The 288,358-nt window shown below is 51.1% G+C and overlaps 4 protein-coding genes across 9 annotated transcripts in view; 2 read left to right on the forward strand and 2 right to left on the reverse strand.

Annotated features, from left to right (window-relative positions):
* Nucleotides 1–39,552: 39,552 nt before the first annotated feature.
* On the reverse strand, nucleotides 39,553–44,792 carry ZNHIT1 (zinc finger HIT-type containing 1). Its single transcript, XM_073651059.1, has 5 exons — nucleotides 44,486–44,792; nucleotides 41,771–41,938; nucleotides 41,493–41,572; nucleotides 39,736–39,905; nucleotides 39,553–39,655 (listed from the first exon to the last, which is right to left on the reverse strand). Exons 1-5 carry the CDS (start codon nucleotides 44,505–44,507, stop codon nucleotides 39,634–39,636), a joined length of 462 nt encoding a protein of 153 aa, XP_073507160.1. The 5' UTR covers nucleotides 44,508–44,792; the 3' UTR covers nucleotides 39,553–39,633.
* A 33,333-nt stretch (nucleotides 44,793–78,125) lies between these two features.
* PLOD3 (procollagen-lysine,2-oxoglutarate 5-dioxygenase 3) lies at nucleotides 78,126–138,312 on the forward strand. Its single transcript, XM_073654547.1, has 19 exons — nucleotides 78,126–78,355; nucleotides 94,465–94,556; nucleotides 94,627–94,763; nucleotides 94,840–95,003; nucleotides 95,080–95,192; nucleotides 95,277–95,340; nucleotides 95,573–95,670; nucleotides 95,734–95,835; nucleotides 96,260–96,391; nucleotides 96,601–96,722; nucleotides 96,813–96,917; nucleotides 97,081–97,206; nucleotides 97,302–97,443; nucleotides 97,513–97,626; nucleotides 100,191–100,256; nucleotides 100,333–100,437; nucleotides 136,868–137,014; nucleotides 137,239–137,364; nucleotides 137,800–138,312. The coding sequence occupies exons 1-19, from the start codon at nucleotides 78,265–78,267 to the stop codon at nucleotides 137,953–137,955; spliced, it is 2,202 nt and encodes a 733-aa protein (XP_073510648.1). The 5' UTR covers nucleotides 78,126–78,264; the 3' UTR covers nucleotides 137,956–138,312.
* Nucleotides 138,313–140,553: 2,241 nt separating this feature from the next.
* On the reverse strand, nucleotides 140,554–177,777 carry LOC141167155 (ephexin-1-like). 6 transcript variants are annotated; one of them, XM_073654550.1, is made up of 16 exons: nucleotides 170,409–170,523; nucleotides 167,729–167,914; nucleotides 165,790–166,812; nucleotides 156,482–156,518; nucleotides 156,350–156,405; nucleotides 156,033–156,277; nucleotides 154,599–154,759; nucleotides 148,798–148,950; nucleotides 148,486–148,615; nucleotides 148,241–148,315; nucleotides 148,071–148,163; nucleotides 147,811–147,965; nucleotides 146,939–147,085; nucleotides 146,755–146,840; nucleotides 146,578–146,682; nucleotides 140,557–146,483 (listed from the first exon to the last, which is right to left on the reverse strand). In XM_073654550.1, exons 3-16 carry the CDS (start codon nucleotides 166,763–166,765, stop codon nucleotides 146,335–146,337), a joined length of 2,568 nt encoding a protein of 855 aa, XP_073510651.1. In that variant the 5' UTR covers nucleotides 166,766–166,812; nucleotides 167,729–167,914; nucleotides 170,409–170,523; the 3' UTR covers nucleotides 140,557–146,334. The 6 variants fall into 6 exon arrangements, with proteins under 6 accessions (XP_073510650.1, XP_073510654.1, XP_073510651.1 ...); XM_073654552.1 differs by lacking the exon at nucleotides 170,409–170,523 and adding an exon at nucleotides 169,268–169,446; XM_073654551.1 differs by lacking the exon at nucleotides 170,409–170,523 and adding an exon at nucleotides 168,040–168,418.
* A 64,786-nt stretch (nucleotides 177,778–242,563) lies between these two features.
* Nucleotides 242,564–288,358, forward strand: part of LOC141165464 (uncharacterized) — a 231,350-nt gene continuing 185,555 nt past the window's right edge. The window contains exon 1 of the mRNA XM_073651060.1: nucleotides 242,564–242,717. Coding sequence (XP_073507161.1) covers nucleotides 242,663–242,717 — 55 coding nt within the window. The 5' untranslated portion in view covers nucleotides 242,564–242,662. The remainder of the gene's footprint in view (nucleotides 242,718–288,358) is intronic.

The following is a 288,358-nucleotide window of genomic DNA, read 5'->3' on the forward strand; positions in this document are numbered from 1 at the left end:
CTCCTCTGTGATTATACTGCATACTGCAGCTGCATCCCCCTCCTCTGATTATACTGTATACTGCAGCTGCATCCCCCTCCTTTGATTATACTGTATACTGCAGCTGCATCCCCCTCCTGTGATTATACTGTATACTGCAGCTGCATCCCCCTCCTCTTTGATGATTATGCTGTATACTGCAGCTGCATCCCCCTCCTCTGTGATTATACTGTATACTGCAGCTGCATCCCCCTCCTCTGTGATTATACTGTATACTGCAGCTGCATCCCCCTCCTCTGTGATGATTATACTGTATACTGCAGCTGCATCCCCCTCCTCTGTGATTATACTGTATACTGCAGCTGCATCCCCCTCCTCTGTGATGATTATACTGTATACTGCAGCTGCATCCCCCTCCTCTGTGATTATACTGTATACTGCAGCTGCATCCCCCTCCTCTGTGATGATTATACTGCAGCCGCATCCCCCTCCTCTGTGATGATTATACAGTATACTGCAGCTGCATCCCCCTCCTCTGTGATGATTATACTGCAGCTGCATCCCCCTCCTGTGATTATACTGTATACTGCAGCTGCATCCCCCTCCTCTGTGATTATACTGTATACAGCAGCTGCATCCCCCTCCTCTGTGATGATTATACTGTATACTGCAGCTGCATCCCCCTCCTCTGTGATGATTATACTGTATAGTGCAGCTGCATCCCCCTCCTCTGTGATGATTATACTGTATACAGCAGCTGCATCCCCCTCCTCTGTGATTATACTGCATACTGCAGCTGCATCCCCCTCCTGTGATGATTATACTGTATACTGCAGCTGCATCCCCCTCCTCTGTGATTATACTGTATACTGCAGCTGCATCCCCCTCCTCTGTGATGATTATACTGTATACTGCAGCTGCATCCCCCTCCTCTGTGATTATACTGTATACTGCAGCGGCATCCCCCTCCTCTGTGATGATTATACTGTATACTGCAGCTGCATCCCCCTCCTCTGTGATGATTATACTGTATACTGCAGCTGCATCCCCCTCCTCTGATGATTATACTGTATACTGCAGCTGCATCCCCCTCCTCTGATGATTATACTGTATACTGCAGCTGCATCCCCCTCCGCTGATGATTATACTGTATACTGCAGCTGCATCCCCCTCCTCTGTGATTATACTGTATACTGCAGCTGCATCCCCCTCCTCTGTGATTATACTGAATACTGCAGCTGCATCCCCCTCCTCTGTGATGATTATACTGTATACTGCAGCTGCATCCCCCTCCTCTGTGATTATACTGTATACTGCAGCTGCATCCCCCTCCTCTGATGATTATACTGTATACTGCAGTTGCATCCCCCTCCTCTGTTATTATACTGTATACTGCAGCTGCATCCCCCTCCTCTGTGATGATTATACTGTATACTGCAGCTGCATCCCCCTCCTCTGTGATGATTATACTGTATACTGCAGCTGCATCCCCCTCCTCTGTGATTATACTGTATACTGCAGCTGCATCCCCCTCCTCTGTGATGATTATACTGTATACTGCAGCTGCATCCCCCTCCTCTGTGATGATTATACTGTATACTGCAGCTGCATCCCCCTCCTCTGTAATTATACTGTATACTGCAGCTGCATCCCCCTACTCTGATGATTATACTGTATACTGCAGCTGCATACCCCTCCTCTGATGATTATACTGTATACTGCAGCTGCATCCCCCTCCTCTGTGATTATACTGTATACTGCAGCTGCATCCCCCTCCTCTGTGATGATTATACTGTATACTGCAGCTGCATCCCCCTCCTCTGTGATTATACTGTATACTGCAGCTGCATCCCCCTACTCTGTGATGATTATTCTGTATACAGCAGCTGCATCCCCCTCCTCTGTGATGATTATACTGTATACTGCAGCTGAATCCCCCTCCTCTGTGATTATACTGTATACCGCAGCTGCACCCCCCTCCTCTGTGATGATTATACTGTATACTGCAGCTGCATCTCCCTCCTCTGATGATTATACTGTATAGTGCAGCTGCATCCCCCTCCTCTGTGATGATTATACAGTATACTGCAGCTGCATTCCCCTCCTCTGTGATTATACTGTATACTGCAGCTGCATCCCCCTCCTCTGTGATGATTATACTGTATACTGCAGCTGCATCCCCCTCCTCTGTGATTATACTGTATAGTGCAGCTGCATCCCCCTCCTCTGTGATGATTATACTGCAGCTGCATCCCCCTCCTCTGTGATTATACTGTATACTGCAGCTGCATCCCCCTCCTCTGTGATGATTATACTGTATACTGCAGCTGCATCCCCCTCCTCTGATTATACTGTATAGTGCAGCTGCATCCCCCTCCTCTGTGATGATTATACTGCATACTGCAGCTGCATCCCCCTCCTCTGTGATTATACTGTATACTGCAGCTGCATCCCCCTCCTGTGATGATTATACTGTATACTGCAGCTGCATCCCCCTCCTCTGTGATGATTATACAGTATAGTGCAGCTGCATCCCCCTCCTCTGTGATGATTATACTGTATACTGCAGCTGCATCCCACTCCTCTGTGATGATTATACTGTATACTGCAGCTGCATCCCCCTCCTCTGATGATTATACTGTATAGTGCAGCTGCATCCCCCTCCTCTGTGATGATTATACTGCATACTGCAGCTGCATCCCCCTCCTCTGTGATGATTATACTGCATACTGCAGCTGCATCCCCCTCCTCTGATGATTATACTGTATACTGCAGCTGCATCCCCCTCCTCTGTCATGATTATACTGCATACTGCAGCTGCATCCCCCTCCTCTGTGATGATTATACTGTATACAGCAGCTGCATCCCCCTCCTCTGATGATTATACTGTATACTGCAGCTGCATCCCCCTCCTCTGTGATTATACTGTATACTGCAGCTGCATCCCCCTCCTCTGTGATGATTATACTGTATACTGCAGCTGTATCCCCCTCCTCTGTGATGATTATACTGTATACTGCAGCTGTATCCCCTTCCTCTGTGATTATTATACTGTATACTGCAGCTGCATCCCCCTCCTCTGTGATTATACTGTATACTGCAGCTGCATCCCCCTCCTCTGATGATTATACTGTATACTGCAGCTGCATCCCCCTCCTCTGTGATTATACTGTATACTGCAGCTGCATCCCCCTCCTCTGTGATTATACTGTATACTGCAGCTGCATCCCCCTCCTCTGATGATTATAATGTATACTGCAGCTGCATCCCCCTCCTCTGTGATTATACTGTATACTGTAGCTGCATCCCCCTCCTCTGTGATGATTATACTGAAGCTGCATCCCCCTCCTCTGTGATGATTATACTGTATACTGCAGCTGCATCCCCCTCCTCTGTGATGATTATACTGCAGCTGCATCCCCCTCCTCTGTGATGATTATACTGCAGCTGCATCCCCCTCCTCTGTGATTATACTGTATACTGCAGCTGCATCCCCCTCCTGTGATTATATTGTATACTGCAGCTGCATCCCCCTCCTCTGATTATATTGTATACTGCAGCTGCATCCCCCTCCTGTGATGATTATACTGCAGCTGCATCCCCCTCCTCTAATATGATTATACTGTATACAGCAGCTGCATCCCCCTCCTCTGTGATTATACTGTATACTGCAGCTGCATCCCCCTCCTCTGTGATGATTATACTGTATACTGCAGCTGCATCCACCCCCTCTGTGATGATTATACTGCAGCTGCATCCCCCTCCTCTGTGATGATTATACTGTATACTGCAGCTGCATCCCCCTCCTCTGTGATGATTATACTGTATACTGCGGCTGCATCCCCCTCCTCTGTGATGATTATACTGTATACTGCAGCTGCATCCCTCTCCTCTGTGATTATTATACTGTATACTGCAGCTGCATCCCCCTCCTCTGTGATTATACTGTATACTGCAGCTGCATCCCCCTCCTCGGTGATTATACTGCAGCTGCATCCCCCTCCTCTGTGATTATACTGTATACTGCAGCTGCATCCCCCTCCTCTGTGATGATTATACTGCAGCTGCATCCCCCTCCTCTGTGATAATCATACTGCAGCTGCATCCCCCTCCTCTGTGATTATACTGTATACTGCAGCTGCATCCCCCTCCTCTGTGATGATTATACTGTATACTGCAGCTGCATCCCCCTCCTCTGTGATAATTATACTGCAGCCGCATCCCCCTCCTCTGTGATGATTATACAGTATACTGCAGCTGCATCCCCCTCCTCTGTGATGATTATACTGCAGCTGCATCCCCCTCCTGTGATTATACTGTATACTGCAGCTGCATCCCCCTCCTCTGTGATTATACTGTATACTGCAGCTGCATCCCCCTCCTCTGTGATGATTATACTGTATACTGCAGCTGCATCCCCCTCCTCTGTGATTATACTGCATACAGCAGCTGCATCCCCCTCCTCTGTGATGATTATACTGTATACTGCAGCTGCATCCCCCTCCTGTGATCATACTGTATAATGCAGCTGCATCCCCCTACTCTGATGATTATACTGTATACTGCAGCTGCATCCCCCTCCTCTGTGATTATACTGTATACTGCAGCTGCATCCCCCTCCTCTGTGATGATTATACTGTATACTGCAGCTGCATCCCCCTCCTCTGTGATTATACTGTATACTGCAGCGGCATCCCCCTCCTCTGTGATGATTATACTGTATAATGCAGCTGCATCCCCCTCCTCTGTGATGATTATACTGTATACAGCAGCTGCATCCCCTTCCTCTGTGATTATACTGCATACAGCAGCTGCATCCCCCTCCTCTGTGATGATTATACTGTATAGAGCAGCTGCATCCCCCTCCTCTGTGATGATTATACTGTATACTGCAGCTGCATCCCCCTCCTGTGATCATACTGTATAATGCAGCTGCATCCCCCTCCTCTGTGATGATTATACTGTATACTGCAGCTGCATCCCCCTCCTGTGATCATACTGTATACTGCAGCTGCATCCCACTCCTCTGTGATGATTATACTGTATACTGCGGCTGCATCCCCCTCCTCTGATGATTATACTGTATACTGCAGCTGCATCCCCCTCCTCTGATGATTATACTGTATACTGCAGCTGCATCCCCCTCCTCTGTGATTATACTGTATACTGCAGCTGCATCCCCCTCCTCTGATGATTATACTGTATACTGCAGCTGCATCCCCCTCCTCTGATGATTATACTGTATACTGCAGCTGCATCCCCCTCCTCTGTAATTATACTGTATACTGCAGCTGCATCCCCCTCCTCTGTGATTATACTGTATACTGCAGCTGCATCCCCCTCCTCTGTGATGATTACACTGTATACTGCAGCTGCATCCCCCTCCTCTGTGATTATACTGTATACTGCAGCTGCATCCCCCTCCTCTGTGATGATTATACTGTATACTGCAGCTGCATCCCCCTCCTCTGTGATTATACTGTATACTGCAGCTGCATCCCCCTCCTCTGTGATGATTATACTGTATACTGCAGCTGCATCCCCCTCCTCTGTGATGATTATACTGTATACTGCAGCTGCATCCCCCTCCTCTGTGATGATTATACTGTATACTGCAGCTGCATCCCCCTCCTCTGATGATTATACTGTATACTGCAGCTGCATCCCCCTCCTCTGTGATTATACTGTATACTGCAGCTGCATCCCCCTCCTCTGTGATGATTATACTGCATACTGCAGCTGCATCCCCCTCCTCTGTGATTATACTGTATACTGCAGCTGCATCCCCCTCCTCTGTGATGATTATACTGTATACTGCAGCTGCATCCCCCTCCTCTGATGATTATACTGTATACTGCAGCTGCATCCCCCTCCTCTGTGATTATACTGTATACTGCAGCTGCATCCCCCTCCTCTGTGATTATACTGTATACTGGAGCCGCATCCCCCTCCTCTGTGATTATACTGTATACTGCAGCTGCATCCCCCTCCTCTGATGATTATACTGTATACTGCAGTTGCATCCCCCTCCTCTGTGATTATACTGTATACTGCAGCTGCATCCCCCTCCTGTGATGATTATACTGTATACTGCAGCTGCATCCCCCTCCTCTGTGATTATACTGTATACTGCAGCTGCATCCCACTCCTCTGTGATGATTATACTGTATACTGCGGCTGCATCCCCCTCCTCTGATGATTATACTGTATACTGCAGCTGCATCCCCCTCCTCTGATGATTATACTGTATACTGCAGCTGCATCCCCCTCCTCTGTGATTATACTGTATACTGCAGCTGCATCCCCCTCCTCTGATGATTATACTGTATACTGCAGCTGCATCCCCCTCCTCTGATGATTATACTGTATACTGCAGCTGCATCCCCCTCCTCTGTAATTATACTGTATACTGCAGCTGCATCCCCCTCCTCTGTCATTATACTGTATACTGCAGCTGCATCCCCCTCCTCTGTGATGATTACACTGTATACTGCAGCTGCATCCCCCTCCTCTGTGATTATACTGTATACTGCAGCTGCATCCCCCTCCTCTGATGATTATACTGTATACTGCAGTTGCATCCCCCTCCTCTGTGATTATACTGTATACTGCAGCTGCATCCCCCTCCTCTGTGATGATTATACTGTATACTGCAGCTGCATCCCCCTCCTCTGTGATGATTATACTGTATACTGCAGCTGCATCCCCCTCCTCTGTGATTATACTGTATACTGCAGCTGCATCCCCCTCCTCTGTGATGATTATACTGTATACTGCAGCTGCATCCCCCTCCTCTGTGATTATACTGTATACTGCAGCTGCATCCCCCTCCTCTGTGATGATTATACTGTATACTGCAGCTGCATCCCCCTCCTCTGTGATGATTATACTGTATACTGCAGCTGCATCCCCCTCCTCTGTGATGATTATACTGTATACTGCAGCTGCATCCCCCTCCTCTGATGATTATACTGTATACTGCAGCTGCATCCCCCTCCTCTGTGATTATACTGTATACTGCAGCTGCATCCCCCTCCTCTGTGATGATTATACTGCATACTGCAGCTGCATCCCCCTCCTCTGTGATTATACTGTATACTGCAGCTGCATCCCCCTCCTCTGTGATGATTATACTGTATACTGCAGCTGCATCCCCCTCCTCTGATGATTATACTGTATACTGCAGCTGCATCCCCCTCCTCTGTGATTATACTGTATACTGCAGCTGCATCCCCCTCCTCTGTGATTATACTGTATACTGGAGCCGCATCCCCCTCCTCTGTGATTATACTGTATACTGCAGCTGCATCCCCCTCCTCTGATGATTATACTGTATACTGCAGTTGCATCCCCCTCCTCTGTGATTATACTGTATACTGCAGCTGCATCCCCCTCCTGTGATGATTATACTGTATACTGCAGCTGCATCCCCCTCCTCTGTGATTATACTGTATACTGCAGCTGCATCCCCCTCCTCTGTGATGATTATACTGTATACTGCAGCTGCATCCCCCTCCTCTGTGATGATTATACTGTATACTGCAGCTGCATCCCCCTCCTCTGTGATGATTATACTGTATACTGCAGCTGCATCCCCCTCCTCTGATGATTATACTGTATACTGCAGCTGCATCCCCCTCCTCTGATGATTATACTGTATACTGCAGCTGCATCCCCCTCCTCTGTGATGATTATACTGTATACTGCAGCTGCATCCCCCTCCTCTGTGATGATTATACTGTATACTGCAGCTGCATCCCCCTCCTCTGATGATTATACTGTATACTGCAGCTGCATCCCCCTCCTCTGTGATTATACTGTATACTGCAGCTGCATCCCCCTCCTCTGTGATTATACTGTATACTGCAGCGGCATCCCCCTCCTCTGATGATTATACTGTATACTGGAGCCGCATCCCCCTCCTCTGTGATTATACTGTATACTGCAGCTGCATCCCCCTCCTCTGATGATTATACTGTATACTGCAGCTCCATCCCCCTCCTCTGTGATTATACTGTATACTGCAGCTGCATCCCCCTACTCTGTGATGATTATACTGTATACTGCAACTGCATCCCCCTTCTCTGTGATGATTATACTGTATACTGCAGCTGCATCCCCCTCCTCTGATGATTATACTGTATACTGCAGCTGCATCCCCCTCCTCTGATTATAGTGTATACTGCAGCTGCATCCCCCTCCTCTGTGATGATTATACTGTATACTGCAGCTGCATCCCCCTCCTCTGATGATTATACTGTATACAGCAGCTGCATCCCCCTCCTCTGTGATTATACTGTATACTGCAGCTGCATCCCCCTCCTCTGTGATTATACTGTATACTGCAGCTGCATCCCCCTCCTCTGTGATTATACTGTATACTGCAGCTGCATTCCCCTCCTCTGTGATGATAATACTGTATACTGCAGCTGCATCCCCCTCCTCTGTGATGATTATTCTGTATACTGCAGCTGCATCCCCCTCCTCTGTGATTATACTGTATAGTGCAGCTGCATCCCCCTCCTCTGTGATTATACTGTATACTGCAGCTGCATTCCCCTCCTCTGTGATGATAATACTGTATACTGCAGCTGCATCCCCCTCCTCTGTGATGATTATACTGTATACTGCAGCTGCATCCCCCTCCTGTGATTATACTGTATACTGCAGCTGCATCCCCCTCCTCTGATGATTATACTGTATACAGCAGCTGCATCCCCCTCCTCTGTGATTATACTGTATACTGCAGCTGCATTCCCCTCCTCTGTGATGATAATACTGTATACTGCAGCTGCATCCCCCTCCTCTGTGATGATTATACTGTATAGTGCAGCTGCATCCCCCTCCTCTGTGATTATACTGTATAGTGCAGCTGCATCCCCCTCCTCTGTGATTATACTGTATACTGCAGCTGCATTCCCCTCCTCTGTGATGATAATACTGTATACTGCAGCTGCATCCCCCTCCTCTGTGATGATTATACTGTATACTGCAGCTGCATCCCCCTCCTGTGATTATACTGTATACTGCAGCTGCATCCCCCTCCTCTGTGATGATTATACTGTATATTGCAGCTGCATCCCCCTCCTCTGTGATGATTATACTGTATACAGCAGCTGCATCCCCCTCCTCTGTGATTATACTGTATACTGCAGCTGCATCCCCCTCCTGTGATTATACTGTATAATGCAGCTGCATCCCCCTACTCTGATGATTATACTGTATACTGCAGCTGCATCCCCCTCCTCTGTGATTATACTGTATACTGCAGCTGCATCCCCCTCCTCTGTGATTATACTGTATACTGCAGCTGCATCCCCCTTCTCTGTGATGATTATACTGTATACTGCAGCTGCATCCCCCTCCTCTGTGATTATACTGTATAGTGCAGCTGCATCCCCCTCCTCTGTGATGATTATACTGTATACTGCAGCTGCATCCCCCTCCTCTGTGATTATACTGTATACTGCAGCTGCATCCCCCTCCTCTGTGATTATACTGTATACTGCAGCTGCATCCCCCTCCTCTGATGATTATACTGTATACTGCAGCTGCATCCCCCTCCTCTGTGATTATACTGTATACTGCAGCTGCATCCCCCTCCTCTGTGATTATACTGTATACTGCAGCTGCATCCCCCTCCTCTGTGATGATTATACTGTATACTGCAGCTGCATCCCCCTCCTCTGTGATGATTATACTGTATACTGCAGCTGCATCCCCCTCCTCTGATGATTATACTGCATACTGCAGCTGCATCCCCCTCCTCTGATGATTATACTGTATACTGCAGCTGCATCCCCCTCCTCTGTGATGATTATACTGTATACTGCAGCTGCATCCCCCTCCCCTGTGATGATTATACTGTATACTGCAGCTGCATCCCCCTCCTCTGTGATGATTATACTGTATACTGCAGCTGTATCCCCCTCCTCTGTGATGATTATACTGTATACTGCAGCTGCATCCCCCTCCTCTGTGATTATACTGTATACTGCAGCTGCATCCCCTTCCTCTGTGATGATTATACTGTATACTGCAGCTGCATCCCCCTCCTCTGTGATTATACTGTATACTGCAGCTGCATCCCCCTCCTCTGTGATTATACTGTATACTGCAGCTGCATCCCCCTCCTCTGTGATGATTATACTGTATACTGCAGCTGCATCCCCCTCCTCTGTGATGATTATACTGTATACTGCAGCTGCATCCCCCTCCTCTGTGATGATTATACTGTATACTGCAGCTGCATCCCCCTCCTCTGTGATGATTATACTGTATACTGCAGCTGCATCCCCCTCCTCTGTGATTATACTGTATACTGCAGCTGCATCCCCCTCCTCTGTGATGATTATACTGTATACTGCAGCTGCATCCCCCTCCTCTGTGATTATACTGTATACTGCAGCTGCATCCCCCTCCTCTGTGATTATACTGTATACTGCAGCTGCATCCCCCTTCTCTGTGATTATACTGTATACTGCAGCTGCATCCCCCTCCTCTGTGATGATTATACTGTATACTGCAGCTGCATCCCCCTCCTCTGATGATTATACTGTATACTGCAGCTGCATCCCCCTCCTCTGTGATTATACTGTATACTGGAGCTGCATCCCCCTCCTCTGTGATTATACTGTATACTGCAGCTGCATCCCCCTCCTCTGTGATGATTATACTGTATACTGCAGCTGCATCCCCCTCCTCTGTGATTATACTGTATACTGCAGCTGCATCCCCCTCCTCTGTGATGATTATACTGTATACTGCAGCTGCATCCCCCTCCTCTGATGATTATACTGTATACTGCAGCTGCATCCCCCTCCTCTGTGATTATACTGTATACTGGAGCTGCATCCCCCTCCTCTGTGATTATACTGTATACTGCAGCTGCATCCCCCTCCTCTGTGATGATTATACTGTATAATGCAGCTGCATCCCCCTCCTCTGTGATTATATTGTATACTGCAGCTGCATCCCCCTCCTCTGATGATTATACTGTATACAGCAGCTGCATCCCCCTCCTCTGTGATTATACTGTATACTGCAGCTGCATCCCCCTCCTCTGTGATTATATTGTATACTGCAGCTGCATCCCCCTCCTCTGATGATAATACTGTATACTGCAGCTGCATGCCCCTCCTCTGTGATGATTATACTGTATACTGCAGCTGCATCCCCTCCTCTGTGATGATTATACTGTATACTGCAGCTGCATCCCCCTCCTGTGATGATTATACTGTATACTGCAGCTGCATCCCCCTCCTCTGTGATGATTATACTGTATAGTGCAGCTGCATCCCCCTCCTCTGTGATTATATTGTATACTGCAGCTGCATCCCCCTCCTCTGATGATAATACTGTATACTGCAGCTGCATCCCCCTCCTCTGTGATGATTATACTGTATACTGCAGCTGCATCCCCTCCTCTGTGATGATTATACTGTATACTGCAGCTGCATCCTCCTACTTTGATGATTATACTGTATAGTGCAGCTGCATCCCCCTCCTCTGTGATTATACTGTATACTGCAGCTGCATCCCCCTCTTCTGTGATGATTATACTGTATACTGCAGCTGCATCCCCCTACTCTGATTATACTGTATACTGCAGCTGCATCCCCCTCCTGTGATTATACTGTATAATGCAGCTGCATCCCCCTACTCTGATGATTATACTGTATAGTGCAGCTTCATCCCCCTCCTCTGTGATGATTATACTGTATACTGCAGCTTCATCCCCCTCCTCTGTGATGATTATACTGTATACTGGAGCTGCATCCTCCTACTCTGATGATTATACTGTATACTGCAGCTGCATCCTCCTCCTCTGATGATTATACTGTATACTGCAGCTGCATCCTCCTCCTCTGATGATTATACTGTATACTGCAGCTGCATCCCCCTCCTCTGTGATGATTATACTGTATACTGCAGCTGCATCCCCCTCCTCTGATGATTATACTGTATACTGCAGCTGCATCCCCCTCCTCTGATGATTATACTGTATAGTGCAGCTGCATCCCCCTCCTCTGTGATTATACTGTATAGTGCAGCTGCATCCCCCTCCTCTGTGATGATTATACTGTATACTGCAGCTGCATCCCCCTCCTCTGTGATTATACTGTATACTGCAGCTGCATCCCCCTCCTCTGTGATGATTATACTGTATACTGCAGCTGCATCCCCCTCCTCTGTGATGATTATACTGTATACTGCAGCTGCATCCCCCTCCTCTGTGATTATACTGTATACTGCAGCTGCATCCCCCTCCTGTGATGACTATACTGTATACTGCAGCTTCATCCCCCTCCTCTGTGATTATACTGTATACTGCAGCTGCATCCCCCTCCTCTGTGATTATTATACTGTATACTGCAGCTGCATCCCCCTCCTCTGTGATTATACTGTATACTGCAGCTGCATCCCCCTCCTCTGTGATTATACTGTATACTGCAGCTGCATCTCCCTCCTCTGTGATTATACTGTATACTGCAGCTGCATCCCCCTCCTCTGTGATTATACTGTATAATGCAGCTGCATCCCTCTCCTCTGTGATTATATTGTATACTGCAGCTGCATCCCCCTACTCTGATGATTATATTGTATACTGCAGCTGCATCCCCCTCCTCTGTGATTATACTGTATACTGCAGCTACATCCCCCTCCTCTGTGATTATACTGTATACTGCAGCTGCATCCCCCTCCTCTGTGATGATTATACTGTATACTGCAGTTGCATCCCCCTCCTCTGTGATTATACTGTATACTGCAGCTGCATCCCCCTCCTCTGTGATTATACTGTATACTGCAGCTGCATCCCCCTCCTCTGTGATGATTATACTGTATACTGCAGCTGCATCCCCCTCCTCTGATGATTATACTGTATACTGCAGCTGCATCCCCCTCCTCTGTGATGATTATACTGTATACTGCAGCTGCATCCCCCTCCTCTGTGATTATACTGTATACTGCAGCTGCATCCCCCTCCTCTGTGATTATACTGTATACTGCAGCTGCATCCCCCTCCTCTGTGATGATTATACTGTATACTGCAGCTGCATCCCCCTCCTCTGTGATGATTATACTGTATACTGCAGCTGCATCCCCCTCCTCTGTGATTATACTGTATACTGCAGCTGCATCCCCCTCCTCTGATGATTATACTGTATACTGCAGCTGCATCCCCCTCCTCTGTGATTATACTGTATACTGCAGCTGCATCTCCCTCCTCTGTGATGATTATACTGTATACTGCAGCTGCATCCCCCTCCTCTGTGATGATTATACTGTATACTGCAGCTGCATCCCCCTCCTCTGTGATTATACTGTATACTGCAGCTGCATCCCCCTCCTCTGTGATGATTATACTGTATACTGCAGCTGCATCCCCCTCCTCTGATGATTATACTGTATACTGCAGCTGCATCCCCCTCCTCTGTGATTATACTGTATACTGCAGCTGCATCCCCCTCCTCTGTGATTATACTGTATACTGGAGCTGCATCCCCCTCCTCTGTGATTATACTGTATACTGCAGCTGCATCCCCCTCCTCTGTGATGATTATACTGTATACTGGAGCGGCATCCCCCTCCTCTGTGATTACACTGTATACTGCAGCTGCATCCCCCTCCTCTGTGATGATTACATTGTATACTGCAGCTGCATCCCCCTCCTCTGTGATGATTATACTGTATACTGCAGCTGCATCCCCCTCCTCTGTGATGATAATACTGTATACTGCAGCTGCATCCCCCTCCTCTGTGATTATACTGTATAGTGCAGCTGCATCCCCCTACTCTGATTATACTGTATACTGCAGCTGCATCCCCCTCCTCTGTGATGATTATACTGTATACTGCAGCTGCATCCCCCTCCTGTGATCATACTGTATAATGCAGCTGCATCCCCCTCCTCTGTGATGATTATACTGCATACTGTAGCTGAATCCCCCTCCTCTGTGATGATTATACTGTATACTGCAGCTGCATCCCCCTCCTCTGTGATGATTATACTGTATACTGCAGCAGCATCCCCCTACTCTGATGATTATACTGTATACTGCAGCTGCATCCCCCTCCTCTGTGATTATACTGTATACTGCAGCTGCATCCCCCTCCTCTGTGATTATACTGTATACTGCAGCTGCATCCCCCTCCTCTGTGATGATTATACTGTATACTGCAGCTGCATCCCCCTCCTCTGATGATTATACTGTATACTGCAGCTGCATCCCCCTTCTCTGTGATGATTATACTGTATACTGCAGCTGCATCCCCCTCCTCTGTGATTATACTGTATAGTGCAGCTGCATCCCCCTCCTCTGTGATGATTATACTGTATACTGCAGCTGCATCCCCCTCCTCTGTGATGATTATACTGTATACTGCAGCTTCATCCCCCTCCTCTGTGATTATACTGTATACTGCAGCTGCATCCCCCTCCTCTGTGATGATTATACTGTATACTGCAGCTGCATCCCCCTCCTCTGTGATTATACTGTATACTGCAGCTGCATCCCCCTCCTCTGTGATGATTATACTGTATACTGCAGCTGCATCCCCCTCCTCTGTGATGATTATACTGTATACTGCAGCTGCATCCCCCTCCTCTGTGATGATTATACTGTATACTGCAGCTGCATCCCCCTCCTCTGATGATTATACTGTATACTGCAGCTGCATCCTCCTCCTCTGTGATTATACTGTATACTGCAGCTGCATCCCCCTCCTCTGTGATTATACTGTATACTGCAGCTGCATCCCCCTCCTCTGTGATGATTATACTGTATACTGCAGCTGCATCCCCCTCCTCTGTGCTGATTATACTGTATACTGCAGCTGCATCCCCCTCCTCTGTGATGATTATACTGTATACTGCAGCTGCATCCCCCTCCTCTGATGATTATACTGTATACTGCAGCTGCATCCCCCTCCTCTGTGATTATACTGTATACTGCAGGTGCATCCCCCTCCTCTGTGATTATACTGTATACTGCAGCTGCATCCCCCTCCTCTGTGATGATTATACTGTATACTGCAGCTGCATCCCCCTCCTCTGTGATTATACTGTATACTGCAGCTGCATCCCCCTCCTCTGTGATGATTATACTGTATACTGCAGCTGCATCCCCCTCCTCTGTGATGATTATACTGTATACTGCAGATGCATCCCCCTCCTCTGTGATTATACTGTATACAGCAGCTGCATCCCCCTCCTCTGTGATGATTATACTGTATACTGCAGCTGCATCCCCCTCCTCTGTGATGATTATACTGTATACTGCAGCTGCATCCCCCTCCTCTGTGATGATTAAACTGTATACTGCAGCTGCATCCCCCTCCTCTGATGATTATACTGTATACTGCAGCTGCATCCCCCACCTCTGTGATGATTATACTGTATACTGCAGCTGCATCCCCCTCCTCTGTGATTATACTGTATACTGCAGCTGCATCCCCGTCCTCTGTGATTATACTGTATACTGCAGCTGCATCCCCCTCCTCTGTGATGATTATACTGTATACTGCAGCTGCATCCCCCTCCTGTGATTATACTGTATACTGCAGCTGCATCCCCCTCCTCTGTGATGATTATACTGTATACTGCAGCTGCATCCCCCTCCTCTGTGATTATACTCTATACTGGAGCTGCATCCCCCTCCTCTGTGATTATACTGTATACTGCAGCTGCATCCCCCTCCTCTGTGATGATTATACTGTATACTGCAGCTGCATCCCCCTCCTCTGTGATTATACTGTATACTGGAGCGGCATCCCCCTCCTCTGTGATTATACTATATACTGCAGCTGCATCCCCCTCCTCTGTGATTATACTGTATACTGCAGCTGCATCCCCCTCCTCTGTGATTATACTATATACTGCAGCTGCATCCCCCTCCTCTGTGATTATACTGTATACTGCAGCTGCATCCCCCTCCTCTGTGATTATACTATATACTGCAGCTGCATCCCCCTCCTCTGTGATTATACTGCATACTGCAGCTGCATCCCCCTCCTCTGTGATTATACTGTATAGTGCAGCTGCATCCCCCTCCTCTGTGATTATACTGTATACTGCAGCTGCATCCCCCTCCTCTGTGATGATTACATTGTATACTGCAGCTGCATCCCCCTCCTCTGTGATGATTATACTGTATACTGCAGCTGCATCCCCCTCCTCTGTGATGATAATACTGTATACTGCAGCTGCATCCCCCTCCTCTGTGATTATACTGTATAGTGCAGCTGCATCCCCCTACTCTGATTATACTGTATACTGCAGCTGCATCCCCCTCCTCTGTGATGATTATACTGTATACTGCAGCTGCATCCCCCTCCTGTGATACTGTATAATGCAGCTGCATCCCCCTACTCTGATGATTATACTGTATACTGCAGCTGCATCCCCCTCCTCTGTGATTATACTGTATACTGCAGCTGCATCCCCCTCCTCTGTGATTATACTGTATACTGCAGCTGCATCCCCCTCCTCTGTGATGATTATACTGTATAGTGCAGCTGCATCCCCCTCCTCTGTGATGATTATACTGTATACTGCAGCTGCATCCCCCTCCTCTGTGATGATTATACTGTATAGTGCAGCTGCATCCCCCTCCTCTGTGATGATTATACTGTATACTGCAGCTGCATCCCCCTCCTCTGTGATGATTACATTGTATACTGCAGCTGCATCCCCCTCCTCTGTGATGATTATACTGTATACTGCAGCTGCATCCCCCTCCTCTGTGATGATAATACTGTATACTGCAGCTGCATCCCCCTCCTCTGTGATTATACTGTATAGTGCAGCTGCATCCCCCTACTCTGATTATACTGTATACTGCAGCTGCATCCCCCTCCTCTGTGATGATTATACTGTATACTGCAGCTGCATCCCCCTCCTGTGATCATACTGTATAATGCAGCTGCATCCCCCTCCTCTGTGATGATTATACTGTATACTGCAGCAGCATCCCCCTACTCTGATGATTATACTGTATACTGCAGCTGCATCCCCCTCCTCTGTGATGATTATACTGTATACTGCAGCTGCATCCCCCTCCTCTGTGATTATACTGTATAGTGCAGCTGCATCCCCCTCCTCTGTGATTATACTGTATACTGCAGCTGCATCCCCCTCCTCTGTGATGATTACATTGTATACTGCAGCTGCATCCCCCTCCTCTGTGATGATTATACTGTATACTGCAGCTGCATCCCCCTCCTCTGTGATGATAATACTGTATACTGCAGCTGCATCCCCCTCCTCTGTGATTATACTGTATAGTGCAGCTGCATCCCCCTACTCTGATTATACTGTATACTGCAGCTGCATCCCCCTCCTCTGTGATGATTATACTGTATACTGCAGCTGCATCCCCCTCCTGTGATACTGTATAATGCAGCTGCATCCCCCTACTCTGATGATTATACTGTATACTGCAGCTGCATCCCCCTCCTCTGTGATTATACTGTATACTGCAGCTGCATCCCCCTCCTCTGTGATTATACTGTATACTGCAGCTGCATCCCCCTCCTCTGTGATGATTATACTGTATAGTGCAGCTGCATCCCCCTCCTCTGTGATGATTATACTGTATACTGCAGCTGCATCCCCCTCCTCTGTGATGATTATACTGTATAGTGCAGCTGCATCCCCCTCCTCTGTGATGATTATACTGTATACTGCAGCTGCATCCCCCTCCTCTGTGATGATTACATTGTATACTGCAGCTGCATCCCCCTCCTCTGTGATGATTATACTGTATACTGCAGCTGCATCCCCCTCCTCTGTGATGATAATACTGTATACTGCAGCTGCATCCCCCTCCTCTGTGATTATACTGTATAGTGCAGCTGCATCCCCCTACTCTGATTATACTGTATACTGCAGCTGCATCCCCCTCCTCTGTGATGATTATACTGTATACTGCAGCTGCATCCCCCTCCTGTGATCATACTGTATAATGCAGCTGCATCCCCCTCCTCTGTGATGATTATACTGTATACTGCAGCAGCATCCCCCTACTCTGATGATTATACTGTATACTGCAGCTGCATCCCCCTCCTCTGTGATGATTATACTGTATACTGCAGCTGCATCCCCCTCCTCTGATGATTATACTGTATACTGCAGCTGCATCCCCCTTCTCTGTGATGATTATACTGTATACTGCAGCTGCATCCCCCTCCTCTGTGATTATACTGTATAGTGCAGCTGCATCCCCCTCCTCTGTGATGATTATACTGTATACTGCAGCTGCATCCCCCTCCTCTGTGATGATTATACTGTATACTGCAGCTTCATCCCCCTCCTCTGTGATTATACTGTATACTGCAGCTGCATCCCCCTCCTCTGTGATGATTATACTGTATACTGCAGCTGCATCCCCCTCCTCTGTGATTATACTGTATACTGCAGCTGCATCCCCCTCCTCTGTGATTATACTGTATACTGCAGCTGCATCCCCCTCCTCTGTGATGATTATACTGTATACTGCAGCTGCATCCCCCTCCTCTGTGATGATTATACTGTATACTGCAGCTGCATCCCCCTCCTCTGATGATTATACTGTATACTGCAGCTGCATCCCCCTCCTCTGTGATTATACTGTATACTGCAGCTGCATCCCCCTCCTCTGTGATTATACTGTATACTGCAGCTGCATCCCCCTCCTCTGTGATGATTATACTGTATACTGCAGCTGCATCCCCCTCCTCTGTGATGATTATACTGTATACTGCAGCTGCATCCCCCTCCTCTGTGATGATTATACTGCATACTGCAGCTGCATCCCCCTCCTGTGATGATTATACTGTATACTGCAGCTGCATCCCCCTCCTCTGATGATTATACTGTATACTGCAGCTGCATCCCCCTCCTCTGTGATGATTATACTGTATACTGCAGCTGCATCCCCCTCCTCTGTGATTATACTGTATACTGCAGCTGCATCCCCCTCCTCTGTGATGATTATACTGTATACTGCAGCTGCATCCCCCTCCTCTGTGATTATACTGTATACTGCAGCTGCATCCCCCTCCTCTGTGATGATTATACTGTATACTGCAGCTGCATCCCCCTCCTCTGTGATGATTATACTGTATACTGCAGCTGCATCCCCCTCCTCTGTGATTATACTGTATACTGCAGCTGCATCCCCCTCCTCTGTGATGATTATACTGTATACTGCAGCTGCATCCCCCTCCTCTGTGATGATTATACTGTATACTGCAGCTGCATCCCCCTCCTCTGTGATGATTATACTGTATACTGCAGCTGCATCCCCCTCCTCTGATGATTATACTGTATACTGCAGCTGCATCCCCCTCCTCTGTGATGATTATACTGTATACTGCAGCTGCATCCCCCTCCTCTGTGATTATACTGTATACTGCAGCTGCATCCCCGTCCTCTGTGATTATACTGTATACTGCAGCTGCATCCCCCTCCTCTGTGATTATACTGTATACTGCAGCTGCATCCCCGTCCTCTGTGATTATACTGTATACTGCAGCTGCATCCCCCTCCTCTGTGATGATTATACTGTATACTGCAGCTGCATCCCCCTCCTGTGATTATACTGTATACTGCAGCTGCATCCCCCTCCTCTGTGATGATTATACTGTATACTGCAGCTGCATCCCCCTCCTCTGTGATTATACTGTATACTGGAGCTGCATCCCCCTCCTCTGTGATTATACTGTATACTGCAGCTGCATCCCCCTCCTCTGTGATGATTATACTGTATACTGGAGCGGCATCCCCCTCCTCTGTGATTATACTATATACTGCAGCTGCATCCCCCTCCTCTGTGATTATACTGTATACTGCAGCTGCATCCCCCTCCTCTGTGATTATACTATATACTGCAGCTGCATCCCCCTCCTCTGTGATTATACTGTATACTGCAGCTGCATCCCCCTCCTCTGTGATTATACTATATACTGCAGCTGCATCCCCCTCCTCTGTGATTATACTGTATACTGCAGCTGCATCCCCCTCCTCTGTGATGATTATACTGTATAGTGCAGCTGCATCCCCCTCCTCTGTGATTATACTGTATACTGCAGCTGCATCCCCCTCCTCTGTGATGATTACATTGTATACTGCAGCTGCATCCCCCTCCTCTGTGATGATTATACTGTATACTGCAGCTGCATCCCCCTCCTCTGTGATTACATTGTATACTGCAACTGCATCCCCCTCCTCTGTGATGATAATACTGTATACTGCAGCTGCATCCCCCTCCTCTGTGATTATACTGTATACTGCAGCTGCATCCCCCTCCTCTGTGATAATACTGTATACTGCAGCTGCATCCCCCTCCTCTGTGATTATACTGTATACTGCAGCTGCATCCCCCTCCTCTGTGATGATTATACTGTATACTGCAGCTGCATCCCCCTCCTCTGTGATGATTATACTGTATACTGCAGCTGCATCCCCCTCCTGTGATACTGTATAATGCAGCTGCATCCCCCTACTCTGATGATTATACTGTATACTGCAGCTGCATCCCCCTCCTCTGTGATTATACTGTATACTGCAGCTGCATCCCCCTCCTCTGTGATTATACTGTATACTGCAGCTGCATCCCCCTCCTCTGTGATGATTATACTGTATAGTGCAGCTGCATCCCCCTCCTGTGATGATTATACTGTATACTGCAGCTGCATCCCCCTCCTCTGTGATGATTATACTGTATAGTGCAGCTGCATCCCCCTCCTCTGTGATGATTATACTGTATACTGCAGCTGCATCCCCCTCCTCTGTGATTATACTGTATACTGCAGCTGCATCCCCCTCCTCTGTGATGATTATACTGTATAGTGCAGCTGCATCCCCCTCCTCTGTGATGATTATACTGTATACTGCAGCTGCATCCCCCTCCTCTGTGATGATTATACTGTATACTGCAGCTGCATCCCCCTCCTCTGATTATACTGTATACTGCAGCTGCATCCCCCTTCTCTGTGATGATTATACTGTATACTGCAGCTGCATCCCCCTCCTCTGTGATTATACTGTATAGTGCAGCTGCATCCCCCTCCTCTGTGATGATTATACTGTATACAGCAGCTGCATCCCCCTCCTCTGTGATGATTATACTGTATACTGCAGCTGCATCCCCCTTCTCTGTGATGATTATACTGTATACTGCAGCTTCATCCCCCTCCTCTGTGATTATACTGTATACTGCAGCTGCATCCCCCTCCTCTGTGATGATTATACTGTATACTGCAGCTGCATCCCCCTCCTCTGTGATGATTATACTGTATACTGCAGCTGCATCCCCCTCCTCTGTGATTATACTGTATACTGCAGCTGCATCCCCCTCCTCTGTGATTATACTGTATACTGCAGCTGCATCCCCCTCCTCTGTGATGATTATACTGTATACTGCTGCTGCATCCCCCTCCTCTGTGATGATTATACTGTATACTGCAGCTGCATCCCCCTCCTCTGTGATTATACTGTATACTGCAGCTGCATCCCCCTCCTCTGTGATTATACTGTATACTGCAGCTGCATCCCCCTCCTCTGTGATGATTAAACTGTATACTGCAGCTGCATCCCCCTCCTCTGATGATTATACTGTATACTGCAGCTGCATCCCCCTCCTCTGTGATTATACTGTATACTGCAGCTGCATCCCCCTCCTCTGTGATTATACTGTATACTGCAACTGCATCCCCCTCCTCTGTGATGATTATACTGTATACTGCAGCTGCATCCCCCTCCTCTGTGATTATACTGTATACTGCAGCTGCATCCCCCTCCTCTGTGATGATTATACTGTATACTGCAGCTGCATCCCCCTCCTGTGATTATACTGTATACTGCAGCTGCATCCCCCTCCTCTGTGATGATTATACTGTATACTGCAGCTGCATCCCCCTCCTCTGTGATTATACTGTATACTGCAGCTGCATCCCCCTCCTCTGTGATTATACTGTATACTGCAGCTGCATCCCCCTCCTCTGTGATGATTATACTGTATACTGCAGCTGCATCCCCCTCCTCTGTGATGATTATACTGTATACTGCAGCTGCATCCCCCTCCTCTGTGATTATACTGTATACTGCAGCTGCATCCCCCTCCTCTGTGATGATTATACTGTATACTGCAGCTGCATCCCCCTCCTCTGTGATTATACTGTATACTGCAGCTGCATCCCCCTCCTCTGTGATTATACTGTATACTGCAGCTGCATCCCCCTCCTCTGTGATGATTATACTGTATACTGCAGCTGCATCCCCCTCCTCTGTGATGATTATACTATATACTGCAGCTGCATCCCCATCTTCTGTGATGATTATACTGTATACTGCAGCTGCATCCCCCTCCTCTGTGATTATACTGTATACTGCAGCTGCATCCCCCTCCTCTGTGATGATTAAACTGTATACTGCAGCTGCATCCCCCTCCTCTGATGATTATACTGTATACTGCAGCTGCATCCCCCTCCTCTGTGATTATACTGTATACTGCAGCTGCATCCCCCTCCTCTGTGATTATACTGTATACTGCAACTGCATCCCCCTCCTCTGTGATGATTATACTGTATACTGCAGCTGCATCCCCCTCCTCTGTGATTATACTGTATACTGCAGCTGCATCCCCCTCCTCTGTGATGATTATACTGTATTCTGCAGCTGCATCCCCCTCCTGTGATTATACTGTATACTGCAGCTGCATCCCCCTCCTCTGTGATGATTATACTGTATACTGCAGCTGCATCCCCCTCCTCTGTGATTATACTGTATACTGCAGCTGCATCCCCCTCCTCTGTGATTATACTGTATACTGCAGCTGCATCCCCCTCCTCTGTGATGATTATACTGTATACTGCAGCTGCATCCCCCTCCTCTGTGATGATTATACTGTATACTGCAGCTGCATCCCCCTCCTCTGTGATTATACTGTATACTGCAGCTGCATCCCCCTCCTCTGTGATGATTATACTGTATACTGCAGCTGCATCCCCCTCTTCTGTGATGATTATACTGTATACTGCAGCTGCATCCCCCTCCTCTGTGATGATTATACTGTATACTGCAGCTGCATCCCCCTCCTCTGAGATGATTATACTGCATACTGCAGCTGCATCCCCCTCCTCTGTGATGATTATACTGTATACTGCAGCTGCATCCCCCTCCTCTGTGATGATTATACTGTATACTGCAGCTGCATCCCCCTCCTCTGTGATGATTATACTGTATACTGCAGCTGCATCCCCCTCCTCTGATTATACTGTATACTGCAGCTGCATCCCCCTCCTCTGATTATACTGTATACTGTAGCTGCATCCCCCTCCTGTGATGATTATACTGTATACTGCAGCTGCATCCCCGTCCTCTGTGATGATTATACTGTATACTGCAGCTGCATCCCCCTCCTGTGATTATACTGTATACTGCAGCTGCATCCCCCTCCTCTGTGATGATTATACTGTATACTGCAGCTGCATCCCCCTCCTCTGTGATTATACTGTATAATGCAGCTGCATCCCCCTACTCTGATGATTATACTGTATACTGCAGCTGCATCCCCCTCCTCTGTGATGATTATACTGTATACTGCAGCTGTATCCCCCTCCTCTGTGATTATACTGTATAATGCAGCTGCATCCCCCTACTCTGATGATTATACTGTATACTGCAGCTGCATCCCCCTCCTCTGTGATTATACTGTATAATGCAGCTGCATCCCCCTACTCTGATGATTATACTGTATACTGCAGCTGCATCCCCCTCCTCTGTGATGATTATACTGTACAGTGCAGCTGCATCCCCATCCTCTGTGATTATACTGTATACTGCAGCTGCATCCCCCTCCTCTGTGATTATACTGTATACTGCAGCTGCATCCCCCTCCTCTGTGATTATACTGTATACTGCAGCTGCATCCCCCTCCTCTGTGATGATTATACTGTATACTGCAGCTGCATCCCCCTCCTCTGTGATGATTATACTGTATACTGCAGCTGCATCCCCGTCCTCTGTGATTATACTGTATACTGCAGCTGCATCCCCCTCCTCTGTGATGATTATACTGTATACTGCAGCTGTATCCCCCTCCTCTGTGATTATACTGTATAATGCAGCTTCATCCCCCTCCTCTGTGATTATACTGTATAATGCAGCTGCATCGCCCTCCTCTGTGATTATACTGTATACTGCAGCTGCATCCCCCTCCTCTGTGATGATTATACTGTATACTGCAGCTGCATCCCCCTCCTCTGTGATTATACTGTATACTGCAGCTGCATCCCCCTCCTCTGTGATGATTATACTGTATACTGCAGCTGCATCCCCCTCCTCTGTGATGATTATACTGTATACTGCAGCTGCATCCCCCTCCTCTGTGATGATTATACTGTATACTGCAGCTGCATCCCCCTCCTCTGTGATGATTATACTGTATACTGCAGCTGCATCCCCCTCCTCTGTGATGATTATACTGTATACTGCAGCTGCATCCCCCTCCTCTGATGATTATACTGTATACTGCAGCTGCATCCCCCTCCTCTGTGATTATACTGTATACTGCAGCTGCATCCCCCTCCTCTGATGATTATACTGTATACTGCAGCTGCATCCCCCTCCTCTGATTATACTGTATACTGCAGCTGCATCCCCCTCCTCTGTGATTATACTGTATACTGCAGCTGCATCCCCCTCCTCTGTGATGATTATACTGTATACTGCAGCTGCATCCCCCTCTTCTGTGATTATACTGTATACTGCAGCTACATCCCCCCCTCTGTGATGATTATACTGTATACTGCAGCTGCATCCCCCTCCTCTGTGATTATACTGTATACTGCAGCTGCATCCCCCTCCTCTGTGATGATTATACTGTATACTGCAGCTGCATCCCCCTCCTCTGTGATTATACTATATACTGCAGCTGCATCCCCCTCCTCTGTGATTATACTGTATACTGCAGCTGCATCCCCCTCCTCTGTGATTATACTGTATACTGCAGCTGCATCCCCCTCCTCTGTGATTATACTGTATACTGCAGCTGCATCCCCCTCCTCTGTGATTATACTGTATACTGCAGCTGCATCCCCCTCCTCTGTGATGATTATACTGTATAGTGCAGCTGCATCCCCCTCCTCTGTGATGATTATACTGTATACTGCAGCTGCATCCCCCTCCTCTGTGATTATACTGTATACTGCAGCTGCATCCCCCTCCTCTGTGATTATACTGTATACTGCAGCTGCATCCCCCTCCTCTGTGATGATTATACTGTATACTGCAGCTGCATCCCCCTCCTCTGTGATTATACTGTATACTGCAGCTGCATCCCCCTCCTCTGTGATTATACTGTATACTGCAGCTGCATCCCCCTCCTCTGTGACTATACTGTATACTGCAGCTGCATCCCCCTCCTCTGTGATTATACTGTATACTGCAGCTGCATCCCCCTCCTCTGTGATGATTATACTGTATACTGCAGCTGCATCCCCCTCCTCTGTGATGATTATACTGTATACTGCAGCTGCATCCCCCTCCTCTGTGATTATACTGTATACTGCAGCTGCATCCCCCTCCTCTGTGATTATACTGTATACTGCAGCTGCATCCCCCTCCTCTGTGATTATACTGTATAGTGCAGCTGCATCCCCCTCCTCTGTGATTATACTGTATACTGCAGCTGCATCCCCCTCCTCTGTGATTATACTGTATAGTGCAGCTGCATCCCCCTCCTCTGTGAGGATTATACTGTATACTGCAGCTGTATCCCCCTCCTCTGTGATTATACTGTATACTGCAGCTGCATCCCCCTCCTCTGTGATTATACTGTATACTGCAGCTGCATCCCCCTCCTCTGTGATTATACTGTATACTGCAGCTGCATCCCCCTCCTCTGTGATGATTATACTGTATAGTGCAGCTGCATCCCCCTCCTCTGTGATTATACTGTATACTGCAGCTGCATCCCTCTCCTCTGTGATGATTATACTGTATACTGCAGCTGCATCCCCCTCCTCTGTGATTATACTGTATACTGCAGCTGCATCCCCCTCCTCTGTGATGATTATACTGTATACTGCAGCTGCATCCCCCTCCTCTGTGATGATTATACTGTATACTGCAGCTGCATCCCCCTCCTCTGTGATGATAATACTGTATACTGCAGCGGCATCCCCCTCCTCTGATTATACTGTATACTGCAGCTGCATCCCCCTCCTCTGATTATACTGTATACTGCAGCTGCATCCCCCTCCTCTGTGATGATTATACTGTATACTGCAGCTGCATCCCCCTCCTCTGATTATACTGTATACTGCAGCTGCATCCCCCTCCTCTGTGATGATTATACTGTATACTGCAGCTGCATCCCCCTCCTCTGATTATACTGTATACTGCAGCTGCATCCCCCTCCTCTGTGATGATTATACTGTATACTGCAGCTGCATCCCCCTCCTCTTATACTGTATACTGAAGCTGCATCCCCCTCCTGTGATGATTATACTGTATAATGCAGCTGCATCCCCCTCCTCTGTGATGATTATACTGTATACTGCAGCTGCATTCCCCTCCTCTGTGATTATACTGTATACTGCAGCTGCATCCCCCTCCTCTGTGATAATTATACTGTATAGTGCAGCTGCATCCCCCTCCTCTGTGATGATTATACAGAAGCTGCATCCCCCTCCTCTGATGATTATACTGTATATTGCAGCTGCATCCCCCTCCTCTGATGATTATACTGTATATTGCAGCTGCATCCCCCTCCTCTGTGATGATTATACTGTATACTGCAGCTGCATCCCCCTCCTCTGTGATTATACTGTATACTGCAGCTGCATCCCCCTCCTCTGTGATGATTATACTGTATACTGCAGCTGCATCCCCCTCTTCTGTGATTATACTGTATACTGCAGCTACATCCCCCCCTCTGTGATGATTATACTGTATACTGCAGCTGCATCCCCCTCCTCTGTGATTATACTGTATACTGCAGCTGCATCCCCCTCCTCTGTGATGATTATACTGTATACTGCAGCTGCATCCCCCTCCTCTGTGATTATACTATATACTGCAGCTGCATCCCCCTCCTCTGTGATTATACTGTATACTGCAGCTGCATCCCCCTCCTCTGTGATTATACTGTATACTGCAGCTGCATCCCCCTCCTCTGTGATTATACTGTATACTGCAGCTGCATCCCCCTCCTCTGTGATTATACTGTATACTGCAGCTGCATCCCCCTCCTCTGTGATGATTATACTGTATAGTGCAGCTGCATCCCCCTCCTCTGTGATGATTATACTGTATACTGCAGCTGCATCCCCCTCCTCTGTGATTATACTGTATACTGCAGCTGCATCCCCCTCCTCTGTGATTATACTGTATACTGCAGCTGCATCCCCCTCCTCTGTGATGATTATACTGTATACTGCAGCTGCATCCCCCTCCTCTGTGATTATACTGTATACTGCAGCTGCATCCCCCTCCTCTGTGATTATACTGTATACTGCAGCTGCATCCCCCTCCTCTGTGACTATACTGTATACTGCAGCTGCATCCCCCTCCTCTGTGATTATACTGTATACTGCAGCTGCATCCCCCTCCTCTGTGATGATTATACTGTATACTGCAGCTGCATCCCCCTCCTCTGTGATGATTATACTGTATACTGCAGCTGCATCCCCCTCCTCTGTGATTATACTGTATACTGCAGCTGCATCCCCCTCCTCTGTGATTATACTGTATACTGCAGCTGCATCCCCGTCCTCTGTGATTATACTGTATAGTGCAGCTGCATCCCCCTCCTCTGTGATTATACTGTATACTGCAGCTGCATCCCCCTCCTCTGTGATTATACTGTATAGTGCAGCTGCATCCCCCTCCTCTGTGATGATTATACTGTATACTGCAGCTGTATCCCCCTCCTCTGTGATTATACTGTATACTGCAGCTGCATCCCCCTCCTCTGTGATGATTATACTGTATACTGCAGCTGCATCCCCCTCCTCTGTGATTATACTGTATACTGCAGCTGCATCCCCCTCCTCTGTGATGATTATACTGTATAGTGCAGCTGCATCCCCCTCCTCTGTGATTATACTGTATACTGCAGCTGCATCCCTCTCCTCTGTGATGATTATACTGTATACTGCAGCTGCATCCCCCTCCTCTGTGATTATACTGTATACTGCAGCTGCATCCCCCTCCTCTGTGATGATTATACTGTATACTGCAGCTGCATCCCCCTCCTCTGTGATGATTATACTGTATACTGCAGCTGCATCCCCCTCCTCTGTGATGATAATACTGTATACTGCAGCGGCATCCCCCTCCTCTGATTATACTGTATACTGCAGCTGCATCCCCCTCCTCTGATTATACTGTATACTGCAGCTGCATCCCCCTCCTCTGTGATGATTATACTGTATACTGCAGCTGCATCCCCCTCCTCTGATTATACTGTATACTGCAGCTGCATCCCCCTCCTCTGTGATGATTATACTGTATACTGCAGCTGCATCCCCCTCCTCTGATTATACTGTATACTGCAGCTGCATCCCCCTCCTCTGTGATGATTATACTGTATACTGCAGCTGCATACCCCTCCTCTGATGATTATACTGTATACTGAAGCTGCATCCCCCTCCTGTGATGATTATACTGTATAATGCAGCTGCATCCCCCTCCTCTGTGATGATTATACTGTATACTGCAGCTGCATTCCCCTCCTCTGTGATTATACTGTATACTGCAGCTGCATCCCCCTCCTCTGTGATAATTATACTGTATAGTGCAGCTGCATCCCCCTCCTCTGTGATGATTATACAGAAGCTGCATCCCCCTCCTCTGATGATTATACTGTATATTGCAGCTGCATCCCCCTCCTCTGATGATTATACTGTATATTGCAGCTGCATCCCCCTCCTCTGTGATGATTATACTGTATACTGCAGCTGCATCCCCCTCCTCTGTGATGATTATACTGTATACTGCAGCTGCACCCCCCTCCTCTGTGATGATTATACTGTATACTGCAGCTGCATACCCTTCCTCTGTGATGATTATACTGTATACTGCAGCTGCATCCCCCTCCTCTGTGATTATTATACTGTATACTGCAGCTGCATCCCCCTCCTCTGTGATTATACTGTATACTGCAGCTGCATCCCCCTCCTCTGTGATTATACTGTATACTGCAGCTGCATCCCCCTCCTCTGTGATGATTATACTGTATACTGCAGCTGCACCCCCCTCCTGTGATTATACTGTATACTGCAGCTGCATCCCCCTCCTCTGTGATGATTATACTGTATACTGCAGCTGCATCCCCCTCCTCTGTCATGATTATACTGTATAGTGCAGCTGCATCCCTCTCCTGTGATGATTATACTGTATACTGCAGCTGCATCCCCCTCCTCTGTGATGATTATACTGTATACTGCAGCTGCATCCCCCTCCTGTGATTATACTGTATACTGCAGCTGCATCCCCCTCCTCTGTGATGATTATACTGTATAGTGCAGCTGCATCACCCTCCTCTGTGATGATTATACTGCAGCTGCATCCCCCTCCTCTGTGATTATACTGTATATTGCAGCTGCATCCCCCTCCTCTGTGATGATTATACTGTATAGTGCAGCTGCATCCCCCTCCTCTGTGATGATTATACTGTATACTGCAGCTGCATCCCCCTCCTCTGTGATGATTATACTGTATACTGCAGCTGCATCCCCCTCCTGTGATTATACTGTATACTGCAGCTGCATCCCCCTCCTCTGATGATTATACTGTATACTGCAGCTGCATCCCCCTCCTCTGTGATGATTATACTGTATACTGCAGCTGCATCCCCCTCCTCTGTGATTATACTGTATACTGCAGCTGCATCCCCCTCCTCTGTGATGATTATACTGTATAGTGTAGCTGCATCACCCTCCTCTGTGATGATTATACTGCAGCTGCATCCCCCTCCTCTGTGATTATACTGTATATTGCAGCTGCATCCCCCTCCTCTGTGATGATTATACTGTATACTGCAGCTGCATCCCCCTCCTCTGTGATTATACTGTATACTGCAGCTGCATCCCCCTCCTCTGTGATTATACTGTATACTGCAGCTGCATCCCCCTCCTCTGTGATTATACTGTATACTGCAGCTGCATCCCCCTCCTCTGTGATGATTATACTGTATAGTGCAGCTGCATCCCCCTCCTCTGTAACGATTATACTGTATACTGCAGCTGCATCCCCCTCCTCTGTGATGATTATACTGCAGCGGCATCCCCCTCCTCTGATGATTATACTGTATAGTGCAGCTGCATCCCCCTCCTCTGATGATTATACTGTATAGTGCAGCTGCATCCCCCTCCTCTGTGATGATTATACTGTATAGTGCAGCTGCATCCCCCTCCTCTGATGATTATACTGCAGCGGCATCCCCCTCCTCTGTGATGATTATACTGCAGCTGCATCCCCCTCCTCTGTGATTATACTGTATAGTGCAGCTGCATCCCCCTCCTCTGTGATTATACTGCAGCTGCATCCCCCTCCTCTGATGATTATACTGTATAGTGCAGCGGCATCCCCCTCCTCTGATGATTATACTGTATAGTGCAGCTGCATCCCCCTCCTCTGTGATGATTATACTGTATAGTGCAGCTGCATCCCCCTCCTCTGTGATTATACTGTATACTGCAGCTGCATCCCCCTCCTCTGTGATGATTATACTGTATACTGCAGCTGCATCCCCCTCCTCTGTGATGATTATATTGCAGCTGCATCCCCCTCCTGTGATTATACTGTATACTGCAGCTGCATCCCCCTCCTCTGTGATGATTATACTGTATACTGCAGCTGCATCCCCCTCCTCTGTGATTATACTGTATACTGCAGCTGCATCCCCCTTCTCTGTGATGATTATACTGTATACTGCAGCTGCATCCCCCTTCTCTGTGATGATTATACTGTATACTGCAGCTGCATCCCCCTCCTGTGATTATACTGTATAGTGCAGCTGCATCCCCCTCCTCTGTGATGATTATACTGTATACTGCAGCTGCATCCCCCTCCTGTGATTATACTGTATAGTGCAGCTGCATCCCCCTCCTCTGTGATGATTATACTGTATAGTGCAGCGGCATCCCCCTCCTCTGATGATTATACTGTATAGTGCAGCTGCATCCCCCTCCTCTGTGATGATTATACTGTATAGTGCAGCGGCATCCCCCTCCTCTGTGATTATACTGTATACTGCAGCTGCATCCCCCTCCTCTGTGATTATACTGTATACTGCAGCTGCATCCCCCTCCTCTGTGATGATTATACTGTATAGTGCAGCTGCATCCCCCTCCTCTGTGACGATTATACTGTATACTGCAGCTGCATCCCCCTCCTCTGTGATGATTATACTGCAGCGGCATCCCCCTCCTCTGATGATTATACTGTATAGTGCAGCTGCATCCCCCTCCTCTGATGATTATACTGTATAGTGCAGCTGCATCCCCCTCCTCTGTGATGATTATACTGTATAGTGCAGCTGCATCCCCCTCCTCTGATGATTATACTGCAGCGGCATCCCCCTCCTCTGATGATTATACTGTATAGTGCAACGGCATCCCCCTCCTCTGTGATGATTATACTGCAGCTGCATCCCCCTCCTCTGTGATTATACTGTATAGTGCAGCTGCATCCCCCTCCTCTGTGATGATTATACTGCAGCTGCATCCCCCTCCTCTGATGATTATACTGTATAGTGCAGCGGCATCCCCCTCCTCTGATGATTATACTGTATAGTGCAGCTGCATCCCCCTCCTCTGTGATGATTATACTGTATAGTGCAGCTGCATCCCCCTCCTCTGTGATTATACTGTATACTGCAGCTGCATCCCCCTCCTCTGTGATGATTATACTGTATACTGCAGCTGCATCCCCCTCCTCTGTGATGATTATATTGCAGCTGCATCCCCCTCCTCTGATGATTATACTGTATACTGCAGCTGCATCCTCCTCCTGTGATTATACTGTATACTGCAGCTGCATCCCCCTCCTCTGATGATTATACTGTATACTGCAGCTGCATCCCCCTCCTGTGATTATACTGTATACTGCAGCTGCATCCCCCTCCTGTGATTATACTGTATAGTGCAGCTGCATCCCCCTCCTCTGTGATGATTATATTGCAGCTGCATCCCCCTCCTGTGATTATACTGTATACTGCAGCTGCATCCCCCTCCTCTGTGATGATTATACTGTATACTGCAGCTGCATCCCCCTCCTCTGTGATTATACTGTATACTGCAGCTGCATCCCCCTCCTCTGTGATGATTATACTGTATACTGCAGCTGCATCCCCCTTCTCTGTGATGATTATACTGTATACTGCAGCTGCATCCCCCTCCTGTGATTATACTGTATACTGCAGCTGCATCCCCCTCCTCTGTGATGATTATACTGTATACTGCAGCTGCATCCCCCTCCTGTGATTATACTGTATAGTGCAGCTGCATCCCCCTCCTCTGTGATGATTATACTGTATAGTGCAGCGGCATCCCCCTCCTCTGTGATTATACTGTATACTACAGCTGCATCCCCCTCCTCTGTGAATATACTGTATACTGCAGCTGCATCCCCCTCCTCTGTGATTATACTGTATACTGCAGCTGCATCCCCCTCCTCTGTGATGATTATACTGTATAGTGCAGCTGCATCCCCCTACTCTGTGATTATACTGTATACTGCAGCTGCATCCCCCTCCTCTGTGATTATACTGTATACTACAGCTGCATCCCCCTCCTCTGTGATTATACTGTATACTGCAGCTGCATCCCCCTCCTCTGTGATGATTATACTGTATAGTGCAGCTGCATCCCCCTACTCTGTGATTATACTGTATACTGCAGCTGCATCCCCCTCCTCTGTGATTATACTGTATACTGCAGCTGCATCCCCCTCCTCTGTGATGATTATACTGTATAGTGCAGCTGCATCCCCCTCCTCTGTGATGATTATACTGTATACTGCAGCTGCATCCCCCTCCTCTGTGATTATACTGTATACTGCAGCTGCATCCCCCTCCTCTGTGATGATTATACTGTATACTGCAGCTGCATCCCCCTCCTCTGTGATTATACTGTATAGTGCAGCTGCATCCCCCTCCTCTGTGATGATTATACTGTATAGTGCAGCGGCATCCCCCTCCTCTGTGATGATTATACTGTATACTGCAGCTGCATCCCCCTCCTCTGTGATTATACTGTATACTGAAGCTGCATCCCCCTCCTGTGATGATTATACTGTATAGTGCAGCTGCATCCCCCTCCTCTGTGATGATTATACTGTATACTGCAGCTGCATCCCCCTCCTCTGTGATTATACTGTATACTGCAGCTGCATCCCCCTCCTGTGATGATTATACTGTAAAGTGCAGCTGCATCCCCCTCCTCTGTGATTATACTGTATACTGCAGCTGCATCCCCCTCCTCTGATGATTATACTGTATAGTGCAGCTGCATCCCCCTCCTCTGTGATTATACTGTATACTGCAGCTGCATCCCCCTCCTCTGATGATTATACTGTATATTGCAGCTGCATCCCCCTCCTCTGATGATTATACTGTATATTGCAGCTGCATCCCCCTCCTCTGTGATGATTATACTGTATACTGCAGCTGCATCCCCCTCCTGTGATTATACTGTATACTGCAGCTGCATCCCCCTCCTCTGTGATGATTATACTGTATACTGCAGCTGCACCCCCCTCCTGTGATGATTATACTGTATACTGCAGCTGCATCCCCCTCCTCTGTGATGATTATACTGTATACTGCAGCTGCATCCCCCTCCTCTGTGATTATTATACTGTATACTGCATCCCCCTCCTCTGTGATTATACTGTATACTGCAGCTGCATCCCCCTCCTCTGTGATTATACTGTATAGTGCAGCTGCATCCCCCTCCTCTGTGATGATTATACTGTATACTGCAGCTGCATCCCCCTCCTCTGTGATTATACTGTATACTGCAGCTGCATCCCCCTCCTCTGTGATTATACTGTATACTGCAGCTGCATCCCCCTCCTCTGTGATGATTATACTGTATACTGCAGCTGCATCCCCCTCCTGTGATTATACTGTATACTGCAGCTGCATCCCCCTCCTCTGTGATGATTATACTGTATAGTGCAGCTGCATCCCCCTCCTCTGTGATGATTATACTGTATACTGCAGCTGCATCCCCCTCCTCTGTGATTATACTGTATACTGCAGCTGCATCCCCCTCCTCTGTGATGATTATACTGTATAGTGCAGCTGCATCCCCCTCCTCTGTGATGATTATACTGCAGCTGCATCCCCCTCCTCTGTGATGATTATACTGTATAGTGCAGCTGCATCCCCCTCGTCTGTGATGATTATACTGTATACTGCAGCTGCATTCCCCTCCTCTGTGATTATACTGTATATTGCAGCTGCATCCCCCTCCTCTGTGATGATTATACTGTATACTGCAGCTGCATCCCCCTCCTCTGTGATGATTATACTGTATAGTGCAGCTGCATCCCCCTCCTCTGTGATGATTATACTGTATACTGCAGCTGCATCCCCCTCCTCTGTGATGATTATACTGCAGCGGCATCCCCCTCCTCTGATGATTATACTGTATAGTGCAGCTGCATCCCCCTCCTCTGTGATGATTATACTGTATAGTGCAGCTGCATCCCCCTCCTCTGATGATTATACTGCAGCGGCATCCCCCTCCTCTGATGATTATACTGCAGCTGCATCCCCCTCCTCTGTGATTATACTGTATAGTGCAGCTGCATCCCCCTCCTCTGTGATGATTATACTGTATAGTGCAGCTGCATCCCCCTCCTCTGTGATGATTATACTGCAGCTGCATCCCCCTCCTCTGTGATTATACTGTATAGTGCAGCTGCATCCCCCTCCTCTGTGATGATTATACTGTATACTGCAGCGGCATCCCCCTCCTCTGTGATGATTATACTGTATACTGCAGCTGCATCCCCCTCCTCTGATGATTATACTGTATAGTGCAGCGGCATCCCCCTCCTCTGATGATTATACTGTATACTGCAGCTGCATCCCCCTCCTCTGTGATGATTATACTGTATACTGCAGCTGCATCCCCCTCCTGTGATGATTATACTGTATACTGCAGCTGCATCCCCCTCCTCTGTGATTATATTGCAGCTGCATCCCCCTCCTCTGATGATTATACTGTATACTGCAGCTGCATCCCCCTCCTGTGATTATACTGTATACTGCAGCTGCATCCCCCTCCTCTGATGATTATACTGTATACTGCAGCTGCATCCCCCTCCTGTGATTATACTGTATACTGCAGCTGCATCCCCCTCCTCTGTGATGATTATACTGTATACTGCAGCTGCATCCCCCTCCTGTGATTATACTGTATAGTGCAGCTGCATCCCCCTCCTCTGTGATGATTATACTGCAGCGGCATCCCCCTCCTCTGATGATTATACTGTATAGTGCAGCTGCATCCCCCTCCTCTGATGATTATACTGTATAGTGCAGCTGCATCCCCCTCCTCTGATGATTATACTGTATAGTGCAGCTGCATCCCCCTCCTGTGATTATACTGTATACTGCAGCTGCATCCCCCTCCTCTGATGATTATACTGTATAGTGCAGCTGCATCCCCCTCCTCTGTGATGATTATACTGTATACTGCAGCTGCATCCCCCTCCTCTGTGATTATACTGTATACTGCAGCTGCATCCCCCTCCTGTGATGATTATACTGTATAATGCAGCTGCATCCCCCTCCTCTGTGATTATACTGTATACTGCAGCTGCATCCCCCTCCTGTGATGATTATACTGTATACTGCAGCTGCATCCCCCTCCTCTGTGATGATTATATTGCAGCTGCATCCCCCTCCTCTGATGATTATACTGTATACTGCAGCTGCATCCCCCTCCTGTGATTATACTGTATACTGCAGCTGCATCCCCCTCCTGTGATTATACTGTATAGTGCAGCTGCATCCCCCTCCTCTGTGATGATTATATTGCAGCTGCATCCCCCTCCTGTGATTATACTGTATACTGCAGCTGCATCCCCCTCCTCTGTGATGATTATACTGTATACTGCAGCTGCATCCCCCTCCTCTGTGATTATACTGTATACTGCAGCTGCATCCCCCTCCTGTGATTATACTGTATACTGCAGCTGCATCCCCCTCCTCTGTGATGATTATACTGTATACTGCAGCTGCATCCCCCTCCTGTGATTATACTGTATAGTGCAGCTGCATCCCCCTCCTCTGTGATGATTATATTGCAGCTGCATCCCCCTCCTGTGATTATACTGTATACTGCAGCTGCATCCCCCTCCTCTGTGATGATTATACTGTATACTGCAGCTGCATCCCCCTCCTCTGTGATTATACTGTATACTGCAGCTGCATCCCCCTCCTGTGATTATACTGTATACTGCAGCTGCATCCCCCTCCTCTGTGATGATTATACTGTATACTGCAGCTGCATCCCCCTCCTGTGATTATACTGTATACTGCAGCGGCATCCCCCTCCTCTGATGATTATACTGTATAGTGCAGCTGCATCCCCCTCCTCTGATGATTATACTGTATAGTGCAGCGGCATCCCCCTCCTCTGTGATTATACTGTATACTGCAGCTGCATCCCCCTCCTCTGATGATTATACTGTATACTGCAGCTGCATCCCCCTCCTCTGTGATGATTATACTGTATACTGCAGCTGCATCCCCCTCCTCTGTGATGATTATACTGTATACTGCAGCTGCATCCCCCTCCTGTGATTATACTGTATACTGCAGCTGCATCCCCCTCCTCTGTGATTATACTGTGTGCAGCTGCATCCCCCTCCTCTGATGATTATACTGTATACTGCAGCTGCATCCCCCTACTCTGATGATTATACTGTATACTGCAGCTGCATCCCCCTACTCTGATGATTATACTGTATACTGCAGCTGCATCCCCCTCCTGTGATTATACTGTATACTGCAGCTGCATCCCCCTCCTCTGTGATGATTATACTGCAGCTGCATCCCCCTCCTCTGTGATGATTATACTGTATACTGCAGCTGCATCCCCCTCCTGTGATTATACTGTACAGTAGGTATGGAAAGTATTCAGACCCCTTTACATTTTTCACTCTTTGTTTCATTGCAGCCATTTGGTAAATTCTATAAAGTTCATTTTTTTTCTCCTTACAGTCCACTCTGCCCCATCTGGACTTTAGAAAACAAGAAATGTAGAAATTTTTGCAATTTTTTAAAAAAATAAAAACTGAAATCTCACATGGTCATAAGTATTCAGCCCCTTTGCTCAGACACTCATATTTAAGTCACATGCTGTCCATTTCCTTGTGATCCTCCTTGAGATGGTTCTACTCCTTCATTGGAGTCCAGCTGTGTTTAATTAAACTGATAGGACTTGATTTGGAAAGGCGCACACCTGTCTATATAAGACCCCACAGCTCACAGTGCATGTCAGACCAAATGAGAATCATCAGCTCAAAGGAACTGCCCAAGGAGCTCAGAGACAGAATTGTGGCAAGGCACAGATCTGGCCAAGGTTACAAAAGAATCTCTGCATTACTCAAGGTTCCTAAGAGCACAGTGGCTTTCATAATCCTTAAATGGAAGAAGTTTGGGACCACCAGAAGTCTTCCTAGACCTGGCCGTCCAGCCAAACTGAGCAATCGTGGGAGAAGAGCCTTGGTGAGAGAGGTAAAGAAGAACCCCAAGATCACTGTGGCTGAGCTCCAGAGATGCAGTAGGGAGATGGGAGAAAGTTCCACAAAGTCAACTATCACTGCAGCCCTCCACCAGTCGGGCCTTTATGGTGTATTGCTGCGCAGAGACCGGCCCTCTGCACAGCAGTACCAGTGTCAGCCGCCGGCCTATCAGATGCCAGCCGCATCATCTGCGCGTGTCAGTGACGCCATACGCCGCTGCGCTGGGACGCAGATGCTGGAATCTGATAGGCCGGCGGCTGGCATCGGTATTGCTGTGCAGAGGGCCGGTCTCTGCGCAGCAATACACTGCACTACAGAGCTGATGTCCGCGATCGTCAAGGGGGCTACGGTGCCTGCAGAAGTTGGAGATGAAATGATCGACAAGCCTGAAGTTACAGATGACACATCTCCTTTGTATTTTAGGCAAAAAAAAAATAAAAATACTGTCATCTTTCACATTACAAAAAGGAAAATGGGTCGATGCAAAAGTTTGTGCCCCCTTCCGAAAGCATCACGGCTTGTAAACTCTTTTTGTAGTCAGACATGAGTCTTTCAATCCGTATTTGAGGGATTTTCCTCCGTTCTTCCTTGGAGATTTCTTCCCGTTCTGTGAGATTCCTGGGGCGTCTTGCATCCTCTCTATTTTGAGATCTAGCTACAGATTTTCAATGATGTTCAGATGAGGGGACTGTGAGGGCCATTGTAAAACCTTCAGCTTGCGCCTTTTGAGGTAGTCTATTGTGGATGTTGACGCGTTTAGGATCATTATCCATTTGTAGAATCCTCTTTCCAGCTTCAGCTTTTTTACAGATGGTGTTATGTTTGTATCAAGAATTTGTTGATTTCATTGAAGCCATTCTTCCCTCTACTCGTGAAATGTTCCCCGTGCCATTGGCTGCAACACAACCCCAAAGCATGATTGATCCTCCCCCATGCTTAATGGTTGGTGAGATGTTCTTTCCCTGAAATTATATGCCCTTTTTTCTCCACAGACTTCTATTTTATCCTCATCGGTCCACAGGACTTGTTTCCAAAATGTATCAGGCTTGTTTAGATGTTCTTTTGCTGAATCTTATGGTGAGGACGCAGGAGGTTTTCTTCTGATGACTCTTCCATGAAGGCCATATTTGTGCAGATGTCTCTGAACAGTAGAACAATGGACCACAACTCCAGAGTCTGCTCAATCTTTCTGTAGGTCTTTTGCAGTCAAGCGGATGTTCTGATTTGCCTCTCTAGCAATCCTACGAGCAGCTCTCACTGACATTTTGCTTGTTCTTCCAGCCTTTATCTTGACCTCCACTGTAATTAAAAAATGGCAGTTACCAGGAACAAAGGAAAGGGGAACTTGATAACCCTTTGCTCTCTTCTTCTAGCTTCTCCTGCTTTGTGGCCTCCACCATTGTCAGAGCTCGGCGGCTGCTTAGAAGACCCCACGGCTGCTGGTTTTGGCACAAGGATAGAAGAGGTTTTTATAAAGCTGGGAATCCCCATCACCGGCCTTTCATAATGATGACAATGAACAAGCCATAACCCGAACAGGCTAATTAAGGTCTGAAACCTTGGTCAAAGTTATCTGAGCACACAAAACTCCAAGGGTGCCCAAACCTTTGCATCGACCCATTTTAGTTTTTGTAATTTTTAAAATGTAAAAGATGAAAATATATTTTTTCCTAATATATAAAAGGAGATGTGTCATCTGTAACTTTAGGCCTTTAACAGATTGTTTCATCTTCAAATCTTCATCTTTCTTCACTGGAGCGGATATTCCTGGCACAAAGATAATTCTGGGATCAGCGGCGCCGGAGAAGCGTCACAAGTAACAAACACCGAGGTTTATTCAGAAATAAAAGCTCCGGACACAAATCATCGCATTTACAGGGAAGGCGCCGCCGCCGCCGTCACACCGTCCACTTCAGGCACCTGCGACACAGACACAGAAGGGTTAATAGGGGCAAGTGTGACAAGGAGGAGGAGGGACAAGGAGGGTGGAGCTTCCTCACCTGGTCTCCTGGTGAGTCCCCAAACACTTCACACAGCAGTAGCGCGCCCCACAGGACACACAGCAGTAGTGCGAGGGGAAGCCGCACACCGAGCAGAAGTGACGCTGCGGGAAGCCGGAGGCCGGGGAGCAGGCGGTCAGGTAGTTAGGACCCTCCGAGACACTCAGGTTCTGGAAGAAAGGAAATGTCAGCAGCCCCACCCCCAGCGGGGCCAGAGAAGGCGAGCGTCGAGACCGCCCCCCCAACGGGGCCAGAGAAGGCGAGCGGCGAGACCGCCCCCCCCAGCGGGGCCAGAGAAGGCAAGCGGCGAGACCGCCCCCCTCAGCGGGGCCAGAGAAGGCGAGCGGCGAGACCGCCCCCCCAGCGGGGCCAGAGAAGGAGAGCGGCGAGACCGCCCCCCCCAGCGGGGCCAGAGAAGGCGAGCGGCGAGACCGCCCCCCCAACGGGGCCAGAGAAGGCGAGCGGCGAGACCACCCCCCCCCCCCCGAGCGGGGCCAGAGAAGGCGAGCCCGCCCCCCCAGCGGGGCCAGAGAAGGCGAGCGGCGAGACCGCCCCCCCAACGGGGCCAGAGAAGGCGAGCGGCGAGACCGCCCCCCCAACGGGGCCAGAGAAGGCGAGCGGCGAGACCGCACCCCCCAGCGGGGCCAGAGAAGGCGAGCGGCGAGACCGCACCCCCCAGCGGGGCCAGAGACGGCGGGACCGCCCCCCCCAGCGGGGCCAGAGAAGGCGAGCGGCGAGACCGCCCCCCCCAGCGGGGCCAGAGACGGCGAGACCGCCCCCCCAGCGGGGCCAGAGACGGCGAGACCGCCCCCCTCAGCGGGGCCAGAGAAGGCGAGCGGCGAGACCGCCCCCCCCAGCGGGGCCAGAGAAGGAGAGCGGCGAGACCGCCCCCCCCAGCGGGGCCAGAGAAGGCGAGCGGCGAGACCGCCCCCCCCAACGGGGCCAGAGAAGGCGAGCGGCGAGACCACCCCCCCCCCGAGCGGGGCCAGAGAAGGCGAGCCCGCCCCCCCAGCGGGGCCAGAGAAGGCGAGCGGCGAGACCGCCCCCCCCAACGGGGCCAGAGAAGGCGAGCAGCGAGACCGCCCCCCCAACGGGGCCAGAGAAGGCGAGCGGCGAGACCGCCCCCCCAACGGGGCCAGAGAAGGCGAGCGGCGAGACCGCACCCCCCAGCGGGGCCAGAGACGGCGGGACCGCCCCCCCCAGCGGGGCCAGAGAAGGCGAGCGGCGAGACCGCCCCCCCCAGCGGGGCCAGAGACGGCGAGACCGCCCCCCCAGCGGGGCCAGAGACGGCGAGACCGCCCCCCCAGCGGGGCCAGAGACGGCGAGACCGCCCCCCCAGCGGGGCCAGAGACGGCGAGACCGCCCCCCCAGCGGGGCCAGAGACGGCGAGACCGCCCCCCCAGCGGGGCCAGAGACGGCGAGACCGCCCCCCCAGCGGGGCCAGAGACGGCGAGACTGCCCCCCCAGCGGGGCCAGAGAAGGAAAGCGGCGAGATCGCCCCCCCAGCAGGGGCAGAGAAGGAGAGCCCGCCCCCCCAGTGGGGCCAGATAAGGCGAGCAGCGAGCCCGCCCCCCAGCGGGGCCAGAGAAGGGAGTGGCGAGCCCACTCCCCCAGCGGGGCCAGAGAAGGGAGTGGCGAGCCCACCCCCCCAGCGGGGCCAGAGAAGGAGAGCGGCGAGCCCGCCCCCCAGCAGGGTGACAGAGGGGGGCTGTGACTCCACCCTCAGCAGGGCGAGAGAAGGGCGCAGTGACACCCACCTGCTCCTCTAGAAGCGCCTGGAAGTTCTTGCGGAATCGCAGCTTGAAGTGATCGCCGCGCGTTTTCTTCTTCTTCTTCCCTGTGGATGTAATGAGGCCGTTATTTCGCTTTTTCCCCACCGGGTGTCAGCAGCGCTCTCGCTGCTCCTGAGATTACACTACAGCATCACTCATCATGTGCGGAGGATGGGAGTTCTCCTCTCGTCCAGCGCTGCACAGGAGGACGTCCCACCTGGCAACACGCGGCTGCAGCTATTGTCCTCTGGTATCAGCCTCACCCGTCTCGTGGTCGTCGTCGAACTGTGGCAGCCTCTTGAGCTGGGGGAGGTTGGCGTGAGGGTCGTCCTGGAAGTTGTCCTTCTCCAGCGCCTCCAGCTGGCGGGTCAGACGCCGCTGCCGCGTGGCCGAGTCCAGCACCCGCCGCTGCGAGGGGTCATTGGAGCGCACTGCGGGATGAGACACAGCGGGGATGAGACGCAGCGGGGATGAGACGCAGCAAAGAGCGCCGCACGGCCCGGGCTGAGATACAGCAGAGAGCGCCGCACGGCCCGGGCTGAGATACAGCAGAGAGCGCCGCACGGCCCGGGCTGAGATACAGCAGAGAGCGCCGCACGGCCCGGGCTGAGATACAGCAGAGAGCGCCGCACGGCCCGGGCTGAGATACAGCAGAGAGCGCCGCACGGCCCGGGCTGAGACACAGCAGAGAGCGCCGCACGGCCCGGGCTGAGACACAGCAGAGAGCGCCGCACGGCCCGGGCTGAGACACAGCAGAGAGCGCCGCACGGCCCGGGCTGAGACACAGCAGAGAGCGCCGCACGGCCCGGGCTGAGACACAGCAGAGAGCGCCGCACGGCCCGGGCTGAGACACAGCAGAGAGCGCCGCACGGCCCGGGCTGAGACACAGCAGAGAGCGCCGCACGGCCCGGGCCGAGATACAGCAGAGAGCGCCGCACGGCCCGGGCCGAGATACAGCAGAGAGCGCCGCACGGCCCGGGCCGAGATACAGCAGAGAGCGCCGCACGGCCCGGGCCGAGACACAGCAGAGAGCGCCGCACGGCCCGGGCTGAGACACAGCAGAGAGCGCCGCACGGCCCGGGCTGAGACACAGCAGAGAGCGCCGCACGGCCCGGGCCGAGATACAGCAGAGAGCGCCGCACGGCCCGGGCCGAGATACAGCAGAGAGCGCCGCACGGCCCGGGCCGAGATACAGCAGAGAGCGCCGCACGGCCCGGGCCGAGATACAGCAGAGAGCGCCGCACGGCCCGGGCCGAGATACAGCAGAGAGCGCCGCACGGCCCGGGCCGAGATACAGCAGAGAGCGCCGCACGGCCCGGGCCGAGATACAGCAGAGAGCGCCGCACGGCCCGGGCCGAGACACAGCAGAGAGCGCCGCACGGCCCGGGCCGAGACACAGCAGAGAGCGCCGCACGGCCCGGGCCGAGATACAGCAGAGAGCGCCGCACGGCCCGGGCCGAGATACAGCAGAGAGCGCCGCACGGCCGGGGCCGAGATACAGCAGAGAGCGCCGCACGGCCCGGGCCGAGATACAGCAGAGAGCGCCGCACGGCCCGGGCCGAGATACAGCAGAGAGCGCCGCACGGCCCGGGCTCAGATACAGCAGAGAGCGCCGCACGGCCGGGGCTGAGACACAGCAGAGAGCGCCGCACGGCCCGGGCTGAGATACAGCAGAGAGCGCCGCACGGCCCGGGCTGAGATACAGCAGAGAGCGCCGCACGGCCCGGGCTGAGATACAGCAGAGAGCGCCGCACGGCCCGGGCTGAGATACAGCAGAGAGCGCCGCACGGCCCGGGCTGAGATACAGCAGAGAGCGCCGCACGGCCCGGGCTGAGATACAGCAGAGAGCGCCGCACGGCCCGGGCCGAGATACAGCAGAGAGCGCCGCACGGCCGGGGCTGAGACACAGCAGAGAGCGCCGCACGGCCCGGGCTGAGACACAGCAGAGAGCGCCGCACGGCCCGGGCTGAGACACAGCAGAGAGCGCCGCACGGCCCGGGCTGAGATACAGCAGAGAGCGCCGCACAGCCCGGGCTGAGATACAGCAGAGAGCGCCGCACGGCCCGGGCCGAGATACAGCAGAGAGCGCCGCACGGCCCGGGCCGAGACACAGCAGAGAGCGCCGCACGGCCCGGGCCGAGATACAGCAGAGAGCGCCGCACGGCCCGGGCCGAGACACAGCAGAGAGCGCCGCACGGCCCGGGCTGAGATACAGCAGAGAGCGCCGCACGGCCCGGGCCGAGATACAGCAGAGAGCGCCGCACGGCCCGGGCTGAGATACAGCAGAGAGCGCCGCACGGCCCGGGCCGAGACACAGCAGAGAGCGCCGCACGGCCCGGGCTGAGATACAGCAGAGAGCGCCGCACGGCCCGGGCCGAGACACAGCAGAGAGCGCCGCACGGCCCGGGCCGAGACACAGCAGAGAGCGCCGCACGGCCCGGGCTGAGATACAGCAGAGAGCGCCGCACGGCCCGGGCTGAGACACAGCAGAGAGCGCCGCACGGCCCGGGCTGAGATACAGCAGAGAGCGCCGCACGGCCCGGGCCGAGACACAGCAGAGAGCGCCGCACGGCCCGGGCTGAGATACAGCAGAGAGCGCCGCACGGCCCGGGCTGAGATACAGCAGAGAGCGCCGCACGGCCCGGGCTGAGATACAGCAGAGAGCGCCGCACGGCCCGGGCTGAGATACAGCAGAGAGCGCCGCACGGCCCGGGCCGAGATACAGCAGAGAGCGCCGCACAGCCCGGGCTGAGATACGTGTCTCACATGATGGGATTAGATACACAGCTCAGCAGAACATGAGGCTGTACTGCGCTGTGCAGACGGTATCACACATCCCCTGCTTAGATACACCAGTCATCACGTGACTGGACTCTGACCTCTGACCCGGGCGCTTCCCGTAAGCTATAAGCCCTGTCTCCGGTGCTGTACACGGAGGGGCTCAGTGCTGCCCCCGCTGCCGGTACCGGCCGCCTCACCTGACAGTTTTTTCTCCAGCATGCCGTTTCTTCGCTCCCCAGATTCCCGGTCCAACCCGAACTGCGCCTGCGCGAAGCGTAGAGCTCAGCATTCGCAACTGCGCAAGCTCAGACTGTAATGGTAACTAAAGAGCATACTACGCATGCGTTACATAGAGACAAAATTCGGAAGCGCTCACTGTGCGCCGCTTCACCACTGGAGGGCAGCAGACAGCGCACAGAACCTGAGGGTTCTACCAGACCCCGAGAACCTGCGGAGACTGGAGGCTGCTCCCCCTCAGCCAGGAAGAAAGGGCCAATGACACATCTGAAAGCTGACCAATCACAACGCGGCTTTCAGCTCGCCAATCATATGTTGTCATCCATAGCAACCAATCTTTTTTTTCTGGAACTCTTTCCCCTGGAAACCAATCAGAGCTCAGATTTCATTTGTCCAGTAAAGGGGTGTGGCCTATAGCAACCAATTAGATTATAGGATTAACTTTTCCTATCATTTCCTGTATGAGAGCCGTGATGTGATTGGTTGTCCTTCCATATATAAGGAAGGTGGGGAATGAATATCTCCTGGGTGGTGCTGGGTAAACGCTTAGGGCCTGAGGTCACATGTGTGGGCGGCGCTCTGTCCTGGGTCCTCTCCTCTTACTGTCGGGGCTCCTCAGGGTTCAGTCCTGGGCCCTCACCTCTCACTGTCGGGGCTCCTCAGGGTTCAGCCCTGGGTCCTCTCCTCTTACTGTCGGGGCTCCTCAGGGTTCAGCCCTGGGTCCTCTCCTCTTACTGTCGGGGCTCCTCAGGGTTCTGTCCTGGGTCCTCTCCTCTTACTGTCGGGGCTCCTCAGGGTTCTGTCCTGGGTCCTCTCCTCTTACTGTCGGGGCTCCTCAGGGTTCTGTCCTGGGTCCTCTCCTCTTACTGTCGGGGTTCCTCAGGGTTCTGTCCTGGGTCCTCTCCTCTCACTGTCGGGGCTCCTCAGGGTTCTGTCCTGGGTCCTCTCCTCTCACTGTCGGGGCTCCTCAGGGTTCTGTCCTGGGTCCTCTCCTCTCACTGTCGGGGCTCCTCAGGGTTCTGTCCTGGGTCCTCTCCTCTTACTGTCGGGGCTCCTCAGGGTTCTGTCCTGGGTCCTCTCCTCTTACTGTCGGGGCTCCTCAGGGTTCTGTCCTGGGTCCTCTCCTCTTACTGTCGGGGCTCCTCAGGGTTCTGTCCTGGGTCCTCTCCTCTTACTGTCGGGGTTCCTCAGGGTTCTGTCCTGGGTCCTCTCCTCTCACTGTCGGGGCTCCTCAGGGTTCAGTCCTGGGTCCTCTCCTCTCGCTGTCGGGTTTCCTCAGGGTTCAGTCCTGGGTCCTCTCCTCTTACTGTTGGGGTTCCTCAGGGTTCAGTCCTGAGTCCTCTCCTCTCACTGTCGGGGCTCCTCAGGGTTCAGTCCTGGGTCCTCTCCTCTTACTGTCAGGTTCCTCAGGGTTCTGTCCTGGGTCCTCTCCTCTTACTGTCGGGGCTCCTCAGGGCTCAGCCCTGGGTCCTCTCCTCTTACTGTCGGGGCACCTCAGGGTTCAGTCCTGGGTCCTCTCCTCTTACTGTCGGGGCTCCTCAGGGTTCTGTCCTGGGTCCTCTCCTCTTACTGTCGGGGCTCCTCAGGGTTCTGTCCTGGGTCCTCTCCTCTTACTGTCAGGTTCCTCAGGGTTCTGTCCTGGGTCCTCTCCTCTTACTGTCGGGGCTCCTCAGGGTTCTGTCCTGGGTCCTCTCCTCTTACTGTCGGGGCTCCTCAGGGTTCAGTCCTGGGTCCTCTCCTCTTACTGTCGGGGCTCCTCAGGGTTCAGTCCTGGGTCCTCTCCTCTTACTGTCGGGGCTCCTCAGGGTTCTGTCCTGGGTCCTCTCCTCTTACTGTCGGGGCTCCTCAGGGCTCAGCCCTGGGTCCTCTCCTCTTACTGTCGGGGCTCCTCAGGGTTCAGTCCTGGGTCCTCTCCTCTTACTGTCGGGGCTCCTCAGGGTTCAGTCCTGGGTCCTCTCCTCTTACTGTCAGGTTCCTCAGGGTTCAGTCCTGGGTCCTCTCCTCTTACTGTCGGGGCTCCTCAGGGTTCAGTCCTGGGTCCTCTCCTCTTACTGTCGGGGTTCCTCAGGGTTCAGTCCTGGGTCCTCTCCTCTTACTGTCGGGGCTCCTCAGGGTTCAGTCCTGGGTCCTCTCCTCTTACTGTCGGGGCTCCTCAGGGTTCTGTCCCGGGTTCTCTACTCTTACTGTCGGGGCTTCTCAGGGTTCAGTCCTGGGTCCTCTCCTCTTACTGTCGGGGTTCCTCAGGGTTCAGTCCTGGGTCCTCTCCTCTTACTGTCGGGGTTCCTCAGGGTTCAGTCCTGGGTCCTCTCCTCTTACTGTCGGGGTTCCTCAGGGCTCAGTCCTGGGTCCTCTCCTCTTATTGTCAGATTCCTCAGGGTTCAGTCCTGGGCCCTCTCCTCTCACTGTCGGGGCTCCTCAGGGTTCTGTCCTGGGTCCTCTCCTATTACTGTTGGGGCTCCTCAGGGTTCAGTCCTGGGTCCGCTCCTCAGGGTTCTGTCCTGGGTCCTCTTCTCTTACTGTTGGGGCTCCTCAGGGTTCAGACCTGGGTCCTCTCCTCTTACTGTCGGGGCTCCTCAGGGTTCAGACCTGGGTCCTCTCCTCTTACTGTCGGGGCTCCTCAGGGTTCAGTCCTGGGTCCTCTCCTCTTACTGTCGGGGTTCAGTCCTGGGTCCTCTCCGCTTACTGTCGGGGCTCATCAGGGTTCTGTCCTGGGTCCTCTCCTCTTACTGTCGGGGCTCCTCGGGGTTCAGTCCTGGGTCCTCTCCTCTTACTGTCGGTGTTCCTCAGGGTTCAGTCCTGGGTCCTCTCTTACTGTCGGGGCTTCTCAGGGTTCAGTCCTGGGTCCTCTCCTCTTACTGTCGGGGCTCCTCAGGGTTCAGTCCTGGGTCCTCTCCTCTCACTGTCGGGGTTCCTCAGGGTTCAGTCCTGGGTCCTCTCCTCTCACTGTCGGGGTTCCTCAGGGTTCAGTCCTGGGTCCTCTCCTCTCACTGTCGGGGTTCCTCAGGGTTCAGTCCTGGGTCCTCTCCTCTCACTGTCGGGGTTCCTCAGGGTTCAGTCCTGGGTCCTCTCCTCTCACTGTCGGGGCTCTTCAGGGTTCAGTCCTGGGTCCTCTCCGCTTACTGTCAGGTTCCTCAGAGCTCTGTCCTGGGTCCTCTACTATCACTGTCGGGTTTCCTTCCTCAGGGCTCAGTCCTGAGTCCTCTCCTCTCACTGTCGGGCTCTTCAGGGTTCAGCCCTGGGTCCTCTTACTGTCGGGGTTCCTCAGGGTTCAGTCCTGGATCCTCTCCTCTCACTGTCAGGGTTCCTCAGGGTTCAGTCCTGGGTCCTCACTGTCAGGGCTCCTCAGGGTTCAGTCCTGGGTCCTCACTGTCGGGGCTCCTCAGGGTTCTGTCCCGGGTCATCTACTCTTACTGTCGGGGCTTCTCAGGGTTCAGTCCTGGGTCCTCTCCTCTTATTGTCAGGTTCCTCAGGGTTCAGTCCTGGGCCCTCTCCGCTCACTGTCGGGGTTCCTCAGGGTTCAGTCCTGGGTCCTCACTGTCGGGGTTCCTCAGGGTTCAGTCCTGGGTCCTCACTGTCGGGGCTCCTCAGGGTTCAGTCCTGGGTCCTCACTGTCGGGGCTCCTCAGGGTTCAGTCCTGGGTCCTCACTGTCGGGGCTCCTCAGGGTTCAGTCCTGGGTCCTCACTGTCGGGGCTCCTCAGGGTTCTGTCCTGGGTCCTCACTGTCGGGGCTCCTCAGGGTTCTGTCCTGGGTCCTCTCCTCTTACTGTTGGGGCTCCTCAGGGTTCAGTCCTGGGTCCTCTCCTCTTACTGTCGGGGCTCCTCAGGGTTCAGTCCTGGGTCCTCTCCTCCTATTGTCAGGTTCCTCAGGGTTCAGTCCTGGGTCCTCTCCTCTTACTGTCGGGGTTCCTCACGGTTCAGTCCTAGGTCCTCTCCGCTTACTGTCGGGGTTCCTCACGGTTCAGTCCTAGGTCCTCTCCTCTCACTGTCGGGGTTCCTCAGGGTTCAGTCCTGGGTCCTCTCCGCTCACTGTCGGGGTTCCTCAGGGTTCAGTCCTGGGTCCTCTCCTCTTACTGTCGGGGTTCCTCAGGGTTCAGTCCTGGGTCCTCTCCGCTTACTGTCGGGGTTCCTCAGGGTTCAGTCCTGGGTCCTCTCCTCTCACTGTCGGGGTTCCTCAGGGTTCAGTCCTGGGTCCTCTTCTCTCACTGTCGGGGCTCTTCAGGGTTCAGTCCTGGGTCCTCTCACTGTCGGGGTTCCTCAGGGTTCAGTCCTGGGTCCTCCTCTTACTGTCGGGGTTCCTCAGGGTTCAGTCCTGGGTCCTCTCCTTACTGTCGGGGTTCCTCAGGGTTCAGTCCTGGGTCCTCTCACTGTCGGGGCTCCTCAGGGTTCTGTCCCGGGTCCTCTCCTCTTACTGTTGGGGTTCCTCAGGGTTCAGTCCTAGGTCCTCTCCGCTTACTGTCAGGGCTCAGTCCTGGGTCCTCTCACTGTCGGGGCTCCTCAGGGTTCTGTCCCGGGTCCTCTCCTCTTACTGTTGGGGTTCCTCAGGGTTCAGTCCTAGGTCCTCTCCGCTTACTGTCAGGGCTCAGTCCTGGGTCCTCTCCTCTTACTGTCGGGACTCCTCAGGGTTCAGTCCTGGGTCCTCTCCGCTTACTGTCAGGTTCCTCAGGGCTCTGTCCTGGGTCCTCTCCTCTTACTGTCGGGTTTCCTCAGTGCTCTGTCCTGGGTCCTCTTCTCTTACTGTCGGGGCTCCTCAGGGCTCAGTCCTGTGTCCTATCCTCTTACTGTCGGGTTTCCTCAGGGCTCAGTCCTGGGTCCTCTCCTCTCACTGTCGGGGTTCCTCAGGGTTCAGTCCTGGGTCCTCTCCGCTTACTGTCAGGTTCCTCAGGGCTCTGTCCTGGGTCCTCTCCTCTTACTGTCTGGTTTCTTCAGGGTTCAGTCCTGGGTCCTCTCCTCTCACTGTCGGGGCTCCTCAGGGTTCAGTCCCGGGTCCTCTCCGCTTACTGTCGGGGTTCCTCAGGGTTCAGTCCTGGGTCCTCTCCTCTCCTCTGTCGGGGTTCCTCAGGGTTCAGTCCTGGGTCCTCTCCTCTGTCGGGGTTCCTCAGGGTTCAGTCCTGGGTCCTCTCCTCTTACTGTCAGGTTCCTGAGTTCAGTCCCGGGTCCTCTCACTGTCGGGGTTCCTCAGGGTTCAGTCCTGGGTCCTCTTCTCTTACTGTCGGGGTTCCTCAGGGTTCAGTCCTGGGTCCTCTCCTCTTACTGTCGGGGTTCCTCAGGGTTCAGTCCTGGGTCCTCTTCTCTTACTGTCGGGGTTCCTCAGGGTTCAGTCCCGGGTCCTCTCCTCTTATTGTTGGGTTCTTCAGGGTTCAGTTCTAGGTCCTCTCCGCTCACTGTCGGGGTTCCTCAGAGTTCAGTCCTGGGTCCTCTCCTCTCACTGTCGGGTTTCCTCAGGGTTCAGTCCTGGGTCCTCTCATCTCACTGTCGGGTTTCCTCAGGGTTCAGTCCCGGGTCCTCTCACTGTCGGGGTTCCTCAGGGTTCAGTCCTGGGTCCTCTCCTCTCACTGTCGGGGCTCCTCAGGGTTCAGTCCTGGGTCCTCTCTTACTGTCCGGGTTCCTCAGGGTTCAGTCCTGGGTCCTCTCCTCTTACTGTCCAGGTTCCTCAGGGTTCAGTCCTGGGTCCTCTCCTCTTACTGTCCAGGTTCCTCAGGGTTCAGTCCCGGGTCCTCTCCTCTTAGTGTCAGGGTTCCTCAGGGTTCAGTCCCGGGTCCTCTCCTCTTAATGTCAGGGCTCCTCGGGGTTCAGTCCAGGGTCCTCTCCTCTTACTGTCAGGGCTCCTCGGGGTTTAGTCCAGGGTCCTCTCCTCTTACTGTCAGGGCTCCTCAGGGTTCAGTCCCGGGTCCTCTCCTCTTACTGTCGGGGTTCCTCAGGGTTCAGTCCTGGGTCCTCTCCTCTTACTGTCGGGGTTCCTCAGGGTTCAGTCCTGGGTCCTCTCCTCTTACTGTCGGGGTTCCTCAGGGTTCAGTCCTGGGTCCTCTCCTCTTACTGTCGGGGTTCCTCAGAGTTCAGTCCCGGTTCCTCTCCTCTTATTGTCGGGTTCCTCAGGGTTCAGTCCCGGGTCCTCTCCGCTTACTGTCGGGGTTCCTCAGGGTTCAGTCCTGGGTCCTCTCCTCTCACTGTCGGGGTTCCTCAGGGTTCAGTCCTGGGTCCTCTCCTCTCACTGTCGGGGCTCCTCAGGGTTCAGTCCTGGGTCCTCTCACTGTCGGGGTTCCTCAGGGTTCAGTCCTAGGTCCTCTCCTCTTACTGTCGGGGTTCCTCAGGGTTCAGTCCTGGGTCCTCTCCTCTCGCTGTCGGGTTTCCTCAGGGTTCAGTCCTGGGTCCTCTCCTCTTACTGTTGGGGCTCCTCAGGGTTCAGTCCTGGGTCCTCTCCTCTTACTGTCGGGGTTCCTCAGGGTTCAGTCCTGGGTCCTCTCCTCTCCTCTGTCGGGGTTCCTCAGGGTTCAGTCCTGGGTCCTCTCCTCTGTCGGGGTTCCTCAGGGTTCAGTCCTGGGTCCTCTCCTCTGTCGGGGTTCCTCAGGGTTCAGTCCTGGGTCCTCTCCTCTGTTGGGGTTCCTCAGGGTTCAGTCCTAGGTCCTCTCCTCTTACTGTCGGGGTTCCTCAGGGTTCAGTCCTGGGTCCTCTCCTGTTTGTCGGGGCTCCTCAGGGTTCAGTCCTGGGTCCTCTCCTCTTACTGTCGAGGTTCCTCAGGGCTCTGTCCTGGGTCCTCTCCTCTTACTGTCGGGGCTCCTCAGGGTTCAGTCCTGGGTCCTCTCCTCTTACTGTCGGGGCTCCTCAGGGTTCAGTCCTGGGTCCTCTCCTCTTACTGTCGGGTTTCCTCAGGGTTCAGTCCTAGGTTCCCTCCTCTGATTGTCGGGTTCCTCAGGGTTCTGTCGTGGGTCCTCTCTTGTTACTGTCAGGTTTCCTCAGGGTTCAGTCCCAGGTTCCCTCCTCTTACTGTCAGGTTCCTGAGTTCAGTCCCGGGTCCTCTCACTGTCGGGGTTCCTCAGGGTTCAGTCCTGGGTCCTCTTCTCTTACTGTCGGGGTTCCTCAGGGTTCAGTCCTGGGTCCTCTCCTCTTACTGTCGGGGTTCCTCAGGGTTCAGTCCTGGGTCCTCTTCTCTTACTGTCGGGGTTCCTCAGGGTTCAGTCCCGGGTCCTCTCCTCTTATTGTTGGGTTCTTCAGGGTTCAGTTCTAGGTCCTCTCCGCTCACTGTCGGGGTTCCTCAGAGTTCAGTCCTGGGTCCTCTCCTCTCACTGTCGGGTTTCCTCAGGGTTCAGTCCTGGGTCCTCTCATCTCACTGTCGGGTTTCCTCAGGGTTCAGTCCCGGGTCCTCTCACTGTCGGGGTTCCTCAGGGTTCAGTCCTGGGTCCTCTCCTCTCACTGTCGGGGCTCCTCAGGGTTCAGTCCTGGGTCCTCTCTTACTGTCCGGGTTCCTCAGGGTTCAGTCCTGGGTCCTCTCCTCTTACTGTCCAGGTTCCTCAGGGTTCAGTCCTGGGTCCTCTCCTCTTACTGTCCAGGTTCCTCAGGGTTCAGTCCTGGGTCCTCTCCTCTTACTGTCCAGGTTCCTCAGGGTTCAGTCCCGGGTCCTCTCCTCTTAGTGTCAGGGTTCCTCAGGGTTCAGTCCCGGGTCCTCTCCTCTTAATGTCAGGGCTCCTCGGGGTTCAGTCCAGGGTCCTCTCCTCTTACTGTCAGGGCTCCTCGGGGTTTAGTCCAGGGTCCTCTCCTCTTACTGTCAGGGCTCCTCAGGGTTCAGTCCCGGGTCCTCTCCTCTTACTGTCAGAGTTCAGTCCTGGGTCCTCTCCTCTTACTGTCGGGGTTCCTCAGGGTTCAGTCCTGGGTCCTCTCCTCTTACTGTCGGGGCTCCTCAGGGTTCAGTCCTGGGTCCTCTCCTCTTACTGTCGGGTTTCCTCAGGGTTCAGTCCTAGGTTCCCTCCTCTGATTGTCGGGTTCCTCAGGGTTCTGTCGTGGGTCCTCTCTTGTTACTGTCAGGTTTCCTCAGGGTTCAGTCCCAGGTTCCCTCCTCTTACTGTCAGGTTCCTGAGTTCAGTCCCGGGTCCTCTCACTGTCGGGGTTCCTCAGGGTTCAGTCCTGGGTCCTCTTCTCTTACTGTCGGGGTTCCTCAGGGTTCAGTCCTGGGTCCTCTCCTCTTACTGTCGGGGTTCCTCAGGGTTCAGTCCTGGGTCCTCTTCTCTTACTGTCGGGGTTCCTCAGGGTTCAGTCCCGGGTCCTCTCCTCTTATTGTTGGGTTCTTCAGGGTTCAGTTCTAGGTCCTCTCCGCTCACTGTCGGGGTTCCTCAGAGTTCAGTCCTGGGTCCTCTCCTCTCACTGTCGGGTTTCCTCAGGGTTCAGTCCTGGGTCCTCTCATCTCACTGTCGGGTTTCCTCAGGGTTCAGTCCCGGGTCCTCTCACTGTCGGGGTTCCTCAGGGTTCAGTCCTGGGTCCTCTCCTCTCACTGTCGGGGCTCCTCAGGGTTCAGTCCTGGGTCCTCTCTTACTGTCCGGGTTCCTCAGGGTTCAGTCCTGGGTCCTCTCCTCTTACTGTCCAGGTTCCTCAGGGTTCAGTCCTGGGTCCTCTCCTCTTACTGTCCAGGTTCCTCAGGGTTCAGTCCTGGGTCCTCTCCTCTTACTGTCCAGGTTCCTCAGGGTTCAGTCCCGGGTCCTCTCCTCTTAGTGTCAGGGTTCCTCAGGGTTCAGTCCCGGGTCCTCTCCTCTTAATGTCAGGGCTCCTCGGGGTTCAGTCCAGGGTCCTCTCCTCTTACTGTCAGGGCTCCTCGGGGTTTAGTCCAGGGTCCTCTCCTCTTACTGTCAGGGCTCCTCAGGGTTCAGTCCCGGGTCCTCTCCTCTTACTGTCAGAGTTCAGTCCTGGGTCCTCTCCTCTTACTGTCGGGGTTCCTCAGGGTTCAGTCCTGGGTCCTCTCCTCTTACTGTCGGGGTTCCTCAGGGTTCAGTCCTGGGTCCTCTCCTCTTACTGTCGGGGTTCCTCAGGGTTCAGTCCTGGGTCCTCTCCTCTTACTGTCGGGGTTCCTCAGGGTTCAGTCCTGGGTCCTCTCCTCTTACTGTCGGGTTCCTCAGGGTTCAGTCCCGGGTCCTCTCCGCTTACTGTCGGGGTTCCTCAGGGTTCAGTCCTGGGTCCTCTCCTCTCACTGTCGGGGTTCCTCAGGGTTCAGTCCTGGGTCCTCTCCTCTCACTGTCGGGGTTCCTCAGGGTTCAGTCCTGGGTCCTCTCACTGTCGGGGTTCCTCAGGGTTCAGTCCTAGGTCCTCTCCTCTTACTGTCGGGGTTCCTCAGGGTTCAGTCCTGGGTCCTCTCCTCTCGCTGTCGGGTTTCCTCAGGGTTCAGTCCTGGGTCCTCTCCTCTTACTGTTGGGGCTCCTCAGGGTTCAGTCCTGGGTCCTCTCCTCTTACTGTCGGGGCTCCTCAGGGTTCAGTCCTGGGTCCTCTCCTCTTACTGTCGGGGCTCCTCAGGGTTCAGTCCTGGGTCCTCTCCTCTTACTGTTGGGGTTCCTCAGGGTTCAGTCCTGGGTCCTCTCCTGTTTGTCGGGGTTCCTCAAGGTTCACTCCTGGGTCCTCTCCGCTTACTGTCGGGGCTCCACAGGGTTCAGTCCTGGGTCCTCTCACTGTCGGGGCTCCTCAGGGTTCAGTCCTGGGTCCTCTCACTGTCGGGGCTCCTCAGGGTTCAGTCCTGGGTCCTCACTGTCGGGGTTCCTCAGGGTTCAGTCCTGGGTCCTCTCCTCTTACTGTCGGGGTTCCTCAGGGTTCAGTCCTGGGTCCTCTCCTCTTACTGTCGGGGTTCCTCAGGGCTCAGTCCTGGGTCCTCTCCTCTTACTGTCGGGGTTCCTCAGGGCTCAGTCCTGGGTCCTCTCCTCTTACTGTCGGGGCTCTTCAGCGTTCAGTCCTGGGTCCTCTCACTGTCGGGGTTCCTCAGGGTTCAGTCCTGGGTCCTCACTGTCGGGGTTCCTCAGGGTTCAGTCCTGGGTCCTCTTCTCTTACTGTCGGGGTTCCTCAGGGCTCAGTCCTGGGTTCTCTCCTCTTACTGTCAGGGTTCCTCAGGGTTCAGTCCTGGGTCCTCTCCTCTTACTGTCGGGGTTCCTCAGGGCTCTGTCCTGGGTCCTCTCACTGTCGGGGCTCTTCAGGGTTCAGTCCTAGGTCCTCTCACTGTCGGGGCTCTTCAGGGTTCAGTCCTGGGTCCTCTCACTGTCGGGGCTCTTCAGGGTTCAGTCCTGGGTCCTCTTACTGTCGGGGTTCCTCAAGGTTCAGTCCTGGGTCCTCTCCTCTTACTGTCGGGGTTCCTCAGGGATCAGTCCTGGGTCCTCTCCTCTTACAGTCGGGGTTCCTGGGACTTGCCGCTGTCTGCTGCTGTACTCGCAGGGGTTAGGTGAGTAGTTAATGATTATTTTTTAATATTAATATTGTGTGAAGGGGGCTACTAAGGGGGTCGTCATGCATAGTGGGGGGCATCATACTGTGTATGATTTGTAAGTCACTATAACTGTACTGTAATCTCTTATAAGCGCTGCTGCACTGGGGTCCAGGCCTGTAGAGTCGGTGCCCATTTTGGTGGAGTCAGAGTTGGTATAAAATGGAAAGACTCCGACTCCTAAAATATATAATAAATTGGGTGCAGTCGTTCAGTGCAGTTTGTGGGGAATATTTTTCCATAAGAGTTTGGGAAAGTTCTGAAATGTCCTATAAATGTCCGTCCTATTCCTGATCTCTGGGTCTGGACTTTACTGAGATGAATCTGTGCACATGAGCCGTGTATGAGGGGGTCGGAGGTTCGGGGTCCCGGCTCCACAGCCCTGCTGGTGTCTGTCACTGTATGGACACCATAGGGCAGTAGCATCGGTTTCTGTATTTTTGTAGAGATTTATTTTCTGTAATGGCGCGGTCATCGGCTGAGGATGACCACCATAGATGTAATCCGTTACCTGGTGGTAACCCCGATGTTTCAGCCCCTTCCCTGAGCTGAACCCCCTGCTGCGCCCATAATATATATATTTGTGTGTGTGTGTATATGAGGACTATGGAGTGAGCTGTGATACAGGTGCGTCTCACTAAATTAGAATATCATCAAAGTTCATTTATTTCAGTTCTTCCAGACAAAAAGTGAAACTCCTATTATAGTCGTTGCACGCAGAGGGATCTATTCTATAGAGTCGTTGCACGCAGAGGGATCTATTCTATAGAGTCGTTGCACGCAGAGGGATCTATTCTATAGAGTCGTTGCACGCAGAGGGATCTATTCTATAGAGTCGTTGCACGCAGAGGGATCTATTCTATAGAGTCGTTGCACGCAGAGGGATCTATTCTATAGAGTCGTTGCACGCAGAGGGATCTATTCTATAGAGTCGTTGCACGCAGAGGGATCTATTCTATAGAGTCGTTGCACGCAGAGGGATCTATTCTATAGAGTCGTTGCACGCAGAGGGATCTATTCTATAGAGTCGTTGCACGCAGAGGGATCTATTCTATAGAGTCGTTGCACGCAGAGGGATCTATTCTATAGAGTCGTTGCACGCAGAGGGATCTATTCTATAGAGTCGTTGCACGCAGAGGGATCTATTCTATAGAGTCGTTGCACGCAGAGGGATCTATTTCACGTGTTTATTTCTGTTAATGGTGATGATTATGGCTTACAGCCAATGAGAACACAACAGTCATTATCTCAGTAAATTAGAATACTTTATAACAGCTTGTCGTCCTCCTGAAATGTCTGTTCAGTAAATGCCTCAATACTTGGTCGGCTCCTTGTGCATCAATTACTGGATCAGCCTGTGGCATGGAGGCAATCAGCCTGTGGCATGGAGGCGATCAGCCTGTGGCTGCTGAGGGGTTATGGAAGCCCAGGTGGCTTTGATAGCCGCCTTCAGCTCGTCTGCATTGTTGGGTCTGGGGTCTCTCATCTTCCTCTTGACAATACCCCATAGATTCTCTATGGGGTTAAGGTCAGGCGAGTTTGCGGCCAATCAAGCACAGTGATACTGTTGTGTGTAAACCAGGTATTGGTACTTTTGGCAGTGTGGACAGGAGCCAAGTCCTGCTGGAGAAGGACATTTCCATCTCCATAAAGCTTGTTGGCAGAGGAAGCATGAAGTGCTGTAAAATGTCCTGGTAGACGGCTGCGCTGACTTTGGTCTTGATAAAACCCAGTGGACCTACACCAGCAGATGACATGGCCCCCAAACCATCACTGATTGTGGAGACTTCACACTAGACCTCCAGCAGCTTGGATTGTGGCCTCTCCAGACTCTGGGACCTTGTGGAGTGTGTCAATGACTGCCTTCTGGACATCTGTCAAGTCAGCGGTCTTCCCCATGATTGCGGAGCCTACTGAAACAGACTAAGGGACCTTTTTAAACACTTAGGAAGCCTTTGCAGGTGTTTTTTGTTAAATATTCTAATTTAGTGAGATAATGACTTTTGTGTTTTCATTGGCTGTAAGCCATAATTATCAACATTAACAGAAATAAACACTTGGAATAGATCCCTCTGCGTGTAACGACTCTATAGAATAGATCCCTCTGCGTGTAACGACTCTATATAATAGATCACTCTGTGTGTAATGACTCTATAGAATAGATCCCTCTGCGTGTAACGACTCTATAGAATATAGGAGTTTCACTTTTTGTATTAAAGAACTGAAATAAATTAACTTTTTGATATGATAATTTAGTGAGAAGCACCTGTATATAAGGCTGCAGTGAAGCCCTCTTACTCTGCACTTATTACCTGTATTAATTGCACCTGATTGAACTCGTTACCTGTATAAAAGACACCTGTCCATACACTCAGACACACTTCAACCTCTCCACCATGGTCAAGACCAAAGAGCTGTCTAAGGACACCAGGGATAAAACTGTAGACCTGCACAAGGCTGGGATGGGCTACAGGACAACAGGCAGCAGCTTGGTGAGAAGGCAACAATATGTTGGCACAATTATTAGAAAAAGGTAGAAACACAAGATGACTGTCAATCTTCCTTGATCTGGGGCTCCATGCAGGATCTCGCCTCATGGGTTAAGGATGATTCTGAGAAAGGACCGGAATCAGCCCAGAACTACACTGGAGGATCTGGTCAATGACCTAAAGAGAGCTGGGACCAACCACAGTCTCAAACATTACTGTTAATAACACACTACGCCGTCATGGATTAAAATCCTGCAAGGCACGCAAAGTCCCCCTGCTCTCGCCAGCACATGTCCAGGCCCATCTGAAGTTTCCCAATGACCATCTGGATGATCCAGATGAGGCATGGGAGAAGGTCATGTGGTGAAATGAAACCAAAATAGAAATTTCTGGTATCAACTCCACTCGCCGTGTTTGGAGGAAGAAGGATGGGTACAACCCCATGAACACCGTCCCAACCGTGAAGCATGGTGGGGAAGACCTGATACTTCAGGGGTGCTTTTCTGCAAAGGAGACAGGACGACTGCATCGTATTGAAGGGAGGATGGATGGGGTCATGTATTGTGAGATTTTGGGCAACAACCTCCTTCCCTTAGTAAGAGCATTGAAGATGGGTCGTAGCTGGGTCTTCCAGCATGACAATGACCCGAAACACACAGCCAGGGCACCTAAGGAGTGGCTCCGTAAGAAGCATCTCAAGGTCCTGGAGTGGTCTAGCCATTCTCCAGACCTGAACCTAATAGAAAATCTTTGGAGGGAGCTGAAACTCCATGTTCCCCAATGACAGGCCCGAAACCTGAAAGATCTGGAGAAGATCTGTATGGAGGAGGGGGCCAAAATCCCTGCTGCAGTGTGTGCAAACCTGGTCAAGAACTACAGGAAACGTCTGACCTCTGTAATTGTAACAAAGGATTATGCACCAAATATTAAGTTCTGTTTTTCTATTGTATCAAATACTTATTTCATGTAATAAAATACAAATAAATTATTTCAAAATCATTCAATGTGATTTTCTGGATCTAGATTCTGTCTCTCAGAGGTGAAGAGTATCTACGATAAAAATTACAGCTCTCTCCATTCTCTATAGGGGGAAAACGTGCAAAATCAGCAGAGTATCAAATACTTATTCCCCCCCGTATGTGGTGGACGCGCTGTATACTGTGCTGTGTCTGGTATACGCCGCGGTCTGTGGGGATAATATACATATATCTGTGATATAAGGAGTCGCTGACGGTCAGTACAATATACACCGTACAGGAGACGCTGGCTGTGGTGTGTGTGTGCATACAGCGTACAGGAGACGCTGGCTGTGGTGTGTGTGTGTGTGTATACAGCGTACAGGAGACGCTGGCTGTGGTGTGTGTGTGTGTATACACCGTACAGGAGACGCTGGCTGTGGTGTGTGTGTGTGTATACACCGTACAGGAGACGCTGGCTGTGGTGTGTGTGTGTGTATACACCGTACAGGAGACGCTGGCTGTGGTGTGTGTGTGTATACACCGTACAGGAGACGCTGGCTGTGGTGTGTGTGTGTATACACCGTACAGGAGACGCTGGCTGTGGTGTGTGTGTATACAGCGTACAGGAGACGCTGGCTGTGGTGTGTGTGTATACAGCGTACAGGAGACGCTGGCTGTGGTGTGTGTGTATACAGCGTACAGGAGACGCTGGCTGTGGTGTGTGTGTATACAGCGTACAAGAGACGCTGGCTGTGGTGTGTGTGTATACAGCGTACAGGAGACGCTGGCTGTGGTGTGTGTGTGTGTGTATACAGCGTACAGGAGACGCTGGCTGTGGTGTGTGTGTGTGTATACAGCGTACAGGAGACGCTGGCTGTGGTGTGTGTGTGTGTGTATACAGCGTACAGGAGACGCTGGCTGTGGTGTGTGTGTGTATACAGCGTACAGGAGACGCTGGCTGTGGTGTGTGTGTGTATACAGCGTACAGGAGACGCTGGCTGTGGTGTGTGTGTGTATACAGCGTACAGGAGACGCTGGCTGTGGTGTGTGTGTGTATACAGCGTACAGGAGACGCTGGCTGTGGTGTGTGTGTGTGTATACAGCGTACAGGAGACGCTGGCTGTGGTGTGTGTGTGTGTGTATACAGCGTACAGGAGACGCTGGCTGTGGTGTGTGTGTGTATACAGCGTACAGGAGACGCTGGCTGTGGTGTGTGTGTGTGTATACAGCGTACAGGAGACGCTGGCTGTGGTGTGTGTATACAGCGTACAGGAGACGCTGGCTGTGGTGTGTGTATACAGCGTACAGGAGACGCTGGCTGTGGTGTGTGTGTGTGTGTGTGTGTGTATACAGCGTACAGGAGACGCTGGCTGTGGTGTGTGTGTATACAGCGTACAGGAGACGCTGGCTGTGGTGTGTGTGTGTGTGTGTATACAGCGTACAGGAGACGCTGGCTGTGGTGTGTGTGTGTATACAGCGTACAGGAGACGCTGGCTGTGGTGTGTGTGTGTGTGTGTATACAGCGTACAGGAGACGCTGGCTGTGGTGTGTGTGTATACAGCGTACAGGAGACGCTGGCTGTGGTGTGTGTGTGTGTGTGTGTGTATACAGCGTACAGGAGATGCTGGCTGTGGTGTGTGTATATACAGCGTACAGGAGGCGCTGGCTGTGGTGTGTGTGTGTGTGTATACAGCGTACAGGAGGCGCTGGCTGTGGTGTGTGTGTATACAGCGTACAGGAGACGCTGGCTGTGGTGTGTGTGTGTATACAGCGTACAGGAGACGCTGGCTGTGGTGTGTGTGTGTGTATACAGCGTACAGGAGACGCTGGCTGTGGTGTGTGTGTGTATACAGCGTACAGGAGACGCTGGCTGTGGTGTGTGTGTGTGTGTGTGTATACAGCGTACAGGAGACGCTGGCTGTGGTGTGTGTGTGTGTGTATACAGCGTACAGGAGACGCTGGCTGTGGTGTGTGTGTGTGTGTATACAGCGTACAGGAGACGCTGGCTGTGGTGTGTGTGTGTGTATACAGCGTACAGGAGACGCTGGCTGTGGTGTGTGTGTGTGTATACAGCGTACAGGAGACGCTGGCTGTGGTGTGTGTGTGTGTATACAGCGTACAGGAGACGCTGGCTGTGGTGTGTGTGTGTGTATATACAGCGTACAGGAGACGCTGGCTGTGGTGTGTGTGTGTGTATACAGCGTACAGGAGACGCTGGCTGTGGTGTGTGTGTGTGTGTGTGTGTATACAGCGTACAGGAGACGCTGGCTGTGGTGTGTGTGTGTGTGTGTGTGTGTGTGTGTATACAGCGTACAGGAGACGCTGGCTGTGGTGTGTGTGTGTGTGTGTATATATATACAGCGTACAGGAGACGCTGGCTGTGGTGTGTGTGTGTATACAGCGTACAGGAGACGCTGGCTGTGGTGTGTGTGTGTGTGTGTATACAGCGTACAGGAGACGCTGGCTGTGGTGTGTGTGTATACAGCGTACAGGAGACGCTGGCTGTGGTGTGTGTGTGTGTGTGTGTATACAGCGTACAGGAGACGCTGGCTGTGGTGTGTGTGTGTGTGTATACAGCGTACAGGAGACGCTGGCTGTGGTGTGTGTGTGTGTATACAGCGTACAGGAGACGCTGGCTGTGGTGTGTGTGTGTGTATACAGCGTACAGGAGACGCTGGCTGTGGTGTGTGTGTGTGTGTATACAGCGTACAGGAGACGCTGGCTGTGGTGTGTGTATGTGTGTATACAGCGTACAGGAGACGCTGGCTGTGGTGTGTGTGTGTGTATACAGCGTACAGGAGACGCTGGCTGTGGTGTGTGTATACAGCGTACAGGAGACGCTGGCTGTGGTGTGTGTGTGTGTATACAGCGTACAGGAGACGCTGGCTGTGGTGTGTGTGTGTGTGTATACAGCGTACAGGAGACGCTGGCTGTGGTGTGTGTGTGTGTGTGTATACAGCGTACAGGAGACGCTGGCTGTGGTGTGTGTGTATACAGCGTACAGGAGACGCTGGCTGTGGTGTGTGTGTATACAGCGTACAGGAGACGCTGGCTGTGGTGTGTGTGTGTGTGTATACAGCGTACAGGAGACGCTGGCTGTGGTGTGTGTGTGTGTGTGTGTGTGTGTGTATACAGCGTACAGGAGACGCTGGCTGTGGTGTGTGTGTGTATACAGCGTACAGGAGACGCTGGCTGTGGTGTGTGTGTGTGTATACAGCGTGCAGGAGACGCTGGCTGTGGTGTGTGTGTGTGTATACAGCGTACAGGAGACGCTGGCTGTGGTGTGTGTGTGTATACTGCGTACAGGAGACGCTGGCTGTGGTGTGTGTGTGTCTGTATACTGCGTACAGGAGACGCTGGCTGTGGTGTGTGTGTGTGTGTGTGTGTATACAGCGTACAGGAGACGCTGGCTGTGGTGTGTGTGTGTGTATACAGCGTACAGGAGACGCTGGCTGTGGTGTGTGTGTGTGTGTATACAGCGTACAGGAGACGCTGGCTGTGGTGTGTGTGTGTGTGTGTGTGTATACAGCGTACAGGAGACGCTGGCTGTGGTGTGTGTGTGTATACAGCGTACAGGAGACGCTGGCTGTGGTGTGTGTGTGTGTGTATACAGCGTACAGGAGACGCTGGCTGTGGTGTGTGTGTGTATACAGCGTACAGGAGACGCTGGCTGTGGTGTGTGTGTGTATACAGCGTACAGGAGACGCTGGCTGTGGTGTGTGTGTGTGTATACAGCGTACAGGAGACGCTGGCTGTGGTGTGTGTGTGTGTATACAGCGTACAGGAGACGCTGGCTGTGGTGTGTGTGTGTGTGTGTGTGTGTATACAGCGTACAGGAGACGCTGGCTGTGGTGTGTGTGTGTGTATACAGCGTACAGGAGACGCTGGCTGTGGTGTGTGTGTGTATACAGCGTACAGGAGACGCTGGCTGTGGTGTGTGTGTGTGTATACAGCGTGCAGGAGACGCTGGCTGTGGTGTGTGTGTGTGTGTGTGTATACAGCGTACAGGAGACGCTGGCTGTGGTGTGTGTGTGTATACTGCGTACAGGAGACGCTGGCTGTGGTGTGTGTGTGTATACTGCGTACAGGAGACGCTGGCTGTGGTGTGTGTGTGTCTGTATACTGCGTACAGGAGACGCTGGCTGTGGTGTGTGTGTGTATACAGCGTACAGGAGACGCTGGCTGTGGTGTGTGTGTGTATACAGCGTACAGGAGACGCTGGCTGTGGTGTGTGTATACAGCGTACAGGAGACGCTGGCTGTGGTGTGTGTGTATACAGCGTACAGGAGACGCTGGCTGTGGTGTGTGTGTGTGTATACAGCGTACAGGAGACGCTGGCTGTGGTGTGTGTGTGTATACAGCGTACAGGAGACGCTGGCTGTGGTGTGTGTGTATACAGCGTACAGGAGACGCTGGCTGTGGTGTGTGTGTGTGTATACAGCGTACAGGAGACGCTGGCTGTGGTGTGTGTGTGTGTGTGTGTATACAGCGTACAGGAGACGCTGGCTGTGGTGTGTGTGTGTGTATACAGCGTACAGGAGACGCTGGCTGTGGTGTGTGTGTATACAGCGTACAGGAGACGCTGGCTGTGGTGTGTGTGTGTATACAGCGTACAGGAGACGCTGGCTGTGGTGTGTGTGTATACAGCGTACAGGAGACGCTGGCTGTGGTGTGTGTGTGTGTATACAGCGTACAGGAGACGCTGGCTGTGGTGTGTGTGTGTGTGTATACAGCGTACAGGAGACGCTGGCTGTGGTGTGTGTGTGTGTGTGTATACAGCGTACAGGAGACGCTGGCTGTGGTGTGTGTGTGTGTATACAGCGTACAGGAGACGCTGGCTGTGGTGTGTGTGTGTGTATACAGCGTACAGGAGACGCTGGCTGTGGTGTGTGTGTGTGTGTGTGTGTATACAGCGTACAGGAGACGCTGGCTGTGGTGTGTGTGTGTGTGTGTGTGTGTATACAGCGTACAGGAGACGCTGGCTGTGGTGTGTGTGTGTGTATACAGCGTACAGGAGACGCTGGCTGTGGTGTGTGTGTGTGTGTGTGTGTATACAGCGTGCAGGAGACGCTGGCTGTGGTGTGTGTGTGTGTGTATACAGCGTACAGGAGACGCTGGCTGTGGTGTGTGTGTGTATACTGCGTACAGGAGACGCTGGCTGTGGTGTGTGTGTGTCTGTATACTGCGTACAGGAGACGCTGGCTGTGGTGTGTGTGTGTGTATACAGCGTACAGGAGACGCTGGCTGTGGTGTGTGTGTGTATACAGCGTACAGGAGACGCTGGCTGTGGTGTGTGTGTGTATACAGCGTACAGGAGACGCTGGCTGTGGTGTGTGTGTGTGTATACAGCGTACAGGAGACGCTGGCTGTGGTGTGTGTATACAGCGTACAGGAGACGCTGGCTGTGGTGTGTGTGTGTGTATACAGCGTACAGGAGACGCTGGCTGTGGTGTGTGTGTGTGTGTATACAGCGTACAGGAGACGCTGGCTGTGGTGTGTGTGTATACAGCGTACAGGAGACGCTGGCTGTGGTGTGTGTGTATACAGCGTACAGGAGACGCTGGCTGTGGTGTGTGTGTGTGTGTGTATACAGCGTACAGGAGACGCTGGCTGTGGTGTGTGTATACAGCGTACAGGAGACGCTGGCTGTGGTGTGTGTGTGTGTATACAGCGTACAGGAGACGCTGGCTGTGGTGTGTGTGTGTGTATACAGCGTACAGGAGACGCTGGCTGTGGTGTGTGTGTGTATACAGCGTACAGGAGACGCTGGCTGTGGTGTGTGTGTATACAGCGTACAGGAGACGCTGGCTGTGGTGTGTGTGTGTGTGTATACAGCGTACAGGAGACGCTGGCTGTGGTGTGTGTGTGTATACAGCGTACAGGAGACGCTGGCTGTGGTGTGTGTGTGTATACAGCGTACAGGAGACGCTGGCTGTGGTGTGTGTGTGTATACAGCGTACAGGAGAGGCTGGCTGTGGTGTGTGTGTGTATACAGCGTACAGGAGACGCTGGCTGTGGTGTGTGTGTGTATACAGCGTACAGGAGACGCTGGCTGTGGTGTGTGTGTGTGTGTATACAGCGTACAGGAGACGCTGGCTGTGGTGTGTGTGTGTGTGTATACAGCGTACAGGAGACGCTGGCTGTGGTGTGTGTGTGTGTATACAGCGTACAGGAGACGCTGGCTGTGGTGTGTGTGTATACAGCGTACAGGAGACGCTGGCTGTGGTGTGTGTGTATACAGCGTACAGGAGACGCTGGCTGTGGTGTGTGTGTGTGTGTGTGTGTATACAGCGTACAGGAGACGCTGGCTGTGGTGTGTGTGTATACAGCGTACAGGAGACGCTGGCTGTGGTGTGTGTGTATACAGCGTACAGGAGACGCTGGCTGTGGTGTGTGTGTGTATACAGCGTACAGGAGACGCTGGCTGTGGTGTGTGTGTGTGTGTGTATACAGCGTACAGGAGACGCTGGCTGTGGTGTGTGTGTGTGTGTATACAGCGTACAGGAGACGCTGGCTGTGGTGTGTGTGTATACAGCGTACAGGAGACGCTGGCTGTGGTGTGTGTGTATACAGCGTACAGGAGACGCTGGCTGTGGTGTGTGTGTGTATACAGCGTACAGGAGACGCTGGCTGTGGTGTGTGTGTATACAGCGTACAGGAGACGCTGGCTGTGGTGTGTGTGTATACAGCGTACAGGAGACGCTGGCTGTGGTGTGTGTGTATACAGCGTACAGGAGACGCTGGCTGTGGTGTGTGTGTGTGTGTGTGTATACAGCGTACAGGAGACGCTGGCTGTGGTGTGTGTGTATACAGCGTACAGGAGACGCTGGCTGTGGTGTGTGTGTATACAGCGTACAGGAGACGCTGGCTGTGGTGTGTGTGTATACAGCGTACAGGAGACGCTGGCTGTGGTGTGTGTGTGTGTATACAGCGTACAGGAGACGCTGGCTGTGGTGTGTGTGTATACAGCGTACAGGAGACGCTGGCTGTGGTGTGTGTGTATACAGCGTACAGGAGACGCTGGCTGTGGTGTGTGTGTATACAGCGTACAGGAGACGCTGGCTGTGGTGTGTGTGTATACAGCGTACAGGAGACGCTGGCTGTGGTGTGTGTGTATACAGCGTACAGGAGACGCTGGCTGTGGTGTGTGTGTGTGTGTATACAGCGTACAGGAGACGCTGGCTGTGGTGTGTGTGTGTGTGTATACAGCGTACAGGAGACGCTGGCTGTGGTGTGTGTGTGTATACAGCGTACAGGAGACGCTGGCTGTGGTGTGTGTGTGTGTGTATACAGCGTACAGGAGACGCTGGCTGTGGTGTGTGTATACAGCGTACAGGAGACGCTGGCTGTGGTGTGTGTGTGTGTGTGTGTGTGTGTGTGTGTGTGTGTGTGTATACAGCGTACAGGAGACGCTGGCTGTGGTGTGTGTGTGTGTGTGTATACAGCGTACAGGAGACGCTGGCTGTGGTGTGTGTGTATACAGCGTACAGGAGACGCTGGCTGTGGTGTGTGTGTGTGTATACAGCGTACAGGAGACGCTGGCTGTGGTGTGTGTGTGTGTGTATACAGCGTACAGGAGACGCTGGCTGTGGTGTGTGTGTGTGTGTATACAGCGTACAGGAGACGCTGGCTGTGGTGTGTGTGTGTGTGTATACAGCGTACAGGAGACGCTGGCTGTGGTGTATGTGTGTATACAGCGTACAGGAGACGCTGGCTGTGGTGTGTGTGTGTGTGTGTGTATACAGCGTACAGGAGACGCTGGCTGTGGTGTGTGTGTGTGTGTATACAGCGTACAGGAGACGCTGGCTGTGGTGTGTGTGTGTGTGTATACAGCGTACAGGAGACGCTGGCTGTGGTGTGTGTGTGTGTGTATACAGCGTACAGGACACGCTGGCTGTGGTGTGTGTGTGTGTGTGTGTATACAGCGTACAGGAGACGCTGGCTGTGGTGTGTGTATACAGCGTACAGGAGACGCTGGCTGTGGTGTGTGTATACAGCGTACAGGAGACGCTGGCTGTGGTGTGTGTGTGTGTATACAGCGTACAGGAGACGCTGGCTGTGGTGTGTGTGTGTGTATACAGCGTACAGGAGACGCTGGCTGTGGTGTGTGTGTGTGTGTATACAGCGTACAGGAGACGCTGGCTGTGGTGTGTGTGTGTGTGTGTGTGTGTATACAGCGTACAGGAGACGCTGGCTGTGGTGTGTGTGTGTATACAGCGTACAGGAGACGCTGGCTGTGGTGTGTGTGTGTGTGTGTATACAGCGTGCAGGAGACGCTGGCTGTGGTGTGTGTGTGTATACAGCGTACAGGAGACGCTGGCTGTGGTGTGTGTGTGTATACTGCGTACAGGAGACGCTGGCTGTGGTGTGTGTGTGTCTGTATACTGCGTACAGGAGACGCTGGCTGTGGTGTGTGTGTGTCTGTATACTGCGTACAGGAGACGCTGGCTGTGGTGTGTGTGTGTGTATACAGCGTACAGGAGACGCTGGCTGTGGTGTGTGTGTGTATACAGCGTACAGGAGACGCTGGCTGTGGTGTGTGTGTGTATACAGCGTACAGGAGACGCTGGCTGTGGTGTGTGTGTGTGTATACAGCGTACAGGAGACGCTGGCTGTGGTGTGTGTATACAGCGTACAGGAGACGCTGGCTGTGGTGTGTGTGTGTGTATACAGCGTACAGGAGACGCTGGCTGTGGTGTGTGTGTGTGTATACAGCGTACAGGAGACGCTGGCTGTGGTGTGTGTGTATACAGCGTACAGGAGACGCTGGCTGTGGTGTGTGTGTATACAGCGTACAGGAGACGCTGGCTGTGGTGTGTGTGTGTGTGTATACAGCGTACAGGAGACGCTGGCTGTGGTGTGTGTATACAGCGTACAGGAGACGCTGGCTGTGGTGTGTGTGTGTGTATACAGCGTACAGGAGACGCTGGCTGTGGTGTGTGTGTGTGTATACAGCGTACAGGAGACGCTGGCTGTGGTGTGTGTGTGTATACAGCGTACAGGAGACGCTGGCTGTGGTGTGTGTGTGTATACAGCGTACAGGAGACGCTGGCTGTGGTGTGTGTGTGTGTGTATACAGCGTACAGGAGACGCTGGCTGTGGTGTGTGTGTGTATACAGCGTACAGGAGACGCTGGCTGTGGTGTGTGTGTGTATACAGCGTACAGGAGACGCTGGCTGTGGTGTGTGTGTGTATACAGCGTACAGGAGAGGCTGGCTGTGGTGTGTGTGTGTATACAGCGTACAGGAGACGCTGGCTGTGGTGTGTGTGTGTATACAGCGTACAGGAGACGCTGGCTGTGGTGTGTGTGTGTGTGTATACAGCGTACAGGAGACGCTGGCTGTGGTGTGTGTGTGTGTGTATACAGCGTACAGGAGACGCTGGCTGTGGTGTGTGTGTGTGTATACAGCGTACAGGAGACGCTGGCTGTGGTGTGTGTGTATACAGCGTACAGGAGACGCTGGCTGTGGTGTGTGTGTGTGTGTATACAGCGTACAGGAGACGCTGGCTGTGGTGTGTGTGTGTGTGTGTGTGTATACAGCGTACAGGAGACGCTGGCTGTGGTGTGTGTGTATACAGCGTACAGGAGACGCTGGCTGTGGTGTGTGTGTATACAGCGTACAGGAGACGCTGGCTGTGGTGTGTGTGTATACAGCGTACAGGAGACGCTGGCTGTGGTGTGTGTGTGTATACAGCGTACAGGAGACGCTGGCTGTGGTGTGTGTGTGTGTGTGTATACAGCGTACAGGAGACGCTGGCTGTGGTGTGTGTGTGTGTGTATACAGCGTACAGGAGACGCTGGCTGTGGTGTGTGTGTATACAGCGTACAGGAGACGCTGGCTGTGGTGTGTGTGTATACAGCGTACAGGAGACGCTGGCTGTGGTGTGTGTGTATACAGCGTACAGGAGACGCTGGCTGTGGTGTGTGTGTATACAGCGTACAGGAGACGCTGGCTGTGGTGTGTGTGTATACAGCGTACAGGAGACGCTGGCTGTGGTGTGTGTGTATACAGCGTACAGGAGACGCTGGCTGTGGTGTGTGTGTGTGTATACAGCGTACAGGAGACGCTGGCTGTGGTGTGTGTGTGTGTATACAGCGTACAGGAGACGCTGGCTGTGGTGTGTGTGTATACAGCGTACAGGAGACGCTGGCTGTGGTGTGTGTGTATACAGCGTACAGGAGACGCTGGCTGTGGTGTGTGTGTATACAGCGTACAGGAGACGCTGGCTGTGGTGTGTGTGTATACAGCGTACAGGAGACGCTGGCTGTGGTGTGTGTGTGTGTATACAGCGTACAGGAGACGCTGGCTGTGGTGTGTGTGTATACAGCGTACAGGAGACGCTGGCTGTGGTGTGTGTGTATACAGCGTACAGGAGACGCTGGCTGTGGTGTGTGTGTGTGTGTGTATACAGCGTACAGGAGACGCTGGCTGTGGTGTGTGTGTGTGTGTGTATACAGCGTACAGGAGACGCTGGCTGTGGTGTGTGTGTGTGTGTATACAGCGTACAGGAGACGCTGGCTGTGGTGTGTGTGTGTATACAGCGTACAGGAGACGCTGGCTGTGGTGTGTGTGTGTATACAGCGTACAGGAGACGCTGGCTGTGGTGTGTGTGTGTGTGTATACAGCGTACAGGAGACGCTGGCTGTGGTGTGTGTATACAGCGTACAGGAGACGCTGGCTGTGGTGTGTGTGTGTGTGTGTGTGTGTGTGTGTGTGTGTATACAGCGTACAGGAGACGCTGGCTGTGGTGTGTGTGTGTGTGTGTATACAGCGTACAGGAGACGCTGGCTGTGGTGTGTGTGTATACAGCGTACAGGAGACGCTGGCTGTGGTGTGTGTGTGTGTATACAGCGTACAGGAGACGCTGGCTGTGGTGTGTGTGTGTATACAGCGTACAGGAGACGCTGGCTGTGGTGTGTGTGTGTGTGTATACAGCGTACAGGAGACGCTGGCTGTGGTGTGTGTGTGTGTGTATACAGCGTACAGGAGACGCTGGCTGTGGTGTATGTGTGTATACAGCGTACAGGAGACGCTGGCTGTGGTGTGTGTGTGTGTGTGTGTATACAGCGTACAGGAGACGCTGGCTGTGGTGTGTGTGTGTGTGTATACAGCGTACAGGAGACGCTGGCTGTGGTGTGTGTGTGTGTATACAGCGTACAGGAGACGCTGGCTGTGGTGTGTGTGTGTGTGTATACAGCGTACAGGACACGCTGGCTGTGGTGTGTGTGTGTGTGTGTGTATACAGCGTACAGGAGACGCTGGCTGTGGTGTGTGTATACAGCGTACAGGAGACGCTGGCTGTGGTGTGTGTATACAGCGTACAGGAGACGCTGGCTGTGGTGTGTGTGTATACAGCGTACAGGAGACGCTGGCTGTGGTGTGTGTGTGTGTGTGTATACAGCGTACAGGAGACGCTGGCTGTGGTGTGTGTGTATACAGCGTACAGGAGACGCTGGCTGTGGTGTGTGTGTATACAGCGTACAGGAGACGCTGGCTGTGGTGTGTGTGTGTATACAGCGTACAGGAGACGCTGGCTGTGGTGTGTGTGTGTGTATACAGCGTACAGGAGACGCTGGCTGTGGTGTGTGTGTGTGTGTGTGTGTGTGTGTGTGTGTGTATACAGCGTACAGGAGACGCTGGCTGTGGTGTGTGTGTGTGTGTATACAGCGTACAGGAGACGCTGGCTGTGGTGTGTGTGTGTGTGTGTGTGTGTATACAGCGTACAGGAGACGCTGGCTGTGGTGTGTGTGTGTGTATACAGCGTACAGGAGACGCTGGCTGTGGTGTGTGTGTGTGTGTGTGTGTATACAGCATACAGGAGACGCTGGCTGTGGTGTGTGTATACAGCGTACAGGAGACGCTGGCTGTGGTGTGTGTATACAGCGTACAGGAGACGCTGGCTGTGGTGTGTGTGTGTATACAGCGTACAGGAGACGCTGGCTGTGGTGTGTGTGTGTGTATACAGCGTACAGGAGACGCTGGCTGTGGTGTGTGTGTGTGTGTGTGTGTATACAGCGTACAGGAGACGCTGGCTGTGGTGTGTGTGTGTATACAGCGTACAGGAGACGCTGGCTGTGGTGTGTGTGTATACAGCGTACAGGAGACGCTGGCTGTGGTGTGTGTGTGTGTATACAGCGTACAGGAGACGCTGGCTGTGGTGTGTGTGTGTGTATACAGCGTACAGGAGACGCTGGCTGTGGTGTGTGTGTGTGTATACAGCGTACAGGAGACGCTGGCTGTGGTGTGTGTGTGTATACAGCGTACAGGAGACGCTGGCTGTGGTGTGTGTGTGTGTGTGTGTGTGTATACAGCGTACAGGAGACGCTGGCTGTGGTGTGTGTGTGTGTGTGTGTATACAGCGTACAGGAGACGCTGGCTGTGGTGTGTGTGTGTATACAGCGTACAGGAGACGCTGGCTGTGGTGTGTGTGTGTGTATACAGCGTACAGGAGACGCTGGCTGTGGTGTGTTTGTGTGTATACAGCGTACAGGAGACGCTGGCTGTGGTGTGTGTGTGTGTGTGTGTGTATACAGCGTACAGGAGACGCTGGCTGTGGTGTGTGTGTGTGTATACTGCGTACAGGAGACGCTGGCTGTGGTGTGTGTGTGTCTGTATACTGCGTACAGGAGACGCTGGCTGTGGTGTGTGTGTGTGTGTGTGTATACAGCGTACAGGAGACGCTGGCTGTGGTGTGTGTGTGTATACAGCGTACAGGAGACGCTGGCTGTGGTGTGTGTGTGTATACAGCGTACAGGAGACGCTGGCTGTGGTGTGTGTATACAGCGTACAGGAGACGCTGGCTGTGGTGTGTGTATACAGCGTACAGGAGACGCTGGCTGTGGTGTGTGTATACAGCGTACAGGAGACGCTGGCTGTGGTGTGTGTGTGTGTATACAGCGTACAGGAGACGCTGGCTGTGGTGTGTGTGTGTGTATACAGCGTACAGGAGACGCTGGCTGTGGTGTGTGTGTATACAGCGTACAGGAGACGCTGGCTGTGGTGTGTGTGTGTATACAGCGTACAGGAGACGCTGGCTGTGGTGTGTGTGTGTATACAGCGTACAGGAGACGCTGGCTGTGGTGTGTGTGTGTATACAGCGTACAGGAGACGCTGGCTGTGGTGTGTGTGTGTGTGTATACAGCGTACAGGAGACGCTGGCTGTGGTGTGTGTGTGTGTGTATACAGCGTACAGGAGACGCTGGCTGTGGTGTGTGTGTGTGTATACAGCGTACAGGAGACGCTGGCTGTGTGTGTGTGTGTGTGTGTGTATACAGCGTACAGGAGACGCTGGCTGTGGTGTGTGTGTGTGTATACAGCGTACAGGAGACGCTGGCTGTGTGTGTGTGTGTGTGTGTGTGTGTGTGTGTATACAGCGTACAGGAGACGCTGGCTGTGTGTGTGTGTGTGTGTGTGTGTGTATACAGCGTACAGGAGACGCTGGCTGTGGTGTGTGTGTATACAGCGTACAGGAGACGCTGGCTGTGGTGTGTGTGTATACAGCGTACAGGAGACGCTGGCTGTGGTGTGTGTGTATACAGCGTACAGGAGACGCTGGCTGTGGTGTGTGTATACAGCGTACAGGAGACGCTGGCTGTGGTGTGTGTGTGTGTGTATACAGCGTACAGGAGACGCTGGCTGTGGTGTGTGTGTGTGTGTGTGTGTATACAGCGTACAGGAGACGCTGGCTGTGGTGTGTGTGTGTGTGTATACAGCGTACAGGAGACGCTGGCTGTGGTGTGTATACAGACGCTCAGCAGATGGTGGATCCGCTCCTGTGTTATTCTCCTATAGATGGAGATTCCCATCCTCCCTCACTTTCTGCCTCACAGTGTGCACAGGCCCCTGCGGCTCCTCATCATTGCTGTATTGCGGTGTAGGTGCAGCGCCCCCTCAGCACGGCTTGCTGTATTGCGGTGGAGGTGCAGCGCCCCCTCAGCACGGCTTGCTGTATTGCAGTGTAGGTGCAGCGCCCCCCTCAGCACGGCTTGCTGTATTGCGGTGGAGGTGCAGCGCCCCCTCAGCACGGCTTGCTGTATTGCGGTGTAGGTGCAGCGCCCCCTCAGCACGGCTTGCTGTATTGCGGTGGAGGTGCAGCGCCCCCCTCAGCACGGCTTGCTGTATGGCAGTGTAGGTGCAGCGCCCCCTCAGCACGGCTTGCTGTATTGCGGTGTAGGTGCAGCGCCCCCTCAGCACGGCTTGCTGTATTGCGGTGGAGGTGCAGCGCCCCCTCAGCACGGCTTGCTGTATGGCAGTGTAGGTGCAGCGCCCCCTCAGCACGGCTTGCTGTATTGCGGTGGAGGTGCAGCGCCCCCTCAGCACGGCTTGCTGTATTGCAGTGTAGGTGCAGCGCCCCCTCAGCACGGCTTGCTGTATTGCGGTGTAGGTGCAGCGCCCCCTCAGCACGGCTTGCTGTATTGCGGTGGAGGTGCAGCGCCCCCCTCAGCACGGCTTGCTGTATGGCAGTGTAGGTGCAGCGCCCCCTCAGCACGGCTTGCTGTATTGCGGTGGAGGTGCAGCGCCCCCTCAGCACGGCTTGCTGTATTGCGGTGTAGGTGCAGCGCCCCCTCAGCACGGCTTGATGTATTGCGGTGGAGGTGCAGCGCCCCCTCAGCACGGCTTGCTGTATTGCGGTGTAGGTGCAGCGCCCCCTCAGCACGGCTTGCTGTATGGCAGTGTAGGTGCAGCGCCCCCTCAGCACGGCTTGCTGTATTGCGGTGTAGGTGCAGCGCCCCCTCAGCGCGGCTTGCTGTATTGCGGTGTAGGTGCAGCGCCCCCTCAGCACGGCTTGCTGTATTGCAGTGTAGGTGCAGCGCCCCCTCAGCACGGCTTGCTGTATTGCGGTGTAGGTGCAGCGCCCCCTCAGCACGGCTTGCTGTATTGCGGTGTAGGTGCAGCACCCCCTCAGCGCGGCTTGCTGTATTGCGGTGTAGGTGCAGCGCCCCCCTCAGCACGGCTTGCTGTATTGCGGTGTAGGTGCAGCGCCCCCTCAGCACGGCTTGCTGTATTGCGGTGGAGGTGCAGCGCCCCCTCAGCACGGCTTGCTGTATTGCGGTGTAGGTGCAGCGCCCCCTCAGCACGGCTTGCTGTATTGCGGTGTAGGTGCAGCGCCCCCTCAGCACGGCTTGCTGTATTGCGGTGTAGGTGCAGCGCCCCCTCAGCACGGCTTGCTGTATTGCGGTGTAGGTGCAGCGCCCCCTCAGCACGGCTTGCTGTATTGCGGTGTAGGTGCAGCGCCCCCTCAGCACGGCTTGCTGTATTGCGGTGTAGGTGCAGCGCCCCCCTCAGCACGGCTTGCTGTATTGCGGTGGAGGTGCAGCGCCCCCTCAGCACGGCTTGCTGTATTGCGGTGTAGGTGCAGCGCCCCCTCAGCACGGCTTGCTGTATTGCGGTGTAGGTGCAGCGCCCCCCTCAGCGCGGCTTGCTGTATTGCGGTGTAGGTGCAGCGCCCCCTCAGCGCGGCTTGCTGTATTGCGGTGTAGGTGCAGCGCCCCCTCAGCACGGCTTGCTGTATTGCGGTGTAGGTGCAGCGCCCCCTCAGCACGGCTTGCTGTATTGCGGTGTAGGTGCAGCGCCCCCTCAGCACGGCTTGCTGTATTGCGGTGTAGGTGCAGCGCCCCCTCAGCGCGGCTTGCTGTATTGCGGTGTAGGTGCAGCGCCCCCCTCAGCACGGCTTGCTGTATTGCGGTGTAGGTGCAGCGCCCCCTCAGCACGGCTTGCTGTATTGCGGTGGAGGTGCAGCGCCCCCTCAGCACGGCTTGCTGTATTGCGGTGTAGGTGCAGCGCCCCCTCAGCACGGCTTGCTGTATTGCGGTGTAGGTGCAGCGCCCCCTCAGCACGGCTTGCTGTATTGCGGTGTAGGTGCAGCGCCCCCTCAGCACGGCTTGCTGTATTGCGGTGTAGGTGCAGCGCCCCCTCAGCACGGCTTGCTGTATTGCGGTGTAGGTGCAGCGCCCCCTCAGCACGGCTTGCTGTATTGCGGTGTAGGTGCAGCGCCCCCTCAGCACGGCTTGCTGTATTGCGGTGTAGGTGCAGCGCCCCCTCAGCACGGCTTGCTGTATTGCGGTGTAGGTGCAGCGCCCCCCTCAGCACGGCTTGCTGTATTGCGGTGGAGGTGCAGCGCCCCCTCAGCACGGCTTGCTGTATTGCGGTGGAGGTGCAGCGCCCCCTCAGCACGGCTTGCTGTATTGCGGTGGAGGTGCAGCGCCCCCCTCAGCACGGCTTGCTGTATTGCGGTGTAGGTGCAGCGCCCCCTCAGCACGGCTTGCTGTATTGCGGTGTAGGTGCAGCGCCCCCTCAGCACGGCTTGCTGTATTGCGGTGTAGGTGCAGCGCCCCCCTCAGCACGGCTTGCTGTATTGCAGTGTAGGTGCAGCGCCCCCTCAGCACGGCTTGCTGTATTGCGGTGGAGGTGCAGCGCCCCCTCAGCACGGCTTGCTGTATGGCAGTGTAGGTGCAGCGCCCCCTCAGCACGGCTTGCTGTATTGCGGTGTAGGTGCAGCGCCCCCTCAGCACGGCTTGCTGTATTGCGGTGGAGGTGCAGCGCCCCCTCAGCACGGCTTGCTGTATGGCAGTGTAGGTGCAGCGCCCCCTCAGCACGGCTTGCTGTATTGCGGTGGAGGTGCAGCGCCCCCTCAGCACGGCTTGCTGTATTGCAGTGTAGGTGCAGCGCCCCCTCAGCACGGCTTGCTGTATTGCGGTGTAGGTGCAGCGCCCCCTCAGCACGGCTTGCTGTATTGCGGTGGAGGTGCAGCGCCCCCTCAGCACGGCTTGCTGTATTGCGGTGGAGGTGCAGCGCCCCCTCAGCACGGCTTGCTGTATTGCGGTGGAGGTGCAGCGCCCCCTCAGCACGGCTTGCTGTATTGCGGTGGAGGTGCAGCGCCCCCTCAGCACGGCTTGCTGTATTGCGGTGTAGGTGCAGCGCCCCCCTCAGCGCGGCTTGCTGTATTGCGGTGTAGGTGCAGCGCCCCCTCAGCACGGCTTGCTGTATTGCGGTGGAGGTGCAGCGCCCCCTCAGCACGGCTTGCTGTATTGCGGTGTAGGTGCAGCGCCCCCTCAGCACGGCTTGCTGTATTGCGGTGTAGGTGCAGCGCCCCCCTCAGCACGGCTTGCTGTATTGCGGTGGAGGTGCAGCGCCCCCTCAGCACGGCTTGCTGTATTGCAGTGTAGGTGCAGCGCCCCCTCAGCACGGCTTGCTGTATTGCGGTGGAGGTGCAGCGCCCCCTCAGCACGGCTTGCTGTATTGCGGTGGAGGTGCAGCGCCCCCTCAGCACGGCTTGCTGTATTGCGGTGGAGGTGCAGCGCCCCCTCAGCACGGCTTGCTGTATTGCGGTGGAGGTGCAGCGCCCCCTCAGCACGGCTTGCTGTATTGCGGTGTAGGTGCAGCGCCCCCTCAGCACGGCTTGCTGTATTGCGGTGTAGGTGCAGCGCCCCCTCAGCACGGCTTGCTGTATTGCGGTGGAGGTGCAGCGCCCCCCTCAGCACGGCTTGCTGTATTGCGGTGGAGGTGCAGCGCCCCCTCAGCACGGCTTGCTGTATTGCGGTGGAGGTGCAGCGCCCCCTCAGCACGGCTTGCTGTATTGCGGTGGAGGTGCAGCGCCCCCTCAGCACGGCTTGCTGTATTGCGGTGGAGGTGCAGCGCCCCCTCAGCACGGCTTGCTGTATTGCGGTGGAGGTGCAGCGCCCCCCTCAGCACGGCTTGCTGTATTGCGGTGTAGGTGCAGCGCCCCCCTCAGCACGGCTTGCTGTATTGCGGTGTAGGTGCAGCGCCCCCTCAGCACGGCTTGCTGTATTGCGGTGTAGGTGCAGCGCCCCCTCAGCACGGCTTGCTGTATTGCAGTGTAGGTGCAGCGCCCCCTCAGCACGGCTTGTTGTATTGCGGTGTAGGTGCAGCGCCCCCTCAGCACGGCTTGCTGTATTGCGGTGTAGGTGCAGCGCCTCCTCAGCACGGCTTGCTGTATTGCGGTGGAGGTGCAGCGCCCCCCTCAGCACGGCTTGCTGTATTGCGGTGTAGGTGCAGCGCCCCCTCAGCACGGCTTGCTGTATTGCGGTGTAGGTGCAGCGCCCCCTCAGCACGGCTTGCTGTATTGCAGTGTAGGTGCAGCGCCCCCCTCAGCACGGCTTGTTGTATTGCGGTGGAGGTGCAGCGCCCCCTCAGCACGGCTTGCTGTATTGCGGTGTAGGTGCAGCGCCCCCCTCAGCACGGCTTGCTGTATTGCGGTGTAGGTGCAGCGCCCCCCTCAGCACGGCTTGCTGTATTGCGGTGTAGGTGCAGCGCCCCCTCAGCACGGCTTGCTGTATTGCGGTGTAGGTGCAGCGCCCCCCTCAGCACGGCTTGCTGTATTGCGGTGTAGGTGCAGCGCCCCCTCAGCACGGCTTGCTGTATTGCGGTGTAGGTGCAGCGCCCCCCTCAGCACGGCTTGCTGTATTGCGGTGTAGGTGCAGCGCCCCCCTCAGCACGGCTTGCTGTATTGCGGTGGAGGTGCAGCGCCCCCTCAGCACGGCTTGCTGTATTGCGGTGTAGGTGCAGCGCCCCCTCAGCACGGCTTGCTGTATTGCGGTGGAGGTGCAGCGCCCCCTCAGCACGGCTTGCTGTATTGCAGTGTAGGTGCAGCGCCCCCCTCAGCACGGCTTGCTGTATTGCGGTGGAGGTGCAGCGCCCCCTCAGCACGGCTTGCTGTATTGCGGTGTAGGTGCAGCGCCCCCCTCAGCACGGCTTGCTGTATTGCGGTGTAGGTGCAGCGCCCCCTCAGCGCGGCTTGCTGTATTGCAGTGTAGGTGCAGCGCCCCCCTCAGCACGGCTTGTTGTATTGCGGTGTAGGTGCAGCGCCCCCTCAGCACGGCTTGCTGTATTGCGGTGTAGGTGCAGCGCCCCCTCAGCACGGCTTGCTGTATTGCGGTGTAGGTGCAGCGCCCCCTCAGCACGGCTTGCTGTATTGCGGTGGAGGTGCAGCGCCCCCTCAGCACGGCTTGCTGTATTTGCGGTGTAGGTGCAGCGCCCCCTCAGCACAGCTTGCTGTATTGCGGTGGAGGTGCAGCGCCCCCTCAGCACGGCTTGCTGTATTGCGGTGTAGGTGCAGCGCCCCCCTCAGCACGGCTTGCTGTATTGCAGTGTAGGTGCAGCGCCCCCTCAGCACGGCTTGCTGTATTGCGGTGTAGGTGCAGCGCCCCCTCAGCACGGCTTGCTGTATTGCAGTGTAGGTGCAGCGCCCCCTCAGCACGGCTTGCTGTATTGCGGTGTAGGTGCAGCGCCCCCCTCAGCACGGCTTGCTGTATTGCGGTGGAGGTGCAGCGCCCCCCTCAGCACAGCAGCCGCACTGCCCGGCGCTCCGGGTCCTCTGCTGCCAGTGACTATGAGACGTTCTGCGCATGTCTGTTATTCTCTGCTGCTCATTCATACAGCGCGGACTACAAAGCCCAGGATTCCCCGGGGAATATGACGTCTGGGCACAGTATCCCCCCCCCCCCCCCCCATCCCTCCGGTCAGCCGGTGTACGGGGGCCGCACAGGGTCACACAGGCGGCGGTAGTGACGTGGCACAGACCCCACAGTGGACCGTCTGCTCTGACCCTCCGAACACTGAGCAGTCGCAGCTCCTCCCGCTGATTGGACGCCTGCCAGACCGGCTCTTCAGGGATTGGCTGAATGTGCCAAGCGCCGCGTCCTGGTTGGCTACACCAGGTTTCCTTCGCTGGTTATAAAACTTAAGGAATTCGCTCAGCGCTGTGATTGGAAGCCAAAAACCTGGGCGCGACTTGTCATTGGACAGACGGACCTTCTGTGGGCGGAGCTGGAGCGCCGGTCTGTCCTGCACCTGGAGGCCGTGCAATAGGAAGAGTCCGGCCCGAGAGCGATGGATCCGGGGCTGCGAGCTCTGCTGCTGCTGCTCCTCTGCGGAGCGGCCGGGGCCGCCGAGAGCCGGAGCAAGGAGTCCGTGAGACCCGGTGAGCAGTCAGGGGAGAGCGGAAACTACCGGGGATTAACGGGCGCCCGCTGCAGAGGCCGGGAGGAGAGAGGCCGGGGAGAGGAGAGAGGCCGGGGAGAGAAGAGGGAGGAGAGGCCGGGGAGAGGAGAGGCCGGGGAGAGGAGAGAGGCCGGGGAGAGAAGAGAGGCCGGGGAGAGAGGAGCGAAGAGAGGCCGGGGAGAGAAGAGAGGCCGGGGAGAGAGGAGCGAAGAGAGGCCGGGGAGCGAGGAGAGGCCGGGGAGAGAAGAGAGGCCAGGGAGAGAAGAGAGGCCGGGGAGAGAAGAGAGGCCGGGGAGAGGAGCGAGGAGAGGCCGGGGAGCGAGGAGAGGCCGGGGAGAGAAGAGAGGCCGGGGAGAGAGGAGCGAGGAGAGGCCGGGAGAGAGAGAGGCCGGGGAGAGAAGAGAGGCCGGGGAGAGAAGAGAGGCCGGGGAGAGGAGCGAGGAGAGGCCGGGGAGAGAAGAGAGAGGAGAGGCCGGGGAGCGAAGAGAGGCCAGGGAGAGAGGAGAGAGGAGAGGCCGGGGAGAGAAGAGAGGCCAGGGAGAGGAGCGAGGAGAGGCCGGGGAGAGAAGAGAGGCCGAGGAGAGGCCGGGGAGAGAAGAGAGAAGAGAGGCCGGGGAGAGAAGAGAGGCCAGGGAGAGAGGAGAGAGGAGAGGCCGGGGAGAGAAGAGAGGCCAGGGAGAGAAGAGAGAGGAGAGGCCGGGGAGAGAAGAGAGGCCAGGGAGAGAAGAGAGGCCGGGGAGAGGAGCGAGGAGAGGCCCGGGAGAGAAGAGAGGCCGGGGAGAGGAGCGAGGAGAGGCCGGGGAGCGAAGAGAGGCCAGGGAGAGAGGAGAGGCCGGGGAGAGGAGAGAGGAGAGGCCGGGGAGAGGAGAGAGGAGAGGCCGGGGAGAGGAGAGAGGAGAGGCCGGGGAGAGAAGAGAGGCCAGGGAGAGAAGAGAGGCCGGGGAGAGGAGCGAGGAGAGGCCAGGGAGAGAAGAGAGGCCGGGGAGAGGAGCGAGGAGAGGCCGGGGAGAGGAGCGAGGCCGGGGAGAGTAGCGAGGAGAGGCCGGGGAGAGAAGAGAGAAGAGAGGCCGGGGAGAGAAGAGAGGCCGGGGAGAGGAGCGAGGAGAGGCCGGGGAGCGAGGAGAGGCCGGGGAGAGAAGAGAGGCCGGGGAGAGAAGAGAGGCCGGGGAGAGAGGAGCGAGGAGAGGCCGGGGAGAGAAGAGAGGCCAGGGAGAGAAGAGAGGCCAGGGAGAGAAGAGAGGCCGGGGAGAGGAGCGAGGAGAGGCCCGGGAGAGAAGAGAGGCCGGGGAGAGGAGCGAGGAGAGGCCGGGGAGCGAAGAGAGGCCAGGGAGAGAGGAGAGGCCGGGGAGAGGAGAGAGGAGAGGCCGGGGAGAGGAGAGAGGAGAGGCCGGGGAGAGGAGAGAGGAGAGGCCGGGGAGAGAAGAGAGGCCGGGGAGAGGAGAGAGGAGAGGCCGGGGAGAGGAGAGAGGAGAGGCCGGGGAGAGAAGAGAGGCCGGGGAGAGGAGCGAGGAGAGGCCAGGGAGAGAAGAGAGGCCGGGGAGAGGAGCGAGGAGAGGCCGGGGAGAGGAGCGAGGCCGGGGAGAGTAGCGAGGAGAGGCCGGGGAGAGAAGAGAGAAGAGAGGCCGGGGAGAGAAGAGAGGCCGGGGAGAGAAGAGAGGCCGGGGAGAGAAGAGAGGCCGGGGAGAGGAGCGAGGAGAGGCCGGGGAGAGAGGAGAGGCCGGGGAGAGAAGAGAGGCCGGGGAGAGAAGAGAGGCCGGGGAGAGAGGAGCGAGGAGAGGCCGGGGAGAGAAGAGAGGCCAGGGAGAGAAGAGAGGCCGGGGAGAGAAGAGAGGCCGGGGAGAGGAGCGAGGAGAGGCCGGGGAGAGAAGAGAGAGGAGAGGCCGGGGAGCGAAGAGAGGCCAGGGAGAGAGGAGAGAGGAGAGGCCGGGGAGAGAAGAGAGGCCGGGGAGAGGAGCGAGGAGAGGCCGGGGAGCGAGGAGAGGCCGGGGAGAGAAGAGAGGCCGGGGAGAGAGGAGCGAGGAGAGGCCGGGGAGAGAAGAGAGGCCGGGGAGAGGAGCGAGGAGAGGCCGGGGAGAGAAGAGAGAGGAGAGGCCGGGGAGCGAAGAGAGGCCAGGGAGAGAGGAGAGGCCGGGGAGAGAAGAGAGGCCAGGGAGAGAAGAGAGGCCGGGGAGAGGAGCGAGGAGAGGCCGGGGAGAGAAGAGAGGCCGGGGAGAGGAGCGAGGAGAGGCCGGGGAGAGAAGAGAGGCCGGGGAGAGGAGCGAGGAGAGGCCGGGGAGAGAAGAGAGGCCGGGGAGAGGAGCGAGGAGAGGCCGGGGAGAGAAGAGAGAAGAGAGGCCGGGGAGAGAAGAGAGGCCAGGGAGAGAGGAGAGAGGAGAGGCCGGGGAGAGAAGAGAGGCCAGGGAGAGAAGAGAGAGGAGAGGCCGGGGAGAGAAGAGAGGCCAGGGAGAGAAGAGAGGCCGGGGAGAGGAGCGAGGAGAGGCCCGGGAGAGAAGAGAGGCCGGGGAGAGGAGCGAGGAGAGGCCGGGGAGCGAAGAGAGGCCAGGGAGAGAGGAGAGAGGAGAGGCCGGGGAGAGGAGAGAGGAGAGGCCGGGGAGAGGAGAGAGGAGAGGCCGGGGAGAGAAGAGAGGCCAGGGAGAGAAGAGAGGCCGGGGAGAGGAGCGAGGAGAGGCCAGGGAGAGAAGAGAGGCCGGGGAGAGGAGCGAGGAGAGGCCGGGGAGAGGAGCGAGGCCGGGGAGAGTAGCGAGGAGAGGCCGGGGAGAGAAGAGAGAAGAGAGGCCGGGGAGAGAAGAGAGGCCGGGGAGAGAAGAGAGGCCGGGGAGAGGAGCGAGGAGAGGCCGGGGAGCGAGGAGAGGCCGGGGAGAGAAGAGAGGCCGGGGAGAGAAGAGAGGCCGGGGAGAGAGGAGCGAGGAGAGGCCGGGGAGAGAAGAGAGGCCAGGGAGAGAAGAGAGGCCGGGGAGAGAAGAGAGGCCGGGGAGAGGAGCGAGGAGAGGCCGGGGAGAGAAGAGAGAGGAGAGGCCAGGGAGCGAAGAGAGGCCAGGGAGAGAGGAGAGAGGAGAGGCCGGGGAGAGAAGAGAGGCCAGGGAGAGAAGAGAGGCCGGGGAGAGGAGCGAGGAGAGGCCGGGGAGAGAAGAGAGGCCGGGGAGAGGAGCGAGGAGAGGCCGGGGAGAGAAGAGAGGCCGGGGAGAGAAGAGAGAAGAGAGGCCGGGGAGAGAAGAGAGGCCAGGGAGAGAGGAGAGAGGAGAGGCCGGGGAGAGAAGAGAGGCCAGGGAGAGAAGAGAGAGGAGAGGCCGGGGAGAGAAGAGAGGCCAGGGAGAGAAGAGAGGCCGGGGAGAGGAGCGAGGAGAGGCCCGGGAGAGAAGAGAGGCCGGGGAGAGGAGCGAGGAGAGGCCGGGGAGCGAAGAGAGGCCAGGGAGAGAGGAGAGGCCGGGGAGAGGAGAGAGGAGAGGCCGGGGAGAGGAGAGAGGAGAGGCCGGGGAGAGGAGAGAGGAGAGGCCGGAGAGAGGAGAGGCCGGGGAGAGAAGAGAGGCCAGGGAGAGAAGAGAGGCCGGGGAGAGGAGCGAGGAGAGGCCAGGGAGAGAAGAGAGGCCGGGGAGAGGAGCGAGGAGAGGCCGGGGAGAGGAGCGAGGCCGGGGAGAGGAGCGAGGAGAGGCCGGGGAGAGAAGAGAGAAGAGAGGCCGGGGAGAGAAGAGAGGCCAGGGAGAGAGGAGCGAAGAGAGGCCGGGGAGAGGAGAGAGGAGAGGCCGGGGAGAGAAGAGAGGCCAGGGAGAGAAGAGAGAAGAGAGGCCGGGGAGAGAAGAGAGGCCAGGGAGAGAAGAGAGGCCAGGGAGAGAAGAGAGAGGAGAGGCCGGGGAGAGAAGAGAGGCCAGGGAGAGAAGAGAGGCCAGGGAGAGAAGAGAGGCCAGGGAGAGAAGAGAGAAGAGAGGCCGGGGAGAGAAGAGAGGCCAGGGAGAGAAGAGAGGCCGGGGAGAGGAGCGAGGAGAGGCCGGGGAGAGAAGAGAGGCCGGGGAGAGGAGCGAGGAGAGGCCGGGGAGAGGAGCGAGGAGAGGCCGGGGAAAGAAGAGAGAAGAGAGGCCGGGGAGAGAAGAGAGGCCGGGGAGAGAAGAGAGAGGAGAGGCCGGGGAGAGAGGAGAGGCCGGGGAGAGAAGAGAGGCCGGGGAGAGGAGCGAAGAGAGGCCGGGGAGAGGAGCGAGGAGAGGCCGGGGAGAGAAGAGAGGCCGGGGAGAGAAGAGAGAGGAGAGGCCGGGGAGAGAAGAGAGGCCAGGGAGAGAGGAGAGGCCGGGGAGAGGAGAGAGGAGAGGCCGGGGAGAGGAGAGGCCGGGGAGAGAAGAGAGGCCAGGGAGAGAAGAGAGAGGAGAGGCCGGGGAGAGAAGAGAGGCCAGGGAGAGAAGAGAGAGGAGAGGCCGGGGAGAGAGGAGAGGCCGGGGAGAGAGGAGAGGCCGGAGAGAGGAGAGGCCGGGGAAAGAAGAGAGAAGAGAGGCCGGGCAGAGAAGAGAGGCCGGGGAGAGAAGAGAGAGGAGAGGCCGGGGAGAGAAGAGAGAAGAGAGGCCGGGGAGAGAAGAGAGAAGAGAGGCCGGGGAGAGAAGAGAGGCCGGGGAGAGAAGAGAGAGGAGAGGCCGGGGAGAGAGGAGAGGCCGGGGAGAGAGGAGAGGCCGGGGAGAGAGGAGAGGCCGGGGAGAGAAGAGAGAAGAGAGGCCGGGGAGAGAAGAGAGGCCGGGGAGAGAAGAGAGGCCGGGGAGAGAGGAGAGGCCGGGGAGAGGAGAGAGGAGAGGAGAGAGGAGAGGCCGGGGAGAGGAGAGAGGAGAGGCCGGGGAGAGAAGAGAGGCCGGGGAGAGAAGAGAGGCCGGGGAGAGAAGAGAGGCCGGGGAGAGAAGAGAGGCCGGGGAGAGAGGAGAGGCCGGGGAGAGAAGAGAGAAGAGAGGCCGGGGAGAGAAGAGAGAAGAGAGGCCGGGGAGAGAAGAGAGAGGAGAGGCCGGGGAGAGAGGAGAGGCCGGGGAGAGAGGAGAGGCCGGGGAGAGAGGAGAGGCCGGGGAGAGAAGAGAGGCCGGGGAGAGGAGCGAGGAGAGGCCGGGGAGAGAGGAGAGGCCGGGGAGAGGAGAGAGGAGAGGCCGGGGAGAGGAGAGAGGAGAGGCCGGGGAGAGGAGAGAGGAGAGGAGAGAGGAGAGGCCGGAGAGAGGAGAGGCCGGGGAGAGGAGAGAGGCCGGGGAGAGAAGAGAGGCCGGGGAGAGAAGAGAGGCCGGGGAGAGAGGAGAGGCCGGGGAGAGAAGAGAGAGGAGAGGCCGGGGAAAGAAGAGAGGCCGGGGAGAGAAGAGAGGCCGGGGAAAGAAGAGAGAAGAGAGGCCGGGGAGAGAAGAGAGAAGAGAGGCCGGGGAGAGAAGAGAGGCCGGGGAGAGAAGAGAGGCCGGGGAGAGAAGAGAGGCCGGGGAGAGAAGAGAGGCCGGGGAGAGAAGAGAGGCCGAAGAGAGAAGAGAGGCCGGGGAGAGAGGAGAGGCCGGGGAGAGAAGAGAGAGGAGAGGCCGGGGAGAGAAGAGAGGCCGGGGAGAGAGGAGCGAAGAGAGGCCGGGAGGAGAGAAGAGAGGCCGGGGAGAGAGGAGAGAAGAGAGGCCGGGGAGAGAAGAGAGGCCGGGGAGAGAAGAGAGGCCGGGGAGAGAAGAGAGAAGAGAGGCCGGGGAGAGAGGAGAGGCCGGGGAGAGAAGAGAGAGGAGAGGCCGGGGAGAGAAGAGAGAGGAGAGGCCGGGGAGAGAAGAGAGGCCGGGGAGAGAGGAGCGAAGAGAGGCCGGGAGGAGAGGAGGGAGGAGAGAAGAGAGGCCGGGGAGAGAGGAGAGAAGAGAGGCCGGGGAGAGAAGAGAGGCCGGGGAGAGAAGTGATGCCGGGAGGAGAGGAGCGAAGAGAGGCCGGGGAGAGAAGAGAGGCCGGGGAGAGAAGAGAGGCCGGGGAGAGAGGAGAGGCCGGGAGGAGTGGAGAGAGGAGCGAAGAGAGGCCGGGAGGAGTGGAGAGAGGAGAGAAGAGAGGCCGGGGAGAGAAGAGAGGCCGGGGAGAGAGGAGAGGCCGGGAGGAGTGGAGAGAGGAGAGAAGAGAGGCCGGGGAGAGAAGAGAGGCCGGGGAGAGAGGAGAGAAGAGAGGCCGGGGAGAGAGGAGAGAAGAGAGGCCGGGGAGAGAAGAGAGGCCGGGGAGAGAGGAGCGAAGAGAGGCCGGGGAGCGAAGAGAGGCCGGGGAGAGAAGAGAGGCAGAGGAGAGGCCGGGGAGAGAAGAGAGGCCAGGGAGAGAAGAGAGGCCGGGGAGAGGAGCGAGGAGAGGCCGGGGAGAGAAGAGAGGCCGGGGAGAGGAGCGAGGAGAGGCCGGGGAGAGAAGAGAGGCCGGGGAGAGAAGAGAGGCCGAGGAGAGGCCGGGGAGAGAAGAGAGAGGAGAGGCCGGGGAGAGAAGAGAGGCCAGGGAGAGAGGAGCGAAGAGAGGCCGGGGAGAGGAGAGAGGAGAGGCCGGGGAGAGAAGAGAGGCCAGGGAGAGAAGAGAGAGGAGAGGCCGGGGAGAGAAGAGAGGCCAGGGAGAGAAGAGAGAGGAGAGGCCGGGGAGAGGAGAGAGGAGAGGCCGGGGAGAGGAGAGAGGCCGGGGAGAGAAGAGAGAGGAGAGGCCGGGGAAAGAAGAGAGGCCGGGGAGAGAAGAGAGGCCGGGGAGAGAAGAGAGAAGAGAGGCCGGGGAGAGAAGAGAGAAGAGAGGCCGGGGAGAGAAGAGAGAGGATAGGCCGGGGAGAGAAGAGAGGCCGGGGAGAGAAGAGAGGCCGGGGAGAGAAGAGAGGCCGGGGAGAGAAGAGAGGCCGGGGAGAGAAGAGAGGCCGGGGAGAGAAGAGAGAGGAGAGGCCGGGGAGAGAAGAGAGAGGAGAGTCCGGGGAAAGAAGAGAGAAGAGAGGCCGGGGAGACAAGAGAGGCCGGGGAGAGAAGAGAGAGGAGAGGCCGGGGAGAGAGGAGAGGCCGGGGAGAGAAGAGAGGCCGGGGAGAGAAGAGAGAAGAGAGGCCGGGGAGAGAAGAGAGGCCGGGGAGAGAAGAGAGGCCGGGGAGAGAAAAGAGAGGAGAGGCCGGGGAGAGAGGAGAGGCCGGGGAGAGAAGAGAGGCCGGGGAGAGAAGAGAGAAGAGAGGCCGGGGAGAGAAGAGAGGCCGGGGAGAGAAGAGAGGCCGGGGAGAGAAAAGAGAGGAGAGGCCGGGGAGAGAGGAGAGGCCGGGGAGAGAAGAGAGAGGAGAGGCCGGGAGGAGAGGAGAGAGGAGCGAAGAGAGGCCGGGGAGAGAAGAGAGGCCGGGAGGAGAGGAGAGAGGAGCGAAGAGAGGCCGGGGAGAGGGGAGAGAAGAGAGGCCGGGAGGAGAGGAGAGAGGCCGGGGAGAGAGGAGAGGCCGGGGAGAGAAGAGAGAGGAGAGGCCGGGGAGAGAAGAGAGGCCGGGGAGAGAAGAGAGAGAAGAGAGGCCGGGGAGAGAGGAAAGAGGCCGGGGAGAGAGGAGAGAAGAGAGGCCGGGGAGAGAGGAGAGAAGAGAGGCCAGGGAGAGAGGAGAGAAGAGAGGCCAGGGAGAGAGGAGAGAGGCCGGGAGAAGGAAAGAGGCCAGGGAGAAAGGAGAGAAGAGAGGCCGGGGAGAGAGGAGAGAAGAGAGGCCGGGGAGAGAGGAGAGGAGAGAGGCCGAGGAGAGAGAGGCCTGGGAGAAAGGAGAGAAGAGAGGCCGGGGAATAGGAGAGAAGAGAGGCCGGGGAGAGAGAAGAGAGGCCGGGGAGAGGAGAGAGGTCAGGGAGGGAGGAGAGGAGGGAGGCCGGGGAGGGAGGAGAGGAGGGAGGCCGGGGAGAGAAGAGACAGGCCTGGAGGAGAGGAGAGAGGCCGGGGAGAGACAGAGGAGAGAGGCCGGGGAGAGAAGAGAGAGGCCTGGAGGAGAGGAGAGAGGCCGGGGAGAGAGGAGAGAGGCCGAGGAGAGGAGAGAGACCGGGGAGAAAGAGGAGAGAGGCCGGGGAATAGGAGAGGAGAGAGGCCGGGGAGAGAGGAAAGAGGCCAGGGAGAGAGGAAAGAGGCCAGGGAGGAGAGGAGAGAGGCCAGGGAGGAGAGGAGAGAGGCCGGGGAGAGAGGAGAGAAGAGAGGCCGGGGAGAGAGGAGAGAAGAGAGGCCGGGGAGAGAGGAGAGAAGAGAGGCCGGGGAGAGAGGAGAGAAGAGAGGCCGGGGAGAGAGGAGAGGCCGGGGAGAGAGGTGAGAAGAGAGACAGAGAAGAGGAGAGGAGAGAGGCCGAGAAGAGGAGAGGAGAGAGGCCGGGGAGAAAGGAGCGAAGAAAAGGCTGGGAAGAGGAGAGAAGAAAAGGCTGGGGAGAGGAGTAGAGAGGCCGGGGAGAGGAGAGAGGTCAGGGAGAGAGGAGCGAAGAGAGGCCGGGGAGAGAGGAGAGAAAAGAGGCCGGGGAGGAGAGAGGCCGGAGAGGAGAGAAGAAAAGGCCGGGGAGAGAGGAGAGAAGAAAAGGCCGGGGAGAGAGGAGAGGAGGAGAGGCCGGGGGGAGAGAAGAGGAGGCCGGGAAAAGACTGGGGAGAGGAGAAGGGACCGCAGTGAGGGGTGATGTAGGCCGGGGACAGGAGCAGCGCCGGCGGGTGGATTGGGGAGTGACGGCGCCGTCAGCACACACTGGGCAAATTTGGGCAGCGCCGACTCTGGGCCCCAGTGACCGGTTCGGGCCCGGTCATATGCGCTCTCCCGGCCGCTCTCTTCACTCTCCCTCGTGCTGCGCTCTGGCTCCGGTGCTGCGCTCCACGTGTGAGCTGCGTTCCAGCATTTTCCGCGCCTCGAGGGCTGGAATACCTTAGAAATACCAGAGCTGCGCTCGCCCTGCCTCTCTGCTCGCTCTGCCTCTCTGCTCTCCCCGGGCCAGTCGTGCTGTGACTCGTAGCATCACCGGCCGGCAGATCTGCAGAGCGTCGCTCCCTGCACAGGGTCACATTTTCCATCTGGGCCGGTGGGATTCCTGCAGTCTGGGAGGGGGGGATCTGTGGGTGTCGTGGTGACACATCCTCCACTTTCCATAAGACACAGATGGTTTTCATAGCAACCAATCACAATGCAGCTGGAATCTGACTGGTTGCCACAAGTCAGGGCTGGAGAGATGTGTCATGTGACTCCAGGAGCTCTTTTGATTGGCCATGATCCATCTGGTTTCTGAGGAAGCAGAGAGACTTGTCATGTGACTTCTTTTAGTTCTGATTGGCTATTTGAATGTCTCAGAGTGGCAGCTTTTGCTCCTGGCGCTCAGTTCTGTCTGCGGGGAGGCGGCGTCCAGCCGTGTCCCGGGGATGGGGCCGTGTCTGCCTGACTGTGTCCCGGGGATGGGGCCGTGTCTGCCTGACTGTGTCCCGGGGGATGGGGCCGTGTCTGCCTGACTGTGTCCCGGGGGATGGGGCCGTGTCTGCCCGACTGTGTCCCGGGGGATGGGGCCGTGTCTGCCCGACTGTGTCCCGGGGGATGGGGCCGTGTCTGCCCGACTGTGTCCCGGGGGATGGGGCCGTGTCTGCCCGACTGTGTCCCGGGGGATGGGGCCGTGTCTGCCCGACTGTGTCCCGGGGGATGGGGCCGTGTCTGCCCGACTGTGTCCCGGGGGATGGTGCCGTGTCTGCCGACTGTGTCCCGGGGGATGGGGCCGTGTCTGCCTGACTGTGTCCCGGGGGATGGGGCCGTGTCTGCCCGACTGTGTCCCTGGCGGGTGGGGCAGTGTTCGCCTTGCCGTGTCCCTGGGGGGTGGGGCAGTGTTCGCCTTGCCGTGTCCCTGGGGGGTGGGGCAGTGTTCGCCTTGCCGTGTCCCGGGGATGGGGCCGCGTCTGCCTGACTGTGTCCCGGGGATGGGGCCGCGTCTGCCTGACTGTGTCCCGGGGATGGGGCCGCGTCTGCCTGACTGTGTCCCGGGGGAGGGGGCCGCGTCTGCCTGACTGTGTCCCGGGGACGGGGCGTTGATTACGGAGGGTGATCTAGGAACATACACAGGGATCGGGTCTGGAGGTGTTCGGAGGGTCTCTGCCCCTCCCCCGTTCTGCGTCATCGTCTCCATTTCTCATGGAATGTTTTTATTTCCCTGGAAAGTTCTGTAGAGATTCCAGAGGTTTCTTGTTTCCGGCAGCTGCTCCCCTCCCCCGTCATTACTGACACCCCGGCCCCCGACTCCTGACATCCACAGCGAGGGATGAAACGGCGTCTTTGTGCGCCATGTGCATTAGTATTAATACCCGGGAGAGCAGAGGATTGTGGGATGGCAGATGATGAGAATTCCTGCACAGCAGCGGCTTGTGTGTGTGATACATCAGCACCAAATAGTCTAAGTTGGTGAAGTGAGAAAAATAGCGGCATAAATTACGTTTATGGGATCAAATAACTAAAAATAGGCATGTGCATGTGTATTCCCTTTTGGGATGAAACCCCTAAAAATTTCTGGTGCAAGCAATTATCTCCATAAGTCCCATCCTTAATGATAGATTGCATACAGGTGGACGTCCTAAATGTCACACGTTTGTCAGTATATAGACTTTACCTTTTCTGAAAGGCCACAGAGGCTGCAACACCATTAACAAGAGGCACCACTGACCAAACACCATGAAGACCAAGGAGATCTCCAAACAGCACCATGAAGACCAAGGAGATCTCCAAACAGCACCATGAAGACCAAGGAGATCTGCAAACAATACCATGAAGACCAAGGAGATCTGCAAACAACGGCACGAAGACCAAGGAGATCTGCAAACAACACCACGAAGACCAAGGAGATCTGCAAACAACACCACGAAGACCAAGGAGATCTGCAAACAACACCACGAAGACCAAGGAGATCTGCAAACAACACCACGAAGACCAAGGAGATCTGCAAACAACGGCACGAAGACCAAGGAGATCTGCAAACAACGGCACGAAGACCAAGGAGATCTGCAAACAACGGCACGAAGACCAAGGAGATCTGCAAACAACGGCACGAAGACCAAGGAGATCTGCAAACAACGGCACGAAGACCAAGGAGATCTGCAAACAACGGCACGAAGACCAAGGAGATCTGCAAACAACGGCACGAAGACCAAGGAACCATCAAATCCATTATCATCATATGATAAGAACATGGTACCACAACAAACCTGCCAAGAGAGGGCGCCCAACAAAACTCTCAGCCTGGGCAAGGAGAGCATTAACCCCTTCGCAACCCTGGGATTTTCCGTTTTTGCATTTTCGTTTTCTTTTTCTTTTTTTTTTTTTTTTACCACATTCACAGAATGCTAAAACTGACCCTCAATTCTTATTCTCCAGGTCATTCCGAGTTCGTAGACACCTAATTCTGGCGTTTTAGAATTTTTTTCTCTTTACGCCGTTTACCGATTGGATTAATTTTTTTTTTATATTGATAGATCGGGCGATTCTGAACGCGGCGATACCAAGTATGTGTATGTGGGGTTTTTTTTATTATTTTATTTTGAATGGGGCGAAAAGGGGGTGATTTCAACTTTTTATATTTTTTTAATATTTTTAAAAAGATTTTTTTTTTTTTACACTTTTTGCATGCTTCTATAGTCATAGGAGGCTAGAAGCAGCAACTGTCTGATCTCCTCTGCTACATACAGATGATCAGCAGATCACCTCTATGCAGCAGAAATGGTCCTGTGCTATGAGTGCCGACCACTAGGTGGCGCTCATAGCGACCAGCTCATGACAACCACTGAAGTCTGCTGCAGACCCAGGGTTGTCATGCCCACACATCTGTGACCCGCGATCACGTGACGGGGTCACCGATGGGCGGGGTAAGTGACGCGCTTCCGGCGCGGCGCTGTTAAATGCCGCTGTCAGAGATTGACAGCGGCATTTAACATGTTAACAGCCGCGGGTGGATTGCGATTCCATCCGCGGCTGTAAGAATCAGCTGACATGTGCCCAGTTCAGTGCAGGCTCAGCGTCGGAGCCTGCGCTGAACAGGGGGTTACTGCCTGGTGTGTACTAATACGTCCCAGGCTGTAAAGGGGTTAATCAGAGAGGCTGCTCACAGACCAAAGGTAACCCTGAAGGAGCTGCAGAGACTGGAGTATCTCTCCATACGACCACAATAAGCCGTACACTCCATAGAGGTGGCCTTTATGGAAGAGTGGGCAGAAAAAAGCCTTTACTTACACAAAAATTTTACGGCTCGTTTTGAGCTTTCCAAAAGACAAGTGGGAGACTCCCCAAATGAATGGAGGAAGGTGCTGTGGTCAGAGGAGACCAAAATTTAACTTTTTGCCTACCAAGGTAAACACTGTCTGGCGCCAAACCAACACAGCTCATCACCCCAAGAACACCATACCCACAGTGAAACACGGTGGTTGCAGTATCATGATGTAGGGATGTTTTTTGGCAGCAGGGACAGGGAAAATGGTCTGAGTCGAGGGGAAGATGGATGGTGCGAAATACAGGAATATTCTGGAGCAAAACCCGTTTCAGTCTGTCAGTGATTTGAGACTGGGACAGAGATTCACCTTCCAACAAGACCAAGACCCAAAGCAAACTGCTAAAGCAACACTCGAGTGGTTTAAGGGGGAAATGTGTAAATGTTCTGGAGTGGCCGAGTCACAGCCCAGAGCTTAATCCACTGGAGAATCTGTGGTCAGACATGGAGATCGCTGTTCACCAGAGGAAACATCTGACTTGAAGGAGCTGGAGCAGTTTTGTCTGGAGGAATGGGCAAAAATCCCAGTGGCAAGATGTGGAAAGCTCATAGAGACTTATCCAAAGCGACTACAGCTGTAATTGCCGCAAAAGGAGGCTCCACAAAGTCCTGACTTTAGGGGGGGGTGAATAGTTATGCACACTAAAGTTTTCAGTTTTCTTTTGTCCTATGTGTTATTTGCTTCACAATAAAAGAAACCAAATGTTCACAGTTGTCGGCATCTTCTTTACATGAAGCAATGCAAACCCTAAAAAAAAAACAGTGAAATTCCAGGTTGTGAGGCAGCAAAACACGAAAAATGCCAAGGAGGGTTGGGGTTCCTTTGGTGTGAGGCTGTGTGCCCACGATGCGTTTTTGGTGCAGATTTGCAGCGCGGAAACACTCCAGAAACGCATTGCATACCTTATCCCATGACTTCCTATGACATTCTGCAAGTTCTGTGCACAGTCAGGATTTATTTTGCACAGATTTTAGGTACGGAAAAAAACGCAGCGTGACCATTTATTGTGTGTTCCAGCATGCGGATTTGCCCATACAATGCATTGGAAAAACGCATGGCAAATCCGCAAGTAAAAACGCGTGTAAAATCCGCATGTGTTTTTTCTGCCAAGGACATGCAGAAATGCTCCGGAAAATTTCTGCTTCATTTCTGCATCGTGGGCACTAAGCCTGAAGCTAAGTATGGCGGTTGGGGCTCCTGTCTGTTGGGGCTCCTCCGGTGTGAGGATCTACTGGGTGGGTGGTCAGTGCAGCTGGGGCTCCTGTCATCAGTCGGAGTTCCTCCAGTATGAAGATCTGCATGGCGGTCATTCGGGGCTCCTCCTGACGGTCAGATTTCTTAGAGTATCGGGGCTCCTCCGTGTGAGGGTCTATATGGCAATCGGTCAGGGCTCCTCCGGTTTGAGGCTCTGTATGGTGGTCAGGGCTCCTTCCCTCTGTATGGCAGGCAGTCAGTGCTCCTCCTGTCGGTCAGGGCTCCTTCCCTCTGTATGGCAGGCAGTCAGGGCTCCTCCCATCGGTCAGGGCTCCTTCCCTCTGTATGGCAATCAGTCAGGGCTCCTCCCATCGGTTGGGGCTCCTCCTGTCGGTCAGGGCTCCTTCCCTCTGTATGGCAGGCAGTCGGGGCTCCTCCTGTCAGTCAGGGCTCCTTCCCTCTGTATGGCAGGCTTTCAGGATTTCTCCCATCGGTTCAGGCTCCTCCTGTCGGTCAGGGCTCCTTCCCTCTGTATGGCAGGCAGTCGGGGCTCCTCCTGTCGGTCAGGGCTCCTTCTCTCTGTATGGCAGGCAGTCAGGGCTCCTCCCATCGGTCAGGGCTCCTTCCCTCTGTATGGCAGGCAGTCAGGGCTCCTCCCATCGGTCGGGGCTCCTCCCATCGGTCGGGGCTCCTCCCATCGGTCGGGGCTCCTCTCATCGGTCAAGGCTCCTCCCATCGGTCAGGGCTCCTTCCCTCTGTATGGCAGGCAGTCGTGGCTCCTCCTGTCGGTCAGGGCTCCTCCCCTCTGTATGGCAGGCAGTCGGGGCTCCTCCCATGGGTTGGGGCTCCTCCTGTCGGTCAGGGCTCCTTCCCTCTGTATGGCAGGCAGTCAGGATTTCTCCCATCGGTTGGGGCTCCTCCCCTCTGTATGGCAGGCAGTCGGGGCTCCTCCTGTCAGTCAGGGCTCCTTCCCTCTGTATGGCAGGCAATCAGGATTTCTCCCATCGGTTGGGGCTCCTCCCCTCTGTATGGCAGGCAGTCGGGGCTCCTCCTGTCGGTCAGGGCTCCTCCCCTCTGTATGGCAGGCAGTCGGGGCTCCTCCTGTCAGTCAGGGCTCCTTCCCTCTGTATGGCAGGCAGTCAGGATTTCTCCCATCGGTTGGGGCTCCTCCCCTCTGTATGGCAGGCAGTCGGGGCTCCTCCTGTCGGTCAGGGCTCCTCCCCTCTGTATGGCAGGCAGTCGGGGCTCCTCCCATTGGTTGGGGCTCCTCCTGTCGGTCAGGGCTCCTTCCCTCTGTATGGCAGGCAGTCAGTGCTCCTCCTGTCAGTCAGGGCTCCTTCCCTCTGTATGGCAGGCAGTCGGGGCTCCTCCCATTGGTTGGGGCTCCTTCCCTCTGTATGGCACACAGTCAGTGCTCCTCCTGTCGGTCAGGGCTCCTTCCCTCTGTATGGCACACAGTCAGTGCTCCTCCCGTCGGTCTGGGCTCCTTCCCTCTGTATGGCAGGCAGTCGGGGCTCCTCCTGTCGGTCAGGGCTCCTTCCCTCTGTATGGCAGGCTGTCAGGATTTCTCCCATCGGTTGGGGCTCCTCCTGTCGGTCAGGGCTCCTTCCCTCTGTATGGCAGGCAGTCAGTGCTCCTCCCGTCGGTCTGGGCTCCTTCCCTCTGTATGGCAGGCAGTCGGGGCTCCTCCTGTCGGTCAGGGCTCCTTCTCTCTGTATGGCAGGCAGTCAGTGCTCCTCCCGTCGGTCAGGGCTCCTTCCCTCTGTATGGCAGGCAGTCAGTGCTCCTCCTGTCGGTCAGGGCTCCTTCCCTCTGTATGGCACACAGTCAGTGCTCCTCCCGTCGGTCTGGGCTTCTTCCCTCTGTATGGCAGGCAGTCGGGGCTCCTCCTGTCGGTCAGGGCTCCTTCCCTCTGTATGGCAGGCTGTCAGGATTTCTCCCATCGGTTGGGGCTCCTCCTGTCGGTCAGGGCTCCTTCTCTCTGTATGGCAGGCAGTCAGTGCTCCTCCCGTCGGTCTGGGCTCCTTCCCTCTGTATGGCAGGCAGTCGGGGCTCCTCCTGTCGGTCAGGGCTCCTTCTCTCTGTATGGCAGGCAGTCAGTGCTCCTCCCGTCGGTCTGGGCTCCTTCCCTCTGTATGGCAGGCAGTCGGGGCTCCTCCTGTCGGTCAGGGCTCCTTCTCTCTGTATGGCAGGCAGTCAGTGCTCCTCCCGTCGGTCAGGGCTCCTTCCCTCTGTATGGCAGGCAGTCAGGATTTCTCCCATCGGTTCAGGCTCCTCCTGTCGGTCAGGGCTCCTCCCCTCTGTATGGCAGGCAGTCGGGGCTCCTCCTGTCGGTCAGGGCTCCTTCCCTCTGTATGGCAGGCAGTCAGTGCTCCTCCTGTCAGTCAGGGCTCCTTCCCTCTGTATGGCAGGCAGTCAGGATTTCTCCCATCGGTTGGGGCTCCTTCCCTCTGTATGGCAGGCAGTCAGTGCTCCTCCCGTCGGTCTGGGCTCCTTCCCTCTGTATGGCAGGCAGTCGGGGCTCCTCCTGTCGGTCAGGGCTCCTTCCCTCTGTATGGCAGGCAGTCAGTGCTCCTCCCGTCGGTCTGGGCTCCTTCCCTCTGTATGGCAGGCAGTCGGGGCTCCTCCTGTCGGTCAGGGCTCCTTCCCTCTGTATGGCAGGCAGTCAGTGCTCCTCCTGTCGGTCGGGGCTCCTCCAATTTCCCTTCCTTCATTACTCTTCTTGTCCTGCAGAGAAGCTTCTTGTCATCACTGTGGCCACGGACACCACAGAGGGCTACCAGCGCTTCCTCCGGACCGCCCGCCATTTTAACTACACAGTAAAGGTAAGACGCCCCTCCTGGACATGCCACATATTGGGGTCTCGCTCTCTAACCTCACCCCCCGTTCTCACAGACCCTTGGCCTGGGGCAGGAGTGGAAGGGCGGTGATGTGGCTCGCACGGTCGGCGGCGGTCAGAAGGTGCGCTGGTTGAAGGAGGCACTGGAGGATTACCGGGAGGAGGAGGACAGCATCATCCTGTTTGTGGACAGGTGAGTGCCCCCTGACAGCTTGGTTGAGGGGACGTATGTGACCACCTGACCCACCGTCTGCCATCTTTCCTCGCAGTTATGACGTCATCCTGGCCGGGAGCCCCATCGAGCTGCTCTGGAAGTTCCAGCAGTTTGAGCAGAAGGTGGTCTTCTCTGCGGAGGGCTTCTGTTGGCCGGACTGGTCCCTGGCGGAGAAGTACCCGCCGCTGAGCAATGGCAAACGCTTCCTGAACTCCGGAGGTGAGGGCGCGATGGCGGCCATGTTTACGCGTGGTGTGGTGTGACCCTCGCTGCCCTCACACCCGTCTCTCCGCAGGTTTCATCGGTTACGCCCCGCAGCTCTACCGCATCGCCCAACTGTGGAAGTTCAAGGACGACGACGACGACCAATTATTCTACACCAAAGTCTACCTGGATGAGGAGTTCAGGGTGAGGGGGCACAAACTTTTCAGCTGCGCCCCACAATGCACCTGTGCCCGGGGAGTCCGCAACTGACCTGTCCTCTCTCTACAGGAGAAGTTTAACATCGGCCTCGACCACAAGTCTAAGATCTTCCAGAATCTGAACGGAGCCATCGGTAGGTGCTGCCGGGTAACGGGGCATCGGGGGGGGGCACCTCTAGGGTAACGGGGCATCGGGGGGGGGGGGCACCTCTAGGGTAACGGGGCGTCGGGGGGGCCATCTCTAGGGTAACAGGGTGTGGGGGGGCCATCTCTAGGGTAACGGGGCGTCGGGGGGGGCCATCTCTAGGGTAACGGGGTGTTGGGCGGCCATCTCTAGGGTAACGGGGCGTCCATCTCTTCTCACAGATGAGGTTGTCATGAAATTCGACAAGAACAAGGTGCGAGCGCGGAACGTGGCTTACGACACCATCCCGGTCATAATCCACGGGAACGGACCCACAAAGGTACTGCCTGCCCTGTGCCCTGTTGGTGGCCCCCGCACCCGCTGATCCCCGGTTTCTCTCCAGCTGCAGCTGAACTATCTGGGGAATTATGTGCCGAACGCCTGGACCCACGAGGGCGGCTGCGAGGTGTGCGACCTCGACCTGCTGGACCTCTCCGAGGTGGAGGTGAGTGCAGCGCCCCCAGTGGTCCTGCCCGGAACATCATAGATCCGTATGATGGGTGTTACATGGTCTTCTCCAGTCACCTCCAGAGCTGCACTCACTATTCTGCTGTTACATCAGGTCTTATCCTTCAGTCACCTCCAGAGCTGCACTCACTATTCTGCTGTTACATCAGGTCTTATCCTTCAGTCACCTCCAGAGCTGCACTCACTATTCTGCTGTTACATCAGGTCTTATCCTTCAGTCACCTCCAGAGCTGCACTCACTATTCTGCTGTTACATACTGTCTTCCAGAGCTGCGCTCTCATGTTCTGCTCTGTAGAGCAGTGCATTGTGGGATGTAACCCTACCCCTGGAGTAACCCACGATGCACTGCGGCAGAGCATGCCCACTCCGGGCTGAGGAGTGACCTGTGATGTCTCCGCAGGACGAGGATCTGCCCCGGGTTCTCCTGGCCGTGTTCATCGAGCAGCCGACGCCGTTCTTGACGCAGTTCCTGGAGCGACTGATGACGATCAACTACCCGCGAGACCGGCTGTCCCTGTACATCCACAACAGCGTGAGTGACTGCGGGACAGCACCCCCTACAGGTCCACCAACGAATACCCGCAGACACCCACCCGCTGCCTCCTCCCCCCATCATTACTCATTGCCCCCTAGTCGGGTATTGCCCGGGTGTCCTCCCCCTTTAGCGGGGCATTGCCCGGTGCGCCCCCTGTTGGTGACATGGCGGTACACTGACCCCGGCGCGCTGTTTCCCGCCCGCAGGAAGTTTACCACGAGCAGCACATCCAGAACTTCTTTGAGAACCACAAGGAGGAGTTCCCGGCTGTGAAGGTGGTGGGTCCTGAGGAGGCGCTTAGCCAGGGCGAGGCCCGGGACATGGGCATGTAAGTACGAGGGCAGGGCCTGGTCTGGGGGGTGGATCCTGGTCTGGGGGCACAGTGCGCTGCAGCGCTCTCACTCGCTGTGTGTGGCAGGGACCTGTGCCGGCAGGACGAGGCCTGCGACTACTACTTCAGTGTGGACGCCGACGTGGTGCTGACCAACCCCGACACCCTGTACATCCTGATCCAGGAGAAGCGGTCAGTGCGGGCCGAGGGTGGGACGGGCCGCCCGACACTATGGGGGGAGGGGGGCCGGCCGACACTATGGAGGGGGAGGGGGACCGCCGGGGGGCGCTCTACAGTCGGGAGGGTAGGTGGGCTTTGCAGACATGTGACCTGACACCTAATCCTCTCTCTGCAGGAAAGTCATCGCCCCCATGGTGTCTCGCAGCGGCAAACTGTGGTCCAACTTCTGGGGGGCGCTCAGCCCGGAGGGGTTCTATGCCCGGTCCGAGGACTACGTGGATATCGTGCAGGGAAAGCGGATGTGAGTGACTGGCGCCCTGCAGTGGGCGAGGACAATGAATGATTAACCCATCACCTTCAGGATGTCGGGGCTGCTCACACCTGTCTGTCTTGCAGTGGGGTGTGGAACGTCCCGTACATCGCCCACTCTTACCTCATTACGGGGGAGACGATTCGGAGGGAACTGTCGCGCCGGAACGTCTTCACATTGTCAGGGGTCGACTCCGACATGTCGTTCTGTAAGAGCGTGAGGGATAAGGTAGGTGACGGCATGCGGGGAATGATGAGGGTGATGGTTCCCAGGTGACTCCTTTTCTGTCCTCTACAGAGCGTCTTCCTGCACATCAGTAATCGCGATGACTTTGGTCGTCTGATCTCCACGTCCAAGTACAACACCTCCCGACTGCACAGCGACTTGTGGCAAATCTTTGAAAACCCTGTGGTAAGAAGCCCCTCCCCATTCTCACTGCTCTGCCCCCAGATGCCGCTCCTCTTCTCACTCTGTGCACGTCCCCCAGATGCAGCTCCTCTTCTCACTCTGCACCTCCCCCAGATGCAGCTCCTCTTCTCACTCTGTGCTCCTCCCCCAGATGCCGCTCCTCTTCTCACTCTGCACCTCCCCCAGATGCAGCTCCTCTTCTCAATCTGTGCTCATCCCCCAGATGCAGCTTCTCTTCTCACTCTGTGCTCCTCCCCCAGATGCAGCTCCTCTTCTCACTCTGCACCTCCCCCAGATGCAGCTCCTCTTCTCACTCTGCACCTCCCCCAGATGCAGCTCCTCTTCTCACTCTGTGCTCCTCCCCCAGATGCCGCTCCTCTTCTCATTCTGCACCTCCCCCAGATGCAGCTCCTCTTCTCACTCTGTGCTCCTCCCCCAGATGCAGCTCCTCTTCTCACTCTGTGCTCCTCCCCCAGATGCAGCTCCTCTTCTCACTCTGCACCTCCCCCAGATGCAGCTCCTCTTCTCCATCTGTGCTCCTCCCCCAGATGCAGCTTCTCTTCTCACTCTGTGCTCCTCCCCCAGATGCAGCTCCTCTTCTCCATCTGTGCTCCTCCCCCAGATGCCGCTCCTCTTCTCACTCTGCACCTCCCCCAGATGCAGCTCCTCTTCTCCATCTGTGCTCCTCCCCCAGATGCAGCTCCTCTTCTCACTCTGTGCTCCTCCCCCAGATGCAGCTCCTCTTCTCACTCTGCACCTCCCCCAGATGCAGCTCCTCTTCTCACTCTGTGCTCCTCTCCCCAGATGCCGCTCGTCTTCTCACTCTGTGCTCCTCTCCCCAGATGCCGCTCGTCTTCTCACTCTGTGCTCCTCTCCCCAGATGCCGCTCGTCTTCTCACTCTGTGCTCCTCTCCCCAGATGCCGCTCGTCTTCTCACTCTGTGCTCCTCCCCCAGATGCAGCTCCTCTTCTCACTCTGTGCTCCTCTCCCCAGATGCCGCTCGTCTTCTCACTCTGTGCTCCTCTCCCCAGATGCCGCTCGTCTTCTCACTCTGTGCTCCTCTCCCCAGATGCCGCTCGTCTTCTCACTCTGTGCTCCTCTCCCCAGATGCCGCTCCTCTTCTCACTCTGTGCTCCTCTCCCCAGATGCCGCTCCTCTTCTCACTCTGTGCTCCTCTCCCCAGATGCCGCTCGTCTTCTCACTCTGTGCTCCTCTCCCCAGATGCCGCTCGTCTTCTCACTCTGTGCTCCTCTCCCCAGATGCCGCTCGTCTTCTCACTCTGTGCTCCTCTCCCCAGATGCCGCTCGTCTTCTCACTCTGTGCTCCTCTCCCCAGATGCCGCTCGTCTTCTCACTCTGTGCTCCTCTCCCCAGATGCCGCTCGTCTTCTCACTCTGTGCTCCTCTCCCCAGATGCCGCTCGTCTTCTCACTCTGTGCTCCTCTCCCCAGATGCCGCTCGTCTTCTCACTCTGTGCTCCTCTCCCCAGATGCCGCTCGTCTTCTCACTCTGTGCTCCTCTCCCCAGATGCCGCTCGTCTTCTCCATCTGTGCTCCTCTCCCCAGATGCCGCTCGTCTTCTCACTCTGTGCTCCTCTCCCCAGATGCAGCTCGTCTTCTCACTCTGTGCTCCTCCCCCAGATGCCGCTCGTCTTCTCACTCTGTGCTCCTCCCCCAGATGCCGCTCGTCTTCTCACTCTGTGCTCCTCTCCCCAGATGCCGCTCGTCTTCTCACTCTGTGCTCCTCTCCCCAGATGCCGCTCGTCTTCTCACTCTGTGCTCCTCTCCCCAGATGCCGCTCGTCTTCTCACTCTGTGCTCCTCTCCCCAGATGCCGCTCGTCTTCTCACTCTGTGCTCCTCTCCCCAGATGCCGCTCGTCTTCTCACTCTGTGCTCCTCTCCCCAGATGCCGCTCGTCTTCTCACTCTGTGCTCCTCTCCCCAGATGCCGCTCCTCTTCTCACTCTGTGCTCCTCTCCCCAGATGCCGCTCCTCTTCTCACTCTGTGCTCCTCTCCCCAGATGCCGCTCCTCTTCTCACTCTGTGCTCCTCTCCCCAGATGCCGCTCCTCTTCTCACTCTGTGCTCCTCCCCCCAGATGCAGCTCCTCTTCTCACTCTGTGCTCCTCCCCCAGATGCAGCTCCTCTTCTCACTCTGTGCTCCTCCCCCAGATGCAGCTCCTCTTCTCACTCTGTGCTCCTCTCCCCAGATGCCGCTCCTCTTCTCACTCTGTGCTCCTCTCCCCAGATGCAGCTCCTCTTCTCACTCTGTGCTCCTCTCCCAGATGCCGCTCGTCTTCTCACTCTGTGCTCCTCCCCCAGATGCAGCTCCTCTTCTCACTCTGTGCTCCTCCCCCAGATGCAGCTCCTCTTCTCACTCTGTGCTCCTCACCCAGATGCAGCTCCTCTTCTCACTCTGTGCTCCTCCCCCAGATGCAGCTCCTCTTCTCACTCTGTGCTCCTCCCCCAGATGCAGCTCCTCTTCTCACTCTATGCTGCTCCTCCTTTATAACTAGCTCCTCCCCTCCTTCGTTGCCCCTCCCCCAGCTTTCACATTCTCTTTTCTCGCCAGGACTGGAAGGAGAAATACATCCATGAGAATTACTCTCTGATCTTTGAGGAGGATTATTATGAGCAGGTAACGTGGTGGCGGCCGGGGGTGGGATGGCGCCATGTGCGGGGGATGAGGACTGACGAGGTGTCACTCTCCGCAGCCCTGTCCGGACGTCTACTGGTTCCCCATCTTCAAGGACGTCATGTGCGATGAGTTTGTGGAGCAAATGGAAAACTTCGGCCGATGGTCCGGGGGCAAAAACGAGGTAACGGGACGCGGGAATAATAATAATGAGCCTGTAATATACCGCGGGGTTAATAATAATAATAATGAGCCTGTAATATACCGCGGGGATAATAATAATAATAATGAGCCTGTAATATACCGCGGGGTTAATAATAATAATAATGAGCCTGTAATATACCGCGGGGATAATAATAATAATAATGAGCCTGTAATATACCGCGGGGATAATAATAATAATAATGAGCCTGTAATATACCGCGGGGATAATAATAATAATAATGAGCCTGTAATATACCGCGGGGATAATAATAATAATAATGAGCCTGTAATATACCGCGGGGATAATAATAATGAGCCTGTAATATACCGTGGGGTTAATAATAATAATAATGAGCCTGTAATATACCGCGGGGATAATAATAATAATAATGAGCCTGTAATATACCGCGGGGATAATAATAATAATAATGAGCCTGTAATATACCGCAGGGATAATAATAATAATAATGAGCCTGTAATATACCGCGGGGATAATAATAATAATAATGAGCCTGTAATATACCGCGGGGATAATAATAATAATAATAATGAGCCTGTAATATACCGCGGGGATAATAATAATAATAATGAGCCTGTAATATACCGCGGGGTTAATAATAATAATAATAATGAGCCTGTAATATACCGCGGGGATAATAATAATAATGATGAGCCTGTAATATACCGCGGGGATAATAATAATAATGAGCCTGTAATATACCGCGGGGATAATAATAATAATGAGCCTGTAATATACCGCGGGGATAATAATAATAATAATGATCCTGTAATATACCGCGGGGATAATAATAATAATGAGCCTGTAATATACCGCGGGGATAATAATAATAATAATAATAATGAGCCTGTAATATACCGCGGGGATAATAATAATAATAATAATAATAATGAGCCTGTAATATACCGCGGGGATAATAATAATAATGAGCCTGTAATATACCGCGGGGATAATAATAATAGTAATAATGAGCCTGTAATATACCGCGGGGATAATAATAATAATAATAATGAGCCTGTAATATACCGCGGGGATAATAATAATAATAATGAGCCTGTAATATACCGCGGGGATAATAATAATAATAATGAGCCTGTAATATACCGCGAAGATAATAATAATGAGCCTGTAATATACCGCGGGGATAATAATAATAATAATGAGCCTGTAATATACCGCGAAGATAATAATAATGAGCCTGTAATATACCGCGGGGATAATAATAATAATAATGAGCCTGTAATATACCGCGAAGATAATAATAATGAGCCTGTAATATACCGCGGGGATAATAATAATAATAATGAGCCTGTAATATACCGCGAAGATAATAATAATGAGCCTGTAATATACCGCGGAGATAATAATAATAATAATAATGAGCCTGTAATATACCGCGGGGATAATAATAATAATAATGAGCCTGTAATATACCGCGGGGATAATAATAATGAGCCTGTAATATACCGCGGGGATAATAATAATAATAATGAGCCTGTAATATACCGCGGAGGATAATAATAATAATGAGCCTGTAATATACCGCGGAGGATAATAATAATAATGAGCCTGTAATATACCGCGGGGATAATATTAATAATAATAATAATGAGCCTGTAATATACCGCGGGGATAATAATAATAATAATGAGCCTGTAATATACCGCGGGGATAATATTAATAATAATAATAATGAGCCTGTAATATACCGCGGGGATAATAATAATAATGAGCCTGTAATATACCGCGGGGATAATAATAATAATGAGCCTGTAATATACCGCGGGGATAATAATAATAGTAATAATGAGCCTGTAATATACCGCGGGGATAATAATAATAATAATAATGAGCCTGTAATATGCCGCGGGGATAATAATAATAATGAGCCTGTAATATACCGCGGGGATAATAATAATAGTAATAATGAGCCTGTAATATACCGCGGGGATAATAATAATAATAATGAGCCTGTAATATACCGCGGGGATAATAATAATAATAATAATGAGCCTGTAATATACCGCGGGGATAATAATAATAATAATAATGAGCCTGTAATATACCGCGGGGATAATAATAATAATAATGAGCCTGTAATATACCGCGAAGATAATAATAATGAGCCTGTAATATACCGCGGGGATAATAATAATAATAATGAGCCTGTAATATACCGCGAAGATAATAATAATGAGCCTGTAATATACCGCGGAGATAATAATAATAATAATAATGAGCCTGTAATATACCGCAAAGATAATAATAATGAGCCTGTAATATACCGCGGGGATAATAATAATAATAATGAGCCTGTAATATACCGCGGGGATAATAATAATGAGCCTGTAATATACCGCGGGGATAATATTAATAATAATAATAATGAGCCTGTAATATACCGCGGGGATAATAATAATGAGCCTGTAATATACCGCGGGGATAATAATAATAATAATAATGAGCCTGTAATATACCGCGGGGATAATAATAATAATGAGCCTGTAATATACCGCGGGGATAATAATAATAATGAGCCTGTAATATACCGCGGGGATAATAATAATAATAATAATAATAATGAGCCTGTAATATACCGCGGGGATAATAATAATAATGAGCCTGTAATATACCGCGGGGATAATAATAATAATAATAATAATAATGAGCCTGTAATATACCGCGGGGATAATAATAATAATGAGCCTGTAATATACTGCGGGGATAATAATAATAATGAGCCTGTAATATACCGCGGGGATAATAATAATAATAATGAGCCTGTAATATACCGCGGGGATAATAATAATAATAATAATAATGAGCCTGTAATATACCGCGGGGATAATAATAATAATGAGCCTGTAATATACCGCGGAGATAATAATAATAATAATAATAATAATGAGCCTGTAATATACCGCGGGGATAATAATAATAATAATGAGCCTGTAATATACCGCGGGGATAATAATAATAATAATAATAATAATGAGCCTGTAATATACCGCGGGGATAATAATAATAATAATGAGCCTGTAATATACCGCGGGGATAATAATAATAATAATAATAATGAGCCTGTAATATACCGCGGAGATAATAATAATAATGAGCCTGTAATATACCGCAGGGATAATAATAATAATAATGAGCCTGTAATATACCGCGGAGGATAATAATAATAATAATGAGCCTGTAATATACCGCGGGGATAATAATAATAATAATGAGCCTGTAATATACCGCGGGGATAATAATAATAATGAGCCTGTAATATACCGCGGGGATAATAATAATAATAATGAGCCTGTAATATACTGCGGGGATAATAATAATGAGTCTGTAATATACCGCGGGGATAATAATAATAATAATGAGCCTGTAATATACTGCGGGGATAATAATAATGAGTCTGTAATATACCGCGGGGATAATAATAATAATGAGCCTGTAATATACCGCGGAGATAATAATAATAATAATGAGCCTGTAATATACCGCGGGGATAATAATAATAATAATGAGCCTGTAATATACCGCGGGGATAATAATAATAATAATGAGCCTGTAATATACCGCGGGGATAATAATAATAATAATAATAATGAGCCTGTAATATACCGCGGGGATAATAATAATAATAATGAGCCTGTAATATACCGCGGGGATAATAATAATAATAATAATGAGCCTGTAATATACCGCGGGGATAATAATAATGAGCCTGTAATATACCGCGGAGATAATAATAATAATGAGCCTGTAATATACCGCAGGGATAATAATAATAATAATAATGAGCCTGTAATATACTGCGCGGATAATAATAATAATAATGAGCCTGTAATATACCGCGGGGATAATAATAATAATAATGAGCCTGTAATATACCGCGGGGATAATAATAATAATGAGCCTGTAATATACCGCGGGGATAATAATAATAATAATGAGCCTGTAATATACTGCGGGGATAATAATAATGAGTCTGTAATATACCGCGGGGATAATAATAATAATAATGAGCCTGTAATATACTGCGGGGATAATAATAATGAGTCTGTAATATACCGCGGGGATAATAATAATAATAATAATGAGCCTGTAATATACCGCGGGGATAATAATAATGAGCCTGTAATATACCGCGGGGATAATAATAATAATAATAATGAGCCTGTAATATACCGCGGGGATAATAATAATAATAATAATGAGCCTGTAATATACCGCAGGGATAATAATAATGAGCCTGTAATATACCGCGGGGATAATAATAATGAGCCTGTAATATACCGCAGGGATAATAATAATGAGCCTGTAATATACCGCGGGGATAATAATAATGAGCCTGTAATATACCGCGGGGATAATAATAATAATAATGAGCCTGTAATATACCGCGAAGATAATAATAATAATAATGAGCCTGTAATATACTGCGGGGATAATAATAATAATAATGAGCCTGTAATATACTGCGGGGATAATAATAATGAGCCTGTAATATACCGCGGAGATAATAATATTAATAATGAGCCTGTAATATACCGCAGGGATAATAATAATAATAATGAGCCTGTAATATACCGCGGAGATAATAATAATAATGAGCCTGTAATATACCGCGGGGATAATAATAATAATGAGCCTGTAATATACCGCGGAGATAATAATAATAATAATGAGCCTGTAATATACCGCGGAGATAATAATAATAATGAGCCTGTAATATACCGCGGAGATAATAATAATAATGAGCCTGTAATATACCGCGGGGATAATAATAATAATAATGAGCCTGTAATATACCGCGGGGATAATAATAATAATGAGCCTGTAATATACCGCGGGGATAATAATAATAATAATGAGCCTGTAATATACCGCGGGGATAATAATAATAATAATGAGCCTGTAATATACCGCGGGGATAATAATAATAATAATGAGCCTGTAATATACCGCGGGGATAATAATAATAATAATGAGCCTGTAATATACCGCGGAGGATAATAATAATAATAATAATAATGAGCCTGTAATATACCGCGGGGATAATAATAATAATAATGAGCCTGTAATATACCGCGGGGATAATAATAATAATAATGAGCCTGTAATATACCGCGGGGATAATAATAATAATAATGAGCCTGTAATATACTGCGGGGATAATAATAATAATAATGAGCCTGTAATATACCGCGGAGGATAATAATAATAATAATGAGCCTGTAATATACCGCAGGGATAATAATAATAATAATGAGCCTGTAATATACCGCAGGGATAATAATAATAATAATGAGCCTGTAATATACCGCGGGGATAATAATAATAATAATAATGAGCCTGTAATATACCGCGGGGATAATAATAATAATAATAATGAGCCTATAATATACCGCGGGGATAATAATAATAATAATAATGAGCCTGTAATATACCGCGGGGATAATAATAATAATAATAATGAGCCTGTAATATACCGCGGGGATAATAATAATAATAATAATGAGCCTCTAATATACCGCGGGGATAATAATAATAATAATAATGAGCCTATAATATACCGCGGGGATAATAATAATAATAATGAGCCTGTAATATACCGCGGGGATAATAATAATAATAATAATGAGCCTGTAATATACCGCGGGGATAATAATAATAATAATGAGCCTGTAATATACTGCGGGGATAATAATGAGCCTGTAATATACCGCGGGGATAATAATAATAATAATGAGCCTGTAATATACCGCGGAGGATAATAATAATAATAATGAGCCTGTAATATACCGCAGGGATAATAATAATAATAATGAGCCTGTAATATACTGCGGGGATAATAATAATAATGAGCCTATAATATACCGCGGGGATAATAATAATAATAATGAGCCTATAATATACCGCGGGGATAATAATAATAATAATGAGCCTGTAATATACCGCGGGGATAATAATAATAATAATAATGAGCCTGTAATATACCGCGGGGATAATAATAATAATAATGAGCCTGTAATATACCGCGGGGATAATAATAATAATAATGAGCCTGTAATATACCGCGGGGATAATAATAATGAGCCTGTAATATACCGCGGGGATAATATTAATAATAATAATAATGAGCCTGTAATATACCGCGGGGATAATAATAATGAGCCTGTAATATACCGCGGGGATAATAATAATAATAATAATGAGCCTGTAATATACCGCGGGGATAATAATAATAATGAGCCTGTAATATACCGCGGGGATAATAATAATAATGAGCCTGTAATATACCGCGGGGATAATAATAATAATAATAATAATAATAATGAGCCTGTAATATACCGCGGGGATAATAATAATAATGAGCCTGTAATATACCGCGGGGATAATAATAATAATAATAATAATAATGAGCCTGTAATATACCGCGGGGATAATAATAATAATGAGCCTGTAATATACTGCGGGGATAATAATAATAATGAGCCTGTAATATACCGCGGGGATAATAATAATAATAATGAGCCTGTAATATACCGCGGGGATAATAATAATAATAATAATAATAATGAGCCTGTAATATACCGCGGGGATAATAATAATAATGAGCCTGTAATATACCGCGGAGATAATAATAATAATAATAATAATGAGCCTGTAATATACCGCGGGGATAATAATAATAATAATAATAATAATGAGCCTGTAATATACCGCGGGGATAATAATAATAATAATGAGCCTGTAATATACCGCGGGGATAATAATAATAATAATAATAATGAGCCTGTAATATACCGCGGGGATAATAATAATGAGCCTGTAATATACCGCGGAGATAATAATAATAATGAGCCTGTAATATACCGCAGGGATAATAATAATAATAATGAGCCTGTAATATACCGCGGAGGATAATAATAATAATAATGAGCCTGTAATATACCGCGGGGATAATAATAATAATAATGAGCCTGTAATATACCGCGGGGATAATAATAATAATGAGCCTGTAATATACCGCGGGGATAATAATAATAATAATGAGCCTGTAATATACTGCGGGGATAATAATAATGAGTCTGTAATATACCGCGGGGATAATAATAATAATGAGCCTGTAATATACCGCGGAGATAATAATAATAATAATAATAATAATGAGCCTGTAATATACCGCGGGGATAATAATAATAATAATGAGCCTGTAATATACCGCGGGGATAATAATAATAATAATGAGCCTGTAATATACCGCGGGGATAATAATAATAATAATGAGCCTGTAATATACCGCGGGGATAATAATAATAATAATAATGAGCCTGTAATATACCGCGGGGATAATAATAATGAGCCTGTAATATACCGCGGAGATAATAATAATAATGAGCCTGTAATATACCGCAGGGATAATAATAATAATAATGAGCCTGTAATATACTGCGCGGATAATAATAATAATAATGAGCCTGTAATATACCGCGGGGATAATAATAATAATAATGAGCCTGTAATATACCGCGGGGATAATAATAATAATGAGCCTGTAATATACCGCGGGGATAATAATAATAATAATGAGCCTGTAATATACTGCGGGGATAATAATAATGAGTCTGTAATATACCGCGGGGATAATAATAATAATAATGAGCCTGTAATATACTGCGGGGATAATAATAATGAGTCTGTAATATACCGCGGGGATAATAATAATAATAATAATGAGCCTGTAATATACCGCGGGGATAATAATAATGAGCCTGTAATATACCGCGGGGATAATAATAATAATGAGCCTGTAATATACCGCGGGGATAATAATAATAATAATAATGAGCCTGTAATATACCGCAGGGATAATAATAATGAGCCTGTAATATACCGCGGGGATAATAATAATGAGCCTGTAATATACCGCAGGGATAATAATAATGAGCCTGTAATATACCGCGGGGATAATAATAATGAGCCTGTAATATACCGCGGGGATAATAATAATAATAATGAGCCTGTAATATACCGCGAAGATAATAATAATAATAATGAGCCTGTAATATACTGCGGGGATAATAATAATAATAATGAGCCTGTAATATACTGCGGGGATAATAATAATGAGCCTGTAATATACCGCGGAGATAATAATATTAATAATGAGCCTGTAATATACCGCGGGGATAATAATAATAATAATGAGCCTGTAATATACCGCGGGGATAATAATAATAATAATGAGCCTGTAATATACTGCGGGGATAATAATAATAATAATGAGCCTGTAATATACCGCGGGGATAATAATAATAATAATGAGCCTGTAATATACCGCGGAGATAATAATAATAATGAGCCTGTAATATACCGCGGAGATAATAATATTAATAATGAGCCTGTAATATACCGCGGGGATAATAATAATAATAATGAGCCTGTAATATTCCGCGGGGATAATAATAATAATAATGAGCCTGTAATATACCGCGGAGATAATAATAATAATGAGCCTGTAATATACCGCGGGGATAATAATAATAATGAGCCTGTAATATACCGCGGAGATAATAATAATAATAATAATGAGCCTGTAATATACCGCGGAGATAATAATAATAATGAGCCTGTAATATACCGCGGAGATAATAATAATAATGAGCCTGTAATATACCGCGGGGATAATAATAATAATAATGAGCCTGTAATATACCGCGGGGATAATAATAATAATGAGCCTGTAATATACCGCGGGGATAATAATAATAATAATGAGCCTGTAATATACCGCGGGGATAATAATAATAATAATGAGCCTGTAATATACCGCGGGGATAATAATAATAATAATGAGCCTGTAATATACCGCGGGGATAATAATAATAATAATGAGCCTGTAATATACCGCGGAGGATAATAATAATAATAATAATAATGAGCCTGTAATATACCGCGGGGATAATAATAATAATAATGAGCCTGTAATATACCGCGGGGATAATAATAATAATAATGAGCCTGTAATATACCGCGGGGATAATAATAATAATAATGAGCCTGTAATATACCGCGGGGATAATAATAATAATAATGAGCCTGTAATATACCGCGGGGATAATAATAATAATAATGAGCCTGTAATATACTGCGGGGATAATAATAATAATAATGAGCCTGTAATATACCGCGGAGGATAATAATAATAATAATGAGCCTGTAATATACCGCAGGGATAATAATAATAATAATGAGCCTGTAATATACTGCGGGGATAATAATAATAATGAACCTCTAATATACCGCGGGGATAATAATAATAATAATAATGAGCCTGTAATATACCGCGGGGATAATAATAATAATAATAATGAGCCTGTAATATACCGCGGGGATAATAATAATAATAATGAGCCTGTAATATACTGCGGGGATAATAATGAGCCTGTAATATACCGCGGGGATAATAATAATAATAATGAGCCTGTAATATACCGCGGAGGATAATAATAATAATGAGCCTGTAATATACCGCAGGGATAATAATAATAATAATGAGCCTGTAATATACTGCGGGGATAATAATAATAATGAGCCTATAATATACCGCGGGGATAATAATAATAATAATAATGAGCCTATAATATACCGCGGGGATAATAATAATAATAATGAGCCTGTAATATACCGCGGGGATAATAATAATAATAATAATGAGCCTGTAATATACCGCGGGGATAATAATAATAATAATGAGCCTGTAATATACCGCGGGGATAATAATAATAATAATAATGAGCCTGTAATATACCGCGGGGATAATAATAATAATAATGAGCCTGTAATATACTGCGGGGATAATAATGAGCCTGTAATATACCGCGGGGATAATAATAATAATAATAATGAGCCTGTAATATACCGCGGGGATAATAATAATAATAATGAGCCTGTAATATACTGCGGGGATAATAATAATAATAATGAGCCTGTAATATACCGCGGGGATAATAATAATAATAATAATGAGCCTGTAATATACCGCAGGGATAATAATAATAATAATGAGCCTGTAATATACTGCGGGGATAATAATAATAATAATAATGAGCCTGTAATATACCGCGGGGATAATAATAATAATAATAATGAGCCTGTAATATACCGCGGGGATAATAATAATAATAATGAGCCTGTAATATACTGCGGGGATAATAATAATAATAATAATGAGTCTGTAATATACCGCGGGGATAATAATAATAATAATAATGAGCCTGTAATATACCGCGGGGATGATAATAATAATAATAATGAGCCTGTAATATACCGCGGAGGATAGTAATAATAATAATGAGCCTGTAATATACCGCGGGGATAATAATAATAATGAGCCTGTAATATACTGCGGGGATAATAATAATAATAATAATGAGCCTGTAATATACCGCGGAGGATAATAATAATAATAATGAGCCTGTAATATACCGCGGGGATAATAATAATAATAATGAGCCTGTAATATACTGCGGGGATAATAATAATAATAATAATGAGCCTGTAATATACCGCGGAGGATAATAATAATAATAATGAGCCTGTAATATACCGCGGGGATAATAATAATAATGAGCCTGTAATATACCGCGGGGATAATAATAATAATGAGCCTGTAATATACTGCGGGGATAATAATAATAATAATAATGAGCCTGTAATATACCGCGGAGGATAATAATAATAATAATGAGCCTGTAATATACCGCGGGGATAATAATAATAATAATGAGCCTGTAATATACTGCGGGGATAATAATAATAATAATAATGAGCCTGTAATATACCGCGGAGGATAATAATAATAATAATGAGCCTGTAATATACCGCGGGGATAATAATAATAATAATGAGCCTGTAATATACCGCGGGGATAATAATAATAATAATGAGCCTGTAATATACCGCGGGGATAATAATAATAATAATGAGCCTGTAATATACCGCGGAGGATAATAATAATAATAATGAGCCTGTAATATACTGCGGGGATAATAATAATAATAATAATAATGAGCCTGTAATATACCGCAGGGATAATAATAATAATAATGAGCCTGTAATATACCGCGGAGGATAATAATAATAATAATGAGCCTGTAATATACCGCGGGGATAATAATAATAATGAGCCTGTAATATACCGCGGGGATAATAATAATAATAATAATGAGCCTGTAATATACCGCGGGGATAATAATAATAATAATGAGCCTGTAATATACTGCGGGGATAATAATAATAATAATGAGCCTGTAATATACCGCGGAGATAATAATAATAATAATGAGCCTGTAATATACCGCGGGAATAATAATAATAATAATAATGAGCCTGTAATATACCGCGGGGATAATAATAATAATAATAATGAGCCTGTAATATACCGCGGGGATAATAATAATAATAATGAGCCTGTAATATACCGCGGGGATAATAATAATAATAATGAGCCTGTAATATACCGCGGGGATGATAATAATAATAATGAGCCTGTAATATACCGCGGAGGATAGTAATAATAATAATGAGCCTGTAATATACCGCGGGGATAATAATAATAATAATGAGCCTGTAATATACCGCAGGGATAATAATAATAATAATGAGCCTGTAATATACCGCGGAGGATAATAATAATAATAATGAGCCTGTAATATACCGCGGGGATAATAATAATAATAATGAGCCTGTAATATACCGCAGGGATAATAATAATAATAATGAGCCTGTAATATACCGCGGAGGATAATAATAATAATGAGCCTGTAATATACCGCGGAGGATAGTAATAATAATAATGAGCCTGTAATATACCGCGGGGATAATAATAATAATAATGAGCCTGTAATATACCGCAGGGATAATAATAATAATAATGAGCCTGTAATATACCGCGGAGGATAATAATAATAATAATGAGCCTGTAATATACCGCGGAGATAATAATAATAATGAGCCTGTAATATACCGCGGGGATAATAATAATAATAATAATGAGCCTGTAATATACCGCGGGGATAATAATAATAATAATGAGCCTGTAATATACCGCAGGGATAATAATAATGAGCCTGTAATATACCGCGGGGATAATAATAATAATGAGCCTAAAATATACCGCGGGGATAATAATAATAATAATGAGCCTGTAATATACCGCGGAGGATAATAATAATAATAATGAGCCTGTAATATACCGCGGGGATAATAATAATAATAATGAGCCTGTAATATACCGCAGGGATAATAATAATAATAATGAGCCTGTAATATACCGCGGAGGATAATAATAATAATGAGCCTGTAATATACCGCAGGGATAATAATAATAATAATGAGCCTGTAATATACCGCGGGGATGATAATAATAATAATGAGCCTGTAATATACCGCGGAGGATAGTAATAATAATAATGAGCCTGTAATATACCGCGGGGATAATAATAATAATAATGAGCCTGTAATATACCGCAGGGATAATAATAATAATAATGAGCCTGTAATATACCGCGGAGGATAATAATAATAATAATGAGCCTGTAATATACCGCGGAGATAATAATAATAATGAGCCTGTAATATACCGCGGGGATAATAATAATAATAATAATGAGCCTGTAATATACTGCGGGGATAATAATAATAATAATGAGCCTGTAATATACCGCAGGGATAATAATAATGAGCCTGTAATATACCGCGGGGATAATAATAATAATGAGCCTAAAATATACCGCGGGGATAATAATAATAATAATGAGCCTGTAATATACCGCGGAGGATAATAATAATGAGCCTGTAATATACCGCAGGGATAATAATAATAATAATGAGCCTGTAATATACCGCGGGGATAATAATAATAATAATGAGCCTGTAATATACCGCGGGGATAATAATAATAATAATGAGCCTGTAATATACCGCGGGGATAATAATAATAATAATAATGAGCCTGTAATATACCGCGGGGATAATAATAATAATAATGAGCCTGTAATATACCGCGGGGATAATAATAATAATAATAATGAGCCTGTAATATACCGCGGGGATAATAATAATGAGCCTGTAATATACCGCGGGGATAATAATAATGAGCCTGTAATATACCGCGGGGATAATAATAATGAGTCTGTAATATACCGCGGGGATAATAATAATAATAATAATGAGCCTGTAATATACCGCGGGGATGATAATAATAATAATAATGAGCCTGTAATATACCGCGGAGGATAGTAATAATAATAATGAGCCTGTAATATACCGCGGGGATAATAATAATAATGAGCCTGTAATATACTGCGGGGATAATAATAATAATAATAATGAGCCTGTAATATACTGCGGGGATAATAATAATAATAATGAGCCTGTAATATACCGCGGAGGATAATAATAATAATAATGAGCCTGTAATATACCGCGGGGATAATAATAATAATAATGAGCCTGTAATATACCGCGGGGATAATAATAATAATAATGAGCCTGTAATATACCGCGGAGGATAATAATAATAATAATGAGCCTGTAATATACCGCGGAGGATAATAATAATAATAATGAGCCTGTAATATACTGCGGGGATAATAATAATAATAATAATGAGCCTGTAATATACCGCAGGGATAATAATAATAATAATGAGCCTGTAATATACCGCAGGGATAATAATAATAATAATGAGCCTGTAATATACCGCGGAGGATAATAATAATAATAATGAGCCTGTAATATACCGCGGGGATAATAATAATAATGAGCCTGTAATATACCGCGGGGATAATAATAATAATAATAATGAGCCTGTAATATACCGCGGGGATAATAATAATAATAATAATGAGCCTGTAATATACTGCGGGGATAATAATAATAATAATGAGCCTGTAATATACCGCGGAGATAATAATAATAATAATGAGCCTGTAATATACCGCGGGAATAATAATAATAATAATAATGAGCCTGTAATATACCGCGGGGATAATAATAATAATAATAATGAGCCTGTAATATACCGCGGGGATAATAATAATAATAATAATGAGCCTGTAATATACCGCGGAGGATAATAATAATAATAATAATGAGCCTGTAATATACCGCGGGGATAATAATAATAATAATAATGAGCCTGTAATATACCGCGGGGATAATAATAATAATAATAATGAGCCTGTAATATACCGCAGGGATAATAATAATAATAATGAGCCTGTAATATACCGCGGGGATGATAATAATAATAATGAGCCTGTAATATACCGCGGAGGATAGTAATAATAATAATGAGCCTGTAATATACCGCGGGGATAATAATAATAATAATGAGCCTGTAATATACCGCGGGGATAATAATAATAATAATGAGCCTGTAATATACCGCGGAGGATAGTAATAATAATAATGAGCCTGTAATATACCGCGGGGATAATAATAATAATAATGAGCCTGTAATATACCGCAGGGATAATAATAATAATAATGAGCCTGTAATATACCGCGGAGGATAATAATAATAATAATGAGCCTGTAATATACCGCGGAGATAATAATAATAATGAGCCTGTAATATACCGCGGGGATAATAATAATAATAATAATGAGCCTGTAATATACTGCGGGGATAATAATAATAATAATGAGCCTGTAATATACCGCAGGGATAATAATAATGAGCCTGTAATATACCGCGGGGATAATAATAATAATGAGCCTGTAATATACCGCGGGGATAATAATAATAATAATGAGCCTGTAATATACCGCGGGGATAATAATAATAATAATGAGCCTGTAATATACCGCGGAGGATAATAATAATGAGCCTGTAATATACCGCAGGGATAATAATAATAATTATGAGCCTGTAATATACCGCGGGGATAATAATAATAATAATAATGAGCCTGTAATATACCGCGGGGATAATAATAATAATAATGAGCCTGTAATATACCGCGGGGATAATAATAATAATAATGAGCCTGTAATATACCGCGGGGATAATAATAATGAGCCTGTAATATACCGCGGGGATAATAATAATGAGCCTGTAATATACCGCGGGGATAATAATAATGAGTCTGTAATATACCGCGGGGATAATAATAATAATAATGAGCCTGTAATATACCGCGGGGATAATAATAATAATAATAATAATGAGCCTGTAATATACCGCGGGGATAATAATAATAATAATGAGCCTGTAATATACCGCGGGGATAATAATAATAATAATGAGCCTGTAATATACCGCGGGGATAATAATAATAATAATAATAATAATAATAATAATAATGAGCCTGTAATATACCGCGGGGATAATAATAATAATAATGAGCCTGTAATATACCGCGGGGATAATAATAATAATAATGAGCCTGTAATATACCGCGGGGATAATAATAATAATAATGAGCCTGTAATATACCGCGGAGATAATAATAATGAGCCTGTAATATACCGCGGAGGATAATAATAATAATAATGAGCCTGTAATATACCGCGGGGATAATAATAATAATAATGAGCCTGTAATATACCGCGGGGATAATAATAATGAGCCTGTAATATACCGCGGGGATAATAATAATAATAATGAGCCTGTAATATACCGCGGGGATAATAATAATAATAATGAGCCTGTAATATACTGCGGGGATAATAATAATAATAATGAGCCTGTAATATACCGCGGGGATAATAATAATAATAATGAGCCTGTAATATACCGCGGGGATAATAATAATAATAATGAGCCTGTAATATACTGCGGGGATAATAATAATAATAATGAGCCTGTAATATACCGCGGGGATAATAATAATAATAATGAGCCTGTAATATACCACAGGGATAATAATAATAATAATGAGCCTGTAATATACCGCGGGGATAATAATAATGAGTCTGTAATATACCGCAGAGATAATAATAATAATAATGAGCCTGTAATATACCGCGGGGATAATAATAATAATAATGAGCCTGTAATATACCGCGGAGGATTATAATAATAATAATAATGAGCCTGTAATATACCGCGGGGATAATAATAATGAGCCTGTAATATACCGCGGGGATAATAATAATAATAATAATAATGAGCCTGTAATATACCGCGGGGATAATAATAATAATAATGAGCCTGTAATATACCGCGGAGGATTATAATAATAATAATAATGAGCCTGTAATATACCGCGGGGATAATAATAATAATAATAATGAGCCTGTAATATACCGCGGGGATAATAATAATAATAATAATAATAATGAGCCTGTAATATACCGCGGAGATAATAATAATAATAATAATGAGCCTGTAATATACCGCGGGGATAATAATAATAATAATGAGCCTGTAATATACCGCGGGGATAATAATAATAATAATAATAATGAGCCTGTAATATACCGCGGGGATAATAATAATAATGAGCCTGTAATATACCGCGGAGGATAATAATAATAATGAGCCTGTAATATACCGCGGGGATAATAATAATAATAATGAGCCTGTAATATACTGCGGGGATAATAATAATAATAATAATAATAATGAGCCTGTAATATACTGCGGGGATAATAATAATAATGAGCCTGTAATATACCGCGGGGATAATAATAATAATAATAATAATAATGAGCCTGTAATATACTGCGGGGATAATAATAATGAGCCTGTAATATACCGCGGGGATAATAATAATGAGCCTGTAATATACCGCGGAGATAATAATAATAATAATAATGAGCCTGTAATATACCGCGGGGATAATAATAATAATAATGAGCCTGTAATATACCGCGGGGATAATAATAATAATAATAATAATGAGCCTGTAATATACTGCGGGGATAATAATAATAATGAGCCTGTAATATACCGCGGAGATAATAATAATAATAATAATGAGCCTGTAATATACCGCGGGGATAATAATAATAATAATAATAATGAGCCTGTAATATACCGCGGGGATAATAATAATAATAATAATAATGAGCCTGTAATATACCGCGGGGATAATAATAATAATAATGAGCCTGTAATATACCGCGGGGATAATAATAATAATGAGCCTGTAATATACCACGGGGATAATAATAATAATAATGAGCCTGTAATATACCGCAGGGATAATAATAATAATAATAATAATGAGCCTGTAATATACCGCGGAGGATTATAATAATAATAATAATGAGCCTGTAATATACCGCGGGGATAATAATAATAATAATGAGCCTGTAATATACCGCGGGGATAATAATAATAATAATGAGCCTGTAATATACCGCAGGGATAATAATAATAATAATAATAATGAGCCTGTAATATACCGCGGGGATAATAATAATAATGAGCCTGTAATATACCGCGGGGATAATAATAATAATAATGAGCCTGTAATATACCACGGGGATAATAATAATAATAATGAGCCTGTAATATACCGCGGAGGATTATAATAATAATAATAATGAGCCTGTAATATACCGCGGGGATAATAATAATAATAATGAGTCTGTAATATACCGCGGGGATAATAATAATATTAATGAGCCTGTAATATACCGCGGGGATAATAATAATAATAATAATGAGCCTGTAATATACCGCTGGGATAATAATAATGAGCCTGTAATATACCGCAGGGATAATAATAATAATAATGAGCCTGTAATATACCGCGGGGAGAATAATAATAATAATAATGAGCCTGTAATATACCGCAGGGATAATAATAATAATGATGAGCCTGTAATATACCGCGGGGATAATAATAATAATAATGAGCCTGTAATATACTGCGGGGATAATAATAATAATAATAATGAGCCTGTAATATACCGCGGGGATAATAATAATAATAATGAGCCTGTAATATACTGCGGGGATAATAATAATAATAATAATGAGCCTGTAATATACCGCGGGGAGAATAATAATAATAATAATGAGCCTGTAATATACCGCGGGGATAATAATAATAATAATGAGCCTGTAATATACCGCGGGGATAATAATAATAATAATGAGCCTGTAATATACTGCGGGGATAATAATAATAATGAGCCTGTAATATACCGCGGGGATAATAATAATAATAATGAGCCTGTAATATACTGCGGGGATAATAATAATAATGAGCCTGTAATATACCGCGGGGATAATAATAATAATAATAATAATAATGAGCCTGTAATATACTGCGGGGATAATAATAATAATAATGAGCCTGTAATATACCGCGGGGATAATAATAATGAGCCTGTAATATACCGCGGAGATAATAATAATAATAATAATGAGCCTGTAATATACCGCGGGGATAATAATAATAATAATGAGCCTGTAATATACCGCGGGGATAATAATAATAATAATAATAATGAGCCTGTAATATACTGCGGGGATAATAATAATAATGAGCCTGTAATATACCGCGGAGATAATAATAATAATAATAATGAGCCTGTAATATACCGCGGGGATAATAATAATAATAATAATAATGAGCCTGTAATATACCGCGGGGATAATAATAATAATAATAATAATGAGCCTGTAATATACCGCGGGGATAATAATAATAATAATGAGCCTGTAATATACCGCGGGGATAATAATAATAATGAGCCTGTAATATACCACGGGGATAATAATAATAATAATGAGCCTGTAATATACCGCAGGGATAATAATAATAATAATAATAATGAGCCTGTAATATACCGCGGAGGATTATAATAATAATAATAATGAGCCTGTAATATACCGCGGGGATAATAATAATAATAATGAGCCTGTAATATACCGCGGGGATAATAATAATAATAATGAGCCTGTAATATACCGCAGGGATAATAATAATAATAATAATAATGAGCCTGTAATATACCGCGGGGATAATAATAATAATAATAATAATGAGCCTGTAATATACCGCGGGGATAATAATAATAATAATGAGCCTGTAATATACCACGGGGATAATAATAATAATAATGAGCCTGTAATATACCGCGGAGGATTATAATAATAATAATAATGAGCCTGTAATATACCGCGGGGATAATAATAATAATAATGAGTCTGTAATATACCGCGGGGATAATAATAATATTAATGAGCCTGTAATATACCGCTGGGATAATAATAATGAGCCTGTAATATACCGCAGGGATAATAATAATAATAATGAGCCTGTAATATACCGCGGGGAGAATAATAATAATAATAATGAGCCTGTAATATACCGCAGGGATAATAATAATAATGATGAGCCTGTAATATACCGCGGGGATAATAATAATAATGAGCCTGTAATATACCGCGGGGATAATAATAATGAGCATGAGCCTGTAATATACCGCGGAGGATAATAATAATAATAATGAGCCTGTAATATACCGCGGGAATAATAATAATAATGAGCCTGTAATATACCGCGGGGATAATAATAATGAGCCTGTAATATACCGCGGGGATAATAATAATAATGAGCCTGTAATATACCGCAGGGATAATAATAATAATAATAATGATGAGCCTGTAATATACCGCAGGGATAATAATAATAATGAGCCTGTAATATACCGCGGGAATAATAATAATAATGAGCCTGTAATATACCGCGGGGATAATAATAATGAGCCTGTAATATACCGCGGGGATAATTAATAATAATGAGCCTGTAATATACCGCGGGGATAATAATAATAATAATAATGAGCCTGTAATATACCGCGGGGATAATAATAATAATGAGCCTGTAATATACCGCGGGGATAATAATATAATAATAATGAGCCTGTAATATACCGCGGGGATAATAATAATAATAATAATAATAATAATGAGCCTGTAATATACCGCGGGGATAATAATAATAATAATGAGCCTGTAATATACCGCGGGGATAATAATAATAATAATGAGCCTGTAATATACCGCGGGGATAATAATAATAATAATAATAATAATAATAATGATGAGCCTGTAATATACCGCGGGGATAATAATAATAATAATAATGAGCCTGTAATATACCGCGGAGATAATAATAATAATAATAATAATGAGCCTGTAATATACCGCGGAGATAATAATAATAATAATAATGAGCCTGTAATATACCGCGGGGATAATAATAATAATAATGAGCCTGTAATATACCGCGGGGATAATAATAATAATAATGAGCCTGTAATATACCGTGGGGATAATAATAATAATAATAATAATGAGCCTGTAATATACCGCGGGGATAATAATAATAATAATAATGAGCCTGTAATATACCTCGGGGATAATAATAATAATAATGAGCCTGTAATATACCGCGGGGATAATAATAATAATAATGAGCCTGTAATATACCGCGGGGATAATAATAATAACAATAATGAGCCTGTAATATACCGCGGGGATAATAATAATAATAATAAGCCTGTAATATACCGCGGGGATAATAACAATAATAATGAGCCTGTAATATACCGCGGGGATAATAATAATAATGAGCCTGTAATATACCGCGGGGATAATAATAATAATAATGAGCCTGTAATATACCGCGGGGATAATAATAATAATAATGAGCCTGTAATATACCGCGGGGATAATAATAATGAGCCTGTAATATACCGCGGGGATAATAATAATAATGAGCCTGTAATATACCGCGGGGATAATAATAATAATGAGCCTGTAATATACCGCGGGGATAATAATAATGAGCCTGTAATATACCGCGGGGATAATAATAATAATAATAATGAGCCTGTAATATACCGCGGGGATAATAATAATGAGCCTGTAATATACCGCGGGGATAATGATAATAATAATGAGCCTGTAATATACCGCGGGGATAATAATAATAATAATGAGCCTGTAATATACTGCGGGGATAATAATAATGAGCCTGTAATATACCGCGGGGATAATAATAATAATAATAATAATGAGCCTGTAATATACCGCGGGGATAATAATAATAATAATGAGCCTGTAATATACCGCGGGGATAATAATAATAATAATGAGCCTCTAATATACCGCGGGGAGAATAATAATGAGCCTGTAATATACCGCGGGGATAATAATAATAATAATAATGAGCCTGTAATATACCGCGGGGATAATAATAATAATAATAATGAGCCTGTAATATACCGCGGGGATAATAATAATAATAATAAGTCTGTAATTTACCGCGGGGATAATAATAATAATGAGCCTGTAATATACCGCGGGGATAATAATAATAATAATGAGCCTGTAATATACCGCGGGGATAATAATAATAATGAGCCTGTAATATACCGCGGGGATAATAATAATAATAATAATGAGCCTGTAATATACCGCGGGGATAATCATAATAATGAGCCTGTAATATACCGCGGGGATAATAATAATGAGCCTGTAATATACCGCGGGGATAATAATAATAATAATGAGCCTGTAATATACCGCGGGGATAATAATAATAATAATAATGAGCCTGTAATATACCGCGGGGATAATAATAATAATAATAATGAGCCTGTAATATACCGCGGGGATAATAATAATAATAATGAGCCTGTAATATACCGTGGGGATAATAATAATAATAATAATAATGAGCCTGTAATATACCGCGGGGATAATAATAATAATAATGAGCCTGTAATATACCGCGGGGATAATAATAATAATAATAATGAGCCTGTAATATACCGCGGGGATAATAATAATAATAATGAGCCTGTAATATACTGCGGGGATAATAATAATGAGCCTGTAATATACCGCGGAGGATAATAATAATAATAATGAGCCTGTAATATACCGCGGGAATAATAATAATAATAATGAGCCTGTAATATACCGCGGGGATAATAATAATGAGCCTGTAATATACCGCGGGGATAATAATAATAATAATAATGAGCCTGTAATATACCGCGGGGATAATAATAATAATAATAATGAGCCTGTAATATACCGCGGGGATAATAATAATAATAATAATAATGAGCCTGTAATATACCGTGGGGATAATAATAATAATGAGCCTGTAATATACCGCGGGGATAATAATAATAATAATAATGAGCCTGTAATATACCGCGGGGATAATAATAATAATGATGAGCCTGTAATATACCGCGGGGATAATAATAATAATAATAATGAGCCTGTAATATACCGCGGGGATAATAATAATAATAATAATGAGCCTGTAATATACCGCGGGGATAATAATAATAATGAGCCTGTAATATACCGCGGAGGATAATAATAATAATAATAATGAGCCTGTAATATACCGCGGGGATAATAATAATAATAATAATGAGCCTGTAATATACCGCGGGGATAATAATAATAATAATAATGAGCCTGTAATATACCGCGGGGATAATAATAATAATAATAATGAGCCTGTAATATACCGCGGGGATAATAATAATAATAATGAGCCTGTAATATACCGCGGGGATAATAATAATAATAATGAGCCTGTAATATACCGCGGGGATAATAATAATGAGTCTGTAATATACCGCGGGGATAATAAATAATAATGAGCCTGTAATATACCGCGGAGGATAATAATAATAATAATAATGAGCCTGTAATATACCGCGGGGATAATAATAATAATAATAATGAGCCTGTAATATACCGCGGGGATAATAATAATAATAATAATGAGCCTGTAATATACCGCGGGGATAATAATAATGAGCCTGTAATATACCGCGGGGATGATAATAATAATAATAATAATGAGCCTGTAATATACCGCGGGGATAATAATAATAATAATAATGAGCCTGTAATATACCGCGGGGATAATAATAATGAGCCTGTAATATACCGCGGGGATAATAATAATAATAATAATGAGCCTGTAATATACCGCGGGGATAATAATAATAATAATAATGAGCCTGTAATATACCGCGGGGATAATAATAATGAGCCTGTAATATACCGCGGGGATAATAATAATAATAATAATGAGCCTGTAATATACCGCGGGGATAATAATAATAATAATAATAATAATGAGCCTGTAATATACCGTGGGGATAATAATAATAATGAGCCTGTAATATACCGCGGGGATAATAATAATAATAATAATGAGCCTGTAATATACCGCGGGGATAATAATGATGAGCCTGTAATATACCGCGGGGATAATAATAATAATAATAATGAGCCTGTAATATACCGCGGGGATAATAATGATGAGCCTGTAATATACCGCGGGGATAATAATAATAATAATAATGAGCCTGTAATATTCCGCGGGGATAATAATAATAATAATAATGAGCCTGTAATATACCGCGGGGATAATAAATAATAATGAGCCTGTAATATACCGCGGAGGATAATAATAACAATAATAATGAGCCTGTAATATACCGCGGGGATAATAATAATAATAATGAGCCTGTAATATACCGCGGGGATAATAATAATAATGATGAGCCTGTAATATACCGCGGGGATAATAATAATAATGATGAGCCTGTAATATACCGCGGGGATAATAATAATAATAATGAGCCTGTAATATACCGCGGAGGATAATAATAATAATAATGAGCCTGTAATATACCGCGGGGATAATAATAATAATAATAATAATAATAATGAGCCTGTAATATACCGCGGGGATAATAATAATGAGTCTGTAATATACCGCGGGGATAATAATAATAATGAGCCTGTAATATACCGCGGGGATAATAATAATAATAATAATAATGAGCCTGTAATATACCGCGGGGATAATAATAATAATAATAATGAGCCTGTAATATACCGCAGGGATAATAATAATAATAATAATGAGCCTGTAATATACCGCGGGGATAATAATAATAATAATAATGAGTCTGTAATATACCGCGGGGATAATAATAATAATAATGAGCCTGTAATATACCGCGGAGGATAATAATAATAATGAGCCTGTAATATACCGCAGGGATAATAATAATAATGAGCCTGTAATATACCGCGGGGATAATAATAATAATAATAATGAGTCTGTAATATACCGCGGGGATAATAATAATAATGAGCCTGTAATATACCGCGGGAATAATAATAATAATAATAATGAGCCTGTAATATACCGCGGGGATAATAATAATAATAATGAGCCTGTAATATACCGCGGGGATAATAATAATGAGCCTGTAATATACCGCGGGGATAATAATAATAATGAGCCTGTAATATACCGCGGGTATAATAATAATAATAATAATGAGCCTGTAATATACCGCGGGGATAATAATAATAATAATAATGAGCCTGTAATATACCGCGGGGATAATAATAATAATAATAATGAGCCTGTAATATACCGCGGGGATAATAATAATAATAATAATAATAATGAGTCTGTAATATACCGCAGGGATAATAATAATAATAATGAGCCTGTAATATACCGCGGGGATAATAATAATAATAATGAGCCTGTAATATACCGCGGGGATAATAATAATAATAATGAGCCTGTAATATACCGCGGGAATAATAATAATAATAATGAGCCTGTAATATACCGCGGGGATAATAATAATAATGAGCCTGTAATATACCGCGGGAATAATAATAATAATAATGAGCCTGTAATATACCGCGGGGATAATAATAATAATAATGAGCCTGTAATATACCGCGGGAATAATAATAATAATAATGAGCCTGTAATATACCGCGGGGATATTTATTAATAATAATGAGCCTGTAATATACCGCGGGGATAATAATAATAATGAGCCTGTAATATACCGCGGGGATAATAATAATAATGAGCCTGTAATATACCGCGGGAATAATAATAATAATAATGAGCCTGTAATATACCGCGGGAATAATAATAATAATAATGAGCCTGTAATATACCGCGGGGATATTTATTAATAATAATGAGCCTGTAATATACCTCGGGGATAATAATAATAATAATGAGCCTGTAATATACCGCGGGGATAATAATAATAATAATAATGAGCCTGTAATATACCGCGGGGATAATAATAATAATGAGCCTGTAATATACCGCGGGGATAATAATAATAATAATGAGCCTGTAATATACCGCGGGGATAATAATAATAATGAGCCTGTAATATACCGCGGAGGATAATAATAATAATGAGCCTGTAATATACCGCGGAGATAATAATAATAATAATGAGTCTGTAATATACCGCGGAGGATAATAATAATAATGAGCCTGTAATATACCGCGGAGGATAATAATAATAATAATAATGAGCCTGTAATATACCGCGGGAATAATAATAATAATAATGAGCCTGTAATATACCGCGGGAATAATAATAATAATAATGAGCCTGTAATATACCGCGGGGATAATAATAATAATGAGCCTGTAATATACCGCGGAGGATAATAATAATAATAATGAGCCTGTAATATACTGCGGGGATAATAATAATAATAATAATGAGCCTGTAATATACCGCGGGGATAATAATAATAATAATGAGCCTGTAATATACCACGGGGATAATAATAATAATAATGAGCCTGTAATATACCGCGGGAATAATAATAATAATAATGAGCCTGTAATATACCGCGGGGATATTTATTAATAATAATGAGCCTGTAATATACCTCGGGGATAATAATAATAATGAGCCTGTAATATACCGCGGGGATAATAATAATAATAATAATGAGCCTGTAATATACCGCGGGGATAATAATAATAATGAGCCTGTAATATACCGCGGGGATAATAATAATAATGAGCCTGTAATATACCGCGGAGATAATAATAATAATAATAATGAGTCTGTAATATACCGCGGAGGATAATAATAATAATAATGAGCCTGTAATATACCGCGGGGATAATAATAATGAGCCTGTAATATACCGCGGGGATAATAATAATAATAATAATGAGCCTGTAATATACCGCGGGGATAATAATAATAATGAGCCTGTAATATACCGCGGGGATAATAATAATAATAATGAGCCTGTAATATACCGCGGGAATAATAATAATAATAATGAGCCTGTAATATACTGCGGGAATAATAATAATAATAATGAGCCTGTAATATACCGCGGGAATAATAATAATAATAATAATGAGCCTGTAATATACCGCGGGGATAATAATAATAATGAGCCTGTAATATACTGCGGAGGATAATAATAATAATAATGAGCCTGTAATATACTGCGGGGATAATAATAATAATAATAATGAGCCTGTAATATACCGCGGGAATAATAATAATAATAATGAGCCTGTAATATACCGCGGAGATAATAATAATGAGTCTGTAATATACCGCGGGGATAATAATAATAATGAGCCTGTAATATACCGCGGGGATAATAATAATAATGAGCCTGTAATATACCGCGGGGATAATAATAATAATGAGCCTGTAATATACCACGGGGATAATAATAATAATGAGCCTGTAATATACCGCGGGGATAATAATAATAATGAGCCTGTAATATACTGCGGGGATAATAATAATAATGAGCCTGTAATATACCACGGGGATAATAATAATAATGAGCCTGTAATATACCACGGGGATAATAATAATAATGAGCCTGTAATATACCGCGGGGATAATAATAATAATGAGCCTGTAATATACCACGGGGATAATAATAATAATGAGCCTGTAATATACTGCGGGGATAATAATAATAATAATAATGAGCCTGTAATATACCGCGGGGATAATAATAATAATGAGCCTGTAATATACCGCGGGGATAATAATAATAATGAGCCTGTAATATACCGCGGGGATAATAATAATAATAATGAGCCTGTAATATACCACGGGGATAATAATAATAATGAATTCATACAAGGACTGTGGCACCGATAATCCCCGGCGTTGTGTGTTTCCCGCTATCGGCCTCTTTCGGCGATCACGACGGTAGTTGTTGTTGTTGGACATGAAACCAAGGTACAAAACGGGAAAAAACCAGCTCCCCTCCATGAAGCAGCTGGGGGTCTCCGGGATCGGGGGTCTCCGGGATCGGCGCTGCTGCTTGCGCTCAGTAGACAGGTAATAGGAATGACGATGATCCGGTCTTCGCTGGAAACGCGTCTGGTAGCCCCCCGCCCCGCGCACCCCTGCTTGGCGCCCCTGTGTTTCCCTTCTCGTATTCTTCCTCCACCCGCTGCAGTTACATTATCGCCATCTGGATAGTTTTAAAAAAATTCTAATTAAAAGACATTTGTTTTTATTATTGGAGTCTGTGGAGCCGGATCATCGTCTTTCCTATCACCCACAAAAAAGAAAGCGCCTCCCTCGCCATTCCATATATATAAATATAAAATAAAATAAATATATATATACTGCTCCAAACAGAATGAAACTGCAAGTAAATGAAACTTCTGTGAAATCAAACTGTCCACTTAGGAAGCAACACTGATTGACGATCAATCTCACCTGCTGCTGTGCAAATGGAATAGACAATAGATGGAAATTATTGGCAATTATCAAGACACCCTCAATAAAGGAGTGGTTCTACAGATGGGGACCACAGACCACATCTCAGTACCAATGCTTTCTGGCTGATGTTTTGGTCACTTGAATGCTGATTGTGCTTTCACACTCATGGTAGCATGAGACGGACTCTACAACCCACAGAAGTTGCTCAGGTAGTGCAGCTCATCCAGGATGGCACATCACTGCGAGCTGTGGCAAGAAGGTTTTCTGTGTCTGTCAGTGTAGTGTCCAGAGGCTGGAGGCGCTACCAGGAGACAGGCCAGTACACCAGGAGACGTAGGAGGGCAACAACCCAGCAGCAGGACCGCTACCTCCGCCTTTGTGCAAGGAGGAACAGGAGGAGCACTGCCAGAGCCCTGCAAAATGACCTCCAGCAGGCCACAAATGTGCATGTGTCAGCACAAACGGTTAGAAACCGACTCCATGAGGGCGGTATGAGGGCCCGATGTCCACAGATGGGGGTTGTGCTCACAGCCCAACACCGTGCAGAACGCTTGGCATTTGCCACACAACACCAGGATTGGCAAAGTGGCCACTGGCGCCCTGTGCTCTTCACAGATGAAAGCAGGTTCACACTGAGCACATGTGACAGATGTGATAGAGTCTGGAGACGCCGTGGAGAGCGATCTGCTGCCTGCAACATCCTTCACCATGACCGGTTTGGCAGTGGGTCAGTAATGGTGTGGGGTGGCATTTCTTTAGAGGGCCACACAGCCCTCCATGTGCTCGCCAGAGATAACCTGACTGCCATTAGGCACCGAGATGAGATCCTCAGACCCCGTGTGAGACCATATGCTGGTGCGGTTGGCCCTGGGTTCCTCCTAATGCAGGACAATGCCAGACCTGATGTGGCTGGAGTGTGTCAGCAGTTCCTGCAAGATGAAGGCATTGAAGCTATGGACTGGCCGCCCGTTCCCCAGACCTGAATCCGATTGAGCACATCTGGGACATCATGTCTCGCTCCATCCACCAACGTTGCACCACAGACTGTCCAGGAGTTGGCGGATGCTTTAGTCCAGGTCTGGGAGGAGATCCCACAGGAGACCATCCGCAACCTCATCAGGAGCATGCCCAGGCGTTGTAGGGAGGTCATACAGGCACGTGGAGGCCACACACAATACTCAGCCTCATCAGGAGCATGCCCAGGCGTTGTAGGGAGGTCATACAGGCACGTGGAGGCCACACACAATACTCAGCCTCATCAGGAGCATGCCCAGGCGTTGTAGGGAGGTCATACAGGCCACACACAATACTCAGCCTCATCAGGAGCATACCCAGGCGTTGTAGGGAGGTCATACAGGCACGTGGAGGCCACACACAATACTCCGCCTCATCAGGAGCATGCCCAGGCGTTGTAGGGAGGTCATACAGGCACGTGGAGGCCACACACAATACTCAGCCTCATCAGGAGCATGCCCAGGCGTTGTAGGGAGGTCATACAGGCACGTGGAGGCCGCACACAATACTCAGCCTCATCAGGAGCATGCCCGGGCATTGTAGGGAGGTCATACAGGCACGTGGAGGCCACACACAATACTCAGCCTCATCAGGAGCATGCCCAGGTGTTGTAGGGAGGTCATACAGGCACGTGGAGGCCACACACAATACTCAGCCTCATCAGGAGCATGCCCAGGTGTTGTAGGGAGGTCATACAGGCACGTGGAGGCCACACACAATACTCAGCCTCATCAGGAGCATGCCCAGGCGTTGTAGGGAGGTCATATTGACACGTGGAGGCCACACACAATACTCAGCCTCATCAGGAGCATGCCCAGGCGTTGTAGGGAGGTCATACAGGCACGTGGAGGCCACACACAATACTCAGCCTCATCAGGAGCATGCCCAGGCGTTGTAGGGAGGTCATATTGACACGTGGAGGCCACACACAATACTCAGCCTCATCAGGAGCATGCCCAGGCGTTGTAGGGACGTCATACAGGCACGTGGAGGCCACACACAATACTCAGCCTCATCATGAGCATACCCAGGCGTTGTAGGGAGGTCATACAGGCACGTGGAGGCCACACACAATACTCAGCCTCATCAGGAGCATACCCAGGCGTTGTAGGGAGGCCATACAGGCACGTGGAGGCCACACACAATACTCAGCCTCATCAGGAGCATGCCCAGGCATTGTAGGGAGGCCATATAGGCACGTGGAGGCCACACACAATACTCAGCCTCATCAGGAGCATGCCCAGGCGTTGTAGGGAGGTAATACAGGCACGTGGAGGCCACACACAATACTCAGCCTCATCAGGAGCATGCCCAGGTGTTGTAGGGAGGTCATATAGGCACCTGGAGGCCACACACAATACTCAGCCTCATCAGGAGCATGCCCAGGCGTTGTAGGGAGGTCATACAGGCACGTGGAGGCCACACACAATACTCAGCCTCATCAGGAGCATGCCCAGGCGTTCTAGGGAGGTCATACAGGCACGTGGAGGCCACACACAATACTCAGCCTCATCAGGAGCACGCCCAGGCGTTGTAGGGAGGTCATACAGGCACGTGGAGGCCACACACAGTGCTCAGCCTCATCAGGAGCATGCCCAGGCGTTGTAGGGAGGTCATACAGGCACGTGGAGGCCACACACAATACTCAGCCTCATCAGGAGCACGCCCAGGCGTTGTAGGGAGGTCATACAGGCACGTGGAGGCCACACACAATACTCAGCCTCATCAGGAGCATGCCCAGGCGTTGTAGGGAGGTCATACAGGCACGTGGAGACCACACACAATACTCGGCCTCATCAGGAGCATGCCCAGGCGTTGTAGGGAGGTCATACAGGCACGTGGAGACCACACACAATACTCGGCCTCATCAGGAGCATGCCCAGGCGTTGTAGGGAGGTCATACAGGCACGTGGAGGCCACACACAATACTCGGCCTCATCAGGAGCATGCCCAGGCGTTGTAGGGAGGTCATACAGGCACGTGGAGGCCACACACAATACTCGGCCTCATCAGCATGCCCAGGCGTTGTAGGGAGGTCATACTGGCACGTGGAGGCCACACACAATACTCGGCCTCATCAGGAGCATGCCCAGGCGTTGTAGGGAGGTCATACAGGCACATGGAGGTCACACACAATACTCAGCCTCATCAGGAGCATGCCCAGGCGTTGTAGGGAGGTCATACAGGCACGTGGAGGCCACACACAATACTCAGCCTCATCAGGAGCATGCCCAGGCGTTGTAGGGAGGTCATACAGGCACGTTGAGGCCACACACAATACTCCGCCTCAGGAGCATGCCCAGGCGTTGTAGGGAGGTCATACAGGCACGTGGAGGCCACACACAATACTGAGCCTCATCAGGAGCATGCCCAGGCGTTGTAGGGAGGTCATACAGGCACGTGGAGGCCACACACAATACTGAGCCTCATCAGGAGCATGCTCAGGCGTTGTAGGGAGGTCATACAGGCACGTGGAGGCCACACACAATACTCAGCCTCATCAGGAGCATGCCCAGGCGTTGTAGGGAGGTCATACAGGCACGTGGAGGATACACACAATACTCAGCCTCATCAGGATCATGCCCAGGCGTTGTAGGGAGGTCATACAGGCACGTGGAGGCCACACACAATACTCAGCCTCATCAGGAGCATGCCCAGGCGTTGTAGGGAGGTCATACAGGCACGTGGAGGCCACACACAATACTAAGCCTCATTGTGACTTGTTTTAAGGACATTACATCACAGTTGGATCGGCCTGTAGTGTGTTTTTCCACTTTAATTTTGGGGGTGACTCCACATCCAGGCCTCCATTGGTTAATAAATGTGATTTCCATTGATGATTTTTGTGTGATTTTGTTGTCAGCACATTCAGCTTTGTACAGAACAAAGTATTCAATGAGGAGATTTCATTCATTCAGATGTAGGAGGGGGTATTCACTGTTCCCTTTATTTTTTTGAGCAATGTACAAAAATGAAGACTTCTTTTGGACATTTATGCGGCAGGCAGAGGGGTGAGAGGAGCGCTCATGGACTGGCAGGCAGAGGGATGAGAGGAGCGCTCATGGACTGTGGCAGGCAGAGGGGTGAGAGGAGCGCTCATGGACTGGGGCAGGCAGAGGGGTGAGAGGAGCGCTCATGGACTGGGGCAGGCAGAGGGGTGAGAGGAGCGCTCATGGACTGGGGCAGGCAGAGGGGTGAGAGCAGCGCTCATGGACTGGGGCAGGCAGAGGGGTGAGAGGAGCGCTCATGGACTGTGGCAGGCAGAGGGGTGGGAGGAGCGCTCATGGACTGTGGCAGGCAGAGGGGTGAGAGGAGCGCTCATGGACTGGGGCAGGCAGAGGGGTGAGAGGAGCGCTCATGGACTGGGGCAGGCAGAGGGGTGAGAGCAGCGCTCATGGACTGGGGCAGGCAGAGGGGTGAGAGGAGCGCTCATGGACTGGGGCAGGCAGAGGGGTGAGAGGAGCGCTCATGGACTGGGGCAGGCAGAGGGGTGAGAGGAGCGCTCATGGACTGGGGCAGGCAGAGGGGTGAGAGGAGCGCTCATGGACTGTGGCAGGCAGAGGGGTGAGAGGAGCGCTCATGGACTGTGGCAGGCAGAGGGGTGAGGAGCGCTCATGGACTGTGGCAGGCAGAGGGGTGAGAGGAGCGCTCATGGACTGTGGCAGGCAGAGGGGTGAGAGGAGCGCTCATGGACTGTGGCAGGCAGAGGGGTGAGAGGAGCGCTCATGGACTGTGGCAGGCAGAGGGGTGAGAGGAGCGCTCATGGACTGTGGCAGGCAGAGGGGTGAGAGGAGCGCTCATGGACTGTGGCAGGCAGAGGGGTGAGAGGAGCGCTCATGGACTGTGGCAGGCAGAGGGGTGAGAGGAGCGCTCATGGACTGTGGCAGGCAGAGGGGTGAGAGGAGCGCTCATGGACTGTGGCAGGCAGAGGGGTGAGAGGAGCGCTCAGGGACTGTGGCCGTTTCATGGGGTCCAGGTGTGCGATGATCCAGCAGTGCCTTCCTTTATAGGCCGTCAAGCACTTTTACATTTCATCAAAACAGGTGAGATAAAATTTCACATTAAGACCAAACAGATAAGTGCGTCTTTACAAGAAGATGTGAGAAATAACCTGCATTCATTATAGGAACGCTGATACGTCAGAGCTGCCACTGAAGCCTGTAGGGCTGCGCTGCAGACATCATCCATTCAGCTTCTGATCCTAATAAAATGTTATTACAGTCGCCCCCTTGTGGTGGTATTTTACTCTTTCCAGACCTGCAAATCACAATGTTTTTGGGGTCTGATCCATGAGGTTCCTGGATGTGTTGGATCCGTTTTGGGGAGCCCTTCCCTGTGATAATGGATTTATAACGCTCGCGGGATCTAATACGGAGGCGTCTCACCGTTTTACCAATATAAAAAAACTGACACCGACAAAAAATAACAATCGACGTGAAGAAATGGCGCCACGTTCCTGGTGCTGGGGTATTCTCAGTTACTAGTCAGATGCCGGGGACAGATGGAGCCGCGTCCACATTTCTGCTTCCCCCGGATTATTATTATCCAGTTATTCACCTTGGTCCCATCCTTTATCGGCTGATTGATCTCCGGCATCGCGTCCTTCTCTATGACAGAACCGGTTCAGGGATCGCTGCATCGTGCAATCAGTCACTTTCTGCCAGTCCCGTGTAATTGCCGCATATAATATATTATCTATAGGACGATGGAGATTAAGGATGAACTTGCGCTCACATTTATTCCCCTGTTTTTTTCTATAGGTAATGTGGCTATTTTTTGAATTCATTTCTACTTTTTCCAGGACTTCCCTTTAGCAGATTTGGGGGATTTCCCTTCCCATGAATCTGTCCTTTAATTCTCCCGCCAGTGATGTAAATGTTACTGATTATTATAGATTGGCAGTATGGTGACGGCGTCACTGTAATCTAATAATGAATCTGATGTTTTCTTTCTACAATCTTCAGTGATGATTTTTCCTTCTATTACTCTCATTTTTACGTCCAATAATTCCTCTTCGTCCCCCTTGTTCCTGATCACCGGCCGCACTGTGAATACGTCGTCTACATATCTTCAGTCTGTCTGTATTATATGGATCGGTCGCTGTTTGTTTCCACATATTTATGTAAAAAAAAAAAAGCTAAAAATAAATGAGCAAAAACGGGGGTCACCGGAGCACCCATAGCGGTACCAGGGTGCCCATAGCTTTACCAGGATCTGCTTATGCCAGGTATCCCCACACGTGACTGCATTGTGAGTCAGCACAAAGTCTACAACCTCACACAGTAAATACGTATATTCCTGACTCTTGTCAGTATTCTGCTGACTATATCTGATGCCCTGATCTTGTGGATCCTGGTGTACAGGTTTCCACATTCATCGATGGGAGGACAAACTCCTGGCGCCGATCAGGGCATCAGCGCCATCAGATATAGTCTGCAGAATACTGACAGGAGTCAGCAATATATCCATTTACTGTGTGAGGCTGTAGACTTTGTGTAGACTCACAATGCAGTCACGTGTGGGGATATCTGGCATCCGCAGACCCTGGTACCGCTATGGGCACCCTGGTACTGCTATGGGCGCTCCGGTGACCCCCGGTTTTGTGAATTTTTTTACCTTTTTTATTTTTTTAAATAAATATGTGGAAACAAACACCGACCGATCCATATAATACAGACAGACTGAAGATATGTAGACGACGTATTCACAGTGCGGCCGGTGATCAGGAACAAGGAGTCGTTGGTAAAATATCGGAACGACATTAATAGTGAAAATATGAGATTTACATCAGGATATGGGGGGACTAAGAGGAATTATTGGATGTAAAAAATGAGCGTAATAGACGGAAAAATCATCACTGAAGATTGTAGAAAGAAAACATGAGATTCATTATTAGATTACAGTGGGCGTCCGCCCCGTACACAGACGCCGTCACCATACAGCCAACTCTTAAGCCCATGTTCACACATGTTGGGGGTTTTTTATGTCACAAATCTGCAGCAAAACTGATCTCTGGCAGGAAATCAGCTGCATATAAATGCTGGTTTTGCTGCATTTTTTTGTGCATTTTTTCAGTGTTTTTTTTTTTTTTTTTTTTACTGTCCTTCTGTCACAATTGATGCATGTACATAAAGTTCTGTGGGGGAAAAAAAAAACCTTCTGTTTTGCCATCAAAAATGCTGATGAAAATTTTGCTGCTTTTTTTTTTTCACCTCCCATTACTTCCTATGGGTGAAAAAACGCTGAAAGAAGCGACATGATCTATTTTCCAAAAACCATGCAAAGCACAACATACGCAGCAAAAAAAAACAAGATGTGTGAACAAAGAATTCCGGTCTTTCTCATAGACTTTGCTGGTACTGCAAAACGCAGCTGAAGATTTGCATAAAAATCTGCAGCAAAAAAATGCTGAAAAACCCAATGTGTGAACATAGCCTAAGATTATGAAAAATCAATAATAATCAGTAACATTTACATCACTGGCGGGAGAATTAAAGGACAGATTCATGGGAAGGGAAATCCCCCAAATCTGCTAAAGGAAGTCCTGGTAAAAGTAGAAATAAACTCAAAAAATAGCCACATTACCTATAGAAAAAATAGGGGAATAAATGTGAGCGCAAGTTCATCCTTAATCTCCATCGTCCTATAGATAATATATTATATGCGGCAATTACACGGGACTGGCAGAAAGTGACGGCTTACACGATGCAGCGATCCCTGAACCTGTTCTGTCATAGAGAAGGACGCGATGCCGGAGATCAATCAGCAGATAAAGGATGGGACCAATGTGAATAACTGGATAATAATAATCCGGGGGAAGCAGAAATGTGGACGCGACTGTAATAACATTTTATTAGGATCAGAAGCTGAATGGATGATGTCTGCAGCGCAGCCCTATAGGCTTTAGTGGCAGCTCTGACGTATCCGTGTTCCTGAAGGGCACGAAACCGCAGCAATCCATGAGTGCTCCTGTCATCCCTCTGCCTGCCACAGTCCATGAGCGCTCCTCTCACCCCTCTGCCTGCCACAGTCCATGAGCGCTCCTCTCACCCCTCTGCCTGCCACAGTCCATGAGCGCTCCTCTCACCCCTCTGCCTGCCACAGTCCTTGAGCGCTCCTCTCACCCCTCTGCCTGCCACAGTCCATGAGCACTCCTCTCACCCCTCTGCCTGCCACAGTCCATGAGCGCTCCTCTCATCCTTCTGCCTGCCACAGTCCATGAGCGCTCCTCTCATCCCTCTGCCTGCCAGTCCATGAGCGCTCCTCTCATCCCTCTGCCTGCCACAGTCCATGAGCGCTCCTCTCATCCCTCTGCCTGCCACAGTCCATGAGCGCTCCTCTCATCCCTCTGCCTCCCACAGTCCATGAGCGCTCCTCTCACCCCTCTGCCTGCCACAGTCCATGAGCGCTCCTCTCACCCCTCTGCCTGCCACAGTCCATGAGCGCTCCTTTCATCCCTCTGCCTGCCACAGTCCATGAGCGCTCCTCTCATCCCTCTGCCTCCCACAGTCCATGAGCGCTCCTCTCACCCCTCTGCCTGCCACAGTCCATGAGCGCTCCTCTCACCCCTCTGCCTGCCACAGTCCATGAGCGCTCCTTTCATCCCTCTGCCTGTCGCATAGATGTCCAAAAGACTAATGGAATAAAGGACGTTTTCATTTTTGTATATAAGGACTGGTGAGTGCGGCTCTTTCTTTTTTGTACCTTGTTTTCATAATAATAATAATGAGTCTGTAATACTCCGCACATTATAACCCGTCCTCTCGGTTCCCGCCGCTCTCAGGACAAGCGTCTCGCTGGTGGTTATGAGAGCGTTCCCACCGTGGACATCCACATGACGCAGGTCGGGTACCAGGACGAATGGTTGAAGTTCCTGAAGGATTACATCGCGCCCGTCACCGAGAAGCTGTTCCCCGGATACTACACCAAGGTAACACCCTCCTCGCCCTGTTCATCGCCCGTTTCTCCGCCCGTCGTTACTCCACCCTCCTCGCCCCGTCCATCGCCCGTCGTTACTCCGCTCTCCTCGCCCCGTCCATCGCCCGTCGTTACTCCGCTCTCCTCGCCCCGTCCATCGCCCGTCGTTACTCCGCCCTCCTCACCCCTACTATCGCCCGTCGTTATGTCTGCGCTGACCCTCCATCTTCTTCTTAGGCCAAGGCGTTCCTGAACTTCATAGTGCGGTACCGGCCCGACGAGCAGCCATCCCTGCGCCCGCACCACGACTCCTCCACCTTCACCATCAACGTCGCCCTCAACAATAAAAACATCGACTATGAGGTGGGTGGCATCATGTGACCAGTCTTGTGCCTGGTGGGTAATGGGGGCATCACGTGGTCAGTTGTGAGTAATGGGGGGCATCATGTGACCAGTCTTGTGCCTGGTGGGTAATGGGGGCATCATGTGGTCAGTTGTGGGTAATGGGGGGCATCATGTGGACAGTCTTCTGCCTGGTGGGTAATGGGGGCATCATGTGGTCAGTTGTGGGTAATGGGGCCCATCTTGTGGACAGTCTTGTGCCTGTCTGGTGGGTAATGGGGGGCATCATGTGGACAGTCTTGTGCCTGGTGGATAACTGAGGGGCATCATGTGGTCAGTCATGTGCCTGGTGGGGGTCTCTTGTCCGCTGGTATTTCCAGGCTCGGGGGTGATCTCTGCTCAGCAGGTCTCCATAGTGGGGGCTGTGGCACTAACATGGCGCCTCTTCCTCCGCAGGGCGGTGGCTGCAGGTTCATCCGCTACAACTGCCATGTGGAGTCTCCTCGGAAGGGCTGGTCCTTCATCCACCCGGGGCGGCTGACGCATTACCACGAGGGGCTGCCCACCACCCGGGGGACACGCTACATCATGGTGTCATTCGTGGATCCTTGACCCCCAGGACTCCTCCCGTGTAGGACACTAAGCAGAGGGGGCTGTCAGACACCAGACATGGCGGCTGCACCGTCTCTGCCCCTAGAGGGCAGTCATCAGCAGATTCTCGTCTTCCCCCAGTGCTCTCCGCCATCACTGTGGTGTCGCTGCCGATCTTCATCCCACGCTGCCTTCATGTTACCAAACCCTCAGGAGCCCGAGAAGCCGCCGCGCCCAGACGCTTTATAAAGAGCATTCGCTGCTTTTGTACAAAACGCTTTAAATTATTCGCTGCCAAAAGTGTATTTTTTTTACTTTTTTTTTTTAATGGAAATATTTTTAATGAAAACTGAAATTGTGCAATAAATAATTCTGGTATCTGGTGTAATATCTACTGTGACCACCGGAGGGCGCCCTTGAGCCCGTGTGTGCGATACATAGAGTAGGGTTCAAAATAATAGCAGCGAGTTCAGAAACCTGAGGTCTCACAAAATCTACAGCATTACGACCATCGCCCGAACATGAGGCATCACAAAATCTACAGCATTGGGACCATCGCCCGAACAGGAGGTCTTACAAAATCTACAGCATTGCGACCATCGCCCGAACATGAGGCATCACAAAATCTACAGCATTGGGACCATCGCCCGAACCTGAGGCATCACAAAATCTACAGCATTGGGACCATCGCCCGAACCTGAGGCATCACAAAATCTACAGCATTGGGACCATCGCCCGAACGTGAGGCATCACAAAATCTACAGCATTGGGACCATCGCCCGAACCTGAGGCATCACAAAATCTACAGCATTGGGACCATCGCCCGAACGTGAGGCATCACAAAATCTACAGCATTGGGACCATCGCCCGAACGTGAGGCATCACAAAATCTACAGCATTGGGACCATCGCCCGAACGTGAGGCATCACAAAATCTACAGCATTGGGACCATCGCCCGAACGTGAGGTCTCACAAAATCTACAGCATTGGGACCATCGCCCGAACCTGAGGCATCACAAAATCTACAGCATTGGGACCATCGCCCGAACGTGAGGCATCACAAAATCTACAGCATTGGGACCATCGCCCGAACGTGAGGCATCACAAAATCTACAGCATTGGGACCATCGCCCGAACGTGAGGCATCACAAAATCTACAGCATTGGGACCATCGCCCGAACCTGAGGCATCACAAAATCTACAGCATTGGGACCATCGCCCGAACGTGAGGCATCACAAAATCTACAGCATTGGGACCATCGCCCGAACGTGAGGTCTCACAAAATCTACAGCATTGGGACCATCGCCCGAACCTGAGGTCTCACAAAATCTACAGCATTGGGACCATCGCCCGAACGTGAGGTCTCACAAAATCTACAGCATTGGGACCATCGCCCGAACGTGAGGTCTCACAAAATCTACAGCATTGGGACCATCGCCCGAACGTGAGGTCTCACAAAATCTACAGCATTGGGACCATCGCCCGAACCTGAGGCATCACAAAATCTACAGCATTGGGACCATCGCCCGAACATGAGGCATCACAAAATCTACAGCATTGGGACCATCGCCCGAACATGAGGTCTCACAAAATCTACAGCATTGGGACCATCGCCCGAACCTGAGGCATCACAAAATCTACAGCATTGGGACCATCGCCCGAACATGAGGTCTCACAAAATCTACAGCATTGGGACCATCGCCCGAACGTGAGGCATCACAAAATCTACAGCATTGGGACCATCGCCCGAACATGAGGTCTCACAAAATCTACAGCATTGGGACCATCGCCCGAACCTGAGGCATCACAAAATCTACAGCATTGGGACCATCGCCCGAACCTGAGGCATCACAAAATCTACAGCATTGGGACCATCGCCCGAACCTGAGGCATCACAAAATCTACAGCATTGGGACCATCGCCCGAACGTGAGGTCTCACAAAATCTACAGCATTGGGACCATCGCCCGAACGTGAGGTCTCACAAAATCTACAGCATTGGGACCATCGCCCGAATTGAGGAATCATAAAATCTACAGCATTGGGACCATCGCCCGAACAGGAGGAATCATAAAATCTACAGCATTGGGACCATCGCCCGAACAGGAGGAATCATAAAATCTACAGCATTGGGACCATCGCCCGAACAGGAGGTCTCACAAAATCTACAGCATTGGGACCATCGCCCGAACCTGAGGCATCACAAAATCTACAGCATTGGGACCATCGCCCGAACCTGAGGCATCACAAAATCTACAGCATTGGGACCATCGCCCGAACCTGAGGCATCACAAAATCTACAGCATTGGGACCATCGCCCGAACGTGAGGTCTCACAAAATCTACAGCATTGGGACCATCGCCCGAACGTGAGGTCTCACAAAATCTACAGCATTGGGACCATCGCCCGAACATGAGGTCTCACAAAATCTACAGCATTGGGACCATCGCCCGAACAGGAGGAATCACAAAATCTACAGCATTGGGACCATCGCCCGAACAGGAGGAATCATAAAATCTACAGCATTGGGACCATCGCCCGAACAGGAGGAATCATAAAATCTACAGCATTGGGACCATCGCCCGAACATGAGGCATCACAAAATCTACAGCATTGGGACCATCGCCCGAACATGAGGTCTCACAAAATCTACAGCATTGGGACCATCGCCCGCTGTTCTCTAATTCACAACGTGAAGAGAAATGTAGATAATTTGTAACTACTTTTACAGAAAATAACAGAAAACGAACATTGTTCTGTTCTAAAAAATAGCAGGGTCTGAATTTGTCTTTACAATCTCACAATATGTCTCTTTTTCTGAGGATTTATCATTCCTGAGAATCACTAACCTGATATTTAGTTGTTACCCGCAGTTTTTTAGAACTGCGTCACATCTATGTTGCATAGAGTCAACCAACTTCTGGCCCCTGTTCTTCCAGCCCAGGAGGTTTTCACTACATCCCACAGTTATTTGGCATTTGTTGGCTTTGCTTCAGAAACGGCATTTTTGATGTCCCCCCCAACAAGTGTTCTATCAGATTAAGGTCCGGGGATTGGGCTGGCCACTTCATAACCTCAATTTTGTTGGACTGGAACCAAGATTTTGCTCGTTTACTGGTGTGTTTAGGGTCGTTGTCTTGGTGAAACACTCAATTCAAGGGCATATCCTCTTCAGCGTAAGACAACATGACCTCTTCAAGTATTTTAATATCTGCAAACTGGTCCATGATCCCTGGTATGTGGTAAATAGGTCCGGACCAAAAGTAAGAGAAACATGCAAATATCATGATGCTTCCACCATGCTTCACTGTCTTCTGCAGGGCTGTGGAGTTGGTAAGCCAAACCTCCGACTCCTCAATTTCCACAACCGGCTCATGTGCATAGATTCATCTCCGCTAAAAGTCCAGACCCCGAGATCAGGAATAGGACGGACATTTATAGGACATTTCAGAACTTTCCCAAACTCTTATGGAAAAATATTCCCCACAAACTGCATTGAACGACTGCACCCAATTTATTATATATTTTAGTTGGACTCAGACTCCACAGGTCTTCAGGGTGTACTGTGGCTGAATGCAGAGTTTGGGGGGGGGGGTCGTCTGATGAACGGTCTGCTGCCCTTGGACCAAAAAAGACTTTCTTTCATCAGTCCACAAAATGTTTCTCCATCTCTCTTTAGGTTCTTTAGCAAATTGTATTGGCTTCAGTACGTGTATTTTTTTTTTTTTTTTTTTTTTTTTAACAGTGGGACTTTGCGGGAGATTAGTGTCACACAGGAGTCTTCTAACTGTCCCAGTCCTCATAGATAACCTGAGACTGTGATCCTCCTGGAGCTGATCACTGGCTGAGCCTTTGCCATTCTTCGATCCATTTGAATGGTGGTCTTCTGTTTTCTTCCGCGTCTCTCTGGTTTTTCTTTCCATTATAAAGCATTGGAGATCGTTTCAGCTGAACAGCCGATCATTGTCTGCACTTCTTTATAAGTTTTACCCTCTCCAGTCAACTTTTTAATCAAAGTCCGCTGTTCTTCTGAACAATGTCTGGAACGCCCTATATTTCTCAGGCTTTCAAGGAGAAATGCATTTACAACATGTGCTGGCTTCATCCTTACATAAGGGCCCCCTGATTCACAGATGTTTCTTCACAGAATGATTGACCCCTACACTGCTATTATATTGAACTCACCCCAGTACAATTAATTATTCACATACACAGAGTCAGAATCCTGCAGATCATGAATGCGGAGTCTGGGGGTTTTCTTACAATCTACTGCACCGACTGGTAAATTGTTTGATATTATCTTGAACACTACTGTAGAGAATACAGGTGTATAATGGAGGTGAGGGAGAAACGCTGCCGTGGGAGAGGCTCCATCTACTGTGCGGAGCCGGGTGCCGCTGTCCCTCCGCTCGCTGCCCGTCTGCTGTGACATCTTTGCCCCGGAGTCGCCTCGCTGATGCAGTAGAACGGCCTGGTGTCTTGGTGATGCGCCCAGTCTCACTCTGGTGTATGACCTACGACATGGACACTGTCTTCCACAACCTTACCGTTTAGCAGAGTACATTTGTTCCTCGCCCAGTTGTCAGCCTCTTACACCGCTGTTTCTGTTTCAGTTAATGACTAGGAATGTACGAGCATAGAGGATGAAACAAAGTCCCTGACTGTACAAGTGACCTAGCTGAAGGCGACGGACGGCCACAGACTGTGCATTTTGTGAAATAAGACATTAATCCTTCCATGGCTGGAGCTTCTTTGTGGGTCTTCAGCTCTCCTCTCAGCTCTCCTGAGCGGAGCGTCACAGCCTCAGATAGATCGGGAGCCTTGCAGGAGGTCCGTACACCGCTCCGTGCTCGCAGCGATTCTGCATTTATTCCACACCTGCCTATAACTTTTGCACAGCCCTCAGCTATGGTGTCTTTTAGCGTTTGCTGCCTCCGTGTATAATAGCGCACTATTGTCTCTGTTATCAGCTGCACAGTTCCACTATCACCGTCCAGGGTCGCCACCTTGTGCACACTTTTCTAACTGCACCTGAAGTGTGTCACTGGTGACCTGTACTATTCCTGCGCCGGATGGTGGAGTCTGTACTACAGGAGGATTCGCTGCTCGGACCACAGCCATGACAGACGGGGAGGGGAACGTACCGTGTGTGCCCCCCGACAGAAGCATGGAAGGTGATCAGCGCCGGAAAACCGCTCCGGATCATTTAGGCAGGCAGAGTCAAAACCCTCTGTAGGGGCCATGGTCCGGTCAGGAGACCCCCGTAGTTATACACCACCTCTCTATGGGGTCAAGGTCCGGTCAGAAGACCCCCGTGACCTAAGACATTGTGAGCTGCAATCGCGACCATGAAGTCACACTGGATCCGGTGGGTCCTGACCACCTTCTTCGCGCGGCTTGTCGCAGGTACAGACCCTGGTGGGCTGCAGTGCAACCCCTTGCATTATTAGACATCGGTGCCACGTCCACTCACTATGTAGCCCCAGCCTGAAGGGTCTCTCCCAATCCACAAGACGCCACTGATCCCAAAAACAAGCAATAAAGCCTCATCTTCACGGCGTCAAGAAAATCCACATCAATAAACTAGCGGTGGGACTGTCGTAGCGGTGCAGGACACCGTGCACACACTGACCACAACGACAGCCGCACAGGTCAGTAAGAATGGTCCCCAGCGACCACGTCCAATGTAGCCTAATCCTGAGGGCCATGTTCAGCTTCTCATGTAGGACGGTTATAGAAGACTCCCGCTGTATTTCTAGAGGAGATGGCGCCCTGGCTGCAGGTACACAGTACGCTGCCCACCAGCCACGGCCGACCTGCACTGAGGGGGTCACACGCCGGCTGATGTATGGCCCCGGGCCGTGTAGAAAATCAGCACTGTGGACTGTTTGGAACCACATCTGGCAGAGGGTTACAGCGTTCCTGGTTCACCGTCTCTGCCCTGGACCATTCATGGCGGGGTTCTTTATAGACAAGGAACCACATTTACATAGTCCTCCATTCCTTCTGAAGGTCGTGGTAGTGATTACTATATACGGTGCTCTCCATCTGCATCTTGTACCATCCCTTCTCGGTGGGGTTCTCCAGACGCTGCACACCACCTCTGCGCCTTCCTCCATCGCTCCTGAAGGCCGTTCTCAGTGGGGTTCTCCAGACACTGCGCCCCACCTCTGCTCTTTTCTCCGTTTCTTCTGAGGGCCATTCCTGGTGGGGTTATCCAGCCACTGCACACCTCTCCTCTGCACCTGCCTCCATCCCTTCTGAGGGCCGTTCTCAGTGGTGTTCTCCAGATGCTGCACACCACCTCTGCACCTTCCTCCCTCCCTTTGGAGAACCGTTCGAGGTGGGGTTCTTCAGATGCTGCATCCCACCTCTCTGCCTCCCTCCGGAGGACCGTTCGTGGTGGGGTTCTCGAGACGCTATGCATCCCCTCTGCACCTTCCTTAGCCCCTCCTGAGAGCCGTTCTCTGTGGGATTCTCCAGGAGTGATGCACCACCTTTGCGTGTTCCTCAGTCCCTTCTGAGACCCATCGGTGGGTTCCTCCACACGCGTTTCACCACCTGTGCTGTCCTTCATTCCTTCGGAGGACCATTCTCGGTGGGGTTCTCGAGACGCTGCACAGCACCTGTGCCTTCCTCGGGCCGTTCTTGGTGGGGTTCTCTAAACACGATGCACCACCTCTGCACCTTCCTCCATCCCTTCTGAGGGTCACGTGCGGTGGGGTTCTCCAGACACGATGTACCACCTTTGCGCTTTCCGCTGTTCTCGGTGGGGTTCGCCAGATGCGATGCATGACCTCTCCGCCTTCCTCTGTCCATTCTGAGGGCCGAGCTCAGTGGGGTTCTCCAGACGCTGCTCACCACCTCTGCACCTTCCTCCATCCCTTTGGAGGGTCGTTCTAGAGTTCTCCAGATGCTGTGCACCACCTCTGTGCCTTCCTGAGAACCATTCTCAGTGGGGGTCTCCAGCAACTATGCGTCACTTCTGCTCCTTTTTCAGCCCTTCTCAGGGCCGATCTCCAAACGCTGGGCACCACCTCTACGCCTTCTTCTTTCCCTTCTGAGGGCTGTTCTCGGTAGGGCAGACAATGGCAGCAGCATGGCCAAAGCTCCGTCCATCCATTGTAAACAATGGCATCACAATAGTATAATTACACCATGTGGCCGCCGCGGAGGGCAGTCGCTCAGCCCATAAATATATAGAATACAACTCGGAGCTCCTTCCATCACATCCAGCCGCCGGCTCCGGGGCAGAACACCCCCATCACCCATGGACGGATCATGTGACGGCGGCTCCCACCAGGTTACGTCTCGGCGTAACAAAGTAAATTCAGAATTAATCAAAAATTCACATAAAAACCCCCGAAGTACAGATGCAAATGTGGGCGATTACATCCTACTATGCAGAGGACGTGTCCACCCTGCTTTACCCTACATCTAGCCACCATGTGGAAGGTACCGGCACCTGCTGTCAGAGAAACCCTGCATCCTACATAAGGTGACTCTACAGTGTGAGGCTCCCGATGTGGCTCTAGAGGGCAACTCGCCTGGAGTTGCCAGAAGATGATGAAACCTCACGTTACGTCTGCGCCGAGCAGGAAACTGCACTGCACCATCACAACAGAAATGTTTTACTCCACATTACAGGCACGTGGCGGACAGTACGACACAAATACTTCCCTGCGCCCATAAAAAGTCAGCAGAGCGCAGCCCGACCACCCTAGAATCCTTCATGTGCTCGGAGGTTGGCCCTCAGTGATAAAATGTGACAAATCCAGGTGGCAGTCAACGCAAAGTCTGTGCAACGTGCGACCATACACAAGAGCCGGGTCCTCAGACATGGATGGTCTCCCACACAGTCATATTCCGCAGCCCCCGGGGTAGACGGGGTCTGGGCAGTAGATCACGCGGACATCCAGGCGGAGGAACCACCAATCATTCTGAGCCAGACATGTCGGCCATGACGCCTGATACCCAGGAACCCACACTCCATACGAGGACTGACAGCGGCGAACACTAGGGGGCGCCTTAGTTCAGGTCCTGGCGGCAGACAGCAGAGGGCTCCTTAGTCCTGGCAGCAGGGGACATTTTGGCTCGGACTTGCTGGATGATGGGGACCACAACTCTCATCATACATAAGGAGGCAGAATCGCAGACCCCTGAGCTCCAGGCTCGGACACCCGGATTTGGCAGTAGAAGGCGCCCTCTAGTCGTTGTGTCCACGCCCGGCTGGATCCAGGTAGTGCTGGGACATGTGGTGCACGCCCCATTATACCACTCAGTCCTGGTACCACGCCCAACACATATAAAATCTCAGAGGAACAGAGAACCCGCCGCCATCGCTGCCCCCCGAGCGCCTCCTCCATCCACACCTAATCCGCTCCTCAGCGGCTGGCGGGGTCAGGTGACCAGCTGGCGGGCGGCCTGCAGGACGCGGTAACGCTCGCGCAGATTCCTCCTCCGCACATGCTCATTGGTGATCTCCTGGACGTAGCGGGAGGGGAACCAGCCCTTCTTCCCATCGCCGAGGCGGATTCCCTCGTACCAACCTGAGAAGAGAGGAGGAGAAGGTATCAGATACTGGACACGCTGCACTGTAGAGTGTCAGCTCCGCAGGCGAGACCCCAGGCACAGCCCCCGCACCTTCACACGTCTTGCGCAGGACGTTGATGATGTCGGCAGGCTCCAGCGTCAGCTCGTCGGCCTGAGTGGCGGTGTACTGCTCCACACAATGCACCTGGGGGCAATCTGAGGGCGGAGAGGAACGGGGTCACCACCGGGGCGTAATCACCATATAATCACCGAGCAGAGGACACTCACCCCAGTCCTCGTATATCGTGTCACTGCCCGCGGAGCTGTCACTGCTCTTACTGGGGAAGACGGCCGCCCACCGGTGCAAGTCAGACCTAGGGGGAGACGGCAGGTGAGACCAACAACCCCACAGTAGCACCCTGCAGGGGCCGGGGCTAGTAAGAAGCGCTCCGGAGGGGGAGAAGTCACTCACTGGCTGGGCGCCTTGAAGAGCCGGTCACACGTCTTCCTCTGATGATTCTCCAGTAAGGTGAGGAAAAAGCTGTTCTCCATGGTGGGGCAGGACTGGAGCTGGACCAGGGAGCGATGAGCATAATCCAGGACCATGTGTCTGTCCGAGCTGGAGGGAAAGACGGGAACAGCATCAAGTACACGCGGACGAGAGAGAGGAAGAACGAGGGCGACAAAGCGGAGGAGGAGCGGCGGCGACGACGCCGCCAACAACGCGAGGGCCACAAAGCGGAGGAGCGGCGACGCCGCCAACAACGTGAGGGCCACAAAGCGGAGGAGCGGCGACGCCGCCAACAACGTCAGGGCGACAAAGCGGAGGAGGAGAAGCAGCGACGCCAACAACGTGAGGGCGACAAAGCGGAGGAGGAGCGGCGGCGACGCCAACAACGTGAGGGCCACAAAGCGGAGGAGGAGAGGCGGCGACGCCAACAACGTGAGGGCCACAAAGCGGAGGAGGAGCGGCAGCGACGCCAACAACATGAGAGCAACAAAGCGGAGGAGGAGAGGCGGCGACGCCAACAACGTGAGGGCCACAAAGCGGAGGAGGAGAGGCGGCGACGCCAACAACGTGAGGGCAACAAAGCGGAGGAGGAGCGGCGGCGACGCCAACAACGTGAGGGCAACAAAGCGGAGGAGGAGAGGCGGCGACGCCAACAACGTGAGGGCCACAAAGCGGAGGAGGAGCGGCGGCGACGCCAACAACGTCAGGGCGACAAAGCGGAGGAGCGGCAACGCCGCCAACAACGTGAGGGCGACAAAGCGGAGGAGGAGGAGCGGCGGCGACGCCAACAACGTGAGGGCCACAAAGCGGAGGAGGAGTGGCGGCAACATCACCTTTTCTTCTGGGTAATTAGCAGGAAGTCATTGAACAGGAAGAAGTAGACGGGGACGAGTTTGGGTTTGATACCAAAGAGGCTTCCTTTCTGCTGAACCTCGCAGAGCTCGCCCTGCTTCTCCAGGAAGCGGTTGTGAGAGATGATGGGAACGGCCTAAAACAAGACGCACCCAAAAGATGACATCACTGCCGTGTGAGGCCACACCCACAAAATGACATCATCACACTGCAAGGCCAAAGGCCACTCCACTCCCCTCACTTTTATCTTATCAAACTCGATCTTGGAGGAGATGTAGATGAGCTCCTCCGTCTGCTTCATGCGGCCAACCTCACGGTTACACTCCTGGATGATCTGTGGGATTAGGACACACGTGAGACGCGCCTGTGAGTAATGGCGTCATGCACCGTACACCCAGCTGTGGTGCTTACCTGCGACACGGCCTCCAGGGCTTTGCTGGCAGTGCGCTCGCCCTCGGACCCCTCCTCCGTCCTCTTCAGGATATTCTGGAGAAGATGAAGCCAGGTCAGGTGACAGGTGTGGAGAGCGCCAGTACGCAGGGGGCGTGGAGAGCGCCAGTACGCAGGGGGCGTGGAGAGCGCTAGTACGCAGGGGGCGTGGAGAGCGCCAGTACGCAGGGGGCGTGGAGAGCGCCGGTACGCAGGGGGCATCGTACCTCTATCAGCATCTTGATGCGAGTGATCCTCTGGAACGGCAGCAGCAGAAACGACATGAAGGGTAAGCGCTGGCACTGGGGCAGCTCCTGCAGGCGGCACAGCACGGCGTGGAACTGCGGGTTCTTCTCCCTGAGGAGGAGGAGTCATTCAGGAGAAAGCGGAGAACACCCACCGCAGTGCAAACTGTACGCCCCCAAATGTGGTCGTGCAGGAAGTGTGTGCGCCCCCAAATACACATATGCATAAACTCTACATGTGTCCCCTCCCCCCGTGTACATGCGCAGGCGGTGTGACGTGCGTCAGGGCCTCACATGAGCTCGCTGTACGTCTTCTCCTGGTACACCTGGTTCCGGACATAATCTATGTACACGGAGAAGTGATGCACGGCGTGCTGATGGATCAGGTCACAGATATCCGAGATAATGACGTCTTCATCCACCCGAGACTCCAGATCCACGAGGAAACTGCAGAGACGAGGAGAGTAACCCAGCGAGGCTACAGCAGCCAGCAACAGCAGTGCGCGCCACACACGGCCGTGACCGGCCCTCCTCAGCGCGCGTCACACACACACACACACACACACACACACACACACACACACACACACACACACACACAGGGCCCTCAGCGCGCGTCACACACACACACACACGGCCCTCAGCGCGCGTCACACACACACAGGGCCCTCAGCGCGCGTCACACACACACAGGGCCCTCAGCGCGCGTCACACACACACACGGGGCCCTCAGCGCGCGTCACACACACACACACACACGGGGCCCTCAGCGCGCGTCACACACACACACACGGGGCCCTCAGCGCGCGTCACACACACACAGGGCCCTCAGCGCGCGTCACACACACACACACACACACGGGGCCCTCAGCGCGCGTCACACACACACACACACGGGGCCCTCAGCGCGCGTCACACACACACGGGGCCCTCAGCGCGCGTCACACACACACACACACACACGGGGCCCTCAGCGCGCGTCACACACACACACACACGGCGCTCAGCGCGCGTCACACACACACACACACGGGGCCCTCAGCGCGCGTCACACACACACGGGGCCCTCAGCGCGCGACACACACGGGGCCCTCAGCGCGCGTCACACACACACAGGGCCCTCAGCGCGCGTCACACACACACACACACACACAGGGCCCTCAGCGCACGTCACACACACACACAGGGCCCTCAGCGCGCGTCACACACACACACACACAGGGCCCTCAGCGCGCGTCACACACACACACACAGGGCCCTCAGCGCGCGTCACACACACACACACACACACAGGGCCCTCAGCGCGCGTCACACACACACACACAGGGCCCTCAGCGCGCGTCACACACACACACACACGGGGCCCTCAGCGCGCGTCACACACACACGGCCCTCAGCGCGCGACACACACACACACACACACACACACACACACGGGGCCCTCAGCGCGCGACACACACACACACACACACACACACACACACGGGGCCCTCAGCGCGCGACACACACACACACACAAACACACACACACGGGGCCCTCAGCGCGCGTCACACACACACACGGGGCCCTCAGCGAGCGTCACACACACACACACGGGGCCCTCAGCGCGCGTCACACACACACACACGGGGCCCTCAGCGCGCGTCACACACACACACACGGGGCCCTCAGCGCGCGTCACACACACACACACGGGGCCCTCAGCGCGCGTCACACACACACACACACGGGGCCCTCAGCGCGTGCGACACACACACACACACACACACACGAGGGCCCTCAGCGCGCGTCACACACACGGGGCCCTGAGTGCGCGTCACACACACACACACACACACACACACACACACGGGGCCCTCAGCGCGCGTCACACACACACACACACACACACACATACGGGGCCCTCAGCGCGCGTCACACACACACACACACACGGGGCCCTCAGCACGCGTCACACACACACACGGGGCCCTCAGCGCGCGTCACACACACACACACACACGGGGCCCTCAGCGCGCGTCACACACACACGGGGCCCTCAGCGCGCGTCACACACACACACACGAGGCCCTCAGCGCGCGTCACACACACACACACACGAGGCCCTCAGCGCGCGTCACACACACACACGGGGCCCTCAGCGCGCGTCACACACACGGCCGTGACCGGCCCTCCTCAGCGCGCGTCACACACACACGGGGCCCTCAGCGCGCGTCACACACACACGGCCGTGACCGGCCCTCCTCAGTGCGCGTCACACACACACACACACGGCCGTGACCGGCCCTCCTCAGCGCGCGTCACACACACACACGGGGCCCTCAGCGTGCGTCACACACACGGGGCCCTCAGCGCGCGTCACACACACACACACACACACACGGCCCTCAGCGCGCGTCACACACACACAGGGCCCTCAGCGCGCGTCACACACACACACACACACACACGGGGCCCTCAGCGCGCGTCACACACACACACACACGGGGCCCTCAGCGCGCGTCACACACACACACACGGGGCCCTCAGCGCGCGTCACACACACACGGGGCCCTCAGCGCGCGTCACACACACACACACACGGGGCCCTCAGCGCGCGTCACACACACACACACGGCGCTCAGCGCGCGTCACACACACACACACACGGGGCCCTCAGCGCGCGTCACACACACACACACGGGGCCCTCAGCGCGCGACACACACGGGGCCCTCAGCGCGCGTCACACACACACAGGGCCCTCAGCGCGCGTCACACACAGGGCCCTCAGCGCGCGTCACACACACACACACACACACACACACACAGGGCCCTCAGCGCGCGTCACACACACACACACACACACAGGGCCCTCAGCGCACGTCACACACACACACAGGGCCCTCAGCGCGCGTCACACACACACACAGGGCCCTCAGCGCGCGTCACACACACACACACACACACAGGGCCCTCAGCGCGCGTCACACACACACACACAGGGCCCTCAGCGCGCGTCACACACACACACACACACACACACACACACACACGGGGCCCTCAGCGCGCGTCACACACACACGGCCCTCAGCGCGCGACACACACACACACACGGGGCCCTCAGCGCGCGACACACACACAAACACACACACACGGGGCCCTCAGCGCGCGTCACACACACACACGGGGCCCTCAGCGAGCGTCACACACACACACACGGGGCCCTCAGCGCGCGTCACATACACACACACGGGGCCCTCAGCGCGTGCGACACACGGGGCCCTCAGCGCGCGTCACACACACACACACGGGGCCCTCAGCGCGCGTCACACACACACACACACACGGGGCCCTCAGCGCGCGTCACACACACACACGGGGCCCTCAGCGCGTGCGACACACACACACACACGAGGGCCCTCAGCGCGCGTCACACACACGGGGCCCTGAGTGCGCGTCACACACACACACGGGGCCCTCAGCGCGCGTCACACACACACACACACATACGGGGCCCTCAGCGCGCGTCACACACACACGGGGCCCTCAGCGCGCGTCACACACACACACACGGGGCCCTCAGCGCGCGTCACACACACACACACACACACACACACACACGGGGCCCTCAGCGCGCGTCACACACACACACACGGGGCCCTCAGCGCGCGTCACACACGGGGCCCTCAGCGCGCGTCACACACACACACGGGGCCCTCAGCGCGCGTCACACACACACACGGGGCCCTCAGCGCGCGTCACACACACACACGGGGCCCTCAGCGCGCGTCACACACACACACGGGGCCCTCAGCGCGCGTCACACACACACACGGGGCCCTCAGCGCGCGTCACACACACACACGGGGCCCTCAGCGCGCGTCACACACACACACGGGGCCCTCAGCGCGCGTCACACACACACACACACACACACGGGGCCCTCAGCGCGCGTCACACACACACACACGGGGCCCTCAGCGCGCGTCACACACACACACACATGGGGCCCTCAGCGCGCGTCACACACACACGGGGCCCTCAGCGCGCGTCACACACACACTCGGGGCCCTCAGCGCGCGTCACACACACACACGGGGCCCTCAGCGCGCGTCACACACACACACGGGGCCCTCAGCGCGCGTCACACACACACACGGGGCCCTCAGCGCGCGTCACACACACACACGGGGCCCTCAGCGCGCGTCACACACACACACACGGGGCCCTCAGCGCGCGTCACACACACACACACACACACACACACACACACACGGGGCCCTCAGCGCGCGTCACACACACACACGGGGCCCTCAGCGCGCGTCACACACACACACACGGGGCCCTCAGCGCGCGTCACACACACACACACACACACGGGGCCCTCAGCGCGCATCACACACACACACACACGGGGCCCTCAGCGCGCGTCACACACACACACACGGGGCCCTCAGCGCGCGTCACACACACACACACGGGGCCCTCAGCGCGCGTCACACACACACACACACACACACACGGGGCCCTCAGCGCGCGTCACACACACACACACACATGGGGCCCTCAGCGCGCGTCACACACACACACACACACACACGGGGCCCTCAGCGTGCGTCACACACACGCACGGGGCCCTCAGCGCGCGTCACACACACACACAGGGGGCCCTCAGCGCGCGTCACACACACACACACGGGGCCCTCAGCGCGCGTCACACACACACACACACACACACACACACACACACACACGGGCCCTCAGCGCGCGTCACACACACGGGGCCCTCAGCGCGCGTCACACACACGGGGCCCTCAGCACACACACGGGGCCCTCAGCGCGCGTCACACACACGGGGCCCTCAGCACACACACGGGGCCTCACACACACACGGAGCCCTCAGCGCGCGTCACACACACACACGGAGCCCTCAGCGAGCGTCACTCACACACACACACACACACACACACACACACACACACACACACACACACACACGGGGCCGTCAGCGCGCGTCACACACACACACGGGGCCGTCAGCGCGCGTCACACACACACACACACACGGGGCCGTCAGCGCGCGTCACACACACACACACGGGGCCGTCAGCGCGCGTCACACACACACACACACACACACGGGGCCGTCAGCGCGCGTCACACACACACACACACACACACGGGGCCCTCAGCGCGCGTCACACACACACACACACACACACGGGGCCCTCAGCGCGCGTCACACACACACACACGGGGCCCTCAGCGCACGTCACACACACACACGGGGCCCTCAGCGCGCCTCACACACACACACGGGGCCCTCAGCGCGCCTCACACACACACACGGGGCCCTCAGCGCGCCTCACACACACGGGGCCCTCAGCGCGCCTCACACACACACACGGGGCCCTCAGCGCGCCTCACACACACACACGGGGCCCTCAGCGCGCCTCACACACACACACACGGGGCCCTCAGCGCGCCTCACACACACACACGGGGCCCTCAGCGCGCCTCACACACACACACGGGGCCCTCAGCGCGCGTCACACACACACACGGGGCCCTCAGCGCGCGTCACACACACACGGGGCCCTCAGCGCGCGTCACACACACACACGGGGCCCTCAGCGCGCATCACACACACACGGGGCCCTCAGCGCGCGTCACACACACACGGGGCCCTCAGCGTGCGTCACACACACGGGGCCCTCAGCGCGCGTCACACACACGGGGCCCTCAGCGCGCGTCACACACACACACACGGGGCCCTCAGCGCGCGTCACACACACGGGGCCCTCAGCGCGCGTCACACACACACACACGGGGCCCTCAGCGCGCGTCACACACACGGGGCCCTCAGCGCGCGTCACACACACACGGGGCCCTCAGCGCGCGTCACACACACACACACACACACACACACACACACACACACACACACACACACACGGGGCCCTCAGCGTGCGTCACACACACGGGGCCCTCAGCGCGCGTCACACACACACACACACACGGGGCCCTCAGCGCGCGTCACACACACACGGGGCCCTCAGCGCGCGTCACACACACACGGGGCCCTCAGCGCGCGTCACACACACCATTACTCACCTCTCGCTGACTTCTTTCACCTTCAGGATATTAGAGAACAGGATTTTCTTTTCCCTGATCACCAGCGTTTCCTGCAGATCCCGGGAGCCCAGAAAGTGTTCTGTCAGCACATTCATGGAGCGGAGGTACGAGGCCTCAGAGGTCAGCACCTCGAACATGCTCTGCGGACAGACAACACGTGATATGGGAGCTCCTCCCCTCAGTGCACTAGCCCCACCCCCTCTGCAGCTCCCCCCCCTGTGCACTAGCCCCACCCCCTCTGCAGCTCCCCCCCCTGTGCACTAGTCCCACCCCCTCTGCAGCTCCCCCCCTGCGCACTAGTCCCACCCCTTCTGCAGCTCCCCCCCTGCGCACTAGTCCCACCCCTTCTGCAGCCCCCCCCTGCGCACTAGTCCCACCCCTTCTGCAGCTCCCCCCCCTGCGCACTAGTCCCACCCCTTCTGCAGCTTCCCCCCCCTGCGCACTAGTCCCACCCCTTCTGCAGCTCCCCCCCCGCGCACTAGTCCCACCCCTTCTGCAGCTCCCCCCCCGCGCATTAGTCCCACCCCTTCTGCAGCTCCCCCCCGGCGCACTAGTCCCACCCCTTCTGCAGCTCCCCCCCCTGCGCACTAGTCCCACCCCCTCTGCAGCCCCCCCCTGCGCACTAGTCCCACCCCCTCTGCAGCTCCCCCCCTGTGCACTAGCCCCACCCCCTCTGCAGCTCCCCCCCTGTGCACTAGCCCCACCCCCTCTGCAGCTCCCCCCCCTGTGCACTAGTCCCACCCCTTCTGCAGCTCCCCCCCTGCGCACTAGTCCCACCCCTTCTGCAGCTTCCCCCCCTGCACACTAGTCCCACCCCTTCTGCAGCTTCCCCCCCTGCGCACTAGTCCCACCCCTTCTGCAGCTTCCCCCCCTGCGCACTAGTCCCACCCCTTCTGCAGCTCCCCCCCTGCGCACTAGTCCCACCCCTTCTGCAGCTCCCCCTGCGCACTAGTCCCACCCCTTCTGCAGCTCCCCCCCTGCGCACTAGTCCCACCCCCTCTGCAGCCCCCCCTGCGCACTAGTCCCACCCCTTCTGCAGCTTCCCCCCCCCTGCGCACTAGTCCCACCCCTTCTGCAGCTCCCCCCCTGCGCACTAGTCCCACCCCTTCTGCAGCCCCCCCCTGCGCACTAGTCCCACCCCTTCTGCAGCTCCCCCCCCTGCGCTTTAGTCCCACCCCTTGTGCAGCTCCCCCCCTGCGCACTAGTCCCACCCCTTCTGCAGCCCCCCCCTGCGCACTAGTCCCACCCCTTCTGCAGCTCCCCCCCCTGCGCACTAGTCCCACCCCCCTCTGCACAGCTTCCCCCCAACGCACTATTCTGAAGCCACTCCCCCACGCACAACTTCCACCCCCTCAGCCTCCTCTTCCGGATGCATCGCCCGCTCCCGGGAGCTCACACTTTCTCGCCTCTCACCTCCTGCATTTTCTTCTCGTCGTTGCTCATACTGTCCAGGACGCCGCTCTCTATCACAGATGGTAATTCCTGCCACAGGGTGTTGTGAGGGGCCGCTGACCTGCGCCCTTGTTTCGGGGAACCCCCGCCAGAGAGGGGGCTTTCCTGCGAGGAGTCGTAGCTGGTGAAGCTACTGTTCCGGGCGACTGTCTGTCTCCGGATCTCCTTGTTGATCACGCTCTGGCGGTAGGTCTGGTACAGCGGCTCTGCACACGAGACACAAGTCAGGAGACCACACGGCAAAGTAGGCTCCACTCACCGCACCCACCTATACGTACCGTCCCGCAGGTGCGATTCCCAGTCTATGGACTTCGGACTCTTCACAGTTGGAGTCCTAAAAGCAACGAACAAGAATATGACAGAAAGACCCCAAATACCGAGGAAACTTATAATATACACCATGTACTGACCTCGTCATGAAACGGTCCGGAGACACGTCCACCAAGTCTGCAGAACATAAAATATGGTCACATCAGTCGTAGTATAATACTGCCCCCTATGTACAAGAATATAACTACTATAATACTGCTCCTATGTACAAGAATATAACTACTATAATACTGCCCCCTATGCACAAGAATATAACTACTATAATACTGCCCCCTATGTACAAGAATATAACTACTATAATACTGCTCCTATGTATAAGAATATAACTACTATAATACTGCCCCCTATGTACAAGAATATAACTACTATAATACTGCTCCTATATACAAGAATATAGCTACTATAATACTGCCCCCTATGCACAAGAATATAACTACTATAATACTGCCCCCTATGCACAAGAATATAACTACTATAATACTGCCCCCTATGTACAAGAATATAACTACTATAATACTGCCCCCTATGTACAAGAATATAACTACTATAATACTGCTCCTATATACAAGAATATAACTACTATAATACTGATCCTATGCACAAGAATATAACTACTATAATACTGCTCCTATGTACAAGAATATAACTACTATAATACTGATCCTATGCACAAGAATATAACTACTATAATACTGCCCCTATGTACAAGAATATAACTACTATAATACTGCCCCTATGTACAAGAATATAACTACTATAATACTGCCCCTATGTACAAGAATATAACTACTATAATACTGCCCCGTATGCACAAGGATATAACTGCTATAATACAGCCCCGTATGCACAAGGATATAACTGCTATAATACAGCCCCCTATGCACAAGAATATAACTGCTATAATACAGCCCCCTATGCACAAGAATATAACTACTATAATACTGCTCCTATGTACAAGAATATAACTACTATAATACTGCTCCTATGTACAAGAATATAACTACTATAATACTGCTCCTATGTACAAGAATATAACTACTATAATACTGCCCCTATGTACAGGAATATAACTACTATAATACTGCTCCTATGTACAAGAATATAACTACTATAATACTGCCCCTATGTACAGGAATATAACTACTATAATACTGCCCCTATGTACAGGAATATAACTACTATAATACTGCCCCCTATGTACAAGAATATAACTACTATAATACTGATCCTATGTACAAGAATATAACTACTATAATACTGCCCCTATGTACAGGAATATAACTACTATAATACTTCCCCTGTGTACAGGAATATAACTACTATAATACTGATCCTATGTACAAGAATATAACTACTATAATACTTCCCCCTATGTACAAGAATATAACTACTATAATACTGCCCCCTATGTACAAGAATATAACTACTATAATACTGCTCCTATGTACAAGAATATAACTACTATAATACTGCCCCCTATGTACAAGAATATAACTACTATAATAGTGCCCCTATGTACAAGAATATAACTACTATAATAGTGCCCCCTATGTACAAGAATATAACTACTATAATACTGCTCCTATGTACAAGAATATAACTACTATAATACTGCCCCTATGTACAAGAATATAACTACTATAATACTGTTCCTATATACAAGAATATAACTACTATAATACTGCTCCTATGTACAAGAATATAACTACTATAATACTGCCCCCTATGTACAAGAATATAACTACTATAATACTGCCCCCTATGTACAGGAATATAACTACTATAATACTGCTCCTATGTACAAGAATATAACTACTGTAGTGCCGGCGTCCCTGCCCTCTGCTAGGCAGGGACGCTGCTCCCCTCACCGCTCTGCTCCGTGCCCGGCTTCCTCCCCCCGCTCTGCTGTCAGCGCGCGCTCCGTCCCGGCGTCCTCCTCCTGCTCTGCTCTCAGCGCGCGCTCCTTCCCGGCCCCTGTGCTTAGGGCGCGCGCGCGCTCCCCTCCTCTTAAAGGGGCCGCGCGCGCCGCCCTAAAGAGTCCCCGGCCAATGGCCGGAGGACTTCATCATATTTAAGGCACCTCCTCCAAAATGGAGGTGCCCGAGCAATGTTGTTTGCACCTGTGTCTCACCTGTGCTTCAGCCCTCAGGTCCCGTTGCCAGTTACCTGCCAGTTTCCTGCCAGTTACCTGCCAGTTACCTGCCTGATTCCTGCCTGAATACTTGTTACCTGTCTGCCAGTCTGAGGTCCGACGGTCTGCCTTACTACTCCTGTCAGTCTGTCTAAAGGACCAGCTTGCCCGCTCACCTGGGAGCGCATATCAGCTACCTGCCTGCTTGCCTGAGGTCCGACGGTCTGCCTTACTACTCCGGTCAGTCTGTCTATGGACCAGCTTGCCCGCTCACCTGGGAGCGCATCTCCGTTACCTGCCTGCTTGCCAGCCCGGAGGCTCCGTTGTCACATGCTGTGACCACCAGCTATCTCAGAGACTCTTGCCCGCTCACCTGGGAGCGCATCTCCGTTACCTGCCTGCTTGCCAGCCCGGAGGTCCCGTTGTCACGTGCGGTGACCACCAGCTAGTCCAGAGACTCTTGCCCGCTCACCTGGGAGCGCTTCTCCGTTACCTACCTGCCTGCCAGCCCGGAGGTTCCGCCGTCACGTGCCGTGACCACCTGCTATTCCAGAGACTCTCGCTTGCTCACCTGGGAGCACACATCTACCATCTGCCTGCTAGCCTACCCGGAGGCTCTGCCATCACAGGTCGTACCTACCCCTTACCCAGAGACTGCCCTGATCACTTGCCGTAACTCCCTGTCCGTTCACCCAGAGACTGCCACCCGCTCCCTTACAAGGGCCGCCCCCTTGTATAGTAGCTCAGAGGTTCCGCCTCCCGGACCCGTTACAGTTTGCTCGGGCCATGGAACCCGGTGGCACCCAAGCTCCCTCGCTCTCGGACCTCTGTCTTGAACTGTCCCGTCAGAGGTCCCAACAGGAGGCCATCCTGGGTCACCTGCGGAATGTTAATACTCGCCTGAACACTCTGTCTGATCCACCAACAACCTCCGCCAGTGCCATATCTTGCAATCCGGCAGCTCCGCTGCCCACTAATACTATGGTATCCTACCCCGGACCCCGGCTTTCTGCACCTCCTCGCTTCGGAGGCGACCCCGTCCAGGCTCGGGGCTTCTTAAATCAGTGCACCCTGCATTTTGAACTTTTGTCCTACCAGTTTAACTCCGACCGGGCCAAAATTGCCTTCATCATGTCCCATCTCACCGGGGAGGCCCTGGCCTGGCTGAATCCTCTATGGGAGAGAGGAGACCCGCTGGTGTCCAACTTGCCTGCTTTTCTCACGGCTTTCCGGAAAGTCTTCGACGAACCCGGACGGAAGACCTCATCTGCATCATCGTTGCTACGCCTCCGTCAGGGGAGTCTCACCGTGGGCCAATATGCCATACGGTTCCGTACCCTTGCCTCGGAGCTGGCCTGGGATAACGACGCTCTGGTTTCCGTCTTCTGGGAGGGTCTGTCCGGCCGTATTAAAGATGAACTTGCCGGTCGGGACATTCCTACCACTCTCGATGACTTAATAACTCTTGCCACCCGGATTGACCTACGGTTCCAGGAGCGTGCCAAAGAGGTCACCCGTGAGAGAAGGATTCCACGTTTAGCTCCTACTTTCCAGAAACCCGTCATTCCCTCCATCTCTCCCCAGGTACACTCTCCTGAGCCTATGCAGGTCGACCAGACCAAGATGGTCAAAACCCGTCAGGACTCACGCCGTGCCGAGGGGAGCTGCTTCTACTGTGGCAGTAAGGAGCACCGGATCCGTGCCTGCCCGGAGAGGTCGGGAAACGCCTGTGTCTAGGTTCGCTCAGAGAGGTCCACCTAGACAAGAATAAATCCTCTCCATCCCTGCTGTTGTCAGTTTCGATCATCTACGGGGAGAACCGTTATTTCGAACTAGCCCAACTTGACTCTGGAGCAGCCGGGAACCTTATTTCACAGTCCCTGGTTGAGAAATACCGCATCCCCACCAAACCTCTGGCTGTACCCTTGTCTGTCGCTGCCGTGGATGGGGGCCTCTTACCTCGCCCCATTCAACTCATCACCGAATCCATTACCCTGCAGGTGGGAATGCTGCATTCTGAAAGTATCTCCTTTCATGTTCTGCCTGGACTCTCTCACGCCCTCTTGCTAGGTTTGCCCTGGCTCCAGAGACATGCACCCGTGCTAGACTGGCAAACCGGAGAGGTCCTTCGCTGGGGACAAGACTGTCATAAAACCTGCCTGGTTCCCGTCCATCCCGTCCGTCCCTCTCCTACCCCAGCTAATCTACCTGGACTTCCGATTCCTTATTGGTCTTATGCAGATGTCTTTAATAAAAAGGAGGCAGAGACATTACCACCACATAGACCATACGACTGTCCCATCGATCTGCTACCCGGTACTACTCCTCCCCGTGGGCGTATCTATCCTTTATCCGCTGCTGAGACCCGGTCAATGTCCGAATATATTGAGGAGAATCTGGCCAGAGGATTCATCCGGAAATCTACCTCCCCGGCGGGAGCAGGCTTCTTTTTCGTCAAAAAGAAGGACGGCTCTCTCCGTCCCTGTATAGACTATAGAGGCCTAAACTTGATCACGGTGAAGAATAAGTACCCCCTTCCGCTCATTCCAGAATTATTTGATCGTCTGAGGGGGGCTAGGATCTTCACCAAACTGGACCTTCGTGGGGCGTACAACCTGGTTCGTATTCGTCAGGGGGATGAATGGAAGACGGCATTCAACACCCGGGACGGCCACTATGAATACCTGGTAATGCCCTTTGGTCTCTGTAACGCTCCTGCCGTCTTTCAAGAGTTGGTCAATGACATCTTCCGGGACCTTCTCTACTCCTGCGTAGTGGTGTACCTGGACGACATCTTGGTCTTCTCTCCGGATCTCCAGACTCACCGGAGGGACGTTCGTCAGGTCCTGCTCAGGCTAAGGCAGAACCATCTCTACGCTAAATTTGAGAAGTGCCTCTTTGAGCAGACCTCGCTTCCGTTTCTGGGCTACATTATCTCTCAGACCGGCCTACAAATGGATCCTGAGAAACTGTCTGCCATCGAGAAATGGCCCCGACCGGAGGGGTTGAAGGCCATTCAGCGATTCCTGGGCTTCGCCAACTACTACCGCCTCTTCATACCACACTTCTCTTCCCGGACGGCCCCAATTTCTGCGCTCACTCGTAAAGGTACTAATCCCAAAGAGTGGCCATCCGAAGCAGAGGAGGCCTTTCTTTCCCTTAAACAGGCCTTCTCTTCCGCCCCGGTGCTGCATCGCCCAGATGGCAACAAGCAGTTCTTCCTGGAAGTTGACGCCTCCTCCTCTGGAGCCGGAGCGGTACTTACTCAAAAATCATCTTCCGGGAGGATGGTAACTTGTGGCTTCTTCTCTAAACTCTTCTCCTCCTCTGAGCGCAACTATTCCATAGGAGACCGAGAGTTATTGGCCATCAAACTGGCATTGGAGGAGTGGCGTTACCTGCTCGAGGGGGCTCTTCACCCGGTAATAATTTACACTGACCACAAGAACTTGGCTTACCTCCAGCATGCCCAGAGACTTAACCCGCGCCAAGCCCGGTGGTCCTTGTTTTTTGCTCGTTTTGATTTTGTCCTTCATTTTCGCCCGGCTGACAAAAACGTCAAGGCGGACGCCTTGTCTCGATCCTTTCTGGTGTCTGATCTCGAGGAGGATCCGAAACACATCATCGATCCCGCCAGAGTAATGCAGGTGGCTCCCGTGAGTCTAAATCGTCTTCCTCCTGGTAAGACGTTCGTACCAGTACCTGATCGGGAGAAGATCCTACACTGGGGTCATTCGTCTAAACTAGCTGGCCACGCCGGTCAGAAAAAGACCCTCCAGCTTATTACCCGGCACTACTGGTGGCCTAACCTGCACAAGGATGTAATAGACTTTGTTTCTGCCTGTGTGTCCTGCGCCCGCAACAAAGTTCCGAGACACCTGCCGGCCGGCCGCCTCCTACCTCTGCCAGTACCTGCTGCCCCCTGGCAGCATATAGCGATGGACTTCATTACTGATCTGCCCGTCTCTGCCGGTTGTACGGTCATTTGGGTGGTCGCTGACCGCTTCTCCAAGATGGCTCACTTCACTCCACTGCCAGGTCTTCCGTCTGCACCCGAGCTGGCTAAAGACTTTATCCGCCACATCTTCCGTCTTCATGGCCTGCCCCGTCACATCGTGTCGGATCGTGGGGTACAGTTCACTTCCCGTTTCTGGAGAGCCACTTGTAAATTGCTGGACGTCACCCTGGACTTCTCCTCCGCTTACCACCCACAGTCTAATGGTCAAGTGGAGCGGATCAATCAGAACCTGACCAGTTACCTTCGGCACTTCGTTAATGCCCACCATTCTGACTGGGTGGATCTCCTGCCATGGGCCGAATTCTCGTACAACAATCACGAGAGCGAGTCTTCCTCCAAATCCCCGTTTTTTGTAGTCTACGGTCAGCATCCTCGGATCCCGTTTCCCGTCTCCACCTCGGCGGACAATCCGGCTGCGGAATCTCTTGTTAACAAATTTTCCTCCATATGGGAGAGTACCCGGTCCGCACTCCTTCTGTCATCCGAGCGTATGAAAAGACACGCTGACAAAAAACGTCTGGACCCTCCTCAATTCCGCCCTGGGGATAAAGTCTGGCTCTCGTCCAAATATGTCCGGCTCAAGATCCCTTCCTATAAGTTAGGGCCTCGGTTCATCGGCCCACTGGAGGTCATCAGTCAGATCAACCCGGTGGCCTATAAATTGAAACTCCCGGCCAACTTACGGATCCCTAACTCCTTCCATGTGTCTCTCCTCAAACCTGTGGTGCTTAACTCTTTTTCCAAGTCTACAGGTACGCCTCCTGCTCCGGTTTCTGCTGAGGACGAGTTTGAGGTAGAGAACATTCTTGCCACCAAAAGGGTAAGAGGAAAGACCTTTTTTCTGGTAGATTGGAAGGGGTTTGGTCCTGAGGAGAGAACGTGGGAGCCCCGGGAGAACATCCATGCCCCTCTCATCCTAGCTAAATTTCTGTCTGGCCTAAAAAAGGGGGGGCCTAAAGGGGGGGGTACTGTAGTGCCGGCGTCCCTGCCCTCTGCTAGGCAGGGACGCTGCTCCCCTCACCGCTCTGCTCCGTGCCCGGCTTCCTCCCCCCGCTCTGCTGTCAGCGCGCGCTCCGTCCCGGCGTCCTCCTCCTGCTCTGCTCTCAGCGCGCGCTCCTTCCCGGCCCCTGTGCTTAGGGCACGCGCGCGCGCGCTCCCCTCCTCTTAAAGGGGCCGCGCGCGCCGCCCTAAAGAGTCCCCGGCCAATGGCCGGAGGACTTCATCATATTTAAGGCACCTCCTCCAAAATGGAGGTGCCCGAGCAATGTTGTTTGCACCTGTGTCTCACCTGTGCTTCAGCCCTCAGGTCCCGTTGCCAGTTACCTGCCAGTTACCTGCCTGAATACTTGTTACCTGTCTGCCAGTCTGAGGTCCGACGGTCTGCCTTACTACTCCTGTCAGTCTGTCTAAAGGACCAGCTTGCCCGCTCACCTGGGAGCGCATATCAGCTACCTGCCTGCTTGCCTGAGGTCCGACGGTCTGCCTTACTACTCCGGTCAGTCTGTCTATGGACCAGCTTGCCCGCTCACCTGGGAGCGCTTCTCCGTTACCTACCTGCCTGCCAGCCCGGAGGTTCCGCCGTCACGTGCCGTGACCACCTGCTATTCCAGAGACTCTCGCTTGCTCACCTGGGAGCACACATCTACCATCTGCCTGCTAGCCTACCCGGAGGCTCTGCCATCACAGGTCGTACCTACCCCTTACCCAGAGACTGCCCTGATCACTTGCCGTAACTCCCTGTCCGTTCACCCAGAGACTGCCACCCGCTCCCTTACAAGGGCCGCCCCCTTGTATAGTAGCTCAGAGGTTCCGCCTCCCGGACCCGTTACAACTACTATAATAGTGCCCCCTATGTACAAGAATATAACTACTATAATACTGCCCCTATGTACAAGAATGTAACTACTATAATACTGCTTCTATGTACAAGAATATAACTACTATAATACTGCTCCTATATACAAGAATATAACTACTATAATACTGCCCCTATATACAAGAATATAACTACTATAATAGTGCCCCCTATGTACAAGAATATAACTACTATAATAGTGCCCCTATGTACAAGAATATAACTACTATAATAGTGCCCCCTATGTACAAGAATATAACTACTATAATACTGCTTCTATGTACAAGAATATAACTACTATAATACTGCCCCTATATACAAGAATATAACTACTATAATACTGCCCCTATGTACAAGAATGTAACTACTATAATACTGCTCCTATATACAAGAATATAACTACTATAATACTGCTTCTATGTACAAGAATATAACTACTATAATGCTGCTCCTATATACAAGAATATAACTACTATAATGCTGCCCCTATATACAAGAATATAACTACTATAATACTGCCCCTATGTACAAGAATATAACTACTATAATACTGCTCCTATATACAAGAATATAACTACTATAATACTGCCCCTATGTACAAGAATATAACTACTATAATAGTGCCCCCTATGTACAAGAATATAACTACTATAATAGTGCCCCCTATGTACAAGAATATAACTACTATAATACTGCCCCCATGTACAAGAATGTAACTACTATAATACTGCTCCTATATACAAGAATATAACTACTATAATACTGCTTCTATGTACAAGAATATAACTACTATAATACTGCCCCTATGTACAAGAATATAACTACTATAATACTGCCCCTATGTACAGGAATTTAACTACTATAATACTGCTCCTATGTACAAGAATATAACTACTATAATACTGCCCCTATGTACAGGAATATAACTACTATAATACTGCTCCTATGTACAAGAATATAACTACTATAATACTGCCCCTATGTACAAGAATATAACTACTATAATACTGCTCCTATGTACAAGAATATAACTACTATAATACTGCCCCCTATGTACAAGAATATAACTACTATAATACTGCCCCTCTGTACAAGAATATAACTACTATAATACTGCCCCTATGTACAGGAATATAACTACTATAATACTGCTCCCTATGTACAAGAATATAACTACTATAATACTGCCCCTCTGTACAAGAATATAACTACTATAATACTGCCCCTATGTACAGGAATATAACTACTATAATACTGCTCCTATGTACAAGAATATAACTACTATAATACTGCCCCTATGTACAGGAATATAACTACTATAATACCGCCCCTATATACAATAATATAACTGCTATAATACTGCCGGATATACTACCACTCTCACCATTCGCATCCTCCAGTGATGTTGGGGGGTCTTTTCCTCTACATCCGGCCTCTGCAGGGAGACTATTTGAGGCCGCTCTCTTGTCTCTGTCCGCCATCTCCTCGGGGTTACCCGCTGAATACCTTTTTAATGACCCCTTTCTCAGAAATGGAGGTGGCGCAGGAGGTGGCGGGGGCGCTGCTCCTCTCGGGGGCTTGCTTGGCACTTTCGGAGGTAGAGTCGGTGGCTCTGGGTCCTCCATCATGGATAGAGGAGGCACCTTGCTCCTGCGGGCCGGCTTCCTGATCTTGGAGCAGGTCTCAGCCTCACCCCTCAGCGTCACAGCATCAGGGTTTGGGCCCTCGTTGTTCTGCGTGGAGTCGGAGTGATCGGTCGCCATGGTGGAGACCTCGTCGGAGAAGGAGATGCTCTTGGATTTGGCGTTTTTTGGCAGAGGGACCTCAGGACCATTGGTCATACTGGACCCTGCGGGCTCCACATCTACATTCCCAGCAGCCTTGGTCCTTCTGTGGGACGGTGGTCCATGCTTGGGAACTTCTGGGGCCTTTTGAGCGTTTCCTTCCTCGCAGGTCGCGCTCGGCAAGTCGCCATTAAAGCTGTCCTCAGCCGTGGATTTGTACGACGTGAGAACCACGCTGTCCCGCGCTTTATCGCCACCGTCGGCCGCGTGCTGCCGGGTTCGCTCCGCGTGCCTCAGCGACCGGCGTTTCACCGGGTAGCAGGTCCCAACGTTCATCTTATCTTTCAGGTGCCAGGAGCTCCACTTCCCGCCATCATCATCCTCGTCCTCATTCACAGACAACACCCTCTGAAAGACACCGCTGTCGTCCGAGGAGTCCGATGCCTCGTTCACGAGAAGGCCCGGAGACACCACCGAGGCCTCTGGCAGCCACACCAGCACCATGCCTGGCCTCTGCTGGTGGCAGGCGCAGCAGCACCGGGACGGGCAGGCCGGCCGGGGCGGACACAACGCCATCTTGGACGATCGCTCATCCGGATCTTGGAAGAGTTTTGGAGGCAGCGCTGGAAGAAGCGAGAAAACGACACATTAGGGATAGAAAACACGGAGTGCTGCCATACAGAGTCACCACATCACGTGGGGACTACAACTCCCAGGAGCTCCCACAGGGGATGAACACTCACCAGCCATGGAAGAGAAATGGTGGAAGCCACAAATACATCATAGATTAGAGAACCCCGGAGCTGGAGGCGTCCGACCCTCAGAGGTGACCGGGGAACGCACAATGTGGCAAAGGTGACGGCAAGTAGACCAAGTGCGGGGGGCATTATAGCGTCACATGACCGGAAATTATACGGCACGATGAAGAGTCAGGAGACCGTTCACAGCACGTATAAGTCCGACTGCGGAGGAGGCGCCGCAGCAGAAGTGGCCAGCACGCGGCAAAGCAGAAGAGGTGACAGAAAGGTGATGACGGCATCAGGGGCAACGAGACCCGGAGCAGTACGGCAGGAGCCCGCGCTGGTGTGCCCGCGCTGTGCAGCGGTTATTACATCATTACTCTAAGCACCACGGCTCAGCGGAGCGGCAATATACGGTGCCGCACTGCACTGGCTGCACTATACGGCACCACACGGCGCCGCGCTGCACTGGTCGCACTATACGGCGCCGCGCTGCCCTGGTCGCACTATACGGCGCCGCACTGGTCGCACTATACGGCGCCGCACTGGTCGCACTATACTGCGCCGCACTGGTCGCACTATACGGCGCCGCGCTGCCCTGGTCGCACTATACGGCGCTGCCCTGGTCGCACTATACGGCGCTGCGCTGCCCTGGTCGCACTATACGGCGCTGCGCTGGTCGCACTATACGGCGCTGCACTATACGGCGCCGCGCTGCCCTGGTCGCACTATACGGCGCTGCCCTGGTCGCACTATACGGCGCCGCGCTGCCGCACACTCCCATGTGTCGCAGACGTACCAGTTCGCGCTCGTGACCTCGGGTCTGGCAGCAATGTCCGGTAATCTCCTTATTCCTAATCTCCGGGTGACGGGACTTTCTGGCTCAGCCCACGCTCCGTTTTCATGCTCCGTCTTACGCAGCGCTGCTGCCCCCTATACTCATTACTTCCCCCCAGAACAAGGGAGGATCAGTTTTCAATTATCTCTAAAAAAATAAAAGGAATAACTGACATCACTGGTAACGGAGCTATTAGAGGGGGCTGCTCACATGTCTATGGCCCCCACCCAGTAACACAACCCCGCGTCTCCGCCTCGGCCCCCCGGCTGTACCTCTCCCCAGGCTGGGCCGGCGACTCACGGTCACTGGGCGTAGTGGCCCGATAGCAGAGGGGGCGACGCAGCCGAGCCTGGGTGGGGTGGAGGGGATAAGGTTTCAACTCCCCAAATACAACAGAGGGGGTTAACTCCTCGCTGCCTGGCCCTGCGGACAATACACGGAAAATTCTATAGATAGAAGAGAGAACAGCTGCGGAGGCTCCAGAGAGAAGCGGAGGGTCCGAATATTCACCACCACAGATACAATAGGGAGACACAGCACCCTGGGCCCAAGAGCTGGCGATCAACAGGAATATCATGCCAAGAACCACACCAAAACCGGGGTCTCCAAAACCTCCACCTCCCCGCCTCGGCCAGACCCCAGATGCCTCAGCTCCCTCCCCGGCCCGCACCCCTCCTCCCCCCGACCCCTAGGCTCCCCGGCCCCCAGACACCTCGGCCCCCTCCCCCAGACGCCTCGGCCCGACCCCCCCCTCCTCCTCCTCCCGGCCCCCAGACGCCTCGGCCCGACCTCCTCCTCCTCCCGGCCCCCAGACGCCTCGGCCCCCTCCTCCTCCTCCCGGCCCCCAGACGCCTCGGCCCGGCCCCCAGAAGCCTCGGCCCCCTCCTCCTCCCGGCCCCCAGACGCTTCGGCCCTGCCCCCAGACGCCTCGGCCCCCTCCTCTTCCCGACCCCCAGACGCCTCGGCCCTGCCCCCAGACGCCTCGGCCCCCTCCTCTTCCCGACCCCCAGACGCCTCGGCCCCCTCCTCTTCCAGACCCCCAGACGCCTCGGCCCCCTCCTCTTCCCGACCCCCAGACGCCTGGGCCCCCTCCTCTTCCCGACCCCCAGACGCCTGGGCCCCCTCCTCTTCCCGACCCCCAGACGCCTGGGCCCCCTCCTCTTCCCGACCCCCAGACGCCTGGGCCCCCTCCACTTCCCAACCCCCAGACGCCTGGGCCCCCTCCTCTTCCCAACCCCCAGACGCCTGGGCCCCCTCCTCTTCCCGACCCCCAGACGCCTGGGCCCCCTCCTCTTCCCGACCCCCAGACGCCTGGGCCCCCTCCTCTTCCCGACCCCCAGACGCCTGGACCCCCTCCTCTTCCCGTACCCCAGAAGCCTCGGCCCCCTCCTCTTCCCGACCCCCAGACGCCTCGGCCCCCTCCTCCCCGCCTTTATTAATCAGATTTTTCTTAGTGGGTAACCCCCCACCACCGTATTACTCAGATTTTCTGCTTCTTACTTCCTGCTCCTCTTCCTCAGCTCTCGCCCCATTCCTGAAGTTTATACATCGCTGTCACACGCCCGCCGCGCGCCCGCAAAACCGGTTCTGCCACCTGAACAATCAGACGTTCCCGTCACCTTCACTCGACCTGTCAGAGGCAACATGTTTACTAACAAGTATGGCGGCTGATAACAGAGGACACTAGCACTCGGCAGGCCGCACATGTCAGTAAAGGATAATGGCTGATCTCAGAGAACAATAACCCACATCAGACGGACTGAGGACTGCACAGCGTGGCTGCTGATAACAGAGGACAACAGCTTGTGTGTCACCACATGATGGCTGATAACAGAGAACTCTAGCTCTTAGTGAGGGGTTAAACTCCATCCTGGCACAGCGACAGCTGGATGATATTCCCGCCCTGCGAGGGGCGCTTTCATCACTGACTGCCAGGCGCGTGGTCGGGCGGCGCTCGCCTCAACAGCTGCGGCCTCGGCTGAGCCGCGAGATAGGACAACTCCCATCATCCCCGCCTGGAGGATTACTTCTCCTCACAGTCTGTGTATTACAGGGAGTGTAACATGGAGCGGGGGAGGCCGGGGCGTCAGGGCCTAGGGCCGGCGGAGCGGGGGAGGCCGGGGCGTCAGGGCCTAGGGCCGGCGGAGCCCGTGTGGGCAGGGTCTAGGGCTGGCGGGGCGGACAGGGCCTAGAGCCGGCGGAGCCCGGCTCCAGCATGGCGCCATATGGGTGCGGGGCACGGGAGCGGTGACGACAGTGCTGATGTGCATTGTGCTCTCCATGGAGACCCCAGTGTGGGGGTCGCTCGGCGTTCACGCTGTGTGCCCCACTTGTGCACGGCGCTCTGTGCCCATATGATGCACCCAGCAGCGGATGATGAGTGCTCGTGTGAGTCCGGAAACCCTCAGGTAACAATTCTGGTCAGACCAGAGATGATGACACGATGAATCGGGGCCCCCTGCTGGATTGAGGAAAGGAATGCCGGGCATGTGACGGGCGGCACCTCGTTTCCTGTGCAGAGAGTCCCAGAAGCTGGCGCTTCTGACTATGACGACTGAGCATGTGCTGTAACCACCTGAGCGAGCGGTGGGGGCGCCACGTTCTCACCTGCCCCCTCAGACTCCTCACAGGAGATACTCACGGGGGGGACCGCTCTGCTCCTCCTCAGTTTCTGCTTCTGGCGTTAAATTGACACCCGCTGGATCCTCCTTGCCCCCTGGCACCACCTTTTCCTCCCTCGGCAGCAGAGCTGACGGTTTTGGTGGTAACCACGGCTGTGGGTCGTCGCTGGCACCTCCGCCTGGATCCTTCTGGAAGAAGCCAGCGATCTTCTTCACACACACCCCAGAAGTGGTCGGCTCGGCAGAGGGGTCTGGCTGACCGGCGGGCAGCACAGGGGTGTGATGGGGGCATGGTGGCGGCTTCTGAGGAGGCTTAGGGGGCAGATGAGGTGGAGGCCGATTTGGAGGTCGGGCTTTTATAATACGCACAGGCTTCTGGGAAAGGGGTATGAGGGGCGGCAGAGCGTCGGTGGCAGACATGGCGGCAGTGAGGTCAGAGGATGGACGAGGGCATCACGGAGCAACCTGGAAGAAAAGAAAAGGCCATTGTAAAAGTACAGAAGACAAATAAGAGCCCCCCGGTGACGACCAGTGGGGAGGGGGGGCGCGACACGCCGGGACCAGGACGTTGTTATTTCCTGACTTGTGGGAAGTGAGGAGTTTCCTCCAGATAAGGAGGAGATCGACAGGACAGTATACAGAGAGGCGGGCGCGGAGGACCTGGGTTATACAAGGTGTCTGCAGTGGAGGCAGGAAGGACAGGGGTAACAGTCCGGGTGTAACCTCCAGAGATGAGAGAAGGGGGGGGGGTAACAGTCCAGGTGTAATCTCCAGTGACGAGAGGAGGGGGGGGGGTAACAGTCCGGGTGTAACCTCCAGAGATGAGAGAAGGGGGGGGGGGGGGGTAACAGTCCGGGTGTAATCTCCAGAGACGAGAGAAGGGGGGGGGGGGGGGGGTAACAGTCCAGGTGTAATCTCCAGTGACGAGAGGAGGGGGGGGGGGTAACAGTCCGGGTGTAACCTCCAGAGACGAGAGAAGGGGGGGGGGGGTAACAGTCCAGGTGTAACCTCCAGAGACGAGAGGAGGGGGGGGGGTGTAACAGTCCAGGTGTAACCTCCAGAGACGAGAGGAGGGGGGGGGTAACAGTCCAGGTGTAATCTCCAGTGACGAGAGGAGGGGGGGGGGGTAACAGTCCAGGTGTAACCTCCAGAGATGAGAGAAGGGGGGGGGGGTAACAGTCCAGGTGTAATCTCCAGAGACGAGAGGAGGGGGGGGGTAACAGTCCGGGTGTAACCTCCAGAGATGAGAGAAGGGGGGGGGGGGGAGGTAACAGTCCAGGTGTAATCTCCAGTGACGAGAGGAGGGGGGGGGGGTAACAGTCCAGGTGTAATCTCCAGAGACGAGAGGAGGGGGGGGGGGGTAACAGTCCAGGTGTAATCTCCAGTGACGAGAGGAGGGGGGGGGGTAACAGTCCGGGTGTAACCTCCAGAGACGAGAGAAGGGGGGGGGTGTAACAGTCCGGGTGTAATCTCCAGAGACGAGAGGAGGGGGGGGGGTAACAGTCCGGGTGTAATCTCCAGAGACGAGAGGAGGGGGGGGGGTAACAGTCCGGGTGTAATCTCCAGAGACGAGAGGAGGGGGGGGGTAACAGTCCGGGTGTAATCTCCAGAGACGAGAGGAGGGGGGGGGGGTAACAGTCCAGGTGTAATCTCCAGTGACGAGAGAAGGGGGGGGGGGGGTAACAGTCCGGGTGTAATCTCCAGTGACGAGAGGGGAGGGGGGGGACAGTCCGGGTGTAATCTCCAGAGACGAGAGGAGGGGGGGGGTAACAGTCCGGGTGTAATCTCCAGAGACGAGAGGAGGGGGGGGGGTAACAGTCCGGGTGTAATCTCCAGTGACGAGAGGAGGGGGGGGTAACAGTCCGGGTGTAATCTCCAGTGACGAGAGAAGGGGGGGGGGGTAACAGTTCGGGTGTAATCTCCAGTGTTGAGGCTATCACAGTCCTTAGAGGGTGAATAGATCAGGTGTCTGGTGGTGTGGCGGAGGAGCAGTCCGGGTGTATATAGGAGATACACATCTGTATGATGCCGTATATTTGTATATATATATATATATATATATATATATATATATATATATATATATATATATATCTGTACATTATACACATTGCCCCGACACTAATAACACACAAGACACTATACAGATGTATCATCCATCACAGACCTGTACACACATAGATAATACACTATATATAATACACACAGATCACACACACATACACTATATATAATACACACAGATCACACACACATACACTATATATAATACACACAGATCACACACACACACACTATATATAATACATACAGATCACACACATACACTATATATAATACACACAGATCACACAGATCACACACACATACACTATATATAATACACACAGATCACACACACATACACTATATATAATACACACAGATCACACACACACACACTATATATAATACACACAGATCACACACACACACACTATATATAATACACACAGATCACACACACACACACTATATATAATACACACAGATCACACACACACACACTATATATAATACACACAGATCACACACACACACACACACTATATAATACACACAGATCACACACACACACACACACTATATAATACACACAGATCACACACACACTATATATAATACACACAGATCACACACACACTATATATAATACACACAGATCACACACACACACACACACTATATATAATACACACAGATCACACACACACACACACACTATATATAATACACACAGATCACACACACACACACACACTATATATAATACACACAGATCACACACACACACACACACTATATATAATACACACAGATCACACACACACACACTATATATAATACACACAGATCACACACACACACACTATATATAATACACACAGATCACACACACACACACTATATATAATACACACAGATCACACACACACACACTATATATAATACACACAGATCACACACACACACACTATATATAATACACACAGATCACACACACACACACTATATATAATACATACAGATCACACACACACACACACTATATATAATACACACAGATCACACACACACACACTATATATAATACACACAGATCACACACACACACACTATATATAATACACACAGATCACACACACACACACTATATATAATACACACAGATCACACACACATACACTATATATAATACACACAGATCACACACACATACACTATATATAATACACACAGATCACACACACTATATATAATACACACAGATCACACACACACACACACACACTATATATAATACACACAGATCACACACACACACACACTATATATAATACATACAGATCACACACACACTATATATAATACACACAGATCACACACACACACACACACTATATATAATACACACAGATCACACACACATACACTATATATAATACACACAGATCACACACACATACACTATATATAATACACACAGATGACACACACACACACACACTATATATAATACATACAGATCACACACATACACTATATATAATACACACAGATCACACACACACACACACACACACTATATATAATACACACAGATCACACACACATACACTATATATAATACACACAGATCACACACACATACACTATATATAATACACACAGATCACACACACATACACTATATATAATACACACAGATCACACACACATACACTATATATATAATACACACAGATCACACACACACACTATATATATAATACACACAGATCACACACACACACTATATATATAATACACACAGATCACACACACACACTATATATATAATACACACAGATCACACACACACACACACACACTATATATAATACACACAGATCACACACACACACACACTATATATAATACACACACACTATATATAATACACACAGATCACACACACACACACACTATATATAATACACACAGATCACACACACTATATATAATACACACAGATCACACACACTATATATAATACACACAGATCACACACACTATATATAATACACACACTATATATAATACACACAGATCACACACACTATATATAATACACACAGATCACACACACACACTATATATAATACACACAGATCACACACACACACACTATATATATATAATACACACAGATCACACACACACACACACACACTATATATAATACACACAGATCACACACACACACACACTATATATAATACACACAGATCACACACACACACACTATATATAATACACACAGATCACACACACACACACACACACACACTATATATAATACACACAGATCACACACACACACTATATATAATACACACAGATCACACACACACACTATATATAATACACACAGATCACACACACACACACTATATATAATACACACAGATCACACACTATATATAATACACACAGATCACACACACACACACACACACTATATATAATACACACAGATCACACACACACACACACACTATATATAATACACACAGATCACACACACACACACACTATATATAATACACACAGATCACACACACACACACACACTATATATAATACACACAGATCACACACACACACACACTATATATAATACACACAGATCACACACACACTATATATAATACACACAGATCACACACACACACACTATATATAATACACACAGATCACACACACACACACTATATATAATACACACAGATCACACACACACACACACACTATATATAATACACACAGATCACACACACACACACACACTATATATAATACACACAGATCACACACACACACACACTATATATAATACACACAGATCACACACACACACACACACTATATATAATACACACAGATCACACACACACACACACACTATATATAATACACACAGATCACACACACACACACACACTATATATAATACACACAGATCACACACACACACACACACTATATATAATACACACAGATCACACACACACACTATATATAATACACACAGATCACACACACACACACACACACACTATATATAATACACACAGATCACACACACACACACACACACACACACACACTATATATAATACACACAGATCACACACACACACACTATATATAATACACACAGATCACACACACACACACTATATATAATACACACAGATCACACACACACACACTATATATAATACACACAGATCACACACACACACTATATATAATACACACAGATCACACACACACACTATATATAATACACACAGATCACACACACACACTATATATAATACACACAGATCACACACACACACACAGATCACACACACACACACTATATATAATACACACAGATCACACACACACACTATATATAATACACACACACACACTATATATAATACACACAGATCACACACACACACACACTATATATAATACACACAGATCACACACACACACACTATATATAATACACACAGATCACACACACACACACTATATATAATACACACAGATCACACACACACACACTATATATAATACACACAGATCACACACACACACACTATATATAATACACACAGATCACACACACTATATATAATACACACAGATCACACACACACACACACACTATATATAATACACACAGATCACACACACACACACACACACACACACACACACACACACACTATATATAATACACACAGATCACTCACACACACACACTATATATAATACACACAGATCACACACACATACACTATATATAATACACACAGATCACACACACACACACTATATATAATACACACAGATCACACACACACACTATATATAATACACACAGATCACACACACACACACACACTATATATAATACACACAGATCACACACACAGATCACACACACACACACACACACACTATATATAATACACACAGATCACACACACACACACTATATATAATACACACAGATCACACACACACACACACTATATATAATACATACAGATCACACACATACACTATATATAATACACACAGATCACACACACACACACACTATATATAATACACACAGATCACACACACATACACTATATATAATACACACAGATCACACACACATACACACTATATAATACACACAGATCACACACACACACACACTATATAATACACACAGATCACACACACACTATATATAATACACACAGATCACACACACACACACACACTATATATAATACACACAGATCACACACACACACACACACTATATATAATACACACAGATCACACACACACACACACACACTATATATAATACACACAGATCACACACACACACACACACACACTATATATAATACACACAGATCACACACACACACACACTATATATAATACACACAGATCACACACACACACACTATATATAATACACACAGATCACACACACACACACACACACTATATATAATACACACAGATCACACACACACACACTATATATAATACACACAGATCACACACATACACACTATATATAATACACACAGATCACACACACATACACTATATATAATACACACAGATGACACACACTATATATAATACATATATACAGATCACACACACTATATATAATACACACAGATCACACACATACACACTATATATAATACACACAGATCACACACACACACACACACACTATATATAATACACACAGATCACACACACTATATATAATACATACAGATCACACACACACACACTATATATAATACACACAGATCACACACATACACACTATATATAATACACACAGATCACACACACATACACTATATATAATACACACAGATCACACACACACACTATATATAATACATACAGATCACACACACACACACTATATATAATACACACAGATCACACACATACACACTATATATAATACACACAGATCACACACACATACACTATATATAATACACACAGATGACACACACTATATATAATACATATATACAGATCACACACAGACTATTCGCCACTTACAGCTGAGCAGGACGTCTGTGCCGGCCATGGCCGCTCCAGCTCCCCCGGTCCCTCCCGCTCCCCCGGTCCCTCCTCACTCCATCCCTCCAGTGCCGCCGCCGTCTTCTCCCGGACACAGGAAGCCGCACACCCGGGAGCTGAGCGCAGCGGCGTCTGTGAGCGGCGGGGGCGGGGCCTGGCGGGGAGGAGGGGGCGGGGCTGCGCTATTGTTCTCCCATCTCCGCTTCTCGTTATCTCTGAGCTGATAATCCGGCACTGAGGGGGGCGGGGAGGGCGCGGTCCATCAGGCGCCGTAACTTGTGCGTGTACGACCAGTCACTGGGGCTGGATGTCTTACCAATAGCAACCAATCACATTCCGTCTTTCATCCCTCCAGCACAGGTGTGCCGCAGAATAACCAATCAGATGGCGGCTTTCATTTTTGTAACGAAGGTTAGGAAACGAATGAAGAGCTCTGATTGGTCGCGATGAGGCTCACCTGCTCTTAGGAAAATGAGAGCATGACCTGATTGGTTGCTAGGGGGCCATTGATCCCCCTAGTTACCCTATGAGTTGTGGTCCCAATGGTGACATATCTGCTGTGTTGGAACTACAGTTCCCAGCAGCCCTCGCTGTCAGCCTGTTGGGGTTGTTGCTCCGCAGTAAACGAGGATGTGAGAAATCACTAATGACGTCACGGACTAGACGTCACCAGACGTGAAGGGGAGCGGCGGCTCCGCCCGCACTGACGTCACACTGTCCGCGAGTTACTGTTATTTCCAGGCGGATGGCTCTAAGGCTCCATTCACACGATCAGTAATCGTTGCAGGTTGGACACTGCGCACTGGCGGCCGGATGTTCCAGCAGTGGATGCGTTTGTTCCTGCAGATCCCCCGCGGGCACAGACCAGCAGCCTCTGCCAGCACCACACCACGTCCATTACTTCGGTGTCAGGAAAATATTAATGTCAGTAAAATGTTCTTCCATATTTGCCTGACATAGATGTTCACCCCCCTCCCTTACTCTCCTCACCACTTGTCAGCACCGAGCTGTCCCATTTACCTCAGCACAAAAGCCCCAATTAGCACACGCTTGAGAAATAGCTTATGCAAACAATGCCAGCCAAGGAGTGTTATAACTTCGTTAGGAAGCAAGCATCTTGTCTCTGAAAGACGCAGCAGGTAATTAAAACGCAGGCTTGCACTAATTTGCGTGTAACCGTGAGGCTGCTTCCCGAGCCTCAAAGGGAAATTTGCAGACGCGCTGACTCAGATATTAACTATGAAATATTATGAGTTCCATATGTCTGACAGTAACGGGACCCATATATGTAGTGACCAAATCAGCCCAGGAATGTATAGGTAGTTTTCCAGGGCTGTAAGCAAAATCAGGGAGCTGTAGCGGAAAAACACCAGAATAGCAGACTGCAGCTATGCGATGTGTGGTCTCTAAATAAAGATAAAATCACAAGGGAAAAAATGTCGTCGTTTGCACGCTTCTGCGATCAACGAGCGATGAGTTATTGCAGAAGTTAACATTTTTAATAAAAATGTACAGGCTGGAGACCACCCCACATGATGTCACCACCAGGGGCGTGTGGCCAGATCTCCCCTTAGGTATAAGAGAACTCATGGACAGTACAGAAGCACTCATTGCCAGGGGGGAATAAGAATTATAAGTAACGGGCCCTGTTCAATAAGAGCATAATCCAGCTGGGGAGCCCCTCCTCCACCTATACTGAATCATCTCCACGATCGTATAGTGTAAGTTGTCTTCTTTTATCCTGTTTATTTTATGTAACTGCCTATGTATTTTAATGTCTCCTTTGTAACATCCTTGTATATATTTTTCCTAAACACTGCCTCCCTTTTGGATTAAACATAAAATTTAATAGTTCTGTTTCTTTTGTTCTGTAATCGTTCCCTTCCCCGAAGCCATATACGCTACCAAAACGCAGGCGTCCGGTCAGGCCTGTATTATATTTCAAACTCGGCCGGTGGTGGCAGAGAATATTAATAATTTGGCTATTGTGAAGCTGACAGTGACCTTATGGAGGGCGTTAAACACGGATTCCAGGCTTTGGAATCCCCGAGGTGTGGCGCCATACGCTCACTGGTCACTTGCCGATATCCACGTAGCGAGTAGTCTGGATCACGTGCTTGCGATTCCGGACGAAAGACGGATGGCAACGGCGAGATATTGCGTGATCTCCTCGGTGTCGTCCTTCAGTGTGGGTTGGAATTTCTTAACATCCGGCATCGCTCGTCTCCACAAGAGGAACCTGATCCGTACGATGTGCTAAATGCGGAGAGCGGCTCAGTGATCAGACGCCGATTCACCAGCGCTCATATAACGCAGCACAAAGCGCGGCTGGATCGTGAGCACAGACCCTCATACACAGCCGTCACCGGCAGATCAATGGCGGCGAACCACACGAGGCCTGAATAATGCAACCCCGGCCATTAGTCACTCCTGAGCCTGCGCTCCCCCAACAGCAGGGGGCACAACTCACCCCCAGCAGCAGGGGGCACAACCCACCCCCAGCAGCAGGGGGCACAACCCACCCCCAACAGCAGGGGGCACAACCCCCTCCAACAGCAGAGGGCACAATCTCCCCCAACAGCAGGGGGCCCAATACCCCCCCAAAAGCAGGGGGCACAATCCCCCTCAACAGCAGGGGGCACAATCACCCCAACAGCAGGGGGCACAATCCTCCCCAACAGAAGGGGGCCCAATCCACCCCAACAGCAGGGGGGCACGAACTCCCCCAACAGCAGGGGGCACAATCCCCCCCCCAACAGCAGAGGGCACAATCCCACCCCAACAGCACAGGGCACAACCCCCCCCAACAGCAGGGGGCACAATCCTCCCCAACAGCAGGGGGCACAATCCCCCCCAACAGCAGGGGGCACAATTCCACCCCAACAGCAGGGGGCACAATTCCACCCCAACAGCAGGGGGCACAATCCCCCCATCATCATCACTACAGTAATAAGAGACTCCCAATAAGTAAGAGACCCTATGTGGATGATGGGAGTTGTCTTCTACAGGACTTTTCAGCTCAATCACTACATCTGATCCCCGTGGAAACCGCTGCACACATTAATAAATCATTTTCATTCTATATGTGACCATCTGTCTATGACATCAATATATTCACCAGCACAGGACCGGAAGTACGACCACAGGCGATATTATACTCCAGAGCTGCACTCACTATGCTGCTGGTGCAGTCACTGTGTATATACATTACATTACTGATCCAGAGTTACATCCTGTATTATACTCCAGAGCAGAACTCACTATGCTGCTGGTGCAGTCACTGTGTACATACATTACATTACTGATCCTGAGTTACCTCCTGTATTATACCCCAGAGCGGCACTCACTATTCTGCTGGTGCAGTCACTGTGTACATACATTACATTACTGATCCTGAGTTACATCCTGTATTATACTCCAGAGCTGCACTCACTATTCTGGTGGTGCAGTCACTGTGTACATACATTACATTACTGATCCTGAGTTACATCCTGTATTATACTCCAGAGCTGCACTCACTATTCTGCTGGTGCAGTCACTGTGTACATACATTACATTACTGATCCTGAGTTACATCCTGTATTATACTCCAGAGCTGCACTCACTATTCTGCTGGTGCAGTCACTGTGTACATACATTACATTACTGATCCTGTGCTGATCCTGAGTTACATCCTGTATTATACTCCAGAGCTGCACTCACTATTCTGCTGGTGCAGTCACTGTGTACATACATTACATTACTGATCCTGAGTTACATCCTGTATTATACTCCAGAGCTGCACTCACTATTCTGCTGGTGCAGTCACTGTGTACATACATTACATTACTGATCCTGAGTTACATCCTGTATTATACTCCAGAGCTGCACTCACTATTCTGCTGGTGCAGTCACTGTGTACATACATTACATTACTGATCCTGTGCTGATCCTGAGTTACCTCCTGTATTATACTCCAGAGCTGCACTCACTATTCTGCTGGTGCAGTCACTGTGTACATACATTACATTACTGATCCTGAGTTACCTCCTGTATTATACTCCAGAGCTGCACTCACTATTCTGCTGGTGCAGTCACTGTGTACATACATTACATTACTGATCCTGAGTTACCTCCTGTATTATACTCCAGAGCTGCACTCACTATTCTGCTGGTGCAGTCACTGTGTACATACATTACATTACTGATCCTGAGTTACCTCCTGTATTATACTCCAGAGCTGCACTCACTATTCTGCTGGTGCAGTCACTGTGTACATACATTACATTACTGATCCTGAGTTACCTCCTGTATTATACTCCAGAGCCGCACTCACAATTCTGCTGGTGCAGTCACTGTGTACATACATTACATTACTGATCCTGAGTTACATCCTGTATTATACCCCAGAGCTTCACTCACTATTCTGCTGGTGCAGTCACTGTGTACATACATTGCATTACTGATCCTGAGTTACATCCTGTATTATACTCCAGAGCTGCACTCACTATTCTGCTGGTGCAGTCACTGTGTACATACATTACATTACTGATCCTGAGTTACCTCCTGTATTATACTCCAGAGCTGCACTCACTATTCTGCTGGTGCAGTCACTGTGTACATACATTACATTACTATCCTGAGTTACCTCCTGTATTATACTCCAGAGCTGCACTCACTATTCTACTGGTGCAGTCACTGTGTACATACATTACATTACTGATCCTGAGTTACATCCTGTATTATACTCCAGAGCTGCACTCACTATTCTGCTGGTGCAGTCACTGTGTACATACATTACATTACTGATCCTGAGTTACATCCTGTATTATACTCCAGAGCTGCACTCACTATTCTGCTGGTGCAGTCACTGTGTACATACATTACATTACTGATCCTGAGTTACCTCCTGTATTATACTCCAGAGCCGCACTCACTATTCTGCTGGTGCAGTCACTGTGTACATACATTACATTACTGATCCTGAGTTACATCCTGTATTATACTCCAGAGCTGCACTCACTATTCTGCTGGTGCAGTCACTGTGTACATACATTACATTACTGATCCTGAGTTACATCCTGTATTATACTCCAGAGCTGCGCTCACTATTCTGCTGGTGCAGTCACTATGTACATACATTACATTACTGATCCTGAGTTACATCCTGTATTATACTCCAGAGCTGCACTCACTATTCTGCTGGTGCAGTCACTGTGTATACATACATTACATTACTGATCCTGAGTTACCTCCTGTATTATACTCCAGAGCTGCACTCACTATTCTGCTGGTGCAGTCACTGTGTACATACATTACTTATTCTGAGTTACATCCTCTATTATACTCCAGAGCTGCGCTCACTATTCTGCTGGCGCAGTCACTGTGTACATACATTACATTACTGATCCTGAGTTACCTCCTGTATTATACTCCAGAGCTGCACTCACTATTCTGCTGGTGCAGTCACTGTGTACATACATTACTTATTCTGAGTTACATCCTCTATTATACTCCAGAGCTGCGCTCACTATTCTGCTGGCGCAGTCACTGTGTACATACATTACATTACTGATACTGAGTTACATCCTGTATTATACTCCAGAGCTGCACTCACTATTCTGCTGGTGCAGTCACTGTGTACATACATTACATTACTGATCCGGAGTTACATCCTGTATTATACTCCAGAGCTGCACTCACTATTCTGCTGGTGCAGTCACTGTGTACATACATTACATTACTGATCCTGAGTTACATCCTGTATTATACTCCAGAGCTGCACTCACTATTCTGCTGGTGCAGTCACTGTGTACATACATTACATTACTGATCCTGAGTTACATCCTGTATTATACCCCAGAGCCGCACTCACTATTCTGCTGGTGCAGTCACTGTGTACATACATTACATTGCTGATCCTGAGTTACCTCCTGTATTATACCCCAGAGCTGCACTCACTATTCTGCTGGTGCAGTCACTGTGTACATACATTACATTACTGATCCTGAGTTACATCCTGTATTATACTCCAGAGCTGCACTCACTATTCTGCTGGTGCAGTCACTGTATATACATTACATTACTGATCCTGAGTTACATTCTGTATTATACTCCAGAGCTGCACTCACTATTCTGCTGGTGCAGTCACTGTGTACATACATTACATTACTGATCCTGAGTTACCTCCTGTATTATACTCCAGAGCTGCACTCACTATTCTGCTGGTGCAGTCACTGTGTACATACATTACATTACTGATCCTGAGTTACATCCTGTATTATACTCCAGAGCTGCACTCACTATTCTGCTGGTGCAGTCACTGTGTACATACATTACATTACTGATCCTGAGTTACCTCCTGTATTATACTCCAGAGCTGCACTCACTATTCTGCTGGTGCAGTCACTGTGTACATACATTACATTACTGATCCTGAGTTACCTCCTGTATTATACTCCAGAGCTGCACTCACTATTCTGCTGGTGCAGTCACTGTGTACATACATTACATTACTGATCCTGAGTTACCTCCTGTATTATACTCCAGAGCTGCACTCACTATTCTGCTGGTGCAGTCACTGTGTACATACATTACATTACTGATCCTGAGTTACATCCTGTATTATACCCCAGAGCTGCACTCAATATTCTGCTGCTGCAGTCACTGTGTACATACATTGCATTACTGATCCTGAGTTACATCCTGTATTATACTCCAGTGCTGCACTCACTATTCTGCTGGTGCAGTCACTGTGTACATACATTACATTACTATCCTGAGTTACCTCCTGTATTATACTCCAGAGCTGCACTCACTATTCTGCTGGTGCAGTCACTGTGTACATACATTACATTACTGATTCTGAGTTACCTCCTGTATTATACTCCAGAGCTGCACTCACTATTCTGCTGGTGCAGTCACTGTGTACATACATTACATTACTGATCCTGAGTTACCTCCTGTATTATACTCCAGAGCTGCACTCACTATTCTGCTGGTGCAGTCACTGTGTACATACATTACATTACTGATCCTGAGTTACATTCTGTATTATACTCCAGAGCTGCACTCACTATTCTGCTGGTGCAGTCACTGTGTACATACATTACATTACTGATCCTGAGTTACATCCTGTATTATACTCCAGAGCTGCACTCACTATTTTGCTGGTGCAGTCACTGTGTACATACATTACATTACTGATCCTGAGTTACCTCCTGTATTATACTCCAGAGCCGCACTCACTATTCTGCTGGTGCAGTCACTGTGTACATACATTACATTACTGATCCTGAATTACATCCTGTATTATACTCCAGAGCTGCGCTCACTATTCTGCTGGTGCAGTCACTATGTACATACATTACATTACTGATCCCGAGTTACATCCTGTATTATACTCCAGAGCTGCACTCACTATTCTGCTGGTGCAGTCACTGTGCACATACATTACTTATCCTGAGATACATCCTGTATTATGCTCCAGAGCTGCACTCACTATTCTGCTGGTGCAGTCACTGTGTACATACATTACATTACTGATCCGGAGTTACATCCTGTATTATACCCCAGAGCTGCACTCACTATTCTGCTGGTGCAGTCACTGTGTACATACATTACATTACTGATCCGGAGTTACATCCTGTATTATACTCCAGAGCTGCACTCACTATTCTGCTAGTGCAGTCACTGTGTACATACATTACATTACTGATCCTGAGTTACATCCTGTATTATACTCCAGAGCTGCACTCACTATTCTGCTGGTGCAGTCACTGTGTACATACATTACATTACTGATCCTGAGTTACATCCTGTATTATACCCCAGAGCCGCACTCACTATTCTGCTGGTGCAGTCACTGTGTACATACATTACATTACTGATCCTGAGTTACATCCTGTATTATACTCCAGAGCTGCACTCACTATTCTGCTGGTGCAGTCACTGTATATACATTACATTACTGATCCTGAGTTACATTCTGTATTATACTCCAGAGCTGCACTCACTATTCTGCTGGTGGAGTCACTGTGTACATACATTACATTACTGATCCTGAGTTACCTCCTGTATTATACTCCAGAGCTGCACTCACTATTCTGCTGGTGCAGTCACTGTGTACATACATTACATTACTGATCCTGAGTTACCTCCTGTATTATACTCCAGAGCTGCACTCACTATTCTGCTGGTGCAGTCACTGTGTACATACATTACATTACTGATCCTGAGTTACCTCCTGTATTATACTCCAGAGCTGAACTCACTATTCTGCTGGTGCAGTCACTGTGTACATACATTACATTACTGATCCTGAGTTACCTCCTGTATTATACTCCAGAGCTGCACTCACTATTCTGCTGGTGCAGTCACTGTGTACATACATTACATTACTGATCCTGAGTTACATCCTGTATTATACCCCAGAGCTGCACTCACTATTCTGCTGGTGCAGTCACTGTGTACATACATTACATTACTGATCCTGAGTTACATCCTGTATTATACTCCAGAGCTGCACTCGCTATTCTGCTGGCGCAGTCACTGTATACATACATTACATTACTGATCCTGAGTTACATCCTGTATTATACCCCAGAGCTGCACTCACTATTCTGCTGGTGCAGTCACTGTGTACATACATTACATTACTGATCCGGAGTTACATCCTGTATTATACTCCAGAGCTGCACTCACTATTCTGCTGGTGCAGTCACTGTGTACATACATTACATTACTGATCCTGAGTTACATCCTGTATTATACTCCAGAGCTGCACTCACTATTCTGCTGGTGCAGTCACTGTGTACATACATTACATTACTGATCCTGAGTTACATCCTGTATTATACCCCAGAGCCGCACTCACTATTCTGCTGGTGCAGTCACTGTGTACATACATTACATTACTGATCCTGAGTTACATCCTGTATTATACTCCAGAGCTGCACTCACTATTCTGCTGGTGCAGTCACTGTATATACATTACATTACTGATCCTGAGTTACATTCTGTATTATACTCCAGAGCTGCACTCACTATTCTGCTGGTGGAGTCACTGTGTACATACATTACATTACTGATCCTGAGTTACCTCCTGTATTATACTCCAGAGCTGCACTCACTATTCTGCTGGTGCAGTCACTGTGTGCATACATTACATTACTGATCCTGAGTTACCTCCTGTATTATACTCCAGAGCTGCACTCACTATTCTGCTGGTGCAGTCACTGTGTACATACATTACATTACTGATCCTGAGTTACCTCCTGTATTATACTCCAGAGCTGCACTCACTATTCTGCTGGTGCAGTCACTGTGTACATACATTACATTACTGATCCTGAGTTACCTCCTGTATTATACTCCAGAGCCGCACTCACTATTCTGCTGGTGCAGTCACTGTGTACATACATTACATTACTGATCCTGAGTTACCTCCTGTATTATACCCCAGAGCCGCACTCACTATTCTGCTGGTGCAGTCACTGTATATACATTACATTACTGATCCTGAGTTACATCCTGTATTATACCCCAGAGCTTCACTCACTATTCTGCTGGTGCAGTCACTGTGTACATACATTACATTACTGATCCAGAGTTACATCCTGTATTATACTCCAGAGCTGCACTCACTATTCTGCTGGTGCAGTCACTGTGCACATACATTACTTATCCTGAGATACATCCTGTATTATGCTCCAGAGCTGCGCTCACTATTCTGCTGGCGCAGTCACTGTGTACATACATTACATTACTGATACTGAGTTACATCCTGTATTATACTCCAGAGCTGCACTCACTATTCTGCTGGCGCAGTCACTGTGTACATACATTACATTACTGATCCTGAGTTACCTCCTGTATTATACTCCAGAGCTGCACTCACTATTCTGCTGGTGCAGTCACTGTGTACATACATTACATTACTGATCCGGAGTTACATCCTGTATTATACTCCAGAGCTGCACTCACTATTCTGCTGGTGCAGTCACTGTGTACATACATTACATTACTGATCCGGAGTTACATCCTGTATTATACCCCAGAGCTGCGCTCACTATTCTGCTGGTGCAGTCACTGTGTACATACATTACATTACTGATCCTGAGTTACATCCTGTATTATGCTCCAGAGCTGCACTCACTATTCTGCTGGTGCAGTCACTGTGTACATACATTACATTACTGATCCTGAGTTACATCCTGTATTATACTCCAGAGCTGCACTCGCTATTCTGCTGGTGCAGTCACTGTGTACATACATTACATTACTGATCCTGAGTTACATCCTGTATTATACCCCAGAGCTGCTCTCACTATCCTGCTGGTGCAGTCACTGTGTACATACATTACATTACTGATCCTGAGTTACCTCCTGTATTATACTCCAGAGCTGCACTCACTATTCTGCTGTTGCAGTCACTGTGTACATATATTACATTACTGATCCTGAGTTACATCCTGTATTATACTCCAGAGCTGCACTCACTATTCTGCTGTTGCAGTCACTGTGTACATACATTACATTACTGATCCTGAGTTACATCCTGTATTATACTCCAGAGCTGCACTCACTATTCTGCTGGTGCAGTCACTGTGTACATACATTACATTACTGATCCTGAGTTACATCCTGTATTATACCCCAGAGCTGCACTCACTATTCTGCTGGTGCAGTCACTGTGTACATACATTACATTACTGATCCTGAGTTACATCCTGTATTATACTCCAGAGCTGCACTCGCTATTCTGCTGGCGCAGTCACTGTGTACATACATTACATTACTGATCCTGAGTTACATCCTGTATTATACCCCAGAGCTGCACTCACTATTCTGCTGGTGCAGTCACTGTGTACATACATTACATTACTGATCCGGAGTTACATCCTGTATTATACTCCAGAGCTGCACTCACTATTCTGCTGGTGCAGTCACTGTGTACATACATTACATTACTGATCCGGAGTTACATCCTATATTATACTCCAGAGCTGCACTCACTATTCTGCTGGTGCAGTCACTGTGTACATACATTACATTACTGATCCTGAGTTACATCCTGTATTATACTCCAGAGCTGCACTCACTATTCTGCTGGTGCAGTCACTGTGTACATACATTACATTACTGATCCTGAGTTACATCCTGTATTATACCCCAGAGCCGCACTCACTATTCTGCTGGTGCAGTCACTGTGTACATACATTACATTACTGATCCTGAGTTACATCCTGTATTATACTCCAGAGCTGCACTCACTATTCTGCTGGTGCAGTCACTGTATATACATTACATTACTGATCCTGAGTTACATTCTGTATTATACTCCAGAGCTGCACTCACTATTCTGCTGGTGGAGTCACTGTGTACATACATTACATTACTGATCCTGAGTTACCTCCTGTATTATACTCCAGAGCTGCACTCACTATTCTGCTGGTGCAGTCACTGTGTACATACATTACATTACTGATCCTGAGTTACCTCCTGTATTATACTCCAGAGCTGCACTCACTATTCTGCTGGTGCAGTCACTGTGTACATACATTACATTACTGATCCTGAGTTACCTCCTGTATTATACTCCAGAGCTGCACTCACTATTCTGCTGGTGCAGTCACTGTGTACATACATTACATTACTGATCCTGAGTTACCTCCTGCATTATACTCCAGAGCTGCACTCACTATTCTGCTGGTGCAGTCACTGTGTACATACATTACATTACTGATCCTGAGTTACCTCCTGTATTATACTCCAGAGCTGCACTCACTATTCTGCTGGTGCAGTCACTGTGTACATACATTACATTACTGATCCTGAGTTACATCCTGTATTATACCCCAGAGCCGCACTCACTATTCTGCTGGTGCAGTCACTGTATATACATTACATTACTGATCCTGAGTTACCTCCTGTATTATACTCTAGAGCTGCACTCACTATTCTGCTGGTGCAGTCACTGTGTACATACATTACATTACTGATCCTGAGTTACATCCTGTATTATACCCCAGAGCCGCACTCACTATTCTGCTGGTGCAGTCACTGTATATACATTACATTACTGATCCTGAGTTACATTCTGTATTATACCCCAGAGCTGCACTCACTATTCTGCTGGTGCAGTCACTGTGTACATACATTACATTACTGATCCTGAGTTACATCCTGTATTATACCCCAGAGCTTCACTCACTATTCTGCTGGTGCAGTCACTGTGTACATACATTGCATTACTGATCCTGAGTTACATCCTGTATTATACTCCAGAGCTGCACTCACTATTCTGCTGGTGCAGTCACTGTTTACATACATTACATTACTGATCCTGAGTTACATCCTGTATTATACTCCAGAGCTGCACTCACTATTCTGCTGGTGCAGTCACTGTGTACATACATTACATTACTGATCCTGAGTTACATCCTGTATTATACTCCAGAGCTGCACTCACTATTCTGCTGGTGCAGTCACTGTATATACATTACATTACTGATCCTGAGTTACATTCTGTATTATACTCCAGAGCTGCACTCACTATTCTGCTGGTGGAGTCACTGTGTACATACATTACATTACTGATCCTGAGTTACCTCCTGTATTATACTCCAGAGCTGCACTCACTATTCTGCTGGTGCTGTCACTGTGTACATACATTACATTACTGATCCTGAGTTACCTTCTGTATTATACTCCAGAGCTGCACTCACTATTCTGCTGGTGCAGTCACTGTGTACATACATTACATTACTGATCCTGAGTTACATCCTGTATTATACTCCAGAGCTGCACTCACTATTCTGCTGGTGCAGTCACTGTGTATATACATTACATTACTGATCCTGAGTTACATCCTGTATTATACTCCAGAGCTGCACTCACTATTCTGCTGGTGCAGTCACTGTGTACATACATTACATTACTGATCCTGAGTTACATCCTGTATTATACCCCAGAGCTGCACTCACTATTCTGCTGGTGCAGTCACTGTGTACATACATTACATTACTGATCCTGAGTTACATCCTGTATTATACTCCAGAGCTGCACTCGCTATTCTGCTGGCGCAGTCACTGTATACATACATTACATTACTGATCCTGAGTTACATCCTGTATTATACTCCAGAGCCGCACTCACTATTCTGCTGGTGCAGTCACTGTGTACATACATTACATTACTGATCCTGAGTTACATCCTGTATTATACCCCAGAGCTGCGCTCACTATTCTGCTGGTGCAGTCACTGTGTACATACATTACATTACTGATCCTGAGTTGCATCCTGTATTATACCCCAGAGCTGCGCTCACTATTCTGCTGGTGCAGTCACTGTGTACATACATTACATTACTGATCCTGAGTTGCATCCTGTATTATACCCCAGAGCTGCACTCACTATTCTGCTGGAGCAGTCACTGTGTACATACATTACATTACTGATCCTGAGTTACCTCCTGTATTATACTCCAGAGCTGCACTCACTATTCTGCTGGTGCAGTCACTGTGTGCATACATTACATTACTGATCCTGAGTTACATCCTGTATTATACTCCAGAGCTGCACTCACTATTCTGCTGGTGCAGTCACTGTACATACATTACTGATCCTGAGTTACATCCTGTATTATACTCCAGAGCTGCGCTCACTATTCTGCTGGTGCAGTCACTGTGTACATACATTAAATTACTGATCCTGAGTTACATCCTGTATTATACTCCAGAGCTGCACTCACTATTCTGCTGGTGCAGTCACTGTGTACATACATTACATTACTGATCCTGAGTTACATCCTGTATTATCCTCCAGAGCTGCACTCACTATTCTGCTGGTGCAGTCACTGTATATACATTACATTACTGATCCTGAGTTACATTCTGTATTATACCCCAGAGCTGCACTCACTATTCTGCTGGCGCAGTCACTGTGTACATACATTGCATTACTGATCCTGAGTTACATCCTGTATTATACTCCAGAGCTGCACTCACTATTCTCCTGGTGCAGTCACTGTGTACATACATTACATTACTGATCCTGAGTTACATCCTGTATTATACTCCAGAGCTGCACTCACTATTCTGCTGGTGCTGTCACTGTGTACATACATTACATTACTGATCCTGAGTTACCTTCTGTATTATACTCCAGAGCTGCACTCACTATTCTGCTGGTGCAGTCACTGTGTACATACATTACATTACTGATCCTGAGTTACATCCTGTATTATACTCCAGAGCTGCACTCACTATTCTGCTGGTGCAGTCACTGTGTATATACATTACATTACTGATCCTGAGTTACATCCTGTATTATACTCCAGAGCTGCACTCACTATTCTGCTGGTGCAGTCACTGTGTACATACATTACATTACTGATCCTGAGTTACATCCTGTATTATACCCCAGAGCTGCACTCACTATTCTGCTGGTGCAGTCACTGTGTACATACATTACATTACTGATCCTGAGTTACATCCTGTATTATACTCCAGAGCTGCACTCGCTATTCTGCTGGCGCAGTCACTGTATACATACATTACATTACTGATCCTGAGTTACATCCTGTATTATACTCCAGAGCTGCACTCACTATTCTGCTGGTGCAGTCACTGTGTACATACATTACATTACTGATCCTGAGTTACATCCTGTATTATACCCCAGAGCTGCGCTCACTATTCTGCTGGTGCAGTCACTGTGTACATACATTACATTACTGATCCTGAGTTGCATCCTGTATTATACCCCAGAGCTGCGCTCACTATTCTGCTGGTGCAGTCACTGTGTACATACATTACATTACTGATCCTGAGTTGCATCCTGTATTATACCCCAGAGCTGCACTCACTATTCTGCTGGTGCAGTCACTGTGTACATACATTACATTACTAATCCTGAGTTACATCCTGTATTATACCCCAGAGCTGCACTCACTATTCTGCTGGTGCAGTCACTGTGTACATACATTACATTACTGATCCTGAGTTGCATCCTGTATTATACCCCAGAGCTGCGCTCACTATTCTGCTGGTGCAGTCACTGTGTACATACATTACATTACTGATCCTGAGTTGCATCCTGTATTATACCCCAGAGCTGCACTCACTATTCTGCTGGTGCAGTCACTGTGTACATACATTACATTACTAATCCTGAGTTACATCCTGTATTATACCCCAGAGCTGCACTCACTATTCTGCTGGTGCAGTCACTGTGTACATACATTACATTACTGATCCTGAGTTACATCCTGTATTATACCCCAGAGCTGCGCTCACTATTCTGCTGGTGCAGTCACTGTGTACATACATTACATTACTGATCCTGAGTTACCTCCTGTATAATACCCCAGAGCTGCGCTCGCTATTCTGCTGGTGCAGTCACTGTGTACATACATTACATTACTGATCCTGAGTTACCTCCTGTATTATACTCCAGAGCTGCACTCACTATTCTGCTGGTGCAGTCACTGTGTACATACATTACATTACTGATCCTGAGTTACATCCTGTATTATACTCCAGAGCTGCACTCACTATTCTGCTGGTGCAGTCACTGTGTACATACATTACATTACTGATCCGGAGTTACATCCTGTATTATACTCCAGAGCTGCACTCACTATTCTGCTGGTGCAGTCACTGTGTACATACATTACATTACTGATCCTGAGTTACATCCTGTATTATACCCCAGAGCTGCACTCACTATTCTGCTGGTGCAGTCACTGTGTACATACATTACATTACTGATCCTGAGTTACATCCTGTATTATACCCCAGAGCTGTACTCACTATTCTGCTGGTGCAGTCACTGTGTACATACATTACATTACTGATCCTGAGTTACCTCCTGTATTATACCCCAGAGCTGCGCTCGCTATTCTGCTGGTGCAGTCACTGTGTACATACATTACATTACTGATCCTGAGTTACATCCTGTATTATACTCCAGAGCTGCACTCACTATTCTGCTGGTGCAGTCACTGTGTACATACATTACATTACTGATCCTGAGTTACATCCTGTATTATACTCCAGAGCTGCACTCACTATTCTGCTGGTGCAGTCACTGTGTACATACATTACATTACTGATCCGGAGTTACATCCTGTATTATACTCCAGAGCTGCACTCACTATTCTGCTGGTGCAGTCACTGTGTACATACATTACATTACTGATCCTGAGTTACCTCCTGTATTATACCCCAGAGCTGCACTCACTATTCTGCTGGTGCAGTCACTGTGTACATACATTACATTACTGATCCTGAGTTACATCCTGTATTATACTCCAGAGCTGCACTCACTATTCTGCTGGTGCAGTCACTGTGTACATACATTACATTACTGATCCTGAGTTACATCCTGTATTATACTCCAGAGCTGCACTCACTATTCTGCTGGTGCAGTCACTGTGTACATACATTACATTACTGATCCTGAGTTACATCCTGTATTATACTCCAGAGCTGCACTCACTATTCTGCTGGTGCAGTCACTGTGTACATATATTACATTACTGATCCTGAGTTACATCCTGTATTATACCCCAGAGCTGCACTCACTATTCTGCTGGTGCAGTCACTGTGTACATACATTACATTACTGATCCTGAGTTACCTCCTGTATTATACCCCAGAGCTGCACTCACTATTCTGCTGGTGCAGTCACTGTGTACATACATTACATTACTGATCCTGAGTTACATCCTGTATTATACTCCAGAGCTGCACTCACTATTCTGCTGGTGCAGTCACTGTGTACATACATTACATTACTGATCCTGAGTTACATCCTGTATTATACTCCAGAGCTGCACTCACTATTCTGCTGGTGCAGTCACTGTGTACATACATTACATTACAGATCCTGAGTTACCTCCTGTATTATACTCCAGAGCTGCACTCACTATTCTGCTGGTGCAGTCACTGTGTACATACATTACATTACTGATCCTGAGTTACATCCTGTAGATCTTTTATTATAAAAATGAAAAACATAACAATAATAATAACAGAAACATAACAAAATTAATAACCAGAAAATAAACAATGTAATGAACTGGTCCAGCCGCTCCCTCTCTCCTCACACACATATTATACATATATACACAATAATAATTACCTACACCATGACATCTGGTCCGGTTACCAAAAAAAAAAAAAAAATAACAATATAATAAACAATAACCGACAAATTATATACAAACTAATATATACATTTTTTTTTTTTTTTTTTAAATAAATAAAATAAATACTAACTATACAAATATATACAAGACAAAACAAAACCCCCCACACTCGAGCCCACCAGTCCCTCCCCGGCACTGACCTGAGAGCTGGTCCTGCGCCTCATGCCTCAGTCCAACGTCCATAGGACAGATCAGGCAGTGCCAGTTTTTCACCCAAATAACCAGTGTCCCACAAGATGAACCCACCTCCCCCCTTTTCCCTCCACCCAACCTAACACCTCCACCCAAACCCATATATACAATATATACAGAAACAAACAATACAATAACCACAACTGACAAAGCCCAAGTTCGGCGCCTGCAGCCCTACATCACTGTCTACTGATCAATAACAAAAATCTATGGTGTCAGCAGCAGCCCACCACCAGGAGAGGAGATGACCAGACTAGGGCACACTAAAAGAAAAGCCCCTCCAGAGGAGAGCGGCCCTCCGTGTACCCAGTCTCTCATACTCCAGAGAACGCACCTTCACCAGGTCACCGAGTATGGTCCTAAACACATCGTCCACTGGGAGGATTTTCCGCTGCGTCGATACTAAGCACCGTGCGTTCCATGTGTGATACCTAACCACTGCGCTAACTAGAAATAAGGTGCAGCGGTCCCGACCACCCAGGTCCCCGAATGCTCCATAGGCCCATTCCGCATAAGAGAGACCGGCCAGCCGGGGCCAGCCAATGGAGGCGCCCACCCTGTTATACACCTCTGTGTTAAAGGGACAACGAAGCAGGAAGTGGTCCATGCTTTCAAGCATGGTACCACAATGCTCCCGAGGACAGTTCCTGTCCTCAGAGCTCCTACACTTCAGATTGTCCCTCACACACAGTTTCCCATGGAAGCAGCACCAAGCCAAGTCCCAAATCTTCGAGGGGATCCTGATAGAATTCAAAAGATGCAGACCCACCCCAAGATCCCGACTTGGGCAATCTCTGAGCGCCAGAGGCCTCTGAAAATGGGTCAACGGAACCCTTTTGTCAAGGAGCTTCCTTGGCAGAGTCCTGACCTCCCACATTCCCAGACCCCACCGGCGAATTACCTGCAGAACCAAGGTAGCGTAAGCCGGGAGATGTCCATGCGGTGTGCGGAGATCCTTCACTTGCCCTCCTGTCTCCCATTCCTGGAAGAAAGGCTGAAACCATCCCTTACAGGAGAATACCCACGGAGGAGCCCTCTCTTTCCAGAGGTTTGCAATATTGATCTTAATGAAGGTATTCACAAGGAATACCACAGGGTTGACCATACCCAACCCTCCTAGTCTCCTCGTACGGTAAGTAACCTCCCTCTTGACCAGGTTCAGTCTATTCCCCCATAACAGTTGGAAGAACAAACTGTAGACCCGAGTCCAGAGAGGCTCCGGCAAGATGCACACACTGCCCAGATAGATCAGCAAAGGGAGCAGGTAAGTTTTGATCAGGTTTACCCTTTCCCTTAGGGTCAAAGACCAACCCTTCCATTGGTTCACCTTCTGAGTGGCGATCTCTAGCCTGCTGTCCCAATTTTGTTTGGGGTAATCCCCCTGGCCAAATTCGATGCCAAGAACTTTTGCAGAGACTTTGGGTTCTGGAAGGGTGTCCGGGAGATCAAAACCAGGATCTCCTCCTCCCAGCCAGAGACTCTCACACTTATCCCGGTTGGTCTTAGACCCGGATGCCTCCGAGTAGCGATTTACCTCTGACATCAGCCATTCTGCCTCCCCATCAGAGGAAACAAAAACGGTGACGTCATCGGCATACGCCACCACTCTCAGAGTGGCTTCCGGTGCTGCCCGGTCCATCCCGATCCCAGCCAACGGTCCACGCTCCACCCTCCTAAGAAGTGGGTCAATCGCAAACACGTACAGTAGCGGGCTCAAGGGACAACCCTGGCGAACACCACACCCAACCTCAAAAGAGCTGCCAATCCAATCGTTCACAAGCGGGAAACTCTCTGCCCCAGCGTACAAGGTCTTAAGCCAATCAACGAACCCCCCCGGCAGGCCATACCTCAGAAGGACAGACCAGAGGTACTCATGATTAACTCGATCAAACGCTTTTGCCTGGTCCAATGACAGCATGTACCCCTTCCAGTGACCAGCCCTACCCTGCTCCACCGCCTCTCGGACACAGAGTACAGCACTAATTGTACTGCGGCCCGGAACACAGCAATGCTGGGCCCCCGAAAGGAGCAGGGGTGCAAATTTCACCAGCCGATTAAACAGCACCTTTGCCAAAACCTTCCTGTCTGCATTGAGAAGCGCTATGGGACGCCAATTCTCAATGCAAGATGGGTCCTTACCCTTTGACAAGATGATCAGGGCAGACCTCCTCATTGACTTTGGCAGAGTGCCCGAGGAAAGACACTCATTGAATACCTCAGTCAAGAGGGGAACCAAGTCGTCCTTAAAGGTCTTATAGAATTCAGTTGTTAAGCCATCTGGACCGGGAGATTTCTTTAGGGCAAGCCCTTCAATCGCCAACTTAACTTCCTCTTCCCTGATCATCTCTCTCAAAATGCCAAGAGAGGGATCTACCCCTGTTTCGGGGACGGCTTCAGCCAGAAAAGCCGACATCTCATCCCAATCCAGATCCCTCTTCCCCAAGAGGTGCGAGTAGAAGGATCTGACGACCTCCAGGATCCCTGATCTGGATCTCTTCAGGGACCCCGCAGTGTCAACCAGTCCTGTAACAACTTTACTATTCACTGACATCTTGCAGTTTCTGTAAGGGTCGGGCGAGCGGTACTTCCCGTAATCCCTCTCAAAAACCAAAGATGCGTGTCTATCATACTGACACCTCATTAGCAAAGATTTCACTCTGGAGATCTCCTCGCGGCTACCTCCAGTTGAGACAAGATGCTCGAGTTTCCTCCTCAGGCCCTGATACAGGCGGTACCTGTCCAGGCTCCTGAGGCTCGAGAGCTGGCGGAAGAATCTCGCCACCCTTTTCTTAAACATCTCCCACCACTCTGACTTACTACTACAAAGATCCAGTAAGGGTACCTGGCTCTGAAGAAAATCCTCAAAGGACTGTCTTATCTCCGCTTCTTCCAAGAGAGACGAATTGAGCCTCCAAAAGCCTCTTCCCATCCGGGGGCTCTCTGTAACATTCAGAGAAAACAAAATCAAACAGTGATCGGAGAACTCCACCTCAACAACAGATACTGCTGAAGAGTCGGCTTCCTCCTTTAAATAAAACCTGTCTATCCTGGACCTACAGTTACCTCTATGATAGGTGAACCCCTCGTGGCCTGCGGTGTGCCGGATGTGGACATCCACCAGGCGAGCCTCACTAGCTATACTATTAAGGGCGACGCTATCATAAGTCAGCTTGTCTCTGGAACCTCCTCTATCCCGGGGCCTCGTGACAGTGTTGAAGTCCCCTCCAAAGACGACCTGCCGACTCGTAAAAAGGTAGGGCTTGATCCTCGTAAAGAGACACTTCCGGTCCCACTTAGATTGGGGACCATAGATGTTAATGAGCCGGAGCTCTTGTCCCTTCATGAGGACATCTAATATCAGGCACCTCCCCATTTCTAACTCAATAACCCGTCGGCATTCTACCGGTGCGGTAAAAAGGACCGCCACTCCGCTATACGGCTCGGCCGCAAGAGACCAATAGGAGGGCCCGAGTCTCCACTCCCTCTTAGCTATAAACACCTCTGCCATATTTGGCAGCCTGGTCTCTTGCAAAAAGAAAATGTCAGCTTCAACCCGGCTGAGAAAATCAAAGGCCGCAAATCTAGCCATATTTGATTTAATGCTGGCGACATTAATGGACGCCAGCGTCAACGGAGTGGGTACCGCCATCATTGGTGATTAAGTTAGACGGCTTTCCTCTTCCCACTCCCCTTATCCTCTGCCTCAGACGAGGAATCCTTCCCCCTCTTTAATGACACAGAGGTGTCCATTCCCACATTTTTCCTTCTTTTCTCGTCCTCGTCTCCGGAATCTGGGCCAGTCCCTCCCCCCAAGGACCCTGCATCCCCAGGAGAAGGAGACTCGGCGCCCCCTGTAAGCTCCGCTGAAGCCGGAACCTCACCCTCAGCCTCCTCCTCAGAGGAAGAGATGTTATCAAGGGCTTGGAACCGGTTAGAAAGACCAACTAGAGGGGAATCGGTTTTACCTTCCTTAGGTACCTTGGTCAGAGTGGGAGAAGATGTTTTATCTCCCTTCTTTCTCTTCTTTTTGGTGCCGAGCTTACGCTTGTGCTCTAGCCACCGCTTATTATCCTCATCCATACTTTCATAATGGGAGGATTCTGAGGCAGAGGCAGTTTCCTCCCTGTGGATCCTCCTGACCTCCTCATCCAACTCATCATCCCTCGGGGCCTCAGCAGCAAGACTGGCATCCAGGACAGGGGCTGCCCCGGTAGTCTGGGGCTCGCCCCGCTCCCTCTCCTGTCTGCGCTTGTCTAGACGCCTCAGCTGGGCAGGCGTCTTTTTATTGCTTTTCTTCCCTGGCCCCTCAGCTCCCCCACCCCTGCTAGTCCCCTCCCCTGCTGAATCGGCCTCACGGCTTTCTCCCACCGGGGTCTCGACTGCATTAGCGAAGGAGCGAGGACAACGGCTGAATGGGTGACCTAACTCACCACACAGGTGGCACCTAATCTCCACACAAGAGGCAGCAAGATGGCCGACACCCCCACACAACGCGCATTTCTGCACAGTGCAGGTTGCACTGAAGTGTGTTGGGTCGCCGCACCTGTGACAGAGCTTCGGTTGCCCCTGGTAGAAGACCAGGATACGATCCCTACCCAGGAAGGCAGACGATGGAATGTGGGCAACCGTACCACCTGAACGCTTAAGTTTTACCATAAACGTCCAGGCCCCTGACCAGATACCAAACTCGTCGCGGTTTTTCTTTGGCATCTCCACCACCTCTCCATACCGACCAAGCCACGTCATGATGTCATAGCAAGAAAGCGACTCGTTACGAGTCATCACGGTCACTTTCTTGATCTGGTTTTGGCGAGACACTGCCTGAACGGCAAAGTCTCGCCAGCCGGGCTCATTTTTTGCCAACTCATAATTCGCCCAGAAAAGCTCAAGCCCCTCCGGCCGAACAAAGCTGACATCAAACTCAGGCGTGGAATAGGGATGTATCAAGGCGTAGATGTCAATCGCCTTGAAGCCCATCCTCAGCAGGAGCTCCACAACTTTAGACCTTGGAGGACATGCATCACTGCCCCTCCACCGAAGACGGACCACATTCCTACGCACACTGCCTGGCCCGGCTGTTGGGAGGGACCACACTGTATCCCCCCCTTTTTGCTCTCAGAAGGCCCCGAGGCCATGCCTCTCTATCCAGAAGGATAGATCAACCTCTCGACCCTCTACCATTAGTGATCTCTCCCCCTTCTTTAGAGCCTCCAGAAGGCGCCGTTGCAACATGCCATCCCCAAAGCCCGGAGACGAGGAGGATGCCCTATTTGCCCCGGAGGTGACACTGGCATAACTCTGGACAGGTGTTGCCACCCCCGGGGGGGCAACCGGAGCAGTGACCACATCAGCCCCAACAGCATCACCATTACCCACCTCCATCTCACCCTCCACCAAACCAGCAACCACACCACTAGACAATGAATTAGCCTCATTCACCCCCACCACCACATTCATTCCTGCTGGACCAGTAACAATGGCGGATGACATTTTGACCTCCGCATCAGGCACAAGGGGCTCAGTCACCTCCATAAAACTGGAGACCACCTCACCCCCGGTCTTATGTGTGCCCTCCACATCATTGGTCAGTAATTTCCACTGTTTGGCATTCGGTATAATGTGCCGCTGATCTTTAGCTGCTGTTAGGCGCCGCTGATCTTTAGCATCAGGATCTTCCGGACCAGCGACGCCAACACAAAATAGCACTTTGGTGGGAGGACCAGAACGCTCAGCCCCGACAGCCCCCTCACACTGCCGCCGCTTCTCAACTAAGTGATCAGCGGCAACAGCATTCAGAGGTGCCGAGGCTACCGGAGCTGCCCCCGACACCGGGCTGCTCCCCCCTCCCACTGAGGAGCGCACCACAGCATCGTGGCCTGATGGAACGCCCGCCGCCGGGCCGCCCTCACTGTCCAGCCTCTCGGCTGATGCACCTCCTGCTACGTCCCCACTACTACAAGCAGAGACGGAGCTCTGCGCCTCACTACCGCGCTCTGTAATCTCCCCGCGCCTTTGCACCGGATTCACAGCAGAACCCAGGCTGGGCTGGGCAACGGGGCTTATACAGCGAGCTGAGCCTGCCGCCGACTCAGGGGGTACAGGGAGGGGGGCATATACGTATCTTACCGCTTCCTGCAGCTTTGCCTTGGTCTTCTTTGCCTTTTTGTGGCCCCCAGGTGCCTCTTCTGGTAGATCGTCACCAAGATGGAAGTTTTGGAGGCACACTGGGGACTCCAGGAGCTTAATCTCCGCCATTAGCACCCCTCCCTGGCCGCTGCTGTCACTGTCCTCCCCAGAGCCGGCATGTCACTGTCGCCTGTCCTGCAGGGAGCTCGCTGCACGTGGCCCGCGGGTGACTTTGCAGGCTGCCATTTCTCTGTAGCGGTCTTCATTTATTAGTCTTTCTTTGAATGGACCACTGTGCTCTCTGATGGTGGCTTTCCTTATTTCCAGCAGGTGAATCTCACTGGTCAGCCTCTGGTCAGCCTCTTTACTTCAGCCTGGAGCCTGGAGCTTGGCCTTCCTTGGTTTGGAGGCCCCTGCAGCTTTTGCGCTTGTGCAGCGCAGCTCCTCCCGGAGCCTCCTGATGAGCTTACTGGCATCTTCATACTCACGGAGGTGGATCATGACCCGGGAGGCATAGGTGGACACAGACTCCCGGGGTCCCTGCAGCGCCCAACCCCCCTCAGGGAGGTCGGCCTCACCTCCATGAGAACTCAGCTTTCCTCCGGAAGGTGCGCCATCATGCACGCCGCTGTCAGGCTTTTCCTCCATGCTGGAAGCCTTGCGGCTTCTAGGGGTCTCCACAATCCCGGGGGGAGTAGGAGCCACATTGCTGAGACTCCTGGTGCAGCGTCTCACCCCCAAGTCCTCTGATGTGCAGGCCGGTTGCTGGTTTCTTCTGCCCCCCGCCGGCCTGGTTCGGGAAGCAGAAGCCTGGGACTTGGCTCCTTCACTCATCCCAGAAACCCGCTCTCTCTCTGGGAAAGAGAGAGAGCAGGTCCCCAGGTGGAGAGGTGTTGGTTTCTCAGAGATCAGGAGCTCACAGCAGGATCTGCAGCCACCACACCCGTAATCAGCACACTGAGCAGCAGCTGATCCAGAGCTGCACTCACTATTCTGCTGGTGCAGTCACTGTGTACATACATTACATTACTGATCCTGGGTTATGTAGCACCCCGAGGACTCGGCTGCTGCAGGGGTATTGCACCTCGAACCAGAGGTGCGGTATTCCACTCCCGGGTAAGGAAGGAGTGTGGAACGGGGCTCAGTTAGCTGCATACACTACACTCACCCCATTTCCGGGGGACAGATCAACGGTACTCCCACCAGATAGATGTGCAGGTACGACAGCGTCTGTCCCTGGCTGGAGTGGGGAGGGGGGAGGAATATCCCAGTGGTGTAGGAGCAGACAGGGGAGGGACTCTGGGCATAGGTAGGAGCCCATTGGGTGCTGGTCACCTGGGCTCGGGTGTCAGAAGGGAGTATAAAAGGTGGGCACCATGATAGAACGGGGGAGAGGTGCAGAGGAGTGCAGTCTGAGAGAGTTCAGCCAGAGAGGGCTGACAGGGAGCTGTGGCTCAGTCCGGGCCCAGCTCCAGAGCCAGGCCTGAAGTGGAGGCCTGAAGCAGAGAGAGAGAGAGAAGTAAGAGGAAGAAGGAACATAAACACCAGGAAAGGCCCAGAGACGCAAGAAAAGAGGGAACCCTAAGATCCCACGGAATAACGGGTGAAGGGTTGGCAGAACAGGGTACCGGATCCCAAACTGGTGGAGGCCAATTATCCTTAGCCAGGAACCGGAGGTCGTGGTCAAGTCTTGGCGCGACCCCTCACCATATCCACCAGGAAGGCATACCGTATAGGGTCAGGGAAACCGGGAAAGGCTTCGCCACCAGAAGGCCCGAGGGAGCCGGACAAAGGTGGGTCCCTGGTGGGGACGGCCAGTAGGAAGGAAGAGAGGGGAGCTCTGGACCACGCTCTGGAATTGCCTGGGAGTTGGCCGAGTCCCTGACCTGGTGGACGCAGCATGACTCGGGCGGTCTTGACTGCGCACAAGGGACCTGATAAAGAACTGTGAGTAAAGCATTGAAAACTGCAGCTGTACGTCTCACTGATTCCTTGTCGCATTAGCACTATAAGGACGGGGACTACTATAACATCACTACCATCATCCCCTCTTTGCCTGCTGTCCTGGGGCCATACCCCTCCCGTTGGGGGTTATACTATCCACGCTGCACACCCGTACCACCGGCCTCAGCGGTCTGCCCTGCAGCGGCGGCTTCATAGCCACAATCAACGGGTGGCGTAGTCGAACAATATAACATCTTATTCTAAGTTCTGCCACTTGGTTTGACACCCTGGGCACGGACCGGGTCACCGCCACGAGGACTACTACCCCTATCAGATCCGGCTCCGGGTATTCTCCGCATGCGCAACGCTGCACAACATGGCCCAGGGGGTGCGTCAGTTACATCCTGTATTATACTCTAGAGCTGCACTCACTATTCTGCTGGTGCAGTCACTGTGTACATACATTACATTACTGATCCTGAGTTACATCTTGTATTAAACTCCAGAGCTGCACTCACTATTCTGCTGGTGCAGTCACTGTGTACATACATTACATTACTGATCGTGAGTTACATCCTGTATTATACTCCAGAGCAGCACTCACTATTCTGCTGGTGCAGTCACTGTGTACATACATTACATTACTGATCCTGAGTTACCTCCTGTATTATACTCCAGAGCTGCACTCACTATTCTGCTGGTGCAGTCACTGTGTACATACATTACATCACTGATCCTGAGTTACATCCTGTATTATACTCCAGAGCTGCACTCACTATTCTGCTGGTGCAGTCACTGTGTACATACATTACATTACTGATCCTGAGTTACATCCTGTATTATACTCCAGAGCTGCACTCACTATTCTGCTGGTGCAGTCACTGTGTACATACATTACATTACTGATCCTGAGTTACATCCTGTATTATACTCCAGAGCTGCACTCACTATTCTGCTGGTGCAGTCACTGTATACATACATTACATTACTGATCCTGAGTTACATCCTGTATTATACTCCAGAGCTGCACTCACTATTCTGCTGGTGCAGTCAATGTGTACATACATTACATTACTGATCCTGAGTTACATCCTGTATTATACTCCAGAGCTGCACTCACTATTCTGCTGGTGCAGTCACTATGTACATACATTACATTACTGATCCTGAGTTACCTCCTGTATTATACTCCAGAGCTGCACTCACTATTCTGCTGGTGCAGTCACTGTGTACATACATTACATTACTGATCCTGAGTTACATCCTGTATTATACTCCAGAGCTGCACTCACTATTCTGCTGGTGCAGTCACTGTGTACATACATTACATTACTGATCCTGAGTTACCTCCTGTATTATACTCCAGAGCTGCACTCACTATTCTGCTGGTGCAGTCACTGTGTACATACATTACATTACTGATACTGAGTTACATCCTGTATTATACCCCAGAGCTGCACTCACTATTCTGCTGGTGCAGTCACTGTATCCATATGAAAACAGATAATATTAGGCTAATAAATGTGTAATCCAGCAGGGGTGTAGGTGTAGACCGCTGAGGCAGGATAGGACAATGATGGGGCAGGATAGGAGACTGATGGGGAGGATAAGAGACTGATGGGGCAGGATAGGACACTGATGGGGCAGGATAGGAGACTGATGGGGCAGGATAGGAGACTGATGGGGCAGGATAGGAGATTGATGGGGCAGGATAGGACACTGATGGGGCAGGATAGGAGACTGATGGGGCAGGATAGGAGACTGATGGGGCAGGATAGGAGATTGATGGGGCAGGATAGGACACTGATGGGGCAGGATAGGAGACTGATGGGGCAGGATAGGAGACTGATGGGGCAGGATAGGACACTGATGGGGCAGGATAGGACACTGATGGGGCAGGATAGGACACTGATGGGGCAGGATAGGAGACTGATGGGGAGGATAGGAGACTGATGGGGCAGGATAGGAGATTGATGGGGCAGGATAGGAGACTGATGGGGCAGGATAGGACACTGATGGGGCAGGATAGGACACTGATGGGGCAGGATAGGAGATTGATGGGGCAGGATAGGACACTGATGGGGCAGGATAGGACACTGATGGGTCAGGATAGGACACTGATGGGGCAGGATAGGACACTGATGGGGCAGGATAGAAGACTGATGGGGCAGGATAGGAGACTGATGGGGCAGGATAGGAGACTGATGGGGCAGGATAGGACACTGATGGGGCAGGATAGGAGACTGATGGGGCAGGATAGGACACTGATGGGGCAGGATAGGAGACTGATGGGGCAGGATAGGACACTGATGGGGCAGGATAGGAGACTGATGGGGCAGGATAGGACACTGATGGGGCAGGATAGGAGACTGATGGGGCAGGATAGGACACTGATGGGGCAGGATAGGACACTGATGGGTCAGGATAGGACACTGATGGGTCAGGATAGGACACTGATGGGGCAGGATAGAAGACTGATGGGGCAGGATAGGAGACTGAAGGGGCAGGATAGGACACTGATGGGGCAGGATAGGAGACTGATGGGGCAGGATAGGAGATTGATGGGGCAGGATAGGACACTGATGGGGCAGGATAGGAGGATAGGAGACTGATGGGGCAGGATAGGAGACTGATGGGGCAGGATAGGAGACTTATGGGGCAGGATAGGACACTGATGGGGCAGGATAGGAGACTGATGGGGAGGATAGGAGACTGATGGGGCAGGATAGGAGACTGATGGGGCAGGATAGGACACTGATGGGGCAGGATAGGACACTGATGGGGCAGGATAGGAGACTGATGGGGCAGGATAGGAGACTGATGGGGCAGGATAGGACACTGATGGGGCAGGATAGGAGACTGATGGGGCAGGATAGGAGACTGATGGGGCAGGATAGGACACTGATGGGGCAGGATAGGAGACTGATGGGGCAGGATAGTAGACTGATGGGGCAGGATAGGAGACTGATGGGGCAGGATAGGACACTGATGGGGCAGGATAGGACACTGATGGGGCAGGATAGGACACTGATGGGAGGATAGGAGACTGATGGGGCAGGATAGGAGACTGATGGGGCAGGATAGGAGACTGATGGGGAGGATAGGAGACTGATGGGGCAGGATAGGACACTGATGGGGCAGGATAGGAGACTGATGGGGCAGGATAGGACACTGATGGGGCAGGATAGGAGACTGATGGAGAGGATAGGAGACTGATGGGGCAGGATAGGACACTGATGGTGCAGGATAGGAGACTGATGGGGCAGGATAGGACACTGATGGGGCAGGATAGGACACTGATGGGGCAGGATAGGAGACTGATGGGGAGGATAGGAGACTGATGGGGCAGGATAGGAGACTGATGGGGAGGATAGGAGACTGATGGGGCAGAATAGGAGACTTATGGGGCAGGATAGGACACTGATGGGGCAGGATAGGAGACTGATGGGGAGGATAGGAGACTGATGGGGCAGGATAGGACACTGATGTGGCAGGATAGGACACTGATGGGGCAGGATAGGACACTGATGGGGCAGGATAGGAGACTGATGGGGCAGGATAGGAGACTGATGGGGCAGGATAGGAGACTAATGGGGCGGGATAGGACACTGATGGGGCAGGATAGGAGACTGATGGGGCAGGATAGGAGACTGATGGGGCAGGATAGGAGACTGATAGGGAGGATAGGAGACTGATGGGGCAGGATAGGAGACTGATGGGGCAGGATAGGAGACTGATGGGGCAGGATGGGAAACTGATGGGGCAGGATAGGAGACTGATGGGGCAGGATAGGAGATTGATGGGGAGGATAGGAGACTGATGGGGCAGGATAGGAGACTGATGGGGCAGGATGGGAAACTGATGGGGCAGGATAGGAGACTGATGGGGCAGGATAGGACACTGATGGGGCAGGATAGCAGACTGATGGGGCAGGATAGGAGACTGGTGGGGCAGGATAGGACACTGATGGGGCAGGATAGGAGACTGATGGGGCAGGATAGGACACTGATGGGGCAGGATAGGAGACTGATGGGGCGGGATAGGAGACTGATGGGGCGGGATAGGAGACTGATGGGGCAGGATAGGAGACTGATGGGGCAGGATAGGAGACTGATGGGGCAGGATAGGACACTGATGGGGCAGGATAGCAGACTGATGGGGCAGGATAGGACACTGATGGGGCAGGATAGGACACTGACGGGGCAGGATAGGACACTGATGGGGCAGGATAGGACACTAATAGGGCAGGATAGGAGACTGATGGGGCAGGATAGGAGTCTGATGGGGCAGGATAGGACACTGATGTGGAGGATATGAGACTGATGGGGCAGGATATTAGACTGATGGGGCCGGATAGGAGACTGATGGGGCAGGATAGGAGACTGATGGGGCAGGATAGGAGACTGATGGGGAGGATAGGAGACTGATGGGGCAGAATATGAGACTGATGGGGCAGGATAGGAGACTGATGGGGAGGATAGGACACTAATGGGGCAGAATTGGACACTGATGGGGCAGGATAGGAGACTGTTGGGGCAGGATAGGAGACTGATGGGGCAGGATAGGACAATGATGGCGAGGATAGGAGACTGATGGGGCAGGATAGTAGACTGATGGGGCAGGATAGGAGACTGATGGGGGAGGATAGGACACTGATGGGACAGGATAGGACACTGATTGGGCAGGATGAGACACTGATGGGGTAGAATAGGGGACTGATGGGGCAGGATAGGACACTGATGGGGCAGGATAAGAGACTGATGGGGCAGGATAGGACACTGATGGGGCAGGATAGGAGACTGATGGGGAGGATAAGAGACTGATGGGGCAGGATAAGAGACTGATGGGGCAGGATAGGAGACTGATGGGGCAGGATGGGAAACTGATGGGGCAGGATAGGAGACTGATGGGGCAGGATGGGACACTGATGGGGCAGGATAGGATACTGATGGGGCAGGATAGGACACTGATGGGGCAGGATAGGACACTGATGGGGCAGGTTAGGACACTGACGGGGCAGGATAGGAGACTGATGGGCAGGATAGGAGACTGATGGGGCAGGATAGGAGACTGATGGGGCAGGATAGGAGACTGATGGGGCAGGATAGGACACTGATGGGGCAGGATAGGACACTGACGGGGCAGGATAGGAAACTGATGGGGAGCATAGGAGACTGATGGGGCAGGATAGGAGACTGATGGGGCAGTATAGGAGACTGATGGGGCAGGATAGGAGACTGATGGGGCAGGATAGGACACTGATGGGGCAGGATAGGATACTGATGGGGCAGGATAGGAGACTGATGGGGCAGGATAGAAGACTGATGGGGCAGGATAGAAGACTGATGGGGCAGGATGGGACACTGATGGGGCAGGATAGGAGACTGATGGGGAGGATAAGAGACTGATGGGGCAGGATAGGACACTGATGGGGCAGGATAGGAGACTGATGGGGCAGGATAGGAGACTGATGGGGCAGGATAGGAGATTGATGGGGCAGGATAGGACACTGATGGGGCAGGATAGGACACTGATGGGGCAGGATAGGAGACTGATGGGGCAGGATAGGACACTGATGGGGCAGGATAGGACACTGATGGGGCAGGATAGGAGATTGATGGGGCAGGATAGGACACTGATGGGGCAGGATAGGACACTGATGGGTCAGGATAGGACACTGATGGGGCAGGATAGGACACTGATGGGGCAGGATAGAAGACTGATGGGGCAGGATAGGAGACTGATGGGGCAGGATAGGAGACTGATGGGGCAGGATAGGACACTGATGGGGCAGGATAGGAGACTGATTGGGCAGGATAGGACACTGATGGGGCAGGATAGGAGACTGATGGGGCAGGATAGGACACTGATGGGGCAGGATAGGAGACTGATGGGGCAGGATAGGACACTGATGGGGCAGGATAGGAGACTGATGGGGCAGGATAGGACACTGATGGGGCAGGATAGGACACTGATGGGTCAGGATAGGACACTGATGGGGCAGGATAGAAGACTGATGGGGCAGGATAGGAGACTGAAATGGCAGGATAGGACACTGATGGGGCAGGATAGGAGACTGATGGGGCAGGATAGGAGATTGATGGGGCAGGATAGGACACTGATGGGGCAGGATAGGAGACTGATGGGGAGGATAGGAGACTGATGGGGCAGGATAGGAGAGAGATGGGGCAGGATAGGAGACTTATGGGGCAGGATAGGACACTGATGGGGCAGGATAGGAGACTGATGGGGAGGATAGGAGACTGATGGGGCAGGATAGGAGACTGATGGGGCAGGATAGGACACTGATGGGGCAGGATAGGACACTGATGGGGCAGGATAGGACACTGATGGGGCAGGATAGGAGACTGATGGGGCAGGATAGGAGACTGATGGGGCAGGATAGGACACTGATGGGGCAGGATAGGAGACTGATGGGGCAGGATAGGAGACTGATGGGGCAGGATAGGACACTGATGGGGCAGGATAGGAGACTGATGGGGCAGGATAGTAGACTGATGGGGCAGGATAGGAGACTGATGGGGCAGGATAGGACACTGATGGGGCAGGATAGGACACTGATGGGGCAGGATAGGAGACTGATGGGGAGGATAGGAGACTGATGGGGCAGGATAGGAGACTGATGGGGAGGATAGGAGACTGATGGGGCAGGATAGGACACTGATGGGGCAGGATAGGAGACTGATGGGGCAGGATAGGACACTGATGGGGCAGGATAGGAGACTGATGGAGAGGATAGGAGACTGATGGGGCAGGATAGGACACTGATGGTGCAGGATAGGAGACTGATGGGGCAGGATAGGACACTGATGGGGCAGGATAGGACACTGATGGGGCAGGATAGGAGACTGATGGGGAGGATAGGAGACTGATGGGGCAGGATAGGAGACTGATGGGGAGGATAGGAGACTGATGGGGCAGAATAGGAGACTTATGGGGCAGGATAGGACACTGATGGGGCAGGATAGGAGACTGATGGGGAGGATAGGAGACTGATGGGGCAGGATAGGAGACTGATGGGGCAGGATAGGAGACTTATGGGGCAGGATAGGACACTGATGTGGCAGGATAGGACACTGATGGGGCAGGATAGGACACTGATGGGGCAGGATAGGAGACTGATGGGGAGGATAAGAGACTGATGGGGCAGGATAGGACACTGATGGGGCAGGATAGGAGACTGATGGGGCAGGATAGGAGACTGATGGGGCAGGATAGGAGATTGATGGGGCAGGATAGGAGATTGATGGGGCAGGATAGGACACTGATGGGGCAGGATAGGACACTGATGGGGCAGGATAGGACACTGATGGGGCAGGATAGGACACTGATGGGGCAGGATAGGACACTGATGGGGCAGGATAGGAGATTGATGGGTCAGGATAGGACACTGATGGGGCAGGATAGGACACTGATGGGTCAGGATAGGACACTGATGGGGCAGGATAGGACACTGATGGGGCAGGATAGAAGACTGATGGGGCAGGATAGGAGACTGATGGGGCAGGATAGGAGACTGATGGGGCAGGATAGGACACTGATGGGGCAGGATAGGAGACTGATGGGGCAGGATAGGACACTGATGGGGCAGGATAGGAGACTGATGGGGCAGGATAGGACACTGATGGGGCAGGATAGGAGACTGATGGGGCAGGATAGGACACTGATGGGGCAGGATAGGAGACTGATGGGGCAGGATAGGACACTGATGGGGCAGGATAGGACACTGATGGGTCAGGATAGGACACTGATGGGTCAGGATAGGACACTGATGGGGCAGGATAGAAGACTGATGGGGCAGGATAGGAGACTGAAGGGGCAGGATAGGACACTGATGGGGCAGGATAGGAGACTGATGGGGCAGGATAGGAGATTGATGGGGCAGGATAGGACACTGATGGGGCAGGATAGGAGACTGATGGGGAGGATAGGAGACTGATGGGGCAGGATAGGAGACTGATGGGGCAGGATAGGAGACTGATGGGGCAGGATAGGAGACTTATGGGGCAGGATAGGAGACTGATGGGGCAGGATGGGACACTGATGGGGCAGGATAGGAGACTGATGGGGCAGGATAGGACACTGATGGGGCAGGATAGGAGACTGATGGGGAGGATAGGAGACTGATGGGGCAGGATAGGAGACTGATGGGGCAGGATAGGACACTGATGGGGCAGGATAGGACACTGATGTGGAGGATATGAGACTGATGGGGCAGGATATTAGACTGATGGGGCCGGATAGGAGACTGATGGGGCAGGATAGGAGACTGATGGGGCAGGATAGGAGACTGATGGGGAGGATAGGAGACTGATGGGGCAGAATATGAGACTGATGGGGCAGGATAGGAGACTGATGGGGAGGATAGGACACTAATGGGGCAGAATTGGACACTGATGGGGCAGGATAGGAGACTGTTGGGGCAGGATAGGAGACTGATGGGGCAGGATAGGACAATGATGGCGAGGATAGGAGACTGATGGGGCAGGATAGTAGACTGATGGGGCAGGATAGGAGACTGATGGGGGAGGATAGGACACTGATGGGACAGGATAGGACACTGATTGGGCAGGATGAGACACTGATGGGGTAGAATAGGGGACTGATGGGGCAGGATAGGACACTGATGGGGCAGGATAAGAGACTGATGGGGCAGGATAGGACACTGATGGGGCAGGATAGGAGACTGATGGGGAGGATAAGAGACTGATGGGGCAGGATAAGAGACTGATGGGGCAGGATAGGAGACTGATGGGGCAGGATGGGAAACTGATGGGGCAGGATAGGAGACTGATGGGGCAGGATGGGACACTGATGGGGCAGGATAGGATACTGATGGGGCAGGATAGGACACTGATGGGGCAGGATAGGACACTGATGGGGCAGGTTAGGACACTGACGGGGCAGGATAGGAGACTGATGGGCAGGATAGGAGACTGATGGGGCAGGATAGGAGACTGATGGGGCAGGATAGGAGACTGATGGGGCAGGATAGGACACTGATGGGGCAGGATAGGACACTGACGGGGCAGGATAGGAAACTGATGGGGAGCATAGGAGACTGATGGGGCAGGATAGGAGACTGATGGGGCAGTATAGGAGACTGATGGGGCAGGATAAGAGACTGATGGGGCAGGATAGGACACTGATGGGGCAGGATAGGATACTGATGGGGCAGGATAGGAGACTGATGGGGCAGGATAGAAGACTGATGGGGCAGGATAGAAGACTGATGGGGCAGGATGGGACACTGATGGGGCAGGATAGGAGACTGATGGGGAGGATAAGAGACTGATGGGGCAGGATAGGACACTGATGGGGCAGGATAGGAGACTGATGGGGCAGGATAGGAGACTGATGGGGCAGGATAGGAGATTGATGGGGCAGGATAGGACACTGATGGGGCAGGATAGGACACTGATGGGGCAGGATAGGAGACTGATGGGGCAGGATAGGACACTGATGGGGCAGGATAGGACACTGATGGGGCAGGATAGGAGATTGATGGGGCAGGATAGGACACTGATGGGGCAGGATAGGACACTGATGGGTCAGGATAGGACACTGATGGGGCAGGATAGGACACTGATGGGGCAGGATAGAAGACTGATGGGGCAGGATAGGAGACTGATGGGGCAGGATAGGAGACTGATGGGGCAGGATAGGACACTGATGGGGCAGGATAGGAGACTGATGGGGCAGGATAGGACACTGATGGGGCAGGATAGGAGACTGATGGGGCAGGATAGGACACTGATGGGGCAGGATAGGAGACTGATGGGGCAGGATAGGACACTGATGGGGCAGGATAGGAGACTGATGGGGCAGGATAGGACACTGATGGGGCAGGATAGGACACTGATGGGTCAGGATAGGACACTGATGGGTCAGGATAGGACACTGATGGGGCAGGATAGAAGACTGATGGGGCAGGATAGGAGACTGAAATGGCAGGATAGGAGACTGATGGGGCAGGATAGGAGACTGATGGGGCAGGATAGGAGATTGATGGGGCAGGATAGGACACTGATGGGGCAGGATAGGAGACTGATGGGGAGGATAGGAGACTGATGGGGCAGGATAGGAGACTGATGGGGCAGGATAGGAGACTTATGGGGCAGGATAGGACACTGATGGGGCAGGATAGGAGACTGATGGGGAGGATAGGAGACTGATGGGGCAGGATAGGAGACTGATGGGGCAGGATAGGACACTGATGGGGCAGGATAGGACACTGATGGGGCAGGATAGGACACTGATGGGGCAGGATAGGAGACTGATGGGGCAGGATAGGAGACTGATGGGGCAGGATAGGACACTGATGGGGCAGGATAGGAGACTGATGGGGCAGGATAGGAGACTGATGGGGCAGGATAGGACACTGATGGGGCAGGATAGGAGACTGATGGGGCAGGATAGTAGACTGATGGGGCAGGATAGGAGACTGATGGGGCAGGATAGGACACTGATGGGGCAGGATAGGACACTGATGGGGCAGGATAGGAGACTGATGGGGAGGATAGGAGACTGATGGGGCAGGATAGGAGACTGATGGGGAGGATAGGAGACTGATGGGGCAGGATAGGACACTGATGGGGCAGGATAGGAGACTGATGGGGCAGGATAGGACACTGATGGGGCAGGATAGGAGACTGATGGAGAGGATAGGAGACTGATGGGGCAGGATAGGACACTGATGGTGCAGGATAGGAGACTGATGGGGCAGGATAGGACACTGATGGGGCAGGATAGGACACTGATGGGGCAGGATAGGAGACTGATGGGGAGGATAGGAGACTGATGGGGCAGGATAGGAGACTGATGGGGAGGATAGGAGACTGATGGGGCAGAATAGGAGACTTATGGGGCAGGATAGGACACTGATGGGGCAGGATAGGAGACTGATGGGGAGGATAGGAGACTGATGGGGCAGGATAGGAGACTGATGGGGCAGGATAGGAGACTTATGGGGCAGGATAGGACACTGATGTGGCAGGATAGGACACTGATGGGGCAGGATAGGACACTGATGGGGCAGGATAGGAGACTGATGGGGAGGATAAGAGACTGATGGGGCAGGATAGGACACTGATGGGGCAGGATAGGAGACTGATGGGGCAGGATAGGAGACTGATGGGGCAGGATAGGAGATTGATGGGGCAGGATAGGAGATTGATGGGGCAGGATAGGACACTGATGGGGCAGGATAGGACACTGATGGGGCAGGATAGGAGACTGATGGGGCAGGATAGGACACTGATGGGGCAGGATAGGACACTGATGGGGCAGGATAGGAGATTGATGGGTCAGGATAGGACACTGATGGGGCAGGATAGGACACTGATGGGTCAGGATAGGACACTGATGGGGCAGGATAGGACACTGATGGGGCAGGATAGAAGACTGATGGGGCAGGATAGGAGACTGATGGGGCAGGATAGGAGACTGATGGGGCAGGATAGGACACTGATGGGGCAGGATAGGAGACTGATGGGGCAGGATAGGACACTGATGGGGCAGGATAGGAGACTGATGGGGCAGGATAGGACACTGATGGGGCAGGATAGGAGACTGATGGGGCAGGATAGGACACTGATGGGGCAGGATAGGAGACTGATGGGGCAGGATAGGACACTGATGGGGCAGGATAGGACACTGATGGGTCAGGATAGGACACTGATGGGTCAGGATAGGACACTGATGGGGCAGGATAGAAGACTGATGGAGCAGGATAGGAGACTGAAGGGGCAGGATAGGACACTGATGGGGCAGGATAGGAGACTGATGGGGCAGGATAGGAGATTGATGGGGCAGGATAGGACACTGATGGGGCAGGATAGGAGACTGATGGGGAGGATAGGAGACTGATGGGGCAGGATAGGAGACTGATGGGGCAGGATAGGAGACTGATGGGGCAGGATAGGAGACTTATGGGGCAGGATAGGACACTGATGGGGCAGGATAGGAGACTGATGGGGAGGATAGGAGACTGATGGGGCAGGATAGGAGACTGATGGGGCAGGATAGGACACTGATGGGGCAGGATAGGACACTGATGGGGCAGGATAGGAGACTGATGGGGCAGGATAGGAGACTGATTTGGCAGGATAGGACACTGATGGGGCAGGATAGGAGACTGATGGGGCAGGATAGGAGACTGATGGGGCAGGATAGGACACTGATGGGGCAGGATAGGAGACTGATGGGGCAGGATAGTAGACTGATGGGGCAGGATAGGAGACTGATGGGGCAGGATAGGACACTGATGGGGCAGGATAGGACACTGATGGGGCAGGATAGGAGACTGATGGGAGGATAGGAGACTGATGGGGCAGGATAGGAGACTGATGGGGAGGATAGGAGACTGATGGGGCAGGATAGGACACTGATGGGGCAGGATAGGAGACTGATGGGGCAGGATAGGACACTGATGGGGCAGGATAGGAGACTGATGGAGAGGATAGGAGACTGATGGGGCAGGATAGGACACTGATGGTGCAGGATAGGAGACTGATGGGGCAGGATAGGACACTGATGGGGCAGGATAGGACACTGATGGGGCAGGATAGGAGACTGATGGGGAGGATAGGAGACTGATGGGGCAGGATAGGAGACTGATGGGGAGGATAGGAGACTGATGGGGCAGAATAGGAGACTTATGGGGCAGGATAGGACACTGATGGGGCAGGATAGGAGACTGATGGGGAGGATAGGAGACTGATGGGGCAGGATAGGAGACTGATGGGGCAGGATAGGAGACTTATGGGGCAGGATAGGACACTGATGTGGCAGGATAGGACACTGATGGGGCAGGATAGGACACTGATGGGGCAGGATAGGAGACTGATGGGGCAGGATAGGAGACTGATGGGGCAGGATAGGAGACTAATGGGGCGGGATAGGACACTGATGGGGCAGGATAGGAGACTGATGGGGCAGGATAGGAGACTGATGGGGCAGGATAGGAGACTGATAGGGAGGATAGGAGACTGATGGGGCAGGATAGGAGACTGATGGGGCAGCATAGGAGACTGATGGGGCAGGATGGGAAACTGATGGGGCAGGATAGGAGACTGATGGGGCAGGATAGGAGATTGATGGGGAGGATAGGAGACTGATGGGGCAGGATAGGAGACTGATGGGGCAGGATAGGAGACTGATGGGGCAGGATAGGACACTGATGGGGCAGGATAGCAGACTGATGGGGCAGGATAGCAGACTGATGGGGCAGGATAGGAGACTGGTGGGGCAGGATAGGACACTGATGGGGCAGGATAGGAGACTGATGGGGCAGGATAGGACACTGATGGGGCAGGATAGGAGACTGATGGGGCGGGATAGGAGACTGATGGGGCGGGATAGGAGACTGATGGGGCAGGATAGGAGACTGATGGGGCAGGATAGGAGACTGATGGGGCAGGATAGGACACTGATGGGGCAGGATAGCAGACTGATGGGGCAGGATAGGACACTGATGGGGCAGGATAGGACACTGACGGGGCAGGATAGGACACTGATGGGGCAGGATAGGACACTAATGGGGCAGGATAGGAGACTGATGGGGCAGGATAGGAGTCTGATGGGGCAGGATAGGACACTGATGGGGAGGATATGAGACTGATGGGGCAGGATATTAGACTGATGGGGCCGGATAGGAGACTGATGGGGCAGGATAGGAGACTGATGGGGCAGGATAGGAGACTGATGGGGAGGATAGGAGACTGATGGGGCAGAATATGAGACTGATGGGGCAGGATAGGAGACTGATGGGGAGGATAGGACACTAATGGGGCAGAATTGGACACTGATGGGGCAGGATAGGAGACTGTTGGGGCAGGATAGGAGACTGATGGGGCAGGATAGGACAATGATGGCGAGGATAGGAGACTGATGGGGCAGGATAGTAGACTGATGGGGCAGGATAGGAGACTGATGGGGGAGGATAGGACACTGATGGGACAGGATAGGACACTGATTGGGCAGGATGAGACACTGATGGGGTAGAATAGGGGACTGATGGGGCAGGATAGGACACTGATGGGGCAGGATAGGACACTGATGGGGCAGGATAGGAGACTGATGGGGAGGATAGGAGACTGATGGGGCAGGATAAGAGACTGATGGGGCAGGATAGGAGACTGATGGGGCAGGATGGGAAACTGATGGGGCAGGATAGGAGACTGATGGGGCAGGATGGGACACTGATGGGGCAGGATAGAAGACTGATGGGGCAGGATAGGATACTGATGGGGCAGGATAGGACACTGATGGGGCAGGATAGGACACTGATGGGGCAGGTTAGGACACTGACGGGGCAGGATAGGAGACTGATGGGCAGGATAGGAGACTGATGGGGCAGGATAGGAGACTGATGGGGCAGGATAGGAGACTGATGGGGCAGGATAGGACACTGATGGGGCAGGATAGGACACTGATGGGGCAGGATAGGACACTGACGGGGCAGGATAGGAAACTGATGGGGAGCATAGGAGACTGATGGGGCAGGATAGGAGACTGATGGGGCAGTATAGTAGACTGATGGGGCAGGATAGGAGACTGATGGGGCAGGATAGGACACTGATGGGGCAGGATAGGATACTGATGGGGCAGGATAGGAGACTGATGGGGCAGGATAGAAGACTGATGGGGCAGGATAGAAGACTGATGGGGCAGGATGGGACACTGATGGGGCAGGATAGGAGACTGATGGGGAGGATAAGAGACTGATGGGGCAGGATAGGACACTGATGGGGCAGGATAGGAGACTGATGGGGCAGGATAGGAGACTGATGGGGCAGGATAGGAGATTGATGGGGCAGGATAGGACACTGATGGGGCAGGATAGGACACTGATGGGGCAGGATAGGAGACTGATGGGGCAGGATAGGACACTGATGGGGCAGGATAGGACACTGATGGGGCAGGATAGGAGATTGATGGGGCAGGATAGGACACTGATGGGGCAGGATAGGACACTGATGGGTCAGGATAGGACACTGATGGGGCAGGATAGGACACTGATGGGGCAGGATAGAAGACTGATGGGGCAGGATAGGAGACTGATGGGGCAGGATAGGAGACTGATGGGGCAGGATAGGACACTGATGGGGCAGGATAGGAGACTGATGGGGCAGGATAGGACACTGATGGGGCAGGATAGGAGACTGATGGGGCAGGATAGGACACTGATGGGGCAGGATAGGAGACTGATGGGGCAGGATAGGACACTGATGGGGCAGGATAGGAGACTGATGGGGCAGGATAGGACACTGATGGGGCAGGATAGGACACTGATGGGGCAGGATAGGACACTGATGGGTCAGGATAGGACACTGATGGGGCAGGATAGAAGACTGATGGGGCAGGATAGGAGACTGAAGGGGCAGGATAGGACACTGATGGGGCAGGATAGGAGACTGATGGGGCAGGATAGGAGATTGATGGGGCAGGATAGGACACTGATGGGGCAGGATAGGAGACTGATGGGGAGGATAGGAGACTGATGGGGCAGGATAGGAGACTGATGGGGCAGGATAGGAGACTTATGGGGCAGGATAGGACACTGATGGGGCAGGATAGGAGACTGATGGGGAGGATAGGAGACTGATGGGGCAGGATAGGAGACTGATGGGGCAGGATAGGACACTGATGGGGCAGGATAGGACACTGATGGGGCAGGATAGGACACTGATGGGGCAGGATAGGAGACTGATGGGGCAGGATAGGAGACTGATGGGGCAGGATAGGACACTGATGGGGCAGGATAGGAGACTGATGGGGCAGGATAGGAGACTGATGGGGCAGGATAGGAGACTGATGGGGCAGGATAGGAGACTGATGGGGCAGGATAGTAGACTGATGGGGCAGGATAGGAGACTGATGGGGCAGGATAGGACACTGATGGGGCAGGATAGGACACTGATGGGGCAGGATAGGAGACTGATGGGGAGGATAGAAGACTGATGGGGCAGGATAGGAGACTGATGGGGAGGATAGGAGAATGATGGGGCAGGATAGGACACTGATGGGGCAGGATAGGAGACTGATGGGGCAGGATAGGACACTGATGGGGCAGGATAGGAGACTGATGGAGAGGATAGGAGACTGATGGGGCAGGATAGGACACTGATGGTGCAGGATAGGAGACTGATGGGGCAGGATAGGAGACTGATGGGGAGGATAGGAGACTGATGGGGCAGGATAGGAGACTGATGGGGAGGATAGGAGACTGATGGGGCAGAATAGGAGACTTATGGGGCAGGATAGGACACTGATGGGGCAGGATAGGAGACTGATGGGGAGGATAGGAGACTGATGGGGCAGGATAGGAGACTGATGGGGCAGGATAGGAGACTTATGGGGCAGGATAGGACACTGATGTGGCAGGATAGGACACTGATGGGGCAGGATAGGACACTGATGGGGCAGGATAGGAGACTGATGGGGCAGGATAGGAGACTGATGGGGCAGGATAGGAGACTAATGGGGCGGGATAGGACACTGATGGGGCAGGATAGGAGACTGATGGGGCAGGATAGGAGACTGATGGGGCAGGATAGGAGACTGATAGGGAGGATAGGAGACTGATGGGGCAGGATAGGAGACTGATGGGGCAGGATAGGAGACTGATGGGGCAGGATGGGAAACTGAGTGGGGCAGGATAGGAGACTGATGGGGCAGGATAGGAGATTGATGGGGAGGATAGGAGACTGATGGGGCAGGATAGGAGACTGATGGGGCAGGATGGGAAACTGATGGGGCAGGATAGGAGACTGATGGGGCAGGATAGGACACTGATGGGGCAGGATAGCAGACTGATGGGGCAGGATAGGAGACTGGTGGGGCAGGATAGGACACTGATGGGGCAGGATAGGAGACTGATGGGGCAGGATAGGACACTGATGGGGCAGGATAGGAGACTGATGGGGCGGGATAGGAGACTGATGGGGCGGGATAGGAGACTGATGGGGCAGGATAGGAGACTGATGGGGCAGGATAGGAGACTGATGGGGCAGGATAGGACACTGATGGGGCAGGATAGCAGACTGATGGGGCAGGATAGGACACTGATGGGGCAGGATAGGACACTGACGGGGCAGGATAGGACACTGATGGGGCAGGATAGGACACTAATGGGGCAGGATAGGAGACTGATGGGGCAGGATAGGAGTCTGATGGGGCAGGATAGGACACTGATGGGGAGGATATGAGACTGATGGGGCAGGATATTAGACTGATGGGGCCGGATAGGAGACTGATGGGGCAGGATAGGAGACTGATGGGGCAGGATAGGAGACTGATGGGGAGGATAGGAGACTGATGGGGCAGAATATGAGACTGATGGGGCAGGATAGGAGACTGATGGGGAGGATAGGACACTAATGGGGCAGAATTGGACACTGATGGGGCAGGATAGGAGACTGTTGGGGCAGGATAGGAGACTGATGGGGCAGGATAGGACAATGATGGCGAGGATAGGAGACTGATGGGGCAGGATAGTAGACTGATGGGGCAGGATAGGAGACTGATGGGGGAGGATAGGACACTGATGGGACAGGATAGGACACTGATTGGGCAGGATGAGACACTGATGGGGTAGAATAGGGGACTGATGGGGCAGGATAGGACACTGATGGGGCAGGATAAGAGACTGATGGGGCAGGATAGGACACTGATGGGGCAGGATAGGAGACTGATGGGGAGGATAGGAGACTGATGGGGCAGGATAAGAGACTGATGGGGCAGGATAGGAGACTGATGGGGCAGGATGGGTAACTGATGGGGCAGGATAGGAGACTGATGGGGCAGGATGGGACACTGATGGGGCAGGATAGAAGACTGATGGGGCAGGATAGGATACTGATGGGGCAGGATAGGACACTGATGGGGCAGGATAGGACACTGATGGGGCAGGTTAGGACACTGACGGGGCAGGATAGGAGACTGATGGGCAGGATAGGAGACTGATGGGGCAGGATAGGAGACTGATGGGGCAGGATAGGAGACTGATGGGGCAGGATAGGAGACTGATGGGGCAGGATAGGACACTGATGGGGCAGGATAGGACACTGACGGGGCAGGATAGGAAACTGATGGGGAGCATAGGAGACTGATGGGGCAGGATAGGAGACTGATGGGGCAGTATAGGAGACTGATGGGGCAGGATAGGAGACTGATGGGGCAGGATAGGACACTGATGGGGCAGGATAGGATACTGATGGGGCAGGATAGGAGACTGATGGGGCAGGATAGAAGACTGATGGGGCAGGATAGAAGACTGATGGGGCAGGATGGGACACTGATGGGGCAGGATAGAAGACTGATGGGGCAGGATGGGACACTGATGGGGCAGGATGGGACACTGATGTGGCAGGATGGGACACTGATGGGGCAGGATAGGGCACTGATGGGGCAGGATAGGACACTGATGGGGCAGGATAGAAGACTGATGGGGCAGGATGGGACACTGATGGGGCAGGATAGGAGACTGATGGGGCAGGATAGAAGATTGATGGGGCAGGATAGGACACTGATGGGGCAGGATGGGACACTGATGGGGCAGGATAGAAGACTGATGGGGCAGGATAGGACACTGATGGGGCAGGATAGAAGACTGATGGGGCAGGATAGGAGACTGATGGGGCAGGATAGGAGATTGATGGGGCAGGATAGGAGATTGATGGGGCAGGATAGGACACTGATGGGGCAGGATAGGACACTGATGGGGCAGGATAGGAGACTGATGGGGCAGGATAGGACACTGATGGGGCAGGATAGGACACTGATGGGGCAGGATAGGAGATTGATGGGTCAGGATAGGACACTGATGGGGCAGGATAGGACACTGATGGGTCAGGATAGGACACTGATGGGGCAGGATAGGACACTGATGGGGCAGGATAGAAGACTGATGGGGCAGGATAGGAGACTGATGGGGCAGGATAGGAGACTGATGGGGCAGGATAGGACACTGATGGGGCAGGATAGGAGACTGATGGGGCAGGATAGGACACTGATGGGGCAGGATAGGAGACTGATGGGGCAGGATAGGACACTGATGGGGCAGGATAGGAGACTGATGGGGCAGGATAGGACACTGATGGGGCAGGATAGGAGACTGATGGGGCAGGATAGGACACTGATGGGGCAGGATAGGACACTGATGGGTCAGGATAGGACACTGATGGGTCAGGATAGGACACTGATGGGGCAGGATAGAAGACTGATGGGGCAGGATAGGAGACTGAAGGGGCAGGATAGGACACTGATGGGGCAGGATAGGAGACTGATGGGGCAGGATAGGAGATTGATGGGGCAGGATAGGACACTGATGGGGCAGGATAGGAGACTGATGGGGAGGATAGGAGACTGATGGGGCAGGATAGGAGACTGATGGGGCAGGATAGGAGACTGATGGGGCAGGATAGGAGACTTATGGGGCAGGATAGGACACTGATGGGGCAGGATAGGAGACTGATGGGGAGGATAGGAGACTGATGGGGCAGGATAGGAGACTGATGGGGCAGGATAGGACACTGATGGGGCAGGATAGGACACTGATGGGGCAGGATAGGACACTGATGGGGCAGGATAGGAGACTGATGGGGCAGGATAGGAGACTGATGGGGCAGGATAGGACACTGATGGGGCAGGATAGGAGACTGATGGGGCAGGATAGGAGACTGATGGGGCAGGATAGGACACTGATGGGGCAGGATAGGAGACTGATGGGGCAGGATAGTAGACTGATGGGGCAGGATAGGAGACTGATGGGGCAGGATAGGACACTGATGGGGCAGGATAGGACACTGATGGGGCAGGATAGGAGACTGATGGGAGGATAGGAGACTGATGGGGCAGGATAGGAGACTGATGGGGAGGATAGGAGACTGATGGGGCAGGATAGGACACTGATGGGGCAGGATAGGAGACTGATGGGGCAGGATAGGACACTGATGGGGCAGGATAGGAGACTGATGGAGAGGATAGGAGACTGATGGGGCAGGATAGGACACTGATGGTGCAGGATAGGAGACTGATGGGGCAGGATAGGACACTGATGGGGCAGGATAGGACACTGATGGGGCAGGATAGGAGACTGATGGGGAGGATAGGAGACTGATGGGGCAGGATAGGAGACTGATGGGGAGGATAGGAGACTGATGGGGCAGAATAGGAGACTTATGGGGCAGGATAGGACACTGATGGGGCAGGATAGGAGACTGATGGGGAGGATAGGAGACTGATGGGGCAGGATAGGAGACTGATGGGGCAGGATAGGAGACTTATGGGGCAGGATAGGACACTGATGTGGCAGGATAGGACACTGATGGGGCAGGATAGGACACTGATGGGGCAGGATAGGAGACTGATGGGGCAGGATAGGAGACTGATGGGGCAGGATAGGAGACTAATGGGGCGGGATAGGACACTGATGGGGCAGGATAGGAGACTGATGGGGCAGGATAGGAGACTGATGGGGCAGGATAGGAGACTGATAGGGAGGATAGGAGACTGATGGGGCAGGATAGGAGACTGATGGGGCAGGATAGGAGACTGATGGGGCAGGATGGGAAACTGATGGGGCAGGATAGGAGACTGATGGGGCAGGATAGGAGATTGATGGGGAGGATAGGAGACTGATGGGGCAGGATAGGAGACTGATGGGGCAGGATGGGAAACTGATGGGGCAGGATAGGAGACTGATGGGGCAGGATAGGACACTGATGGGGCAGGATAGCAGACTGATGGGGCAGGATAGGAGACTGGTGGGGCAGGATAGGACACTGATGGGGCAGGATAGGAGACTGATGGGGCAGGATAGGACACTGATGGGGCAGGATAGGAGACTGATGGGGCGGGATAGGAGACTGATGGGGCGGGATAGGAGACTGATGGGGCAGGATAGGAGACTGATGGGGCAGGATAGGAGACTGATGGGGCAGGATAGGACACTGATGGGGCAGGATAGCAGACTGATGGGGCAGGATAGGACACTGATGGGGCAGGATAGGACACTGACGGGGCAGGATAGGACACTGATGGGGCAGGATAGGACACTAATGGGGCAGGATAGGAGACTGATGGGGCAGGATAGGAGTCTGATGGGGCAGGATAGGACACTGATGGGGAGGATATGAGACTGATGGGGCAGGATATTAGACTGATGGGGCCGGATAGAAGACTGATGGGGCAGGATAGGAGACTGATGGGGCAGGATAGGAGACTGATGGGGAGGATAGGAGACTGATGGGGCAGAATATGAGACTGATGGGGCAGGATAGGAGACTGATGGGGAGGATAGGACACTAATGGGGCAGAATTGGACACTGATGGGGCAGGATAGGAGACTGTTGGGGCAGGATAGGAGACTGATGGGGCAGGATAGGACAATGATGGCGAGGATAGGAGACTGATGGGGCAGGATAGTAGACTGATGGGGCAGGATAGGAGACTGATAGGGAGGATAGGAGACTGATGGGGCAGGATAGGAGACTGATGGGGCAGGATAGGAGACTGATGGGGCAGGATGGGAAACTGATGGGGCAGGATAGGAGACTGATGGGGCAGGATAGGAGATTGATGGGGAGGATAGGAGACTGATGGGGCAGGATAGGAGACTGATGGGGCAGGATGGGAAACTGATGGGGCAGGATAGGAGACTGATGGGGCAGGATAGGACACTGATGGGGCAGGATAGCAGACTGATGGGGCAGGATAGGAGACTGGTGGGGCAGGATAGGACACTGATGGGGCAGGATAGGAGACTGATGGGGCAGGATAGGACACTGATGGGGCAGGATAGGAGACTGATGGGGCGGGATAGGAGACTGATGGGGCGGGATAGGAGACTGATGGGGCAGGATAGGAGACTGATGGGGCAGGATAGGAGACTGATGGGGCAGGATAGGACACTGATGGGGCAGGATAGCAGACTGATGGGGCAGGATAGGACACTGATGGGGCAGGATAGGACACTGACGGGGCAGGATAGGACACTGATGGGGCAGGATAGGACACTAATGGGGCAGGATAGGAGACTGATGGGGCAGGATAGGAGTCTGATGGGGCAGGATAGGACACTGATGGGGAGGATATGAGACTGATGGGGCAGGATATTAGACTGATGGGGCCGGATAGAAGACTGATGGGGCAGGATAGGAGACTGATGGGGCAGGATAGGAGACTGATGGGGAGGATAGGAGACTGATGGGGCAGAATATGAGACTGATGGGGCAGGATAGGAGACTGATGGGGAGGATAGGACACTAATGGGGCAGAATTGGACACTGATGGGGCAGGATAGGAGACTGTTGGGGCAGGATAGGAGACTGATGGGGCAGGATAGGACAATGATGGCGAGGATAGGAGACTGATGGGGCAGGATAGTAGACTGATGGGGCAGGATAGGAGACTGATGGGGGAGGATAGGACACTGATGGGACAGGATAGGACACTGATTGGGCAGGATGAGACACTGATGGGGTAGAATAGGGGACTGATGGGGCAGGATAGGACACTGATGGGGCAGGATAGGACACTGATGGGGCAGGATAGGAGACTGATGGGGAGGATAGGAGACTGATGGGGCAGGATAAGAGACTGATGGGGCAGGATAGGAGACTGATGGGGCAGGATGGGAAACTGATGGGGCAGGATAGGAGACTGATGGGGCAGGATGGGACACTGATGGGGCAGGATAGAAGACTGATGGGGCAGGATAGGATACTGATGGGGCAGGATAGGACACTGATGGGGCAGGATAGGACACTGATGGGGCAGGTTAGGACACTGACGGGGCAGGATAGGAGACTGATGGGCAGGATAGGAGACTGATGGGGCAGGATAGGAGACTGATGGGGCAGGATAGGAGACTGATGGGGCAGGATAGGACACTGATGGGGCAGGATAGGACACTGATGGGGCAGGATAGGACACTGACGGGGCAGGATAGGAAACTGATGGGGAGCATAGGAGACTGATGGGGCAGGATAGGAGACTGATGGGGCAGTATAGGAGACTGATGGGGCAGGATAGGAGACTGATGGGGCAGGATAGGACACTGATGGGGCAGGATAGGATACTGATGGGGCAGGATAGGAGACTGATGGGGCAGGATAGAAGACTGATGGGGCAGGATAGAAGACTGATGGGGCAGGATGGGACACTGATGGGGCAGGATAGGAGACTGATGGGGAGGATAAGAGACTGATGGGGCAGGATAGGACACTGATGGGGCAGGATAGGAGACTGATGGGGCAGGATAGGAGACTGATGGGGCAGGATAGGAGATTGATGGGGCAGGATAGGACACTGATGGGGCAGGATAGGACACTGATGGGGCAGGATAGGAGACTGATGGGGCAGGATAGGACACTGATGGGGCAGGATAGGACACTGATGGGGCAGGATAGGAGATTGATGGGGCAGGATAGGACACTGATGGGGCAGGATAGGACACTGATGGGTCAGGATAGGACACTGATGGGGCAGGATAGGACACTGATGGGGCAGGATAGAAGACTGATGGGGCAGGATAGGAGACTGATGGGGCAGGATAGGAGACTGATGGGGCAGGATAGGACACTGATGGGGCAGGATAGGAGACTGATGGGGCAGGATAGGACACTGATGGGGCAGGATAGGAGACTGATGGGGCAGGATAGGACACTGATGGGGCAGGATAGGAGACTGATGGGGCAGGATAGGACACTGATGGGGCAGGATAGGAGACTGATGGGGCAGGATAGGACACTGATGGGGCAGGATAGGACACTGATGGGGCAGGATAGGACACTGATGGGTCAGGATAGGACACTGATGGGGCAGGATAGAAGACTGATGGGGCAGGATAGGAGACTGAAGGGGCAGGATAGGACACTGATGGGGCAGGATAGGAGACTGATGGGGCAGGATAGGAGATTGATGGGGCAGGATAGGACACTGATGGGGCAGGATAGGAGACTGATGGGGAGGATAGGAGACTGATGGGGCAGGATAGGAGACTGATGGGGCAGGATAGGAGACTTATGGGGCAGGATAGGACACTGATGGGGCAGGATAGGAGACTGATGGGGAGGATAGGAGACTGATGGGGCAGGATAGGAGACTGATGGGGCAGGATAGGACACTGATGGGGCAGGATAGGACACTGATGGGGCAGGATAGGAGACTGATGGGGCAGGATAGGAGACTGATGGGGCAGGATAGGACACTGATGGGGCAGGATAGGAGACTGATGGGGCAGGATAGGACACTGATGGGGCAGGATAGGAGACTGATGGGGCAGGATAGGAGACTGATGGGGCAGGATAGGAGACTGATGGGGCAGGATAGGACACTGATGGGGCAGGATAGGACACTGATGGGGCAGGATAGGACACTGATGGGGAGGATAGGAGACTGATGGGGCAGGATAGGAGACTGATGGGGAGGATAGGAGAATGATGAGGCAGGATAGGACACTGATGGGGCAGGATAGGAGTCTGATGGGGCAGGATAGGACACTGATGGGGCAGGATAGGAGACTGATGGAGAGGATAGGAGACTGATGGGGCAGGATAGGACACTGATGGTGCAGGATAGGAGACTGATGGGGCAGGATAGGAGACTGATGGGGAGGATAGGAGACTGATGGGGCAGGATAGGAGACTGATGGGGAGGATAGGAGACTGATGGGGCAGAATAGGAGACTTATGGGGCAGGATAGGACACTGATGGGGCAGGATAGGAGACTGATGGGGAGGATAGGAGACTGATGGGGCAGGATAGGAGACTGATGGGGCAGGATAGGAGACTTATGGGGCAGGATAGGACACTGATGTGGCAGGATAGGACACTGATGGGGCAGGATAGGACACTGATGGGGCAGGATAGGAGACTGATGGGGCAGGATAGGAGACTGATGGGGCAGGATAGGAGACTAATGGGGCGGGATAGGACACTGATGGGGCAGGATAGGAGACTGATGGGGCAGGATAGGAGACTGATGGGGCAGGATAGGAGACTGATAGGGAGGATAGGAGACTGATGGGGCAGGATAGGAGACTGATGGGGCAGGATAGGAGACTGATGGGGCAGGATGGGAAACTGATGGGGCAGGATAGGAGACTGATGGGGCAGGATAGGAGATTGATGGGGAGGATAGGAGACTGATGGGGCAGGATAGGAGACTGATGGGGCAGGATGGGAAACTGATGGGGCAGGATAGGAGACTGATGGGGCAGGATAGGACACTGATGGGGCAGGATAGCAGACTGATGGGGCAGGATAGGAGACTGGTGGGGCAGGATAGGACACTGATGGGGCAGGATAGGAGACTGATGGGGCAGGATAGGACACTGATGGGGCAGGATAGGAGACTGATGGGGCGGGATAGGAGACTGATGGGGCGGGATAGGAGACTGATGGGGCAGGATAGGAGACTGATGGGGCAGGATAGGAGACTGATGGGGCAGGATAGGACACTGATGGGGCAGGATAGCAGACTGATGGGGCAGGATAGGACACTGATGGGGCAGGATAGGACACTGACGGGGCAGGATAGGACACTGATGGGGCAGGATAGGACACTAATGGGGCAGGATAGGAGACTGATGGGGCAGGATAGGAGTCTGATGGGGCAGGATAGGACACTGATGGGGAGGATATGAGACTGATGGGGCAGGATATTAGACTGATGGGGCCGGATAGGAGACTGATGGGGCAGGATAGGAGACTGATGGGGCAGGATAGGAGACTGATGGGGAGGATAGGAGACTGATGGGGCAGAATATGAGACTGATGGGGCAGGATAGGAGACTGATGGGGAGGATAGGACACTAATGGGGCAGAATTGGACACTGATGGGGCAGGATAGGAGACTGTTGGGGCAGGATAGGAGACTGATGGGGCAGGATAGGACAATGATGGCGAGGATAGGAGACTGATGGGGCAGGATAGTAGACTGATGGGGCAGGATAGGAGACTGATGGGGGAGGATAGGACACTGATGGGACAGGATAGGACACTGATTGGGCAGGATGAGACACTGATGGGGTAGAATAGGGGACTGATGGGGCAGGATAGGACACTGATGGGGCAGGATAAGAGACTGATGGGGCAGGATAGGACACTGATGGGGCAGGATAGGAGACTGATGGGGAGGATAGGAGACTGATGGGGCAGGATAAGAGACTGATGGGGCAGGATAGGAGACTGATGGGGCAGGATGGGTAACTGATGGGGCAGGATAGGAGACTGATGGGGCAGGATAGGATACTGATGGGGCAGGATAGGACACTGATGGGGCAGGATAGGACACTGATGGGGCAGGTTAGGACACTGACGGGGCAGGATAGGAGACTGATGGGCAGGATAGGAGACTGATGGGGCAGGATAGGAGACTGATGGGGCAGGATAGGAGACTGATGGGGCAGGATAGGAGACTGATGGGGCAGGATAGGACACTGATGGGGCAGGATAGGACACTGACGGGGCAGGATAGGAAACTGATGGGGAGCATAGGAGACTGATGGGGCAGGATAGGAGACTGATGGGGCAGTATAGGAGACTGATGGGGCAGGATAGGAGACTGATGGGGCAGGATAGGACACTGATGGGGCAGGATAGGATACTGATGGGGCAGGATAGGAGACTGATGGGGCAGGATAGAAGACTGATGGGGCAGGATAGAAGACTGATGGGGCAGGATGGGACACTGATGGGGCAGGATAGAAGACTGATGGGGCAGGATGGGACACTGATGGGGCAGGATGGGACACTGATGTGGCAGGATGGGACACTGATGGGGCAGGATAGGGCACTGATGGGGCAGGATAGGACACTGATGGGGCAGGATAGAAGACTGATGGGGCAGGATGGGACACTGATGGGGCAGGATAGGAGACTGATGGGGCAGAATAGAAGATTGATGGGGCAGGATAGGACACTGATGGGGCAGGATGGGACACTGATGGGGCAGGATAGAAGACTGATGGGGCAGGATAGGACACTGATGGGGCAGGATAGAAGACTGATGGGGCAGGATAGGAGACTGATGGGGCAGGATAGGACACTGATTTGGCAGGATAGGGTCAGATTTCCCAGGGAGATGCTCACAGTCCAGGGGACTCAGTTCATGTCTCGGTTAATTGAAGCCCTCTGTAAGAAAATGATGAGCTGCTGGATCGCTTAGCCGGGTCCCGGTACTTGACAATTATGGATCTGAGTCGAGGATACTGGCAGATTCCTCTGTCTCAGGAGGCCCAGGAGAGTTCCGCCTTCATTACACCGTTCGGGCTGTATGAATTCCTCGTCATGCCCTTTGGCATGAGGAATGCACCTGCCACTTTCCAGCGATTAGTCAACCAGCTGCTCGAGGGACTGGAGGGGTTCACGGTTGCGTATCTGGATGACATTGCCGTCTTCAGTCCCACCTGGGAGGAACACCTGGCACACCTGGAGCAGGTGCTCAGGCGGGTCCAGGGCGCTGGGTTGACTATCAAGCCTGCAAAGTGTCAGGTAGGCATGACGGAGGTGCAGTACCTTGGACACCCAGTGGGTGGCGGAACTCTGAAGCCAAAGCCCAAGATGGTTGATGCCATCACCTCCTGGCCCTCCTCCAAAACCAAGAAGCAGGTGATGTCCTTCTTGGGTATGGCAGGGTACTATAGGAAGTTTGTTTCCAACTATAGTGCCCTTGCTAAGCCTCTGACGGACCTCACGAAAAAGCAGCTGCTGCAGACAGTCGACTGGACAGCTAACTGTGAGTGGTCCTTCACGGCACTGAAAGCTGCCCTGGCCAGTTCCCCAGTTTTGCAGGCCCCGGACTACACCAGGCGATTTGTAGTCCAAACGGACGCCACTGCGTTTGGCCTGGGTGCTGTGCTCAGCCAGGTAAACAGGCAGGGGGAAGAGCATCCGGTGATGTTCCTCAGCCACAAGCTCTTACCCCGGGAAGTGGCATACGCTACTGTGGAGAAGGACTGCCTCGCTATAGTGTGGGCCCTGCGGAAGCTGCAACCCTATCTATACGGGCGCAACTTCACCATAGTGACTGACCACAACCTCCTCAGCTGGCTGCACCAGGTGTCCAGTGACAATGGTAAACTACTGCGGTGGAGCCTGGCTCTACAGCAGTACGATTTTACCATTCAGCACAAGTAGGGTGGTGAACATGGCAATGCAGACGGGCTGTCACGTCAAGGAGAGGCCGAGGAGGTAGTCTTAAAGGGGCGATCTGTAAATCACCCCTTACGCCACCTCAAAGAGGGGGAGATGTCAGAAAAATATTAATGTCAGTAAAATGTTCTTTCATATTTGCCTGACATAGATGTTAACCCCCCTCCCTTACTCTCCTCACCACTTGTCAGCACCGAGCTGTCCAATTTACCTCAACGCAAAAGCCCCAATTACAACAAGTCTGAGAAATAGCTTATGCAAACAATGCCAGCCAAGGAATGTTTTAACTTCGTTAGGAAGCAAGCATCTTGTCTCTGAAAGACGCAGGGGGTAATTAAAAAGCAGGCTTGCACTAAATTGCGTGTAACCGTGAGGTTGTTTCCCGAGCCTCAAAGGGAAATTTGCAGACACGCTGACTCCGAAACGAAAAATGAAATATTGTAAGGTCCATGCGTCCGACAATAACGGGAGCTATATCTTTAGAGATAGAATCAACTAGGGAATTATAAAGATATTTTTCTGCCACTGAAAAACGCTACCTAGAGCTGTAGCGCAAAAACACCAGAATAGCAGACTGCAGCTATGCGATGCGTGGTCTCTAAATAAAGATAAAATCATAAGGGAAAAAATTGCGTCGTTTACAAGCTTCTGCGATCAACGAGCGGTGAGTTATCGCATAAGTTAGTATTTTTAATAAAAATGTACAGGCTGGAGACCGGCCCACATGATGTCACCACCAGGGGCGTGTGGCCAGATCTCCCCTTAGGTATAAGAGAATACATGGAGAAGACAGGAGCACTCATTGCCAGGGGGTATAAGGATTATAAGCAACGGGCAACCATTAGTAGAGACGCTGCCCTCCTATGTCAGGGACTCTTCGGATGTCCTGGGGAGACTGGATGGCATATCCCTGGACGGGGATATATGGCTGGTGACCGCGGATGTGGAGTCTCTCTACACCTGTATAGATCATGGGGATGGACTAAGAGCAACTTGTTTCTTTTTAGAGATGAGTAGTCTGGATGGACCCATGGTCGATCTGATATTGGAATTGTTGGAATTCATTCTCAAACAAAATTTTTTTGTGTTCAATGACCGTTTTTATCTGCAAAAACGCGGTACTGCGATGGGTGCGGCGTGTGCCCCGTCGTACGCAAATCTCTTCCTCGGCCTTTGGGAGAGGGAGATTTTTCGTGGCGAGGGGGCATGTGCTGCTGACCATGTGCAGTACTGGTTCAGATACATAGATGATCTTCTGATCATAAGGCAAGGAACTGTAACTGAACTAAATAGTTTTTTTGAAGAATTAAATATGAACAAATATAATATTAAACTTACACACAAATATAGTAAAACTGAGATTGACTTCTAGGACATTGCAATGTCGGTCGACCAGATGGGCCTGATCCAGACTGACATTCACCGTAAGACCACCTCTGTAAATTCTGTCTTACATGCCTCATCCGCCCTCAACTATCAGAGATATTCCCATTGGGCAATTTTTAAGGGCTAAAAGAACTTGCTCCACAACAACTACTTTTGATCAGCAGGCAGTAGATTTGCGGGATCGGTTCCTGGATAGGGGCTATAGTAAGAGAATGATAAGAAAAGGGATTTAATAGAGCAAGGGCAGTGCCGCGGGAGAAACTACTCACGACTGTAAGAAAGAAACCAACAAATAATTCAATGGTGAGATTTATTTCCACCTTTAATGGTGAGTGGAATCTAATGAAAAGCATCCTCAATAGGCATTGGCCCATTTTACTCACTGATCCGGCCCTGAGGAAGGAGGTTCCGGAGGCCGCACTCATGACGGCAAGACGTAGCAAAGGGACCATCTTGTTAAGAGCCACTATGTGGCAAAAGCTAAGAATTATTTTGGGAATAGTAAAGAGAGGTGGGGATGCTTTCCTTGCGGCGACTGCCTCGCCTGTACAAGAGGCAGTATCATTAGAGCCAGCTCTTTTATTACAGCAGATGGGACTCGGACCTTCGCGGTCACCAGCTACATATCCTGTACTATGTAGTATATTATGGGGTGTGCCCTTGTAATAAAGTTTATGTTGGGCTCACATCTAGGGAGCTACGCATCCGGACCCGAGAGCATATCAGGGATGTTATTGCGGCAATGGAGGTGGAGGACCTGATGACCTTGAAAACTATCCCCAAACACTTCAAAATCTTCCATAACTCTGATCCCCGAGGTTTCAAAATAAGAGGGATCGACCGAGTCCACTGTGGAATCAGGGGAGGCGATACTAAAAAAGCCCTGGCTCAGCTCGAGCTCAAGTGGATTATTAACTTGGGAACCATGTCGCCAACTGGGCTGAATGAGAAACTCCGTTTTTTCACCTTTCCTTTAATCTCTACTGTTTTTTAACCCTGATTTTATTTTTATTTGTTTGTGTGGTTTTTAACTTCTTTTCTCTTATGCCTCTGAATTCTAGTAAGAATATTTACTCACTTCCCCATCACCTTGGTGAAATCTGGATCCATCGATATATTGGAAATGTGCACCCCGTTGTGTGGTATGCTTGCCACAGTTCTCTGCTATTCCTGTCTGTGGCAATGTGTGTGCGCTGAATGAGACTTCGAAAAATGGCATGCGCATTGAAACAGTTCATCCACTGTCGGGCAAAGGCCTCCGTCACTTCCGGTACGCATGTATGACATCTAATGGGGATTTCCCAGAATGCGTGCCGGAGAGGAGGGCCGGATCTCGGACTCTTGGAAACGCTGTGACAGCGCCGACATGCGATGCACCAATTGGCGGACATTTGATGAGGTTGTGCATAAATATGGTGAGGCATGATTCATTTCACTACACACTCCCCTTGAGAAAGCACTGGGTGTGCGAAACGCACGTCGGGGTGTTATTCGTGGTACGAGACCGGACTTAGTGATATCCCTAATGGGTAAGTTGGATGGTTTAACCTGGTTCTCCCATTTGGGAAAACATCAGCTTACTTTTTTCTTTATATAGGCTTATTCTGAGAGTTACACTGTGATATTTAATATTAAGGCTCTTATTGAAGCTGTGGCTGACTTATGACTCTATCTGTATATCTGCATCTTATGTATGTCATTGGGTGGTATGGAAGGGTTTACCATTAGTATTATACACAATTTACCTTCTATGAAATACTAACCCATAGGAATGAGAATCTAACATTGGGAATTATCCTGGTCTATGTGTGCCCATTTTTTCTTGACTCATCCTTTTCCTCTTGAATCTTTGAATTTTGTGATTATAAAACAAATTTTTAATCAATATTTTGCAATAAAGAATGTTATTATAAATATTTGTATGTGATATTTGGATTTATTCCAAGTTTAGGTTGCATGATTGGGGATCCACTGAATAGTTTTGTCCATATTTATTAAATGGGGAGAAATGATTTTGTTTTCTCTAGCCAATATGTATTATATATGCCTCTGGAATAGTGTTTTGCCTGTTCAATAACAGCATAATCCAACTGGAGAGCCCCTCCTTCACCTATGCTGAATCGTCTCCGTGATCATATAGTGTAAATTATCTTCTTTTTATCCTGTTTATTTTATGTAACTGCCTATGTATTTTAATGTCTCCTTTGTACCATCCTTGTATGTATTTTTCCTAAACACTGCCTCCCTTTTGGATTAAATATAAAATTTAATAGTCCTGTGTCTTTTGCTCTGTAATCGTTCTCTTCCCCGAAGCCATATACGCTACCAGAACGCAGGCGTCCGGCCAGGCCTGTATTATATTTCAAACTCGGCCGATGGTGGCAGAGAATAATAATAATTGGGCTATTGTGAAGCTGACAGTGACCGTACGGAGGGCATTAAACACGGATTCCAGGCTTTGGAACCCAGGGGGTGTTACGCCATATGCTCACTGGTCGCTTGCTGATATCCACGTAGCGAGTAGTCTGGATCGTGTGCTCGCAACTCCGGACGAAATACGGACAGCGTGACGGCACGGTGAGATATTGCGTGATCTCCCCGGTGTCGTCTCGCCTGTGTGTTGGAATTCCTGACAGGGCAGAATAGGACACTGATAGGGCAAGATAGGACACTGATGGGGCAGGATAGGAGACTGATGGGGCAGGATAGGACACTGATGGGGAGGATATGAGACTGATGGGGCAGGATAGGAGACTGATGGGGCAGGATAGGAGACTGATGGGGCAGGATAGGACTCTGATGGGGCAGGATAGGACACTGATTGAGCAGGATAGGACACTGATGGGGCAGGATAGGACACTAATGAGGCATAGGAGACTGATGGGGCAGAATAGGAGACTGATGGGGAGGATAGGAGACTGATGGGGCAGGATAGGAGACTGATAGGGGAAGGATAGGAGACTGATGGGGCAGGATAGGAGACTGATGGGGCAGGATAGGAGACTGATAGGGTGAAGGATAGGAGACTGCTGGGGCAGGATAGGAGACTGATGGGGCAGGATAGGAGACTGATGGGGCAGGATAGGACACTGATGGGGCAGGATAGGAGACTGATGGGGCAGGATAGGAGACTGATGGGGCAGGATAGGACACTGATGGGGAGGATATGAGACTGATGGGGCAGGATAGGAGACTGATGGGGCAGGATAGGAGACTGATGGGGCAGGATAGGAGACTGATGGGGCAGGATAGGACTCTGATGGGGCAGGATAGGACACTGATGGAGCAGGATAGGACACTGATAGGGCAGGATAGGACACTAATGAGGCATAGGAGACTGATGGGGAGGATAGGAGACTGATGGGGCAGGATAGGAGACTGATGGGGCAGGATAGGAGACTGATGGGGCAGGATAGGAGACTGATGGGGCAGGATAGGAGACTGATAGGGTGAAGGATAGGAGACTGATGGGGCAGGATAGGAGACTGATGGGGCAGGATAGGAGACTGATGGGGCAGGATAGGAGACTGATGGGGCAGGATAGGAGACTGATAGGGTGAAGGATAGGAGACTGATGGGGCAGGATAGGAGACTGATGGGGCAGGATAGGAGACTGATGGGGCAGGATAGGACTCTGATGGGGCAGGATAGGACACTGATGGAGCAGGATAGGACACTGATGGGGCAGGATAGGACACTAATGAGGCATAGGAGACTGATGGGGAGGATAGGAGACTGATGGGGAGGATAGGAGACTGATGGGGAGGATAGGAGACTGATGGGGAGGATAGGAGACTGATGGGGAGGATAGGAGACTGATGGGGCAGGATAGGAGACTGATGGGGCAGGATAGGAGACTGATGGGGCAGGATAGGACACTGATGGGGCAGGATAGGAGACTGATGGGGCAGGATAGGAGACTGATGGGGCAGGATAGGACACTGATGGGGCAGGATAGATCACTGTTCTCTGCCCATGCTCCTTATAGTAGGATATCAGCAGTTCTTATACTGAGGCAGCTGTGGGATCTACAGATCTTATTAGCACTTTAGTCTCTGTGCCTGGCTCTTTTCTGCCATCTTGTGGTAGTTTCTCAGTACTGCGCTTCAATTGTGATACAATTATTCTGCACTCATTCTGGGGGTACACAGAACTGTACCCCGGTTATGTACCGCACACCGTTCGGCTGAAACAGGGAGATACCGCTCCTGTATGCTGCAGCCTTCCTCAGGATTTATATTCATGTCGCTGCACCTGCGAGGATCCAGAATACACTCATAATATTCTCTATAATCCTGCACCATTATACTGTATAATACTGCACCGTAATACAGTCTAATATTACATCCTAACACAAGCCTACAGTAATATATAATAATATGACATATCCTGTGTAATAATACAGCCCCTCTCCTGCAGTGTCTGCTATATACTGTGGGCAGCGCTGATGGAGCAGAAGCCCCGGGCGGCTCTGTGCAGCCTCTGACACTGGGGTGGCTGGGACTTGTAGTGCTGTTTTGCAGTCTGGGTGCGTGCGGTCCAGCTGGAGTCATCTGCTCCCCGCTTGGTCCAGTGGGACAATGTAGCGCTCCGAGGGTTCGGCCGCTACAGGGGTATTGCACCTCAGACCAGAGGTGTGGTATTCCACTCCCGGGTAAGGATGGAGTATGGACCAGGACTCAGTTAGCTGCATGCACCACACACACCCCATTTCCGAGGGACAGCTCAACGGTGCTCCCACTAGACAGAAGTGCAGGCACGACCGACTATGTCCCTGCCTGGAGTGGGGAGGGGGGTGGAACACCCAGTGCTGTAGGGGCAGATAGGGGTTGGTTCCTGAGCGTAGATAGGAGCTCATTGGTTGCTGGTCACCTGGGCTCATGTTTCTAGAGGGAGGTATAAAAGGTGGGCACCATCTTAGTTCTGGGTCAGTTCAAGCAGGAGGAGAGGAGAGAGAAGGAGTTCAGCCAGAGAGGGCAGACAGGGAGCTGTGGCTCAGTCTGGGCCCAGCTCCATGAGGCAGGCCTGAGGAGAGGGCCAGGAACAGAAAGGAACAGAAACAGAAAGGGAGGAAGAAACAGAAGGGCTCAGGAACAAGAAGGAAGAAGGGACCCTAAGAACCCACGAGAATCCAGGGTGAAGGGTCAGGCAGATTAAGGGTACCGGACCCCAAGTTGGTGGAGGAGAAACTACCTTCAGCCAAAGACCGGTCGTCGTGATCATTTATTGGTGCGACACCTCATCAAACCTGCTAGGAAGGCACCATATAGGACAGCGGAGGACGGGGCCCACGTTTACCCGCACAAGTCCGCGGCAGCTGGACAAAAGTGAGTCACTGGTGAGGCAGGCCAGAGAAAGGAAAGAAGGGGGTCCTGTGCCATGCTCCTGAACTGCCTGGGAGTTGACCGAGCCCCTCACCTGGTGGACGCAGCACGGCTCGGGCAGTCATTGCCAGCTGAAGTGACTAGGATATTAACCGTGAGTAAAGACCCTGGACTGCAGTACGTTGTCTGTGTGCTTTTTCGCTCCTCCGGCACTACCGGTACTGGGACTCTCACCACCATCACTCCCACCATTTACTACACTGCCCTGGGGCCGCACTCTTCCCGTGGGGAGTCACACCATCCCAGCTGCATACATCATCGGCCCCAGCGGTCTGCCCTGCAGCGGCAGTTCCTAATAACCGCAATCCACGGGTGGCGTAGTCGGACATTATCTAAAAGACTGCCACTGGTCTGACCACCCTGAGCCACGGGACCGGGTCGCCATTACTACCCCCATCGTCTCCTTATTGCCCGGTTCCGAGTGCCCCACGGCCCAGGGGGCGAGTCAACAGCACCGCTCCCTGGTGATCCTCCAGTGAAGAGTGTCAGCTATAGCCAGGTCTGCTCTCTTATATCGCGCCATTAATCCCACAGCCCTGTGCAGTCAGCACCACCACGTCCCCATCGGGGTTCACAATCTACATTCCCTATCAGTCTTTGGAGTGTAGGAGGAAACTGGAAAACCAAGCAAACACGGAGAGGACATACAAACTCCTTGCATCCTTAGTGGGTTTTGTACCCAGAACCCTACGCTGCTATTAACAGTGCTAACCACTGAGCCACCGTACAGTGCTAACCACTGAGCCACCGTAAAGTGCTAACCACTGAAGAACCATACAGTGCTAACCACTGAGCCACCATGCTGCCCTATATGTAATACAGTGCTAACCACTGACTCACTGTGCTGCCCTATATATAGTACAGTGCTAAACACTAAGCCGCCGTGCTGCCCTATGTATAATACAGTGCTAACCACTCAGCCACAATACAGTGCTAACCACTGAGCCACCATAAAGTGCTAACCACTGAAGAACCATGCAGTGCTAACCACTGAGCCCCCATGCTGCCCTATGTATAATACAGTGCTAATCACTCAGCCACAATACAGTGCTAAACACTGAGCCACCGTGCTGCCTTATAAATAGTACATTGCTAACCACTGAGCCACCATGCTGCCCTATATATAGTACAGTGCTAACCAATGAGCCACCGTTCTGCCCTATATATAGTATAGTGCTAACCACTGAGCCACCGCGCTGCTCTATATATAGTACAGTGCTAACCACTGAGCCACCGTGCTGCTCTATATATAGTACAGTGCTAACCACTGAGCCAACGTGCTGCCCTATATATAGTACAGTGCTAACCACTGAGCCACCGTGCTGCCCTATATATGGTACAGTGCTAACCACTGAGCCACTGTTCTGCCCTATATATAGTACAGTGCTAACTATTGAGCCACCGCGCTGCACTATATATAGTACAGTACTAACCACTGAGCCACCGTTCTGCCCTATATATAGTACAGTGCTAACCACTGAGCCACTTTGCTGCCCTATATATATTACAGTGGTAACTACTGAGCCACTGTGCTGCCCTATATATAGTACAGTGCTAACCACTGAGCCACCGTGCTGCCCTATATATAGCACAGTGCTAACCACTGAGCCACCGTGCTGCACTATATATAGTAGTGCTAACCACTGAGCCACGGCGCTGCTCTATATATAGTACAGAGATAACCACTGAGCCACCGTGCTGCCCTATATATAGTACAGTGCTAACCACTGAGCCACCGTGCTGCCCTATATATAGTACAGTGCTAACCACTGAGCCACCGTGCTGCACTATATATAGTACAGTGCTAACCACTGAGCCACCGTGCTGCACTATATATAGTACAGTGCTAACCACTGAGCCACCGTGCTGCCCTATATATAGTACAGTGCTAACTATTGAGCCACCGCGCTGCTCTATATATAGTACAGTACTAACCACTGAGCCACCGTGCTGCCCTATATATAGTACAGTGCTAACCACTGAGCCACTGTGCTGCCCTATATATATTACAGTGGTAACTACTGAGCCACTGTGCTGCCCTATATATAGTACAGTGCTAACCACTGAGCCACTGTGCTGCCCTATATATAGCACAGTGCTAACCACTGAGCCACCGTGCTGCACTATATATAGTAGTGCTAACCACTGAGCCACCGCGCTGCTCTATATATAGTACAGAGATAACCACTGAGCCACCGTGCTGCCCTATATATAGTACAGTGCTAACCACTGAGCCACCGTGCTGCCCTATATATAGTACAGTGCTAACCACTGAGCCACCGTGCTGCACTATATATAGTACAGTGCTAACCACTGAGCCACCGTGCTGCACTATATATAGTACAGTGCTAACCACTGAGCCACCGTGCTGCCCTATATATAGTACAGTGCTAACCACTGAGCCACCGTGCTGCCCTATATATAGTACAGTGCTAACCACTGAGCCACCGTGCTGCACTATATATAGTACAGTGCTGACCACTGAGCCACCGTGCTGCACTATATATAGTACAGTGCTGACCACTGAGCCACCGTGCTGCACTATATATAGTACAGTGCTAACCACTGAGCCACTGTGCTGCACTATATATAGTACAGTGCTAACCACTGAGCCACTGTGCTGTCCTATATATAGTACAGAGCTAACCACTGAGCCACTGTGCTGCACTATATATAGTACTGTGCTAACCACTGAGCCACTGTGCTGTCCTATATATAGTACAGTGCTAACCACTGAGCCACTGTGCTGCACTATATATAGTACAGTGCTGACCACTGAGCCACTGTGCTGTCCTATATATAGTACAGAGCTAATCACTGAGCCACCGTGCTGCACTATATATAGTACAGTGCTAACCACTGAGCCACCGTGCTGCACTATATATAGTACAGTGCTAACCACTGAGCCACCGTGCTGCCCTATATATAGTACAGTGCTAACCACTGAGCCACCGTGCTGCCCTATATATAGTACAGTGCTAACCACTGAGCCACCGTGCTGCACTATATATAGTACAGTGCTGACCACTGAGCCACCGTGCTGCACTATATATAGTACAGTGCTGACCACTGAGCCACCGTGCTGCACTATATATAGTACAGTGCTAACCACTGAGCCACTGTGCTGCACTATATATAGTACAGTGCTAACCACTGAGCCACTGTGCTGTCCTATATATAGTACAGAGCTAACCACTGAGCCACTGTGCTGCACTATATATAGTACTGTGCTAACCACTGAGCCACTGTGCTGTCCTATATATAGTACAGTGCTAACCACTGAGCCACTGTGCTGCACTATATATAGTACAGTGCTGACCACTGAGCCACTGTGCTGTCCTATATATAGTACAGAGCTAATCACTGAGCCACCGTGCTGCACTATATATAGTACAGTGCTAACCACTGAGCCACCGTGCTGCACTATATATAGTACAGTGCTAACCACTGAGCCACCGTGCTGCCCTATATATAGTACAGTGCTAACCACTGAGCCACCGTGCTGCCCTATATATAGTACAGTGCTAACCACTGAGCCACCGTGCTGCACTATATATAGTACAGTGCTGACCACTGAGCCACCGTGCTGCACTATATATAGTACAGTGCTGACCACTGAGCCACCGTGCTGCACTATATATAGTACAGTGCTAACCACTGAGCCACTGTGCTGCACTATATATAGTACAGTGCTGACCACTGAGCCACTGTGCTGTCCTATATATAGTACAGTGCTAACCACTGAGCCACCGTGCTGCACTATATATAGTACAGTGCTGACCACTGAGCCACTGTGCTGTCCTATATATAGTACAGAGCTAATCACTGAGCCACCGTGCTGCACTATATATAGTACAGTGCTAACCACTGAGCCACTGTGCTGCACTATATATAGTACAGTGCTAACCACTGAGCCACTGTGCTGTCCTATATATAGTACAGAGCTGACCACTGAGCCACTGTGCTGCACTATATATAGTACAGTGCTAACCACTGAGCCACTGTGCTGTCCTATATATAGTACAGAGCTGACCACTGAGCCACTGTGCTGCACTATATATAGTACAGAGCTGACCACTGAGCCACTGTGCTGCACTATATATAATACAGTGCTAACCACTGAGCCACTGCGCTGCCCAGGCTCTGGTTCAGGCCTGTGATCGCTGCTGGTGGGATAATAGGGGGCAGTCTCGCATGTGGGGCTATGTGGCCGGAGGCACCAGAAGGTCTGGGGGCTGTATTGATGGTGGCACAGTAGGGGGCAGTCACACACGTGGTGTCAGTACTTATGGGTCATTGTGAGATCACCACAGGTTCCACCTTGGTGATTATCTCCTCATCCTGATTACTTGTTGGGAATGGCTGCCTGTGGCCCAGTGTTGGTACCAGTGGTAGTATGGGGGCCAGAGGTGGGCCAGGACAGGATGGGCTGAGTGTGTTGGGTCACAGCTGAATGTAATACCACATAGCGGACATGTCTGATGGGGTTAGTTAGGGGCTTCACCTCTGTGCCTCCGGTATTCTTGTCCCTCTATGTCCCCCTTCCGGGTCTGACAGCAATCAGGGAGGACGGAGGCAGGAAGACTTCGCCTCCATTATAAGAGACAGGATTGTGACATTTCCTGACTGAGAAAGGAGAAGTGATGAGAGGACGATGGAGACCGCCGTGATCACACTCCTCCTGATACTGGGACCTTGTCTGACACACGGTAATATACATATAGCGGGGCAGCCCAGGCCCACTGAGCCGGGGGCAACTGAGCCGAGGACTGGGGGGACTAATGAGCACAGGACAAGGGGGGACCACTAAGCACAGGACCAAGGGGGGCCACTGAGCACAGCACAAGGGGGCAACTGAGCCCAGGACCAGGGAGGACCACTGAGCCAGGGACAAGGGGCAACTGAGCCGAGGACTCGGGAGACTACTGAGCACAGGACCAGGGGGAACCACTGAGCACAGGACAAGGGGGAACCACTGAGCACAGGACCAAGGGGGCCACTGAGCACAGAACAAGGGGGCAACTGAGCCCAAGACCAGGGAGGACCACTGAGCCAGGGACAAGGGGGTAACTGAGCTGAGGACCAGGGAGACTACTGAGCACAAGACAAGGGGGAACCATTAAGCACGGGACCATGGGGGACCACTCAACACAGAACAAGGGGGCAACTGAGCCCAGGACCAGGTAGAACCACTAAGCACAGAACCAGGGGGGGACCACTGAGCACAGAACAAGGGGACCACTGAGCCCAGGACCAAGGGGGACGACTGAGCACAGAACCAAGGGGAGACCACTGAGCACAGAACCAGGGGGGACCACTGAGCACAGGACCAGGGGGACCACTGAGCATAGGACCAGGGGGGACCACTGAGCATAGGACCAGCGGGGACCACTGAGCACAGGACCAAGGGGGACCACTGAGCACAGGAGACCAGAAGGGAGGCCATGCAGCCCATAACTAATGACTAACTAAGGCCAGAGTCCACCTATAGCAGACCAGGGGTCGACTAAGAATAAAGCAAGGTTTGAAAGGAGTCTGTCAACACCGAATGACTGTTCAAACCAAGTACAGGCACTCGGTGCACCCTTGGTCTGACCAAACACTTCAGTGCACCTTACTAGGTGAGAAGGTGCACTTAAAGCGCACCTGTCAGCAGGATTGTGCTCAGTAAACCACATACACTGTCAGGTGGGCGACATTACACTGATTAAAATGATACCTTGGTTGATGAAATCCGTCCTGTGGTTCTTGTGTAATCTTTACTTTCAGTTTGGAGATAATGATATGCTCGTGCTCCGGGGCGGCCTGTGGGGGGCGCTCCATCTGGTGCTCTGCTTACATATTTATCTGTATGCTCTTATGACAGCTCACTGACCTGCCTCCTATTTACATAATGCATATAGTAGTGCGGGGCTAGATAAAATAGGATGCAGGCCAGTGAACGATCTGTGAGCAGTCATAAGAGCATACAGATGAATATGTAAGCAGTGCACCAGATAGAGCGCCCCCCACAGGTCACCCCAGAGTACGAGCATATCATTATCTCCAAATTGAAAGATTACACAAGAACCACAGGACGGATTTCATCAACCAAGGTATCATTTTAATCAGTGTAATGTCGCCCATCTGACAGCGTATGTGGTTTACTGAGCACAATCCAAATGACAGGTGCACTTGAATGATTGGTCACGCCATGATGCATCGAGCGATTGTACTTGATTCGAACAGTCATTCTGTGCAGACAGAGTCACCAAAACCATAACCAAGAAACAGTCAAACCTAGAGACCACATTCAAAGACAGACCAGGGAACAACAGAGGCAAAAGCCTGTGACAGGGAAGAAAGGAAGGGAACCAAAAGGGAACTGAAGGGAAGGGAACCAAAAGCTAGAGACCAAACACAGTCCGGACTGTGTGTATACAGTTCATGGTGTACTGGTGTCTAGACTGTGTATATATAGAGATCATGGTGTAGTGGTGTCTGGTCTGTGTATACAGTACAAGCCAAAAGTTTGGACACACCTTCTCATTTAAAGATTTTTCTGTATTTTCATGACTATGAACATTGTACATTCACACTGAAGGCATCAAAACTATGAATTACCACATGTGGAATTATATACTTACCAAAAAAGTGTGAAACCACTGAAAATATGTCTTATATTCTAGGGTCTTCACAGTAGCCACCTTTTGCTTTGATGACTGCTTTGCACACTCTTGGCATTCTCTTGATGAGCTTCAAGAGGTAGTCACCGGAAATGGTCTTCCAACAATCTTGAAGGTGTTCCCAGAGAAGCTTAGCACTTGTTGGCCCTTTTGCCTTCACTCTGCGGTCCAGCTCACCCCAAACCATCTCGATTGGGTTCAGGTCTGGTGACTGTGGAGGCCAGGTCATCTGGCGTAGCCCCCCATCACTCTCCTTCTTGGTCAAATAGCCCTTACACAGCCTGGAGGTGTTTGGGGTCATTGTCCTGTTGAAAAATAAATGATGGTCCAACTAAACGCAAACCGGATGGAATAGCATGCCGCTGCAAGATGCTGTGGTAGCCATGCTGGTTCAGTATGCCTTCAATTTTGAATAAATCCCCAACAGTGTCACCAGCAAAGCCCCCCCACACCATCACATTGGACTCATCAGACCAAACCACAGATTTCCACTGGTCTAATGTCCATTCCTTGTGTTCTTTAGCCCAAACAAGTCTCTTCTGCTTGTTGCCTGTCCTTAGCTGTGGTTTCCTAGCAGCTATTTTACCATGAAGGCCGGCTGCACAAAGTCTCCTCTTAACAGTTGTTGTAGAGATGTGTCTGCTGCTAGAACTCTGTGTGGCATTGACCTGGTCTCTAATCTGAGCTGCTGTTAACCTGCGATTTCTGAGGCTGGTGACTCGGATAAACTTATCCTCAGAAGCAGAGGTGACTCTTGGTCTTCCTTTCCTGGGGCGGTCCTCATGTGAGCCAGTTTCTTTGTAGCGCTTGATGGTTTTTGCAACTGCACTTCGGGACACTTTCAAAGTTTTCACAATTTTTCGGACTGACTGACCTTCATTTCTTAAAGTAATGATGGCCCTCGTTTTTCTTTACTTAGCTGTTTTTTTCTTGCCATAATACAAATTCTAACAGTCTATTCAGTAGGACTATCAGCTGTGTATCTGTGACACCCCAGGGGTCTGGTTGCCACAGTAATAGAGATATTATGTCTGAGAGCAAGTGGGAGGTTTCTCTGGTCAGGATCCCTAAGCATGCAACACGGTCCGCCCAGACCTGGGAGGGGAGGAATCTGCCCTTTTAAACTGGGTCTGGGGCGGGATTAGAGCAGTCAGAGCCTGGAGTTCAGTTCCAGACACAGGGAAAGCAAGAACAGGAGCTCTGTAGGAGCAGTAGCTGAAGTCCAGGGGCTGGAGCTGAGCAGAGCTCGCCCTGGACGAAGATACTAAAGCCGGACACAGGAGTCCGAGGCTGTGGGGACTGATATACACCCAGCAGCAGAAACCAGCCGGCAGGGGATTCCAGGTCCTCTGGCCATAGAAACCCGGAGGCTCAGTCACAAAGAAGGGACCAGCGCCGCCATCCAGGAGCGGAGGCTAACAGAAGGCCCCAAGTCACCAGCCATACGGGTGAGCACCACACGGTATACTCAGGGACGTGGGCTACTTGTAACCGCTGACAGCAAGGTAGCCAGGAAGAGTGCAGATAAACGGGGAGGCCTACAACTCCACCTGGCCAGGGGAACTCCTGCTTGCTCGCAGACTGACCAGGCCCCTTATACTAGCCAGTACTCCCGGGAAGGTCTGCCTTGTACCATCAGTAAAGACCCTGAACTGCACCTCACGTCTCTGTGATTCCTTGCCGCTCCAGCACCATTAGCACTGGGACCCTCACACCATCACTCCCATCATCTTCCACATTAGCTGCCCTGAGGCAATACTTCTCCCGTGGGGAGTCATCCCATACTCAGCTGCGCAAACAACATCAGCCTCAGCGGTCTGCAGCGCAGCGGCGGTCCCCACTGACCGCAATCCACGGGTGGCGTAGTCGGACACTTATTACCATACAAATAGACTGCCACTGGTTTGACCGCCCTGGGCACGGACCGGGTCACCGCCACGGAGAACTACAACCCCCAGCGATCCGGGTATCCCCCTGCACAGCACAGGCCCAGGGGGCGCGTCAACTTTGGCGTAGTCGGCAGGATTTCGTGCCCGCAACCACCGGGTACTGCGTGCCTGAAAAAGAGACTTTTATATTTACCTGTGGTGAAGTTTCCCGCCGTCCGGAGTCGTTTCCCGCCATCCGGAGCCGATTCCCGCCATCAGACGCCATCTTGGACCGTTTCCCGCCGTCTTCTGCCTTCTTCCCGCCATCCGCAGCTGCTTCCCGCCTTCGGACGCCATCTTCAGGACGCCGCACGGGAAGAAGAGGGGCGTGGACGCCGAAAGCGCGCGAAATCCGAAGCTCCGCCCCACGCTCTGACACTGCGCAAGGTCCTGGAAGGGAGGAAGAGCGACGCTGACGTCATCGGAACGCGACGCCAGGTCCTCAACCCCGACGATCGACTGCGGAGCCGCGGCCTACGGAAGAAGAGCATCGCAAGGTAGGCCACGGTCCACTAGGGGGGAAGGAGGATGTCGGACACCGAGGGGAGCTCCACTGCCACAGCCACCGCCAGCGCAACCGCTGCAGCAGTCATGCCATTCACCATGCCCTATATCCCGGGGGCAACCTGGCTACCCCAGTACTCAGGGGAGTCACATACCCTAAATGACTTTAGAGAAAGACTGGATAGCCTCTTCCAGGTGTATCCCCTCACGGAGGCGCAAAAAGTGAGCATCCTGGTGGCCCAATTAATCGGGGCAGCCCAAAGGGAGGTAAAGTCCTGGCCACCTGGGAGGAAGAGGACTGTCAGAGAAATTCCAAACCGGCTGAAAGACACATTTGATACCCGCACCTCAGCCGAAATAAAGCTCAGATTTTACGGGTGTAAACAGCGGGCACATGAGAGTATAAGAGACTATGCTCTAAACCTACAAGAGGCCCTGAGAGCCATTAAGCAGTCAGACCCTGACAGCGTGGGAAATGAAGATAAGCTGTTGACTGAACAATTTATTGAGGGTCTACTGTGCAATGCCCATCGAACCCAGTTGCGGGCAATGGCCTTACAGGACCCTGACCTGGACTTTGCACAGTTCAAGGACAGAGCCATCCGGGTGCTCTGAGAACCGGCACCAGGTGGCGCTGTGACCCACAGGCGCCCTGCTATCACTTATCACCAGGACGCGGCGCCCTGGTCTGCAGGACCTGTGGGAGCTGATGCGCAGGCTTTAAACAGTGACCCGGCTACAGACCTGCACCATCAGGTCCAAGAGCTGACTAAGAGCGTTGCCGCGCTAACCAGAACTGTGCAGTCTTTACAGGTCTCTTCTCCAGGAAAGATCCAGCTGGCATCCGGACCGGAGGACGTCCCGTGGCGCCGACTGAGGAGGACCCCACCGGCCAGAGGAAGACCCAACGAGTACGGACGACCCATCTGCCGCCGCTGCAATCAACCCGGACATGTGGCAAGGTACTGTCATTTAAACGGGCACAACCTGGGGTAGAGGGCCAACCCCCAGGCATAAGATCATCAGGCCCATCAAACTGGCGTGATAAATACGTAGGGGGACGTCCAATCTTGCCTGTGGTACTGGATGGAATTCCTATGAGTGCCCTACTGGACACCGGGTCACAGGTCACCACCATCCCGTACGTGCTCTTTAAACAGTACTGGAATGACTTGGACATAACCCGCTACCCAGATGACGACCTGAGTATCATCGCCAGCAATGGTCAGCCCGTGCCGCAGGTGGGATTCAAAGAGGTGACCATTAAGATCGGTAAAGTCGAACTGGCGGCACAAGGACTGATTATAGTGGACATAGACCGTCATGAGAGTCACCCTAGAATAACCTTGGGAACTAATGTGATTGAAAATTGTCTTGCAGAGGTGATTCTCATTTTACAGCAGGTTGCCAAGAACGCCAGTTCCGGCCAGCAGCGTGTGCTCCAAAAAGAGATCCGGGCACTGATGAAGCGGCAACAGGTGGAACTATCTGGTGGTGAGATAGGTAGCGTGAGAATGTGTGACCCGTTCCCTATTGCCATGCCCCCAAAAAGTGAGATGATGATTTGGTGCCGGGCAGCTATTGGTCTAAGAGGTAGAGACTACCAAGCAATGGTAGAACCCGTCTACTCAGACAGTAGGCCCACCATTTTGACAGCACGGGGGGTGGTCGATGTACGCCATGGGAGGGTGCCCGTTCGCATCATAAATATCGGGGAGAGAGAAGTATACCTGCCCCGGTATGCCACGCTAGCCAAATTGTTCACCATAAACCAAAATTCTGTACAGGCCGTGGAACCCTTGCCTCCATCTCAACCAGAGGAAGGTAATGGCTCTAAGAAACCAATGGAGGACTGGTGTCAGCAACTGCATTTGGGTACTGACTCCACTCCCTCACACCAGAAACAGGGAGTATATCGGGTGGTTCGAGAGTACGAGAGAGTGTTTAGCAAACACCCGCTAGACTTTGGGCGAGTAAAGGGGGTAGAACACCACATCCCCACGGGAGACCATCCTCCCATAAAGGAGAGATACCGACCCGTACCCCCGGCACACTACCAACACGCCAAGGGGATGCTTAGAGACATGAAGGAGGCTGGGGTAATCAGGGACAGCTGTAGCCCCTGGGCAGCTCCACTAGTCTTAGTGAAAAAGAAAGACAACACTATGAGAATGTGTGTAGACTACAGGAAGGTCAACCGTATCACACACAAAGATGCGTACCCGTTACCAAGGATAGAAGAGTCCTTAGCTGCATTAAAATCTGCTAACTTCTTCTCTACTTTGGATCTCACTAGCGGGTACTGGCAGGTTTCTGTAGCAGAGGCGGACCGGGAGAAGACCGCATTCACCACCCCGATGGGTCTCAGCGAATTTAACTGCATGCCGTTCGGGCTCTGCAACGCACCAGGAACCTTCCAACGGTTGATGGAATGCTGTCTGGGACACCGGAACTTCGAGACGGTCCTGTTATACCTGGACGATGTCATCGTCTATTTCAAGACCTACGAGGACCACCTGAAACACCTGGCAGAAGTGTTTGAAGCTCTGGCAAACTACGGCCTAAAGGTGAAACCCTCCAAGTGTCACCTCCTGAAACCAAAGGTGCAGTACCTGGGACACGTGGTGAGTGCTGACGGAGTGGCTCCCGACCCTGATAAGATCACCGTAATTAAAGACTGGCCAAGACCCTCCAGCATAAAGGAAGTGCGGCAGTTCCTCGGGTTGGTAGGCTACTACCGAAGATTCATTCCCGGTTTCACCAAAATGGCAGCCCCTATGCAGGACCTCCTGATAGGTCAATCTCGGAAAGCCAAAAACCAGAAGCCACCCTTCAGGTGGGAAAAGCTGGAAGAGGAGTCCTTTTGCCAGCTGAAGATGGCCCTCACGGGGGATGAAATCCTGGCATATCCAGACTACAGCCAGCCCTTTATCCTCCACACGGACGCAAGCAACATCGGGCTAGGAGCCGTACTGTCCCAGATCCAGCAAGGGAAAGAACGGGTAATCGCTTACGCCAGCCGGAAGCTACGGCCCACGGAGAGGAACCCTGAGAATTATAGCTCATTCAAGCTGGAGTTCCTGGCAGTAGTGTGGGCAGTGACCGAACCTTTCAAGCATTACCTTGCCTCCTCCAAATTCACCGTGTACACAGATAACAACCCGTTGACACACCTGGACACTGCAAGGCTCGGTGCCCTGGAACAGAGATGGATGGCCCGCCTGTCCAATTTTGAATTCACCATCAAATACCGGGCAGGACGCTCAAATGCCAACGCGGATGCCCTGTCTAGAATGCCGAACTTACCGGACGTAGGGGAAGATCCAGAAGATCTGGAAGAAGTTGAGCTCCCTGCGTTCCACCGTCATGGGATTACCCTGTATTCCCACCGTGTGAAGGACAGGCGCTCCGTGACGTTCAATCCCTTGCCCCACTACAACTGGGCGGAGACGCAAGACAGTGATCCCGCAGTCCATTTGGTGAAGGAAATGCTGACCCAGGCCGATGCCAGTCTTGACCCAGATGCTCCGGAGGAGACCAAGCAACTGTGGAAGGAGAAAAGTAAGCTGTTCCTCTACAGGGAGTAGCTGTGCCGGAGAATGGTTAACTCTCGAACACATGAGTTGACCTGGCAGGTAGTGGTCCCAAGACGAGACGCGGCTATGGTTCTGGAGGCATACCACAACGGAGCAGGACACTTCGGATGGAAGAAGCTGGAGTTCTTGTTGCGTGAACGGTTCTACTGGGTAGGCATGAGAGGAGCCATCGAGAGGTGGTGCAGAGACTGTGGCCCGTACCACCTGAGAAGAAAAGACCGAGCCAGCCAGAAGACTCCCCTGCAGCCCATCATTACCAGACAGCCACTGGAACTGGTAGCCCTGGACCATGTGAAACTGGCTCCAAGCAGATCTGGGTATGTCTACGCCCTCACAATCGTAAATCATTACTCCCGGTTCCTGGTGGTGGTCCCGGTCAAGGACTTAACGGCTCAGACAGTGGCTAGAGCCTTCCAGCAGCACTTCTGCCGTCCACACGGGTACCCGGACCAAGTGCTGACAGACCAAGGACCAGCCTTCGAAGCGGAGGTCTTCCAGGAGTTCTGCAACCTGTATGGCTGCAAGAAGATAAGAACAACGCCCTATCACCCTCAAACCAATGGACTCTGCGAGAAGATGAACCAGGTGGTGATAGATCTGCTAAAAACATTGCCCCTGGAAGAACGCAGTCTGTGGCCTGAGAAACTGCCCGATCTGGTGGATCTGTATAACCACATCCCTGTAGGTTCCACCAACTGTACCCCGGCTTACCTAATGAGAGCAAGACCTGGTAAGCTGCCTATTGACCTGGATATGGGAGTCCTGACGCCTGAGGACACCTCGCCAGAGGCAGACTGGGATACAGAACGGCAGCAGCAGTATCGGAAAGTGCAGGAGAGCGTCGAGCGAAGTCTGTCTCAAGCTAGAGAAAGGCAAGAGAAGGCTTATAACCAGTATGCTCCCGCTGTTCCCCTGGTACCTGGAGAGCAGGTCTTGAAGAGGAAGAGGCGGCTCCACAAGTTGGACGACCAGTGGGAGAAGGACCCGTACACCGTACTGCCATCAAGCCATGAGAACCCAAAAATCTGCGTAATCAGTAAGGATGGAGGAGAAACCACAGCCATTGTCTCCAGAGACCACCTGAAGAAGTGTCCCGAGCAGCTGCAAAGCCCTGAAGAAGATCAAGAAAACCCTCAACCCGCAGAGGAAAGGGAAGAAATGATCAGTACCGTACTCGGAGACTTCCCCCGGTCTTGGACACAAGTAAATGGCGCTGTCGTGGTACCCGTCCTCACCTTTCTCCAGCCAGCCCCGCAAGTGCCTACAGAGGAACCGGTAGAGCTGGAAGAGCAGCCGGCCCAAGAGGCAGAAGAGTCCACACCAGCAGTACAGGAGGATCAACCCTCTGCTAGTAGTGAGCCTGCCGTGCCCCTAGTGAGCCAAAGAGTGCGCAGAAAGCTGCCCAGCTTGCCCATAACACCTCCTACACCCTGTAGTGCAGAACCAGTTAGTGAGCTCCGTAGGTCCACTAGAGTCACTAGAGGTCAGATGCCCGCTCGCTGGAGAATCTAAACCAATGCACTGTAAAGTTGACTGTTTATTGAAAAATGTTTATGGTTTATGTTTGTTGCCTGTTACTAATTATGTTTCTCAGTTACCCTGCAGATTTTTATGGACTAACAGGTTATGGACACTGGATAACCGGAACAATGCTTGTAGATAGTTGCACCTTGGTGCCTCTTGCGAAGACGGTCGCAGAAGAGAAAATCTGTCTGGCGTGGCCTACTTGCGGCCCAAAGTAGCTAGCTCTACCCTTGCAGCCACGCCAAAGGACAACGCAAGGGGTTTGCTTTGGACAGGTCCCCTATTCTGTGCCAAGACTTCTCCTTGTTGGGTGACATGGACACCCCCTTTGTTTCATAAACTTCACCTTGGGTGATATGGACACCCGGTCACGGAAACGCTGTGACCTCTACAGACTAAAGCTTCTTGTAAATATGTTGTCTTGTTATTGTTATACCTTGTATTTATGTTTCTTTAAAAATGTGTTTAGTCCCGGAGTACTAAAATTTACTAGGGGGGAATGTGACACCCCAGGGGTCTGGTTGCCACAGTAATAGAGATATTATGTCTGAGAGCAAGTGGGAGGTTTCTCTGGTCAGGATCCCTAAGCATGCAACACGGTCCGCCCAGACCTGGGAGGGGAGGAATCTGCCCTTTTAAACTGGGTCTGGGGCGGGATTAGAGCAGTCAGAGCCTGGAGTTCAGTTCCAGACACAGGGAAAGCAAGAACAGGAGCTCTGTAGGAGCAGTAGCTGAAGTCCAGGGGCTGGAGATGAGCAGAGCTCGCCCTGGACGAAGATACTAAAGCCGGACACAGGAGTCCGAGGCTGTGGGGACTGATATACACCCAGCAGCAGAAACCAGCCGGCAGGGGATTCCAGGTCCTCTGGCCATAGAAGCCCGGAGGCTCAGTCACAAAGAAGGGACCAGCGCCGCCATCCAGGAGCGGAGGCTAACAGAAGGGCCCAAGTCACCAGCCATACGGGTGAGCACCACACGGTATACTCAGGGACGTGGGCTACTTGTAACCGCTGACAGCAAGGTAGCCAGGAAGAGTGCAGATAAACGGGGAGGCCTACAACTCCACCTGGCCAGGGGAACTCCTGCTTGCTCGCAGACTGACCAGGCCCCTTATACTAGCCAGTACTCCCGGGAGGGTCTGCCTTGTACCATCAGTAAAGACCCTGAACTGCACCTCACGTCTCTGTGATTCCTTGCCGCTCCAGCACCATTAGCACTGGGACCCTCACACCATCACTCCCATCATCTTCCACATTAGCTGCCCTGAGGCAATACTTCTCCCGTGGGGAGTCATCCCATACTCAGCTGCGCAAACAACATCAGCCTCAGCGGTCTGCAGCGCAGCGGCGGTCCCCACTGACCGCAATCCACGGGTGGCGTAGTCGGACACTTATTACCATACAAATAGACTGCCACTGGTTTGACCGCCCTGGGCACGGACCGGGTCACTGCCACGGAGAACTACAACCCCCAGCGATCCGGCTCCGGGTATCCCCCTGCACAGCACAGGCCCAGGGGGCGCGTCATATCCACCTGACTTCTGCACAACACAACTGATGGTCCCAACCCCATTTATAAGGCAAGAAATCCCACTTATTAAACCTGACAGGGCACACCTGTGAAGTGAAGACCATTTCCGGTGACTACCTCTTGAAGGTCATCAAGAGAATGCCAAGAGTGTGCAAAGCAGTCATCAAAGCAAAAGGTGGCTACTGTGAAGACCCTAGAATATAAGACATATTTTCAGTTGTTTCACACTTTTTTGTTAAGTATATAATTCCACATGTGGTAATTCATAGTTTTGATGCCTTCAGTGTGAATGTACAATGTTCATGAAAATACAGAAAAATCTTTAAATGAGAAGGTGTGTCCAAACTTTTGGTCTGTACTGTATATACAGGTCATGGTGTAGTGGTGTCTGCACTGTGTGTATAGAGGTCTCGGTGTAGTGGTGTCTGCACTGTGAGTATAGAGGTCTCGGTGTAGTGGTGTCTGCACTGTGTGTATAGAGGTCTCGGTGTAGTAGTGTCTGCACTGTGTGTATAGAGGTCTCGGTGTAGTAGTGTCTGCACTGTGTGTATAGAGGTCTCGGTGTAGTAGTGTCTGCACTGTGTGTATAGAGGTCTCGGTGTAGTAGTGTCTGCACTGTGTATATACAGGTCTTGGTGTAGTGGTGTCTGCACTGTGTGTACAGGTCTTGGTGTAGTGGTGTCTGCACTGTGTGTATAAAGGTCTTGGTGTAGTGGTGTCTGCACTGTGTGTATAGAGGTCTCGGTGTAGTAGTGTCTGCACTGTGTGTATAGAGGTCTCGGTGTAGTAGTGTCTGCACTGTGAGTATAGAGGTCTCGGTGTAGTGGTGTCTGCACTGTGTGTATAGAGGTCTCGGTGTAGTAGTGTCTGCACTGTGTGTATAGAGGTCTCGGTGTAGTAGTGTCTGCACTGTGTGTATAGAGGTCTCGGTGTAGTAGTGTCTGCACTGTGTGTATAGAGGTCTCGGTGTAGTAGTGTCTGCACTGTGTATATACAGGTCTTGGTGTAGTGGTGTCTGCACTGTGTGTACAGGTCTTGGTGTAGTGGTGTCTGCACTGTGTGTATAGAGGTCTCGGTGTAGTAGTGTCTGCACTGTGTGTATAGAGGTCTCGGTGTAGTAGTGTCTGCACTGTGTATATACAGGTCTTGGTGTAGTGGTGTCTGCACTGTGTGTATAAAGGTCTCGGTGTAGTGGTGTCTGCACTGTGTGTATAGAGGTCTCGGTGTAGTGGTGTCTGCACTGTGTGTATAGAGGTCTCGGTGTAGTGGTGTCTGCAATGTGTGTATAGAGGTCTCGGTGTAGTGGTGTCTGCACTGTGTGTATAGAGGTCTCGGTGTAGTGGTGTCTGCACTGTGTGTATAGAGGTCTCGGTGTAGTGGTGTCTGCAATGTGTGTATAGAGGTCTCGGTGTAGTAGTGTCTGCACTGTGTGTATAGAGGTCTCGGTGTAGTGGTGTCTGCACTGTGTGTATAGAGGTCTCGGTGTAGTAGTGTCTGCACTGTGTGTATAGAGGTCTCGGTGTAGTAGTGTCTGCACTGTGTGTATAGAGGTCTCGGTGTAGTAGTGTCTGCACTGTGTATATACAGGTCTTGGTGTAGTGGTGTCTGCACTGTGTGTATAAAGGTCTCGGTGTAGTGGTGTCTGCACTGTGTGTATAGAGGTCTCGGTGTAGTGGTGTCTGCACTGTGTGTATAGAGGTCTCGGTGTAGTGGTGTCTGCAATGTGTGTATAGAGGTCTCGGTGTAGTAGTGTCTGCACTGTGTGTATAGAGGTCTCGGTGTAGTAGTGTCTGCACTGTGTGTATAGAGGTCTCGGTGTAGTGGTGTCTGCACTGTGTGTATAGAGGTCTCGGTGTAGTAGTGTCTGCACTGTGTGTATAGAGGTCTCGGTGTAGTAGTGTCTGCACTGTGTGTATAGAGGTCTCGGTGTAGTAGTGTCTGCACTGTGTATATACAGGTCTTGGTGTAGTGGTGTCTGCACTGTGTGTATAAAGGTCTCGGTGTACTGGTGTCTGCACTGTGTGTATAGAGGTCTCGGTGTAGTGGTGTCTGCACTGTGTGTATAGAGGTCTCGGTGTAGTGGTGTCTGCAATGTGTGTATAGAGGTCTCGGTGTAGAGGTGTCTGCACTGTGTGTATATACAGGTCTTGGTGTACTGGTGTCTGCACTGTGTGTATAGAGGTCTCGGTGTAGTGGTGTCTGCACTGTGTGTATAGAGGTCTCGGTGTAGTAGTGTCTGCACTGTGTGTATATACAGGTCTTGGTGTAGTAGTGTCTGCACTGTGTGTATATACAGGTCTCGGTGTAGTGGTGACTGCAATGTGTGTATAGAGGTCTCGGTGTAGTAGTGTCTGCACTGTGTGTACAGGTCTTGGTGTAGTAGTGTCTGCACTGTGTGTACAGGTCTTGGTGTAGTGGTGTCTGCACTGTGTGTATAGAGGTCTCGGTGTAGTGGTGTCTGCACTGTGTGTATAGAGGTCTCGGTGTAGTAGTGTCTGCACTGTGTGTATATACAGGTCTTGGTGTAGTGGTGTCTGCACTGTGTGTATAGAGGTCTCGGTGTAGTGGTGTCTGCACTGTGTGTATAGAGGTCTCGGTGTAGTAGTGTCTGCACTGTGTATATACAGGTCTTGGTGTAGTGGTGTCTGCACTGTGTGTATAGAGGTCTCGGTGTAGTAGTGTCTGCACTGTGTGTATATACAGGTCTTGGTGTAGTGGTGTCTGCACTGTGTGTATATACAGGTCTTGGTGTAGTGGTGTCTGCACTGTGTGTATATACAGGTCTTGGTGTAGTGGTGTCTGCACTGTGTGTATAGAGGTCTCGGTGTAGTGGTGTCTGCACTGTGTGTACAGGTCTTGGTGTAGTAGTATCTGCACTGTGTATATACAGGTCTTGGTGTAGTAGTGTCTGCACTGTGTATAAAGGTCTTGGTGTAGTGGTGTCTGCACTGTGTGTATAGAGGTCTCGGTGTAGTGGTGTCTGCACTGTGTGTACAGGTCTTGGTGTAGTAGTGTCTGCACTGTGTATATACAGGTCTTGGTGTAGTGGTGTCTGCACTGTGTGTATAGAGGTCTCGGTGTAGTGGTGTCTGCAATGTGTGTATAGAGGTCTCGGTGTAGTAGTGTCTGCACTGTGTGTACAGGTCTTGGTGTAGTGGTGTCTGCACTGTGTGTATAGAGGTCTCGGTGTAGTGGTGTCTGCACTGTGTGTATACAGGTCTTGGTGTAGTGGTGTCTGCACTGTGTGTATAGAGGTCTTGGTGTAGTGGTGTCTGCACTGTGTGTATAGAGGTCTCGGTGTAGTGGTGTCTGCACTGTGTGTATAGAGGTCTCGATGTAGTAGTAGCTGCACTGTGTGTATAGAGGTCTCGGTGTAGTGGTGTCTGCACTGTGTGTACAGGTCTTGGTGTAGTGGTGTCTGCACTGTGTGTATATACAGGTCTTGGTGTAGTGGTGTCTGCACTGTGTGTATAGAGGTCTCGGTGTAGTGGTGTCTGCAATGTGTGTATAGAGGTCTCGGTGTAGTGGTGTCTGCACTGTGTGTACAGGTCTTGGTGTAGTGGTGTCTGCACTGTGTGTATATACAGGTCTTGGTGTAGTGGTGTCTGCACTGTGTGTATAGAGGTCTCGGTGTAGTGGTGTCTGCACTGTGTGTATAGAGGTCTCGGTGTAGTAGTGTCTGCACTGTGTGTATAGAGGTCTCGGTGTAGTGGAGTCTGCACTGTGTGTATAGAGGTCTCGGTGTAGTGGTGTCTACAATGTGTATATACAGGTCACGGTGTAGTAGTGTCTAGACTTTGTGTGTACAGGTCATGGTGTAGTAGTGTCTGCACTGTGTATATACAGGTCTTGGTGTAGTGGTGTCTGCACTGTGTGTATAGAGGTCTCGGTGTAGTGGTGTCTGCAATGTGTGTATAGAGGTCTCGGTGTAGTAGTAGCTGCACTGTGTGTATATACAGGTCTTGGTGTAGTGGTGTCTGCACTGTGTGTATAGAGGTCTCGGTGTAGTGGTGACTGCAATGTGTGTATAGAGGTCTCGGTGTAGTAGTGTCTGCACTGTGTGTACAGGTCTTGGTGTAGTAGTGTCTGCACTGTGTGTACAGGTCTTGGTGTAGTGGTGTCTGCACTGTGTGTATATACAGGTCTTGGTGTAGTGGTGTCTGCACTGTGTGTATAGAGGTCTCGGTGTAGTGGTGTCTGCACTGTGTGTATAGAGGTCTCGGTGTAGTAGTGTCTGCACTGTGTATATACAGGTCTTGGTGTAGTGGTGTCTGCACTGTGTGTTTAGAGGTCTCGGTGTAGTAGTGTCTGCACTGTGTGTATATACAGGTCTTGGTGTAGTGGTGTCTGCACTGTGTGTATAGAGGTCTCGGTGTAGTGGTGTCTGCAATGTGTGTATAGAAGTCTCGGTGTAGTGGTGTCTGCACTGTGTGTACAGGTCTTGGTGTAGTAGTGTCTGCACTGTGTATATACAGGTCTTGGTGTAGTAGTGTCTGCACTGTGTATAGAGGTCTTGGTGTAGTGGTGTCTGCACTGTGTGTATATACAGGTCTTGGTGTAGTAGTGTCTGCACTGTGTGTATATACACGTCTTGGTGTAGTGGTGTCTGCACTGTGTGTATAGAGGTCTCGGTGTAGTGGTGTCTGCACTGTGTGTATAGAGGTCTCGGTGTAGTGGTGTCTGCAATGTGTGTATAGAGGTCTCGGTGTAGTAGTGTGTGCACTGTGTGTACAGGTCTTGGTGTAGTGGTGTCTGCACTGTGTATACAGGTCTTGGTGTAGTAGTTTCTGCACTGTGTATATACAGGTCTTGGTGTAGTGGTGTCTGCACTGTGTGTATAGAGGTCTCGGTGTAGTGGTGTCTGCACTGTGTGTATAGAGGTCTCGGTGTAGTAGTAGCTGCACTGTGTGTATATACAGGTCTTGGTGTAGTGGTGTCTGCACTGTGTGTATAGAGGTCTCGGTGTAGTGGTGTCTGCACTGTGTGTATAGAGGTCTCGGTGTAGTGGCGTCTGCACTGTGTGTACAGGTCTCGGTGTAGTGGTGTCTGCAATGTGTGTATAGAGGTCTTGGTGTAGTTGTGTCTGCACTGTGTGTATAGAGGTCTCGGTGTAGTGGTGTGTGCACTGTGTGTATACAGGTCTTGGTGTAGTGGTGTCTGCACTGTGTGTATAGAGGTCTTGGTGTAGTGGTGTCTGCACTGTGTGTATAGAGGTCTCGGTGTAGTGGTGTCTGCACTGTGTGTATAGAGGTCTCGGTGTAGTAGTGTCTGCACTGTGTGTATAGAGGTCTCGGTGTAGTGGAGTCTGCACTGTGTGTATAGAGGTCTCGGTGTAGTGGTGTCTGCAATGTGTATATACAGGTCACGGTGTAGTAGTGTCTAGACTTTGTGTGTACATGTCATGGTGTAGTAGTGTCTGCACTGTGTATATACAGGTCTTGGTGTAGTGGTGTCTGCACTGTGTGTATAGAGGTCTCGGTGTAGTGGTGTCTGCACTGTGTGTATAGAGGTCTCGGTGTAGTAGTAGCTGCACTGTGTGTATATACAGGTCTTGGTGTACTGGTGTCTGCACTGTGTGTATAGAGGTCTCGGTGTAGTGTTGTCTGCAATGTGTGTATAGAGGTCTCAGTGTAGTAGTGTCTGCACTGTGTGTATATACAGGTCTTGGTGTAGTGGTGTCTGCACTGTGTGTATAGAGGTCTCGGTGTAGTGGTGACTGCAATGTGTGTATAGAGGTCTCGGTGTAGTAGTGTCTGCACTGTGTGTACAGGTCTTGGTGTAGTAGTGTCTGCACTGTGTGTACAGGTCTTGGTGTAGTGGTGTCTGCACTGTGTGTATATGCAGGTCTTGGTGTAGTGGTGTCTGCACTGTGTGTATAGAGGTCTCGGTGTAGTAGTGTCTGCACTGTGTATATACAGGTCTTGGTGTAGTGGTGTCTGCACTGTGTGTATATACAGGTCTTGGTGTAGTGGTGTCTGCACTGTGTGTATAGAGGTCTCGGTGTAGTGGTGTCTGCAATGTGTGTATAGAAGTCTCGGTGTAGTGGTGTCTGCACTGTGTGTACAGGTCTTGGTGTAGTAGTGTCTGCACTGTGTATATACAGGTCTTGGTGTAGTAGTGTCTGCACTGTGTATAGAGGTCTTGGTGTAGTGGTGTCTGCACTGTGTGTATATACAGGTCTTGGTGTAGTGGTGTCTGCACTGTGTGTATAGAGGTCTCGGTGTAGTGGTGTCTGCACTGTGTGTATAGAGGTCTCGGTGTAGTAGTGTCTGCACTGTGTATATACAGGTCTTGGTGTAGTGGTGTCTGCACTGTGTGTATAGAGGTCTCGGTGTAGTGGTGTCTGCACTGTGTGTATAGAGGTCTCGGTGTAGTAGTGTCTGCACTGTGTGTATAGAGGTCTCGGTGTAGTGGAGTCTGCACTGTGTGTATAGAGGTCTCGGTGTAGTGGTGTCTACAATGTGTATATACAGGTCACGGTGTAGTAGTGTCTAGACTTTGTGTGTACAGGTCATGGTGTAGTAGTGTCTGCACTGTGTATATACAGGTCTTGGTGTAGTGGTGTCTGCACTGTGTGTATAGAGGTCTCGGTGTAGTGGTGACTGCAATGTGTGTATAGAGGTCTCGGTGTAGTAGTGTCTGCACTGTGTGTACAGGTCTTGGTGTAGTAGTGTCTGCACTGTGTGTACAGGTCTTGGTGTAGTGGTGTCTGCACTGTGTGTATATACAGGTCTTGGTGTAGTGGTGTCTGCACTGTGTGTATAGAGGTCTCGGTGTAGTAGTGTCTGCACTGTGTATATACAGGTCTTGGTGTAGTGGTGTCTGCACTGTGTGTTTAGAGGTCTCGGTGTAGTAGTGTCTGCACTGTGTGTATATACAGGTCTTGGTGTAGTGGTGTCTGCACTGTGTGTATAGAGGTCTCGGTGTAGTGGTGTCTGCAATGTGTGTATAGAAGTCTCGGTGTAGTGGTGTCTGCACTGTGTGTACAGGTCTTGGTGTAGTAGTGTCTGCACTGTGTATATACAGGTCTTGGTGTAGTAGTGTCTGCACTGTGTGTATATACACGTCTTGGTGTAGTGGTGTCTGCACTGTGTGTATAGAGGTCTCGGTGTAGTGGTGTCTGCACTGTGTATAGAGGTCTTGGTGTAGTGGTGTCTGCACTGTGTGTATATACAGGTCTTGGTGTAGTAGTGTCTGCACTGTGTGTATATACACGTCTTGGTGTAGTGGTGTCTGCACTGTGTGTATAGAGGTCTCGGTGTAGTGGTGTCTGCACTGTGTGTATAGAGGTCTCGGTGTAGTGGTGTCTGCAATGTGTGTATAGAGGTCTCGGTGTAGTAGTGTCTGCACTGTGTGTACAGGTCTTGGTGTAGTGGTGTCTGCACTGTGTATACAGGTCTTGGTGTAGTAGTTTCTGCACTGTGTATATACAGGTCTTGGTGTAGTGGTGTCTGCACTGTGTGTATAGAGGTCTCTGTGTAGTGGTGTCTGCAATGTGTGTATAGAGGTCTCGGTGTAGTAGTGTCTGCACTGTGTGTACAGGTCTTGGTGTAGTGGTGTCTGCACTGTGTGTATAGAGGTCTCGGTGTAGTGGCGTCTGCACTGTGTGTACAGGTCTCGGTGTAGTGGTGTCTGCAATGTGTGTATAGAGGTCTTGGTGTAGTGGTGTCTGCACTGTGTGTATAGAGGTCTCGGTGTAGTGGTGTCTGCACTGTGTGTATACAGGTCTTGGTGTAGTGGTGTCTGCACTGTGTGTATAGAGGTCTTGGTGTAGTGGTGTCTGCACTGTGTGTATAGAGGTCTTGGTGTAGTGGTGTCTGCACTGTGTGTATAGAGGTCTTGGTGTAGTGGTGTCTGCACTGTGTGTATAGAGGTCTCGGTGTAGTGGTGTCTGCACTGTGTGTATAGAGGTCTCGGTGTAGTAGTGTCTGCACTGTGTGTATAGAGGTCTCGGTGTAGTGGTGTCTGCAATGTGTATATACAGGTCACGGTGTAGTAGTGTCTAGACTTTGTGTGTACAGGTCATGGTGTAGTAGTGTCTGCACTGTGTATATACAGGTCTTGGTGTAGTGGTGTCTGCACTGTGTGTATAGAGGTCTCGGTGTAGTGGTGTCTGCACTGTGTGTATAGAGGTCTCGGTGTAGTAGTAGCTGCACTGTGTGTATATACAGGTCTTGGTGTACTGGTGTCTGCACTGTGTGTATAGAGGTCTCGGTGTAGTGTTGTCTGCAATGTGTGTATAGAGGTCTCAGTGTAGTAGTGTCTGCACTGTGTGTATATACAGGTCTTGGTGTAGTGGTGTCTGCACTGTGTGTATAGAGGTCTCGGTGTAGTGGTGACTGCAATGTGTGTATAGAGGTCTCGGTGTAGTAGTGTCTGCACTGTGTGTACAGGTCTTGGTGTAGTAGTGTCTGCACTGTGTGTACAGGTCTTGGTGTAGTGGTGTCTGCACTGTGTGTATATACAGGTCTTGGTGTAGTGGTGTCTGCACTGTGTGTATAGAGGTCTCGGTGTAGTAGTGTCTGCACTGTGTATATACAGGTCTTGGTGTAGTGGTGTCTGCACTGTGTGTTTAGAGGTCTCGGTGTAGTAGTGTCTGCACTGTGTGTATATACAGGTCTTGGTGTAGTGGTGTCTGCACTGTGTGTATAGAGGTCTCGGTGTAGTGGTGTCTGCAATGTGTGTATAGAAGTCTCGGTGTAGTGGTGTCTGCACTGTGTGTACAGGTCTTGGTGTAGTAGTGTCTGCACTGTGTATATACAGGTCTTCGTGTAGTAGTGTCTGCACTGTGTATAGAGGTCTTGGTGTAGTGGTGTCTGCACTGTGTGTATATACAGGTCTTGGTGTAGTAGTGTCTGCACTGTGTGTATATACACGTCTTGGTGTAGTGGTGTCTGCACTGTGTGTATAGAGGTCTCGGTGTAGTGGTGTCTGCACTGTGTGTATAGAGGTCTCGGTGTAGTGGTGTCTGCAATGTGTGTATAGAGGTCTCGGTGTAGTAGTGTCTGCACTGTGTGTACAGGTCTTGGTGTAGTGGTGTCTGCACTGTGTGTATACAGGTCTTGGTGTAGTAGTTTCTGCACTGTGCATATACAGGTCTTGGTGTAGTGGTGTCTGCACTGTGTGTATAGAGGTCTCTGTGTAGTGGTGTCTGCAATGTGTGTATAGAGGTCTCGGTGTAGTAGTGTCTGCACTGTGTGTACAGGTCTTGGTGTAGTGGTGTCTGCACTGTGTGTATAGAGGTCTCGGTGTAGTGGTGTCTGCAATGTGTGTATAGAGGTCTTGGTGTAGTGGTGTCTGCACTGTGTGCATAGAGGTCTCGGTGTAGTGGTGTCTGCACTGTGTGTATACAGGTCTTGGTGTAGTGGTGTCTGCACTGTGTGTATAGAGGTCTTGGTGTAGTGGTGTCTGCACTGTGTGTATAGAGGTCTCGGTGTAGTGGTGTCTGCACTGTGTGTATAGAGGTCTCGGTGTAGTAGTGTCTGCACTGTGTGTATAGAGGTCTCGGTGTAGTGGTGTCTGCACTGTGTGTATAGAGGTCTCGGTGTAGTGGTGTCTGCACTGTGTGTATAGAGGTCTCGGTGTAGTGGTGTCTGCACTGTGTGTATACAGGTCTTGGTGTAGTGGTGTCTGCACTGTGTGTATAGAGGTCTTGGTGTAGTGGTGTCTGCACTGTGTGTATAGAGGTCTCGGTGTAGTGGTGTCTGCACTGTGTGTATAGAGGTCTCGGTGTAGTAGTGTCTGCACTGTGTGTATAGAGGTCTCGGTGTAGTGGTGTCTGCACTGTGTGTATAGAGGTCTCGGTGTAGTGGTGTCTGCACTGTGTGTACAGGTCTTGGTGTAGTGGTGTCTGCACTGTGTGTATATACAGGTCTTGGTGAAGTGGTGTCTGCACTGTGTGTATAGAGGTCTCGGTGTAGTGGTGTCTGCACTGTGTGTATAGAGGTCTCGGTGTAGTAGTGTCTGCACTGTGTGTATATACAGGTCTTGGTGTAGTGGTGTCTGCACTGTGTGTATAGAGGTCTCGGTGTAGTGGTGTCTGCAATGTGTGTATAGAGGTCTCGGTGTAGTGGTGTCTGCACTGTGTGTACAGGTCTTGGTGTAGTAGTGTCTGCACTGTGTATATACAGGTCTTGGTGTAGTAGTGTCTGCACTGTGTATAGAGGTCTTGGTGTAGTGGTGTCTGCACTGTGTGTATAGAGGTCTCGGTGTAGTGGTGTCTGCACTGTGTGTACAGGTCTTGGTGTAGTAGTGTCTGTACTGTGTATATACAGGTCTTGGTGTAGTAGTGTCTGCACTGTGTGTATAGAGGTCTCGGTGTAGTGGTGTCTGCACTGTGTGTATAGAGGTCTCGGTGTAGTAGTGTCTGCACTGTGTATATACAGGTCTTGGTGTAGTGGTGTCTGCACTGTGTGTATAGAGGTCTCGGTGTAGTGGTGTCTGCACTGTGTGTATAGAGGTCTCGGTATAGTAGTGTCTGCACTGTGTGTATAGAGGTCTCGGTGTAGTGGAGTCTGCACTGTGTGTATAGAGGTCTCGGTGTAGTGGTGTCTGCAATGTGTATATACAGGTCACGGTGTAGTAGTGTCTAGACTTTGTGTGTACAGGTCATGGTGTAGTAGTGTCTGCACTGTGTATATACAGGTCTCGGTGTAGTAGTAGCTGCACTGTGTGTATATACAGGTCTTGGTGTACTGGTGTCTGCACTGTGTGTATAGAGGTCTCGGTGTAGTAGTAGCTGCACTGTGTGTATATACAGGTCTTGGTGTACTGGTGTCTGCACTGTGTGTATAGAGGTCTCGGTGTAGTGGTGTCTGCAATGTGTGTATAGAGGTCTCGGTGTAGTGGTGTCTGCACTGTGTGTATATACAGGTCTTGGTGTAGTGGTGTCTGCACTGTGTGTATAGAGGTCTCGGTGTAGTGGTGTCTGCACTGTGTGTATATACAGGTCTTGGTGTAGTAGTGTCTGCACTGTGTGTATATACACGTCTTGGTGTAGTGGTGTCTGCACTGTGTGTATAGAGGTCTCGGTGTAGTGGTGTCTGCACTGTGTGTATAGAGGTCTCGGTGTAGTGGTGTCTGCACTGTGTGTACAGGTCATGGTGTAGTAGTGTCTAGACTTTGTGTATACAGGTCTTGGTGTAGTGGTGTCTGCACTGTGTGTATAGAGGTCTCGGTGTAGTGGTGTCTGCACTGTGTGTATAGAGGTCTCGGTGTAGTGGTGTCTGCAATGTGTATATACAGGTCACGGTGTAGTAGTGTCTAGACTTTGTGTGTCTAGAGGTCTTGGTGTAGTGGTGTCTGCAATGTGTGTATAGAGGTCTCGGTGTAGTGGTGTCTGCAATGTGTATATACAGGTCACGGTGTAGTAGTGTCTAGACTTTGTGTGTACAGGTCTCGGTGTAGTGGTGTCTGCACTGTGTGTACAGGTCTCGGTGTAGTGGTGTCTGCACTGTGTGTATAGAGGTCTCGGTGTAGTGGTGTCTACACTGTGTGTACAGGTCTCGGTGTAGTGGTGTCTGCACTGTGTGTATAGAGGTCTCGGTGTAGTAGTGTCTGCACTGTGTATATACAGGTCTTGGTGTAGTGGTGTCTGCACTGTGTGTATAGAGGTCTCGGTGTAGTGGTGATTGCACTGTGTGTATAGAGGTCTCGGTGTAGTAGTGTCTGCACTGTGTGTATAGAGGTCTCGGTGTAGTGGTGTCTGCACTGTGTGTATAGAGGTCTCGGTGTAGTGGTGTCTGCACTGTGTGTATAGAGGTCTCGGTGTAGTGGTGTCTGCACTGTGTGTATATACAGGTCTTGGTGTAGTGGTGTCTGCACTGTGTGTATAGAGGTCTCGGTGTAGTGGTGTCTGCAATGTGTGAATAGAGGTCTCGGTGTAGTAGTGTCTGCACTGTGTGTACAGGTCTTGGTGTAGTAGTGTCTGCACTGTGTGTACAGGTCTTGATGTAGTGGTGTCTGCACTGTGTGTATAGAGGTCTCGGTGTAGTTGTGTCTGCACTGTGTGTATAGAGGTCTCGGTGTAGTAGTGTCTGCACTGTGTATATACAGGTCTTGGTGTAGTGGTGTCTGCACTGTGTGTATAGAGGTCTCGGTGTAGTAGTGTCTGCACTGTGTGTATATACAGGTCTTGGTGTAGTGGTGTCTGCACTGTGTGTATAGAGGTCTCGGTGTAGTGGTGTCTGCACTGTGTGTATATACAGGTCTTGGTGTAGTGGTGTCTGCACTGTGTATATACAGGTCTTGGTGTAGTGGTGTCTGCAATGTGTGTATAGAGGTCTCGGTGTAGTGGTGTCTGCACTGTGTGTATAGAGGTCTCGGTGTAGTGGTGTCTGCACTGTGTGTACAGGTCTTGGTGTAGTAGTGTCTAGACTTTGTGTATACAGGTCTTGGTGTAGTGGTGTCTACACTGTGTGTATAGAGGTCTCGGTGTAGTGGTGTCTGCACTGTGTGTATAGAGGTCTCGGTGTAGTGGTGTCTGCAATGTGTATATACAGGTCACGGTGTAGTAATGTCTAGACTTTGTGTGTCTAGAGGTCTTGGTGTAGTGGTGTCTGCAATGTGTGTATAGAGGTCTCGGTGTAGTGGTGTCTGCAATGTATATATACAGGTCACGGTGTAGTAGTGTCTAGACTTTGTGTGTACAGGTCTCGGTGTAGTGGTGTCTGCACAGGTCTCGGTGTAGTGGTGTCTGCACTGTGTGTATAGAGGTCTCGGTGTAGTGGTGTCTGCACTGTGTGTACAGGTCTCGGTGTAGTGGTGTCTGCACTGTGTGTATAGAGGTCTCGGTGTAGTAGTGTCTGCACTGTGTGTATATACAGGTCTTGGTGTAGTGGTGTCTGCACTGTGTGTATAGAGGTCTCGGTGTAGTGGTGTCTGCAATGTGTGAATAGAGGTATCGGTGTAGTAGTGTCTGCACTGTGTGTACAGGTCTTGGTGTAGTAGTGTCTGCACTGTGTGTACAGGTCTTGGTGTAGTGGTGTCTACACTGTGTGTATAGAGGTCTCGGTGTAGTGGTGTCTGCACTGTGTGTATAGAGGTCTCGGTGTAGTAGTGTCTGCACTGTGTATATACAGGTCTTGGTGTAGTGGTGTCTGCACTGTGTGTATAGAGGTCTCGGTGTAGTAGTGTCTGCACTGTGTGTATATACAGGTCTTGGTGTAGTGGTGTCTGCACTGTGTGTATAGAGGTCTCGGTGTAGTGGTGTCTGCACTGTGTGTATATACAGGTCTTGGTGTAGTGGTGTCTGCACTGTGTATATACAGGTCTTGGTGTAGTGGTGTCTGCAATGTGTGTATAGAGGTCTCGGTGTAGTGGTGTCTGCACTGTGTGTACAGGTCTTGGTGTAGTAGTGTCTGCACTGTGTATATACAGGTCTTGGTGTAGTAGTGTCTGCACTATGTATAGAGGTCTTGGTGTAGTGGTGTCTGCACTGTGTGTATAGAGGTCTCGGTGTAGTGGTGTCTGCACTGTGTGTACAGGTCTTGGTGTAGTAGTGTCTGCACTGTGTATATACAGGTCGTGGTGTAGTGGTGTCTGCACTGTGTGTATAGAGGTCTCGGTGTAGTGGTGTCTGCAATGTGTGTATAGAGGTCTCGGTGTAGTAGTGTCTGCACTGTGTGTATACAGGTCTTGGTGTAGTGGTGTCTGCACTGTGTATAGAGGTCTTGGTGTAGTGGTGTCTGCAATGTGTGTGTACAGGTCTTGGTGTAGTGGTGTCTGCACTGTGTATAGAGGTCTTGGTGTAGTGGTGTCTGCACTGTGTGTATAGAGGTCTCGGTGTAGTTGTGTCTGCAATGTGTGTGTACAGGTCTCGGTGTAGTAGTGTCTGCACTGTGTGTACAGGTCTTGGTGTAGTGGTGTCTGCACTGTGTGTATAAAGGTCTTGGTGTAGTGGTGTCTGCACTGTGTGTATAGAGATCTCGGTGTAGTGGTGTCTGCACTGTGTGTATAGAGGTCTCGGTGTAGTGGTGTCTGCGCTGTGTGTATAGAGATCTCGGTGTAGTAGTGTCTGCACTGTGTGTATAGATGTCTTGGTGTAGTGGTGTCTGCACTGTGTGTATAGAGGTCTCGGTCTAGTGGTGTCTGCACTGTGTGTATAGAGGTCTCGGTGTAGTAGTGTCTGCACTGTGTGTATAGAGGTCTCGGTGTAGTAGTGTCTGCACTGTGTGTACAGGTCTTGGTGTAGTGGTGTCTGCACTGTGTGTATAAAGGTCTTGGTGTAGTGGTGTCTGCACTGTGTGTATAGAGATCTCGGTGTAGTGGTGTCTGCACTGTGTGTATAAAGGTCTTGGTGTAGTGGTGTCTGCACTGTGTGTATAGAGATCTCGGTGTAGTAGTGTCTGCACTGTGTGTATAGAGGTCTTGGTGTAGTGGTGTCTGCACTGTGTGTATAGAGGTCTCGGTCTAGTGGTGTCTGCACTGTGTGTATAGAGGTCTCGGTGTAGTAGTGTCAGCAATGTGTGTATAGAGGTCTCGGTGTAGTGGTGTCTGCACTGTGTATATACAGGTCTTGGTGTAGTGGTGTCTGCACTGTGTGTTTAGAGGTCTCGGTGTAGTAGTGTCTGCACTGTGTGTATATACAGGTCTTGGTGTAGTGGTGTCTGCACTGTGTGTATAGAGGTCTCGGTGTAGTAGTGTCTGCACTGTGTGTATATACAGGTCTCGGTGTAGTGGTGTCTGCAATGTGTGTATAGAAGTCTCGGTGTAGTGGTGTCTGCACTGTGTGTACAGGTCTTGGTGTAGTAGTGTCTGCACTGTGTATATACAGGTCTTGGTGTAGTAGTGCCTGCACTGTGTATAGAGGTCTTGGTGTAGTGGTGTCTGCACTGTGTGTATATACAGGTCTTGGTGTAGTAGTGTCTGCACTGTGTGTATATACACGTCTTGGTGTAGTGGTGTCTGCACTGTGTGTATAGAGGTCTCGGTGTAGTGGTGTCTGCACTGTGTGTATAGAGGTCTCGGTGTAGTGGTGTCTGCAATGTGTGTATAGAGGTCTCGGTGTAGTAGTGTCTGCACTGTGTGTACAGGTCTTGGTGTAGTGGTGTCTGCACTGTGTGTATACAGGTCTTGGTGTAGTAGTTTCTGCACTGTGTGTATAGAGGTCTTGGTGTAGTGGTGTCTGCACTGTGTGTATAGAGGTCTCTGTGTAGTGGTGTCTGCAATGTGTGTATAGAGGTCTCGGTGTAGTAGTGTCTGCACTGTGTGTACAGGTCTTGGTGTAGTGGTGTCTGCACTGTGTGTATAGAGGTCTCGGTGTAGTGGCGTCTGCACTGTGTGTACAGGTCTCGGTGTAGTGGTGTCTGCAATGTGTGTATAGAGGTCTCTGTGTAGTGGTGTCTGCAATGTGTGTATAGAGGTCTCGGTGTAGTAGTGTCTGCACTGTGTGTACAGGTCTTGGTGTAGTGGTGTCTGCACTGTGTGTATACAGGTCTTGGTGTAGCAGTGTCTGCACTGTGTGTATATACAGGTCTTGGTGTAGTGGTGTCTGCACTGTGTGTATAGAGGTCTCTGTGTAGTGGTGTCTGCAATGTGTGTATAGAGGTCTCGGTGTAGTAGTGTCTGCACTGTGTGTACAGGTCTTGGTGTAGTGGTGTCTGCACTGTGTGTATAGAGGTCTCGGTGTAGTGGCGTCTGCACTGTGTGTACAGGTCTCGGTGTAGTGGTGTCTGCAATGTGTGTATAGAGGTCTTGGTGTAGTGGTGTCTGCACTGTGTGTATAGAGGTCTCGGTGTAGTGGTGTCTGCACTGTGTGTATACAGGTCTTGGTGTAGTGGTGTCTGCACTGTGTGTATAGAGGTCTTGGTGTAGTGGTGTCTGCACTGTGTGTATAGAGGTCTCGGTGTAGTGGTGTCTGCATTGTGTGTATAGAGGTCTCGGTGTAGTAGTGTCTGCCCTGTGTGTATAGAGGTCTCGGTGTAGTGGTGTCTGCACTGTGTGTATAGAGGTCTCGGTGTAGTGGTGTCTGCACTGTGTGTATAGAGGTCTCGGTGTAGTGGTGTCTGCACTGTGTGTATAGAGGTCTCGGTGTAGTGGTGTCTGCACTGTGTGTATACAGGTCTTGGTGTAGTGGTGTCTGCACTGTGTGTATAGAGGTCTTGGTGTAGTGGTGTCTGCACTGTGTGTATAGAGGTCTCGGTGTAGTGGTGTCTGCGCTGTGTGTATAGAGGTCTCGGTGTAGTAGTGTCTGCACTGTGTGTATAGAGGTCTCGGTGTAGTGGTGTCTGCACTGTGTGTATAGAGGTCTCGGTGTAGTGGTGTCTGCAATGTGTATATACAGGTCACGGTGTAGTAGTGTCTAGACTTTGTGTGTAAAGGTCATGGTGTAGTAGTGTCTGCACTGTGTATATACATGTCTTGGTGTAGTGGTGTCTGCACTGTGTGTATAGAGGTCTCGGTGTAGTGGTGTCTGCACTGTGTGTATAGAGGTCTCGATGTAGTAGTAGCTGCACTGTGTGTATATACAGGTCTTGGTGTAGTGGTGTCTGCACTGTGTGTATAGAGGTCTCGGTGTAGTGGTGTCTGCACTGTGTGTACAGGTCTTGGTGTAGTGGTGTCTGCACTGTGTGTATATACAGGTCTTGGTGTAGTGGTGTCTGCACTGTGTGTATAGAGGTCTCGGTGTAGTGGTGTCTGCACTGTGTGTATAGAGGTCTCGGTGTAGTAGTGTCTGCACTGTGTGTATATACAGGTCTTGGTGTAGTGGTGTCTGCACTGTGTGTATAGAGGTCTCGGTGTAGTGGTGTCTGCACTGTGTGTATAGAGGTCTCGGTGTAGTGGTGTCTGCACTGTGTGTACAGGTCTTGGTGTAGTAGTGTCTGCACTGTGTATATACAGGTCTTGGTGTAGTAGTGTCTGCACTGTGTATAGAGGTCTTGGTGTAGTGGTGTCTGCACTGTGTGTATAGAGGTCTCTGTGTAGTGGTGTCTGCACTGTGTGTATAGAGGTCTCGGTGTAGTGGTGTCTGCACTGTGTGTATAGAGGTCTCGGTGTAGTAGTGTCTGCACTGTGTGTATAGAGGTCTCGGTGTAGTGGTGTCTGCACTGTGTGTACAGGTCTTGGTGTAGTAGTGTCTGCACTGTGTATATACAGGTCTTGGTGTAGTAGTGTCTGCACTGTGTGTATAGAGGTCTCGGTGTAGTGGTGTCTGCACTGTGTGTATAGAGGTCTCGGTGTAGTAGTGTCTGCACTGTGTATATACAGGTCTTGGTGTAGTGGTGTCTGCACTGTGTGTATAGAGGTCTCGGTGTAGTGGTGTCTGCACTGTGTGTATAGAGGTCTCGGTATAGTAGTGTCTGCACTGTGTGTATAGAGGTCTCGGTGTAGTGGAGTCTGCACTGTGTGTATAGAGGTCTCGGTGTAGTGGTGTCTGCAATGTGTATATACAGGTCACGGTGTAGTAGTGTCTAGACTTTGTGTGTACAGGTCATGGTGTAGTAGTGTCTGCACTGTGTATATACAGGTCTTGGTGTAGTGGTGTCTGCACTGTGTGTATAGAGGTCTCGGTGTAGTGGTGTCTGCACTGTGTGTATAGAGGTCTCGGTGTAGTAGTAGCTGCACTGTGTGTATATACAGGTCTTGGTGTACTGGTGTCTGCACTGTGTGTATAGAGGTCTCGGTGTAGTGGTGTCTGCAATGTGTGTATAGAGGTCTCGGTGTAGTGTTGTCTGCACTGTGTGTATATACAGGTCTTGGTGTAGTGGTGTCTGCACTGTGTGTATAGAGGTCTCGGTGTAGTGGTGTCTGCACTGTGTGTATATACAGGTCTTGGTGTAGTAGTGTCTGCACTGTGTGTATATACACGTCTTGGTGTAGTGGTGTCTGCACTGTGTGTATAGAGGTCTCGGTGTAGTGGTGTCTGCACTGTGTGTATAGAGGTCTCGGTGTAGTGGTGTCTGCACTGTGTGTACAGGTCATGGTGTAGTAGTGTCTAGACTTTGTGTATACAGGTCTTGGTGTAGTGGTGTCTGCACTGTGTGTATAGAGGTCTCGGTGTAGTGGTGTCTGCACTGTGTGTATAGAGGTCTCGGTGTAGTGGTGTCTGCAATGTGTATATACAGGTCACGGTGTAGTAGTGTCTAGACTTTGTGTGTACAGGTCTCGGTGTAGTGGTGTCTGCACTGTGTGTACAGGTCTCGGTGTAGTGGTGTCTGCACTGTGTGTATAGAGGTCTCGGTGTAGTGGTGTCTGCACTGTGTGTACAGGTCTCGGTGTAGTGCTGTCTGCACTGTGTGTATAGAGGTCTCGGTGTAGTAGTGTCTGCACTGTGTATATACAGGTCTTGGTGTAGTGGTGTCTGCACTGTGTGTATAGAGGTCTCGGTGTAGTGGTGATTGCACTGTGTGTATAGAGGTCTCGGTGTAGTAGTGTCTGCACTGTGTGTATATACAGGTCTTGGTGTAGTGGTGTCTGCACTGTGTGTATAGAGGTCTCGGTGTAGTGGTGTCTGCAATGTGTGAATAGAGGTCTCGGTGTAGTAGTGTCTGCACTGTGTGTACAGGTCTTGGTGTAGTAGTGTCTGCACTGTGTGTACAGGTCTTGATGTAGTGGTGTCTGCACTGTGTATATACAGGTCTTGGTGTAGTGGTGTCTGCACTGTGTGTATAGAGGTCTCGGTGTAGTAGTGTCTGCACTGTGTGTATATACAGGTCTTGGTGTAGTGGTGTCTGCACTGTGTGTATAGAGGTCTCGGTGTAGTGGTGTCTGCACTGTGTGTATAGAGGTCTCGGTGTAGTGGTGTCTGCACTGTGTGTACAGGTCTTGGTGTAGTGGTGTCTGCACTGTTTATATAGAGGTCTTGGTGTAGTGGTGTCTGCAATGTGTGTATAGAGGTCTCGGTGTAGTGGTGTCTGCACTGTGTGTATAGAGGTCTCGGTGTAGTGGTGTCTGCACTGTGTGTATAGAGGTCTCGGTGTAGTGGTGTCTGCACTGTGTGTACAGGTCTTGGTGTAGTAGTGTCTAGACTTTGTGTATACAGGTCTTGGTGTAGTGGTGTCTACACTGTGTGTATAGAGGTCTCGGTGTAGTGGTGTCTGCACTGTGTGTATAGAGGTCTCGGTGTAGTGGTGTCTGCAATGTGCGTGTACAGGTCAGGGTGTAGTAATGTCTAGACTTTGTGTGTCTAGAGGTCTTGGTGTAGTGGTGTCTGCAATGTGTGTATAGAGGTCTCGGTGTAGTGGTGTCTGCAATGTATATATACAGGTCACGGTGTAGTAGTGTCTAGACTTTGTGTGTACAGGTCTCGGTGTAGTGGTGTCTGCACTGTGTGTACAGGTCTCGGTGTAGTGGTGTCTGCACTGTGTGTATAGAGGTCTCGGTGTAGTGGTGTCTGCACTGTGTGTACAGGTCTCGGTGTAGTGGTGTCTGCACTGTGTGTATCGAGGTCTCGGTGTAGTAGTGTCTGCACTGTGTATATACAGGTCTTGGTGTAGTGGTGTCTGCACTGTGTGTATAGAGGTCTCGGTGTAGTGGTGTCTGCACTGTGTGTATAGAGGTCTCGGTGTAGTAGTGTCTGCACTGTGTGTATATACAGGTCTTGGTGTAGTGGTGTCTGCACTGTGTGTATAGAGGTCTCGGTGTAGTGGTGTCTGCAATGTGTGAATAGAGGTCTCGGTGTAGTAGTGTCTGCACTGTGTGTACAGGTCTTGGTGTAGTAGTGTCTGCACTGTGTGTACAGGTCTTGGTGTAGTGGTGTCTGCACTGTGTGTATAGAGGTCTCGGCGTAGTGGTGTCTGCACTGTGTGTATAGAGGTCTCGGTGTAGTAGTGTCTGCACTGTGTATATACAGGTCTTGGTGTAGTGGTGTCTGCACTGTGTGTATAGAGGTCTCGGTGTAGTAGTGTCTGCACTGTGTGTATATACAGGTCTTGGTGTAGTGGTGTCTGCACTGTGTGTATAGAGGTCTCGGTGTAGTGGTGTCTGCACTGTGTGTATATACAGGTCTTGGTGTAGTGGTGTCTGCACTGTGTATATACAGGTCTTGGTGTAGTGGTGTCTGCAATGTCTGTATAGAGGTCTCGGTGTAGTGGTGTCTGCACTGTGTGTACAGGTCTTGGTGTAGTAGTGTCTGCACTGTGTATATACAGGTCTTGGTGTAGTAGTGTCTGCACTGTGTATAGAGGTCTCGGTGTAGTGGTGTCTGCACTGTGTGTATAGAGGTCTCGGTGTAGTAGTGTCTGCACTGTGTATATACAGGTCTTGGTGTAGTGGTGTCTGCACTGTGTGTATAGAGGTCTCGGTGTAGTGGTGTCTGCACTGTGTGTACAGGTCTTGGTGTAGTAGTGTCTGCACTGTGTACATACAGGTCGTGGTGTAGTGGTGTCTGCACTGTGTGTATAGAGGTCTCGGTGTAGTGGTGTCTGCAATGTGTGTATAGAGGTCTCGGTGTAGTAGTGTCTGCACTGTGTGTATACAGGTCTTGGTGTAGTGGTGTCTGCACTGTGTATAGAGGTCTTGGTGTAGTGGTGTCTGCAATGTGTGTGTACAGGTCTTGGTGTAGTGGTGTCTGCACTGTGTATAGAGGTCTTGGTGTAGTGGTGTCTGCACTGTGTGTATAGAGGTCTCGGTGTAGTTGTGTCTGCAATGTGTGTGTACAGGTCTCGGTGTAGTAGTGTCTGCACTGTGTGTACAGGTCTTGGTGTAGTGGTGTCTGCACTGTGTGTATAAAGGTCTTGGTGTAGTGGTGTCTGCACTGTGTGTATAGAGATCTCGGTGTAGTGGTGTCTGCACTGTGTGTATAGAGGTCTCGGTGTAGTAGTGTCTGCACTGTGTGTATAGAGGTCTTGGTGTAGTGGTGTCTGCACTGTGTGTATAGAGGTCTCGGTCTAGTGGTGTCTGCACTGTGTGTATAGAGGTCTCGGTGTAGTAGTGTCAGCAATGTGTGTATAAAGGTCTCGGTGTAGTGGTGTCTGCACTGTGTGTACAGGTCTTGGTGTAGTGGTGTCTGCACTGTGTGTATAGAGGTCTCGGTGTAGTGGTGTCTGCACTGTGTGTATAGAGGTCTCGGTGTAGTAGTGTCTGCAATGTGTGTATAGAGGTCTCGGTGTAGTGGTGTCTGCACTGTGTGTATAGAGGTCTCGGTGTAGTAGTGTCTGCACTGTGTATATACAGGTCTTGGTGTAGTGGTGTCTGCACTGTGTGTATAGAGGTCTCGGTGTAGTGGTGTCTGCACTGTGTGTATAGAGGTCTCGGTGTAGTGGTGTCTGCACTGTGTGTACAGGTCTTGGTGTAGTAGTGTCTAGACTTTGTGTATACAGGGCTTGGTGTAGTGGTGTCTGCATTGTGTGTATAGAGGTCTCGGTGTAGTGGTGTCCGCACTGTGTGTATAGAGGTCTCGGTGTAGTGGTGTCTGCAATGTGTATATACAGGTCACGGTGTAGTAGTGTCTAGACTTTGTGTGTATAGAGGTCTTGGTGTAGTGGTGTCTGCAATGTGTGTATAGAGGTCTCGGTGTAGTGGTGTCTGCAATGTGTATATACAGGTCACGGTGTAGTAGTGTCTAGACTTTGTGTGTACAGGTCTCGGTGTAGTGGTGTCTGCACTGTGTGTATAGAAGTCTCGGTGTAGTAGTGTCTGCACTGTGTATGTAACGGGTCTGGGAGGCGGAACCTCTGAGCTACTATACAAGGGGGCGGCCCTTGTAAGGGAGCGGGCGGCAGTCTCTGGATGAACGGACAGGGAGATACGGAAAGTGATCAGGGCAGTCTCTGGGTAAAGGGTAGGTACGACCTGTGATGGCAGAGCCTCCGGGTAGGCTAGCAGGCAGATGGTAGATGTGTGCTCCCAGGTGAGCAAGCGAGAGTCTCTGGAATAACAGGTGGTCACGGCACGTGACGGCGGAACCTCCGGGCTGGCAAGCAGGCAGGTAACGGAGAAGCGCTCCCAGGTGAGCGGGCAAGAGTCTCTGAAGTAGCTGATGGTCACAGCACGTGACAACGGAGCCTCCGGGCTGGCAAGCAGGCAGGTAACGGAGAAGCGCTCCCAGGTGAGCGGGCAAGCTGGTCCATAGACAGACTGACCGGAGTTGTAAGGCAGACCGTCGGACCTCAGGAAAGTAGGCAGGTAGCTGATGTGCGCTCCCAGGTGAGCGGGCAGGCTGGTCCTTTAGACAGACTGACAGGAGTAGTAAGGCAGACCGTCGGACCTCAGACTGGCAGACAGGTAACAAGTATTCAGGCAGGAAACTGGCAGGAAACTGGCAGGAAACTGGCAGGAAACTGGCAACGGGACCTGAGGGCTGAAGCACAGGTGAGACACAGGTGCAAACAACATTGCTCGGGCACCTCCATTTTGGAGGAGGTGCCTTATATATGATGAAGTCCTCCGGCCATTGGCCGGGGACTCCTTAGGACGGCGCGCGCGGCCCCTTTAAGAGGAGGGGAGCGCGCGCACGCGCGCCCTAAGCACAGGGGCCGGGAAGGAGCGCGCGCTGAGAGCAGAGCGGGGAGAGGACGCCGGGCACGGAGCAGAGCGGTGAGGGGAGCAGCGTCCCTGCCTAGCAGAGGGCAGGGACGCCAGCGCTACAGTACCCCCCCCTTTAGGCCCCCCCTTTTTTAGGCCAGACAGAAATTTAGCTAGGATGAGAGGGGCATGGATGTTCTCCCGGGGCTCCCACGTTCTCTCCTCAGGACCAAACCCCTTCCAATCTACCAGAAAAAAGGTCTTTCCTCTTACCCTTTTGGTGGCAAGAATGTTCTCTACCTCAAACTCATCCTCAGCAGAAACCGGAGCAGGAGGCGTACCTGTAGACTTGGAAAAAGAGTTAAGTACCACAGGTTTGAGGAGAGATACATGGAAGGAGTTAGGGATCCGTAAGTTGACCGGGAGTTTCAATTTATAGGCCACCGGGTTGATCTGACTGATGACCTCCAGTGGGCCGATGAACCGAGGCCCTAACTTATAGGAAGGGATCTTGAGCCGGACATATTTGGACGAGAGCCAGACTTTATCCCCAGGACGGAATTGAGGAGGGTCCAGACGTTTTTTGTCAGCGTGTCTTTTCATACGCTCGGAAGACTGAAGGAGTGCGGATCGGGTACTCTCCCAAATGGAGGAAAATTTGCTAACGAGAGATTCCGCAGCCGGGTTGTCCACCGAGGTGGAGACAGGAAAAGGAATCCGAGGATGCTGACCAAAGACTACAAAAAACGGGGATTTGGAGGAGGATTCGCTCTCGTGATTATTGTAAGAGAACTCGGCCCATGGTAGGAGATCCACCCAGTCAGAATGGTGGGCATTAACGAAGTGCCGGAGGTAACTGGTCAGGTTCTGATTGATCCGCTCCACTTGACCATTGGACTGTGGGTGGTAAGCGGAAGAGAAGTCCAGGGAGACGTCTAGTAGTTTACAAGTGGCTCTCCAGAAGCGTGAGGTGAACTGTACCCCACGATCCGACACGATGTGGAGGGGCAGGCCATGAAAACGGAAGATGTGACGAATAAAGTCTCTAGCTAGCTCGGGTGCAGACGGGAGGCCTGGCAGGGGAACGAAATGAGCCATCTTGGAGAAGCGGTCAGCGACCACCCAAATGACCGTACAACCGGCAGAGAGTGGGAGGTCAGTTATGAAGTCCATTGCAATATGCTGCCAGGGGGCAGCAGGTACTGGGAGCGGAAGGAGGCGACCGGCTGGCAGATGTCTCGGAACCTTGTTGCGGGCGCAGGACACACAGGCAGAAACAAAGTCTATTACATCCTTGTGCAGGGTAGGCCACCAGTAGTGCCGGGAAATAAGCTGGAGGGTCTTCTTCTGACCAGCGTGGCCAGCCAGTTTAGACGAGTGACCCCAGTGAAGGATCTTCTCCCGATCAGGTACTGATACGAACGTCTTACCGGGAGGAAGACGATTTAGACTCACGGGAGCCACCTGCATTACTCTGGCGGGATCGATGATGTGTTTCGGATCTTCCTCGAGATCAGATACCAGAAAGGATCGAGACAAGGCGTCCGCCTTGACGTTTTTGTCAGCCGGGCGAAAATGAAGGACAAAATCAAAACGAGCAAAAAACAAGGACCACCGGGCTTGGCGCGGGTTAAGTCTCTGGGCATGCTGGAGATAAGCCAAGTTCTTGTGGTCAGTGTAAATTATTACCGGGTGAAGAGCCCCCTCAAGCAGGTAACGCCACTCCTCCAATGCCAGTTTGATGGCCAATAACTCTCGATCTCCTATGGAATAATTGCGCTCTGAGGAGGAGAAGAGTTTAGAGAAGAAGCCGCAAGTTACCATCCTCCCGGAAGAAGATTTTTGAGTAAGTACCGCTCCAGCGTAGTGGTGTCTGCACTGTGTGTATATACAGGTCTTGGTGTAGTGGTGTCTGCACTGTGTGTATAGAGGTCTCGGTGTAGTGGTGTCTGCACTGTGTGTATAGAGGTCTCGGTGTAGTAGTGTCTGCACTGTGTGTATATACAGGTCTTGGTGTAGTGGTGTCTGCACTGTGTGTATAGAGGTCTCGGTGTAGTGGTGTCTGCACTGTGTGTATAGAGGTCTCGGTGTAGTGGTGTCTGCACTGTGTGTACAGGTCTTGGTGTAGTAGTGTCTGCACTGTGTATATACAGGTCTTGGTGTAGTAGTGTCTGCACTGTGTATAGAGGTCTTGGTGTAGTGGTGTCTGCACTGTGTGTATAGAGGTCTCGGTGTAGTGGTGTCTGCACTGTGTGTACAGGTCTTGGTGTAGTAGTGTCTGCACTGTGTATATACAGGTCTTGGTGTAGTAGTGTCTGCACTGTGTGTATAGAGGTCTCGGTGTAGTGGTGTCTGCACTGTGTGTATAGAGGTCTCGGTGTAGTAGTGTCTGCACTGTGTATATACAGGTCTTGGTGTAGTGGTGTCTGCTCTGTGTGTATAGAGGTCTCGGTGTAGTGGTGTCTGCACTGTGTGTATAGAGGTCTCGGTATAGTAGTGTCTGCACTGTGTGTATAGAGGTCTCGGTGTAGTGGAGTCTGCACTGTGTGTATAGAGGTCTCGGTGTAGTGGTGTCTGCAATGTGTATATACAGGTCACGGTGTAGTAGTGTCTAGACTTTGTGTGTACAGGTCATGGTGTAGTAGTGTCTGCACTGTGTATATACAGGTCTTGGTGTAGTGGTGTCTGCACTGTGTGTATAGAGGTCTCGGTGTAGTGGTGTCTGCACTGTGTGTATAGAGGTCTCGGTGTAGTAGTAGCTGCACTGTGTGTATATACAGGTCTTGGTGTACTGGTGTCTGCACTGTGTGTATAGAGGTCTCGGTGTAGTGGTGTCTGCAATGTGTGTATAGAGGTCTCGGTGTAGTGTTGTCTGCACTGTGTGTATATACAGGTCTTGGTGTAGTGGTGTCTGCACTGTGTGTATAGAGGTCTCGGTGTAGTGGTGTCTGCACTGTGTGTATATACAGGTCTTGGTGTAGTAGTGTCTGCACTGTGTGTATATACACGTCTTGGTGTAGTGGTGTCTGCACTGTGTGTATAGAGGTCTCGGTGTAGTGGTGTCTGCACTGTGTGTATAGAGGTCTCGGTGTAGTGGTGTCTGCACTGTGTGTACAGGTCATGGTGTAGTAGTGTCTAGACTTTGTGTATACAGGTCTTGGTGTAGTGGTGTCTGCACTGTGTGTATAGAGGTCTCGGTGTAGTGGTGTCTGCACTGTGTGTATAGAGGTCTCGGTGTAGTGGTGTCTGCAATGTGTATATACAGGTCACGGTGTAGTAGTGTCTAGACTTTGTGTGTACAGGTCTCGGTGTAGTGGTGTCTGCACTGTGTGTACAGGTCTCGGTGTAGTGGTGTCTGCACTGTGTGTATAGAGGTCTCGGTGTAGTGGTGTCTGCACTGTGTGTACAGGTCTCGGTGTAGTGCTGTCTGCACTGTGTGTATAGAGGTCTCGGTGTAGTAGTGTCTGCACTGTGTATATACAGGTCTTGGTGTAGTGGTGTCTGCACTGTGTGTATAGAGGTCTCGGTGTAGTGGTGATTGCACTGTGTGTATAGAGGTCTCGGTGTAGTAGTGTCTGCACTGTGTGTATATACAGGTCTTGGTGTAGTGGTGTCTGCACTGTGTGTATAGAGGTCTCGGTGTAGTGGTGTCTGCAATGTGTGAATAGAGGTCTCGGTGTAGTAGTGTCTGCACTGTGTGTACAGGTCTTGGTGTAGTAGTGTCTGCACTGTGTGTACAGGTCTTGATGTAGTGGTGTCTGCACTGTGTATATACAGGTCTTGGTGTAGTGGTGTCTGCACTGTGTGTATAGAGGTCTCGGTGTAGTAGTGTCTGCACTGTGTGTATATACAGGTCTTGGTGTAGTGGTGTCTGCACTGTGTGTATAGAGGTCTCGGTGTAGTGGTGTCTGCACTGTGTGTATATACAGGTCTTGGTGTAGTGGTGTCTGCACTGTTTATATAGAGGTCTTGGTGTAGTGGTGTCTGCAATGTGTGTATAGAGGTCTCGGTGTAGTGGTGTCTGCACTGTGTGTATAGAGGTCTCGGTGTAGTGGTGTCTGCACTGTGTGTATAGAGGTCTCGGTGTAGTGGTGTCTGCACTGTGTGTACAGGTCTTGGTGTAGTAGTGTCTAGACTTTGTGTATACAGGTCTTGGTGTAGTGGTGTCTACACTGTGTGTATAGAGGTCTCGGTGTAGTGGTGTCTGCACTGTGTGTATAGAGGTCTCGGTGTAGTGGTGTCTGCAATGTGCGTGTACAGGTCAGGGTGTAGTAATGTCTAGACTTTGTGTGTCTAGAGGTCTTGGTGTAGTGGTGTCTGCAATGTGTGTATAGAGGTCTCGGTGTAGTGGTGTCTGCAATGTATATATACAGGTCACGGTGTAGTAGTGTCTAGACTTTGTGTGTACAGGTCTCGGTGTAGTGGTGTCTGCACTGTGTGTACAGGTCTCGGTGTAGTGGTGTCTGCACTGTGTGTATAGAGGTCTCGGTGTAGTGGTGTCTGCACTGTGTGTACAGGTCTCGGTGTAGTGGTGTCTGCACTGTGTGTATCGAGGTCTCGGTGTAGTAGTGTCTGCACTGTGTATATACAGGTCTTGGTGTAGTGGTGTCTGCACTGTGTGTATAGAGGTCTCGGTGTAGTGGTGTCTGCACTGTGTGTATAGAGGTCTCGGTGTAGTAGTGTCTGCACTGTGTGTATATACAGGTCTTGGTGTAGTGGTGTCTGCACTGTGTGTATAGAGGTCTCGGTGTAGTGGTGTCTGCAATGTGTGAATAGAGGTCTCGGTGTAGTAGTGTCTGCACTGTGTGTACAGGTCTTGGTGTAGTAGTGTCTGCACTGTGTGTACAGGTCTTGGTGTAGTGGTGTCTGCACTGTGTGTATAGAGGTCTCGGCGTAGTGGTGTCTGCACTGTGTGTATAGAGGTCTCGGTGTAGTAGTGTCTGCACTGTGTATATACAGGTCTTGGTGTAGTGGTGTCTGCACTGTGTGTATAGAGGTCTCGGTGTAGTAGTGTCTGCACTGTGTGTATATACAGGTCTTGGTGTAGTGGTGTCTGCACTGTGTGTATAGAGGTCTCGGTGTAGTGGTGTCTGCACTGTGTGTATATACAGGTCTTGGTGTAGTGGTGTCTGCACTGTGTATATACAGGTCTTGGTGTAGTGGTGTCTGCAATGTGTGTATAGAGGTCTCGGTGTAGTGGTGTCTGCACTGTGTGTACAGGTCTTGGTGTAGTAGTGTCTGCACTGTGTATATACAGGTCTTGGTGTAGTAGTGTCTGCACTGTGTATAGAGGTCTCGGTGTAGTGGTGTCTGCACTGTGTGTATAGAGGTCTCGGTGTAGTAGTGTCTGCACTGTGTATATACAGGTCTTGGTGTAGTGGTGTCTGCACTGTGTGTATAGAGGTCTCGGTGTAGTGGTGTCTGCACTGTGTGTACAGGTCTTGGTGTAGTAGTGTCTGCACTGTGTACATACAGGTCGTGGTGTAGTGGTGTCTGCACTGTGTGTATAGAGGTCTCGGTGTAGTGGTGTCTGCAATGTGTGTATAGAGGTCTCGGTGTAGTAGTGTCTGCACTGTGTGTATACAGGTCTTGGTGTAGTGGTGTCTGCACTGTGTATAGAGGTCTTGGTGTAGTGGTGTCTGCAATGTGTGTGTACAGGTCTTGGTGTAGTGGTGTCTGCACTGTGTATAGAGGTCTTGGTGTAGTGGTGTCTGCACTGTGTGTATAGAGGTCTCGGTGTAGTTGTGTCTGCAATGTGTGTGTACAGGTCTCGGTGTAGTAGTGTCTGCACTGTGTGTACAGGTCTTGGTGTAGTGGTGTCTGCACTGTGTGTATAAAGGTCTTGGTGTAGTGGTGTCTGCACTGTGTGTATAGAGATCTCGGTGTAGTGGTGTCTGCACTGTGTGTATAGAGGTCTCGGTGTAGTAGTGTCTGCACTGTGTGTATAGAGGTCTTGGTGTAGTGGTGTCTGCACTGTGTGTATAGAGGTCTCGGTCTAGTGGTGTCTGCACTGTGTGTATAGAGGTCTCGGTGTAGTAGTGTCAGCAATGTGTGTATAAAGGTCTCGGTGTAGTGGTGTCTGCACTGTGTGTACAGGTCTTGGTGTAGTGGTGTCTGCACTGTGTGTATAGAGGTCTCGGTGTAGTGGTGTCTGCACTGTGTGTATAGAGGTCTCGGTGTAGTAGTGTCTGCAATGTGTGTATAGAGGTCTCGGTGTAGTGGTGTCTGCACTGTGTGTATAGAGGTCTCGGTGTAGTAGTGTCTGCACTGTGTATATACAGGTCTTGGTGTAGTGGTGTCTGCACTGTGTGTATAGAGGTCTCGGTGTAGTGGTGTCTGCACTGTGTGTATAGAGGTCTCGGTGTAGTGGTGTCTGCACTGTGTGTACAGGTCTTGGTGTAGTAGTGTCTAGACTTTGTGTATACAGGGCTTGGTGTAGTGGTGTCTGCATTGTGTGTATAGAGGTCTCGGTGTAGTGGTGTCCGCACTGTGTGTATAGAGGTCTCGGTGTAGTGGTGTCTGCAATGTGTATATACAGGTCACGGTGTAGTAGTGTCTAGACTTTGTGTGTATAGAGGTCTTGGTGTAGTGGTGTCTGCAATGTGTGTATAGAGGTCTCGGTGTAGTGGTGTCTGCAATGTGTATATACAGGTCACGGTGTAGTAGTGTCTAGACTTTGTGTGTACAGGTCTCGGTGTAGTGGTGTCTGCACTGTGTGTATAGAAGTCTCGGTGTAGTAGTGTCTGCACTGTGTATGTAACGGGTCTGGGAGGCGGAACCTCTGAGCTACTATACAAGGGGGCGGCCCTTGTAAGGGAGCGGGCGGCAGTCTCTGGATGAACGGACAGGGAGATACGGAAAGTGATCAGGGCAGTCTCTGGGTAAAGGGTAGGTACGACCTGTGATGGCAGAGCCTCCGGGTAGGCTAGCAGGCAGATGGTAGATGTGTGCTCCCAGGTGAGCAAGCGAGAGTCTCTGGAATAACAGGTGGTCACGGCACGTGACGGCGGAACCTCCGGGCTGGCAAGCAGGCAGGTAACGGAGAAGCGCTCCCAGGTGAGCGGGCAAGAGTCTCTGAAGTAGCTGATGGTCACAGCACGTGACAACGGAGCCTCCGGGCTGGCAAGCAGGCAGGTAACGGAGAAGCGCTCCCAGGTGAGCGGGCAAGCTGGTCCATAGACAGACTGACCGGAGTTGTAAGGCAGACCGTCGGACCTCAGGAAAGTAGGCAGGTAGCTGATGTGCGCTCCCAGGTGAGCGGGCAGGCTGGTCCTTTAGACAGACTGACAGGAGTAGTAAGGCAGACCGTCGGACCTCAGACTGGCAGACAGGTAACAAGTATTCAGGCAGGAAACTGGCAGGAAACTGGCAGGAAACTGGCAGGAAACTGGCAACGGGACCTGAGGGCTGAAGCACAGGTGAGACACAGGTGCAAACAACATTGCTCGGGCACCTCCATTTTGGAGGAGGTGCCTTATATATGATGAAGTCCTCCGGCCATTGGCCGGGGACTCCTTAGGACGGCGCGCGCGGCCCCTTTAAGAGGAGGGGAGAGCGCGCACGCGCGCCCTAAGCACAGGGGCCGGGAAGGAGCGCGCGCTGAGAGCAGAGCGGGGAGAGGACGCCGGGCACGGAGCAGAGCGGTGAGGGGAGCAGCGTCCCTGCCTAGCAGAGGGCAGGGACGCCAGCGCTACAGTACCCCCCCCTTTAGGCCCCCCCTTTTTTAGGCCAGACAGAAATTTAGCTAGGATGAGAGGGGCATGGATGTTCTCCCGGGGCTCCCACGTTCTCTCCTCAGGACCAAACCCCTTCCAATCTACCAGAAAAAAGGTCTTTCCTCTTACCCTTTTGGTGGCAAGAATGTTCTCTACCTCAAACTCATCCTCAGCAGAAACCGGAGCAGGAGGCGTACCTGTAGACTTGGAAAAAGAGTTAAGTACCACAGGTTTGAGGAGAGATACATGGAAGGAGTTAGGGATCCGTAAGTTGACCGGGAGTTTCAATTTATAGGCCACCGGGTTGATCTGACTGATGACCTCCAGTGGGCCGATGAACCGAGGCCCTAACTTATAGGAAGGGATCTTGAGCCGGACATATTTGGACGAGAGCCAGACTTTATCCCCAGGACGGAATTGAGGAGGGTCCAGACGTTTTTTGTCAGCGTGTCTTTTCATACGCTCGGAAGACTGAAGGAGTGCGGATCGGGTACTCTCCCAAATGGAGGAAAATTTGCTAACGAGAGATTCCGCAGCCGGGTTGTCCACCGAGGTGGAGACAGGAAAAGGAATCCGAGGATGCTGACCAAAGACTACAAAAAACGGGGATTTGGAGGAGGATTCGCTCTCGTGATTATTGTAAGAGAACTCGGCCCATGGTAGGAGATCCACCCAGTCAGAATGGTGGGCATTAACGAAGTGCCGGAGGTAACTGGTCAGGTTCTGATTGATCCGCTCCACTTGACCATTGGACTGTGGGTGGTAAGCGGAAGAGAAGTCCAGGGAGACGTCTAGTAGTTTACAAGTGGCTCTCCAGAAGCGTGAGGTGAACTGTACCCCACGATCCGACACGATGTGGAGGGGCAGGCCATGAAAACGGAAGATGTGACGAATAAAGTCTCTAGCTAGCTCGGGTGCAGACGGGAGGCCTGGCAGGGGAACGAAATGAGCCATCTTGGAGAAGCGGTCAGCGACCACCCAAATGACCGTACAACCGGCAGAGAGTGGGAGGTCAGTTATGAAGTCCATTGCAATATGCTGCCAGGGGGCAGCAGGTACTGGGAGCGGAAGGAGGCGACCGGCTGGCAGATGTCTCGGAACCTTGTTGCGGGCGCAGGACACACAGGCAGAAACAAAGTCTATTACATCCTTGTGCAGGGTAGGCCACCAGTAGTGCCGGGAAATAAGCTGGAGGGTCTTCTTCTGACCAGCGTGGCCAGCCAGTTTAGACGAGTGACCCCAGTGAAGGATCTTCTCCCGATCAGGTACTGATACGAACGTCTTACCGGGAGGAAGACGATTTAGACTCACGGGAGCCACCTGCATTACTCTGGCGGGATCGATGATGTGTTTCGGATCTTCCTCGAGATCAGATACCAGAAAGGATCGAGACAAGGCGTCCGCCTTGACGTTTTTGTCAGCCGGGCGAAAATGAAGGACAAAATCAAAACGAGCAAAAAACAAGGACCACCGGGCTTGGCGCGGGTTAAGTCTCTGGGCATGCTGGAGATAAGCCAAGTTCTTGTGGTCAGTGTAAATTATTACCGGGTGAAGAGCCCCCTCAAGCAGGTAACGCCACTCCTCCAATGCCAGTTTGATGGCCAATAACTCTCGATCTCCTATGGAATAATTGCGCTCTGAGGAGGAGAAGAGTTTAGAGAAGAAGCCGCAAGTTACCATCCTCCCGGAAGAAGATTTTTGAGTAAGTACCGCTCCAGCTCCAGAGGAGGAGGCGTCCACTTCCAGGAAGAACTGCTTGTTGCCGTCCGGGCGATGCAGCACCGGGGCGGAAGAGAAGGCCTGTTTTAAGGAAAGAAAGGCTTCTTCTGCTTCGGGCGGCCACTCTTTGGGATTAGTACCCTTACGGGTGAGCGCGGAAATTGGGGCAGTCCGGGAAGAGAAGTGTGGTATGAAGAGGCGGTAGTAGTTGGCGAAGCCCAGGAACCGCTGAATGGCCTTCAGCCCCTCCGGTCGAGGCCATTTCTCGATGGCAGACAGTTTCTCTGGATCCATTCGTAGGCCGGTCTGAGAAATAATGTAGCCCAAAAACGGAAGCGAGGTCTGCTCAAAGAGGCACTTCTCGTATTTAGCGAAGAGGTGATTCTGCCTGAGCCTGAGCAGGACCTGACGAACGTCCCTCCGGTGAGTCTGGGGATCCGGAGAGAAGACCAAGATGTCGTCCAGGTACACCACTACGCAGGAGTAGAGAAGGTCCCGGAAGATGTCATTGACCAACTCTTGAAAGACGGCAGGAGCGTTACAGAGACCAAAGGGCATTACCAGGTATTCATAGTGGCCGTCCCGGGTGTTGAATGCCGTCTTCCATTCATCCCCTTGACGGATACGAACCAGGTTGTACGCCCCACGGAGGTCTAGTTTGGTGAAGATTCTAGCCCCCCTCAGACGATCAAATAATTCTGGAATGAGCGGAAGGGGGTACTTATTCTTCACCGTGATCTGGTTTAGGCCTCTATAGTCTATACAGGGACGGAGAGAGCCGTCCTTCTTTTTAACGAAAAAGAAGCCTGCTCCCGCCGGGGAGGTAGATTTCCGGATGAATCCCCTGGCCAGATTCTCCTCAATATATTCGGACATCGACCGGGTCTCAGCAGCGGATAAAGGATAAATACGCCCACGGGGAGGAGTAGTACCGGGTAATAGGTCGATGGGACAGTCGTATGGTCTATGAGGGGGTAATGTCTCTGCCTCCTTTTTATTAAAGACATCAGCATAAGACCAATAAGGAATTGGAAGTCCAGGTAGATTAGTTGAGGTAGGAGAGGGACGGACGGGATGGACGGGAACCAGGCAGGTCTTATGACAGTCTTGTCCCCAGCGAAGGACTTCTCCGGTTTGCCAGTCAAGCACGGGTGCATGTCTCTGGAGCCAAGGCAGACCTAGCAAGAGGGCGTGAGAGAGTCCAGGCAGAACATGAAAGGAGATACTCTCAGAATGCAGCATTCCCACCTGCAGAGTAATGGATTCGGTGATGAGTTGGATGGGGCGTGGTAAGAGCCCCCCATCCACGGCAGCCACAGACAAGGGTACAGCCAGAGGTTTGGTGGGGATGCGGTATTTCTCTACCAGGGACTGTGAAATAAGATTCCCGGCTGCTCCAGAGTCCAGTTGGGCTAGTTCGAAATAACGGTTCTCCCCGTAGACGATTGAAACTGACAACAGCAGGGATGGAGAGGATTTATTCTTGTCTAGGTGGACCTCTCTGAGCGAACCTAGACACAGGCGTTTCCCGACCTTTCTGGGCAGGCACGGATCTGGTGCTCCTTACTGCCACAGTAGAAGCAGGTCCCCTCGGCACGGCGTAAGTCCTGACGGGTCTTGACCATCTTGGTCTGGTCGACCTGCATAGGCTCAGGAGGGTGTACCTGGCTAGAGACAGAAGGAGTGACGGGTTTCTGAAAAGTAGGAGCTAGACGTGGTAACCTCCTCTCACGGGTGACCTCTCTGGCACGCTCCTGGAACCGTAGGTCAATCCGGGTGGCAAGAGTTATTAAGTCATCGAGAGTGGTAGGAGTGTCCCGACCGGCAAGTTCATCTTTAATACGGCCGGACAGACCCTCCCAGAAGACGGAAACCAGAGCGTCGTTATCCCAGGTCAGCTCCGAGGCAAGGGTACGGAACCGTATGGCATATTGGCCCACGGTGAGACTCCCCTGACGGAGGCGTAGCAACGATGATGCAGATGAGGTCTTCCGTCCGGGTTCGTCGAAGACTTTCCGGAAAGCCGTGAGAAAAGCAGGCAAGTTGGACACCAGGGGGTCTCCTCTCTCCCATAGAGGATTTAGCCAGGCCAGGGCCTCCCCGGTGAGATGGGACATGATGAAGGCAATTTTGGCCCGGTCGGAGTTAAACTGGTAGGACAAAAGTTCAAAATGCAGGGTGCACTGATTTAAGAAGCCCCGAGCCTGGACGGAGTCGCCTCCGAAGCGAGGAGGTGCAGAAAGCCGGGGTCCGGGGTAGGATACCATGGTATTAGTGGGCAGCGGAGCTGCCGGATTGCAAGATATGGCACTGGCGGAGGTTGTTGGTGGATCAGACAGAGTGTTCAGGCGAGTATTAACATTCCGCAGGTGACCCAGGATGGACTCCTGTTGGGACCTCTGACGGGACAGTTCAAGACAGAGGTCCGAGAGCGAGGGAGCTTGGGTGCCACCGGGTTCCATGGCCCGAGCAAACTGTAACGGGTCTGGGAGGCGGAACCTCTGAGCTACTATACAAGGGGGCGGTCCTTGTAAGGGAGCGGGCGGCAGTCTCTGGATGAACGGACAGGGAGATACGGAAAGTGATCAGGGCAGTCTCTGGGTAAAGGGTAGGTACGACCTGTGATGGCAGAGCCTCCGGGTAGGCTAGCAGGCAGATGGTAGATGTGTGCTCCCAGGTGAGCAAGCGAGAGTCTCTGGAATAACAGGTGGTCACGGCACGTGACGGCGGAACCTCCGGGCTGGCAAGCAGGCAGGTAACGGAGAAGC

The sequence above is a fragment of the Phyllobates terribilis genome, unplaced genomic scaffold (assembly GCF_046119375.1).
Source record: "Phyllobates terribilis strain yellow unplaced genomic scaffold, ASM4611937v1 Scaffold_11__3_contigs__length_659146591, whole genome shotgun sequence".
In the NCBI taxonomy this organism is placed as follows: Eukaryota; Metazoa; Chordata; class Amphibia; order Anura; family Dendrobatidae; genus Phyllobates; species Phyllobates terribilis.

Bases quoted from the DNA above. Each gene is read 5' to 3' on its own strand.
- ZNHIT1 (XM_073651059.1), bottom strand. From the start codon at position 44,507: ATGCTGGAGAAAAAACTGTCAG. The intron at 41,573-41,770 runs GTGAGGCTGATA...TTACATCCACAG, and splicing joins CGACGACGACCACGAGACGG to GGAAGAAGAAGAAGAAAACG. The intron at 39,906-41,492 runs GTGGGTGTCACT...CCTTTCTTCCAG, and splicing joins AGGCGCTTCTAGAGGAGCAG to AACCTGAGTGTCTCGGAGGG.
- PLOD3 (XM_073654547.1), top strand. From the start codon at position 78,265: ATGGATCCGGGGCTGCGAGCTCTGCTGCTGCTGCTCCTCTGCGGAGCG. The intron at 95,341-95,572 runs GTAGGTGCTGCC...CTCTTCTCACAG, and splicing joins GAATCTGAACGGAGCCATCG to ATGAGGTTGTCATGAAATTC. The intron at 97,444-97,512 runs GTAGGTGACGGC...TGTCCTCTACAG, and splicing joins GTAAGAGCGTGAGGGATAAG to AGCGTCTTCCTGCACATCAG.
- LOC141167155 (XM_073654548.1), bottom strand. From the start codon at position 170,808: ATGTCTGCCACCGACGCTCTGCCGCCCCTCATACCCCTTTCCCAGAAG. The intron at 166,813-170,408 runs GTGAGTATCTCC...CGCTTCTTCCAG, and splicing joins GGAGCAGAGCGGTCCCCCCC to CGCTGCCTCCAAAACTCTTC. The intron at 146,683-146,754 runs GTGAGTGTCCTC...CTCCGCCCTCAG, and splicing joins CACGATATACGAGGACTGGG to ATTGCCCCCAGGTGCATTGT.